The sequence below is a fragment of the Saccopteryx leptura genome, chromosome 2, assembly GCF_036850995.1.
Source record: "Saccopteryx leptura isolate mSacLep1 chromosome 2, mSacLep1_pri_phased_curated, whole genome shotgun sequence".
NCBI lineage: Eukaryota > Metazoa > Chordata > Mammalia > Chiroptera > Emballonuridae > Saccopteryx > Saccopteryx leptura.
Window position 1 is genome coordinate 185,199,846 of NC_089504.1, and position 252,471 is coordinate 185,452,316.

Genomic DNA, 252,471 nt, shown 5'->3' on the forward strand with positions numbered 1-252,471 from the left:
TTTATTCATTTTTAGAGAGGAGAGAGAGAGGGAGAGAGAGAAACGGAGAGAGAGAAGGGGGGAGGAGCAGGCGCATCAACTCCCATATGTGCCTTGACCAGGCAAGCCCAGGGTTTCGAACTGGCGACCTCAGCATTTCCAGGTCAATGCTTTATCCACTGCGCCACCACAGGTCAGGCCTACAATATTAAAATAAAGAACAAGTAAATTTAAATCAACAAACTGACCAGTATTTCAATGGGAACTATGCTCCTCTCACTGACCACCAATGAAAGAGGTGCCCCTTCCAGAAGTGTGGCGGGGGCCGGATAAATGGCCTCAGGGGGCTGCATGTGGCCTGCGTGCCGTAGTTTGGGGACCCTTGTTCTAGATATTAAGGATCCAGGAGAGAAGAGAGTAAAATAATAAAATCTGCCAAATACATAGTTTACTCATTTAAATCTCAACAGCAATGCTGAGGGTTGGTATTATCCTCTTTTTATAGGAAAGAAACACAAGTCTCTAATACGGTGTTTCCCAACATGGGGCCCACGCCCCACAGGGGGGCAATTCGATAGTTAAGGGGGGCAATTTGAAAATGGACTCGACACGACTTTAACTCTTTTGCCCCAGGCCATTTAAATGCAATGCTAGATATCGGTGCCAAATTTAACAAAAAATGCAATTCTTAAATAATTGTGGTAAATAATTATTAAGTATAATTTCATTTGACGAGACCAAAATATCAACTGAGTGATTGGCGTCGTCAAGTAAACTTTGTCCTGGGTTCACCGCGGAGCGTGCCATCTGCCACGGGGAACCCCGGACGTTTTAAAAACTCGCTAAACAACGCAGTTATTCTCACCTAATTGGCCCATCGCAACTTCTGTAGTGTTTCACATCATTCAGTTGGTGTTAATTTGAAATAAGTGTCAGTCAAAACTGTTGTAAAAGCTCGTTGATTTAATAAATATACATATATATATTGTATAGATATAATTGGTAAGTATTTGATTTTATTTTTATCAATATTAAACTCTTTATTAAGTACTTCTTGCATCGGGGCTAGAAAGCACTAATATTTTATAAATATTATTGGGGCTATAATAGTGCATGCATGATAATTTTAATTTTAGAAGCATAACTTTCCAGAAAATTTTGTCAAGTGGAAAAAATATAGATACCTTTTGATTTGCGGTGGTAGTGTAGTAAATATGTTATATACATTTAAATAAATATGAATTTTTAGTATACGTTTACTCTATGTCACATTGAATATATTTTAACACATATTTTAATATTAGTTTTTAATTGATCTTATTTTTATTTCTTATAGCCCATAGTAAAATGAGTGGTGCAAGCAAGAAAAAAACTCATCAATATTCGGAGGAATATTTAAAATTTGGGTTCATACCCGCTGTTCACGATGAGCGGATTCCTTTTTGTCTTTTATGCCAGCAATGCTTGACCAACGAATCAATGAAACGAGGTCATCTTGAGGCGCATTTGAAGGCGAAACATAGTGCTCATATTAATTCAGATTTGAGTTACTTTAAAACTTTAAATTTTGAAAAAAGAACAACATTAAAGTCTCAATTTACTCTCATACTTCAACTAATAATTGTGTTCTTGAGGCTAGTTATCAAATTTATTTATTCATCGCTAAAACTGGAGAAAATCACACCATAGGAGAGGATTTAATAAAACCGTCAATATCAGCATTTCTTAAAACGGTTCTTGAAAAAGATGACAAAGATGTAAAAGCTATGCCACTCAGTGACAATACTGTTAGCAGAAGAATAGATGAAATGAGTGAGGATATTGAAAAACAACTTATTGAAAAGCTGAAAACAAGAAAATTCTCCTTGCAAATGGATGAATCAACTTTGAGAGATAGTGAGGCAGTATTGATAACTTACGTAAGATATATTGATAAAGGACATTTTGCTGAAGAAATGTTGTTCTGTAAAAGATTAGAAAGCACCACTACCTCCAAAGATATATATAATAAGCTAAAAAACTACTTAGATGTCAATGATACACCAATGAAAGATATAACATCTTGTGCTGCAGATGGTGCTCCCAATATGATGGGCAAGAAAAATGGCTGCTGGCCTGACCTATGGTGGCGCAGTGGATAAAGTGTCGACCTGGAAATGCTGAGGTCGCCGGTTCAAAACCCTGGGCTTGCCTGGTCAAGGCACATATGGGAGTTGATGCTTCCTGCTCCTCCCCCCTTCTCTCTCTTTCTCTTCTTTCTAAAATGAATAAAAAATAAAAAAATAAAAAAAATAAACAAAAAAAGAAAAAAAGAAAAATGGCTGCTTAAAATTGTTGAAAGATGCGAATCCAAAAATGATTCTTGTGCATTGTGTTATTCATAGGGAAAACTTGGTAGCTAAAAACATCTCGCCTGTTCTGAATGAAGTATTACATACAGTAATAAAGTGTGTTAATGCTATTAAAGCTAGTGCCAAATGTGAGCGTCTTTTCAAGCTATTTTGTGAAGAACAAAATGAAGACCATGTGAGACTCTTACTTCATACTGAAGTCAGATGGCTATCTAAAGGAAACTGTTTGAAAAGATTTATGGAACTGTTTGATACTCTTAGTGATTTTTTAAGCGACAAACCTGAAATGAAGTATCTGTTAACAATAGATGGTAAAGCATTTGTGAGTTATTTAGCCCATATCTTTGAAAAACTAAATATATTAAATAAGCAACTTCAAGGAACAAATAAAACTCTTGTTGATGCAAAAGCGAAGATATTTGGTTTCATTACCAATATTGAGTTATGTCAGAAACATATTAACAACAAAAACTTTAAACAGTTTCATTGGCTCCAAAAATGTGAAGTAACTGATACCGCTTTACTTGTTATTGTCAATCATTTGAATATTCTATCGGCTGATTTAAAAGAAAGATTTTCTGATTTAAAACAAATTGATTTCCCAACATGGATGATGCAGCCAATGTTAGTGGATTTGTCTGATATATCAAATAGGCAGTATCAAGAAGAACTCGCAGAATTGCAAAATGATGAGTCAGTTAAAGCTTTATTTAATATCAAAGGAGCGATGGCATGGCTTTGTGAGGAAACAGAAATCAAATACCCAAATTCAACCAACTATTGCTACCGTTTCCATCTTCATTTTTAGCTGAATGTGGATTTAGTGCTGTAAATGATTTACTGGTAAAAAAAAGAAATCGGCTGGATATAACACAACGTGGAGACTTGAGACTAAAGCTAACCAAATTGGAACCTAATATAAAATCTCTGTGCAGCAAGCATCAAGCGCAAGGATCACACTAAATTAAAATAATAAATTAATATAGAAAAATCTGTATTAAAATTATTTGGAATTTAAATTTCTGTTTTTCATTATATGTTTTGAAATTTTACTTACTATGTTTTGTTAACAATTTCATAGTGATTTCTTCCTAGAACCTATCATTTATGTTTATTAAGTGAACAAATCAATTTTTTAATGTTAAAAATTATGTATGTTACATAGGGGAGGACATAAAAATTTTAGAAAGGTTAAGGTGAGGCGTGGCACAAAAAAGGTTGGGAAACACTGCTCTAATAGGTTGCTTTGGGTCACACAGCTGGAAGCAGCTGAGCTTCAGGTTCAAGCTATGATCTTTTCAGCCTCCCAAGAGTTTTCAAGGGCACCCAAACAAAACCCCCTAGAGCCAGGAGCTGTCACAGGGCACAAGTACAAGGAGTGCATGACTCTTCCCATAATGGCATCATGACCACCTCTCTGCCAGTTCCCACCCCATGGGCCAGGCTGACTCAGCTCTTTTTCCTTCTGAATTTGTCATCTCTCACTGGGGGGTGGGGTGGGGTGGATGGATGTGGGAATGTGTGTGAAAGGTTAGAACATGTGGTCTGCCTGCTCCAAAAAGAGAACTTGATTCTGAAAGAACTCCCGGGTTGTTTGGCTTGCTTGCTCCCTTCCTGCAATCTGGTTTCCCTCTCTGCTCACAGACTGTAGCAGAAGAATTTGTATAGAAATACTTTTCAGTATGTTCAACTGTCACAGGAGGGATTATGTTAGATTCTGAGAGTATTTTCTAAAGATCAGAGGCTAAGGGGCTGTGGATGGAGGGCAAAGGTTTATAGTGGTCTTTAAGTCCAAGAGAAGACAATCTTTAAACTACCACTCACCCCTCTACATCCTGGTATATAAAGGACAAGTCTGGGGCCTGAAACTGGAAACCGAAGGTGAGAAAAAGGTAAATTGTAACCAAGTTTTACATCCAACCCAGGCACTGCTCTTGATCTAAAGACACTGGTTTTCCCCTTGGAGTCCTACGGGAGACAGGATAAAGGGAACTTTCGCTGGCTGAACGGGATTAAGTTCTCTCCAAGCGTACTCTGGAAAACTCTGTTTTTAAGAAGAACCCTGCCGGCACACATGCACTCCTTTAATTACTCATGAGTTTCTAGAAACCGGATGGAAAGTTATGGCCAGTGTTGTGCACAGCTAGAACTGGTTAGTGTCCAGGGAAATGGGAGGAGTTTGGGGATGGTTCAGGGCCTGGGCCAGCACATTCAGTTCCCAGGATACCCCCAACTTCCTCAACCCCCATTAAGAACATTTCCTGGCATTCCCAATAACCCACCAGCCCTGGCCTAAATGAACTGGCTCACTTGAAAGGAATCAGACCCAAATCCTTAAATTCTTCAGTTCTTGTCAAAGTGTGAGGGGGACCAAGATCTGCTTCCCTTCTCTAATTCACAGAAAAAGGTGTTATCCCACGGGTCTCCCCTGGAGATTGCTGTAGGCTTTTGCTGGTGGTCCCATAATGCAGCAGAGTGCCAAAGCAATCTGTGAAGGGGTAAATTCTGGTCTCTGGAACAAGGAGGGGAAAAAGAAATAAGGAGTTTAAGACTGATCAGGTGATGACACAGTAGATTAAGCACTGACCTGGGACACTGAGGACTCAGGTTCAAAATCTCGAGATCACCAGTGTGAGTGCGGCTCATCCAGTTCAAGCACCAGGTCGCCAGCTTGAGTGTGGGATCATAGACATGACCCCATGGTCACTGGCTTGAATCCAAGGTTGCTCCTTTGAGCAAGGGGTCACTGGCTCAGCTGGAGGCCCCCCTCCCTCTTCAAAACACATATGAGAAAGCAATCAATGAACAACTAAAATGCCACAACTTCGAGTTGATGCTTCTCATCTATCTCCCGTCCTGTCTGTCTGTCTCCTTAAAAGGAAGAAAGGAAAGAAGGAAAGAAGAAAGGGAAGGAAGGAAGAAAAGAAGGAAGGAAAGAAGGAAGGAAGGAAGGAAGGAAGGAAGGAATGAAGGAAGGAAGGAAGGAAAGAAGGAAAGAAGGAAAGAAGGAAAGAAGGAAAGAAGGAAAGAAGGAAAGAAGGAAAGAAGGAAAGAAGGAAAGAAAGAAGGGGGGAAGAAGGGAGCTTAAGTGTTCTTTCAGCATCGGAGATGATTGGGAGATGGTGTAACAACAAATCTTTGCTCCTTCTGGGAATGATGGCATTTTTCTTAAAAACCAAACTGCCTGACCTGTGGTGGCGCAGTGGGATAAAGCGTCAACCTGGGACACTGAGGTCGCCGGTTCGAAACCCTGGGCTTGCCTGGTCAAGGCACATATGGGAGTTGATGCTTCCTGCTCCTCCCCCTTCTCTCTCTCTCTCTCTCTCTCTCCCCTCTCTCTAAAAAATCAATAAATAAAATATTTAAAAAACAAACAAACAAACAAACAAAAACCCGAACTAATCCTTATTGCTTTTGCCAAGTGAAATAGAATGTGGACAACCACTTTGGGCTCCTGTCCTCACTCTGTGACCCCAGGAAACAGATTTGTCCTAATATCTAAGGACTATCATGGGTCTGGAAAGTCCATCTTTGGCTCCTTTTTGTTGACAAAAGGATTTGAAGGAGGAGGTTGGCAAGAGAAGGAATTCAGCACTGACTTCCCCTTTTGAAGAGGGTAGTAACTAGATAGAAGAGGGAGACCTGGAAAAGACCCAATTCTGTTTCTGCCAGGCCAGCAATGCAGAGAAGGCTGTTGGGGTGAGAAGACTTCCCTTGATGGGGGAGCAATGTAGGGAAAGGGTTTACCTCTGTATTTCTTGTTTTGCCCCTAACTTACTTAAGAAGGATAGTGGGTATTCACGTGTGTGTGTGTGTGTGTGTGTGTGTGTGTGTGTGTGTGTGTGTGTGTTTAGTGACTTCATTAATTTGACAGTGGGGGAAGGGTTGACATTATGAACAAGTATACTCTTACAGAGTGAGGAAGAAAGAGCTAAAAGATTTGTAAAGTGCCGGAGGAGCACAATTCCGATTTGAGTTTGAGCTGCATGCAGATTGGGCATAATGAACACTGCCTCTTTGCTAGGAAACAAGTTTTGAATTGGAAATAGGAAAAGATAGCTAAAGAGGAAGACCATTGATCCTAAGATTATATTTTCAGATTTTTTTATCCAAAAGCTACTCCTAAGGATGTGTGTGTTTTCCCCCTGCTCGTCTTTGTAGGACCCCTATACCGTGTGTGTGTGTGTGTGTGTGTGTGTGTGTGTGTGTGCGCGAGCGCGCGCGCATGTGCTTTATTACAGGACTGATGCTTCTGTGTTGTAAAAAAATGAGACGATATATAACTGTCTTACTGCTTTCAAAAAGGAAGCCAGATATTGATGGGATAAGAGCACACTGCAGGAAAGATTTGAGATATCTTTGAAAACTAAGAGCTGGAACAGATTTAAAAATATCCAGTTAATCACTGGCTACAAAGCAAGGCTGACCACTGACCAGAATAGCCAAGTGGTCCATAATATCAGAAAGAACTGATCAGCAAGGGTGTGAACCCTCTGCTATGAGGCCAGTGGTGGTACCAGTGACAAAAAGAGAATAAAAAAGAAGTAAGAAAGACAATCAGGTCAGGGAGATGAAGGCGCACGAGAAACCAAACCCAGCTTGGATTTAAGGTCGCGTGTTGAAGGCAAATGGAAAGATTTTTTGACAAGCAGACAAAGTGTACCCTTGCAAACATAAGGCAAGAATACTGGCAAAAGCTGTCTTCATCCACCTTTCATTGCTTCACTCATTGAATCTACCAGTGCTTCTTAAACTTTTCAGACAAAATTCCCCAAGTACATTGTGAAAAATATGCTCACGATGATTCCCCTTCTTTGTCCCCCTTCTACAAGGTTTATGCTGTGTAAAACTAAATGTACAATTCCAGGTTGATAGTTCTTTTCTCCTCTGAGTACTTTAAACTGTCTTTTGGTTTCCACAGTTTCTGGTTAGAGGCCCATGGTATTAAAATTATTGTTCCCCTGTATGTAATGTGTCATTTTTTTTTTACTGTTTTCAAGACTGGTTCTAATTTTTGGTTTTCAACAGTTTGTGATGTGCTTAGGTGTGGTTTGCTGAGCTTCTTTTATCTGAAAATGTATGTCTTTCACCAGATGTGGGAAGTTTTTTCCATCATTATTTCTTCAAAGACATTTCTGCCCCATTCTGTTTTCTTCTGTGACTCTAATTACATAATGTATATTAGATTTCTGCTGTTGTCCTTCAGGTTTCTGAAGTTCTGTTCATATTTTTTTTGACAGAGACAGAGAGATAGAGTCAGAGAGAGGGACAGATAGGGACAGACAGACAGGAAGGGAGAGAGATGAGAAGCATCAATTCTTCATTGCAGCTCCTCAGTTGTTCATCAGTTGCGTTCTAATATGTGCCTTGACCAGGGGCTACAGCAGAGTGAGTGACCCCTTGATCAAGCCAGTGACCTTGGGCTTCAAGTCAGCAACCTTTGGGTTCAAGCCAGCAACCATGGGGCCATGTCTATGATCCCACGCTCAAGCCAGTGACCCCATGCTCAAGCTGGTGAGCCCACACTCAAGCTGGAGACCTTGGGGTTCCAAACCTGGCTCCTCTGTGTGCCAGGCCAATGCTCTATCCACTGTGCCACTGCCTGGTCAAGCCTGTTCATATTTTTCAATCTTTTTTTAAATATATATATTCTTCAGATCAGATAAATTCTATAGATCTTCAAATTCACTGTTTCCTAAGGTGTCTCCAATCTGCTATTAAGTCTATTCAACGATTTTTATCATTTCAAATACTATATTTTTTAGTTATAACATTTTTATTTGGTTCTTTTTTATAGTTTCAGTTCTTCTGTTGCTATATTCTTTTTTTTTCTTTTTCATTTATTACAAGCATGTTTTCCTTTACTTTATCTGATATTATTATAATAGCTGCTTTAGAGTCCTTGTCTGATAGTTCCAACATGTAGGTCATTATATAAGTCTGGGTTCAATCAGGAAATAGAAATCACACAGTAATTTAAACAAGAAAAGTTTAATATCCTGAATGGCAGACCAGAAACTGTGGTACCATGCCCACAGGACTTGCTGGAAGTCTGACCTCTAGAGTGTCAGGAAAAGCTATTTGTAGAAAGATGTCTCACCTTTGCATACAGAACTTCCTGAGGTGGAGGGAGGGGGTTCTGAAGGCTGCTGGCTACCATCCACTGGAGAAGCCATGCATAATGACAGAGCCAGCTAAGTTGAGAACATTAGAATCAGGAAGAAAAAGGCTTTTCTCCTGTAATGCCTCTTTAGTATCTTCTACTGAGAAAACTCCAGTGCTCACTGCCAAAGGAAAAAATATTCAGAGGATCTCATCCATTTTTATAGAGAAAACAAAAAGGGTGAATTTGGAGCAGAGAGTCAATAAATTAATAATCAGTAAGGTCATCTTGGGGTTGATTTCTGTTTATTATCTTTTCCCTTGCAAATTAGTAACATTTTCCTCTGTGTGTGTGTGTGTGTGTGTGTGTGTGTGTGTGTGTATTGAAGACTCTTAGATTGTATCCTAGACATTATGAATGTTATGTTGTGAAAATTAATTTACGTTCTATTCCTGTGAAGCATATAATTGTTTCTGAGTAGAGGATTAACTAGGTTAGAATCAAACTGCAAATTCTACACCTGTGATGGGTGGTAACTCAGATCTCAATTAAATTATTTCAGCTTTGACTGCAAGCTGCTTTGAGTCTGCCACAAGCAGAGATTGTCCAGAGACTTGGACAGTGTTTATAAACAAATGTAGGGATGCGTTATCTGAATTTTTTATTTCATGGCTGTAAGTGCACTGATAACTGGACTCTGGTTCCTCGCCAGATACGTGGTGGGTTTTCAAACTTTTAGTTGTTGCATGCCGAACTGTGGCTACGGTTTGCTCTCAGGCTAACATTGCAAAAATGGGGAACTCACTCTTAACCAGTTTCTTCTTTCAACTTTTGACTCTCTTCTAAAGTATACCTCCTCTAAAGTATACCACCTCTAAAGTGGGTCCTGACCAGTTAGCTCAGTTGGTTGAATGTGTCATCCCAAAACAACAAGGTTGTGGGTTCAGTCACCAGTCAGGGCACACTGGGAAGCAACTAATAAATGTACCAGTGAGTGGAACAACAATGAATGCTTCCCTTACTACTTCCCTTGTTCTTCCTTTCCCCTCCCCTTTCTCTCTCCTCTTCTGTCTCTTAAAAAAAAAAGAATTAAGCCCTAGCCAGATAGCTTGGTTGGTTGGAGCGTTGTCCCTGAGCATGGAGGTTGCCTCTCTCAAACAGAAAAAATATATATGCTTTGATTCACTGTTCCTAGTTTTCAGATAGTTATTCTTTATATTGTCTCCTGGGTTTATACTTGTTATCTGCAGAAATACAGGACTCTTACAACTTTACTTCACTATTCTGGAAAAGGAAACCCCTTAACCCATGTTATATTTTATTTTTATTTTCTTTTTGTATTTTTCTGAAGTGAGAAGTGGGTAGGCAGAGAGACAGACTCCCACATGCGCCCGACAGAGATCCACCACCATGCCCACTAGGAGGCGATGCTCTGCCCATCTGGGGCGTTGCTCCCTTGCAACTGGAGCCATTCTAGCACCTGAGGTGGAAGCCATGGAGCCATCCTCAGTGCCTGGGCCAACTTTGCTCCCGTGGAGCCTTGGCTGTGGGAAGGGAAGAGAGAGATGGAGAGAAAGGAGAGGGGGAAGGGTGGAGGAGCAGATGGGCACTTCTCCTGTGTTCCCTGACCGGGAATCGAACCCGGGACTTTCACACACTGGGCTGACGCTCTACTGCTGAGCCAACTGGCTAGGGCCTCTCTCTTTCTCTCTTTTCTTTCTCTCTCTCTCTCTTCCCCTCCTGCATCCATGGCTCAAATGGTTCAAGCAGATTGGCCCCAGGAGCTCCATGACCTCACTTTGGGCATGGTGGAGCTGTGGCCCCAGATAGGTGGAGCATCGCCCTGTAGGGGGCTGGTGGGGGTGGATCCTAGTCAGGGTGCTTGTGGGAGCGTGTCTGTCTGCCTCCCCACCTCTCACTCAATAAAAAAGAAAGAAAGAAAAAAGAAAGAAAGAAAATATATCTATCTACCTTCTAACTCCTGGAACCTAAAAATATTACTTTATATGAAAAAAAAAGTGTATGGGGCCCTGGCCGGTTGGCTCAGTGGTAGAGCATCGGCCTGGCGTGCAGGAGTCCTGGGTTCGATTCCTGACCAGGGCACACAGGAGAAGTGCCCATCTGCTTCTCCACCCCTCCCCCTCTCCTTTCTCTTTGTCTCTCTCTTCCCCTCCTGCAGCCAAGGCTCCATTGGAGCAAAGTTTGCCCAGGCATTGAGGATGGCTCCATGGCCTCTGCCTCAGGTGCTAGAATGGCTCTGGTTGCAACAGGGACGCTCCAGATGGGCAGAGCATTGCCCCCTGGTGGGCATGCCGGGTGGATCCCGGTCAGGCGCATGCGGGAGTCTGTCTGACTGCCTCCCTGTTTCCAACTTCAGAAAAATTAAAAATTAAAAAAAAAAAAGGTGTATTGGGGTGAGAGATCTTTCTAGCTGTGATTAAGTTAAGGATTTTGAGATGAGAAGTATATTTTGAATTATCTGGGTGGGCCCTAAATGCAATCACATGGCTCTGGCCCAGTTGCTCAGTTGTTTGGAGCATCATCCTCCCAGCACACCAAGGTTGCAGGTTCTTCCAGGTCAGGCTCATACAGGAGTCAACCAATGAATGTATAAGCAAGTAGAACAACAAATCAGTGTTTCTCTCTTTCTTCCTTTCTCTCTCTCTAAAATTAGTAGATAAAAAAAATTTTCTAAGCTAAATAAAATAAATGCAATCACATGTATCTTTCTAAAGTAGGAGAGTGAGATTTCACACACACACAGAAAAAACAGTGTGAAGATGGAGGCAGAGATTGGAGTGATTCTGTCACAAGCCAAGGGATTCTGGCAACGACCAAAAGCTGGAAAAGGCCAGGAACAGATTTACCCTTATAGCCTCTGAGGAGAGTACATCTTTCTTTTTTTTTAATTTTTTAATTTTTTTGTATTTTTCTGAAGCTGGAAACGGGGAGAGACAGTCAGACAGACTCCCGCATGCGCCCGACCAGGATCCACCCGGCACGCCTACCAGGGGCGACGCTCTGCCCACCAGGGGGCGATGCTCTGCCCCTCCGCAGCTTTGCTCTGCTGCAACCAGAGCCACTCTAGCACCTGGGGCAGAGGCCAAGGAGTCATCCCCAGCGCCCGGGCCATCTTTGCTCCAATGGAGCCTTGGCTGCGGGAGGGGAAGAGAGAGACAGAGAGGAAGGAGGGGGGGTGGAGAAGCAAATGGGCGCTTCTCCTATGTGCCCTGGCCGGGAATCGAACCCGGGTCCCCCGCACGCCAGGCCGATGCTCTACCGCTGAGCCAACCGGCCAGGGCCGAGAGTACATCTTTCTGACACCTTGATTTTGAGCAAGTAGTACTAATTTTGGAATTCTGGCTGTTGGGCAGATAAAATGTATTATGCTCACTTTGTTAAAGAGGCCGTTGCCCAGGTGATATTAATGTGTGTTGAGAATTGTTGTAGCCTGAGGCTTGGTTTTGGGATTAAGCCTGTCCCACCCTTTTTGGTGTGAGGTGGTACAATCCTATCATGCCTCAGAGAAGTGACTTTGTATTAGAGACTTCCCTATTATGTATATTGGATTAAGGGTTTGGATTTCTACACTATAAAAGGGAGGCAGAACGGGACTTGGCCCTTGGTTCCTGAGGTTAGCCTGAGAGAGCAGAGAGAGTAGAGCCAGCAGCAGAAGGAGGCCACGTGGAGGAGGCCAGGAAAAGCAGCCAAGATGGCGGAGAGCTGAGTGAGATGCCAGTTTGTGTAGAGTTTGTATTTGGGATAAGGACGGAGATGGGGAACTGAGGAAATAAGGCTGGTGAGCTAGAAACCTTTGATTCGAGGAAACTCGGATAAATCAGTAGCTTTGTGAGCACTGAATGTGACTGGGTTTTGGAGCCCAGTGTGTATTTTTACTTGCCCGCCGGGTGCAAGGTAGGATTAAAGGCTATGGCCCATCAGTTTTTGGCTCCGCTGTTTCTTTACCGACTGTCCGAATCCAATGGGAACCTGCATGTGAATGGCCACGATGGCGGCTCCTGGCCTTACAACTGGCGTAGTTTCCAGCAGGATTCAGAGATTGGTATGGAACCACCACCCTTGATGGGTGGGATAGAGTACTGGTTGCTGCTCTGGCTCCCCATGGCTGTCCTTTTAGGGGCCATGGGCTACATGTTTTTTACTCAAGAGGAAACTGCCCGAGGTCAAAAGCTTCAGTATGAATTGAAAATAGAAAAGCAGAAAACCAGCTCTTCCCATGAAGGGCAAGGGATCAGGGAAGCCCCTGCAATTGTGATAGCAGGAACTGTGTGTCCAAGCTCTTGGTCTGTCCCACTTTATAGTGTAGAAAACCAAAATCCCTTAATCCAATATACAAACAAGGAAGTCTCCGATACAAAGTCACCCATCCAAGGCATAATTGGATTCCTCATGAGACTGCACCACCCAGATAATACAATCATTCAAGGGTGTGGGGAAAAGCTTAGTCCCAAAACCAAACCCCAGGCTACAACGACCTGACCTGCTTATAGCCTGTCCCCACACCCAATATAAGTCACAAGCGAGCAAACATATATATCACATTTACAAACTTATTTGACCAACATTCCACCCCTTTTGCTCGCTTTACAATCTAAACCACAGGCATCTTCCATGATGGTCACTGTGCAAGGAGTAGGATACATTGCATAAACAGAAATAGTACCAACTACAGCAATAGGATTAACAGATCAAAAACTATGGGCGAAATGAGAGAGCTGTCAGTGGCACCAAGAGAGGCAAATCTTTTCCCTCTGGCAGAATACAGGCCAGAGTTTTGTCTGCAGACAGCACCGTAGCTGGCACCAGAGGCCGCCCTGAGCGGGCATACCAAACCTTATTGGCCAATACACCAGCATCTGCTGGTTCTATGTGTAGTAAAATAGGGGAACTCATTATTGGCCATAAAGAAATTACAAAGGTGCCCTTCAAAATGCACGGAGACACTGGCTAGCATATGGCATCATAGACATGATCCCCTGGTTGCTGACTTGAGCCTAAAGGTCTCTGGCTTGAAGCCCAAGGTCGCTGGCTTGATCCCAAGGTTGCTAGCTTGAGCAAGGGGTCACTCACTCTGCTGAGGCCCCCCTGGTCAAACCACATATGAGAAAACAATCGATGAACAACTAAAAAGCCTGTTGGGCAGATAAAATATATTATGCTCACTTTGTTAAAGATGGCACTGCCCACGTGGAAGCCCATCACCCAGGTGAGAATATTAATTGCCCTTCTTGCTTGGGATGGGCATGATTATGTTAATATGTGTTGGGGGAGGGTTTTCACGCCAAAAGGTTTTAAAAGGAGAGATCACGTTGTTCCAGGGAAGAGTGATTACGTTCTAGGAGGAGCCCATGCTGGAGGAGAGCAGAGAAAGGCCACATGGAGGAGAGGAGGAGCAGCCATGATGGCAGCGTGCTGAGGGAGAAGACAGTTTGTGCAGAGTTTGTGCAGAGAGAAGGAGATGGGGAGCAGAGGTGAATAAGGCTAGTGAGCTAGAAACCTTTGATTCTAGGAAACTTGGATAAGTCAGTAGATTTGTGAGCACTGAATAAGTGGGTTTTGGAGCCCAGTGTGTGTTTTTACTTGCCCGCCAGGTACAAGCTAGGATTAAAGATGATGGCCCACCAGTTCTTGGCTCCGTTGTTTCTTTACTGACTGTGAATCTAATGAGAACCTGCATGGGCCAGGGGGCTGTGATGGTGGCTGCGGCTACTGGCTTTACAGAGCCATAATGAAGAATTGATGCTTCTCTTCTCTCTCCCTTCTTGTCTGTCTGTCCCAATCTGTCCCTCTCTCTGACTCTCTCTCTTTCTCTGTAAAAATAAAACACACACACACAAAAAACTCTTTATTATTAAAACTTTAGCATAGTACTTACAGCTTACAAAGTAACTTCATATTCAATATCTCATTTAGGTATCTCTCTTAACAATGTTGCAGATTAGGTTTTAACATCATTTATCTTCATTATTTTTATAATTGAAGAAGGTAACATTCAGAGAATTAGGAGTCTTGTGCACAAGTGAAACTGAAATTTGAATCCAGGTCTTCTGACTGTGAACCCTGCGAACCTGGGAACCCTGTGAACAATCTATATTGTGTTTCTTTTTTTCTTTTTAAGACTTTATTTATTCATTTTAGAGAGAGAAGAGAGAAGGAGAGAGAGAGAGAAGGGGGGAGGAGCAGGAAGCATCAACTCCCATATGTGCCTTGACCAGGCAAGCCCAGGGTTTTGAACCAGCGACCTCAGCATTCCAGGTCAACGCTCTATCCATGTGCCACCACAGGTCAGGCTCTATTGTGTTTCATTATGTACTAGGTCCTAAGAACCAGGGATTCAGATATGATTAAGACCAATTTCTACTGCCATGAGGAGCTCCCAACCTAGCAGGGAAAACTACATACAAAGTACAAAAATGTTTGAACCAAGTGCAGAAAGAAGTAGAGCAGAAACTATTGAAACTACCACTGTACATTAAGAAATATAATTCAGCCTGGTCAGTTGGCTCAGTGGTAGAGCATCAACCCGTAGTGTGGATGTCTTGGGTTCAATTCCTGGTCAGGGCACACAGGAGAGGTGACCATCTGCTTTCTCCCCCACCCCCCCTTTTCTCTCTCTCTCTCTCTCTCTCTCTCTCTCTCTCTTTCTCTCTCTCTTCCCTTCTCAAGGCCATGGCTTGATTGGTTCAAGCACACTGGCTTGGGCACTGAAGATGGCTCTGTGGAGCCTCTGCCTCAGGTACTAAAAATAGTTCGGTTACAAGCATGGCTTCAGATGGGCAGAGCATCGGCTCCAGATGAGAGTGGCCAGGTGGATCCCGGATGGGTGCATATGGGAATCTTTCTGTGTATCTCCCCTACTCTCACTTAAAAAAAGAAAAAAAGAAATATAATTCAGGATGTGAGGGCTATCTGGCTCAATATCTGTTACCTCATTGATCACCAGTATTGATTCAGCTGATCTGGCTGGCTAGGCGGGTATCATTTTCCTTCCTCACTACTTCCTGTGCATCCCTCTGGAGATGCTCAAAGAGAATGACCTTCCCAGATAGAGGAGAGGACTGTTCTTTGGTCAAGGGTATACAAGTAGCTGCGCTCTCCTACTAGAGCCTCCAAATTAGCTCTCAAGAAATAGAATTCGGCCCTGGCTGGTTTGCTCAGTGGATAGAGTTTAGGCCCAGTGTGTGGCCATCCCAGGTTCAATACCTGGTCAAGGCACATATAAGAAGCAATTGTCTGTTTCTCTCCCCCTCCTTCTCCCCTTTTTTCTCTCTTCTCCTATATCAGCAAGTGGCTCAATTGGTTTGAAAGTTGCCCAGGCGCTGAGGATAGCTCGGTTGATTCAGCATCAGCCCCAGATTGGGGTTGCTGGATTGATCCCCATAGGGACACATGTGGGAGTCTGTCTCACTATCTTCCCTCCTCTCACTAGAAAAAAAAAAAAAAAAAAAAAAAAAATATATATATATATATATATATATATATATATATATATATATATATATATAATTCACTGATTTTGCATTTGTATTAAGTAGTTGGAGGAATGTTATAGCCTGAGACATTATTGCTAGATATGATACTGGGGTTTTTTTGTGTGTTTTTTTTACAGAGTCAGAGAGAGAGAGAGAGAGTCAGAGAGAGGGATAGATAGGGACAGACAGGAACAGAGAGAGATGAGAAACATCAATTATCAGTTTTTCGTTGTGACACCTTAGTTGTTCATTGATTGCTTTCTCATGTGTGCCTTGACCATGGGCCTTCAGCAGACCGAGTAACCCCTTGCTCAAGCCAGCGATCTTGGGTCCAAGCTGGTGAGCTTTGCTCAAGCCAGATGAGCCTGCACTCATGCTGGTGACCTCGGGGTCTCGAACCTAGGTCCTCCACATCCCAGTCCGACGCTCTATCCACTGCACCACCGTCAGGCTATGAAACTGACCGTCAGACGGTCAGGCTATGATACTGGTTTTTATGACCCAGTTAAAACCAGCTTGCACCTCAAGAGAGGAATTCCAGGTAGAAGAATTTGCATTAAACAAAACCACACTTATAATTAATGATATGTGTGTCTATGTTGTTTGATGAATATATAAGTTGTTTACACAGTGTTGTTCTTCCCAATAATTCCCTTCGTTTCTAAACCCTGCATTATATATATAATTAAGTCACATATCATCAACCCTAGAAATAACTATACTCAGGAAGACCCAGCCCTTCTTCTTCTTCTTTTCTTACTTTTTGTGACAGAGACAGAGAGAGACAGACAGGGACAGAAAGACAGGCAGTGAGAGAGATGAGAAGCATCAATTCTTCGGGTGGCACCTTAGTTGTTCATTGATTGCTTTCTCATATGTGCTTTGACCTGGGGGCTACAGCAGACCGAGTGACCCCTTGCTCAAGCCAACGACCTTGCTCAAACCAGATGAGCCTGCATTCAAGCTGGCGACCTTGGGGTTTTGAACCTGGGTCCTCTGCATCCCAGTCTGACACTCTATCTACTATGCCACCGCCTGGTTAGGCCCAATCCCTCTTTTTGATCAGGTTTGGTGTGCCTAGGTCAGACTAGACCTTGTCTGAATGTGTCAACGTGAGTGATACAGATTGTTAATGAAGTGGTGCTAAATAGGCAATATTACCAATTTAGCGAGTGCTCAGCAGGAGAGGTAAGCCAGGTTCACGAATAACTTGGATACACAGGGCCGATGTGATAAGTATGATGAAGAGATATATGAGGGACTATAGAGTATGGAGAAGGACAGAACCATTTTCAGTTGGAAGATTCTGAGAACAGTTCACAGGTGAAGGAACTTTTCAGCTGAGCCCTGAAGGAAGACTAAAAAAAATTTTTTTTTTTTCATTTTTCTGAAGCTGGAAACGGGGAGGCAGTCAGACAGACTCCCGCATGCGCCCGACCGGATCCACCCGGCATGCCCACCAGGGAGCGATGTTCGGCCCCTTTGAGGTGTCGCTCTGTTGCATCCAGAGCCATTCTAGCGCCTGAGGCAGAGGCCACAGAGCCATCCCCAGCACCCGGGCCATCTTTGCTCCAGTGGAGCCTTGGCTGCAGGAGGGGAAGAAAGAGACAGAGAGGAAGGAGAGGGGGAGGGGTGGAGAAGCAGATGGGCGCTTCTCCTGTGTGCCCTGGCCGGGAATTGAACCCAGGACTCCTGCATGCCAGGCTGACGCTCTACCGCCGAGCCAACCGGCCAGGGCCTAAAATATATTTTTTTAAACCTTTATTACCTGACCTGTGGCGGCACAGTGGATAAAGCGTCGACATGGAAATGCTGATGTCACCAGTTCGAAACCCTGGGCTTGCCTGGTCAAGGCACATATGGGAGTTGATGCTTTCTGCTCCTCCCCCCTCCTCTCTCTCTCTCTCTCTCTCTCTCTCTCTCTCTCACTCTTCTTTCTAAAATGAATACATACAGCCTGACCAGGGGGTGGCGCAGTGGATAGAGCATTGGACTGGGATGTGGAGGAACCAGGTTCAAGACCCTGAGGTTGCTCAGCTTGAGCGCGGGCTCATCTGGTTTGAGCAAGGCTCACCAGCTTGAGCCCAAGGTCACTGGCTTGAGCAAGGGGTCACTCGGTCTGCTGTAGCCCCCCCCAGTCAAGGCACGTATGAGAAATCAATCAATGAACAACTAAGGAGCTGCAACGAAGAATTGATGTTTCTCATCTCACTCCCTTCCTATCTGTCTGTCCCTCTCTCTGACTCTCTCTGTCTCTGCCAAAAAAAACAAACAAACACCTTTATTGTGCTTTTTTGGTTTATTAAAAAATAATGCCTATTTATTATAATAAATTTAGAACGTAAAAATTACATAAAAGGCCTGACCAGGTGGTGGCGCAGTGGATAAAGCATCGGACTGGGATGCGGAAGGACCCAGGTTCGAGACCCCGAGGTCGCCAGCTTGAGCGCGGGCTCATCTGGCTTGAGCAAAGAGCTCACCAGCTTAGACCCAAGGTCGCTGGCTCCAGCAGGGGGTCACTCGGTCTGCTGAAGGCCCGCGGTCAAGGCACATGTGAGAAAGCAATCAATGAACAACTAAGAAGTTGCAACGCGCAACGAGAAACTGATGATTGATGCTTCTCATCTCTCTCCGTTTCTGTCTGTCTGTCCCTGTCTATCTCTGCCTCTGTTAAAAAAAAAAAAATTACATAAAAGAAGAGAAAAACTATCTATAGTCTTATTACTAAAATATAAACACCGCTAACATTTTGGAGCATTTCTTTTTAGTCTTTCCATTTAATTATTCTTCTATAACACAGTTCTTTTTTGTTTGTTTTTTGAAAGGAAGGGTGAGAGACAGAGAGAGAAATATCAATTGTTTTTCTACTTATTTATGCATACATTGGTTGACTCTTATAGGTGCCATGAGTGGGGATTGAACCTTGGCTTATGAGGACAATGCTCTAACCAACTGAGTAACTCAACCCAAAAAGACATAGTTCTTTTTTAAATTTCTATCTGGTAGTTTTTATGTACATCATAGTATATTTCATCAATGGTTCATTGGAACATCAAAATTATATTTGTTGTTTCTCCTCATATTGTTTTTGTAAACTTACTCATAACAAAACATTCTGTGACTAAATCTTGTGACTAAACTACTCTCCTTGTTTTTTCCTCAGGAAAATTTCTTACAAGTATAATTGCTTTGTCAAAAAATGCCTCTTTTTAGGCATTTCATCAAATTAAAAAAAAGTTTTATTAAGTGAGAGGCAGGGAGGCAGAGAGACAAGCTCCCACATGAGGCCCAACCATGATCCACTCTGCAAGCCTCCTACTGGGCTACTGGGCAAAGGCTCTGCCCATCTGGAGCTGCGGCTCCATTGTTTGGCAACCGAGCTATCCTAGCACCTGAGACGTGAACATGGAGCGATCCTCAGTGCCCGGGTCCAACTTGCTTGAACCATTCAAGCCATGGCTACAAGAAGGAAAGAGAGAGAGAGAGAGAGAAAGGGGAGAGGTGGAGAAGCAGATGCTCACTTCTCCTGTGTGCCTTGACTGGAAATCGAACCCAGGACTTCAACTCTCTACTGATGAGCTAACTGGCCAGGGCTAAAATTTTTTAAATTGTGACAAAATATACATAGCATGAAATCTATCATTTTGACCATTTTTAGGTATAAAATGAAGTGGTATTAGGTACATTTACATATTGTGTAACTATTACCACTATGTATTTCCAGAATTTTTTTTATCATCTTAAACAAAAACTTTGTACCCATAAAGCATTAACTCCTCGTTACACATCTTCAGCCCCTATTAATTTCTTTTTTTACAGCATTTATTTTGTTTTTGTTTTTTTAGTTTTCCACTGATTTGAGAGAAAGGAAAAGAAGAGAGACACACAGAGAAAGAGAAGCATCAACTCATAATTCCACATAGTTGTGCACTCATTGGTTGCTTTGTATATGTGCCCTGACCGGGGATCTAACCCATGACTTCAGTGTGCTGTGATGATGCTCTATCCACTGAACAACCTGGCCAGGGCCCAGAGGTGGATTAAGGTCGGTTGAGGCCCCGGGCACAGAAGAAAATATTGCGTCCCTTAAAAAAGAGAGAGAGGCCCTGGCCAGTTGACTCAGTGGTAGAGCATTGGCCTGGCGTGTGGGAGTCCCAGGTTCGATTCCCAGCCAGGGCACACAGGAGAAGCGCCCATCTGCTTCTCCACCCCTCCCCCTCTTCTTCCTCTCTGTCTCTCTCTTTCCCTCCCACAACCAAGGCTCCATTGGAGCAAAGTTGGCCCGGGCACTGAGGATGGCTCCATGGCCTCTGCCTCCGGCGCTAGAATGGCTTTGGTTGCAACAGAGCAATGCCCCAGATGGGCGGAGCATTGCCCCCTGGTGGGCATGTCAGGTGGATTCCGGTCAGGCGCATGCGGGAGTCTGTCTGCCTCCCCCTTTCCAACTTCAGAAAAATACAAAAAAAAAAAAAAGAGAGAGAGAGAGACAGGGAAAATAAATACATGTTAACCATATTTTTAAATAAATAAAAATATTATGTACTATTAATGTTAAAATTGCACATACAGCCTGACCTGTGGTGGCACAGTGGATAAAGCGTCAACCTGGAAACGCTGAGGTTGCCAGTTCAAAACTCTGGGCTTACCTGGTCAAGGCACATATGGGAGTTGATGCTTCCTGCTCCTCCCTCCCCTTCTCTCTCTCTCTCTCTCTCTCTCTCTCCTCTCTATAATGAATAAATAAAATCTTTAAAAAAAATTGCACATATGAAACCAAACTTGGTGTCATTAGAAAAAAGTGTAAAGTTGGGATTTTGTGGGGCCCTTCAGAAATTGGGGCCCAGGGCGCACGCCTGGTGCACCCACAGTTCAATCTGCTTCTGGCAGGGCCCTGTCCCTACTAATTTCTATTCTATGTACTATCTTTATGAATTTGCTTATCCTAGGTATCTCATTTAAGTGGATTATACAATATTTGTCCTTTGATGTCTTCTTTCAAGGTTTATCCATGTTGTAGTTTGTATCAGAATTTCACTCCGTTTATGGCTGAATAATATTCCATTATAAGTGTATACCACATTTCCTTTATTCATTCATCTGCCAATGGAAATTTAGGAGTTTTCCCCTTTTTAGCTATAGGTCTTTAATATTTTTAACAAATTGACCCTACAAGAAGACTTTGATAATTTGTTTTTATTTTATTTATTTATTTATTTATTTTATTTATTTTTTACAGAGACAGAGAGAGAGTCAGAGAGAGGGATAGATAGGGACAGACAGACAGGAACGGAGAGAGATGAGAAGCATCAATTATTAGTTTTTCGTTGCGACATCTTAGTTGTTCATTGATTGCTTTCTCATATGTGCCTTGACCGTGGGCCTTCAGCAGACCGAGTAACCCCTTGCTTGAGCCAGCGACCTTGGGTCCAAGCTGGTGAGCTTTGCTCAAACCAGATGAGCCAGTGCTCAAGTTGGCGACCTCGGGGTCTCAAACCTGGGTCCTCCGCATCTCAGTCCAATGCTCTATTCACTGCACCACCACCTGGTCAGGCAAGACTTTGACAATTTGCACTACAAGAATGTATGTGCTCATTTCTCTGATACTTACCAACACTGAGCTCCTTTTTAAATAACATAACAGTAAACTTTTATTGCCTGGCCAGCGGTGGCATAGTGGATAGGATGCTGAGGTCCCAGCTTTGAACCCCAAAGTCACCATCTTGAGCGTGGGCTCATCTGGCTTGAGGGCAGTCTCGCTAGCTTGAGTATGGGGTTGCCGGCTGGAGCATGGGATCATAGACATAACCCCATTGTCACTGGTTTGAGCCCAAAGTCCCTGGCTTGAGCAAGGGGTCATTGGCTAAGCTGGATCCCCCTCCATTGCCACCACCACTGGTCAAGACACATATGAGAAAGCAATCGATGAACAACTAAGATGCCGCAACTACAAGTTGATGATTCTCATCTCTCTCCCTTCATGTCTGTCTGTCTCTTTCTCTCTCTCACTTAAGAAAAAATTGTTTTTAATTAAGTTAAAAAAGAAAAAAACCCACACACAAAAATTTTTTTAAAGCCACTGGATTCATTTACTTCTAAATCATTGCTGAGCTAGAAAAATAAAGCTTGTTCTACCAGGAATCTCAAGTTAGAATTTTCTCTAAAGTGGAAATTTTGGAGCCAGTGCCATTTCAGGAACAGACTACTCAGCTCTCAGCCCAAAATTCGTAACTGCCTTTCCAAACAGATAAATCAGGTCAAGTAGTTCAACAGAGTAAGGCCTCAATATATGAGGTCATTATGTTCTCCTAAGATGTTAATAAACCAAAACAGGAAATACTGAAATCAAAACAAAATATATTAGTACTTGAGGCTAATTATCATACAGATTGTTAGTGCCTTGTTGTATCCCCCTTTCTATAATGTTAATACAGAGAATATTTTTACTAAAAAAATTTTATTTTATATATCACTAGTCATGAATTTTTGTCTATTACTGAAATACTGCCTATTGCCATTATCCAAGTGGCATGACAATTTATGTCCATAATTTAAATCTTTCTTTACAGAATTGTCATAATTTACATAGGTACATCTATCAGTGAAGGTTTGATATTAAGATACAGTCCAGCATCTGATGTTTTGCAGATAGCAATATACAAGAGATATTTTTAAATCACCTTTTCATTTGAATCACCTTATGTAATAAAAGTTTAAAATGTAAACGTGCCTGACCTGTGGTAGCACAGTGGCACAGTGGATGAAGCGTTGACCTGGGACGCTGAGGTCACTGGTTCAAAACCCTGGCTTGCCTCATCAAGGCACATATGGGAGTTGATGCTTCTTGCTCTTCCTCCTTTCTCTCTCTCTCTCTCTCTCACTCTCTTTCCTCTCTAAAATGAATAAATAAATAAAAATTTATAAAAAAAATAAAATAAAAAAAAATAAATAAAATGTAAACGTTCTAAGTCTCTAAAGGAGATTTTCCAATGTGCTCATAGAAATAATTACAAACAGTAAGATTTCCAGAAACAATTTTTGTGTTTACCTGTTGTAATTTATGTACCATTTTGTTTTCCAGCTGCTTTCCTTTACATGCAAAACAAGTCCATGGCCCTGGCCGGTTGGCTCAGTGGTAGAGCGTTGGCCTGGCGTGCGGGGGACCCGGGTTCGATTCCCGGCCAGGGCACATAGGAGAAGCGCCCATTTGCTTCTCCACCCCCCCTCCTTCCTCTCTGTCTCTCTCTTCCCCTCCCGCAGCCAAGGCTCCATTGGAGCAAAGATGGCCCGGGCGCTGGGGATGGCTCCTTGGCCTCTGCCCCAGGCGCTAGAGTGGCTCTGGTCGCAACAGAGCGACGCCCCGGAGGGGCAGAGCATCTCCCCCTGGTGGGCAGAGCGTCGCCCCCTGGTAGGCGTGCCGGGTGGATCCTGGTCGGGCGCATGCGGGAGTCTGTCTGACTGTCTCTCCCCATTTCCAGCTTCAGAAAAATACAAAAACAAACAAACAAACAAACAAAAAAAACAAGTCCAGATGAAATAAATGTTTTGCTTTACTCTTTGATATACTGAACTTTCTGTGGTTCTTCGATTTTCTTCAACCTGCTCACTATCAATTTTGCTTGGCATTTCTTTTTAAACTCTTTGACTCTTCATTGCATCAGTTGTTTTATTCCACAGCTCTTGCTCATATTTGATAGGTTCACTTCTATGTTTTTCAAATTCAAATGAATTATCCACTGTAAGCTCTTTACCAGCTGCTTTATGGAACCTTTTAGTCCACCTGACCTTGCCAGGATTGTGCTTCTTCTTTTTTTTCTTCTTTTTTTAGCGAGAGAGAGACAGAGAGAGGGACAGACAGACAGGAAGGGAGAAAGATAAGAAGCATTAACTTGCCCTGGCCAGATAGCTTGTTAGAACATGGTCCTGAAGCACGGAGGTTGCTGGTACCATACCTGGTCAGGGCACATACAGGAACAGATTGGTGTTCCTCTCTCTCTCTCTCCCCCCCCCCCTCTCTCTTGCTCTCCCTTTCTCTCTCACTAAAGTGTTATATTGGAACAGCGAGAAACAGACATTTGCCACACAATTAAGTAGTCAAATTAAGGAATCTTTATTACAAAAAGCCGGTGACCAATGAGGGAACTAGCGTTCCAAAAACTCACGGCCCCAAATACACTCAGGAACAAGCTTTTAAAGACAAAATTACATTCTGGCCAGGATATGGGGAGGAGGGGAAACCTAGCAGTAAAACAAAGCAGTGAAACAAACTCATTTACAATTAATTCAGGGAGAAACATTCTGGGTACATCTGCAACCTTGCAAAACTAGCCCAAGGACACAGCCTGCAAAACTAGCCCCAAGGCCAGGGGTAGAGACTCTTTTAAAGAAAGCAAGTTCTGCTAAAAAGTCTCTTACAGGCCCTGGCCGGTTGGCTCAGTGGTAGAGCGTCGGCCTGGCGTGCGGGGTACCCGGGTTAGATTCCTGGCCAGGGCACATAGGAGAAGTGCCCATTTGCTTCTCCACCCCTCCCCCTCCTTCCTCTCTGTCTCTCTCTTCCCCTCCCGCAGCCAAGGCTCCATTGGAGCAAAGATGGCCTGGGCGCTGGGGATGGTTCCTTGGCCTCTGCCCCAGGCGCTAGAGTGGCTCTGGTCGCGGCAGAGCGACGCCCCGGAGGGGCAGAGCATTGCCCCCTGGTGGGCAGAGCGTCGCCCCTGGTGGGCGTGCTGGGTGGATCCCGGTCGGGTGCATGCGGGAGTCTGTCTGACTGTCTCTCCCCGTTTCCAGCTTCAGAAAAATACAAACAAACAAACAAAAAAGTCTCTTATGCTAAGAGCCTTCCTTTTCTACATTTCATTCCCTACTGTTTTTTATGTACATAGATAGAGTCTAATCATTGATTCTTCTAGATCTGGGTTTAGATCCTGAGTAGCTAGTGGGTTATACTGTCTTCTGAGAATTATAACTTTTTATTCTACTGGAGTCTCACCTTCTTTTTGTGTAACTCCTGGAAGATTTCCTGATAGTTTAAAACTATTCTTATTAAAGTTTAAACCTACTAAAAGTTGAAAACTATTCCCCTAAAAGGCTATTGGGGTCCTATTCATGCTAAGCTTGCACGGGCGCATGTGCTAGTCTTGTCATTTTTTTTTTTTTGACAAAGTCTTTAATACCTGGCCTCAGTCATCTATTTGCAGGCAATAATTGGTGAGATTGAATTTCTTACATATTTCTCCTTCTGCTGTTATTAGATAGTCTAGTGTCAACCTGTTTTGGTAGATGGCATTTCTCTTCTGAGTCTATGGATATGCAAGGAGGGTTAGGGCTCTCCCAGTCTCATTGGTAATGATTTCTAATACACCTGCAGTCGGATAATCTGGGTTAACCTATAAATGGGGGTACAGTATCCCCAAGAGCCATTCACTGCCCAGATGACAGGTCCATAGTATTGGATTATCCTTTCTGGGGGCTAATCATTATCTTTCTAGTCTCCTATTTGGAGTTCTTTTTTTAGCTAATTTTTTACCCTTTATACAAACCTCTTACAACCTGCACAAACCTTCTGCAACTTACACAAACCCTCTTCACAATTCAGAAATAACCAGCTTTTATAACAACTTGCTTTTTCCTTTACCTTTTAAAAGTACTTCTATATCTTATATCTTTTTATCATTAAAACTATATAATTCCTTTCTAGTTAATTAGAATTCTTAATTTCTAAAAACGTTAACCTTTAGTGAAAACTAACTTAGTAACAAGGAATTCTCTTTTAAAATATACTTCTTATTGGAGGTGTCCTTTTTTCCAAGTAGCCTGTTGGACACATGACCAATATTCACAGGTTATTTTACAGGGGTATCTATGAGTACATATATACTTTTCATTTACCTTGTAACTTCTCTTCCAGCCAAGGGACCTACACCCCCTTTTTGTATGACTCATAGTGGTACATGCATCAAACCTTAAGATGATTTGTTCTGGCTTTTCTTTGACCCTAGTTTCCCTCCCTTCCCAAAGTTCAGTTATAAGGAGCCCCACGACGAGGTTCCTCAGGTTTCAGTCATACGTAGATCAGCCAGTTTCCTGTTTGTGGCTGGAGCAGGGCATGTTGTAAAAGCATTGTGGATTTCAGCCAGAAACTTGTCATGGAGCTTAGAGAGAAGGGGTGTTGCCTTGCTGAATACAATTGCACATGGAGTGAATCCTTCCCAGTAGGGGGTGCATCTAGCTTTCAGCAGAGCCAGGGGAAGTAGGTTGGCCCAGTTTTCACCAGTTTCTAGAAATAATTTAGTTTAAAATTTTTTTTAATCCGATTCATTCTTTCTACCTGTCCTGAGCTTTGAGGCCTATATGCACAATGTAATTTCTAGTTGATATTTAAAATTTTTTCCTATTAATTGTGAAATCTTAGAAATAAAAGTGGGTCCATTATCAGAACCTATGGTTAAAGGCAACTCAAACTGGGTATAATTTCATGTAAGAGCTTGTTAACAACTTTGATTACAGTCTCTTTTCTAATAGGAAAGGCCTCTACCCAGCCAGAGAAGGTGTCTACAAAAACTACGATATAATGGTGCTCTGCTGCTGGGGGCTTAACCTCAGTGAAATCTACTTCCTAGTGCTCTCCTGGTGTTGCTACTCCAGCTCTTAACTTTTAGGAGGTCTTTTTCCTTGTCTAGCATTTACCTGAGCACAAGTTAGACATTTAGATACTATGCTGTTTACTTTGGGCAAACAGTAATTTTTCCTTAATAGTTCAGCTAACTTAGCGTACACAAGGTGTGCGTGGCCTGGTGGAGTTGATCCCCTATTATTCTTCCAAGGGCCTCAGGTAAGAATGGTCTACCATCTGAAAGGATTAGCCACCCTTCAGAGTTTAAATGTGCTCCCTTTTCTGCTGCAAGGGCTCAGTCCTCCTTGGTGTAGTAGGAAGCTGGGGGTCTAGAACAGTCAATAGAATGTCAAGAGGCCCTGTTGGTTTTAGGGCTAAGTTTTTTGCAACAGCAGCTGCTCGGTTTCCTTGGGCTCCTAGGGAGTTCCGCCTTGGTGCCCTGCACAGTGAATGAAGGCCACTATTTCAGGTGAGCAGGCCCCTGCATTTTGGGGGTGAGGGTTTGAGCCTCAACTCTGTTGGTTCTTAAGTTTTCTCCTGATGGCCCCTCTTTGTGCATGTCTTAACCTGTTCCTGCCTTTGGGAATCTTACCTGTCTTTGGCTAACCAGTCATCTTAGGGGCAAAACAGGGTGATGTGAGTGAGGAAGGGGCAATGTATGTCCCCTCTAAGGCATTTAGCTTTATCTTCTTAGCAGCTGAAGCTTTTGTGGCTTTTTTTTTTTTTTTTAACAGAGACAGAGAGAGAGAGTCAGAGAGAGGGATAGACAGACAGGAAGGGAGAGAGATGAGAAGTATCAATCATTAGATTTTCATTGCGACACCTTAGTTATTCATTGATTGCTTTCGCATATGTGCCTTGACCATGGGCCTTCAGCAGACTGAGTAACCCCTTGCTCAAGCCAGCGACCTTGGGTCCAAGCTGGTGAGCTTTGCTCAAGCCAGATGAGCCCGTGCTCAAGCTGGCGAGCTTGTGATCTTGAACCTGGGTCCTCCGCATCTCAGTCCGATGCTCTATCCACTGCACCACCGCCTGGTCAGGCGCTTTGGTGGCTTTCTACCTTCTTAAAGGTTTATTTTGGGAAAGCCTTCTAATTTTTGTAGTCTCTCTAAGTAGGCTGTGGGTGACTCCTGTGGTCCCCGTATTGTCTCTGAGAACTTAGATAAATTCATTGTCTTCTTTGCTGCCTCTCTTATGCCTGCTAGCAGAAAATGGTGAAAAGTCTCCAAGGAGGGAACCTGGCCGGTTGGCTCAGCGGTAGAGCGTCGGCCTGGCGGGCGGGGGACCCGGGTTCGATTCCCGGCCAGGGCACATAGGAGAAGCGCCCATTTGCTTCTCCACCCCCACTCCCTCCTTCCTCTCTGTTTCTCTCTTCCCCTCCCGCAGCCAAGGCTCCATTGGAGCAAAGATGGCCCGGGCGCTGGGGATGGCTCCTTGGCCTCTGCCCCAGGCGCTAGAGTGGCTCTGGTCGCGGCAGAGCGACGCCCCGGAGGGGCAGAGCATAGCCCCCTGGTGGACAGAGCGTCGCCCCTGGTGGGCCTGCCGGGTGGATCCCGGTCTGGTGCATGCGGGAGTCTGTCTGACTGTCTCTCCCCGTTTCCAGCTTCAGAAAAATACAAAAAAAAAAAAAGTGTCCAAGGAGGCTTTTTCTCTGGCTGTATTTGGATCCTGTCGGGGTCTAGTGGAAGGAAAAACTTCTTTCCTCTAATGAGCCCCTCCTGTTCCAACTACTGCTTTTCTTGCCTCAGTCCTAATTTTTTCTCTTTTTTTCTGAGGTAAACAAGGTACTAGGAGTTGCTGATAATTATCCCAAGAGGGACGATGAGTATGGAAAACAGACTCTAGGAGCCAAATCAGGACTTGCGGCTTCTCAGAAAATAGGGGATTTGGAGGTTTTTAATTATACAAATCACTTGTAAAAAAAGGGACATAAACTAGGAATGGGCTGCTTCCTCCCGAGGGGCCTCTCTGAGAGGCAGACGGGGACAGGAGGGGCTGGTGCCACCTCTGAGTCTTCCCTCTGAGTTTGACTGTGAATGTGAGGAGGGGGAAAAGGAGGCTCAGAAGGTGTCCGCGGGGCTGGGGCCGGAGAGGGATATGGGGAAGCAATTCAGAATCCTCAGAAGTTGCCTGGTACACAGGCAGCTGCTTTGAGATGCCTCTGGCAGCCTGGGCTAACAAAACCTTTTGCCCCATGCCTATAGCCAAGATGGTAGGTTTTCTACTAAAGCTCTTCATTGGTTAATGTAAGGCAATTGGTGGCGGTGCCCAGGATCCCCAGTTACAATATTCCAGACTGCCCACACTTTCCCTGGGTCTAGAGATCCCTGACTGGGCCAACCTACTCTAAAAGTTGGTCACTTTAATTCACAGAGAGTTTTCAATGTACCTTTAGACAATTTTACACTACTATTATCATCAGAAAATCCCAACTTAAAATTGAGAATGCACTGAAGGGGTGTCTGTGGGGTACTGGAACCTCCACCCATTGTAAAACAGAGTGTCACAATAGCTATGGATAGAAGGAGGAGTGGGATCAAAATTCGCAGTGACGTCCAGTGATTAGTGAAGAAGAAGCCCCTCACTGGACTCTGTCCCATGAGGGAAAACATAGTAAGGACGAACAAGGGTTGGGCACCTCTTAGAAAGGGACCACACAGATGTCCGCCTGGCCACAACCCTTGTGGGAATTTAGGCACCTCTTAGCATTGGCAGGCCGGTATAAAACCCTGACTCAGATTAGACTCTGCCTAATACTGCCCTAAGCCAAATGAGGTCACCACGGAGCCACAGGTTAGGGCCCACTTGGACTCCATGGCTAGGGCTGTGTAGCCACAAACTGGAAACTCAGGCACAGGCACCTGAGCTCTTCATTCACACAACATTCACTCAGGGGTTTTCGGTGTAGAGACAGAATTACAAAGCAAAAGCAAAGAATGAGATCTCGGCAGAAGCAAAGTCAGAGACAGACCCTTGAAAATAAAGGTCCTCTATCCAGTGAAGAATATAGAAAGGAGATCCCAAAGAGGGACCAAACCAGGAAATGTCCTCTAGGATAGTTTGTAAAAATAAACGAAAGCGACAAAGCAACCAGAGGGCCTGACCAGGCTATGACATAGTGGATAGAGCGTCGGGCTGGGATGCAGAGGACCCAGGTTCGAGACCCCGAGGTGGCCAGCTTGAGCGTGGGCTCATCTGGTTTGAGCAAAGCTCACCAGCTTGGATCCAAGGTCACTGGTTTGAGCAAGGGGTCACTCGGTCTGCTGAAGGCCCGCGGTCAAGGCACATGTGAGAAAGCAATCAATGAACAAAGGTGTCACAATGAAAAACTGATGATTGATGCTTCTCATCTCTCTCTGTTCCTGCCTGTCTGTCCCTATCTATCTCTATCTCTGTGTCTGTGAGGGGGAAAAAAAACAAACAAACAAAAAAACAAGCAGAGGGTAAACATATGAGAGAGCAAATTCAAATGAGTCCTGGGAAGCCTGAGGTAGAACTTAAATTCAGCTCCTGCAAATGTCTTCCCAAGAGCACGCAAACTCCTTGCTAATGTCTTAGCCTTGAGGAGCCTATTGGGCGGGTCTGATGGGGTCCGATCCCCAGCCACAATACTTTCAAATTGACTAGTCACAAACAAGTTGCTCTACGTACCTCCGGAGGGTCTCTCATTGACTCCAAATGGGTGGATAGGCATGCCGATTGTCCACGCCTGACTGTCGGCCAGACAGAAAAGACCAGCGGGGCCCTGGAACATCTTAGGTGGAGCCTCCCCTGCTGAGTTTCCGTTCCAGGCCAAGGAGACTGGCTGCCCGTGTGGCAAAACCAAATATGTTCAGAGGACCCAATCTCGCTGGGGCCTCCCAATGTTATATTGGAACAGCAAGAAACAGACATTTGCACACAATTAAGTAATCAAATTAAGGAGTCTTTTTTGGGGGTATTTTTCTGGAGTAGAAACAGAGACGCAGACAGACTCCCACATGCTCCCGACTGAGATCCACCTGGCATGCCCACTAGGGGGTGATGCTCAGCCCCTCTGGGGCATTGCTTCCCTGCAATCTGAGCCATTCTAGCATCTGAGGCAGAGGCCATGGAGCCATCCTCAGTGCCTGGGCCAACTTTGCTCCAATGGAGCCTTGGCTGCAGGAGGGGAAAAGAGAGATAGAGAGAAAAGAGAGAAGGAAGGGTGAAGAAGCAGATGGGTGCTTCTCCTGTGTGCCCTGGCCAGGAATTAAATCCTGGACTTCCACATGTTGGGCTGATGCTCTACCAAAGAGCCAACTGGCCAGGGCCTTAAGGAGTCTTTATTACAAAAAGCCAGCGACCAACAAGGAAACTAGCATTCCAAAAACTCACGGCCCCAAATACACTCAGGAGCAAGCTTTTAAAGACAAAATTACATTCTGGCCAGGATATGGGGAAGAGGGGAAGCCTAGCAGTAAAACAAGGCAGTGAAACAAACTCATTTACAATGTTTATCTATAGGATTAACTCAGGGAGAAACATTCTGGGTACATCTGCAACCTTGCAAAACTAGCCCAAGGACACAGCCTGCAAAACTAGCCCCAAGGCCAGGGGTAGGGAGTCTTTTAGAAAAAGTAAGTTCTGCTAAAAGTCTCTTATGCTAAGAACCTTTCTTTTCTACATTGCAAAAGTCAATAAATAGATACCAAAAAAAAAAAGAAGTACAGGTATCAACTTGTAGTTGCAGCACTTCAGTCGTTCATTGATTGCTTCTCATATGTGCTTTGACCGGCAGTAGAGATGGGGGGGCGGGGGCTTTAGCTGAGCCAGTGACCCCTTGCTCAAGCCAGCAACCTTGGATTTCAAGCTAATGACCTTTGGCCTCAAGCCAGCGACCATGGGGTCATGTCTATGACCCCACACTCAAGCCAGCAACCTTGTGCTCAAGCTGATGAGCCTGCACTCAAGCTGGATGAGCCTGTGCTCAAGCCAGTGACCTCAGTGTTTTGAACCTGGGTCCTCTGCATAGGAGCCTGACCAGGCAGTGGCACAGTGGCTAGTGGCTAGAGCATTGAACTGGGACATGGAGGACCCAGGTTCGAAACCCTGAGGTCTCCAGCTTGAGCAGCTTGAGTGCAGGGTCACTGGTTTGAACGTGGGATCAGACATGACCCCATGGTCGCTGGCTTGAGCCCAAGGTCACACACTCTGCTATAGCCCCCCAGTCAAGGCATATATGAGAAAGCAATCACTGCCTGACCTGTGGTGGCGCAGTGGATAAAGCGTCGACCTGGAAATGCTGAGGTCGCCAGTTCGAAACCCTGGGCTTGCCTGGTCAAGGCACATATGGGAGTTGATGCTTCCAGCTCCTCCCCCCCTTCTCTCTCTCTCTGTCTCTCCTCTCTCTCTCTCTCTCTCTGTCTGTCTCTGTCTCTCCCTCTCCTCTCTAAAATGAATAAATAAAAAAAATTTAAAAAAAAAAAAAGAGAAAGCAATCACTGAACAACTAAGGAGCTGCAACAAAGAATTGATGCTTCTCATTTCTCTTCTTTTCTGTATGTCTGTCTCTATCTGTCCCTCTCTCTGACTTTCTCTGTCTCTGTCAAAAACAAACAAACAAATAGGAGATATTGGATGGGCAGGTTTTAGAGATGACTGAGCTAGAGAAAGATTGATAATTAGCACAGAGGTAATTATTGAAATCACAGAAGTAAATGAAGTCAGCAGAGGAGATGAGTACAACAGAACCAGTGGTGGGATTCAGCCAGTTTGCACCAGTTTGGCAGAACCGATACCTAATATTTTGTTGAGTTTGGTGAACTGGTTGTTAAAATAGCACTTGTGATCAGGGTTCTTTCTAAGGTGATGCCTAGGCAGCTGTCCAATGTGGAAATCACAAATTTACATTCCTTACTCTTTTTTAAAGTTTATCTGCGCAACAGTGTATTCAAAGTGCCTGTAGTAATGTTCATTCCATTCATAGATGAAAAAAAGTTTAAGTGAGGACACAAATCAAGAAGCAATATGGTCTGACCTGTGGAGACGCAGTGGATAAAGAGTCAACCTGGAACACTGGGGTTGCTGGTTTGAAGCCCTGGGCTTGCCTGGTCAAGGCACATATGGGAGTTGATGCTCCCTGCTCCTCACTCCCTTTCTCTCTGTCTCCTCTCTAAAATGAATAAGTAAAGTCTTTAAAACAAACAAAAAAAAGACCAAAGAAAAACATACAAACAAAAGAAGCAATATGAAAATATCTTAAATAAGTTTTATTGTTTTTTTAAGTATTTTTCAATATTTTTTCATTAATATTTTAAAACTCTTACAATCTAGTTTTGTGTACCTCTTTTATTGTTCTTATTTGAGTATTAAATGCATGAAATAATAAACTACCTTTCAGTATATCTTTTTTTATACTCAAAACAGCCATTAGGGCCTGACCTGTGGTGGCGCAGTGGATAAAGCGACGACCTGGAAACGCTGAGTTTGCCGGCTCAAAACCCTGGGCTTGCCTGATCAAGGCACATATGGGAATTGATGCTTCTTGCTCCTCTCTCTCTCCCCTCTCTATAATGAATAAATAAAATCTTTAAAAAAAACAACAACCAGCCATTAGGGTAGAGATCCGGTTGTTAAATTATTTGACTCTCCCCACTGAGCAGAACCTTGTAGCTCTCTAGGATGTTGGAGTGTTCCTAGTCATCTTTCCAGGCTGAGCCTCAGCCTCAGCCTAGGAGTCACCTCTTCTAGAAAGCCTTTCCTGATCACCATCCCAACCCCTCAGCTGACTTTGGGATCCCTTCTCTGCTTCCATAGCAGCCTGTGTTATGGCTGAGTGTTTACCTCTTTCTTTTTCTGGACTTTCTAGAAAGGAGGTACCAAAATTTGTTCAACTTTGTATTCTCTTGTCCTATGGGAGCTTCTTGAAAAATGTTTGCTGAACTTAATAAAATTCTATGACCTGCTGCTTTCCCAAAGAAGAGACCCTTTAATATCTCATCTCTCTCCTCTCAGCCAATTCTATTACCCCCACTCAGTCAGTTATTCATTTTGGAGTATAACTTTCATCACTTCCACTGCAGTTAAACATCGTCTTTGATCTCTAAGTGAGAAAGAAAAGCATTCCTGATTTCTTTTGAGAGATGGCAATACTGACCAAAAAGTGTACCCTCTGAATCCCAGGTTTTCTATCCTTCTCAATTTGCAGGACTATAATAGTTGGGGAGGGGAGGGAGATCTAGGTACCCTCTCCTGGAATTCCCGGGAGCCTGAAAAAATTTTCTAGTTGATAAATCTATCTGCTAATCTCAAAACAAACTGGAGTTGAGGGTAATTTGCAAATATTGGTCCCTCACAGTACTATCTAGTGGACAATAAGAAACGAACACGCAGGCTATGAGCCCATGAGGGTAAACGGCTCATCGTAAAAATAACTCACTTCTAGACCGGTAGAATCTTTGCTATTTATACATTAGAAGGGAATCATCTACAAGGAAGAATAGTTTCAGGAGTAAAAAAAAACAGCCAGGGGCTAATTTACTTTGCCATGAGCTACAAGAATCTATTGGGGAAGTAATTAAACTAATATCCTTCCGCCCTAACTATCCCAAACATAGAGACCAGAAGGAAAGTGTGTGATGCTTCAGCCCCTCAGTATTGATTTTATTAGTGGCGTTCAACTTTATTTTCCTGAAAACCAAGGTAAGAAATATTTCTTACATTCTAGCTTTTGTTTATATATAGTTTTATTTGTTTCAGATATATAAATCATTATTTATAAAGATTTTTTAATTATATCATTTAATTATTTATATATATCTAAAACAAAATTATTATGAGACATATTTACCCTTATTAAGCAACAGTCTCCACTATTATCTTTTTTTTTTTTTTTAAGCGAGAGACAGGAAGAGAGATGAGAAGCACCCACTCATACTGTGTCACTTTAGTTGTTTATTAATTGCCTCTATTACCTGCCTTGACCGGGAAGGGGGCGGGGGCTTAAGAAAAGCCAGTAACCCCTTGCTCAAGCCAGCAGCCTTTGGGTTCAAGCCAGCCACCATGGGATCATTTCAGTGATCCCATTCTCAAGCTGGCAACCTCAGGGTTTTGAACCTGACACCTCAGCATCCCAGACAGAAGCTTTATCCACTGCACCACCACTGGTCAGACTCCACCATTATCTTTTTTAAAATCACTTTTTATTTTATTTTTTTACAGTTGACAAACAATATTATATTAGTCTCAAGTGTACAACCCAGTGATTCGACATTATATAACTTACTAAGTAATCACCCCAATAAATTTATAACTTATTGTCATACCCATCTGACAATATACATAGTTATTAAAAATTATGCCTATATTACCTATGCTGTAATTTACATCCCCATGACTATTCTGTGACAACAAATTTATAATTCTTAATCCCTTCACATTATTCACCCCCCACCAAACCCTCTTCCATTTGGCAACTGTCAAAATATTCTCTGAGGCCCTGGCTGGTTAGCTCAGTAAGTTAATAGCATTGTCCTGAAACGACAAGGTTGCAGGTTTGACCCCCGGTCAGGGCACACACGGAAGCAACCAAGGAAGGCACTACTGAGTGGAACAACATATGAATGCTTCCCTCCCCAAGCCTTTTCCTTTCCTCTTTGTCTTTCTAAAAAATCAATAAAAAGTAAGCTTTGGCTGGATAGTTCAGTTGGTTGGAGCATCTTCCAGTAGCGCAGGTTGTTGGTTCAATTCCCTGGTCAGGGCACATGCAGGAGCAACTTGATGCTCCTGTTTCTCTCTCTCTCACAGCCTCTCAAAAAAAAATGTTATCTGTATCTATGAGTCTGTTTCTGTTCTGCTTGTTTATTTTGTTTTTTGGATCCAATTGTTGGTAGGTATGTATTTATTGTCATTTTATTGTTAAGTTTTTCTCTTTTTCTTTTTATTCTTAAAGAATACCCTTTAACATTTCAGGTAATACTGGTTTGGTGGTGATGAACTTTTTTAGCTTTTTCTTGTTCAGGAACCTCTCTAAGTGTCCTTTGCTGTGTAGAATTATCTTGGTTGTTGGTCCTTGCTTTTCATCACTTTGAATATTTCTCATCAGCCTTTCTGGTCAGTGTTAGATTCAGGGAGTACTGATATTCTGGGGCTGCCAAGAGTGTAACTATTGAAGGAACAGGGAGTGCTGATATGGCCCTGTGAGGCTGAGAACAAAGAAGGTCAGAGACCCTTATCAGAAGTTTATGTTTGAAATTCGCCACTAAGCTAAAACCGGCCCCTGTTGCTAACCGGCCCCTGTTGCTATGCTGCGTGCCACCTCCCTAGCCAATAGCTAAACGCCACATCTGCTTCTGTCTTATGCTTGCTCACTTAGGATATATAAGGACCTGGCTGTAAGCGCCAGGCACGGCTTCCGTTTGCAGCTCCTCATGAGCACGGTGTCTCCGGACATCTTGGGAGTTCGCTCCTGTGCAAGTTAAACAGGCCAATAAAGTAACATCTAAATGTTACATCCTAGGAGACAGGCTACAGCAGACACAAAGTGAATTTTATAAGTTTTATTGCAGACCTGCACAGGGACTGCAGGCAACGCATGCAAGGGAGCACTGCAGCCCCCCAAACCTGCACAGGGATGCAGGTAACCCACACAGGGGAACACTGCAGCCCCCCAAACCTGCACAGGGACTGCAGGCAACCCACGCCTCCGAAGAGACTGGAGCACTGCAGCCAACCAAACCTGCACAGGGACTGCAGGCAACCCACACCTCCAAAGAGACTGGAGCACTGCAGCCAACCAAACCTGCGCAGCCAACAAACTGCGCAGGGACTGCAGCCCCCCAAACCTGCACAGGGACTGCAGCCCCCCAAACCTGCGCAGGGACTGCAGCCCCCCAAACCTGCACAGGGACTGCAGCCAACCAAACCTGCGCAGCCAACAAACTGCGCAGGGACTGCAGCCCCCCAAACCTGCACAGGGACTGCAGCCCCCCAAACCTGCGCAGGGACTGCAGCCCCCCAAACCTGCACAGGGACTGCAGCCAACCAAACCTGCGCAGCCAACAAACTGCGCAGGGACTGCAGCCCCCCCAAACCTGCATAGGGACTGCAGCCCCGAGCTTCTAAAATGGCTCCTTTTTATAGGGTGGCTGTCTAGGATGAGCAAGCATTATACAGAAGCTGATGTGGCTGTTAGTCATTGGCTAGGGAGGTCGTGCGCAGTTACGGGGGGGGGGGGGTATTGCTCAGTGGAGAATTTCAAACATAAACTTCTGATAAGGGTCTCTGACTCAATGCAGGATGTTGCTGAACTCTTTGTTTTCAGCGTCACAGGGACCTTGTACACTCTTGGCAGCCCCAGCATGTCAGTACTCCCTGAATCTAACATTCCCCCATCTCTTTTGGGCATAAATCAAATCCTTGATTCTTTATCAGTGGGGAGAATGGTATAAGGCTGGGGCTTATGAGAATTTTCTACTTTAGCTGTAGCTATAAGCTAATTAGGTCAGGGGTCCTCCCTAGTATGTGCTGGCACGCTGATAGTGTGCCCTTAGTACTACAAGCTTTACGGACTAATTTCTTTCTGCCTTGCATTTTTCTTCTCTGTACTAACTTCTTACAACTTGCACAAACCTTCTGCAACTTACACAAACCTTCTGCAACTTACACAAACCTTCTGCAACTTACATAAACCTTCAACTTTTATGCACTTTCTTATCCAGGAATAACTGGCCTTCATAACAACTTGCTTTTCCTTTTTTTTTTAAAAGTACCTCTACACCTTATACCTTCTATTATCAAAACCATACAATTCCTTTCTAATTCATCAGAAGTCTTAATTCCCAAAAACCTTAACCTTCAGCAAAGACTAAGTTAGTACTAAGTAATTCTCTTTTAAAGATTGCTTTTTGGAGGTGTCCTTTTCATAAGTAGCTTATTGGACACATGACCAATATTCACAGATTATTCTATAGTGGTAGCTATGAGCACATATATAATTTTCATTTACCTTATAGCTTCTCTCTCAGCCAAGGGACTTACACCCCCTTTCTGTATGACTCATAGCAGTGCATGCATCAAACCTTAAGATGACTTACTTAGCTTTCCTTTACCTTAGATTCCCTCCCTCCCCAAAGTCTCCATGCGTGGACCAGTTAACTTCTGGTTTGTGGCTGAAGCAGGGCATGCTGTCCTTCTCAGGGTCAGCTTACAAGGGTTGGCAGGGTCAGTCTTCGCTGTCCACAAAGGTGTCTCTGCTGGGACTGCAAGCTTCAGCTGGCTGCGGTGGACCCAGGCGGGTATGCTCATGGTGTCTGGACCCGTCTATGTGGGAGTCAGTCCTTGGGTGGTGTACTGCTAGAAGTGCCTCTTGGACAGTCTTTGAACAGTTTGCTTCTCATGTCCCTCTTTCCACAGCACAGACGTGTCCCTTGATGGGGCCAGGAAGCCTGGCAGGCTTCAGTTCAATGACCTTTCTTTCCACTCTGGAGCAGGGCCTTGATGACATGCTATGAAGCGCCTTAGGGCGCTGGAGCCAAAAGTTGGTATTTCCTGACTTCTTTTGGGCCTTATTTGCCTTTTCTGTTATTTCCTTGGTCATTATAGACCTTAAAAGCCATGCTCAGAAGATCTCACTGAGGGGCTTGACTAAGAGAGTAAAACTGGGTATCCTGTATTTAAAGCAGCCTAAAGCAGTGGGTTTAGAAGGGTTTGTAATTCCCTAAATCTTCTCCTCGGGTCTGGCTCCAGATAGGAGGTGGGGATTCCCCGGAGCCAAAGCAGAGGAGGGCAGAGGGCTGTAGCAAGGTGATGATAACCTCTAGCTTACTGCACTGTTATCTTTTGCCTGACTAAGCAGTGGCTCAGCCCTTGAGCTGGTGCCCAAGGGGGAGGGGCAAGTGCCTGAAACTGTGAGGGGAGCCTGCCGCTTCTTCTGCAGCCAGCTGCAGCCTGGCTGCCTTTTCTTTCTCTACCTCTGCTGCTATACTGGGCTGCATACTGACTGTGCCACCTGCCTGCAGGTGGGTGCTGGTGATAGTATGCTAGACTCTCTATGTTTTCTATGGGTAGCAATCCTTGGTTTGGCCAGTTTGCTCTTAAGTTGGTCATTCTAGTTGCAGAAAAACAAACCAAATATGCACACAAAACAAATAAAACTTCTAAACCAAAACTAAAGGGAGAAGGCAGCGTCCTGCGTTCCCCGACTGACCAGGTGGGGAGAAATCAGGTGGCGTCCCGCCTGCTCCACTACACCCTTTTCTAACCAGAGCTCTGTTCTAAAATATTCAAAGAGGAAGCTTATTTACCAAAAGCTTCCTTACCAAACAGTCTCAAGACTCCAAATGTTTCGAATCAGCCAAATTCAGTTTCCAAACGGCAACTGCCAGAGGCTGGCCAGCTACCAATGTCTGCTGCAGCCCACTCCATGAGGAGGGGTCTTACACGGCTAATCTCGCTGGGGGCCTCCATCTGTTACATCCCAGCGAGAGAGGCCACAGCAGATGCAAAGTGAATTTTATAAGTTTTATTGCAGACCTGCACAGGGACTGCAGGCAACCCATGCAAGGGAGCACTGCAGCCCCCCAAACCTGCACAGGGATGCAGGTAACCCACACAGGGGAACACTGCAGCCCCCCAAACCTGCGCAGGGACTGCAGGCAACCCACGCCTCCGAAGAGACTGGAGCACTGCAGCCCCCCAAACCTGCACAGGGACTGCAGGCAACCCACGCCTCCGAAGAGACTGGAGCACTGCAGCCCCCCAAACCTGCGCAGGGACTGCAGGCAACCCACGCCTCCAAAGAGACTGGAGCACTGCAGCCAACCAAACCTGCGCAGCCAACAAACTGCGCAGGGACTGCAGCCCCCCAAACCTGCACAGGGACTGCAGCCCCCCAAACCTGCACAGGGACTGCAGCCAACCAAACCTGCGCAGCCAACAAACTGCGCAGGGACTGCAGCCCCCCACACCTGCATAGGGACTGCAGCCTCGAGCTTCTAAAATGGCTCCTTTTTATAGGGTGGCTGTCTAGGATGAGCAAGCATTATACAGAAGCTGATGTGGCTGTTAGTCATTGGCTAGGGAGGTCGTGCGCAGTTACGGGGGGGGGTATTGCTCAGTGGAGAATTTCAAACATAAACTTCTGATAAGGGTCTCTGACTCAATGCAGGATGTTGCTGAACTCTTTGTTCTCAGCGTCACGGGGACCTTGTACACTCTTGGCAGCCCCAGCATGTCAGTACTCCCTGAATCTAACACTAAACTCCTGAAAGTCTCCGATGTTTGTTCTCGTACCCAGTGGATGCAACAGTCAGCAAAGTTTTTGTTGACAGTCCTGACCTGTGATGGCTCAGTGGATGAAGCATTGACCTGGAATGCTAAGGTTGCTGGTTCAAAACCCTGGGCTTGCCTGGTCAGGGCACATACAGAAAGCAAGTATTATGAGTTGATGCTTCCTGCTTCTCCCCCCTCTTTCTCCATCTCCCTCTCTTTCTGTCTTCTCTCTAAAAATCAATAAATAAATTTTAAAGAAAATTTCTGTTGACAATTCAACTGACAGTCTTATAAATAACTAACTGCTTTTCTCTTGCTGCTTTTAAGATTCTCTCTTTGTTTTTAACCTTTAACATTTTAATTATGATGCGTCTTGGTGTGGGCTCTTTGGGTTCATTTTGTTTGGGACTTACTATGCTTCTTGGACTTGTATGTCTATTTCATTCACCAGGTTAGGGAAGTTTTTCATCATTATCTTTTCAAATAGGTTGCCAATTCCTTGCTGTCTCTCTTCTCCTCCTGGCATCCCCATGATGCGAATGTTGGTACACTGAAGTTGTCCCAAAGTCTCCATACACTGTCCTCATTTTTTTGTATTCTTTTTTCTTTTTGCTGTTTTGCTATGGTGTTCTTTCCTTCCTTATATTCTAAATTGCTAATTTGATTCTCAGCTTCATCTACTCTGTTTATTCCATGTAAGTTACTCTTCATTTTAGTTGGTATATCCTTCCATTCTGACTAGTTCATTACTATAGTTTCCATATCTCCTTTTTTTCTTTTTCAGAGACAGAGAGAAACAGAAACAGACAGGGACAGAGATGAGAAGCATCAACTCATAGTTGTGGCACTTCAATTGTTAATTGATTGCTTTTTCATATGTGCCTTGGGGGGGGGGACTCTAGCTGAGCCGGTAACCCCTTGCTCAATCCAGCAACAATGGGTTCATGTCTATGATCCCACACTCAAGCTGGTGAGCCCTTGCTCAAGCCAGGTGAGCCCATATTCAAGCCAGAACCTCAAGGTTTTGAACCTGGGTCCTCAGGGTCCCAGGTCGATGCTCTATCCACTGCACCACTGCCTGGTCAGGTGGTTTCCACATTTTTAAATGCTGTTGAAGTTCTCACTGAGTTCATTGAGCATCCTTACAACCAGTTTTGAACTCTGCATCTAGTAGATGGCTTGTCTCCATTTTGTTTAGTTCTTTTCCTGGAGTTTTGTTCTGTCCTTGCAGTTAGGATATGTTTCGTTGTTTCCTAATTTCAACAGCCTCCCTGTGTTTGTTTCTATGTAGAGATGCTACATCTCCTGGCTTTGGTAGAATGGCCTTATGTAGTAGGTGTTCTGTAGGGTCCAGTGGCACAGCCTCTCTGTTCACCAGAGCTGGGCACTCAAAATGCACCTTCTTACCCTTGTGGGCTGTGTACACCCTCCTGTTGTAGTTGAACATTGATTGCTGTTGGCATATCAATGGGAGAGCTTTATCCCCAGGCCCACTGGCTGCAAAGGTGGCTGTGACCACTGTGAAGGATCAGCTGTGCAGTGTGCCCATCCTACAGAGCAGAATTTACTTCAACATGCTCTAGTACCTGCTGAGTTTACCCCTTGAGTGTGTTGCTTGTGGAGATGGTTGGGTGGTGCTTCGATGTGGTCTGAAGCTGCCCACTGGGTGTGTGCACTGGCTGTGGGTCCTCCTGGGAGGTGCCGGCCAAGGTCAGCCACCACCTGTGTTCTGCTTGGGACTACTTGGCACAAGCTACAAAGCAACCTGCAAATGGCTGCTACTTGTGCCATTTGCTACTGGGCTTGGAGGCACCCAGGAGAGGCCAAGCTTAAACGAAGGCCAGTTGCCACTAGTGCCAGGACGGACTGGAGCCACAAAGTGAGAGGTACAGGGCATGTTGAGTCCAGATGCTGGTTGTTTGAGAGATTTTAGGGAAATCTGAACCATGAACCAAGAGAGGCTATTTGTATTAAAAAGCCACTGGAAACAGTTTCAGTGGATCCACAAGTTAGGTGGGGCAGGGTCTCAGGCAATCACCAGGGCAGGGTCAATAGCAAGAGCCAGGTTGATGGAGATTCAGATATTGTGCCCACCTGCCAGCTGTGTGTATATTGGAGGATAGGGGTTTCAGAAAAGGAACAGTGGCTTCTGTCAGCACTTCCATCTAGGAGAAAGCTGCCCCTTCAGCTCTCGTCTGATACCAGACAATTCAGTTCCTCACCATATGTCCCTTGTGCCTTTCAAGCTGTTGCCTTAATGCTGGAGCTCAGAGGGAGTAAGTCCATGTAAGTTTGTGTGCTTGGGACTCCACCAGCCTCCATCTCACTCAGCCACAATCCCTGCTGGTTTTTACAGACAGAAGTTATGAGGACTTCACTTTCAGGCATTGGAACTCTGTGGGGCCTGGTTTGGGGCTGGGAACCCTGGCTCCTCAGGGGGGCTTCCGCAGCCAAGATCTCCCTCCCCATTTTTATGTGCCACATGTAGTTGTGGGACCAGCCTACTCCACTTCTTTGGCCCTCCTACCTCTCCCAATGTGGCTTCTTTATATCCTTATTTGTAGGACTTCCATTCAGCTAGATTTCAGGTGGTTCTGAATAATGACTATTCTGTAGTTTAGTTGTAATTTTTATGGAGTTGTCAAAGGATGTGTGCACCACATTTACTTATACCACCATCTTACTGGAAGCTAGGAACTCAGTTTTCCAGTATTTTCTTAGAAGTAGAATTTCTATTTTTAAGTATGATGAATTCTCAGGACCACCAGGAAGTGGGATCCTCCCAGTCTTCTGCTATTCTATAAGGGTCACTGTAAGGTATTTTTCCCCGCTGAGAAGGAAGGAAGGGGCTGGAGCCATGAAGTGTGGAATAGTAAAAGGTTTTGTTGAGTACAGAGCATGCATCCCACCCAGCGAGGTTCCCTGGCCCCGAGGAAAGATGGAGGCCAGGGAACTCGCAAGTGGTGATCCGTGTGGGAGATATTTAAAGGGTCCCTAGGGTGGTGGAGTTAATATGACGTGGTGAAATCTCACTGGCCGGCAGACGGTCGCTGTTTTCCAAAGGGTTCCTGGGAAGTTTCTTTTGGGGCGCTTGGTTGTGGGCGGTTCTAGCCAAAGTTCCCGGGCCTGACCTTTCCCCATTATCCACCGACCTTACATTCTGACCTTTTGTGTTAAATAGAAAAGGGGCACCGTTTATTTGTCTGGCTACTTCCTGCTGATTAGGGGTGTCGTGGGGAGGGGGAGATCGGACGGTGGTGGCTTTGAGGGGTGTCAGGAGGAACATCTGTGTGGCCATGAGTTGAGAAACTTCGCAGATGTGGTCTTGTAAGGATTAAATAAAAGAGTAATAGGGGGATTTGTAGGGTCCAGCCTTTTGGTGAGATGGAGATGATGGAGTCCAGTGGTTCCGACTGCCAGTGGTCCTGTAAAGAGGCAAGCTTGAGGCAAAACTGCATGTCAGGAGTGGTGTAAAAAGGGAAAAGGAAGGGGTCCCATCCATTCCCATAGCCGAGACCCGTGAGGGAACTAGAGGTCCAGAGTGTGATGGCAAAACAGAGAAGGTAGCCCCCATGTCCACAAGAAATGAGATGGACTTACCCACTCGTTGCAGCATACCTGGGTTCTCTGAGTCCAGGCCGTGTCCTAGGAGTTTGAGCGATGTGCCCACCTGGCTGGATTGGCCTCCCATTCGGGTGGCTTGTCCTCCACGTAGAGGCGCTGAGGAAAAACCTGTTGCCCAAAGGGGCAATCGCTCCACCAGTGACTGGGCTGTTTGCAGTCAGGGCAGTGCTCAGTGGGCAGCTGCGGGCAGAGGCCCTGCCGGGACCAATGGTCCTGCTTGCCACACTTAAAGCAAGCTGCTGGTGGGGTTTCTCTTCATGGCTTGGATTTGGATCGGGCACTTCCTGTGTCTTGCCTCTGTTGTTCTACTGGCCTCAGGGCTGCCACAAGAGCCTGGGTTTGGAGCGTTACCTTCTGCTGCATGCGGGCCTGGTGAACAGCCTTGGCCTGTTTCTACTAGTTGGGACCGTTAAAAACTAAATGCCATGTTCACAGGTTCCGGATAGGGGTTTGGGGGGGTTGAGAATAAGAGGAGGAGGGCTCGTGCGGAGCCCAGCACCCAGATCCGGCAGGAAACACTGGAGCCAAAGGCAGGACAGGGCCAGAACTTCCTGCAAGAAAATTGGGGTTGGACATCCTAAAAACTAGTGTAAGAGCCAATGCCAAGCTGAGAATGGCCTGATGGAGGAGGGGCTTAAGAACACAGTGGAGAAGGGAAGGGCTCCTGACCAGCAGGGGAGGAGAAAGAGTGATGGTAGTGGTGAATAAGAAACAGGATTTTGCGAAGGGAGGGGAGGGGGTTCTCAGAGGGAAGAGACCCAAGTACAAAAGAGGTCCACAGAGGGACCAGAGAAAAATCCCGAGAGAGGGGCGCCTGTGGGGGTCAGACAGGAGGGAAAGAGAGTTGGGAGTCCATGGAGAAGGAAAGATCAGGAGTGGAGGTTTTAGGTGAGGTTTCTCTGGCCAGAAAAAGGCCTGCGCAGTGGAACAGGTGGCACAGAGATTAAGGATAGGTGCATGAATAATTAGAAGCTGTGTATGTAAGGGATCTCCAATCAGTTCCCAGCTTTATTGGCGATAGTTAAATTGGTGAGGGTGTTAAAACCGAAAGTCCCTTCAGGAGGCTAATTCAGTGGGTTCTGTGGCCTGGCCACAGCGGAGAAGAACGGTTTCTTCTGCCTTAGGGAGGGAGATTCCTGTGCCCCCACAGCCACCCTCAGTCTTCAGAGTGGTCAGATTTGAGTATCAGTGTCCTAAAACTCAAGGTCTGGCCACAGACGGAAAAGGTAAAGTGGATGTGCTTGGGACATCTCCACAAACACACGCACTCGGAACGGAAAAGACTTCCCTGACGTAGCTACAGTTTCGGACAGGGAGTCTCAGCAGAAAGAACTGAGGGGAAGGCTGGAGGCAGGGGACTTACCACACCATGCGCCGAAGTGGGTGGAAGGTTGGAGATCCTGGTTCTTTCTCAGAAGGGAAGAGGAGCGGTCCTTGCGGACTTCAAACTCCTCCTGAGTTTTCGGCACCAAAATGTAAGGTAATTTTCCCTGCCGAGAAGGAAGGAAGGGGCCAGAGCCACAAAGTGTGGAATAGTAAAAGGCTTTATTGAGTACAGAGCACGCATCCTGCCCAGCGAGGTTCCTTGACCCCGAGGAAAGATGGAGGCCAGGGAAGTCGCAAGTAATGACCTGCATGGGAGATATTTAAAGGGTCCCTAGGGTGGTCGAGCTAATATGACGTGGTGAAATCTCACTGGATGGCAGATGGTCGCTGTTTCCCAAAAGATTCCTGGGAAGTTTCTTTTGGTGCGCTTGGTTGTGGGCGGTCCTAGCCAAAGTTCCCGGGCCTGACCTTTCCCCAGTATCCACCAACCTTATATTCACAACTTTCTAAATTCACTTTATTACCCAAATTTAGAAAAACACTAGCATATGTGCAAATTTTCATTTTATATTAGGTGATTAACATTGATTATATATAAGGAAACATGGTCCTGAAAAATTGAAAGCAAATTCACATATACCTTTCATGCTGCCAAGCTTTCCCCTCCCTACCTTTCTTGAGATGCAAGTCATAGTCTTCTTCAAAGCCAACTTCACCATTAAGTCTCTCCATCCCCCAAATCAAAATAGTTTCTTTCTTAGCTCTCCCTCAACACATTGCAGATACCTCTACCATAGAACTTTACTTAAATCTGTCTAGCACTTAATTTGTGATTTGCATGACTTTATAACTTCTTTTCTTTTTTAGTGAGAGGAGGGGAGGCAGAGAGATAGATTCCCATATGTGCCCACCCAGCAAGCCCACTATGGGGCAATGCTCTGCCCATCTGGGGTGTTGCTCCATTGCTCAGCAACCAAGCTTTTCTTAGCACCTGAGGTAGAGGCTATGGAGCCATCCTCAGCTCTTGGGGCCAACTCGTTCTAATCAAGCCAAGGCTGCAGGAAGAGGAGAGAGAGAGAGAGAAACAAGAGGGGGAGGGGTGGATCAGATGGTTGCTTCTCCTGTGTGCCCTGACCAGGAATCAAACCCAGGACATCCACACATCGGGCTGATGCTCTACCACTGAGCCAACTGGCCAGACCCTCATAGCTTTCTTAAATGAAGATTCTACAATGTATTCATAATTGCATCCCTTCCAACTAGCACAATGACTGACAGAGCCTAACAAATATTAAAATAAACTATAATCAAACCACTAAAGACCCATGAAATTTAAAGATTTACTGAAGTAAATCCTTTGGCAAAGCAAATGTCTTCTTAATTATGGTTTTTAAAGAATAGATCCTCTAAAACATCTCAATTTACAAAGCATCAAACACCTACATATAAGTCAATTAAATCTTATTTATAAAATCCTTATTATTGTGTAGAGATCCTATACAAGGGAGCTCAGGCTTTCGGTCTCACACTGAGGTCCCCAGTCAAGTCCTCATTAACTTCTCATTGTGCGAGGCACAGATTATCCCTTCTCTTGTTTCTCCATGTGACTTAAGGCTTCATCATTTAGTCAAATATTTGAGAACTTACTATGTTAGGCACTGGGATGCAATGATGGTAAACACAGTCCCAGTGCTTCAACCATGCATGATTTCATTGGCTGAATAGCTCGGTTGGTTAGAGCATCGTCCTGGTACACAAAGTTTACCAGTTAGATTCCTGGTCAGGGCACATACAGAAGCAGATGAATCTATGTCTCTCCCCCTTCCTTTCTAAAATTAATAAATAAAATTTTTAAAAAATTAATGAGGAAGAGGGCTAACAACATAATGTAATATACACTACAAGATAAGTGCAGAGTGATAAGAAAGCAAGTTAAGAGAGGCACCTAGCCTGACCAGGTGGTGGCTCAGTGATAGAGCATCAGACTGGGACGTAGAGGACCCAGGTTCAAAACCTCGAGGTTGCCGGCATGAGTGCAGGCTCATCCGGCTTGAGCACGGGGTCACTGGCTTGAGCCCAAAGGTTGCTAGCTTGAAGCCCAAGGTCGCTGGCTTGAGCAAGGGGTCACTCGCTCTGCTGCAGGCCCCCAGATCAAGGCACATATGAGAAAGCAATCAATGAACAACTAAGGTGCTGCTATGAAGAATTGATGCTTCTCATCTCTCTCCCTTGTCTTTCTGAACCTATTTGTCCCTCTCTCTGTCTCTCTGTCACAAAGAAAAAAGTGAGAGGCACCTAAATTAGTATTTGAAGGTAATCGAAGTCTTCCCAGAGAGGGTAACATTAAAGCTGAAATCCAAAGGACAAGAGTTGAGTAGAGAGAAGGGGTCAGGAAGAGAACCTAGGCAAAGGAAGCAGAGCAAGGGCAAATGACTGTGGCTCAGAGAGAATACAGCTCATTTGATGAAGTGAAAATACAGTGTGTCCATAAAGTCATGGTGCACTTTTGACCGGACACAGGAAAGCAACAAAAGATGATAGAAATGTGAAATCTGCATCAACTAAAAGGAAAACTCTCCCAGTTTCATACCTATTCAGTGCAGTTTGATATGGGCTCACACACAGATTTTTTAGGGCTCCTTAGGTAGCTATCCCATAGAGCCTCTACAGACTCGTCACTAACTGATGACCTACCAGAATGGGGTTTCTCCACCAAACTGCCAGTTTCCTTCAACTGCTTATCCCACCGAGTAATGTTATTCCTAAGTGGTGGCACTTCGTTATAAACGCGCCGATATTCAGGTTGCACTTTGGTCACGGATTCGAATTTAGTGAGCCACAAAACACATTGAACTTTCCTCTGTACCATCCACATCTCGACTGGCATGGCCGTGAGCTGCTCCGCTGTATACACGGTGTTACATCATCATCTGCACATGTGCACATGCTGCCACATCATCCTACAGAAACTGGGAGGGTTTTCCTTTTATTTGGTGCAGATTTCACATTTCTATCGTCTTTTGTTGCTTTCCTGTGACCAGTCAAAAGTGCACCATGACTTTATGGACACACTGTAGTTCAGTAAATTTGGAGCAGTTTGACCAGAGTTGAGGAATGGCAAGAAATGAAGCCACATTATGTGGGACCTTTTGAGTTACACTGAGAACTATGAACTCCTGGGATAGGTCATTACAACTCACATCTCCCTCTGCTGGTTTCTATACTAGCAACTGACTAGAAAGAAAAATTGTGATAGGTGAAGGTATAGATATCAGAGGATATGCAAAAGTTAAGTGATAGTTCTTTTTTGGGTGTAAACTCCTCTGTGTCATTAGTTTGCCTCACAATGCTATCTTGGGGTGGCATCTGATAAGTTAAAATTTCAGATGAGCTGCCCCCTTGAAGCTGTGAAGTAGGTTATCTTAGAAACAGTACGAGTATTCCAAAGGCCCCATCACTATGCAGCACAGTGATAACACATGCAAATTAACATGTCAAATAAAATTTATTCCAAATTTCATTTTATTGTAACACTAATTTCTATTTACTTAAATCTGAGCAAACATACAGAAATCAGTGTTGTTAACTTGGTCATACATTTATAACTGTTAGAAATTAAAAGGAATTATTACTCCCCAAACTAGTCTTCCTATGATAAAACACCTACTGGAATGAAAAGAAAGAGTCAAAGCTAGACAATTTGTCTACTTGTTTATTCTGTTCTTAAAAAAAAAAAGAAAGAAAGAAGGGGTCAGGGATGGAAGGGGAAAGAATCCATGAATACTGTGAACAGGAACCAAGACTCCAGGACCTGGGCATACTCCCCTACCCTCAACCTCAGTTCTCTGAGATTCCCACCCACCCAATTTTCTTTTGAACAAGACACCCAAATTGAACCTGGGGTAATGATTGAGATTTTTTAACATTGGGAGTGGGAAGGGGAAAAGTCCAAAAAGGAGTTTGGAAGAAAAGGGAAGGAATAAGGGAGAGGCTAGGCTCTGGAGGATGGAGTCGGGCCATGAGAGATGAACGTGAGCCAGTATGGGGGGTTCCCCTCCTGACTGCTTCTGCCCACGTTCCCCAGGACCCCAGAGAGCCCCATGGTTTGTTCTGCAGTCCATTCCCTATTCCCCAAAGGCCTCACAGGCCGAGCTCCAAGTCCTCTAGCTCCTCCTCCAGCACCCTCCTCCTTGCTAGTTTCTCCAGCTGCTCTTTGCTGGGCTGGCTGATTTCCCCAGCCTGGATCCGTTGCTGCAACTCTTCCACCTGCCGAAGCTTCTTCTTTAGGTTCTTTATCTTTTTGGCCTTCTCAGAGGTGGCAGCTGAGTCAGGATGGTCAGAGGCAGCTGGAGGGGCTGCCCGGGAGCCCTGCGGAGCGCTGGGGAGTTGAGCTGTGTCTCCCAGGGACACATTATCCAGAGTCTGGCTCAGGGCCTCTGCCTCCCCTTTCTCTTGCTGCTGCCGCCTCTTCTCCTTGCGCTTCAGGTTGCGTTTGGCTGTCTTGGAGAGGCCTGGCTCACCACCTTCGGGCTTTGACGTGAGGACAGGAGCAGTGGCCTCAGGACTCAGGCCTGGGGGCAGTTCTGGTTTACTCTTGAAAAACTTCACATACTTGTTCTCATAGCTGCAGGGAACAGATGTCAACAGTTAAGAGAATCATTGAAAAAAAAAGTATCATTGACTTCTGAGCCCTTTTCTTAACCTTCCAAATCACTTTGCCCTTTTCATCTCTCTGCTTCCTTCCTCTCCATTGCTTCCTCCCCAGCTTTCCTCTGCTTTGCATGTTGTATAAGGGTCCCTAGGTCTCAAAGCTCTGGATCTCTGAATGCAATTTGGAGGTTTGAATGAACAGAGGCCATAGGAACAGGGCTAGTCACTTGTAACCCTCACTCATCCCTGTATCCCAACCTCCTCCTCTCCTTTCTCAGACAGTTATTCCCTCCTTCCATTCCTGGGATTTGGGCATCAGGAGATAGTTCCCTGAACTCAGGCATACATGTTCTCTCTTTCTATAGGAATCCTATTAAATAACCCCTCCTCAGGCCTAACCACGCACACTGGGACCTCCTCCTGGGGCACATAGCCTTCTTTCACCCTCCGCTGCTTGCGCCAGGTCCCGTCCGGTCGCTGTGTTGAGGCAATGTACTTGCCTGAAATGAGAGAATTAAGTTGGAGAGTTACTCTAATTTTCAAATAGTTCCCAAGATGAAATAATGCGTGAATGCACACAGCTTCCCTCAGCACCCATCTGGCCACTAAGTGGAACTATGAAGGTATCCTTTTTTCATATCAACCCTCAATCCTGCTCTGGTCATTATTTACTGAGTGCCTGTAAAGCTGGTGGCCGTGGCCATGCAAGTTTGCATTGGATTTGGGCAGACAGTAAAGGAATTGTAGAGTCGGAAGATGATGGGCCATTCTGTTTATTAAAGTCTCGCAACTACGGACAAACAAGCAGGGAGGGAAAACAGCTTCTCTCTCTATCTGGGCTGACTAGCAAACAGGCCAGAAGAGAAAACTCCTTCTCCGGCAAACAATAGCAATAAATGGTTCCTCCCAATAGTCACAGGGAGGCAATCCACAATCTACAATCTGCTGCCCTGAAGGCAAGCACCTGCAGCTTTACATGGACTATACACACATGGTGCTGCCCATGCTCATGCACCAATCAGGCAAAGTACAAGTGAGCAAGCCTAATATACTTGTTTGCCCAACAGTGCCTATATACTGTATTAACATATGTCCCTGTCCTCAGGGGTTTCTATTTTTATAACCTAGTTGGCAAGACAAGGCAAGCACAGAGAAGTTTTTTTTAAAAAAACAAGACAAGCCCTGGTGAGGTAGCTCCGTTGGTTAGAGCATCATCCCAATACATCAAGGTTGCTGGTTCAATATCTGGTTAGGGCACATACAAGAATCAACCAAAAATGCATTAATAAATGGAACAACAAACTGAAGTTTCTCTCTAGAGCACACACTCTCTCTATATATCTCCCTTCCTCTTTAAGTCAATAAATAAAAAATTTAAAAATAAAAGTCTAATTTAAAATAAATAAAACAACAGGACATCAAAAGACAGTAAATCATTAAGAGGATAAAAAGAGGCAAAAACAAGGAGAAATGACCAGAGAAGTTGTTGTTCAGAAGGGAAAGTTTTATTATGAAAGATTGTAGCCTGACCAGGCAGTGGCGCAGTGGATAGAGTGTTGGACTGGGATGCGGAGGACCCAGGTTTGAGACCCCGAGGTCGCCAGTTTGAGTGCGGGCTCATCTGCTTCAAGCAAAGCTCACCAGCTTGGACCCAAGGTCGCTGGCTCGAGCAAGGGGTTACTCGGTCTGAAGGCCCATGGTAATCAATGAGAAAACAATCAATGAACAACTAAAGTGTTGCTACGAAAAATTGATGATTGATGCTTCTCATCTCTCTTCATTCTCTGTCTGTCCCTATCTATCCCTTTCTCTGACTCTCTCTGTCTCTGTAAAAAAAAAGATTGTAAAAAAACAGGTCTACGTTTAGGAATCCATACTACAGCTGTAAAAGCATCAATGCATAAGGATTTATGTAAAGATATTTGCTTTGGCATTATTTAACAAAAAGATGAAATCAACTTGAATGACCATCAATAAATGGATGATTGACTAGATATGAATCATCCACATGATGGAACACTATGCTGTTATGGTAAAGAATTGTATATATAAATACACTGAGCTTAAATGTTGTTCACGTACACTAAGTTAAAAAGCAAGTTGCAGGAAAATGGGTAGTGATTCTCAAACATTTTTAATTTCAGGATTCCCTCTTACACTCTTATTTTATATTATGCACTTAACTATGTAATATAAGAAAACATATTTGGTCCTGGCTGGGTAGCTCAGTTAGTTAGACTCCCATCGTCCTGATATACCAAGGTGTGGGTTTGATCCCTGGTCAGGGCACATACAGAAATCAAACAATGACTGCATAGATGTGTGAAACAACAAATTGATGTTTCTCTCTTCCTCTCTCTCTCTCTCTAAAGATCAATAAATAAAAAGAAATTTTAAATATTTTTTAATATCACCAGAAAAGCCTTTATTGGGAAGCTATCAAGCTCAGTGGCAGATAACAAGTTTTCCAAAACTCTAATGTTCATATGAAGGCTTGAATCTTACATTGGCAACAGTCAGTTGTTCTTGAAATGACAGGCTCATTTCCTTCATTTTCAGGGAAATGCCTATCAGATACCCAGGTCTGAATTACCAGTCTGTCAGTGGTTCTTTCAAGTAAGAATGGTGTTCTATGAAAAGGAAGCTTATTTAGCTTGTAACTGTTATAAGATTCCAGGGATCTAAGGTGTAGCATGGTGACTACAGTTAATAATATTATATTGTATACCTGAAATTTGCTATGAGAGTAGAGCTTTGATGTTCTCACCATAACAACAAAATGGTAATCCTGTGAGGTGAAGGATATGTTAACTAACATTATTGTGGTTGGTAAACATTTCACAATATATACAAATACCAAATCATCGCATTGTATCCCCTAAACTTACATGCTATAAATCAATTATATCTCAATAAAACTACAGAGGCCCTGGCCGGTTGGCTCCGTGGTAGAGCATCGGCCTGGCGTGCAGAAGTCCCGGGTTCGATTCCCGGCCAGGGCACACAGGAGAAGCGCCCATCTGCTTCTCCACCCCTCCCCCTCTTCTTCCTCTCTGTCTCTCTCTTCCCCTCCCACAGCCGAGGCTCCATTGGAACAAAGATGGCCCGGGTGCTGGGGCTGGCTCCTTGGCCTCTGCCCCAGGCGCTAGAGTGGCTCTGGTCGCAACAGAGCGACGCCCCGGAGAGGCAGAGCATCGCCCCTGGTGGGCGAGCAGGGTGGATCCTGGTTGGGCACATGCGGGAGTCTGTCTGACTGTCTCTCCCCGTTTCCAGCTTCAGGAAAAAAAAAAAAATCAATAAAACTAAAGGCCTGGCCAGGTGCTCAATGAATAGTGTCATCCCAGTGCACTGAGGTTGTGGGTTTGATTCCCAATCAGGGCACATATAAGGCAACTGATGAGTGCACAACTAAATGGAACAACTGGGTGGAGCAGCAAATTGATGGTTCTTTATCTCTCTCTCTCTCTCTCCAATCAATGGGAAGAAAAAAACTAAAAAAAATTTTAAAAACCCAAAAATGTGTATGCATCCCTGGCCAGTTGGCTAAGTGGTCGAGCATCGGCCTGGCATGTGGATGTACCACTGTTCGATTCTGGTCATGGCACACAGAAGTGACCATCTGCTTCTCCACCCCTCTCCCTCCCCCTTCTCTCTTTCTCTTCCCCTCCTGCAGCCAAGGCTTGATTGGTTAGAGCACACTGACCCCAGGCACTGAGGATGGCTCCATGACACCTCCACCTCAGGTGCTAAAAATAAGTCCGTTGTGAGTATGGCACTAGAAGAGCAAAGCATTGGCCCCAGATAGGGGTCACTGTGTGGATCCCGGTTGGGGTGCATGCAGGAGTCTGTCTCCCCTCCTCTCACTTGGAAAAGAAAATGTGTATGCAAGGGCCAGAGTTTAATTAAATTAATAATTTTTATTGGATCATCAAGGATATTAAGTGAAAAACTGGCTTATTTACTGCAAGCATGTGGCAGAGAAAAAAACAATGACTAGCACAGTTGGTGCCACAACCCTGATCAGTGCTAAGGGGCCAGCAGATTCATGCACCTCTGCTTTTGCATATCGTGCAAATGTCAACCCAGCAAATAGGCAAAGAACATCTTAGTATGTTATGGAAATAGTTATGCTTGCAGGACCTCCTGAAAGGATCTTAGGGAACCCCCAAGTGTCCTGGACATTTTGAGAACGCTGGTGTGGAGTATGCTCCCATTCTTGCTGGGTCAAGGAACAGCATTTAAAAGTCCAGAGTCTGTTAGAGGCAAAAAGAAGGACATTTACCAAGATACCAAACCTTTACTACTAGTTACCTTAAGAGAGATAACCTGGAAGAGGTGGTAGAAACCATTAACAATATATGTATATGTATATGTATATGTATATGTACACACACACACACACACACATACAGGGTGTGGCAAAAGCAGGTTTACAGAGTACTTGTAATAATCATAACCTGCATGCCTTTTTCCATGCAAACCTACTTTTGCCCACCCATATATATATATATCTTGTAATCCTTTTATTTTTTTGACACAGACAGACAGAGAGAGGGATAGACAGACAGGAAGGGAGAGAGATGAGAAGCATCAATTGTTTGTTGCAGCATCTTGGTTGTTCATTGATTGCTTTCTCCTATATGCCTTGACCAGGGGGCTACAGCAGAGTGAGTGACCCCTTGCTTAAGCCAGCGACTTTGGGCTCAAGCCAGTGACCATGGGGTCATGTCTATGATCCCACACTCAAGCCAGCGACCTCTTGCTCAAGCTTGTGAGCCCTCACTCAAGCCAGCGACCTCGGAGTTTTGAACCTGGGTCCTCTGCTTCCCAGTCTGATGCCCTATCCACTGTGCTACCACCTGGTCAGGCTTGTTTGTATTCCATTTCTTTATTCATGGCCCTCCCACATGGATTATATATTGTTACGTGAATTGTTTTCCCTGTTGTTCAAAGTTCAATCATTAATATGTTAAAACTAAAAAACGTGTTAAAGGCAATGGTTAAGAGTTGATAGCTAGAGGAGATGGGGGAAAGGATAAACATGAACAGATAGGCATGGATGTGGGAATGGGCATGGAGTAGTTAAAGAACAGAAAGTAGAAAACTCCAGGGGAATCAGACAGTTCATGTTAGGGAATAATAGAAAGCCAGGTTGGAAATAAAAAGTGGGGACAGCCTGACCTGTGGTGGTGCAGTGGATAGAGAATTGACCCGGAATGCTGAGGTTGCTGGTTTGAAACCCTAGGCTTGCTCAGTCAAGGCACATATGAGAACAACTACTACAAGTTGATGCTTCCTGCTAATAAACCCCACTCTTTCTCTCTTCTAAAATAAATAAATAAAATCTTTAAAAATAGAAAAGAATGAAGATGTTTGCTTAGCTGCAGTTTAGAGACAAGAGTAAAAACTGAGGAATGAAAAAATTGACAGGCATCAGGGAAGGAGGGCTAAAACTAGAATGAGACTTTTGAAGAAAGAATCAAAAATTGGAAAAAAGAAAAGCATAATGAATTCTAAATAGTTCATTCTAAAACAAAATTTTAGACATGGGAATGAAGATGCCATGTTCAGAAGATGGTGAATAGACCAATCTAGTTGGGTCAGAGGGCTGGTACAAAGTAAATGAGGGGAGGATGTTCATATCTGGAAATGCCAGTTAAGGGATTTAATATCTGGCACATAGTACGCATTCAATAAATATCTATCAAATGAGTGAATCTTTTTTCCAAAGCATTCCTTTAGGGCAATAAATATGGCATGATGAGAAGGAAGAGTGGAAAGGAAAACCACTGGAGACTAGAGAAATCAGTTCGAAAATAAAGATTGCAATAATCCTGGTATGAGGGACAAAATTGGCTGAAACAGAATGGAAAGGAAGAGACTGATGTCAGTTACATTATCAAAGAATCAACAACACAGTAATTCACTGATTGGGGGATGGGTACAAGGGGATTAAAGTCAAAGATAATGCAAAACACCTTGTTTATTTATTCCAATCTTGAGAATTTAGCATAAGAAAATAGTTCCAACAGAAAAAAAAATAAGAAAAAAAAATAAGGTAGAGAATCATCTAAAAATGGCATTATCTATAAATGATTAAAAATTAAAACAAATTTCATATCCAGTTATACAGGAATGATTTATAATAAGTCCATTAAAATGATATAAAAATGTCTGTGTAATGTGATATAAAAACTAATTCATTTTTCATTAATTTTTAAACAGGCATGAATTTTCTATTCCACTTATTTATGCATTTATTATATATTATAATTATGTTATGCACATTTGTAAGTTTATTATAGCAAGAGGCATATTTGTAAGTTTAGAAAAAATAGGCAGCCTGCCCAGGCGGTGGCATAGTGGATGGAGCATTGACCTGGGGTGCTGGGAACCCAGGTTTGAGACCCTGAGGTTGTTGGCTTGAGCACGGGTTATTCAGCTTGAGCGCAGGGTCACCGGCTTGAGCATGTATCATAGACATGACCCGATGGTCACTAGCTTGAGCAAGAGGTCACTGGCATAACTGGAACCACCCCCTTCCATCAAGGCACGTATGAGAAGGCAATCATGAACCAAAGTGCCAACTACAGGTTGAGGCTTCTCATCTCTCTTCCTTTCTTTCTAATCCCACCTCAAAAATAAATGTGCAACATGAAAGTTTATACTGGCTGAGTAGTCTATAAACACCTTTTCTTTTAAAAACTCCCATTATTGTTGTTATATTGTGGGTTTTAAAAGTATCTTGTTTTAGGTTTCAAACCTAAATGGCTTGGAGAATGGGTACAGAAAGGAGAATGGTATTACTTTGACCGAGTGAGTTGTAAGGATTTTAAGGACATAGCATCTGTTGTGATCTTTGGAAGATGAGGCTTCATTTATTTGTTTATTTTAGATTTTATTTATTGATTTTTGGAGGAGAGGAGAGAGAAAAATAAGGGGGGGGGGGGAGCAGGAAGTATCTACTCATAGTAGTTGCTTCCTGTATGTGCCTTAAGTGGGCAAGCCCAGAGATTTGAACCGGCAACCTCGGCGTTCCAGGTTGATGATTTATCCACTGCGCGATCACAGGTCAGGCTGGATGAGGATTTAGACAGGTGAAGGCATGGGGCATGACTATGAGGAAAGGAAAAAGGGAAGTATTTCAGGCATATGTACAACATAAACAAAGGGACAAATTGGACTAGTCACGCGCCTACTTAGAATTCTTCCTGGATTCCTTTGTCCTCAGGAATGGAAAATGGAACCACACACAAAAAATCTTGACCCACTCTCCAGCCTGTTAGCACCCAGTTACTCATACTTTCTGCTCCTGCCTCTGAAATATTCACAAATATCACTCAAAGGTGATATCATATCACCCAAAGGTGAAAGCATATCACCCTATGCTTTCTCTGTCTCTGCCTTTTTGCTTTGCCACCTTTGGCCCAGAACAGACATGCCTTGAATATGTTAATTCCTATTGGTCTTTAAAGGTCAAATTCAAGTATAAACTACTCAGGGAAGTCTTCCCTGATGTACCCACCCCAAGCCGGTTAGAAGTTTCCCTTTGTGTACCTACAGCACCTGTTTTGACCTTTAATTTTTTTGTAATATTTAAATTTTTATTCCAGTGAGAAGAGGGGAGGCAGAGATAGATTCCTGAATGTGCCCCGACAGGGATCCTCCTGCCTGGCAAGCCCACTAGGGGATGATGCTCTGTCCATCTGGGGCATTGCTCTGTTCCTCAGCAACTGAGCCCTTCTTAACCTGAGGCAGAGGTCATGGAGCCATCCCCAGCTTGGGGCCAACTCACTCCAATGGAGCCATGGCTGCAGGAAGGAAAGAGAGAGAAAGTGAGAGGGGGAGGGTTGGAGAAGCAGACAGGTGCTTCTCCTGTGTGCCCTGACCAAGAATCAAACCTGGGACATCCACATGCTGGGCTGATGCTCTATCACTGAGACAACCAGCTAGGGCCACTTTATTGATTTTTAGAGAGAGAGGAAGGGAGAGAGAGAGAGATAGGAACACTGATTTGTTCTTGTATATGCCCTGAATGGGGATTGAACTGGCAACCTCTGTACTTTACGACGATGCTCTAACCATCAGGCAAGAGCTGTTTTGGCCTTTATCATGCTCTAATGTTTAACAAAATTGTTTGCTTGAGAGAAGAAATTTCGTCTTTGATCTTTGAAGCAAAGGGTTTGGCCCCCAGAAAACTATAATTAATTCAAATTAATAAATTTATGTATCAGATTAGGGAATAGCAAGATTCCAGTATATTTTGGGCAAAAACATATGTATTGGGAAAAGAGAACAAAGGTCAAAAGATGAAAAGTATCCAATCTCCTCTTGACTTTGGACATGAGCTTCAAATTGTGCAAGAACATTGAAGGAGGGAGTACAGATGATCGTCTCATGTCAATGCTGCAAGATTAACCTGAAAATATGTAACATAAACTAAAGGTAGAAAAAATGAAAGTAATAGCTGCAATGTGAGAATACTTGATTTAGATGTTCTGAATGGGTACTGAAAGACAAAATTTGTCATGAAGAATATGTCAACAGGATCTGAAGACTGCCAAGATTTGAAATAGAGTAAATAACTGAAACAGTGCTACAGCAGATTTAATCTGGTGATTTTCACATGTACTTATTTTTCATAGCATACTTGTGGGTAGATAGGGCATCTGGTAATAACGTTTATTCACGCATGGATTTTAAATGTTTATTGAGCACTTTACACTGTAACAGGACCTAGGAATACAACAATGAATAAAGCAGGCAAGGGTCTAGCTTCCTTGTAGCATTCATTCTGGTAAAGAAGATAGTTAATAACATAAATAAACTAATTACAATATCACTTTTGAATGTGGAAAATTTGAAGGAGAATAAAAGCCACTGATACAAAGAAAATCCTAAGGAAAAGAAAACCTTGTGAAAATAACTGATTAAATTCTAGACAGGCAGTGTTTACATGGAATTAGGGAAAAAGGGACGATAGAAAACATATATTTAAGTAAATTGCCCAGATATTATAGTTGAAGCCTTAGGACTAGTAAAGATTGAATATGAGAAAAGATAGGGCCTAACCAGGCAGTGGCACAGTGGATAGAGCATCAGACTGGGACACAGAGGACCCAGGTTCAAAACCCGAGGTCACTGCCTTGAGCGCGAGCTCATCCGGCTTGAGCATGGGATCATAGACATGATCCCACAGTCGCTGGCTTGAGCCCAAGGTCGTTGGCTTGAGCAAGGGGTCACTCGATCTGCTGTAGTCCCCCTGTCCCCATCAAGGCACATATGAGAAAGCAATCAATGAACTAAGGTGCTGCAACGAAGACACGATGCTTCTCATCGCTCTCCCTTCCTGTCTGTCCCTCTCTCTGTCAAAAAAAGAAAGAAAAGATAGGGTTTGAATGGTTGCCTAACAAAAATCTTCAGAGATAGAAATAACCTATTGTCACAAAGGAGCACTTATTTTATGTTACCTTGGTTCTATTCTCTGGCCTTGATAGTATCCAAAGGTAAAATCTAAAAGAAGAGACCCTAGCCAGGTAGCTCAGTTGGTTGGAGCATCATCCCAATAAACCAAGGTCGCAGATTCCATCTCCAGTCAGGGCACATACACACATATAAGAAGCAACCAATGGTCCTGTCTGGATGGCTCAGTTGGTTAGAGCATTGTCCGGAAGCACAGAGGTTGCCAGTTCAATTCCCAGTCAGGGCACATACAGAAACAGATCAATGTTCCTGTCTCTCTCTCTCTCCCTTCCTCTCTCACTAAAATAAATAAATAAAACATTGTTAAAAAAAGCAACCAATGAATGCATAAATTAGTGGAACAGCAAATCAATGTTTCTTACTCTCTCTCCCTCTTCCTCTCTCTAAAAGCATTTTTTATTTATTTTTATTTTTTATTTATTTTATTTTTTGTATTTTTCTGAAGTTGGAAACTGGGAGGCACTCAGACAGACTCCCGCATGCACCTGACCAGGATCCACCCGGCATGCCCACCAGGGGGTGATGCTCTGCCCATCTGGGCCGTTGCTCTGCAGCAACCAGGGCCATTCTAGTGCCTGAGGCAGAGGCCATGGAGCCATCCTCAGTGCCCGGGCCAACTTTGCTTCAATGGAGCCTTGGCTGCGGGAGGGGAAGAGAGAGACAGAGAGGAAGGAGAGGGAGAAGGGTGGAGAAGCAGATGGGTGCTTCTCCTGTGTGCCTTGGCCGGGAATCAAACCTGGGACACCTGCACGCCAGGCCAACGCTCTACCACTGAGCCAACCGGCCAGGACCTAAAAGCATTTTTTTTTTTAATTCTTTTAGCCTGACCAGGCGGTGGCGCAGTGGATAGAGCGTCGGACTGGGATGTGGAGGACTCAGGTTCGAGACCCCGAGGTCGCCAGTTTGAGCACGGGCTCATTTGGCTTGAGCAAAGCTCACCAGCTTGGACCAAAGGTCGCTGGCTCGAGCAAGGGGTTATTCGGTCTGCTGTAGCCCCACGGTCAAGGCACATATGAGAACGCAATCAATGAACAACTGAGGTGTTGCAACGAAAAACTAGTAATTGATGCTTCTCATCTCCGTTTCTGTCTGTCTGTTTCTATCTATACCTCTCTCTGACTCTCTCTGTCTCTGTAAAAACAAACAAACAAAAACAAACAAAAAAAAACCCAAAATATTCTTTTAATAAGGAAGAGGTTTGGTGAATCTTACCCCTAGAAATAAAAACCAAGGGCAGGTTATCAGGATTTTACACAAATTACAGATTAGAGACTGCATTAGAACAATTTTGTAAATTTTGTTATTTCCCCACACCTGCTGTTTTGTAATCTGCGATCTGTTTCCTTAAAGTGAAAGGGCTCTCTGTTTTCAAGCATGGCAGGAAGACAGTGAGGGGACAACATAGCAAAGCTTGGGAGAGCTCCAAGGGGTTGGGCGAAAGTGACTTAAAGGTGTATTGAATCCCTGGAAACTGCTTTAAGTAAGAAAGATCTGGGTCACAGATTTGAGGTTGAGGATGGTCTCAGGGCCAACAATTATAAGATCCAAATGTGGTTTCTAACATAGAGAAAATATAAAAAGATCCAATTTGGCCTGACCTGTGGTAGCACAGTGGATAAAGCGTCGACCTGGAACGCTGAGGTCACCTGTTTGAAACCCTGCACTTGTCTGGTCAAGGCACATATGGGAGTTGATGCTTCCTGCTCCTCCCTTCTTTCTCTCTCTCACTATCTCTCCTCTCTAAAATGAATGAATAAATAAAAATCTTAAAAAAAAAAAAAGATCCAATTTGGAGAAATGGCCTGGAAAATATGGTCATGATCATTCTACTCAAGGAAGAAAAGGTATCAGCAACAACAGAAAATGATTCTAGGAAAGAAGAACCAGGACAGTGCAATGCCACAGAGACCAAAAGCGTTTTAAGTAAGGGCAGGTGATTAACAGTATCAACTACTGCCAAGAGATTAAGGAAAAAAAGAGTTTGGCAATTTGGAAGTCTCTAGTTATTTGCAAGTATACTGTCTCAGAAACAAAGAGTGGTCAGAAGTCAGACTACATATTATTTAGATGCAATAAATTACTGAAAGCATCCTAGGAGAAAAGCACTATACACAATGCTACAGGGATTAAGTAAAATGGTCCCACTTTCCAGAATTGACAGTCTAGGCCAGGGGTCAGGAACCTATGGCTCGTGAGCCAGATGTGCCTCTTTTGATTGCTGCATCTGGCTCACAGACCAATCTTTAATTAAAAAAATAATAACATTAAAAATATAAAACATTCTGCCCTGGCCGGTTAGCTCAGTGGTAGAGCGTCGGCCTGGCGTGCAGGAGTCCCAGGTTCGATTCCCGGCCAGGGCACACAGGAGAAGTGCCCATCTGCTTCTCCACCCCTCCCCCTCTCCTTCCTCTCTGTCTCTCTCTTCCCCTCCCGCAACCAAGGCTCCATTGGAGCAAAGTTTGCCCGGGCGCTGAGGATGGCTCTGTGGCCTCTGCCTCAGGCGCTAGAATGGCTCTGATTGTGGCAGAGCAACGCCCCAGATGGGCAGAGCATCGCCCCCTGGTGGGCGTGCCGGGTGGATCCCGGTCGGGCGCATGCAGGAGTCTGTCTGACTGCCTCCCCGTTTCCAACTTCAGGGGGAAAAAAAAAAAAAAAAAATATATATATATATATATATATATATATATATATATATATATATATAAACATTCTCATGTATTACAATCCATTCATTTCCAACCGCTCATGTTCATGGTTGCGGGTGGCTGGAGCCAATCACAGCTGTCCTCTGGGACAACACCACATTTTTATTGGATAATGCGTAAGGTACACGGGTCGTTGTATGGCTCTCACGGAATTACATTTTAAAATATGTGGTGTTCATGGCTCTCTCAGCCAAAAAGATTCTCGACCCCTGGTCTAGGCCTTGTGTGGGTGGGTTGGTGGATAAAGTGTTGTCCAGGTGCTCTGATATCACAGGTTAGATCTCAGTCAAGGTAAATATGAGAAGTGACCAATGAATCCACCACTAAATGGAACTAGTCAATGCTTTTCTCTCTCTCTCTCCCTCTCTCTTTCTTTCTCTCCTCCCCTCTCTCTGCCCTACTCCTCTCTCAAATCAATGGAAAAAAAAGAAATTTACACTCTAAGTTAGGAGGGTGGGCAAGTTAGGCAAATAAATAATAAGACAAAAATATAAAAGTCTTACGCATCCTAAAAGACACTGAGACATACTGATAAGAGATTCCAAGAGAATAAATAAATGATCATACCCTGTTTAATGGGGAAAGGTGACACAAACTCATGAAAATCTTGACCCTAAAAACTAGATAGCTGGGGGGGGGGGGTGGAGGGAAAAAAAAAAGACTAGATAGTTGTAGTAATAACAACAAATCAGTGGCTCATTATTTCTGCAGGCAGCGAAAAGGGCAAGGGCATTCCAACAGGAATAAAAACAAGCAAAATCACAGCAATGGAAAACTCACAGTATGTTAAGAACAATTAGGAAAGAGCATTAATAGGTATCTACTTTATAATTAGCTACAAGAACTTTACATTACCTTACTGAATCTAGACAATGGGTAGATATTATCACTAGAGCTGAGGAAACAGTCTTCAAGAGGTTAATGGTATGTCCCAGATCACAAAGGCAACTGCCCACGTCTCTCTCTCTCTCTCTAAAAGAAATAAATCTTTAAAAAAAGAAAAGAATAAAAAATGCCTGACCTATGGTGGCACACAGGATAAAGCGTCAACCTGGAACGCTGAGGTTGCTGGTTCAAAACCCTGGGCCTACCTGGTCAGGGCACATATGAGAAGCAACTACTACAAGTTGATGCTTCCTGCTCCCCACCACCTTCTCTCTCTCTCTCACCTTTCTCTAAAATCAATAAATAAAATCAACCCTGGCCGGTTGTTTAGTGGATAGAGCATCGGCCTGGCATGCAGACTTCCCAGGTCTGATCCCCGGTCAGGGCTCACATGAGAAGCAACTATCCTCTTCCCCCTCTCCTCCTTTCCCACTTCGCCGCTCGCAGCCAGTGGCTCAACTGGTCCGAGCATCGGCCCGACAGGGGCTGCTGGGTGGATACCAGTCAGGGTGCATATGAGAGTTTGTCTATCTCCCATCCACTCATTTAAAAAAAAAAATCTTGAAAACAAAACAAAACAAACAATAAAAAACAAAAGCAGTGTGTACCTATAATCTGAACCAAGTTCTGATGCCGAAGTTTACACATCAGCACACTACTGAGGGTATAGGCAGAAACATAGTTACATGATGATACCATATTGAAAAGTACTTTGTGCTCATAGTAAATAGTATCTTGAACAATCCATATGAAAATTTTATAGTCAATTCTCAAAAGATAATAGCAACTACCCTTTACTGAGTGCTTGCTTCATACCAGGAACAGTACTCATATACGTTATTTCACTTTCACAACTCCAAGAAGGTTTATTCGTTTCACAGACAATGAGAAATTTAATAACTTGCCCAAAGTTACAGTCAGTAAACTGCAGAATTCAGAGGCTGTGGGTTCCAAAGTACTTTTTTATATCACTATTGTGTATTATGTTATAAGTGAAAAAAAAGGAGGAAAGTTCAACATCACTAATAATCAAAGAAAATATAATTTAAAACAAAATATATTCATCTATCAAAGAATTTTTAAAGATGAAACCAATCAATACAAAGTAGTGAAACCAGCATATTCATATATTGTCAGTGGTAAGAAACCTTTAGAAAGCAATTTGGCTAACACAGCAAGGGAATATAAGGTAGTCCTATCATTGCTCAGCATTTCCCAAAGCTTTTGTTATATAAAATACTACTTCCATAAGACATTAACAAGGGTTACCTTAAAAAATTGTTAAATAAATTTGGGAAATTCTGGGTTAAACACAGAAAAAAGATTTTGTTTTTATTGGCAAGGCTTAAGTGAGTTAATATGCTCTTTTTTTTTTTAGATACAAGAGAAAGTTTATTTAGAAAGTCACAGAGATAAAGGGAGCTGTGAAAGAAGTGAGAAACTGGACCCTGGCGGGCTGGTTCAGTGGTACAGCATCAGCTCGGCGTGTGGAAGTCCCGGGTTTGATTCCTGGCCAGGGCACACAGGAGAAGCACCCATCTTCTTCTCCACCCTTCCCCCTCTCCATTGCAGCAAAGTTGGCCTGGGTGCTGAGGATGGCTCCATGGCCTCTGCCTCAGGCACTAGGAGGGCTCAGGACAAAACAGAGCAATGCCCCAGATGGGCAGAGCATCGCCCCCTGGAGGGCATGACAGATGGGTCTGGTCAGGCGCATGCAGGGATCTAACTGCCTCCCTGTTTCTAACTTTGGAAAAATACAAAAAAAAAGAAGTAAGAAACAAGTTACAGAGGCAAAAGGGCCTCTGGCATGCTACAGAAAGAGACAGGGACAGAGGAGAGGAAGAGAGCGAGAGAGAGAGGGAGAGAGACATGGCACTTGAGTTAATATATTCTTATTCATGTGACTACCCAAGACGGAAATATGGTTTTAAGTCTGAACAATCTTTTATTTTTAAAAAATGACCAGATTCCCTCTGTTACATCCGTCTAAGACTCCCTCTTCACGCTTGTCTTGGTCACGTGATACATTTATCCATCCCACCCTAAAGGCTGGTCTGTGAAAATATTTCCTGACATTAAACTGGTCCATGGCCCAAAAAAGGTTGGGGACCACTGGTTTACAGTGTTTCCCAAATGTATTTGACCACAGGAATCTTATTTTTATTTATTAATTTTGTAGCACATCTCATAGGACTTGAAAGTGATCCCAATTTTGTTAAATATAGATAAGCTATATGTGTGCATAGAAAAAAGATCTGCTTCTTCACCACCCCTCCCCTTCTCTCTCTCTCTCTCCTCTTACTCTCTTTCTCCCCCTCTCACAGCCATGGCTCAAACAGTTTGAGCAAGTTGGCCCCGGGTACTGAGGATGGCTCAGTGTCCTTGCCTCAGGCACTAAATTAGCTCAGTTGCCAAGCAACAGAGCAGCAGCCAAGATGGGCAGAGCATCCCCTGGTAGGGGGCTTGCTGGTGGATCTCAGTCAGGGCACATGCCAGAGTCTGTCTCTCTGCCTCCCCTCCTCTTATTGAATTAAAAAAGAAAAAAAAAGGATTACTACTTATGAGGTCACAGCCACATTTGCAGGATAAAGGAAACTAGAATTTTATCAGATATCAGAGGCCTGGCTTGTAGTGGTGCAGTGGATAAACCATCGACCTGGAATGCTGAGATCACCAGTTCTAATCCCAGGGCTTGCCCTGTCAAAGCACATACAGGAAGCAACTACTATGAGCATCTACTCATAGTAGTTGCTTCCTGCTTCTCCCCTCTTCCCACTCTCCCTCTCTTTCTCTCTCTCCCCCTCACTAAAAATCAATAATAATTAAAAAATGACTAAATAGGCCCTAGCTGGTTGGCTGAGTGGTGGAGCGTCGGCCTGGCGTGCGGAGGTCCCGGGTTCAATTCCCGGCCAGGGCGCACAGGAGAGGCGCCCATCTGCTTCTCCACCCCCTTCCCCTCTCCTTCCTCTCTGTCTCTCTCTTCCCCTCCTGCAGCCGAGGCTCCATTGGAGCGAGGATGGCCCGGGTGCTGGGGATGGCTCCTTGGCCTCTGCCCCAGGCGCTGGAGTGGCTCTGGTCGCCGCAGAGCGACGCCCCAGAGGGGCAGAGCATGGCCCCCTGGTGGGCAGAGCGTCCCCCCCCTGGTGGGCGTGCGGGGTGGATCCTGGTCCGGCGCATGCGGGAGTCTGTCTGGCTGTCTCTCCCTGTTTCCAGCTTCAGAGAGAAGAAGAAAAAAAAAAAGACTAAATAATGCAAAACAATAGCCCAGTAAAGGCAAAAACTCCCAGTGCTCTTGCTCTGGTTTTGATTTCCTGTATCATTCCCCAATGAAAGGAATAAGGGCTCCTTAGAGAAATGGCTGATTCTAATATTGGAGTAGAAATATACAAGATGATCCTGGAGCATCTTATAGTGCCAGAAAGTAAGATAGAGCCAATAAAACAAAAACACAAACCTACACTGATGGGATATGACAAAGGGACAAAGGGCCAACCAAAGAGTTCCCAATGTCCAAAGCACAGACAATAAAAGAGTATTGTATTATGACCCAAATTCCATACTGAAATAAATAAGTGATTGAATAAATACATGGGCAAGAAGAGACAAGTTTCCTGTGCAAAAGAATTCCAAATAATGTATGTAAATAATCAGTCCTTAAGAAAGGGAGCATAACTCTCCATTCTTCAAGTGTAAGCACTGATCTCACACAAGAAAAAGCTGAAAGAGTTCATCACCACCAAACCAGTATTACAAGAAATATTAGAAGGGCAAGAAGAAGAAGAAAGAAGAAGGAATAGGAAGCCCTGGCCAGTTAGCTTAATTGGTTAGACCATTAGAGCATTGTCCCAATACAACAAGATTGTGGGTTCAATCTCCAGTCAAGGCATGTATGACCAATGAATGCATAAATAAGGGAAACAACAAATTGATGTTTCTCTCTCCCTCTCTTTCTCCCCCTTCTTCCTTTTCTAAAATCAATTTTAAAAATAAATTAGTTAAAAGAGATTTGGGATGAAGGAGAATAAGAGAAAATATGTGAAGAAGAAAAATCTAAAGAAAAAAAATTCTCACTGACAAAGACAAACACAATAAAAACAGTTGACCAATTAACACTAAAACTAGTACAAAGGTTAAAAGGCAAAAATAATAAAGATCATGTGTATCTTGACCTGTGGTGGTGCAGTGGATAAAGCATGCTGGAATGCTGAGGTTGCCAGATTGAAACCCTGGCTTGGCACATATGGAAGTTGATGCTTCCTGCTCCTCCCCCTTCTCTCTCTCTCTCTCTTCCTCTCTCTCTCTCTAGCATGTACTATCTCTCTCTCTCTCCTCCCTAAAATGAATAAAGTCTTAAAAAAATTTTTTTTTAATAAAAAGATCATGTGTAATAACAGTAAGTTAAGGAATATACACACGGCCTGATCTGTGGTGGTGCAGTGGATAAAGCATTGACCTGGAATGCTGAGGTCGCTGGTTTGAAACCCCAGGCTTGGCTGGCCAAGGCATACATGGAAGTTGATGCTTCCCGCTCCTCCTCCCCTTCTCTCTCTCTCAAACTGTATAAGTAAAATCTAAAAAAAAAAAAAAAGGAACATACAGACACACAAAAGAAGTGAAAAATATAAACACTGAGGGAATGAGTAAAAATGGTAGTGATTTCAGAATGTGTTCGACCTTAAGCAGCCAACTAAAACAGAGTGCTATAAACATAGTTTAGTACATATGAAGCACATAGTAACCACAAACCAAAAATCCACAAGAGATATACTAGCAAGAAAGAGAAAGGAATTCAAACACAGCACACAGAAAGTCATCAATATACAAGAGAAAAAGAGAAGACAAGAATAAAGAACTATAAAAACAATCAGAAAATAATTAATAAAATGGTAATAAATACATATCAAAAAGTACTTTAAATGTAAATGGATTAAATACTCCAATAAAAAGAGAAATGAATAAAATTGTGGTACATGTATACAATGGAATTTTTCTCATCCATAAAACAGAATAAAATTTTACCATTTGTGACAACACAAATGGACCTAGAGGTTATTATTCTAAGTGAAATAAGCCAGACAAAAAAGACAAATACTACATTATCTCACTTACATGAGGAATCTAAAAAACAAAACAAACAAACAAAATAGAGGCAAATTCATAGATATAAAGAACAAACAGTGTCCAGATGGGAGGAAGGTTGGGGAAGCTGGGTGGAAAAGGCAAAGGGATTAAAAAATACAAATTGGCTTGACCAGGTAGTGGCCCAGTGGATAGTGTGTCAGCCTGGGACACTGAGGACCCAGGTTTGAAACTCTGAGGTCACAGGCTTCAGCACAGGCTCAACAACTTTGAACGTGGGGTCACAGTCACTGGCTTGAGCCCAAGGTTGCTGACTTGAGCAAGGGGTCACTGGCTCAGCTGAAGTCCCCCGGTCAAGGCATACATGAGAAAGCAATCAGTGAACAACTAAGATGTGCAACAATGAGCTGACACTTCTCAGCTCTCTCCCTTCTTGTCTGTCTGTCCCTGTCCCTCTGTCTCTCGCTAAAAAATAATAATAATAAATCACTGTGATACTATTTACCCTTGACATGAGACATATGATGAAAATGTCACATTACCTCAATAGTTGATTCCCTAAAAACACATAACCCCAGACTAATCATAGAAAAAACATCAGACGAATTCTAACAAAGGGTCATCCTACAAAATACCTGACCAGTACTCCTCAAAACTGTCAAGGTCATCAAAAACAAGGATAGTCTGAGAAACTGTCACAGCCAATAGGAGCTTAAGGAGACATGAGAACTAAATGTAATGTGGTGTCCTGGATGGGATCCTGGAACAGAAAAGAAAATACGGAAATTGGAATAATATATAGACTTTAGTTAATAATAATCTATCAATATTGGTTCAACAATTGCAATTACCATTCCATATTAAAGTAATATGCACACTAGGGAAAACTGAGTGTAAGGCATATGAGAATTGTCTGTATCATCTTCTCAAATTTTCTAAAAATCTAAAAATGTTCTAAAAAATAGTCTACTTAAAATTTTAAGAAGAGAGAAAAAGAAAGAGGGAGAGAAATAACACAAAAAGAGTTGATCTTGGATTGGGTTGAACAATGGTGGCTTTACCAGAAATAAGGGGGAAAAACTGATACTGACTTTGATCACACTGTATTTGAGGTGTGACAGTATATCCACTGATGAAAGCTATTTACCAAACAATAAAAAAAGGGAATTGGAAACTTAGGAGAAAGGCTGATACTAGAAAGAAAAATTGTAATAAAGAGTTAAGAAACAGCCTGACCTGTGGTGGCACAGTGGATAAAGCGTCGACCTGGAAATGCTGAGGTTGCCGGTTCAAAACCCTGGGCTTGCCTGGTCAAGGCACATATGGAAGTTGATGCTTCCAGCTCCTCCCCCCCTTCTCTCTCTGTCTTTCCTCTCTCTCTCTGTCTCTCCCTCTCCTCTCTAAAATGAATAAATAAATAAATAAAATTAAAAAAAAAAAACCTTTTGGCGTGAAAGCCCTCCCAACACACACACACACACACACACACACACACACACACACAAAAGAGTTAAGAAACAAATAAGCATGGCCCTGGCCGGTTGGGTCAGTGGTAGAGCGTCAGCCTGGCATGCAGGAGTCCAGGGTTCGATTCCCGGCCAGGGCACATAGGAGAAGCACCCATCTGCTTCTCCACCCCTCCCCCTCTCCTTCCTCTCTGTGCTCTCTTCCCCTCCTGCAGCCAAGGCTCCATTGGAGCAAAAGTTTGCCCAGGCGCAGAGGATGGCTCTGTGGCCTCTGCCTCAGGCGCTAGAATGGCTCTTATTGCGGCAGAGCATCGCCCCCTGGTGGGCATGCTGGGTAGACCCGGGTTGGGCGCATGCGGGAGTGTCTGACTGCCTCCCCGTTTCCAACTTCAGAAAAATATCAAAAAAAAAAAAAAAAGAAAAGAAACAAATAAGCAGTGAGAAAATGGAAACAGTATGCACAGACCTGATAGTCAAGAAATCAAACTATCTACAGGAAAGATACAGAAAAGATGGGCCTTGATTTTTTCTTTTTCTTTTTTTTCTCCTTTTCCAAGTGAGAAGAGGGGAGCTAGAGACATAGATTCCCGCATGTGCCCGACCAGGATCCACCCAGCAAATCCCACCCCATCCCCACACCACACCCTCGTCTAAGGCTGATGTTCTGCTCATCTGGGTCCTAGGCTCACAACCCAGCTGTTTTTAGCACCGGAGGCATAGGCTCCACTGAGCTATCCTTAGCGCCCAGACCCATGTGCTCAAAACAATTGAGCCATGTCTGTGGGAGGGGGAGAGAGAGAAGGGAGAGGGGAAGATGTTGTGGAAAAGGAGATAGTCGCTTTTTTCTGTGTGCCCTGACCAGGAATTGAACCCAGGATATCCACACACCCACCTGATGCTCTACCACTGAGCCAACCAGCCAGGGCCTTGATTTTTTAATGAAATAGAAAGTAAGGTCATCTGCCACAAGAAGGAGAATTAAAAGGGAGAGTTACAGAAGGCTAGAAAACGTTGGGGAAATAGCCATGATAAAATGTATTAACCAGGAAAAAAAGAGTTGAAGAGAAGCTATGATGTTGGCTGAAGTTAATATTAAGTTATATTATACTGAATCTGCTAGCTTCTGTGCTTTTTCTCTAGCCATATGCTGTGTCCTAGAAGCACAAACCAAGAAAACAATTGATGGGTATGACTCAAGAAAACATAAATGCTTGCGAAGTATAGGAGATCAAAACAAATGAAGAAAGCAATGAGCATAGTACCAAAGTGGCTAGTCATAGAAGTCCAACAAGGCAGCAGCAACAAAAGTAGCCATGAAGGTAACCACAGACTCAATGAAATGGGAAAGGTCAAGAACCAGAGCACCTAAAGAGGCAAAAATCTGATTCTGTGGATGTGAGGTGGTGAAAAAAGTGACTGTTAAGGAGGCTAAAATAAGTGATGGGGAGCACATGAAGGGGAAGAAGTACCACAGGTAAGGTCCAAGTTAAGGGACTCTGGTGTGTAGCTGGTTTGAAAACAGAAGGCAAGTCAATGGTCTCATGCTGAGAAACTATAATATCAGAGTATCCCAAATGTTCTGGAGAAACTGAGAATGAGAGCAAGCTAGAGAACAGAGAGAAAAACGACGATGGCCGAGGTTTTAGAGAAAATGCTATAACTGCATGGCAATACCTTCCATGAGAATTAGTGTGATAGTGGTAGATCAATGATCTGAAATTAGTAAGAAAAAGCAAAAAAGCAATGTGATTCCTTGACATGACAGAGTACAGAAAATACCTCTTGGTGGGAGGGTAGGGTGAGATGTGATATCTGGATTTTCACTAAATCAGTTTAAGAAAACAGTTAAGAATAAAGAGAAGTGTAATGGAGATTAAGTAATATTTTCAAAGCACACATTAAAAGAAGCTAGTTCACCTGACCTGTGGAGCAGTGGGATAAAGCGTCGACCTGGAACACTGAGGTTGCCGGTTTGAAACCCTGGGCTTGCCTGGTCAAGGCACATATGGGAGTTGATGCTTCCTGCTCCTCCCCCTTCTCTCTCTCTCTCTCTCTCCCCTCTCTCTAAAAATCAATAAATAAAATTTAAATTTAGGCCCTGGCCGGTTGGCTCAGTGGTGGAGCGTCAGCCTGGCGTGCCGGAGTCCCGGGTTCGATTCCTGGCCGGGGCACACAGGAGAGGCGCCCATCTGCTTCTCCACCCCTCCCCCTCTCCTTCCTCTCTGTCTCTCTCTTCCCCTCCCGCAGCCAGGGCTCCATTGGAGCAGCGTTTGCCCGGGCGCTGGGGATGGCTCTGTGGCCTCTGCCTCGGGCGCTAGAGTGGCTCTGATTGTGGCAGAGCATCGCCCCCTGGTGGGCGTGCCGGGTGGATCCCGGTCGGGCACATGCGGGAGTCTGTCTGACTGCCTCCCTGTTTCCAACTTCGGAGAAATACAAAAAAAAAAAAAAAAAAAAGAAGCTAGTTGAAGAAGCATCTGCTGAACAAAGAGCAGGAGGATGCACCACTTTGCAATGTGAGGTTGGGGAGAGGTAGCAGAGACCTGGGTTGTCATTAGACACCATAGCAAAGGGGGGCTGGATGTAAAGAACATGAAAAGCAGCAAAGCAAGAAGCACAAATGGCACATTTTAAAACAGACAATATGTACCACAGCACAAGCACAGTATCATTTCTAAGGAAGACTACACATACACACACAATGAAGGCTACAAAAAAAATTAAAAAGTAACATCTTGCCATGCATAGAATGTTTTTTTCTTCTTTTTCCAAGTGAGAGGAGGGGAGATAGAGACAAAGACTACGGCAAGCGCCCCCACTAGGATCCACAGGGCAATCGGTCTGGAGCCAGTGCTCTGCCCATCTAGGGCCATGCTCACAACCCAGCTATCTTAGCACCTGAGGCGAGGCCATGGAGCCATCCTCAGCACCCTGCTGTTACTTGAACCAATTGAGCCATGGCTGCGGGAGGGGAAAATAAAGAGTGAGAGAGACAGAGAGAAGGGGAGAGAGAGGGGTGAAGAAGTAGATGGTCACTTCTCCTGTGTGCCCTGACCAGAAATCAAACCTGGGACATCCACAGGCCCAGCGATGCTCTACCACTGAGCAAACTGGCCAGGGCAAGAATGTTTTGTTTGTGAGAAACAGAGAGACAGAGGGATACGGATAAACAGGGACAGACAGACAGGAAGGGAAAGAGATGAGAATCATCAACTTATATGCGGCACCATAGTTATTCATTGATTGCTTTCTTGTATGTGCGACCTTGAGCTTCAAGCCAGGGACCTTTGGTCTCAAGTCAGTGACCATGAGGTCAAGCTGGATGAGCCCATGCTCAAGCTGGTGACCTCCGTGTTTAGGGTTTAGAACCTGGGTCTTCAGCATCCCAGGTGGAACCTCTATCCACTGCACCACCTCCTGGTCAGGCTTTTTTTCTTAAAGATTTTATTCATTTTAGGGGGGGGGGGGGAGAAAGAGAAAGGGGGAGGAGCAGGAAGCATCAATCCCATTTGTGTCTCGACCAGGCAAGCCCAAGCCCAAGGTTTGGAACTGACAACCTCAGCGTTCCAGGTTCACACTCTTTCCATTGCACCACCACAAGTCAGGCCAAGAATGTTACAAATTGCTTTCACATATACTATTGTCACACATTGTCAATGACTAGACACATATTGATACATAGTATCAATGCCATGATATTACTATGTGCATTCTTCTAATGATGAGGAAATTTGGATGGGTCAAAGCCACAAAGAACATCTTTATTTTCAGTTTCCAATACATAAAGCTCACAGATACAGCAAGACACTTCAACATCTCAATCAGCAAGACTGGAAAATCTTCACTAGCCAGAAGGAAGAGTGTGTTCTACAAACTTGTTGGAGGGCTTGAGAGGCCTCAACACGTTTCCCTTTTGCCTTCTTCCACCTTACATCCCTCAACTCCTATCACTATCAACAAAGAAGGCAGGAAACTGTTGGGGCCATCGAGGAGAAAACTCAAACTGAAAGTTACATTAAGTTCCTCGACCCTTCACACCCCTGGACTTCAGCGACTCAACAATGAAGATGAGGGAAAGAGTGGAAAAAGCACTATGTAGCAATGAGGAAATCTACAGATATAGCTTCCAGAAAAAGAACTAAGACGTGGCTGGGGTAGGGCAGAAAGCAGGTATAGCTAAAAGTGGGGGAGGGGAATAGGGGTGGGCAGAAATTGGAGGTAACTAAAGAATGTAAGAATCCCCAAGGCTGAAGAACCCAAAAGAGCTACTGGAGTTTCAAATGCTAGAGAAAACCTAAAGGCCGTGAGGGTCCTGAAAAAGGAAACAGCACTGAAGTACCCCAGGGTTTGGGTGACCGGAAGCAGAGACCCCTTCAAGTCGAGACCAGAAGGGGGCGCAGGTGACACCCCGTAAGAATGAATGGGAAGGCGGTCCAGAGGGCGGGGCAAAGGAGGGGCCCCGGGATGGGCGGGCACAGACCCCTTTCCAAGTCCGAACCCCTGCCCCGAGAGCCCGGGGAGAAGCGGCTACGCGCCTCCCGCACTCACCGCCGGTCTCGTCAGTTACATAGGGAGTCGCCATCTTGAAAACGCAAGCCACTTCCGGCGTGAGCGGGCTGGGGTCCCGCCCCCTCCCCACCGGAAGTGGAGTCCCGATCGTAGCCAGCCACCATTTTAGTCTTAAAGGGAGAGTACACAATTTCATGAACGAAGGTGAAAGAGGGAGGGAGTAGAAGCTAAAGACCTTAGTAAAATAAAAGCAAGTGGGCTCTTTTACTGCTACTGATGTCATTATGGACTTCCTGCTGACTGTAAAGCAGTCTTCTGGGTACCGAGAGAATTCGAAGGCCCAGCTTTCTCCTTAGACACTCTTCGTCCGTGCAGGACCTGAAAGAGGGGGCCAGGCCCACCTGCACCTGGAAAAGGGGGCCTGATAAACGAGGGGCGTAAGTCCCCGTACATGGAGCCGGTCAGGCGAACTCCAGGAGAGCGCTGGGGCGCACTAGTGTTGCTGGGCGCATGGAAGGTCCCTAATCCCCATTTAGAGGGTGAGCAAGCGAAATAGCGTGCCGATTGCCTTAGGTCGCCGGACTGAGACCCGCGAGAGAAGGTGGAGGGCGCTCCCGCTCGGTCACCTGTCCCGGCGGCCTCAGGGTTGCAGATCGCTTCCCTAGCCGAGGCGGCGGCGGCTGGCGGAGTGGGGCGGGCAGCCTTGGCCGAGCCCTGCCCCGGGGGCGGCTCCGGAGATCCAGGTGGCCAAGTTTGCTCTGGCCTTCGACCCCGGGAGCCTCCTCGGGCTGGGTGCCCGGGTCAGAGGACAGGCTTCGGGGCGGGTCCAGTTAAGAGTATATAATTTAACCTCTTCCAAGTTTGTGGGCGATGGGGATTGAAAGCGCGGCAACTTGCCAGCAAGCTGGGCCCGAATGCTCACACCTATTGCCATCCTGCCTACCCCGTATCTTCCTATTCTTTGTGGGAACACAAACATCCTCTCCCCCCGCCCCCCCCCCCCCCCCCCCCCCGTCCTTTTCAGCAGCTCTTGTTCCTTCAGGGCTAAATCCTGCTAAACTCGTTTTCCCTGCAGCCTGGGAGAGGCTGGCTGCAGGTTCTTCTCCTCAGGTGTCACTTCTGCCCTCGCACAACCACATGTTGCTTTTTCCTGATCAGCCCTTTTTTTTTCTTACCTTCCTCCAAACACTCTACATTGGCCTTCTGTTAATTTCTAACATAGCGCTAGATCCAGGGAGGAGGGAGAAGGTGAATATTAGAGACCACCTCAAACACTACCAGGTTGCTTGCCCCACTTAAAAAATAAAACCAACGGACCTGACCTGTGGTGGCACAGTGGATAAAGCGTGGACCTGGAAATGCTGAGGTCGCCGGTTCAAAACCCTGGGCTTGCCTGTTCAAGGCACATATGGGAGTTGATGCTTCCTGCTCCTCCCCCCTTCTCTCTCTGTCTCTCTCTCCCTCTCTCCTCTCTAAAAATGAATAAATAAATAAATAATTAAAATACTTAAAAAAAAAAAAAAAGATGGCATCATTGCCTCCATTTTTAAAAAATAAAATAAAACCAATGTAATAGCTGAGAACATCCAAAGGCTTCGAAAGGAAGCTTCAGAAGTTCTCTAGGGCAGTGGTCCCCAAACTTTTTTGGGCCACGGACCAGTTTAATGTCAGAAAATATTTTCAGCCCTGGCCGGTTGGCTCAGCGGTAGAGCGTCGGCCTAGCGTGCGGAGGACCCGGGTTCGATTCCCGGCCAGGGCACACAGGAGAAGCGCCCATTTGCTTCTCCATCCCTCCGCTGCGCTCTCCTCTCTGTCTCTCTCTTCCCCTCTGGCAGCCAAGGCTCCATTGGAGCAAAGATGGCCCAGGCGCTGGGGATGGCTCTGTGGCCTCTGCCTCAGGCGCTAGATTGGCTCTGGTCGCAACATGGCGACGCCCAGGATGGGCAGAGCATCGCCCCATGGTCCGGGTGGATCCCGGTCGGGCGCATGCGGGAGTCTGTCTGACTGTCTCTCCCTGTTTCCAGCTTCAGAAAAATGAAAAAAAAAAAAAAGAAAATATTTTCACAGACCGGCCTTTAGGGTGGGACGGATAACTGTATCACGTGACTGAGACAAGCGTCAAGAGTGAGTCTTAGACGGATGTAATAGAGGAAATCTGGTCATTTTTAAAAAATAAAACATCGTTCAGACTTAAATATAAATAAAACGGAAATAATGTAAGTTATTTATTCTTTCTCTGGGGACCGGTACCAAATGGCCCACAGACCGCTACTGGTCCATGGCCCGGGGGTTGGGGACCATTGTTCTAGGTTAACAGCTCGCCTTCCTGTGCTCCACCTGCCTGACTTTCAGCAGAGGCCCAACTCAGACGGGGTCAAAAAAAGACAATAATAACTTAGTTGCGTTCAATACACAGTTATTGCAAGTATTGTAGCGCTGCCATTTTTAACCCCTGCTCTTTCACCAGTTGTGCTTAATCCCTGCCTGGTCTAGCAACCTTGTCCTTAACCTTGTTACTAATGATTAGAGGGGCGAGTGTGGGAGGAAGCCCCTAAAAACTAGAAGTATGCCTTGGTCTTGACTGTATTACCTGAAAACGTGTACTAGCACTAGCGGGTTGCTCTGTGGACCTTTCTGCAAGAGAGAATCCTAAAATGGCCCTTGTTTTGACCCAATCCTAGGCCCCCAACTAGGCCCTCAGACATCCTGCCTCAGCTCTAGGGTTGACAGGAAGTGAAACTCAGTTGTCTGCCTAGTAGACCTGCCTGGGACCCAGCCCTGGGTCCCGGATGTGGCCCCCACCCTGAGGAGGAAGAGGGGAAAGGAAAGGCAGAGAAGAACAAGACTATTGTTTTTTCCTTTCCCTTTGTTCATTGCGGTTTCTTTTTTTCTGATTTTTATGATGTGGTTGAGTATAGAGATGAACACCTGGAACTATAGTCATTAGATGCCTCCTCCTTAGATGTTACTTGGCCTTTCTTCTCCACACCCCCACCAATAACTGACTGGGGGTATGATGGAGCACAGATCCTAAAGAAGACACAAAGAAGCCTAGTGTATGACGAATTCCATCCTATTCCTTATTAGAGAGATTGCATCATACCTCACCTTGAAGTCTCAAATAATGTCTTAAAAGGGGACTCTTTAACTTCAGGTTGCAATATATCTCAGGAGGATGGAGTGAGTAAATACACAATTGTATTACTACAAGTGTTATTTGCAAGGAAAGCTGAGTGCTTTTAGGACTAGTATCATCCCAGTATTTCAAGCTGAGAGGTCCATGGGCTAGGGGACTTGTTCTTAATTTGTATTGTATGTTTGTTTAGGATGTTTTAGAGTGGGAAGACACTTTACATATACATACCAAGCCAAGCCACTCTTTGGTATAGCCCCTAAGCTATGCTATGTCTTTGGCTGTCTTGCAGAGCTAAGTATAGGACCTGGTGCAAAGTAGGCCTTCAAAAGTACCTACGATTCCTATGTCTAAGGAGGTCATATAGGAAGGGGAGATGAAAGATAAGTGGCAGGGCCCATGTCTTTTTTAAGGTTGGAGGGGACACAGGATTAGAGAGACAGACCGTCTCCAACCCCTACTTCTTATCTCCAGTTCAGATGCAACAATAATACTCCCAAACCTTATTACTCAGCCGCTGTTTTTCTGATAAAAACAAAGGAGTCTCTTCCAACAAGCCAGTCTTAAAACAATTTAGAAACACTTAGACCCCTCTGTTTCCACTAGAGGTCCTCGTATATTCATTCCTCCTCTTCAACCCCCACCAAACTATGTATATATTATATGTGTGTGTGTGTATTTATATGTGTACACACACACAGTATACACAGAACATACACATACACCCAGTCAGAGCTCTCCCCTCCCCCTTTCTAACACAACCAGGTGTAAGAGGGAAGATTCCAGAAACTCAAGCCTTTGTTACTGTGCCCTACTTCAATGAAGGGTAGGAGGGGGTGGGAAAGGGCTGGGAGGAGGGGCAGGGAGCAGGATGCCAAGTTCCCCAGTTCCTGCCAGTAAGTCCCTAGGCCTCTGTCTCTCTCCCTTGCTTTACCAGCTTTGCTACCCTGTTGCCCCCAGAGTCTTAACAACTCCAGAACAAATTCCAGAAAGGAGAAGCTGAAAGGATTTCTTTTCACCTTTACTTTTGGCAAAGGCCTTCTATACCACCTGCCAAGGCCAGCAGGTAAAGTGGGAGGGTTAGGGCATAAAAAAAGGGTGGACACAGACCAGAGTGCTCTTTGCTCCTAAACCTCCACCCCATAATCAAGAGAAGAATCTGAGTGTTGAGAGAAGGAGGTATCCTTAGACTTGAGATATCTGGGGTCTGGGTTTTACCAAGGTGAGAACCTGGAGGCAAGGAGGGCAAATTCTCTGAAGTAGTGTCAGCAGTGTGGAGCCCACGGTGGTGGTGGTGGTGGTGGTAGAGGTGTTTGGGTCTCAGAATGTGGAGTCTGGAGCTCTGTCTGACCACCTGCTGTGGGATCTCCGAAGTATGAATTGAGTTAATGGTAGATGGAAAGGAGTTGAAAAGGGAAGTTCCCTGGTAGCAGCAATTAGGAGAGGGTGAGAGTTGGCTGGGTGGGCAGCAGCCAAGCTGTGCCATCAGCGACCCCGCCCCCTATCTTGGTCTCTCAGGGTTGGAATGAAGGGAAAATAGAAACAGCTGGCCAGGCGGGGAAGAAGATGAGAAGCACAGGATGTGGAGAAAGAGGCACAGGCCACTGTCTTGGAGATACTCGGGAGAGAGGGAAATGAGGTTTGGTGAACGGGAAACACGGGCCTCTTCAGACTGGCATTCTGAAGTTGGGGGCGCCAGGAGCAGACGCAGGGAGGCCCGGGGTGGGGGCGGGCAGCTGTGTCGTCAGGAGAGGGGCGGCCCCGAGGCGGCGGTGTCTGCCTGGCCCGTCCCCTCCATCCCCGCTCGAGCTCCGGCTCCGGCTCCGGCTCTGCGCTTCAGCTCCAACCGCGCGCCCTCAGCAGGCAAGGTAGAGACCCCGCGAGCCCCCCGCCCCCAGCTGCAGCCACTGCTGCCGCCCTATCCAGCCGAGCAGGAGGGGCAGGGGCCACGGGTGGGGATGCCCCGCAGGCTAGGGTAGGGCTGCTGGGCGGAGAATGAGGAAGCGTGACAGTTGGAGCCGTAGCTGGCAGGGTTAGCGCCAGGTCGCGGGGGTAGCGGGATGACTGGGCCAGCATCTGGGAGGCAGCGTTTCCCCCAAACTTCCTCTCCCTCCCTCTCGCTTTCTCGGAGAGAGAGTGATGCTTGGCTCCCAGGGACCCGAGTCAGAGGAAAGTCCGTTTTGGCACCTCCACAGCGTTGCATGGGTGGGGAGAAGGGTTCTTGTTTGGTCTCCTGGTCCCCCAATTCCCACCCCTATATTTTGCACTCCTGTCACCGGAAGTTTCTGAAACTACCTGGATCTGAATCCCGTTTTCCACCTTTAAATGGAGGAAATGAGCTTTACTGAGGAAGAAATGCAAATATTATTGGGCATCTCCTCACCCTCAGAACGAATGAGCCCAGGCCTATGCCAGCATCAGAACTTCCTCCTGTACTGCACAGTGACGCCCCCACCTCCCCACACACAAGCACTATCCCCTTCTTCAAGCAACACTGCCATCTGTGAGGTTTGTGGAGGCTTAACGAATTTTGAGTCTTCAAGCCAACAAGCCAAACGTTTCCCTCTCAGGGGCCACTAACTAGTGGGCAGGGAAGAGGGGACCCTCTCTCAGTCCTGGGAAGAAGAGAATGGTAGGCCCTGATATGGTTAAGGGATTCAGAAGTCCAGGTGACCAGTCCTGGGCCCTCAAGGAGGAGTGCCTGCCCCTTGGGGTTCCTTGTGGGTTCAGCCTGAATGTTCTGGGGGCATAGCTGATTCTTGACTGATGGTAAATTTATGGGATTTGAAATGTGAGCAATGAGTGTTGAAGTGAAAAAGGAAACTTTAAATGTTAGCATTGGCTTTGGAAATCATATTTATCTTTTGGTTACCAGCAATTTTAGTACTGAATGTTTAAATAAGATCTAGAAAACCAGAGGCACTAAGATTTAGTGGAATGGACTAAGGACAGGGGGTGTAGAGTCTGGGTGTAACCCTGAGAGGGTTGTTCTCTCTCTGGGCCTCAGTTTCCTCCCAGCTCTGAGGATATCATAAGAGTCTCAGCCTCCAAGTCAACTTCTTACTTTCTCACCCTAAGTTAGAAGAGACGGGCAGGGAAACCAGAGGAGGGAAGGGAAGGGTGAGTCACAAGTAGCTGGCGGCAGGCAGCAGACCCCACCCTCCCAGCCCTGGCAGTCGCCTGGACTAGCCCAGGTTATAGACTCTGGGTTGGGATGGAGCAGGAGGGCAAAACTAGACTTGTTACAGGTCTTTAAGGTCCCAGGATCTTGCTGTTTGCTGCCTTTCGGCAACAGGGACAGCTGCATTTTCAGGGGGAAAAGACAAAAGGATATCTGAAAAGATTCTAGGAGCCCTTATATCCAAGGCCCCAGCCCAGGGGTATCCTTGGACCCTGACAGTCTAGTTTCTAGCCACCTCCTTACCCTCCCACAGGCAAAATGCAAGATTCTGACACTACATGCCTGTGCTTGACACAGGAGGAAGATATACAACTGGGCTTCTCTGCTGTTGGTGGTCCCTAGAATTTATTCCTTCCTGGGTCAAAGATGTCATTTTTCCTAATCTCCAGATGTGTCTTTCCCTAGGTACCACCTTTGTTTTATAATAAAATAATAATAGTTAATATTTATAGAGTTCTTTTTCTGTCATGCAGTTTGATAAGAATGTTGCATGTAGTATCCTATTTAATCCCGACATTGTGACTGATTTCTCTAGGTATCCATTTTACTGATGAGGAAACAGTTATTTCATCAAGGAGATGAAATAACTCACCCAAGAGCTAGTATGCTAATCCTTGCTATCCAATTCAAAAGTTCATTCTCTTAACCTCTACTATGTAGTACATTTAAGACCTGGGTGGGGGTGGGGGTGGGGGTGGGGACTAGGAAAGGTTATTTTGAAAAGATAGACAAGAGAGAAGTATTGCCTGACCAGGCAGTGGCGCAGTGGATATAGCGTCGGACTGGGGGGTGGAGGTCCCAGGTTCGAGACCCGGAGGTCACCGGCTTGAGCACAGGCTCATCTGATTTGAGCAAAAGCTCACCAGCTTGAGCCTAAGGTTGCTGGCTTGAGCAAGGGGTTACTCAGTCTGCTGAAGGCGCAAAGTCAAGGCACATATGAGAAAGCAATCAATGAACAACTAAGGTGTCGCAATGCTCAACAAAAAACTAATGATGGATGCATCTCATCTCTCTGTCCCTGTCTGTCTGTCCCTGTCTATCCCTCTCTCTGACTCTCTCTCTCTCTGTAAACAAAAAAAAGAGAGAGAGAAGTATCATGTCCTATTATTGTTCCTTGTTTGCTCTCTCCCTGTCACTTTCTCTCTCAGATTCTATTTCCAAAACCCTGGAGCCATCTAAGAATCCCCAGGGGTAATCAGAGCAGCTAATTAAGCCATGTAGGCCCCATTAATCATAAGACTGCTATGTATTTATTAGATCTGTTGGCAGTAAAGGTTGGATTATAGTAATTGAAAAGGACCAGATGGGTGGAGTCCTTTCTTCAGAATATGAGTGTCCCAGAACCCCTTTCAAAGTGATTGAATCACTATAAGTGATTCAAAGTGTTCCCAGAGAGCCCTCAGAAGAGGAATAGTATTACTACACAGAGCTGGGCAGCAAAGATGTCCTAAAGGCAGAGGCTACAGAGTAGATTCTTGTACCATCAGAAAGAAAATTCTTGTAGGTCCTAACTGTCTCCTTAAGCATGACCCAAAAGCCCTAAATAAGTGGCCAGAGAGGAGGCAGAAGGTTCCAAGTCTTGGATGGAGTATAATAATAATAATAAATAGCATAACTTATTCATTTAACTAATATTTATTTAGCACCTACTATAAGTGATCCAAATTGTCTCTTGGTGTCCCCTGTCAGAAAGGATTCTATGGTATCCATTTAACCATATTTGGGTTAACTGTCTTGAAATATGACTCCCTAACTTTACACAACTATTTGTACGACCAATATGGAGCACCTGCAATATGCTGGGCACTGTTTTAGGTATTGGGGATACAGTGGTGAATAAGACTGACAAGTTTCTTCCCTTATGGAACTTACATTTTGGTACGAGAAGACAAACAGTAAACAAAGAAGACAATAGATGTGTATGAGACATCAGGATGATTACTTAGTAAGTTATATAATGTCTAAACACTGGGTGTACACCTGAAACTAATATAATATTGTATGTCAACTGTAATTGAAAAATTAAAAATGATTTAAAGAAGAAAATAAATTAGCGAGTTAATTTCCAGTTGTGTGTTTCTTTCTATGAAAGAAACAAAAGAAGGTGCTGTGCAAAGAAGAGGGCTACCACAGAATGGAGTGATCAGGGAAGGTTTCTTGGAGGACCTGACATTTCAGCTTAGGCAAGAATCAGCTCTGCCAAGAGTGTGGAAAGGTGTTCAGGCAGACAGAACAGTAAATCAGTCTCATGGCTCTGAGCAGGGAAGAACCTGCTTGCAGAACAGAAAGGAGGGCAGTGAGACTAACAGGCAGCGTGTGAAGGGAAGAGTGGAACAAGAAGACAAAAGACAAACAGTACCCTCCCCCCCCATGCAGTTCTTGGGTTGAAGCTTTGGTTCCTCCACTTACCACCTGCCTTGGGAAGTCCCAACCTCTTAGAGCTCTAGTTTCTTCATCTGTACAAGGGCTACACTAATAATTTTTTTATCTTGTAGAATTTGATTTTTTTAATTAATTTATTTTTTTAATTAATTTTAATGGGGTGACATTGATAAATCAGGGTACATATGTTCAGATAAAACATCTCTAGGTTATTTTGACATTTGATTATGCTGCATTCCCATCACCCAAAGTCCAATTGTCTTCCGTCACCTTCTAACTGGTTTTCTTTGTGCCCCTCCCCTCCCCCAACCCCCTTCCTAGAATTTGATTTTAATTGTTAATACAGTAATAACTACCATTTATTGTAGGCCTTCCATATGCCAGGCATTGTAGTAGGTACTTCTTATACATTATTTGACAATCGTCACAACTGTGAAAGACAAGTGTCATTCTCCTCATTTTACAGATGTAATTTGCCCAAGTCACACAGTAATATCAGAGCTAAGAATGGAATTTTGACATGACTAACCTTAATTCTGTTTGATTCCAAAACGGTGCTGCACTATGCTGTGCTATACTATTGTGAGATATTATTGTTATTGCTGTTTTGAATACTCAAGACAAATTGCCCTCTGCTACTTGGCCCCTGGGCCAGTGGTCAGCATGATCCACATGATGGTTTCTCTTGAGTCTCTGGGTCCCATAGCTAAAAGCTGGGGCTTCCTAAATACTGCTAGTTAATCTAGCAGGGTAGAAAGAAGACCTCATAATAATCTTAGACTCCTGCATGCAGCTCAACCCTCCTGGAACTGGGAAGCCAGGCAGATAGATGCTCAGTCTTCTTCCCCTGCCTCCCCTCAATCTTGCACCCAACTGGGTCCCAGCTCCCCCACCCAGCTCCGCGGGATGCAGGCGAAGCGAGGTGGGGGGTTGGGGGGTTGGGGACTCCGCTGGCGCGCTGGTTCTGTGTCAGCGCTGGTTCTGTGTCATGCGTCAGAAGCATTAGAGGTTGTTGTGGGGGCGTGGGTGGCTCGGAGAGTGGGTGGCGGAGCAGGGCTGGGGACTGAGGCTGATGGCGGAACAAAATGGGGTCTGGCCAGGGAGGCTTGCCAGCAACGCTATGAGAACCACCAGGAGGGATGGGACTGTGGGATCCGTGGTGAGTGAGTGCAGGCCCAGGATTGGGGGTAGCGGAGAAAAGGTAGTTGTAGGTGGAAGACCTACGAAGACATTATATACTGGGAAAACGGGGGTGGGGGCAGGAAGGTGAGGGTGGTCAGAGATGAATTAAGACAGATTGGGGGTGTGGGGGAATCAGAGGACTAGAGGAGGACCCAGAAACTGAAAGAAGTGAGTCAGAGACAGAGGACAAACTGGCAGGGAGAGATAGAGACATATCAGGAGCACAAGGAAAAGAAGAGATTTAGGGAGAGACTCTGAGAAAAGAACAGAACAGAAACAATAGTAGGAGTGGAGAATTAACTGTATAGAACCAAGGAGACACCCACCCCTGCTGGCTCTTTCAGCCACATGCTCTGTCATCTTCCAGACCTACCTTTGGAAGTGGAGGCACAGGCACTACTCTCAAGCTACCTTTCTGGCCGTTCTTAAGGAGAGAAGAAAGATGGCCAAGGAGAGGGGCCTAATAAGCCCCGATGATTTTGCCCAGCTGCAAAAATACATGGAATGTGAGTCTTCCTCTCAGTCCTTTAGTTCTGGAGAGCTTACCCCAGGGAACCCCTCCTCTTCCTTCTCATTTCCTCCACACACACACACCCAGTTTACCTATTTGCTTTGAACAAATCAGCTCCTAAGAAATGGGGAGCAGATCAGCTCCTGGGAAAGGGAGGAGAGGGAGATGGGGAGATAACCTGGGGTCTCAGTTCTCCATCCACCTTCTTGAACCTTGACTGCCTATTCACGTCTCAATGAAAGTAAAAAGGAGTACCACTTGGGGGGATCTGAAATGTTTTTTTTTGTTGTTGTTGTTTTTGGGTTGTTTTGTATTTTTCTGAAGCTGGAAATGGGGAGAGACAGTCAGACAGACACCCGCATGCACCCGACCGGGATCCACCCGGCCGGGATCCACCCGGCACGCCCACCAGGGGCTACGCTCTGCCCACCAGGGGGCGATGCTCTGCCCCTCCGGGCATCGCTCTGCCATGACCAGAGCCACTCTAGCGCCTGGGGCAGAGGCCAAGGAGCCATCCCCAGCGCCTGGGCCATCTTTGCTCCAATGGAGCCTCGGCTGCCGGAGGGGAAGAGAGAGACAGAGAGAAAGGAGGTGGGGGGGTGGAGAAGCAAATGGGCGCTTCTCCTATGTGCCCTGGCCGGGAATCAAACCCGGGTCCCCCGCACGCCAGGCCGACGCTCTACCGCTGAGCCATCCGGCCAGGGCCTGAAATGTTTTTCTCTTCTGTATTTCCTTGTCTTTTAGAATTTCTTCTTTCATCATCTCACTTGAATCTCTTTTCCTATTGGGTGTCTGGGTGGGACACTGGCAGAGGGCAGGGAGAGCCAAACCAGACTAATGCTCTTCTTTCACTCTCTTCACACTTTAGACTCTACCAAGAAGGTCAGTGATGTCCTAAAGCTCTTTGAGGATGGTGAAATGGCTGCATATCTCCAAGAAGATGTGGGTGGCAGCTGGGAAATCTTTTCCTGGACCATGTTCTCCCATCTTTGTTTTTGCTACTCCATTGGGATCCCCAACTTCCAGGGATTATTCTGGGCCTACCCCTTGCTCTCCTTCCTCGAGATACCCCAACATCCATTGTTACTGCAACTATTGCTTTAGGTCAAAGCAAGAGATTCTGTTAATTCAGGACTCAACCTAAGTAATCACACTCCTGCTTTGAGTGCTTCTCAGCTCTGCACTTAACTGTCTCTGTCCCCACCACTCCCAGTTCTTCAACCCCTACCTCCCATCCTGCAGACTGCTCAGGGTAATGATTGCTGTTTCCATAGGCCATTGGGTATGAAGGATTCCAACAATTCCTGAAAATCTATCTGGAGGTGGATGATGTTCCCAGTCACTTAAGCAGGGCACTGTTTCAATCCTTCCAGACTAGTTACTCCTTAGAAGAGACTGTGAGAAAAGGTATAGTCACATGGGTGGGAATGAGTTGGACCTCCTAAAGAAAAGTCAAATTAGTGTGGGTTTTTGGGTGAGAGTTGAGTCACATGTTGGGGAGATAGGCTGGGGCAAGAAGTAGAGGTTGGCCCAGCTGGTCTGGGAGCTGGACGTAGGACAGAGGAAAAGAGAAGAGCCAGAGTGGAGGGAGGCCCAACCTCATATCTGCTGTATTTTTTGTAACCAGACATGGTATGTCTCAGTGATGTCTCCTGCTACTTTTCTCTTCTGGAAGGTGGCCGACCAGAAGACAAGCTAGAATGTAAGTTGCCATTCTAGACTGGGAAAGGGGAGGAAAGGTGAAGAGAGAGAGGGTATTTCCTAGCCTTTCTTCCCTCATTTTTTCAGGATTCCTAAACACTGACAGGGCCAAACAAAGGTGGGGCCAGAGAATGGGCTCATTTCCTCTGTTCCCCAGATTCCTTATACCTAATGCTGTTCACCGTAGTCACTGTAGTTGCTATGCCTTGTACATTTTCATGTGAATGGCCTGGGATGTTTTGGGGATGTGGAAGATGTGTACTATCTCCCCTATCCAGGCCTGTTTCCCCTCCCTTTTTGTCTCCTTTTTCAGTCTTAGCCCCAAGCTCTGGGACCTTCATCCAAAATATTTCTATCTTTTTGTTTCCGATGTATTCTGTTACGAATTCTTTGGATATCCCTCACAAACTGACCTTGGTCCCCCTTAAACATCCCACAGTCACCTTCAAGCTGTACGACACGGACAGAAATGGGATCCTGGACAGCTCAGTGAGTTGGGGAACCTGTATGCTGGGCAAGGGAGTATGTGTCCATTTGTCTGTGCCCTCCTATCTCAACTCTTCCAGGATCTTAAGAAGTACAGGAAGTTAGAGGGAGAAGTTGAGTCCTCTAGGACTAAATTTGGGAGTAGTTTTCAAGCTCTTGACCTCTAAAAGAGGAAGGTGGAGATGTGGATTGGGGGCTGCCTTACAAACAAATGAACACACATAGACACTCATTTATCTGGCATAGGCACCTGAGAATGAGAGATAGGTCTGGGGGTAGAACTCTGATTTCTAGAGAATGGTTTGAATGGTGGTAGTGAGGTAGGATATGGCTGTGGCTTTTACTCTCTTGGCCCCCAGGAAGTGGACAGAATCATCATACAGATGATGCGAGTGGCTGAATATCTGGATTGGGATGTGTCTGAGCTGAGGCCGGTAAGGCAGCTCTTCCTTCATATCCCTTTTTGTATTTTCTCCCTGGTGAGTCTTGCATCTACTTTACCTCATCTCTGATAGGCAGCTTGATTCCCCTGGCTAGGATGGCTCGGCTGGGTGTCCTAGAGGCCGTGGAGAGGTATCAGACCAGAGAGGCCACTCTCACCAAAAGTCCCCCCTCAATTCTCTGCTCAGATTCTTCAAGAAATGATGAAAGAGATGGACTATGATGTCAGTGGCTCTGTCTCCTTAGCTGAGTGGCTCCGGGCTGGGTCCACTACTGTGCCACTGCTGGTGCTGCTGGGTCTGGAGATGGTAAGTAGGAGAGACTTATGAGGATGGTTAAGACAACTGCCTTGGATTGTGCTTACTAAAGGTTGGTTATCTAAGGTTTTAGACACTCCCTAGCATCTGCTCTGCCCTCCTAGACCCTGAAGGACAATGGGCAGCACATGTGGAGACCCAAGAGGTTCCCCCGACCAGTCTACTGCAACCTGTGCGAGTCAAGCATTGGCCTTGGCAAACAGGGCCTGTGTTGTAATCGTGAGTGACGGGGCCTGGGCGTGGGGGAACTGAGGGGCAACCCAGCTAAGTGTGGGAGCATGGCACTCTGAACTTAGTGGACCTGGGTTTGAACCCTGAGCTCTGCCACTGACTAGTTATGTGACCAAGTCAAGCCTTAGCTTCTTCAACTGAAAATGAGCATTAAATAAAATGATGCAAGAAAAGTGCTTCAGGCCCTGGCCTATTGGCTCAGTAGTAGAGCGTCAGCCTGGTGTGTGGATGTCCCAGGTTCAATTCCCGGTCAGGGCAGACAGGAGAAGCAACCATCTGCTTCTCCATCCCTCTCCCTGCTCCTCTTCTCTCTCTTTCTCCCTTTCCCTCTCTCTCTCTCTCTCTCTTTCTACCACAGCCATGGCTCAGTTCCAGTGAGTTGGCCCTAGTTGGCCCTGGGTGCTGAGGTCAGCTCCATGGAGCTTCCAGCCTCAGGCGCTAAAAATAGCTCAGTGCAACTGGCCCTAGATGGGCAGAGCATTGTTAGTAGGGGGCTTGCCAGGTGGATCCTGGTTGGGGTGCATGCAGGAGACTATCTCTTGTCTGCCCTTCCTTCACTTAAAAAAAAAGAAAAAGAAAGAAAAAAGAAAAGTGCTTCACCCAGTGCATGTACCTACTATTAAGTCTGCAATGAAAATTAGCTCTTTTTATTGGTGTTGTTATATCTAGGCTTCTTTTGCATCATTCATCATGGTTATTGGCACATAGATGGAGAAGTGGTAGACATGCAGTAACAACTGCTCTTTTAGGGGGAAGAGTAAGCAAAAGGCATAGGTCTTGGAGGTGAGCCTCCACCCCAAACTTTAATTCTCTATCATAACCTCACAGGAAAGGGTTATATATCCTTTTTTTAAAATTCATTTTAGAGAGGAGAGAGAGAGTGTGTGTGTGAGAGAGAGAAAGGGGGGAGGAGCAGGAAGCTTCAACTCCCATATCTGCCTTAGACCAGACAAGTGCAGGGTTTTGAACTGGCAACCTCAGCATTCCAGGTCTGTGCTTTATCCACTGCACCACCACAGGCCAGGCAAGGGGTTATAATATATCTTGTTTCCGTGAGTGATTCCCACCTCATCCCCAGGGAAGGAGGAAGTAGAGGGCGGGGCTGCAGCTAAGGCTCTGACCTTCTTCCCCTTCACCCAGTCTGTAAGTACACCGTTCATGACCAGTGCGCCATGAAGGCCTTGCCTTGTGAAGTCAGCACCTATGCCAAGTCTCGGAAGGACATTGGTGTGAGTGACCCCATGCCCACCCCACCACCACTTACAGCCTGGCCCTATCTCTTAGCCCACTGCTGCCCTCAGCCCTTCCCCAGTCCTTGCTCACACCCTCTCAGATAAGGATTGCCTTTCTCCCGAAGGTCCAATCACATGTGTGGGTGCGAGGAGGCTGTGTGTCCGGGAGATGTGACCGCTGTCAGAAAAAAATCCGAATCTATCAAGGTCTAGTTGGACTGCATTGTGTGTGGTGCCACCTAGAGGTCAGTTTGAGAGCTATCTCTACAGGCTGTGCCTTGGGGCCCTTGCTTAAACGGCCCTCTCTCCTCCGCCAGTTTTCTCTAGTCTTCTGGACTCCTGGACAGCATGTCCTTTACAGTCACAAATGCTCCTGCTCTCAAGGGCTCTCTTTCCAGTACCAGACCCCCAAGTTGAGAGGTAACAGGGTTTTTTCCATGATCTCTTCATATCCACCTTGTCTTTCAGATCCATGATGACTGCCTGCAAGCCATGGGCCATGAGTGTGACTGTGGGCTGCTCCGGGATCACATTCTGCCCCCCTCTTCCATCTATCCCAGTGTCCTGGTGAGACCTGTGGGCAGCAGCTGGGCGGGGACAAGAGCACTTCCCAAATTTAAAAATATACATACACACAATGCCTTTTAGAGCAAACAGCCTATACTTTTAGGGTTCAAGTCAGACCTTCATCTGTTTAGGGATTCATACACAATCCAGTTATCCTTCTCTCTCCTTCCCTTCCTAGGCCTCTGGACCAGAGCATAAAAGTAGCAAAACAAGCCTGAAGACTATGGATGATTTAAATTTGAGCACATTTGAGGCTCTGCGGGTACAAAGCTGAGAGTCTTGGGGTTCATGGTGGGGGCCAGTGCCCCTTCACTGGAGCCATCTGGGGGGAATGAAGTGGAAAACCTGGGTAATTGTGCCTGCTCTCCAGAAACTCCACCCTGGTAGAGGAGGGAAAAGGGTGCTGGGGGAATGACAATCATCTGCCCATCTCCAGGGTCCATCTGAACTCTAACAAAACTCTGTATTCCTTATCCTTGTTTTTTGCCTCCATGCAGATCGATCCTGTTGCTAATACTCACCCACTTCTGGTCTTTGTCAACCCTAAGAGTGGCGGGAAGCAAGGAGAGAGGTGAGAAGACATAATACTGGGTCTTCTAAGATCAAGAGAGAAGACCATCAGAGATGGGGAATCTGTGTGTACAGAGGGGACATACCTTGGGGAGGATTTCAAGAGGGTGGCATACCGAAACGCTATCTCCTGCCATGAGCTTTCCTTTTTCCCTCACACAGAGTGCTTTGGAAATTCCAGTATCTATTAAACCCTCGACAGGTGTTCAACCTTTCAAAGGATGGTCCTGAACCAGGGTGAGTATAGGTTGGGATCTGTATTACAGAGTTTGTATGTGTCTGCCTATCTGTGTATGTTGAGAAAAAGCAGAAAAGAATGAATGCATGTACAGCCTGACCAGGCAGTGGCACAATGGATAGAGCATCAAACTGAGACACAGAGGACCCAGGTTCAAAACCCTAATGTGCTGGCTTGAGTGTGGCTCATCCAGCTTGAGCACGAACTCACCAGCTTGAGTGTGGGATCACTGGCTTGAGTCCAAGGTCACTGACTTGAGCAAGGGGTCACTTGCTGTGCTGTAGCCCCCCCCCCCAAGGTCAAGGCACATATGAGAAAGCAATCAATGAACAACTAAGGAGCTGCAACCAGGAATTATGCTTCTCATCTCTTTTACTTCCTGTCTGTCCCTCTCTGTCTTTCTCCTTGTCTCTATCGCACACACACATGCATACACAGAATGCATGTTGAGAGGGGAGGGACAGGAGACCTCAAGAAACCAGAATTCAGAATGCTGGTTTTACTAGGTTTACTGAATATTCCTACCTCTGAGTGCTCTGACTCATCATTGTTCTGCTCTTAAAAGATGGAAATACTAATTTCTCCCTAACCACTGAAGAGTAGCTATAACTTTTCCTCTTGTACTTTTTCTCTGCCCTTAATAGAAATAAGGAAAGCTCAGGAAAAAACAAATCTGCCTGTTCAGGAGTTGGGTAGCCTTACCCTAACCCTAACCCTAACTCTAACCCTAACCCTAACCCTGGGTCATTATTCCTGTTATCCATCCTCATCTTCTCTCACCTTTTGTCTCAGGCTTAGATTCTTCAGAGAAGTTCCTGCTTGCCGGATTTTGGTGTGTGGTGGAGATGGCACCGTAGGCTGGATCCTAGAGACCATTGGTCAGTAGGGAGAGCTCCAGGCAGGACACTCAGGCAGTGTCCTTCTAGAGCTGACTCCCTCCATCCATCTCCTCACCTGTCTCCCCAGACAAAGCCAACTTGCCGGTTGTGCCTCCTGTTGCCGTGTTGCCCCTGGGCACTGGAAATGATCTAGCTCGTTGTCTGAGATGGGGAGGAGGTAAATGATTAGGAATAGTTTTCCTAGAGGAGGGGTGGAGTTGGTATGGAAGGGAAAAGCACACCTAGAAAGCATCTAGGCATCTGGTATACAAGAAGGTTGGGGGAAGAAGAGGCACAGATGGGTGAGTACTGAAGTGGGTTGTCCCAAAAGAAAAGAGCTTTAGAAGAAACAAGGCCACAGACTGAGGTGATGGTTCTCTTCCCTAGAAACCTAAAAACATGCTTCTCTTTCTCCCAACCAACTCTTAGGGCTCAGAGCATCCGGGAATTGGGGGTGGAGGGAGGACAATGTGGGAATAAGAAAGATTGTATGAGAGCTAAGCTAGATGCTGAGTAATGGAACTAGCAGAGAGCTTGGCCATGATTCACTAATTCACTCAAACAATTAATTAGGTCATTTATTCATTCATCTTAATTTTTTCCCAAGTTTATTCAACAGTTTCCTAACTGCACTCCCATTTCTAGTCTCTTGCTCCTTTCAAAGAGAAAAAGTTCAAAGAAAGATATTGGTAGTTAAAGAGCTCAGTAGGAGGTAGGTTGAGTTTGAGGTGTCTTGAAGTTGAGGTTGTTGGACTCAGTATGCAACTCTGAGATGTCACAGATTATAGAATAAGGGTCTGTTAGGAAAAGTAAAAAGCATTTTAGGTGAAAGAAATTGTGTAAGTTGTGTAAAGCCATTGGAGCCACCAAACAACGTAGTGGTGCGTTAGAGAAAGTGTCAGTTTAGGCCCTGGCCGGTTGGCTCAGCGGTAGAGCGTCGGCCTAGCGTGCGGAGGACCCGGGTTCGATTCCCGGCCAGGGCACACAGGAGAAGCGCCCATTTGCTTCTCCACCCCTCCGCCGCGCTTTCCTCTCTGTCTCTCTCTTCCCCTCCCGCAGCCAAGGCTCCACTGGAGCAAAGATGGCACGGGCGCTGGGGATGGCTCTGTGGCCACTACCTCAGGCGCTAGAGTGGCTCTGGTCGCAACATGGCGACGCCCAGGATGGGCAGAGCATCGCCCCCTGGTGGGCAGAGCGTCGCCCCATGGTGGGCGTGCCGGGTGGATCCCGGTCGGGCACATGCGGGAGTCTGTCTGACTGTCTCTCCCTGTTTCCAGCTTCAGGAAAAAAAAAAAAAAAAAAGAGAAAGTGTCAGTTTCCATTGTGACTGAGACATAAGATGGGGAATGGGAATGGGGAGAGGAAGGGCTGAGTTGAGTAGAGTTCAGACTATGGAAAGTCATGAATGCTGTGCTGAGGGGTTTTTAACTTTATACTGCTAGAGATTGAAAGCTACGCCCACAGAAATGATTTGTACTCTTACCCTTGCAGTGTTTTAATGTTTTTTACTTCAGTTTTTTTAGCTTTATTTTTTAATAGGTTTTTAGAAAGAGAAAGGGAGAGAGAGGGGGAGAGAAAGAGAAAGGGGAGGAATCATCAATTTGTTGTTTCACTTATTTATGCATTCATCAGTCAATTCTTGTAAGTGCCCTGACTGGGAATTGAACCCGCAACCTTGGTGTATTGGGACAATGTTCTAACCAACTGAGCTATCTAGCCAGGGCTCTGACTTTGATTATTTCTGAGAAGTGGGATATGTATCTTTAATTCATCACCATTCCCTGGGCTCCCTGCTATTCATTCATTCACTTTACTGTTCTAACAACTGAGACTTTTTTTTTTAGAGATAGAGACAGACAGGAAGCAGGAGAGATGAGAAGCATCAACTCGTAATTGCATCACTATAGTTGTTCATTAATTGCTTTTCGTATGTGCTTTAACTGGGGGGTTCAAGATGAGCCAGGACCCCTTGCTCAAGCCAGCGACCATGGGATAATGTTGCACCACCACTGGTCAGGCTAACACCTGAGACATTTGAATGTGCAATCTCTGAACTTCGGGGAACTCTTTTTCTTTCTTTCTTTCTTTCTTTCTTTCTTTCTTTCTTTCTTTCTTTCTTCTTTATTTCTTTCTTTCTTTCTTTCTTTCTTTCTTTTTTAGAGAGAGACAGACAGACAGGGACAGACAAACAGGAAAGAAAAGAGAGATGAGAAGCATCAACTCATAGTTGTGGCACCTTAGTTGTTCATTGATTGCTTTCTCATATGTGCCTGATATTTTGAATCTTTCCTACTTAAACTGGTCCTCCTCCTGCATCCCATATCTTTATAAATGACATCCCATTTGCTCAGTCCACAAATCTAGGAAATGTCTTAGACTTATCTTTAACTCCACCTCCACACCCCACTAATATTCTTTCTGACCGGGGGACTCCAGCTGAGCCAGTACCTGCTTGCTCAAGCTATTGCCCTGGGCCGTCAAGCCAGCAACTTTTGGGCTCAAGCCAGAGACCATGGAGTCATGTCTGTGATCCCATGCTCAAGCCAGCAACCCCACACACAAGCTGGTGAGCCCACGCTCAAGCTGAATGAGCCTGCTCTCAGGCTGGTGACCTTAGGGTTTCGAACCTGGGTACTCTGCACCTCAGGCTGATGCTCTATCCCAGGGGTCCCCAAACTTTTTACACAGGGGGCCAGTTCACTGTCCCTCAAGACTGTTGGAGGGCCAGACTATAAAAAAAAAACTATGAACAAATCCCTATGCACACTGCATATATCTTATTTTAAAGTAAAAAAACAAAACGGGACAAATACAATATTTAAAATAAAGAACAAGTAAATTTAAATCAACAAACTGACCAGTATTTCAGTGGAAACTATGGGCCTGCTTTTGGCTAATGAGATGGCCAATGTCTGGTTCCATATTTGTCACTGCTAGCCGTAACAAGTGATATGACGTGCTTCTGGAGCCGGGAGGCGTGCATCCCACGTCACCGGAAGTAGTACTGTACGTGAGAGACACTGCTACATACAGTAAGTACTCCAGGAGCACAAGATATGGATGCTGACCACCAATGAAAGAGGTGCCCCTTCCAGAAGTGTAGCGGGGGCCGGATAAATTACCTCGGGGCCGCATGTGGCCCGCGGGCCGTAGTTTGGGGACCCCTGCTCTATCCACTGCACCACCGCCTGGTCAGGCATGGAATTCTTGAACTCATGAAAGATATATATAAAATATTATACTCTCTCTATATAATAAAGTTATTCTCTATGTAAAATATTCCAGAAAGTAAAATATCTCAGTACACATTATAATTTAAATCGTGTGTAAACATATGACCAATTTTTTTTAGCCAGTTTTTTTTTGGTTTTTTGTTTTATTTTGCTTTTATTCATTTTTTTTTAGAGAGGAAAGAGAGAGGGAGAGAGAGAGAGAGACAGAGAGGGAGAAGGGGGGAGGAGCTGGAAGCATCAACTCCCATATGTGCCTTGACCAGGCAAGCCCAGGGTTTTGAACCAGCGACCTCAGCATTTCCAGGTCGACGCTTTATCCACTGCGCCACTACAGGTCAGCTTTTTGGCCAGTTTTTAAATCCTCAACATCTGACAGTATTAGACACTGGAATCATGTATTTTGAGTGTGTGTTCTGCATATAAGATTCTCATAGCAGTTTCTGCTTATGCAATCTGAATCATGAAAATAATGATATCAATATAGCACTAATAAAAATTTGTGTTGATATTGAAAAAACATAAGATGTGAAGAGGGGGAGATGGAAGGGAATATGAGAGCTCTGGAGGATTGATTAGAGGAAGGAAGTGAGATAGGACATTACCTGTACTGCAGTTAGATGATGAACACAGAAACAAAGGCTGCTGCCATGGTGGTCATGAAGTAGAAGCCACAATATTTGGTAACTAGTGGGGTGTGGAGGTGGAGGTAAAGATAAGTCTAAGACATTTCCTAGATTTGTGGACTAAGCAAATGGGATATCATTTATACAGATATGGGATGCAGGAGGAGGACCAGTTTAAGCAGGAAAGATTAATTTTTAGACATACAGGGTTGAGGTGTCAGTGAAGCACCCAGATGGAGGTTTGCGTTGGGTATTTAAAAATCTATGTTAAGAATTTAGGAAAGCCTGACCAGTAGTGGCACAGTAGATTGAGCATCAGCCTGGGATGCTAAAGGCCCTGCTTCATAACCCCAAGGTAGCCAGCTAGAGCACAGGCTCACCAGCTTGAGTGTGGGGTTGCCAGCTTGAGTGCGGGATCATTAACATGATCACAAGGTAGCTGGCTTGAGCCCAAAGGCCACTAGTATGAAGCCTAACGTCTCTGGTTTGAGCAAAGGGTCACTGGCTCAGCTTGAGCCCCCTTGTCAAGACACATATGAGAAGCAATCAATAAAAAACAACTAAAGTGGCCCTGGCCAGTTGGCTCAGTGGTAGAGAGTCGGCCTGGCGTGCAGGAGTCCCGGGTTCAATTCCTGGCCAGGGCACATCTGCTTCTCCACCCCTCCACCTCTCCTTCCTCTCTGTCTCTCTCTTCCCCTCCCACAGCCGAGGCTCCACTGGAGCAAAGTTGGCCCGGGCGCTGGGGACGGCTCCATGGCCTCTGCCTTAGGCGCTAGAATGGCTCTGGTCGCAGTGGAGCAACACCCCGGATGGGCAAAGCATTGCCCCCTGGTGGGCATGCCGGGTGGATCCCGGTTGGGCGCATGCGGGATCTGTCTGGGTGCCTCCCCGTTTCCAACTTCAGAAAAATACAAAAAAACAAAACAAAACAAAAAAAACAACTAAAGTGAAGCAACTACAACTTGATGCTTCTCATCTCTCTTCCCCCACCTTACTGTCTCTTTCTTTAAAAAAATAATAATAAGAGAAAAGTCAGAGCTGAAGATACATATTCTAGAGTTATCTGCTCCTGGGAGGTAATTGACATCCTAAGAATAGGTGAGTTACCAGGGAAAGAGTTAAGTAGAGGTGGACAAGGACAGAAAGTTCCTGGTAAACACCCCATTTAAGGGTTGAGCAGAGGAAGATGAATTATTAATGGGGTCTGTAATAGTGTCTTATTTCTGCTATAACAAATCACCACAAACAGTAGCTTAAACAACATAAATTTATCATCTTAAAGTTCTAAGGATCAGAAGTCCAAAATAGGTCCTATTGCACTAAAGTCAAGGTGTTGGCATGGCTGTGTTTTTTCTAGAGGCTCTAGGGGAGAATCCCTTGCCTTGACTTTTCCAGTTTCTAGAGGCTTCCTTCATTTCTTTGCTTATAGCCTCCCTTCCAATCAGCAATGTTATCACTCCAACCTCTCTACTTCTGTTTTCACATCTTCCATGACTCCTCTCTGACCCTTCCTCTTTCACTCATAAGGACCCCCCTATGATTACATTGGGCCTACCCAGATAATCCAGGATAATCTCCCCATTTTAAAATCCTTAATTTAACAACCTCTGCAAAGTCCTTTTTGCCATGTAAAGCAACATATTCACAAATTCTGGAAATTAGGATGTGCACATCTTTGAGGGGCCACTATTCTGCCTACCATAGAGACTAAGAAGGAGCAAGCAGTCAGAGAGGATCCAACTTAGAGAGTGTTTTGGGTTTTTTTTAATGAGAGGAGGGGAGATAATAAGACAGACTCTCACATGTGCCCTGACTGGGATCCACCCAGCAACACCTGTCTGGGACCGATGCTTGGATCAGTCAAGATATCCTCAGTGCCCGGGTCTGATGCTGGAACCAATCGAGCCACTGGTTGCAGAAAGGGGAAGAGGGAGAGAAGGCGGAGAGGGACAGGGAGAGAAGCAGATGCTTGCTTATCTTGTGTGCCTTTACTGGAATAGAACCTGGGACGTCCATATGCCAGACTGATGCTCTATCCACTGAACCAACTAGCCGGGGCCAAGAGTGCTATTTTAGAAACCAAGTAAGCAGTTCCATGAGTTAAAATGAGACTAAAGATATACTATTGGTTTTGGCAGGAATCATTGGCAATCTTTGCCAAAAGAGTTTTAGCAGGGTGGTACAGTGAAAGGCAAATCACAGTGGGTTGAACCATCAATGGAATGTGAGGAAGTGAAAACCCATTTTCATCATCTTATTCTTCCTGATTACAAAAATAATACATGCTTGTGGTAAAAAATGATTCAAACATTTTAGATACACATGCCAAGAAAGTGAAAGTTCCCTATAATCTGCTTCCTAAAGTTTTGGAGTCTGTTTCTCCATGGTTTTCATTTTAGAAACATACTAATCTGTATTTAAACATCAAGGTCCTTTTACAGATATTTTTCTTCTTCATTTTTTAAAAACTAAACAGTTCATCTTGGTTATCATATTTCAATACATTCAAGTTTGCCTCACTATTTTTATTTTATTACCTAATAACATTGCATTGTGTGGATATGCTATAATTTATTTAACCAGGCCGCCGGTTCGAAACCCTGGGCTTGCCTGGTCAAGGCACATATGGGAGTTGGTGCTTCCAGCTCCTCCCCCCCTTCTCTCTCTGTCTGTCTGTCTGTCTGTCTCTCTCTCTCTCTCTCTCTCTCTGTCTCTCCCTCTCCTCTCTAAAATGAATAAATAAAACAACACAACAACAAAAATTTATTTAACCAGTCCCCTATTGCTAGACATTGGGTTATATTCATTTTTTTATTACAAACTATGTTGCAGTGAACAAACCTTGCATGTCTATCTCTGCATACAGATGTGAGAATTTCTCTCTGAGAGATTTCAAGGAGTGGAATTGCTGGCTTAAAGAGTTGGAAAGTTTTACTTTGATTAGTAATTTTCTTTTTAAAAAGACACAAATAGCCTGACCAGGCAGTGGCGCAGTGAATAGAACATCGGCTTGGGATGCTGAGGACCCAAGTCTGAGACCCCGAGGTCGCTGGCTTGAGCATGGGATCATAGACATGACGCCAGTGGTTGCTGGCTTGAGCCCAAGGTCACTGATGTGAGCAAAAGGTCACTGGCTTTGGAGACCCCTAATTTAGGCACATATGAGAAGCAATCAATGAACAACTAAGGTGCCGCAACTATGAGTTGATGCTTCTCATCTCTCTCTCTTCCTGTCTGTCTCTCTTGAAAAAAAATAAATAAAAAAAGACACAAATAATACATCAGTACATTTGCACTGTAAAAATTTTTCCACTTACCTCCCAGAAATAACTGTTGTTTCCTATTTGCACTCATTTTTGTGCCTTTACATGCACACATGATTTGTAATGTTTAAATTGATGTTAAGAGAGAGAGGAATAGGGTAGAGAGAAAGAAACATCGATTTGTTGTTCCACTTATTTATGCATTCATTGGTTGATTCTTGTGTTTGCCCTTACAAGGGGTTGAACTTGCAACCGTGGCATATGGGGACAACACTCTAACCAACTGAGCTACTAGGCCAGAGTTTACACACACAAATTTTAAACAAACATAAATGGAATTATACTACCTAAATTTTGGGGTTTTTTTCCCAACTCGTAATTGCATTACTTTAGCTGTTCATTGCTTGCTTCTTATATGTGCCTTGAGTGGGGGGGGGTCAAGTTGAGCAAGTGACCCCTTGCTAAAGCCAGAGACCTTGGTCTCAAGCCAGTGACCTTGGGTTTCAAGCTAACAACCATGGGGTCATGTCTATGATCCCACCCTCAAGCCAGTGACCCCGCATTCAAGCTGGTGACCCCATACTCAAGTCAGATGAGCCTGTGCTTAAGCTGGTGAACTTGGGGGTTTGAACCTGGGATCTCAGCATCTCAGGTCAACGCTCTATCCACTTTGCCGCCACCTGTCAGGCTCTAGGGTTCTTTTCTACTGCATGGTATATCTTGGAGCTCTTTCCCTATTAGTACATATAGATTTCATTCTGCATTCAATAGCTTTACATTATTTCATGGCGTGGATTTGCCATCCTTTATATAACCTCCCCCTACTTATGTGCGTTTAGGTTGTTTCCAAATTTTGGTGTTTTGAAAGCACCTCAGCAAACTTCCTTGTACATCCAGCTCTGTGCATGTGTGCTAGTTTCTGTAAGTGAAAGTCCTAAAAATAGAATTGCTGCATCAAAGCATGTGATTTGATAAATTTTTGTGTGTGTATATTTTTCTTAAGTGAGAAGCAGGGAGGCAGAGAGAGACAGACTCTCCAGCATGAGCCTGACCGGGATCCACCTGGCAAGCCCACTAGGGAGTGATGCTCTGCCCATCTGGGGCATTGCTCCACTGCAACTACAGCCATTCTAGCACCTGAGGCAGAGGCCATAGAGCCATCCTCAGCGCCTGGGCCAACTTTGCTCCAATGGAGCCTCAGTTGTAGGAGGGGAAGAGAGAGACAGAGAGGAAGGAGAGGGGGAAGGGTGGAGAAGCAGATGGGCGCTTCTCCTGTGTGCCCTGACCGGGAATCCAACCAGGGACAGCCACAGGCCAGTCTGACACTCTACCTCTGAGCCAGCTGGCCAGGGCCTGATAACATTTTGATAAAAATTGCCAAATTGGCCTGACCAGGCGGTGGTGCAGTGGATAGAGCGTCGGACTGGGATGCAGAAGACCCAGGTTTGAGACCCCGAGGTTGCCAGCTTGAGTGCAGGCTCATCTGGTTTGAGCAAAAGCTCACCAGCTTGGACCCAAGGTCGCTGGCTCCAGCAAGGGGTTACTCGGTCTGCTTAAGGCCTGTGGTCAAGGCACATGAGAAAGCAATCAATGAACAACTAAGGTGTCGCAATGCGCAATGAAAAATTAATGATTGATGCTTCTCATCTCTCTCCGTTCCTGTCTGTCTGTCCCTGTCTATCTCTCTCTCTGACTCACTCTCTGTCTCAGAAAAAAAAAAAAGCCAAATTGCCTTCCAAAAATGAAATACCAATATGTGCGCTAATTAACAATAAATGAGAGTGCCAGTTTATTTATAATCTCTTTAACATTTTGTTTTCTCAATCTCTTTATACTTTGTCAATCTGATAGGCAACAAAAAAGTTAGTTTTAATTTACAATTCTTTTAATTAATAATATTGAGGATATTGGCCATTTTTATTTCTTTGGTGATTGGTTTATTTCTCCATTTTTCTGTTGACTTTAGAGATATAGTAGTTTTTAAACTTTTTTTGATGTTGGGGGAAGTTCATCTCTTATATGTGCTGCAGAAATTTTTTCCCAGTTTATATTTTGTCTTTTTTTGAGAGAAGCAACAATTTGTTGTTCCACTTACTTGTTCCACTTAGTTCTGCATTCATTGGTTGCTTCTTGTATGTTCCCTGACCGGAGATAGAACCCTTGACCTTGGTGTGTCAGGACAATGCTCTACCCACTTCGCCAACCAGCCAGGACATATTTTGTCTTTTCCTTTAATTTTTATTTGTTGATTTTTGAGAGAGAGAAAGAAAGGAGTGAAAGCATCAAGTCATAGTTGCTTCACTTTAGTTGTTCATTGATTGCTTCTCATACATGCTTTGAGCCAGCAAGCTTGGGGTTTCAAACTGGCAACCTCAGCATTCTTGGTCAATTTTCTAGGGCATTGTCTTTTTATTTTATTTTATTTTATTTTATTTTATTTTATTTTATTTTTATTAGGCCCTGGCTGGTTGGCTCATTGGTAGAGCACTAGCCTGGCGTGTGGATGTCCCAGGTTTGATTCCCGGTCACAGGAGAAGCTCCCATCTGCTTCTCTACCCTTCCCCCTCTCCTTTCTCTCTACCTGTCCCTTCCCCTCCTGCAGCCAAAGCTATTGGAGCAAAGTTGGCCTGGGCACTGAGAATGGCTCCATGGCCTCCGCCTCAGGCACTAGAATGGCTCCAGTTGCAATGGAGCAATGCCCCAGATGGGCAGAGCATTGCGCCCTAGTGGGCTCGCCAGGTGGATCCTGGTCAGGCACATGCGGGAGTCTGTCTGCCTCCCTGCTTCTCACTTAAGAAAAATACAAAAAAAATAAAAGATTTTATTTATTGATTTTAGATTTTATTTATTTATTTTTAGAGAGAAGAGGGGGAGGAGCAGGAAGCATCAACTCCCATATGTGCCTTGACCAGGCAAGCCTGGGGTTTCGAACTGGTGACCTCAGCGTTCCAGGTCAACGCTTTATCAGGTCAACTGTGCCACCACAGATCAGGATAGAGAGGAAAGATAGAGAGAGAAAGGTGGTGAGGTGGGGTGGAGGTGTGGAAGAATGGGAAGCATCAACTCATAGTTGCTTCTCACATGTGCTTTGATTGGGCAAGCCCAAGGTCTCGAACTGGCAACCTCAGCATTCCAGGTTGATGCTCCATCCACTGCGCCACCACAGTCCAGGTGCATTGTCTTTTTTTTAAGTGTGTTATTTATTTGACCATACAGAAGCCTTAATTTTAATATAATTGTGTTCATCAGTCTTTCCTTTTTTTGGTTTCTAGCTTTGTATTATACTTTAGAAAGAACTTTTCCATTCAGAGATTGTTAAACATTCACTTGTGTTTTCTTTTCTTTTTTAGAAAATTTATTTTAGAGAGAGAGGAAAGGAGATTGTTTAATTTGTTCCATTTATACATTTATTGATTTAAAATTTTTTAAATTATTTTTTTAAACAAGAGAGACAGACAGGGAGAGAGATAAGATGCATCAACTGGTAGTTGTAGCACTTTAGTTGTTCATCTATTGCTTCTCATATGTGCCTTGACCAAGGGGAGGGGGACAGTGTTTCAGCTAAGCCAGTGACCCCCTTGCTCAAGTCAGTGACCTTGGGCTCAAGCCAGCAACCATGGGGTCATGCCTATGATCCCATGCTCAAGCCAGCAACCCTGCGCTCAAAGTTGGTGAGCCCTCACTCAAGCCAGATGAGCCCACACTCAAGCCAGCAACCTTGAGATTTCGAACTTGGGTCCTCAGTGTCCCTGATCAATACTCTATCCACTGCACCTGGTCAGGCACATTGGTTGATTTTTTAAAATTATACTGCAATATATTTTATTTTTTTAATTTATTGATTTCTGAAAAAGGATAAGAGAGGGGCAGACACACAGAAACATCATTCTATTTCTGTATGTGCCCTGACTGAGGATCGAACCTGCAACCTCTATGTATTGCGACAATGCTCTAATCAACCAAGCTATCCAGCCAGGACCATTGGTTGATTCTTGTATATGCCCTGACCAGGGATCAGCCCTCAACCTTGGCATGTAGGGACAATGTTCTAACCAACTGAGCTACCCAGCAAGGGCTCACTTGTGTTTCCTTCTAGTATAAATTCTGCTTTCTTTTTCTTTTTTTTTTTTAAGTGTGAGGAGGGGAGACAGAGAGACAGACTCCCGCTCAGGTCGTGACCAGGATCGACCTGGCAGTCCCCATCTGGGGCTGATGCTCGAATCAACCAAGCTATCCTCAGTGCCTGGGGCCAATACTCAAACCAATCAAGCCAATGGCTGCGGGAGGAGAAGATAGAGAGGGAAGAGAAGCAGATGGTCACTTCATATTTGTTCCCTGACCAGGGATCGAATCCAGGACATCTGCATACTGGCTGACACTATTCACTGAGCCAACAGGCCAGTACCCTGCTTTATTGATTGATTGATTGATTGATTGATTGTCTTTTTCTGAAGTTAGAAACAGGGAGGCAGTCAGACAGACTCCCGTGTGCACCCGACCTGGATCCACCCGGCATGCCCACCAGAGGGCGATGCTCTGCCCATCTGGGGCATTGCTCTGTTGCAACCAGAGCCATTCTAGCGCCTGAGGTAGAGGCCACAGAGCCATCCTCAGCACCTGAGCCAACTTTGCTCCAATGGAGCCTTGACTGTGGGAGAAGAGAGAGACAGAGAGGAAGGAGAGGGGGAAGGGTGGAGAAGCAGATGAACGCTTCTCCTGTGTGCCCTAGCCTTTGAAGTGGGGACTTCCACATGCTGGGCTGATGTTCTACTGCTGAGCCAACTGGCCAGAGCCCCTGCTTTCGTTTTTTACATGTAAATTTTTCTATTCATCTTAAATTAATTTTGGTATAAGTAGTAAGTTTTACACCCAGCACATTTATTGAATAATCTGTCATATCCCTACTTATTTGAAATGTCATCTATACTAAATTCTCATACTTAAGTCTATTTCTGGGCACTCTGTTCTTTACTTTTTTTCTATTCACTATGCCAGTATCACACTGTTTAGACACTATTGCTTTATACTGCGTTTGATCTTGTAGAATGAGGAGATAAAGTGTCAGGAAGAAATAGAGGGAGAGAGGGAGAAAGAAAGAGAGAGAGAAATTATCCTTGTCACTCATTTTTTAATTTTTCTGGCTATTTTCTCTAATTTTCTCAATGACCTTTGGCATTATTGTTAGATAAGAGGAGGTTCTTCTGGGACCTGGGCTCAGTGCTAACCTGTTTTCTCCCCCATCCCTAGGGTATGAAGGACAGAATTTGGGGAAGATCCTCAAGGATTTAGAGATGAGTAAGGTGGTACATATGGATCGATGGTCTGTGGAGGTGATACCGCAACAAACTGAAGAAAAGAGTGACCCGGTCCCTTTTCAGATCATCAATAACTACTTCTCCATTGGTGTGGTCAGTGGAGTGGGTCATGGGAAAAGGGAGGAAGTGGGGGTTAAGCAAGCACAGGCTGGAGAAGGGCAGACTGGGAAGGTAGAAGTTAATGGAGTTGTGATATAGGAAAATTTGGAATGGGGTCCAGTGATGTGAGTTGCAAGAAAAGAACATGAGACATGCTGCTTCCAAATGGGGGAGTTAAAGAAAGCCCTGGCCGGTAGCTTAGTGGATGGAGCATTGGCCTAGCATATGGATGTCCCAAGTTCGATTCCTAGTCAGGGCACACAGGAGAAGCAACCATCTGCTTCTCCCTCCCTTCCTCTCCCACTTCTCTCCCTTTTCCCCTCCCACAGCCAGTGGCTCAGTTGGTTCAGGCGTGGCCCTGGGCACTGTGGATAATTTGGTCTGAGTGTGTCGGCCTCAGGCACTAAAAATAGCTCGGTACTCGAGCATTGGCCCAAGATGGGGTTGCTGGGTGGGTCCCAGTTGAGGCACATGTTGGAAGTCTGCCTCACTATCTCCCCTCCTCTCTCTCTCTCTCTCTCTCTCTCTCTCACACACACACACACACACACACACACACACACACACACACACACACACACAGAAAGTTCTGTGCTGAGAGGAGGCAGCAGGCCTCTGATCGTACATGCCCTGAACTCCCCAGGACGCCTCTATTGCTTACCAATTCCACATCATGCGAGAGAAATATCCTGAGAAGTTCAACAGCAGGTGAGGAAAAGTGGGGATGTGGGTGGGTATACATAGTGGCAGGGACCAGGTGTGGCCAGGTGTGACCAGAACACTAAGATGTGCAATGACACCTCTAGGAAACCCGCCAACCCAAAAGTACCTTGTTTAGCGTGGGACTGGAGTCAGGAGGTTGATGCCCTTCCCTGTCACTTAGCCTGCCCCTGACAACTATGTAATTTGTCGTCTCCCCCTTACTGGGCCTTGTGTTGGGGCTGATACAGAATGAAGAACAAGCTATGGTATTTCGAATTTGCCACATCTGAATCCATTTTCTCAACATGCAAAAATTTGGAGGCATCTTTGACAGTTGAGGTAGGTATGACGAGACCTCACCCTATATCCTTCTCAGTTTTTATATCTTAGTTTTTCCCTCCACAGGTGCCCTCACAAACTTCCCATATTCTTGAGCCTCTACTTTGACCTCCCAGCTCTCCAATTTTGAGTTCCTAATTTCTCACAATATACTAGTCCTTATTTCTCCCCTCCAATCCCTTGCAAAACTCAACATTCTGGCCTTCCCAATTTGTCATTTGGTGGAAGAAGAGGTCACATCCTTAATTATGTAATGAGATAAGGATCTGTTTTCTCCTACCATCAGATCTGTGGGAAACCGCTGGATTTGAGCACCCTCTCTCTAGAAGGCATTGCAGTGCTGAACATTCCTAGCACGCATGGTGGCTCCAACCTCTGGGGTGATACCAAGAGACCCCATGGGGACATCCATGGGATCAACCAGGCCTTAGGCTCTGCAGCTAAAGTCATTACCGACCCTGACATCCTGAAAACCAGTGTACCAGGTGAGAGAAGCAGCTTTGGAAGCTGAGTGAGCAGGACTAAAGGGAAGGTAACTCTCTTTGGGGACACCCTGCTTCTACAAAACTCATCTCACTACTTTCTACCCCCAGACCTAAGCGATAAGCGGCTGGAAGTAGTAGGGCTGGAGGGTGCAATTGAGATGGGCCAGATCTATACCAAGCTCAAGAATGCTGGACATCGGCTGGCCAAGTGCTCTGAGATCACATTTCAGTAAGGAAAACTTGGCCAGGGGCTCTGAGGGAAGGAGCGGGGCCAGGAGCACTGGGGGGGGGGGGGGGGGAATATCAGACCTTCCTCAGTTCTAAAGGGTCTGAAAGCCAACCTAAGAAACAGTGTTGGTATTTGATTGGTAAAGAAATCTCCACTAATCTGCCTTGGCTTCCCACAGCACCACAAAAACCCTTCCCATGCAAATTGATGGAGAGCCCTGGATGCAGACGCCCTGTACAGTAAGTATGGCCTGTGCTGCCACAAACTGAACCCTTGGGCTCCACGGATCCTAAATCTCCTTTCCATAGCATCTTTTCTTCCGCCGGATACCTGAAGTACACCGGCGCACCATTCCTCTCCCACCCTGATTTCTTAGCCCCTGGCCGTCCTACCGCAGCTTCTTTAGGACCCCAGCAGCCACCTGAACCCGAAAGGTCTTCCCCCAAATCTCTGCTGCTCCAGCCCCAACGCACCCGGCTCTGAATCTGAATGTGCTCCCTTCCCTTCCAGATCAAGATTACCCACAGGAACCAGATGCCCATGCTCATGGGCCCACCCCCCCGCTCCTCCAATTTCTTTGGCTTCTTGTGTTGAGGAGGGTACCTCAGCCTCCAAGACAGGCTTGAACCCCCGACCCTGGACTCCACTGCATAGGCTCTGTCTACTGCTGCCTCACCCTCCTGCCATTTCCAGGGGGTGTTCCTTTACCCACACAGTATTTATTACCTGGCACCACCTCCACTATTCCCCGTGCATATGTGCGCGCGCACGCGCACGCACACACACACACACACACACACACCACAAACACACACAATGAAAGTGCCTTATCTAAATAAAATGACTTTTTCCTCCACTGGAATATATGTGCAGTAAGTGATATACCTCCTTCCCTTATACCATCACTTTATAAATGACAGAGATTCTCCCGAGAAGCAAGAAAACAACAGCATCAGGTTCTGAGTATTTATTTCAGGCAATGGTATTCTCCAAGTGAATCCTGGAGAAAAGATAGGCCTTGCTGTCCACCCTGGGTAAATCTTGGCATCACAGGAGAGGACTCAGACCTTCTGCCTGCTGAGAAGGGGGCTGCTCTCACCAGTGGAGCAAGAGTGGAAGACCCGGGGCAAACGCATCCAATGGCTGCTACTGTGTGGCAGCTGGGGAAGGGAGACACAAGAGCCCTGCTTCATAAATCTGCGCCTAGTATTGGGAGAAGGGGGAAACCAGTTAGCAATGGACAAGGGCAACCTGTCTGTGCTTCTCCAGAGGACACCCACATTCCAGGTGTACCTGGCCTTGACCCTAGTTCCCTCCCCTCTTCTCCCCAACAGGGTTCATACTTTTGTTTTTACGGTAACCTCTGTCCATTCCTCTCTTCCTACCAACTTCCCTGTTTTGAGGATTCCAGACCTGGGAATCTGCCCTTTTATTTTTGTTTTCTTTCCTTCTTTCTTTCTTTTTTTTTTTTAAAGAGAGAAAGAGACAGACAGAGAGAGAGACACAGAGAGGGACAGATAGGGACAGGCAGGCAGGAAGGGAGAGAGATGAAAAGCATCAGTTCTTCATTGTGGCATCTTAGTGTTCACTGAGTGCTTTCTCACCTGTGCCTTGACTGTGGGGCTACAGCAGAGTGAGTGACCCCTTGCTCAAGTCAGTGACCTTGGGCTCAAGCCAGCAACCTTGGGCTTCAAGCCAGCGACCTTTGGGCTCAAGCCAGGCCTGGCCATCTGCCCTTTTCATAGATGGAGAACTCAGTTCACCCAACGTCCTTCACTCTTGATATTGCCAGTAGCAACAGTCATCAATATCATGAATTGCATTCTTGCTTCAGAACCAGGTGCTTTATCCACACTGTCTCTAATCCTGCAGCAGCCCCTCAGGACAGGTATTAGTTTGCCTACTTTTCAGAGACTCACAAAGGTTAAGCTACTTCCTCAAGACCCCACCAGCAAGACAGCATGCAACTCACACTTGTTCAACATCCAAGTCTGGGCTCTTTCCTGGACACCATACTTCCTCAAAGGGAGTATAGTGACTCCTTCTCCCTTTGAGGAATTGTAAATAGGTAATAAGGGGTGTGAGCTGAACGATGAAGTCCTCACCTATATATCAGAGATGCAAGTACCACAGCCACCAACACCAGCAAGATGCCCACGAACAAGGGAGCCTGCCCAAGGCCTGCTTCTTGACCTGTGAGTAGAATCCCAGGCCCTAATTTAGTGTCTTCTCCCTGCTGGATAGCCTCTGCCCACTCCCCTTCTTCATCCCTGCTCTTGTCCATGTACTTACCAGGCATGACAAGCTGGGTGCTGACCATTGCCAGGCTGTTGGCATCAGCCAAAGACACATTGAGGCAGTAGGTTCCTGAGCCACCCTTCAGCACCTGGTACAGAACCAGCTGGCAGTCTGGGCTGGGTAGCACAGGCTGACACAGCCGCTGGGCAGGGGGCTGGCACCCTGGTGATGAGATGTCCATACAGGCTTCTTTGGGCAGCCTAGGAGAGAAGTCATCTGATGTCAGGGGGTCTGGGAAGGAACACTAGACACCAGAGAGCAGTTTAACAGTCAACCCAGGAATTCTTAGGGCCACCAGTGGGACACTCACCCGCCTTGACAGGACACAATCAGCTCAAATGCATCCCCTTCACTGGATGGCACAGCCTGCAGGATCTCAGCACTTTCAATACCCTCTGTAAAGTTGCAAGATTTTAAGTCTGGGATTCCTCTACCAGGGCTCCCAAAAGCCATAGACAGGAAATCCCTAGGCTGCTTCCCCAATTCCATCCCTGTGTCTTCAAATAAAAACCCTGGATTTGGGTATCCTTGCCCAGGTAACTCCTTCCATAGTATGCTTCCACCAGAAGCCTGAGGCAGCACATGCCTCCCTCCACCAGTTCCCACAATAAGCAAGACTCACGGACAATGTCCAGGGTGAGGGAAAAGGAGCCATATCGATACAGAACACAATCCAAAGGGAGTTGTCTCTTCACCAGAATTAATGTGGCTGTACCATTCCGCAGAGGGTTCTGGGAGCCTGGCAGGAGAGAATTGAAGAGGCAAAGTCAACAGAAAAAAGACTCACTTGGAAACAGGCCAATCAGGCATGTTCCTAGGTAGACCCAGAACTACTGGATCCAGGTTTGAAATCAGACAAGACCTAGGAAATCATATACGTAAGGAAATTGAGGCCCTGAAGGAGAAATGACTGCCTGAGTTACACAGATAGTTGTGGAGTTTGAGTTTTAAAATATCACAGATGTTTATCACACCCCACACTGTGCCAAGGTCCTGGACTCATCTAAGTGTCACTATCTTGCCTGACCGGTGCTGGCGCAGTGCATAGAGCATCGACCTGGGATGCTGAGGTCCCAGGTTCCAAACCCCCAGGTCGCCAGCTTAAGTGTGGGGTCACCAGCTTGAGTGTGAGATCATTGATATGATCCCATGGTCGCTGGCTTGAGCCCAAGGTCACTGGCTTGAGCAAGGGGTCACTGGCTCGGCTGGAGCCCCCACCCCCAGTCAAGGCATATGAGAGAAGCAATTAATGAACAAACAAAGTGCCACAAGAACAAGTTGATTCTTCTCATCTTTCTCCCTTCCTGTCTGTCTGTCTGTCTCTCTCTCATCAAAAAGACAAAAAACCTTTAAGTGTCACTATCTCATTCTTCCTTTTTCAGTGTTCCTACCATAATTCCAGGCTGATCTGCTTTGGGAAAAAAGAGGAGTGGGAAATGGTGTCAGTCTGAAAAAGAGTTTTATGCATTTATGCTTGAAAAGAAAATGAGATAAATATTATGCAAAAGATCACAGTCTGTTCCCTGGCCTGCCCTTCAGGGAACAGCTCTCCTCAGGGATAGAGAAGCAACAGCTCTCTCCCTCGGTTCTAAGGAAAGACCCTGACTTCCTGCCACATCTATTCCATATCATTAAGAGGTACTTGAGGGTCCTGGCTAGGTAGCTCAGTTGGTTAGAGCATTGTCCTGATATGCCAAGGTTGCAGGTTCAATCCCGGGCCAGGGCACATACAAGAATCAACCAATGAATGCAGAAATAAGTGGAACAACAAATGAATGATTCTCTTTCTCCCTTCTGTCTCTCCCTCTAAAAAATCAATAAACCTGACCAGACAGTGGCGCAGTGAATAGAGTTGACCTGGGACGGTGAGGTCCCAGGTTCAAAATCCTGAGGTCACCAGCTTGAGTGTGGGATCATAGATGTGACCCCATGGTTGCTGGCTTGAGACCAAATGTAGCTGGCTTGAAGCCCAAAGTCACTGGCTTGAGCAAGGGCTCACTGGCTCTGCTGGATCCCCCCTGGTCAAGGCATATATGAGAAAGGAACCAATGAACAACTAAGGAGTCACAACTATGAGTTGATGCTTCTCATCTCTCTCCCTCTCTGTTTCTCTCTCACTAAAAAAAATTTAAAAAAATAAAATAAGTAAGTAAGTAAATAAATAACTAAAATAGCACTGGCTGGATGGTTGGTTAGAGCATCATCCTGATATGCAAAAGTTGTGGATTTGATCCCTGGTCAGAGAACATATAGGAACAGATTGAAATTTGTCTGTTTCTCTTTAAAATAAATAAATATTTTTTTAAAAAAGATAAGAAAGAAAATATTAAAGGGGGTAAGGAGAAGTTAGAAAAGGGTAAAGGGGGGATAAATGGTGATGGAAGGAGACTTGTCTTGGGGTGGTGAACACACAATACAATACACAGATGAAGTTATAGGAGTTGATGCTTCCTGCTCCTCCCCTCCCCCCTTCTATCTCTTCTCTAAAATGAATAAAAAAACAAAATAATATACAGATGATGTATTATAGAATTGTACATCTGAAACCTATATGATTTTATTTTTAAAATTTGTATTTATTGATTCTAGAGAGAAGAGAGAAACATCAATTTGTTGTTCCACTTATTTATGCACCCATTGCTTGATTTCACTGGTTGATTCTTATATGTACCCTGGCTGGGGATTGAACCTGCAAGCGTGGCATATTGGGACGATGCTCTAAACTATATAATTTTATTAATTAATGTCACCCCATTAAATTCAATTAAAAATTTTAACAGTAATAAAATAAAATGAAAGAGTGACCTAAGGGCTTTAAAACCAGTGAGGGCTCTGAGGGGACTTCATTGCTAAGCAAAGGTCTGGCTAACATCTGGGTCCTAGGTCTTTCAGCTCTTTAGTAATAAATGCCCCACCTCAATAAACCTCATTCACACTGGTCCTCTCACCTGTAATACCTTCTGTAGGCATGAATGGACTGGCATCTGGACCCTCAGGCTCAGGTGTGGGTACCTTTCCTGCTGTGGTCTCCACCAACTCTGTAGTTGTCATCTCGACCACTATGGTTTCAGAGGGCTCTGCAGTTGACACTTCAGGAGTCATTCCTATAGCCCCTGCAGTTGGAATCTCTGCAAGTGTGGTACCTATGCCCTCTGCGGTTGACACCTGCACAGGTGTGGTACCTATGCCCTCTGCGGTTGACACCTGCACAGGTGTGGTACCTATGCCCTCTGTGGTTGACAGCTGCACAGCTGTGGTTCCAGAGGGCTGTGCAGTTTGCACCTGATCAGGTGTAGTACCTACAACTTCAGCTGTAGGCAGTAGCCCAGCTGTGGTGCCTGGAACTGTGGAGGCGCCACAGGTGAGAGGAATGGCAGCCTGAAGCACCACCCGGGCAGTGACTGGGCCAGATTCTAGGTAAGTGTGAGTGACCTCAAGTGCCCGAGAGATCAAGGTCCCAGTACTGTCTCCAAAGTCCCAGGTATAAGAGAGGTCAGCCCCAGACAAATAGCCACTGGGGTCATGGAGCTGGAGTGCAAAGATCAGAGGTTGATTTCTCAGGAAGTGCTTGTTCCCTCCATCCAAGGCCTGCAGCTGGGACACACTCACGGAGAAGGGCACCTGGTCTGGGGTTGGACACAGAAAAGGTGAGAACCACACCTGGGCCACAACTTCTTTCATAGCCACACCCTGCAACCCAAGCTGACTGACTATCCCTTCATGTCTCCAAGTCCCATATTCTTCTGCCCAGGTTTTCCTGGTTCTGCCCCTTTAAGGTTACATTTCCCCTTCCAGTCCAGCCAAGCCTCTCCACCTTCGTCCCTTGCCCTAGCATTGGCCTTGCCCTGTCTGAAATCCTTACCAGTAATGGTGAAGGCTGAGCGAGAGTGAGCGAGGGGCATGTAGCTCTCGGACCCCCGGCGGTGGTAGATAGTTACTTCCATGGTGTGTGTGCCCAGCACTGCTGTGCCTGTCTCAATGCTCAACCCAGACACTGGGCCCCCTAGAACTTGCCAGTATTGGTCTGAGGTTTTTGGAAAGAAAAGCAGGGAGGGTTGGGGTTTACTGGCTGAAGAAGATTGATTAGATAGCACCAGAGAAGGAAGGTCAGTGGATGTATTTAGGATGGTAACTTTAGATGGTATTTGGAAGATTGTGATATGGGGGCCAGGAAAGGAGTCCTAATGAGTGGTAATATGGAATAGGACTATAACTGGGGAAGGGCTCACAGAAAGAACTATAATAGAGTTAGAGGGGGTTAAGTGCTTTGGAAGAGGAAGGAGCCAAAGGGAAAATGATTAAGGAAACTCACAGGGCTTGAAGGGTGGGACCAAAAGGAAAGAGGATCAGGTAAGAAAAGGTGAATAATCCAAGTATAAATGACAGGCTAGAGCAAGAAGTCCCTCACCCCAGGTCTTCCAGACATAAACAAATCTTCTCTTCTGAGACCAAGGGCCAGATGGGCAGTCTCCACCATCAGGGAAGATGCAGGCATCATCAGGTTCCTGGGGATACACTGGCTGTCCTCCCCACACCTGGCTCCCTGAAAGGTAGATATTGTCACCTTCAAACCCTGACATTCCCGCACACCAGAACCCCTAACATGGCTCTCAGAGAGGGGCTCTGGCAGTACTCCCTAGCTGCAAAGTATATTCCCATTGGTATAATCCATTTGGAGGGGTTGCGGGAAGAATGGAAATCACAGTGAAAGATTCCTATGGATCTAATTACATAGGAAAGAGATTGGAAGGCCATATACCAAATGTGTTTAGAGATTTTTTTTCTAGCTAGTGGGATAAAAGTAAATATAACAGCACCAGCTACCATTTCTTAAGCCTTTACTATAGACTAGGACAGGCCTGATGCTAAATTCTTTATATATTACTACATTTTAGTCCGTATTAACAACCTCTCATGGTGGGTATCACCATTCTGTGGATAAGTAAATGAAAGCACAAAACAAGTAATTTGTTTGCAGTCACAGGTAACAAGTTTAAATCAATAAGTCCATTCAACTTCTAGGTCCACTGGGTCTTCTGTCCCTCATTTGGGGGACTATAATTTTTTTCCTTTTTTTATTTGTGTTTTCTAATTTTTCTGAAATGAATATGCATTACAATATAATTTGGTTTTTAATTATTTTTCATTTTTTAATGAGAGGAGGGGAGGCAGAGACTGACTCCCACATGCACCCCAACCAGGATCCACCTGGCAAACCCAGGGGGCAATGCTCTGCCCACCTGGGGCTGTTACTCCATTGAAACTGGAGCCATTTTTTAGCACCTGGGGCTGAAGCCATGGAGTCATCCTCAGCGCCTGGGGCCAACTCACTCCAATTGAGCCATGCTACAGGAGGGGAGGAAGAGAGAGAGAGAGAAGCGAGAGGAGAAGGGGTGGAGAAGCAGATGGGTGCTTCTCCTGTGTGCCCTCACCGGTGATCGAACTCAGGACATCTACACAGCAGGCCGATACTCTACCACTGAGCCAACTGGCTAGGGCTTATAATTTGTTTTTTTGTTTGTTTGGGGGTTTTTTTGTATTTTTCTGAAGCTGGAAACAGGAAGGCACTCAGACTCCCGCATGCGCCCGACCGGGATCCACCCCACACGCCCACCAGGAGGCGATGCTCTGCCCATCCGGGGCGTCGCTCTGTTGAGACCAGAGCTACTCTAGCGCCTGAGGCACAGGCCACAGAGCCATCCCCAGCGCCCAGGCCATCTTTGTTTCAACGGAGCCTTGGCTGCGGGAGGGGAAGAGAGAGACAGAGAGGAAGAAGAGGGGGAGGGGTGGAGAAGCAGATGGGCGCTTCTCCTGTGTGCCCTGGCCGGGAATCGAACCCGGACTTCCACACGCCAGGCCGACGCTCTACCACTGAGCCAACTGGCCAAGGCCTATAATTTGTTTTTTAAACAGTAAAGGGCACCCTTGCCTGACCAGGTGGTGGCACAGTGGATAGAGTGTCGACCTGGAACGCTGAGGATCCAGGTTCAAAACCTGAGGGCACCAGCTTGAGCACAGGGTTGCCAGCTGGAGCATGGGATCATAGACATGACCCCAAGGTCACTGGCTTGAGCAAGAGGTCACTGGCTCAGCTGGAGCCCCACAGGGTCAGGCACGTATGAGAAGCAATCAATGAACAACTATAAGTGCCACAACTACAAGTTGGTACTTCTCATCTTTCTCCTTTCCAGTCTGTCTGTTTCTGTGTCTCCCTCTGTCGTTCTCTCACTAAAAAAATAAAGTTTGACCTGTGGTGGCGCAGTGCATAAAACAAAGGTCCCCAAACTACGGCCCGTGGGCCGCATGCAGCCCCCCTGAGGCCATTTATCCGGCCCCCACCGCACTTCCGAAAGGGGCACCTCTTTCATTGGTGGTCAGTGAGAGGAGCACAGGTTGCGGATGCATCCTGTGATGGTCCGCATCCTGTGCTCCTGGAAGTACTGTATGTAGCGGCGCCACAAAGCACAGCATTGCTCACGTAGAGTACTACTTCCGGTGACGCGGGATGCACGTGTCACAGCTCTGGAAGCACGTCATATCACTTATTACAGCTAACAGTGACAAATATGGAACTGGACATTGACCATCTCATTAGCCAAAAGCAGGCCCATAGTTCCCATTGAAATACTGGTCAGTTTGTTGATTTAAATTTACTTGTTCTTTATTTTAAATATTGTATTTGTTCCCGTTTTGTTTTTTTACTTTAAAATAAGATATGTGCAGTGTGCATAGGGATTTGTTCATAGTTCTTTTTATAGTCTGGTCCTCCAACGGTCTGAGGGACAGTAAACTGGCCCCCTGTGTAAAAAGTTTGGGGACCCCTAGGTTAAAGCATCGACCTGGAACACTGAGGTCACTGGTTTGAAACCCTGGGCTGCCTGGTCAAAGCCCATATGGGAATTGATGCTTCCTGCTCCTCCCCACTTCTCTCTCTCTCCTATCTCTCTAAAAATGAATAAATAAAACCTAAAAATAATAATAATAAAAATAAAAGTAAGAGGGGACCCTGGCTGGATAGTTTGGTTGGTTACAGCATCATCCTGAAGCACAAAGGTTGCTGGTTTGATCCCCAGTCAGGGCACATATAGGAACAGATTGATATTCTTGTCTCTCTTTCTTTCCCCCTTCCTCTCTCTAAAATTAATAAAATAAACATTTATAAATAAGTAAATCAGTAGAGGGAGAAGGGTGCATTCCCTGAGCTCACTGGGGATACCCAGGAATGTCAGCCCTAGAATCAGGGCCTGGCGTCGGTAGGTACTCACCATTGATGATGGTGTCATTGGCCCAGATGACCTGTCCATCCGGCAGCACCTTTTGGCTTTCAGGGAAGTGCAGGGAAATAGAGAATGAGGCATTTGCCCCAATCAGTGTAGGCCCATCATTCCTGACCTTCACAGATACCTGGCCACCTGGAAAGGGCAGTTGCATTAGCTGGGACTCCTTGACTTCCCCTCCACATATGCACTTCCCCCTCTTCTCTTCCGAACTATATGTAACCCAGTTCTTGCTCCTCTCCCACCCCATTCCCAGCATGCCCTCCCTGGAATCTGCCCAGTACCCACCTCTCCAGCAGTCAGGCCTGTGGATCTCTGTCCATTCTGGATACAGCTGCCTGTTCCAGGCTTTATTGCTGAGCATCCTCGAGGCACCAAGCCAGTCCTGATCTCGGGATTCTAAAAGTAAGGTAACATGAGGGTCCTAGGATCCTCACTCAGTCCCTTCTCAGGGGATACTACTATACCCACGTTGGCCCACTCATTCTCACATCCAAAGTCCATTTTAATTTACTGAATATTCACCACATACTAGGCACTATGCTAGGTACAAAGGACTTAAGAAATGAGTAAGAAAGACATGGCCGCAAAGGGATTCATGGTAAAGTATAGGAAATAGACATATATATAAATTACTGTAATTTTTTTTTTTTTTTTGTATTTTTCTGAAGCTGGAAACGGGGAGAGATAGTCAGACAGACTCCCGCATGCGCCCGACCGGGATCCACCCGGCACGCCCACCAGGGGCGACGCTCTGTCCACTAGGGGGCGATGCTCTGCCCCTCTGGGGCGTGGCTCTGCCGTGACCAGAGCCACTCTAGCGCCTGGGGCAGAGGCCAAGGAGCCATCCCCAGCGCCCGGGCCATCTTTGCTCCAATGGAGCCTTGGCTGTGGGAGGGGAAGAGAGAGACAGAGAGGAAGGAGGGGGTGGGGGTGGAGAAGCAAATGGGTGCTTCTCCTATGTGCCTTGGCCGGGAATCGAACCCGGGTCCCCCGTGTGCCAGGCCGACGCTCTACCGCTGACCTAACCGGCCAGGGCCTTTTTTGGATTTTTTTGAAGTTGGAAACGGGGAGGCAGACAGACTCCCGCATGCGCCCAACCGGGATCCACCCGGCATGCCCACCAGGGGGCGATGCTCTGCCCATCTGGGGCATTGCTCTGCTGCAACCAGAGCCATTCTAGCACCTGAGGCAGAGGCCATAGAGCCATCTCAGCGCCTGGGCCAACTTTGCTCCAATGGAGCCTTGGCTGCCGGAGGGGAAGAGAGAGACAGAGAGGAAGGAGAGGGGGAGGGGTGGAGAAGCAGATGGGCGCTTCTCCTGTGTGCCCTGGTCGGGAATCGAACCCGGGACTCCTGCACGCCAGGCCGACGCTCTACCACTGAGCCAACCAGCCAGGGCCTAAATTACTGTAATTTAAGGCACTGTTTAATATGAGCAATAGCAGACATGCATGAAATGCAACAAAATGACAGACTAAACAGATTAGCTCCACTCTGGCAGATTAGGAAAGATTTTCCTGAGGAATTGTCTGGTGGGATAAAGTACTCCAGGCAGCAGGCTCAGCACAAGCAGATGCATGCACGGAAGCATGGAAGCACGTGGCATGATAGGACCTACTAGCAATGTGGTTGATGAAAGAAGAGGCCAAAAAGACGATGTGGGGGCTTTGAATGCCAGGAGAAGGAGTTTGGTCTTTACCCTTTGACAAAGCCACCTCAGAAAATTTTGTTTTATTGCACTGTGTAATTCACATACATAAAATTCACCCTTCAGATTCTTTCCTTTCCTTTCCTTTCTCTCTCTCTCTTTCTCTTTATTTTTCTTTCTCTCTTTATTGAGAGAGGCAAGGAGGGAGAGACAGGAACATCGAGCTGCTCCCGTATGTGCCCTGACTGGGGAATCGAACCAGCAACCTCAGTGCTCTGGGACGACACTCCAACCGAGCTATCCGGCAAGGGCTTAATTTTTTTAATTTGTTGATTGAGTTTTTTAAAGAATAGAGAGAGGAAGGGAGAGAGATGGGAAGGGGAAGGAAAGCATTCATTTGTTGTTCCACTCAGTTGTGCATTCTCTGGTTGCTTCCCATGTGTGCCCATACCGGAGATCGAACCTGCAACCTTGTTGTTTCAGGACAGTGTTCTTAACTGACTGAGCTAAACAGCCAGGGCAGATTATTTTTTAATATGATCAGATTTTTGTTTTAGAAGGATCACTATGGCAAGCAGTGAGAAAGATGAGTCAAAGGTAGGCAGATCCTGACCAGGCGGTGGCGCAGTTGATAGAGTGTGGGACTGGGATGCGGAGGACCCAGGTTCAAAACCCCGAGGTCACCGGCTTGAGCACGGGCTCATCCACTTGGAGCACGGGCTCACCAGCTTGAGCGCAGGGTTGCTGGCTTGAGTATGCAATCATAGACATGACCCCAAGGTCACTGCCTTGAGCAAGGGGTCACTCGCTTTGCTGTAACTCCCCCCACCCCCATCAAGGCACATATGAGAAAGCAATCAATGAACAACTAAGGAGCTGCAATGAAGAATTGATGCTTCTCATCTCTCTCCCTTCCTGTCTGTCCTTATCTGTCCCTCTCTCTGACTCTATTTCTGTAAAAAATAAAAAAGGTAGGCAGAGGTTGAGGTTGGAGACAGAGCAGACAAAATTAATGCAACTGACTGAGAGTGGTCTGAGAAAAAGGGATATGATGATGGATCATATGCCTCTATATGCCTCATCCTGATCCAACAACTATCAGCATTTGCCACCTTTGCTTTTTCTATACTTTGATATTATTGTTTGCTTATTTTTGTTGTTGTTGTTGAATTTTTTATTTTTATTGAATTTATTGGGGTGACATTGGTTAATAAAATTATATAGGTTTCAGGTGTACAATTCTATAATACATTATCTCTACACTGTATTGTCTGTCACCACCCCACATCAAGTATCCTGTTTGTTTGTTTTTAGTTAAAGTCTTTAAAAGCTGCCTGACCTGTGGTGCGCAGTGGATAGAGTGTCGACCTGGAGTGCTAAGGTTGCTTCTTAGAAGCCCAAGGTTTGCCTGGCCAAGGCACACATGAGAAGCACCTACAAATTGATGTTTCTGCTCCTCATCCTCTTTCTCTCTCTGTGTGTATGTTTTTCTGTCTCTCTTCTCTCTAAAAATCAATAAAATCCTTTTTAAAAGTCTTTAAAAGCTAATCCCAGACATCTTATTATTTTTAAGAAATTTCTTGTGTTGCCTGACTAGGCGGTGGCGCAGTGGATAGAGCGTCGGACTGGGATGCCGAGGACCCAGGTTTGAGACCCTGAGGTTGCCAGCTTGAGCTTGGGTTCATCTGGTTTGAGCAAAAGCTCACCAGCTTGGACCCAAGGTCACTGTCTCAAGCAAGGGGTTACTCGGTCTGCTGAAGGCCCACGGTCAAGGCACATATGAGAAAGCAATCAATGAACAACTAAGGTGTCGCAACAAAAAACTGATGATTGATGCTTCTCATCTCTGCGTTCCTGTCTGTCTATCCCTCTCTCTGACTCTCTCTCTGTCTCTGTAAAAAAAAAAAAAAATGTTTATAAAAAAAAAAGAAATTTCTTATGTTGACATGGTTCAAGTGTCCCACTCAATATAACACCCTCCACACACTGCACTGTGCCCCTCATGCCCCATGCAGTCCCTTTCCATTCCCATTTCCCCTACCTTCCTCCCGCCTCTCCTTCTGATTTTTGCTACCCTGTTGTGTGTACATATGTGTTATGTATATATGATTTTGTTTAATCCCTTCACCTTCTTTGATCTCATCCCCTCTTCCCCCTGCCCTCTGACAGCTGTCCATCTGTTCCCTGTGACCCTGCCTCGGTTTCTATTTTGTTCCTCAGTTTATTGTGTTCTTTAGATTCCACATATAAGTGAGATCATATGGGATTTGTCTTTCTCCAGACATCTTGTTTTTTTAACTATATAAATTCAGCATATATCTGTTTTTTAAAAAAATGAGTATTTTGTTGAGTATGCATTATTTCACACTAGACAAAATCATCAAACCCAGTCCATATAAAATTTCTTGAATATCTAAAAATGGCTTCTTAGATGTAAAAAAGCCAGAATCTAAAAAGTAAGCATAGTCTTTTCATTTATTGGTTTTTCTTTTTTAAGTGAGAGGAGGGAAGACAGACAAACTCCCACATGTGCCCCAACCAGGATCCACCTGGCAACCCCTGTCAACTCCTGTCTGGGGCCGATGCTCTACCCATCTGAGGCCAATGCTCATAACCAAGTTATTTTTAGCACCTGAAGTGGAGCCTCCACAGAGCCATCCTCAGTACCCTGGCCATCTTGGTGCTCAAACCAGTCTAGCCATGGGGAGGAGAAGAAAGAGAGAGAGAAGGGGATCTCCTGTGTGCACTGACTGGGAATCGAACCCAGGACATCCACATACCAGGTCGACACTCTACCTCTGAGCCAACTGGCCAGGGACAAAAATTTTTTTTAATTTTTTTATTTATTATTATTATTATTTTTTTTTTACAGAGACAGAGAGGGAGTCAGAGTGAGGGATAGACAGAGACAGACAGACAGGAACAGAGAGATGAGAAGCATCAATCATTAGTTTTTCATTGCGCATTGCGACACCTTAGTTGTTCATTGATTGCTTTCTCATATGTGCCTTGACCGCGGGCCTTCAGCAGACTGAGTAACCCCTTGCTTGAGCCAGCGACCTTGGGTCCAAGCTGGTGAGCTTTGCTCAAACCAGATGAGCTCATGCTCAAGCTGGCGACCTCAGGGTCTAGAACCTGGGTCTTCCGCATCCCAGTCCAACACTCTATCCACTGTGCCACTGCCTGGTCAGGCCGAAAATTTTTTTTTAAGAGAGAGGAGAGAGAGAGACAGAAAGGGGGAAGGGGGGAGTGGGAAGCATGAATTTGTAGTTGCTTCTCGAATGTGCCTTGACGAGGCAAGCCCAGGGATTCAAAATGGTGACCTCAGCATTCCAGGTTGACGCTTTATCCACTGAGCCAGCAAAGGTCAGGCTGAGCATTGTCTTTTAAGAGACCCAGGTAGACAAATATGAACAAAATGTTTCCAGAACACATTAAGGAACACAGTAAAGAAAAAGACTTAAAACAGCAGCATTAATGAAGAAAGTCAGATCAAGAAGAATTTTTTTTAAATCTGTGAGACTAGGGATCTAGAGCAAGAAAGAAAACTTGGCCCTGGCCGGAACCTTGGATGGTTAGAGCATCATCGTCCTGAAGTACAGAGGTTGCTGTTTCGATCCCCAGTCAGGGCACATACAGGAACGAATGTTCCTGTCTCTCTCCTGTACTCTCCCATTCTCTCTCAAAAATCAATAAAACAAATATGGTTGTTTTTTTTAATTTTTTTTTTACTTTTATTAATTTTTAGAGAAGAGAGAGAATGAGAGAGAGAGAGAGAAGGGGGAGGGAGGAGCAGGAAGCATCAACTCCCATATGTGCCTTGACCAGGCAAGCCCAGGGCTTTGAACCGGCGACTTCAGCATTTCAGGTTGATGCTCCATCCACTGCGCCACCACAGGTCAGGCTCAAATATGTTTTTAAAATGCCCAATCTGGCCCTGGCCGGTTGGCTCAGTGGTAGAGCATCGGCCTGGCGTGAGGAAGTCCTGGGTTCAATTCCCGGCCAGGGCACACAGGAGAGGCGCCCATCTGCTTCTCCACCCCTCCCCCTCTCCTTCCTCTCTGTCTCTCTCTTCCCCTCTAGCAGCTGAGGCTCCGTTGGAGCAAAGGATGGCCCGCGCGCTGGGGATGGCTCCCTGGCCTCTGCCCGAGGTGCTAGAGTGGCTCTAGTTGTGACGGAGCGATGCCCTGGATGGGCAGAGCATTGCCCCCTGGTGGGCGTACCGGGTGGATCCCAGTTGGGCGCATGCGGGAGTCTGTCTGACTGCCTACCCATTTCCAGCTTCAGAAAAAAAATAATAAAAAATAAATAAATAAAATGCGTAATCTGTGGTGGCGCAGTGGATAAGGTGTTGACCTGTCGCCAGTTCAAAACTCTGGGCTTGCCTGGTCAAGGCACATATGGGAGTTGATGCTTCCTGCTCCTCCCCCTCTTCTCTCTCTCTCCTCTTTAAAGAATAAAGTCTTTTAAAATCTTTTTTTTTTTAAAGAGGAAACTTGGATATGATATCTGCATTTCAACACAGCAGAAACTATCCTCATTCCATCTCTAATTTGTATGGAAACCTAGTTGATTATGCTGAGGGGGGAGGGGGATCTGGGATCATTTCATTGCACATCCCACCAAGACAGCAAGAGAATCATAAGATGCTCCATTCTTTCTCCACTCCCAACTCTCCCTCTTAAGATCAGCACGGGACATTCCAGACCCTCTCACCACCCCTCACCCCCACCCCTTGCTCCTGTCACGAGGTCCCAATCCCCCAGAGCTCTTTCATGTGATGTTCAGCTGAGACTCCCTCTGTCTGTCTCTTCCAGCCCCAGGACAAAAGCCTGGGCTGTGTTCGCCCAGCCCCACCCTAAAGAGGGGAGGTGGTGCCTCCTTACCCTTTTTATCCAATACCACATTCTCTTACTCTTCATTTTAAATACTCTCCCAAGTGCCTGAGACATCCCCTAAAAGTGCCTCCCACTCATTTCACCCCCTAGGAACCCTTGCTCCAGCTCACTTGGTCCAGGGGGCCTCAGAATTATGTCCAGGAAGACCCACTATTCTCACGCCCTTCCAAGCAGATGGGATTATTTTCAGGTTTAGTCCCAAATCTCCATGCGGGGAGGGAGTTTAAGTGCCCATGTCCTCAGTAAATCAAATGGGTAGGAGAAACCTGAACTGTTGCTTCTTTCTCCCATCAGGCGAGGAAAAGCCAGAGCAGGTGTGTAACTCCAAATGCACACGTATTCATATCCACACGCCCCACACTCACCTTTTATGGCCCCCACAGCCAGAAGAGCACCCATCATAGCCACATGGAGAAAGCATTTTCTCGGCAACAGATCCATCCTGTTCGTCTCTGCCAGCAACCAAACAAAGCCACTGGGGGGCCTGGGACAAGCCCCTATATAAGAAAGGGGTGCTTATTTGCATAGTCCTTCCTCCTCTCCCTTCAGGGGAGGTCTGGGAGGAGCAAGAGGACCCAAAAAAGGCAGAACCGACACGGCATCCTGACCCCTGAACACTGGGTCATTCTCATGTGACTGAGAATGAATTGACTGAAGGGGCAGCTACCTAACACGTACCCGACACACACAACTAACTCATCATGGGAGAGTAAATTAATCCGTTGTTTGAGTGAAACCAAGAACTTCTCAAAAAAGACAGAAACAAAGACCTTGCATCCAAAAACAGAGAGACAAGATCAGGGCAGCGATTCCTCCAAGGCCCAGGAAACCCTTACAAAGAGATTCCCAACTTCCTGCTTTTCAGAGGAGGAATTTAATCTTAGATTAATACACATTTTCCCTAAGGGTTTTAAAAACGGCGAGATTGGGAAATTCCTAAAACTGACAGCACCGGTAGGAAATTCAAGACCAAATCCGGTACTTGGAAAGAGGTGTTCCGTCTCCCAACCGAGGTAAAAACTTATCTTAACTCCTTGCATAATCAAACGCGCAGGGAGGAGCCATTTGCCGCGAAAGGCGGTAGGTTCGCTCCTCCTGCTCTGACGTTGACCAATAGATAGGGCGGGGGGCGGGGTCAGGGAAACGCGGGAAGGAGAGGCGGGGCATCTGGTGGTGGTAGGAAACGGGGGGGGGGGGGGAGTCGGCAACATTGTTTCAAGTTGGACAAATTGACAAGAGCGTGAGATAACACTGCGTTCCTTCCGGACCTGGGGCCGCCGTGCTGGGCCTTGTTTCCTCCTCTTCCGCCCCGAGAACCGGGGTCGTTTTTGCAGGGTTCCCAGGCCCCCGCTCCAGGGCCAGGCTGACCCGACTCGCTAGCGCTTCATGGAGAACTTCCAGAAAGTGGAAAAGATCGGAGAGGGCACGTACGGAGTTGTGTACAAAGCCAAAAACAAGCTGACCGGAGAAGTGGTGGCGCTTAAAAAAATCCGCCTGGACACGTGAGTGGCCTCTCTATCGGGACTCCTAACTCGGGAGCTCCTTGAGTGCCCCCCCACCCCCCACCCTCACCCTCACCCTCACCCTCACCCTCACCCTCACCCAGCGGGCGGGTAGCCGTCCAGGGACCGGAAGGCAGCTGGGAGGGACTTCTTTTGAAGTGGAGAAGTGAGCTGTGGGACTGTAGAGGATTTCCCTCTCGAGATTATAGGGTAGTGTCGAATCCGTGGGAAACTTGCTCCCCAGAGCCTGGTGATACCCCCAAATGTGCAGTCAGAAAGACATAGGGAGAGGAAGGAGGCCTTTAAGATGGGGTTCAGGACTTCCGTGGAGTTGGGTTTTGTGAGAATCAATGAAGAGCACCTTTCTGAATAAAAAGCCCTCCTCACTGTCCCAGCCCCACCCTCATCTTAAAATTCTCTCCCTTTCAAAAGAATGACAGTTGAACCTCACTCGGGCCCCTCCATTGAGGCTGGGTGTTGCTACTCTCTCTTATTTTTCCCCTCTGTGACTTTCTCCCCCACTTCACCAGAAGGCTTTACTTACCTACCTTTGGTAAGAAAAGAAATAATGACCTTAATATGTCCAAAAGCCACTCTCTGACCACCCATGAATGAACTCCTACAGCACCTTTTCTCTCTCACTTTCCTAGGGAATGCTGGGGTGATGTCTCAGGGAGGAAAGAATGACTGGGCTGGGGGAAAAGGAATATTTGTAACCACATTCCCATCTCTGTTTTCCCAATCTCTCCAAGTGAGACAGAGGGTGTACCCAGTACTGCCATTCGAGAGATCTCTCTGCTTAAAGAGCTTAACCACCCAAATATTGTCAAGTAAGTATGCATCTGGGAAGTGCTTGACAATAAAGGATGATGCCTTCTTTCTGTGTGGTCTGGCCATTTCTCTCCCTCACTGCCATTCCTGGACTTTCCTTCCCTAGGCTGCTAGATGTCATCCACACAGAAAACAAACTCTACCTGGTTTTTGAGTTTCTGCACCAAGATCTCAAGAAATTCATGGATGCCTCTGCTCTTACTGGCATTCCTCTTCCCCTCATCAAGGTAAGCCTTCTCATCAACTCTTCCCCAACACGATCATGTCTTTGGGTGATGGAAGGCATGGCAGGCAAATACAAAACATTTGTGATCTTAGTTTCCTTCCCAGCCCTCATCCCCCTGTCTACACATACACACAGCTTTCTTTTGTGGCTCTTTCACTGCTCATTATGCCTGTTAACCCTAGGGCTGGGCAGGAGAATCAAAGAAGTTGAAACTCTAGTGAGTCAACATAACAACTCAGGTAGAAGGTCAGATGAAACTCAGATAAATGGGACTTGAGGGCACTTGGTAAATTCTTCAAAAAAAGCCCTTTTACCAGTTTGGGGGAAGAAATAGCTAGTGAGTCTCTGTTGTCTCTTTTAGGGCTGGGTTGTTTACTCCTCAAGCTACTTTCAATTTATAAACAAATGTTTATTGAACACACTTGACTGAACACCTTCAGTGTGCTAGGCACAGGATATGGAAAAGAGATGCAAAACTGAGTAAGACCTTGACCCTATCCTCATTAGGCTGATAGTCCAATGGCATAAATAGCTTATAAACATGTAATTAAAATCTAACATAGTAGCCCTGGCTGGTTGGCTCAGTGGTAGAGCGTCGGCCTGGTGTGCAGGAGTCCCGGGTTCGATTCCCGGCCAGGGCACACAGGAGAAGCGCCCATCTGCTTCTCCACCCCTCCCCCTCTTCTTCCTCTCTGTCTCTTTCTTCCCCTCCCCCAACCAAGGCTCCATTGGAGCAAAGTTGGCCCCGGTGCTAAGAATGGTTTTGTGGCCTCTGCCTCAGGCACTAGAATGGCTCTGGTTGCAACAGAACAACGCCCCAGATGGGCAGAGCATCGCCCCCTGGTGGGCGTGCCGGGTGAATCCCGGTTGGGCGCATGTAGGAGTTGGACTGCCTCTCCGTTTCCAACTTCAGAAAAATACATAAAGTAAAAAATAAAAAAAAATCTAACATAGTAAAGGCATTAGTAGAGCTTTGGAGGTAATAAGCACAGTCCTGTCTCTCTCCGTTGTCAGAGCTATCTGTTCCAGCTGCTCCAGGGCCTAGCTTTCTGCCATTCTCATCGGGTCCTGCACCGAGACCTCAAACCTCAGAATCTGCTTATCAACGCAGAGGGGGCCATCAAGCTAGCAGACTTTGGACTAGCTAGAGCCTTTGGAGTCCCTGTTCGTACTTACACCCATGAGGTCAGTCACCCTCTGCATTTCATCTCTGAACTTCCTGGGAGGTGTTAACAAGGACATTCACAAAGTTACTAGATGGAGAGTATTTTTGACATTTCAAGAGGTCTTAGAATATGCACGGAGTTCATACTGTGGGTTAACTGAGCTTTGATAGATACCAAACCAGGAGAGCTAGATGGCACACCATTAAAATTAAGACCACTTGTCTCAAGTTTTCCATGAAGATCACAGCTTAGGAGTTCAGAAAATATGGTACCCAACTCATGGGCTAGACTCATTCTGGGCTAAGAAGTTGTATATAGTCATTTTACTTAGGGGAAATCAGAGTGAAGGTAAGGATGGAGAGAAAGAGGCTGATTGTTAAGAGGTAGAGAGATCCTGGCTGGCTGGCTCAGTGAATAGAGCATCGGCCTGGCATGCAGATATCCTGGGTTTGATCCCTGGTCAGGGCTCACATGAGAAGCGACCATCTGCTTCCACCCCCTTCCCTCTCCCCCTTCTGTCTCTCTTCCCCTCCCGCAACCAGTGGCTTGGTTGGTCCAAGTGTCGGCCTCAGGTGCTGAGGATAGCTTGGTTGACTGGAGCACTGGCCCCAGATGGGGCTTGCTGGGTAGATCCTGATTGGGGGGCATGCAGAAATCTGTCTATCTCCCTTCCTCTCAATAAAATAAATAAATAAATAAAAAAGGCAGAGTGTTAGCAAGTAGTTTTGGGGAGCTGAGATGTGGGAATCTCCATACACCATTCCTTCCCTTCCTGCTTTTGTCCCCAGGTGGTGACCCTGTGGTACCGAGCACCTGAAATTCTTCTGGGCTGCAAATACTACTCCACAGCTGTGGACATTTGGAGCCTGGGCTGCATCTTTGCTGAGATGGTATGGAGACATGCCTGAGTTCCACCCAGCCCATACCACCCCACATTCAAGAACAACAGAACTGTTTCTTGGCTCAGATCCATGGCCCTTCTATTATCACAACATTCTTTCTCTAGATTAGCACCTACAGGGGTGGTGGGAAAAGACTGTTGTTCCTAATGTCAACCACAATATTAGAATATCCTCAAACAGCCTTAGCATTCTTGTACGTCTCTTATCCCCAAATAAGCTAAATTATTTCTGCAGCTGCTTTAGCTTTAGTGTGCACAGATTTGGCAGAATGAGTCTCATTTAGTGCTTCCTTCATTTGGCCTGGAGACCTTATTGTAGGGTGTGGGGTGTGAGGAATGCAGTGAAACTACCTGTGTTCACCTTATCCACATCTCTTATTGAAACTGCAGACTTAGATCATGTTTCTCCCCAACGTCTGGCTTTTCAGACTGAAGGATCCCTGAAGCCCAGCTCATATGTGAACTCTCATCTCCTTTAATACAACTATAGAGTGGGCTGAGTTTTTAAATCAAATCGGCAATATGTTTTATGGTCCTTTTCTGGGTTGTAACCGGGGACTTGGAGACCATTAGCCTGTATATATAATGTGCATTTATCCCCCAGTGCATTACCTTACAATTGCCCCTATTCCTCTCTCAATTCATCAAAAAATATTTGTTAAGCACCGAGTGTGTACCCAGCACCATGCTATGTGCTGTGGGGAACACAGAAGAAATGGAAGACACAGTCTCTGCCCGCTGTGCTCCTATCTAGAAGTGGCTGCATCACAAGGAGAGGGGATGACCGCAGTGTCTACCCCATACCCCGTGAGTGGCTTGGGATCCCTTGGCTACATGTGTGCGGCACCCCAGACATTCACCCCCTCCCAGCCCCACCCAGCCTTGGGGATCTGCAAATCCATGGTTGGGGGAAGGAATGAGGGGAAGAGACAGATGAAGGGACTTCATTGTCTCAGGCTCTGTGTGACTGACTCCATGAAAGGCCCTGGTGAGGGAGTCATGGGGCCCTACTGACCTTCCACCGCCTGTGGGAACTTCCATTGTACGGGGGCAGTTTTGACTGACGTCAGTGTGGGCCTTGTTGGCTTTTCCTCTTTCCCCATTTCCAGGTGACTCGTCGGGCCTTATTCCCTGGAGATTCTGAAATTGACCAACTCTTTCGGATCTTTCGGACTCTGGGGACCCCAGATGAGGTGGTTTGGCCAGGAGTTACTTCTATGCCTGATTATAAGCCAAGTTTCCCCAAGTGGGCCCGGCAAGATTTTAGCAAAGTTGTGCCTCCTCTGGATGAAGATGGACGGAGCTTGTTATCGGTGAGAGTGGGAGGTGGCCTCCCCTTTCCTCTGATTGACTACTCTAGGGCAGAGGGTTTCTTGGATGAAGGGAGGATGAGACCCTGGACTCTGGGTCTCACTGTTTCCCTAGCTCCTGCTTCTGTGTCCCTGTTGTCATACCAACTGAATGGACAAAGGAGGGAAGTAGCAACTCTGCCTTGGGTATAATGAATTCTGGTTTCCTGATTCTTGGAATATTTGCTGCCCGTTTAGTCCACTATCACATCACTGAAATCAGTATACATCTCTCCCTCCAGCAAATGCTACACTACGACCCCAACAAGAGGATTTCAGCAAAGGCAGCTCTGACTCACCCTTTCTTCCAGGATGTGACCAAGCCAGTACCCCACCTTCGGCTCTGAAGTCCTTCCCAATCTCACCCTCTCCTCCAGTGGGGGCCTGGTCTGGCTTGGCCCTGGCCTATTGGTGCCCTCTGTCTTGTCTGCTGCCTTAACACTCACTCACTTTCTCCTCTTAGCCAGCCAACTCTGGTGTACAGGGAGGTGGAGGGAAAAAAAGGGTAGAAATGAAAGGAAGTTCATATTCATCCACTTAAGTCAGCTTCTACCACCCCTCCTCTTAGTCATTGCTGAGGAGGGCTGATATTTAAAAAAAAGAAAACCTGACTCTTTTCCCTCTCCCCATATAGGATTTGCCATTCTAATCTCTGAAGGTCCTACAATTATTTCCTATGTTTGGGATGACAGGCCTCAAGCCTGCCGCCACTGTTTGTTAGTCCAACTGATGGCAGGGAGTAGACTGGAATTTTGAAAACCAAGTAAAACAAAAACATAGAGAGGGGCCTATTTTAAAGTATTAGGTTAAAAATAGATCCAACCAGCTTATACCCAAGTTTTAGTGTTTGATCTCACCTAACAATCTAGGGGTCTCAAGACTTCCAGCTTCTGCAATCCTGTTGGGGCTGCAGTGTCCCTCCTATAGGCAAGGGGTATCAGGGAGGCTCTGGGACAGGGATTGTGCTTCACCACAGTCTTAAATGAGACAAGTAAAAGATGTTTGTATTTTCCTCTTTTAAGAGCCTTAGTCCAGCCTGACCAGGCAGTGGCACAGTGGATAGAGTGTTGGACTGGGATGCAGAGGACCCAGGTTCGAGACCCCGAGGTCGCCAGCTTAAGCGCGGGCTTATCTGGTTTGAGCAAAAGCTTACTAGCTTGGACCCAAGCTCACTGGCTCGAGCAAGGGGTTATTCGGTCGACTGAAGGCCCGCGGTCAAGGCATATATGAGAAAGCAATCAGTGAATAACTAAGGTCTCGCAACAAAAAACTGATGATTGATGCTTCTCATCTCTCTCCGCTCTTGTCTGTCCCTGTCTATCCCTCTCTCTGACTCTCTCTCTCTGTCCCTGAAAAATAAATAAATAAAAATAAAAAAAAGAGCCTTAGTCCAGCCCTGGCTGGTTGGCTCAGCTGTAGAGCATCGATCCAGTGTATGGAAGTCACGGGTTCAATTCCCAGTCAGGGCACGCAGGAGAAGCAACCTTTTGCTTCTCCACCCCTTCTCTCTCTCTCTCTCTCTCTCTCTCTCTATCTCTCTTCCTTTCTCACAGCCATGGCTCAAATGGTTCAAGGAAGTTGGCCTGGGACACTGAGGATGGCTCCATGGCCTTACCTCAGGTGCTAAAATAGCTCGGTTGCCGAGCAATGGAGCATGGGTCCCAGATTGGCAGAGCATCACCTGGTAGACACTTGCCGGGTGAATCCTGGTCAGGGCACATGTAGGAGGCTGTCTGTCTGGCTTCCACGCCTCTCACTTAGAAAAAAAAAAGCCTTAGCTCTTCAGGTGCCAGGGTACATCTTCCTTTGAAGGCCACCCCCATAGGAATGGAGTTTAGACATTATTTTAAGAATGCTGCCTGACCAGGCGGTGGCGCAGTGGATAGAGCATCGGACTGGGATGCTGACGACCCAGGTCGCGAGCTTGAACACGGGCTCATCTGGTTTGAGCAAAAATTCACCAGCTTGGACCCAAGGTCGCTGGCTCGAGCAAGGGGTTACTCGGTCTGCTGAAGGCCCACAGTCAAGGCACATATGAGAAAGCAGTCGATGAACAACTAAGGTGTCGCAACGAAAAACTGATGATTGATGCTTCTCATCTCTCTGTTCCTGTCTGTCTGTCCCTGTCTATCCCTCTAGAGCTCTGACTTTCTGTCTCTGTAAAAAAAAAAAAAAAAAAAAGAATGCTGGTACTTTTTTAGGGCTGTGACTGAATGAGAGCATGGGGGGGGGGGCAATATTTCTTTAAAAGAAAGATGAACAATTATATTTATATTTCAGGTTATAGTAGTTTTTTAGTGGGAGTGGGTGGATTTGTTGCCAGGCCCACTTTGGGGTTTTGTAATGCAAATGTTTAAAAGAAGTTTTGTTTTTCTTTTTATGATTGTCTCTCTTCTCCCACCTCTTGTTCTTGTGTGTTCTTGATATTAACGTTATTTGTAATTTAGTTTGTAATTCATTAAAAGAAAAGTACCTAGTTTTATAGTTTATCTTTCCTTCTTTTGTGTACTTGTTTACTGTAAAAATGGTGTGAGAGAATATGAATGTGTATATATAGTATGATAACTGGTTTCAGACTCCCATTTTTCCTAATCTCTGTGCAGGGCGACCCACCCACCCCATTTTGACTTCTATATGAAACTGGGATTGTGCCAGCGTGGGCAAAGTGGGAATTATTGCCCTACTTTACAGGTGGAGAAACTGAACATTTGTAGTTACTTCTTTTTGCACAAACCTCTATCTCCCCTCATCACCCCAAAACACACACATATACCATATACACATACACTCCAAGCGGCAGTTCGGAATTTTAGTGTTAAGAAGGGCTTGGGGGCAGCAACATGGTTGGAAGTGGGCTCCATGCAAATTGCCTCAGCACTATTTTCCCATTAAGATCTCATTTTTCTTTTTTGTTGCATATCACCATCGTGTTTTTTATTTTTTATTTATTGATTTCAGAGAGAGAAACAGCCATTCCACTTTCTATGTATGCAGTCATTGGCTGCCTCTCCTCTGTACCGCGACAGGATGGAACCCACAACCTTTGCCTATCAGGACGAAGCTCTAACCAACTAAGCTACCCAACTAGGGCACAAACAGCAAAGTTTTCCAAAGATACTTTATTCACTTTTATAATACAATTTACAATGTTGTCGATTGTTTGTACAGAAAAAAATTACCAGTTCTAGGAGTTGCCATTGTCTCACCCCACCAAAAAACATCTCAAACCGCCCGCGGGCCACTCCAAAATCTCCTGTACTCTGTGGCCCACTAAAAGGAGGAAGCACCGATGTGAGGGCTACTGCAATTCCCAAGCTCCAGGTCCCTAAAAAGAGTTATTTCCCTTTATGCCCACGAATCGGGCGCTAGAGGAAGAGAGGCCCACGAATAGGTCATTAGAGAGAGGGGAGCTAGAGTCAGCCCCTGTCAAGTCCGGTGGGCGGGGCAAGGGTCAGTAGCGGCCTTCCTAAAGCTTCCTTCAACCCCGCCTTGCCCGCCTGCCATTCAAGTCCTGAGTTTTTGCAGTACTGGTTAAAGTTTCACTTTGACCCTCCTCCGTCACTCACCTGATTAGATGTTTATGAGTCAAAAGGCGGGGTTACTAGGGTGTCGAGAGTTTATTGGTTGGTGTGTATGCCTGTCTACAGTGCCGCCCCCCCCCCCCGTTTTGGGGCGGGCTCCCTCGTCCATTTTCAAGGTTTCCTTCTTCATACAGGCCTGGGGACCCGCCTGTCCGGTCCCTGGCTCGTTCTCATTGGTGTTAGTGCCGAAAAAGGCCCGCCTTTCTCCAGGGGATTGGCGGAGCAGGGCACACAAGAGCCCACCCTTGATGGTAGTCGTAATCGTTCTATTGGCCTGGGCCTCGGGCGAGAAGGAGGAGGAGGAGGAGGAGGAGGAGGAGGGGGGGGGGGGGGGGATGGTGTCAGGAGGGTTTGGCTGAGCTGCAGCCGTTTGTTCGACACAGGCTTGGGCCCGACGGGGGAGACGGAACCCCAGGTACCGGGCTGGTGGGTCCCAGAGGAGCTTGGGAGAGGAGAGCAACCTGGCCTGAGAGCAGAGACGGGTCTGGGCTTCAGCGATGGGGTTCGAGTGCAGAGCACTGGAGAGCAGAGAAGGGGGCCGGGCCCCGGCAGGCCTAATGGGAGCGCTGACGAGGGGGCCAGGCGGGCCGGGAACCCGAAGTTGGTGAGGCCGGGCCGGGGGCTGGCGCGCAAGGCCCGAGTTTTCGGTGAGGGCAGGGGCAGGCCTCATTGAGCAGCTCTGAGAGGGAGGAGCTGGGGGACAGGGCCGGGGCAGCGGGTGAGGTAAGCCCATCTGCCGGGAGCTGAGGAGGGGTCAGCCCCGGCGCCTGGCCCCCGACGAGAACCGGGGTTGGCGCTCTCACGATGTCTAAATTGCAAGGGCCGGAGAAGGGTTCTTCGTTGGGTAAGGCATTCTTTTTCAGGAACAGTGACTATTATAAAAATAACTAGGGCGCTCCAGAGTTGAGCCGAGAGAATGATTTGAGTTCAATGATGAAACGAAGAAAGCTTTCTGAATGCAGAAGGCTACGGTAGTTTGAGAAATGGAAGCGGGGCCTGGTATCAACAGTGCTTTGGGGAATGCTCAAGGGTGGGCTGAAGGCTCTGGGGCTTGGCAGGACCCACGCTTTTGTTCCCATTAAGTGTTGAAATGTGGTAACTTGAAGTTTTTGTTACTTTCAGGGTAGCCAGTGAAGACAAACGTAATTTGTTCTTCCGTCACTGTTGGCCGTTCCATACTCAGCTCCTACACTTTCCCTGGGCTTTTGCTGGACGGGTGCCATCTCTGTGTTGCTTACCAGACTCTGCTGGTTTAGGGTGCAGTTCTGTGCAAGAACTAAGAAGTTGCATTGGGGGGGTGTTTGTTTGTTTTCCCACTTAATAATGTGGTTTGTAGTGGATATTGTATCTCTAACCTAGAAGTGGGGAATCAGCAATCTCATCTGCCCTGGAAAGGGGCTTAGGAACTCCCCAGCCATCAAAAGATCTTCCAGACATAGTTGGTGAAACTTTGTAGAACTTAAGACTTGGGTATTTCCCAGGCAGGTAATGACTAGGTGGAACCAGACCTGGAAATATGAAGTGATATCACTGGGGAAGGGATTTGAGGAAGAGAAATTTCATTCCATAAGGTTGGCATCACCCCTGTTCTTTGTTTACTTCTTCAAGAGCCCAGGTCTGTGCTATTAAAATAGCAAACAGTCTAGCTCAGCGGTAGTGTGTCGGCCCGGTGTGTGGAAGTCCCCGGTTCTATTCCTGGCCAGGGCACACAGGAGAAGCGCCCATCTGCTTCTCCACCCCTCCCCCTCTCCTTCCTCTCTGTCTCTCTCTTCCCCTCCTGCATCCGAGGCTCCATGGAGCAGAGTTGGCCCAGGCGCTAAGGATGGCTCTATGGCCTCCACCTCAGGCACTAAAATGGCTCTGGTTGCAACGGAGCAATGCCCCAGATGGGCAGAGCATCTCCCCCTGGTGGGCATGCCTGGTGGACCCAGTCAGGTGCATGTGGGAGTCTGTCTCTCTGCCTCCCTGCTTCTCACTTCAGAAAAAAAAAAATTTACAACAAATAAAATAGCAAACAGTAAGGCACTTGGGAAAAAGGGGTGAGTGAGTAGAGAAGAGGAAGATGGATTACTACTGAGACACAGGAGTCCCCTCCTCCCATTTGTTTTTGTTTTTGTTTTTATTGATTTTTTTTTTTTTTTAGAGAGAGGGGAAAGAGAGAGAGAGAGAGAAAGGGGAGGAGCAGGAAGCATCAACTCCCATATGTGCCTTGACCAGGCAAGCCCAGGGTTTCGAACTGGCAACCCCAGTGTTCCAGGTTGACGCTTTATCCCACTGCACCACCACAGGTCAGGCCCTCCCATTTGTTTTTAATTGTCTCTGATCTCCTTGGTCTCCCATAGGTTGGAGCTTATTGGATTTTCCCTTATTATATTTCCTCCTTTTTCCCTTTTATACCAATGTATTTTATAACTACATTTCTTCTTAATGTCAAAAGTAGTAGGTGCATATTTTTAAATATTCAACTTGTACAGAAGTGTACAAAGTGTACACAGAGCTCACTCATTATATTTCATCCAGAAAGGTCAGAGATAAGAGACAGCAGATCAGACTACTTTTGCTTTGGTTTGGAGGATTTGCCACCAAAGTCAATTCTGTTTCTATGTTCCCACCAAACATAGAAAATGAATGGTCTCTCATTTATTTTAGTTTTCCCTTCTGGGATGATACTCTGTTACCTGTTGCGCTCCTTTCACAGTTAATTTTGTCTTTCTTTTATCCAGTTCAGACAAGCAAAGAGCTGTACTCTAGGTTATTCCTCTTCTTAACACACCTCAGCTGTGCACTGGTTATCCTAGAAAATACACAAATAAATCACCAAAACTTTTTTCTTTTATTAACAGGAAGAAACATTAAGGTGAATCATTTTGTTTAGGGAAACTATTGGTATTCTGCTAATGTGAGAAATCTGAGACCTCTGGCTTGTGGTGCGTGGTCTCTGAATGTTTAGATTATATGACTGTCCCTTCATTATCTGAAACAAAGATAATGGTTCTCCTGAGGGCCCTTGTATCTTTCTTTCTATGAGAAGTTCACAAGTTTCTCTGGATATGAAATTGGTTGTCCTTTAAACTTCGGTACAGTATTTCATACTACCTCCTTATTGAATTTGTCCTTACTGGCTTTAGAGGCCCTCTAATATGCCCAGCCTTTTTACAGAAATATTGACCCGAGACTAGAGTCACATCCTGACATCTCTTGTCCTGGTGTGCTATAGTTCTTGAAGAGAATCTGCTGGTCTAGATTCGCTGGTATAGGGAGTCAGTGCCCCCAGTAGTGCCCAGATCAGAAACATATCCTCCCAATTCCTAGATGGAGTAGATTGTCCAGCATCTTTCCTCATATCCTTTAGGGAGTTGGTACCTGCCATGGTGTGTTATAACCCTTTTCTCTACTCTTCTAGAAAATTTCAAAAAAAAAGAAGGAATCTTGCCTGATCAGGCAGTGGCGCAGTAGATGGAGCATCGGACTGGGATGCAGAGGACCCAGGTTCGAGACCCCATGGTTACCAGCTAGAGCACGGGCTCATCTGGTTTGAGCAAAACTCACCAGCTTGGACCCAAGGTCACTGGCTTGAGCAAGGGATTACTCGGTCTGCTGAAGGCCCATGGTCAAAGCACATATGAGAAAGCAATCAATGAACAACTAAGGTGTCGCAACAAAAAACTGATGATTGATGCTTCTCATCTCACTCCGTTCCTGTCTGTCTGTCCCTCTCTCTGACCCTTTCTGTCTCTGTAAAAAAAAACAAAAAAAAACAAAAACAAACAAACAAACAAAAAAAAACAAAAAAAGAAGGAATCTTGATTGTTGTCCGTTCAGGAGCTTTTATTTTCTCTCCTGCAAAGCCAGTCCAGAAGAAAATTGTAGGAGAGTGTGTGTTTTAATCCTGTAGACTTTGCCATTTTCTACATCCCAGTGATATCCTTTCTTCACCTTTTTTTTTTTTTTTTGTCTTTTCTACTTTCCCCTTAAAGCCTACCTTTAAGAAATGATCTGGAATTGCTTCATATTAAGGTATAAATAGCCTGACCAGGTGGTGGCGCAGTGGATAGAGCGTCGGACTGGGATGCGGAAGACCCAGGTTCGAGACCCCGAGGTCGCCAGCTTGAGCACGGGCTCATCTGGTTTGAGCAAAAAGCCCACCAGCTTGAACCCAAGGTCACTGGCTCCAGCAAGGGGTTACTCGGTCAGCCGAAGGCCCGTGGTCAAGGCACATGTGAGAAAGCAATCAATGAACAACTAAGGTGTTGCAGCGCGCAATGAAAAACTAATGATTGATGCTTCTCATCTCTCTCCATTCCTGTCTGTCTGTCCCTGTCTATCCCTCTCTCTTACTCACTCTCTGTCTCTGTTAAAAAAAAAAAAAAAAAGTATAAATAACAAACAGTCACATACAATAATTCTTCCAAGGATTTTTGTTCACTAACAAGGAGCTAAGGAGTGAAATTATCAGTATAGAATTTCAAGTATAAACCTTGAGTTAGAAAAAGTCACTTGGAGAAGAGGGCTTTTTCATCACCCTTGAAGTCATACCTTTGTATCGTCTAACTCTTACTTTGCCCAGAAGTAAGGAGTGCTCTTCTGTAGTTTGTGTGCATAGATTAGAATTTGACTTCTGAGGAGTCAGTGGGGAGGATAAGCAAGTGTATAGCTCCTATTCCTAAGGCATTTCAGATTGGAAAGTAACCAAAGTGTAAGACAATGAACTGAAAATAAGGAAATGCAACAGCCCGGTAGAAGGAAGGATAACTTAAAACCCTACACAATGCTCTCCCATTTCCCAAGAATGTTTTAGGAAAGATTTAGTCATTGACTGAACAGTAACTAAACTGAGTAAAGGAGCCACCCAGGTGAGCAAAGTCTATGTGTATTTCTGAGCCAGGTTGTAGCTTCTGTTTAGAGACTGTGGGTACTTTTTCAGAGTGTGTGTGGTGGTATAATTATTTTTTTTAAATTTGTGTTTCTCAAGTTCAAGAATTAATAAAAGTAATGGCCCAAAGTTTTTTTTAACATTAACATCAACTGAAACTTCAGGAAACTTTGTATTTAGCCACAGTTGCTTCAGTGTTAGGGTGGGAGGGCCACTTATTAGGGGTGATTAGGCCATGTGAGGCGTAGTAACTGGTGACAGGAAAAGCAATTAGCTCATATTAGTTTCATCAGTACCTTGTGGGCTGGGTCCCAAGGGGGCCCTCCATCCAAAGGAGATCACAGAGACCAGGCAGAGAATTAGTTCTTTGAGGCTGCTTAAAAACATTCCCAAATGGAACTGAGTAAGAAGCTATCCAGATGGCACAGAAGGGGAGGAGTAGATGGAAGAGGGAAGCAAGATTGCTTTGGCCTTAATTAATTTAGAGAGCATTTAATGAACCACCTACAAAGGATCAGGCATTGTGCTCCGCTCTGGAAATTCAAGATGACATAAAAAATAGTCACATGTTTTGAGAAGTTTATAGTTTAAACTCATACGATGTAGTAAATGCTGTGACAGTAATATAGTCTTAATACTATGGAATGCCAAAGGAAGCAATGATGAATACTGCTGAGGTGAGAAGGTAAAAATTATGCAGTTTCATAGAAAAAGTGACATTTGAACTTGGCCTTGGCCTTGGCCTCAAAAGATATGTTAGGAGTTTGCTTAGCATACAAGGTGTGGAAGGGCATCCCAGTCTTTCCTAGGTGAGTAGTAGGGAGTTTGTACTACCATGCTGGTAAAAGATAAGTATACTTTTTACCTCTTAAGGAAATAAGAGAGAGAGTGAAGGAAGTGGAATAACTCATTTAAGCCGGTGACTCATTGGTTATCACTGGATCAGCACAATGAAAGAGCTGAGCCAAATAGTGGTGCTCCTCAGTTCAAGATTTTGGTAATTTGGGATCTAAACAAAGTTTGGGAGTTAAAGGTTTCTACTGGCTGCTGCTCTATCTTCCCTATTCAGTAAATCTCTCCCATTAATCCCAAGGCTCATCGAATTCTGCAAAAGTTACCACTTCTTTCCCTGTCGCCTTGCATTAAATTGCTTCTTTCAACTATCCTGGCAGGGGTTGGTCAGGACCCAAAAAGGCATAATAATGAGTGAGTCCTTTTGTCAGAAGGATGTGGGACTAGATCCCAGTTCCCAGGGAGGGTCTAGTTCTTCCTAACTTTTTAGTCCCAAAGTAAGTACTTATCCAAACTGAATAGAGGCAGAAACTATCCAATCTAAGCTCTTGTTCCTGTCCCCATGGTCATTCCAGAGTTCAGTATGTATTGCTTCCTTAAGAAGTATAATGGTGCCTGACCAGGCGGTGGGGCAGTGGCTAGAGCGTCGGACTGGGATGCAGAAGGACCCAGGTTCGAGACCCCGGGGTCGCCGGCTTGAGCACAGGCTCATCTGGCTTGAACAAAAAGCTCACCAGCTTGGACCCAAGGTCACTGGCTTGAGCAAGGGGTTGCTCAGTCTGCTGAAGGCCCGTGGTCAAAGCACATATGAGAAAGCAATCAATGAACAACTAAGGTGTCACAATGCGCAACGAAAAACTGATGATTGATGCTTCTCATCTCTCTTCGTTCCTGTCTGTCCCTCTCTCTGACTTTCTCTCCCTGTAAAAATAATAAATTTAAAAAAAAGAGTGGTTATTTCTTTAAAAAAAAAGAAGTATGGTGGTATAACATACTGCTCACAAAAATTAGGGGATATTTTCTTGTGTTTGAGTCAGAGAGGGACAGATAGGGACAGACAGATAGGAAGGGAGAGAGATGAGAAGCATCAACTCTTTGTTGCAGCACCTTAGTTGTTCACCAATTGCTTTCTCATATGTGCCTTGGGGGGGGGGAGCTACAGCAGACCAAGTGACCCCTTGCTCAATAATGCGACCTTGGGCTCAAGCTGGTGGGCCTTGCTCTAAACAGCTGAGCCCGCGCTCAAGCTTTTGACCTCAAGGTTTCGAACCTGGATCCTCCACGTCCCAGTCTGATGCTCTATCCACTGCACCACCGCCTGGTAAGGCAGGGGGATATTTTCAAAAGTGAATATGAAGCGATAAAATATCCCCTAATTTTTTTGAGCAGTACAGTAGCAAGCATACCTGACCTAGGAGTACTTGTTAGAAGCAGAGTCTCTACTAAGCAGCTATGTAACAGCAGATAGCTGTCTGTATGGTAACACCAGGCAAGGTGATTGGTTTTACGTGCTTTGGTTTCCTCACCTATAAAATACAGAGACTGGTCTAGATGACTTCTAGATTGCCTCTTATCTGGCAAACTGACCTTATAGGACTGACACTTAGGAGTGGGCTAGACTCCAGTGGCTGTATACTTGGAATTCAGTCTCTCTATTGATAGGTGACAGACTTCTGGAGGCTTCATAGGTTGTAGGCATAGGGACTCAAAGCTATTAAGTGGAAGGGGCCAAAGGAACAGAGTCATGATCTAGCTGGGATCAGCAGGCTGAGAAAATCTTTCTATTCATACTTTCCTATGCTACTGGGAGAGCTGCCCACCTAAAGAACTTAACACTTTCATCCTTTTCCTCTCCCCTCCCCAATGGGCTCATGCCATGAGCAAGCCTCAATCCTCCATGATTAATGGTCATTTGATAAACCATTTTTATAGAACTGCACTTCTAAGAGACGTTAAATCTGGTTTCGTTTCTTCTGAACTAAAAGAGTTGAAAGAGCCTGACCTGTGGTGGTGCAGTGGATAAAGCATCAACCTGGAAACACCGAGGTTGCCGGTTCAAAACCCTGGGCTTGCCTGGTCAAGGCACATACGGGAGTTGATGCTTCCTCCTCCTCCCCCCTTCTCTCTCTCTCTCCCTCTCTCTCTCTCTCTCCCCCCCCTCTCTATAATGAATAAATAAAATCTTTTTTTTTTTTTTTTTTGTATTTTTCTGAAGCCGGAAACGGGGAGGCAGTCAGACAGACTCCCGCATGTGCTCGACCGGGATCCACCCGGCACGCCCACCAGGGGGCGATGCTCTGCTCATCCGGGGCGTCGCTCTGTCGCGACCAGAGCCACTCTAGCGCCTGGGGCAGAGGCCAAGGAGCCATCCCCAGCGCCCGGGCCATCTTTTGCTCCAATGGAGCCTCGGCTGCGGGAGGGGAAGAGCGAGACAGAGAGGAAGGAGAGGGGGAGGGGTGGAGAAGCAGATGGGCGCCTCTCCTGTGTGCCCTGGCTGGGAATCGAACCCGGGACTTCCGCACACCAGGCTGATGTTCTACCACTGAGCCAGCCGGCCAGGGCCATAAATAAAATCTTTAAAAAAATAAAATAAAATAAAAGAGTTGAAAGAAAAAACCCTTCCCCCCTTTTTTTTTGTCTCAGGTTTGGAGGTAATAATCATCACACTACTTGATTGGCTGTGGTCTATTCTTTAGCTTTGAATGGACCATTTGCTCACTATCAACTCTTAGCAAAGAATCAACACCAGAATAGTGGAGAAGTCAGTTGAATCTTACACGTATTATTTCATTTCTGTAACACTGATTTTTTTTAAGAGTCTAGCTATTGTATAAAAAACATAATACCCTTGGTCCTGGCTGGTTAGCTCAGTCATAGCATTGTCCCAAAACACCAAAATTATAGGTTCAGTCCCCAGTCAGGGCACATACAGGAGGTAACTAATAAATGCACAATTCACTAAGTGGAACAACAAATGAATGCTTCTCTCTCTGTCTCTTTCTCTCTCTCTGCTCCCCTCTTATCCCACCTCCTCTCTTTGTCTCTCTAAAATCAATCAATAAAATATTTTTAAATTATATTCTTATAAATATGTTGGTATTAAATATCAAGGCACAGCAATGGGCAGCCCATCAATTACTGTGAACAGGGAAGGTAGGACATATTGAGAGTGAAATTTTGGGGTGGTGGTAGAAGGTAGTCTTTTTTTTTTTTTTTTTTTGGTATTTTTCTGAAGCTGGAAACGGGGAGAGACAGTCAGACAGACTCCCGCATGCGCCCGACCGGAATCCACCCGGCACGCCCACCAGGGGGCAATGCTGCCCCTCCGGGGGGTCGCTCTATTGAGACCAGAGCCAGTCTAACGCCTGAGGCAGAGGCCATGGAGCCATCCCCAGTGCCCGGGCCATCTTTGCTCCAATGGAGCCTTGGCTGCGGGAGGGGAAGAGAGAGACAGAGAGGAAGGAGAGGGGGAGGGGTGGAGAAGCAGATGGGCGCTTCTCCTGTGTGCCCTGGCCGGGAATCGAACCTGGGACTCCCGCATGCCAGGCCGACGCTCTGCCACTGAGCTACCGGCCAGGGCCTATAATAGAGTTTTTTGATGGCCTACCCTCTTTTCCTATGAAACAATGTATAGGGGGTCCTTGGGTTACAACACAGTTCCATTCCTATGACTGTGTGTAACCTGAATTTTGGTATAAGTTGAAACACACCTAGCCTAAGTCACTTACCTACCCTAACACAGTTGTAAAATCATAATCTAAAACAAAAACATAAGTAAGCTACAGAAAAAGGAAAAGGACATAAATATACTGTACTGCACCTTGTTCTGCATATTCTTCCGCCACGCACAACCAAACTAGTTTGCCCACATAGTCGTAAGTACAACGCTAATGACAATTATGGCATAAGCCGAATCGTCTCAATTTTTTAAAGTTTTTATGGGAGTGAGCGTTGTAAACCCAAAACGTTGTGTCAAGACTGTAGTAACCTGAGAACCCCATGTATATGGACCATGTAAATATATTTTAAAAAATAATTTATCCTCGCCTGACCAGGCAGTGGCACAGTGGATAAAACATTGGAGTGGGACACGGAGGACCCAGGTTCAAAACCCCAAGGTTGCCATCTTGAGTGCAGGCTCATCTGATTTGAGCAAGGCTCACCAGCCTGAGCCCAAGGTCTCTGGCTTGAGCAAGGGGTCAGTCTGCTGTTACACCCCCACTCCCACCCTTGTCAAAGCACATAAGAGAAAGCAATCCATGAACAACTACAGGGCCGCAGTGAAGAATTGATGCCTCTCTTCTCTCTCCCTTCCTGTCTACCTGTTCCTATCTGTCCCTCTCTCTGTCTCTGTCACACACACACACATACACAAAAAATAATTTATCCTCATAGATGCTAAAAAACCCTAAGAGAAATAAATTTCTTAAATATACCCAGAACTTTTTTTTTTTAATCTTTTATTTTTATTGAATCCAGAGAGAGGAAGGGGGGTAAGGGGGAGACAGAAGCATCAATCTGTTTCTGTATGTGCCCCGGCCAAGGACCAAACCAGCCACCTGTGCATTGCAGGACAATGCTCCAGCCAAGCGAGCCATCCAGCCAGGGCTATACCCAGAACTACTTTTTTTTTTTTTAATTTTTTTTTTTTTTTTGTATTCATTATAGAGAGGGGAGGGGGGGGGGAGGAGCAGGAAGCATCAACTCCCATATGTGCCTTGACCAGGCAAGCCCAGGGTTTTGAACCGGCAACCTCAGCATTTCCAGGTTGACGCTTTATCCACTGCGCCACCACAGGTCAGGCTATACCCAGAACTTTTTTTTTTTTTTTTTTTTTACAGAGACAGAGAGTGAGTCAGAGAGAGGGATAGACAGGGATAGACAGACAGGAACGGAGAGAGATGAGAAGCATCAATCATTAGTTTTTCATTGCGCGTTGCAACACCTTAGTTGTTCATTGATTGCTTTCTCATACGTGCCTTGACCACGGGCCTTCAGCCAGACCGAGTAACCCCTTGCTGGAGCCAGCGACCCTGGGTCCAAGCTGGTGAGCTTTTATTTTTTTAATTATTTTTATCTATTTATTCATTTTAGAGGAGAGAGAGAGAGATTGAAAGAGAGAGAGGAAGAGAGAGACAGAAGGGAGGGAGTAGCAGGAAGCTTCAACTCCCATATGTGCCTTGACCGTGCAAGCCCAGGGTTTTGAACTGGCAACCTCAGCATTCCAGGTCAACGCTTTATCCACTGCGCCACCACAGGTCAGGCCTGGTGAACTTTTTGCTCAAGCCAGATGAGCCCGCGCTCAAGCTGGCAACCTCGGGGTCTCGAACCTGGGTCCTTCCACATCCCAGTCCAACGTTCTATCCACTGTGCCACCACCTGGTCAGGCTATACCCAGAACTTTTGAATTGAATTCAAACTCTGCTCTTTGTTACTCTCTCCTCTTTTCCCCGTTAATCCTTATAGATAAGGAAGCTGAGGCTCAGAAAGGCAAAAAGGAGTGAGTAGCCTAAAATCACAGTGGGTTAACTGGAAAAACGGAATAAAAATCAGATTTGCTCAATAACAAAGCCCTTACCACTACACAGGACTCCTTTGTCTAATTTGGATTCCTGTTTTCTTTCTCTTTTCTTCTTTCCTTCCTTCCTTTTTAAATTGATTTTTAGAGAGAGAGGGAGACAAGAACATCAAGCTTTTCCTGCATGTGCCCTGACCTGACTGAGATTGAACCAGTAACCTCTGCGCTTCAAAACAGTACTCAGACCAGCTGAGCTATCTGGCCAGGGCACATCCTGTTTTCATAATTACTCCATAACTTTAGTAGAGTTGAAGAATCCTCTGATCTCTGGAAAGCTGTACTCAGCTCTCATCTCAATTTTTTCTGGTTTTTTTATTTTTTATTTTTTTTATTTATTGATTTTACAGAAAAAGGGGGCAGGGGAGCAAGAAGTAGTTGCTTCACTTTAGTTGTTCATTGAATGCTTGTTGTGTGTGCCTTGATCCAACAAGCCCAGAATTTCAAACTGGTGACCTCAATGTTCCAGATCAACGCTCCATCCACTGTGTCACCATAAGCCAAGCAGTTCTTGTCTTAATTTCATCTAGGAGTGAAATTCACTATGGCCTATAGGCTAGCCAGAGACTAGATAGACTTCCTCCCATCCCTTACTAACCTATCTTTCAGTGTCAGACCTCTCTAAAACAGTGTTTTTAAAACATTTTTGATCATGACTCACATTTAAAAACACATTATATGGCCTGACCTGTGGTGGCGCAGTGGCTAAAGTGATGACCTGGAATGCTGAGCTCGGCAGTTCAAAACCCTGGGCTTACCTGGTCAAAGCACATACGGGAGTTGATGCTTCCTGCTCCTCCCTCTTCTCTCTCTGTCTGTCTCTCTATTGCTCACTCCCCTTTGCCTCTCTAAAAAAACCGAATAAAAATAAATAAATAAAAAATAAAAACACATTATAGGCCCTGGCAAGTGGCTTAGTGGATAGAGCATCAGCGCAGTGTGTAGAAGTCCTGGATTCAGTTCCCAGTCAGGGCACAGGAGAAGCGGTCATCTGCTTCTCTTCCTCTTCCTCTCCTGCAGCCAGTGGCTTGATTGGTCAGAGCAGTGGTCCCAACCGTTTTTGGGCCACAGACTGGTTTAATGTCAGAAAATATTTTCACGGACCGGCCTTTACGGTGGGACGGATAAATGCACAAAATAAAATTAAGCGACTGGTGTAAAAACTGGTATTTTTATTTTTTTAATTTTTTTAAATTTATTCATCTTACAGAGGAGAGGGAGAAACAGAGAGAGAGAGAAGAGACAGAGAGAGAGAAGGGGGGAGGAGCTGGAAGCATCAACTCCCATATGTGCCTTGACCAGGCAAGCCCAGGGTTTTGAACCGAGGACCTCAGCATTCCAGGTTGACGCTTTATCCACTGCGCCACCACAGGTCAGGCAACTGTGGTATTTTTAAATATAATTGTCAAACTTACAAGACAAGCGTCAAGAGTGAGTCTTAGATGGATGTAACAGAGGGAATCTGGTCATTTTTTAAAAATAAAACATCGTTCAGACTTAAATATAAATAAAACGGAAATAATGTAAGTTATTTATTCTTTCTCTGCAGACCAGTACCAAATGGGCCACAGACCGGTATGTCCGCAGCCCGGGGGTTGGGGAACACTAGGTTAAGCAAAGCCTCAAGTGCTGAGGATGGTTCAGTGGGTCCTAGTTTAGGCCTCAGGTGCTAAAATAGCTTGGTGCTGGAGAATCAGCCCCAGATGGGGTTGTGGGGTGGATCCTGGTCGGGACGCATGTGAGAATCCCTCTCTCTATGCCCTCCTCTCAAAAAAATAATCTGAATTCTTCAAATACCACTTTCCTTAATCCCACTCTCCTCAGAGGTAACCACTGGTAAATAGATGGGTGTGTGTCTTTCCACACTTTTTTTTTTTTTTAATTTTTTTTTTTTTCCCCTGAAGCTAGAAACGGGGAGAGACAGTCAGACAGACTCCCGCATGCGCCCGACCGGGATCCACCCGGCACACCCACCAGGGGGCGACGCTCTGCCCACCAGGGGGCGATGCTCTGCCCCTCCGGGGCATCCCTCTGCCCTGACCAGAGCCACTCTAGCGCCTGGGGCAGAGGCCAAGGAGCCATCCCCAGCACCCGGGCCATCTTTGCTCCAATGGAGCCTTGTCTGTGGGAGGGGAAGAGAGAGAGAGGAAGGAGAAGGGGAGGGGTGGAGAAGCAGATGGGCGCTTCTCCTGTGTGCCCTGGCTGGGAATCGAACCTGGGACTTCTGCACGCCAGGCCAACACTCCACCACTGAGCCAACCGGCCAGGGCCTTTTTTTCTTTTTTTTATAAGTAAGTGAAGGGCAGATAGACCCCTGCATTTTCCCTAACCAGGATCCACCTGAAAACCCCCATCTAGGGCTGAGGCTCAAATCAAGCAAGCTATCCTCAGCACGTGAGGCTGACACTTGGCCCTTCTGAGCTATCCTCAGCACCCAGGGCGGGGGCTCAAACCAGTTGAGTCACTGGCTGCAAGAGGGAAAGAGAGAGAGAAGGGGGCAGAGGGTGAAGAGAAGCAGATGGTTGCTTCTCACATGTGTCCTGATAGGGGATCCAACCCAGGAAGTCCACATGCTGGGCCAACTGGCCAGGCCTTCACGCCTTTTTCTGTGTAGAATTTTCTTTTTTTCAGAACTGGAATCCAACCATGTGTTTTTGTACAGCGTTTTCTTCTGATCCATAGTCAGACGTGTTATACATTGTGCCACTGGCCCACACGTCAACGTTTTCTTTTTACTTCACAATAGATTTTAGAGAGTTTTTCATCCAATAGATATATGAGAGAAAATTAATTCTAAAAAATTAGAAATCTTGTCATAAAGAATATTCTTTTAAGTTGAATAAATTAGCTTTATGAGAAACTTGCTATAATGTCTTTATTTTTATCATTTCATCATAGACCAGTGAAAATATCATCACAAAATGGCTTGTGGATCTGGATTCTTAGTACTTGGTGGCCCAGGGGACTGTAGACTACCCAGTAGGATCACAGTAATTTGTTCCATTCCTCTGACTCTAGTATGCTTTGGGACTTTTCTGAGTTCTCATATCTTATTCCTCTGCCACCTTTCTCTTTACACTTTTGTTTCTTTCTCTACCTCTTTTGTATCATGGCTGCTTTTTAGGAATATGTTGATAACTAATACTGAATTATACTTTAGTATGCTAAATTGATCTTTTCTGTGAATTATGGCCATTCAGTAGCTGTACCTGTCTTATTAGCACTGCTAAATAAATCTTTTACTTTTTCACATAATTCTCATAGCCATGAGATAGATCTTTTTTCTGTTTTATAAAAGTGGAAGGTAAAGCTTGGGCAGAAATTTTTTTTGTCATATTAATAGTGATTATTAGTAGCTTATTTTACCGTATTTTTCACTCCATAAGACACATGGGCATTTTCCCCTCCACTTTTGGAGGGAAAAAAGTGCATCTTATGGAGCAAAAAATACGGCATTTTTTAAAAAATTTATTCATTTTAGAGAGGAGAGGGAGAGACAGAGAGAGAGAGAAGGGGGGGAGGAGCTGGAAGCATTAACTCCCATATGTGCCTTGACCAGGCAAGCCCAGGGTTTTGAGCCAGCGACCTCAGCATTTCCAGGTTGATGCTTTATCCACTGCACCACCACAGGTCAGGCTACGGCATTTTATTAAATATTTTAACACACCATTTGGTTCAGAATATTTTTTTTCTTGTCCTCCTTAAAACCTTAGGTGTGTCATATGGTCAGGTGCGTCTTATGGAGCGAAAAATACGGTATTTATTTATTTTTTAATTCATTGAGAAGAGGGGAGGCAGAGAGACAGACTCCCACATGCACCCCGACCAGGATCCAACAGGCAAGCCCACTAGGGGTTGATGCTCTGCCCATCTCAGGCTGCTGCTCCATTGCAACTAGAGCCATTTTTTAGCGCCTGAGGTGGAGGCCATGGAGCCATCCTCAGCGCCTGGGGTCAACTTGTTCCAGTTGAGCCATGGCTGCATGAGGGGAAGAGAGAGAGAAGTGAGAGGAGATGGGGTGAAGAAGCAGAGGGCACTTCTCCTGTGTGCCCTGACCAGGAATCAAACCTAGAACTTCCATATGCCAGGCCAGTGCTCTACTACTGAGCCAACCAACCAGGGCCTTGATTATTACTAGCTGAATAGTCATTTGAGCACTTTGGGTCAAACATTACCGTATCCCCCCATGTATAAGACACTTTTTTTGGAAAAATTTGGGGTCTAAAAACTGGGTGTGTCTTATACAGTGGTTGTGGCATTTCAAATGCCATAGATGAATTTAGGACGAGGCAATATATGAATACAGTGATTCGTCATCAGACACATGAGGACAAACTAATGGATGGGAGTTTTGACAGTAATGAGGAGTTATATGAACTTTATCATGAATAAAATGAGTTCAGTAACTTGATGTAATACATTTTTTTCCCCACATTTTGTCCCCCAAAATTAAGGTGCGTCTTATACATGAGAGCTTCTTACAACTGGGGAAATACAGTATTTAGTATGTTTATATGTATTATCTCATTTAATTCTTTTGGATTTATTTTTTTTTTAACAGACAGAGAGAGAGTGAGAGAGAGGGATAGACAGGGACAGACAGACAGGAATGGAGAGATGAGAAGCATCAATCATTAGTTTTTCGTTGTGCATTGCGACACATAGTTGTTCATTGATTGCTTTCTCATATGTGCCTTGACCGTGGGCCTTCAGCAGACTGAGTAACCCCTTGCTTGAGCCAGCAACCTTGGGTCCAAGTTGGTGAGCTTTTGCTCAAACCAGATGAGCCCATGATGAGCTGGCACCTCGGGGTCTCGAACCTGGGTCCTCGGCATCCCAGTTCGACGCTCTATCCACTGCGCCACCTCCTGGTCAGGCTCTTTTGGATTTTTTTAGTGAAAGGAGGGGATATAGACTCCCACATGTGCCCCAACTGGGATCCATTTGGCAACCCCTGTCTGAGGCTGTTCTGACCAGTGAACTATCTTCAGCCACCGGGGTCCACACTCAAACCAGTCAAGTCACTGGCTATGAGAGGAGAAGAGAGAGAAAAGGGGAGAGAGAGGGAAAGAGAAGCAGATGGTTGCTTCTCATGTGTGCCCTGACTAGGGATCATACCTAGGACGTCCGCACACTGTAGTGACACTCTATCCACTGAGCCAACCGTCCAGGGCTCATTTAATTTTTACAGCACCCTTATGAAGTAGGTCCTCATAAGGCTATTATCCATTTTACAGATGAGAAAAGGAGTATATTGTATAGATAAGATTTAGTAGCCTGACCTGTGGTGGTGCAGTGGATAAAAGCGTCAACCTGGAATACTGAGGTCGCCAGTTCAAAACCCTGGGCTTGCCTGACCTGTGGTGGCGCAGTGGATAAAGCGTCAACCTGGAAATGCTGAGGTTGCCGGTTCAAAACCCTGGGCTTGCCTGGTCAAGGCACATATGGGAGTTGATGCTTCCAGCTCCTCCCCCTTCTTTCTCTCTGTCTCTCTCTCCTCTCTCTCTCTCCTCTCTAAAAAATAAATAAATAAATAAATAAATAATTTTTAAAAACCCAAAAAAACCCTGGGCTTGCCCGGTCAAGGCACATATGGGAGTTGAAGCTTCCTGCTCCTCCCCCCTTCTCTCTCTCTCTCTCTCTCCCCCCCTCTAAAATGAATAAATAATAAATAAAAATAATTTTAAAAAAAGATTTAGTAATTGGTCCAAAGTTTCACAGTTAGAAAGCACAACTGTAAAATAATCACAGTGAATTGAACTCTGCAGTCTTTGTTCCTCTGCACTGCCTCCTGTATGATCTTTATTTTTAGTTACTTTTATTTATTTATTAATTTTAGAGAAAAGAGAGAGAGAGAAGGGGGAGGAGGAGAAGGAAGCATCAACTCCAATATGTTCCTTGACAGGGCAAGCCCAGGGTTTTGAACCGGTGACCTCAGCATTCCAGGTCGACGCTTGATCCACTGTGCCACCACAGGTCAGGCCTGTATGATCTTTCCTTACTATTTTTTTTTTTTAAGAGACAGAGAGTCAGAGAGAGGGATAGACAGGGACAGACAGACAGGAAGGAGTGATGAGAAGCATCAATCATTAGTTTTTCTTTGCGCGTTGCAACACCTTAATTGTTCATTGATTGCTTTCTCATACGTGCCTTGACCATGGGCCTTCAGCAGACTGAGTAACCTCTTGCTGGAGCCAGCGACCTTGGGCTCAAGTTGGTGAGCTTGGTGAGCTTTTGCTCAAACCAGATGAGCGACCTCCGGGTCTCAAACCTGGGTCTTTTGCATCCCAGTCCGATGCTTTATCCACTGCGCCACCACCCAGTCAGGCCCTTACTATCTTTACTGACTCTTCTCTCTTTACTAGGATTGCAGAAATTTTGAACCCTGATATGACTCCAAAGCAGCTTGTTATAGTGACAAAGTAATGTTTTCCCACATATGCCATAGAGTATGATTTGTGGAGTCACTAGAATCAACCTTGGAGAAGGGAAAGATTAATTTGAACAAGCAAAGTACAACCCAAGCAGTGCTTAGGTTTTAGAGAGAGATTTTGCATGCTCTGATGAACTCTTCTTTGAATGTCATAGTTCCTTTCCCCTCAGAGTCAGGATGATGAAATACTCAGGTTTGGATGGTTAGGCCACCAAAATCCCAGCTACTCTATGTTTCCACCAGCACCGACTTTCCTAGCCTCTTGGAAGATAGAGAAGATGGTTCAGTTTATTCTTTCATCAAATATTTATTGCTTGGATAGAACATCAACCTGGAGTGCTGAGATCACCAGTTCAAGACCCTGGGCTGGCCCAATCAAAGCACATGTGAGAAGCAATCAATGAAAAACTAAAATGCAATTGTGATCTCTCTTCCTCTCTCCTTCTCTCCTTCTCTCCCTCTCTCCCTCTCTCTCTCCCCCTTTTCTCCCTCTCTTTTTCTCTCCCTCTCTGTCTCTCTTCCTCTCTCTCTAAAATTCAATAAATAAAAAATCTTTTAGAAAAAGAAAAAATTTTTTCTTGAAGACTTACTCTTACACCGTCCCTTGGAATTTTCTGCATGTGATTAGAAGATACACCTTCTTTCTCTGCCTCTAATTTGTAGCGCTACAGCTGTTAGGCCAGTTGAGTATGGAGGGTAATCTAATCCGTAAACACCAGCAAGACAGCTGCAAGTTGAGAGCATGTCAAGCCTATGACTCTTAGACTTGAGCCTGGCAGAAGCAAAATGAGTTGATACCAAATGTGGTCTGTTGATTGTGTTTCTGTACTCATCTTTGACCCCAGAAGTGAGAAAGGATAGATTTTTCTGTCCATTGAACCTTGGTTAGATTTTCAGAAATGTCAAGAGGACTGGTCCTATATGAAGTATATAGAACCAGAAGATACCCCACCACTATTAGGAGAAGTGACATCCACACCCCTAGAATGAATCACTTATTTTGAAAGCTAGACAGAAGTGGAGCGGGAGGAAGAAAAAGGACAGCACCAGGAAATCAAGGAGATAGGAGGATCTAGGGTGCTTGGGAGTGGATCTATGCATTCATTAAGCCAACTAAAAGTTGATCAACTTGCTAGTCTTTGAAGATGTGGTGAGAAACTAATGGAAGGAGTAAATACTCTTCACACAGTTTTCAGTCTCTGTTTCAGCTTCCTTGGTAGTTGGGAATTATGTGGTAGGGCAAACTATTTCAGATGCAGGTCTTCCTTTATTGTTCCCCACACTTAACACTGAATGTGAGCTGCCTTGTTACACTTAGTAGTGTATAACCTTTAAATGGTGGATGATTATACGATCACAGGAGCAAAGATATGAAGAGAGTCTATTCCTTTGTCTAAAAAGTGATTGTAGCTGCAATGGCCCTGTGTTTAATTTTACCCACTGTTTTTCTTGCAGGATTGTTGAAGCTTGGAAGTTCCCTCCCCTCCCCTTCCCCCCTTTGCTGCTTTGTGGCATCCCCCTCCCTCCACCCCTTCCCACTCTGAAAATCTAGCCATGACTAGCAGAAGCACAGCCAGGCCCAACGGGCAGCCCCAGGCCAGCAAAATATGCCAGTTCAAATTGGTCCTGCTAGGTGAATCTGCAGTGGGGAAGTCTAGCCTGGTATTACGTTTTGTCAAAGGGCAGTTCCATGAGTACCAGGAGAGCACCATTGGAGGTGAGTACCTCAGGGAAAGAAGAGGTTCAATGCTTAGTAAGTTATTTTTTTCTTCTTTTAATTGATTTTAGAGAGACCAAAAAAGAGAAGCATTCATTTGTTGTTTCACTTAATTGTGCATTCATTGGTTGCTTCCCGTATGTGCCTTGACCAGAAATCAAACCTTTAACCTTGGTGTTTTAGGAGGACACTCTTAACCAAATGAGGTAATTGGTCAGGGCCATTAGTAAAGTTTTTGAAGGGAGACCTAGGGACCTGACTGTGAAGCTGGCCGTCTTAGCTCCTTGGAATGGACATCCTTTGTAAAACAAAAAAATTGCCATAATACCAAAAAGCGGGAATATATATTCATCCTCTTGCTTCCTAGAAGAAAGTAAGAATTGTTGACTTTTGTGCACCAATAAAATCAATGAAAAAAAAAATTAATGATTTTTTTTATCTGTCTCCCTCCTACTCTCATCTTAATCCCAGTGAAGTTCAGTTGAGTGTCATCTTGAGCAGGGTTGGAGCAGTGATTCATAAAAATGCATGTCAGAATCACCTGGGGAGCATCTTCATCCTATGCATACTTGAACCACACCCTAGACCTACTCATTAGTATTGGAGGTATAGGCATGTGTGTATGTGCATTCTGATGTACATATCTGGCAAAATAGAAGCTGGAACTAAATACAAAAGATTCAACAGTCATTTGCCTCTCCCACCTTTGCTACCTTCTTCCTGCTACTACCCCCAAAATAGAGTGCTAATTCAGTAAAGGATCTTTTATGAAAACTTCCATATTACTACTTCCCTGCTTGTACTAGTCACCTTGGAAATATGGTGTTCTTTAGCCAGCAGAGTATAATGTGAAAAAGTCACAGCCAGATAACACTGCTAATGATGGTACTTCCCATCAGTCTTTAAAATCTAATCAGCTCCCATTGTGAGTTTAATCTGAAGCTTATTATCTTTGTCATTATCTCTATTTTGGTTAAAAGATGAATGATTCTGGTATAAGTGCCAGTTCTTTTTGTCCCTCATAGATTTTTATTTACTTTTTAAATATTTTCTTTATTGATTTGAGAAAGAGAGAAGGGGGCGAGGAGCAGGAAGCTTCAACTCCCATATGTGCCTTGACCAGGTAGGCCCGGGGTTTCGAACCAGCAACCTCATGTTCCAGGTTGATGCTTTATTCACTGTGCCACCACAGGTCAGGCCATAGATTTTTATGATGTGCACTCATTCCTTAGCTAGAAAAACTTCTGGCAGGAAGGACTTAGCCAAGAGCAGTCTTAATCCCGCTTCCAGGAACTATATATAAAGAGAACGCTAGCCTGACCAGGCGGTGGTGCAGTGGATAGCACGTCAGACTGGGACACAGAAGACCCAGGTTCAAAATCCTGAGGTCACTGGCTTGAGTGTGGGCTCACCGGCTTGAGCTCAGGGTTGCTGGCTTGAGCATGGGATCATAGACATGACCCCATGGTCACTGGCTAGAGCCGAATTGTCACTGGCTTGAAGCCTAAGGTCGTTGGCTTGAGCAAGGAGTCAGTCACTCAGTCTGCTGTAGCCCCCCAGTCAAGGCACATATGAGAAAGCATTCAATGAACAATTAGGGAGCTGCAATGAAGAATTGATGCTGCCCTGGCCGGTTGGCTCAGCGGTAGAGCGTCAGCCTAGTGTGCGGAGGACCCGGGTTCGATTCCCGGCCAGGGCACACAGGAGAAGCGCCCATTTGCTTCTCCACCCCTCCGCCGCGCCTTCCTCTCTGTCTCTCTCTTCCCCTCCCGCAGCCAAGGCTCCATTGGAGCAAAGATGGCCCGGGCGCTGGGGATGGCTCTGTGGCCTCTGCCTCAGGCGCTAGATTGGCTCTGGTAACAACATGGCGACGCCCAGGATGGGCAGAGCATCGCCCCCTGGTGGGTAGAGCATCACCCCATGGTGGGCGTGCCGGGTGGATCCCGGTCGGGCGCATGCGGGAGTCTGTCTGACTGTCTCTCCCTGTTTCCAGCTTCAGAAAAATGCAAAAAAAAAAAAAAAAAAAAAGAATTGATGCTTCTCATCTCTCTCCCTTCCTGCCTGTCTGTCCCTATCTGTCCCTCTCTCTGTCACACACACACACACAAAAAGAGAGAGAGAGAGAATACTAAAACTTTTCCTGTGGCTAAATGGCCCAGGTTGTGACTGGTCTTAGACTGAGAGGAGATATTTTGAAGAGGGTAGAATGTCTTCATTCATCCTCTCACAACTGTTTTTCCATTCTCTCATCCATAGCGGCCTTCCTCACCCAGTCTGTTTGCCTAGATGACACAACAGTCAAGTTTGAGATCTGGGACACAGCAGGGCAGGAGCGATACCACAGCTTGGCTCCCATGTACTACAGAGGTGCCCAAGCTGCAATCGTTGTTTATGACATTACTAATCAGGTAAGTGGGCTGAGAAGATTATCCTTGCTTTTATTTATAGGAATTAAATTAGGTGAGGGAAGAAAACAGGTCCTCAAAATAGCAAAATTATGCTTCCAAGTACTGAGAAGACAGGTAATAAATTATCAAAGATGAGTGGTTTCAGTGAGGGAAGGCCGCCTAGAAGAGGTGAGTTTTGAGACTGGGTTTTAAAGGTAATAGGCCTGGATTGGCAGTCAGTCCAGCCTACCCATTTTCTTCCTTGTGTTTTCCTAGGAAACCTTTGCCCGAGCGAAGACATGGGTAAAGGAACTACAGCGACAGGCCAGCCCTAGCATTGTTATTGCCCTGGCAGGGAACAAAGCTGACCTGGCCAACAAGCGCATGGTGGAGTATGAAGTAAGATGGCCCATAGAGTCCCCTTCTAATACACTTCCTCTGTGCTTGGGACCTCTTCTGTCCAATCTGCCCTCTCTGGAAACATTATCTGAGAACATTTATCATGTCATTCCCCAGTTTTGCACCATGTTAAAAACAGCAACATTGTAACCCTAATGACAACCAGGATATTTAAAGGAGTCAGAAGAAAGTACCAGAGCAGAGGGGTGGGTAGAGAGTACCAGGTGTGGGAATACCAGCTGTGGGGGTACTAGTGTGAAAACAGGAAGGAGGGAGAAATTGAATTTGAGGTAAGGGACTATTCAAGGGTCAGAACCTGAAAACCCCCAACAAACTTGCCTTTTCTCCCATAATTATTAACATTCCTGATACCTGTTTATCTCATAAAATGGTTTAGACCAATGGTGGGCAAACTGTGGCTCCTGATCCACATGTGGCTCTTTGGTCCCTTGAGTGTGGCTCTTCCACAAAATACCACGTGCGGGCGCTACCTCGATAAGGAATGTACCTACCTATATAGTTTAAGTTTAAAAAATTTGGCTCTCGCCTGACCAGGCGGTGGCGCAGTGGATAGAGCGTCGGACTGGGATGCAGAGGACCCGGGTTTGAGACCCCGAGGTTCCCAGCTTGAGTGCAGGCTCATCTGGTTTGAGGAAAAGCCCACCAGCTTGAACCCAAGGTCGCTGGCTCCAGCAAGGGGTTACTTGGTCTGCTGAAGGCCGGCGATCAAGGCACATATGAGAAAGCAATCAATGAACAACTAAGGTGTTGCAATGCGCAATGAAAAACTAATGATTGATGCTTCTCATCTCTCTCCGTCCCTGTCTATCCCTCTCTCTGACTCACTCTCTGTCTCTGTAAAAAATATATAAATAAATAAAAATTAAAAAGAAATTGACTCAAAAGAAATTTCAATCGTTGTACTGTTGATATCTGGCTCTGCTGACTAATGAGTTTGCCGACCACTGGTCTAGACCACTTTATCCTTGAGGTAGTTGTCACCAAAATATGGGTCCAGAGCCAGCTGGCTCAGAGGGACAATTAAGGTAAGGGAACCTAGGTCTGGGGCTACATGGGAGTGGAAAGGCCATTCCTGTTCCTAACCTACATTCTTAGCATCACTATATCCCCACCCCTTGCAGGAGGCCCAGGTGTATGCAGATGATAACAGCTTATTGTTTATGGAAACTTCAGCCAAGACAGCTATGAACGTGAACGATCTCTTCCTGGCAATAGGTAAGGTCAGAGCAGCCTGAAGTCTTCCTGTCTTTTTTCCTTACCTCGAGGCAAGATCACTAACCTAAGTCCTAAGGATAAATGGGAGTGTCTATCCTCTTGTGAAAACTTTGGATATGGAAATACCTTAACTTCCATTGTGACCTCCGTCCATTAGCTGCAGCTTGAGCACTTCATCTTTCATATTTACATACAAATAGTGAACCCTGCCTTCTTCAGAACATTCTTTTTATGTCTCACATTTCCCCTTAACCCTTACTTCTCCCCACCCAGTAGTCTTTTAGGGGGGGGAGATGAGTTAAAACCTACCATACTTTGTTCCCTTCTCTTTTTTGCCTCTAGCTAAGAAGTTGCCAAAGAGTGAACCCCAGAATCTGGGGGGTGCAGCTGGCCGAAACCGAGGTGTGGATCTCCATGAGCAGTCCCTGCAGAACAAGAGCCAGTGTTGTAGCAACTGAGGGGCTAGCTAGCAGCAAACAAGTATGGAGCTAGCACGAGAGCTAAGAAGTAACTTCCATTCCCACCCTCAGCACACAGCCCCTACGGTAACAGCACACTGAGCCCTGGCTTCCAAGGGCAGCCTCCTGACAGCTCTGTCATGGCACTTTTTAACGCTTCAGCAACCAACACCAGGCAGCTGTTGCCACTGACCTCCTACCCCTACTCTGGGGTCGGGGGTCTGATCCCCAGGACTTACCTTCCAAAAAAACTTCCTTCACTTTGTATTATAGGTGCAAGACAGTGACCTACTTATCTTACCTCCTCCCATGTTTTCAAAAAACATTTTTTGTCTCCTGCCCCTTCTGCTATTGGTCAATCCCTGTTCTTTTTTTTTTTTTTTTTTTTTACAGAGACAATGAGTCAGAGAGAGGGATAGACAGGGACAGACAGACAGGAATGGAGAGAGATGAGAAGCATCAATCATTAGTTTTTCATTGCGCGTTGCAACACCTTAGTTGTTCATTGATTGCTTTCTCATATGTGCCTTGACCGCGGGCCTTCAGCAGACGGAGCAACCCCTTGCTGGAGCCAGTAACCTTGGGTTCAAGCTGGTGGGCTTTTGCTCAAACCATATGAGCTGCGCTCAAGCTGGAGATCTCGGTTTCAAACCTGGGTCCTCTGCATCCCAGTCCGAGGCTCTATCCACTGCGCCACCGCCTGGTCAGGCTCAATCCCTGTTCTTGATCCCCTTTTCCTCCTCTCCCCAGGATGGAGAAGGTGGTGAACCGAGAAACTGAGGAAGGAGGTTTCCTGTCCAGAGAGCCCTAGGGAAGAATAAGGCTCAGAGCAGGAGAGACTAAGGAAATTTCCTTTTTGGTTTTATTTGGTTGGAGTTTCTCATATTTGAAAACACTGCAGTATCCATGAGTTGGCCTTGTGGAAGGTGTTTCTAAGTTGAGTGAGAATGGGAAGGCAAGCTTTCGGGCACTAGGTAGGAGTTGTGTTGTTAGCTAACTGGGCAGAGGTGGAGGAATAGGTGGATGCAGTGTCATCTATGGCTCTGGAATTCTTTCCAGGCCTAGTTGCCCTCACTCAGTCTCTTAGGTAGCTTCTCCCCCACAGTGGGGGAGACACTGGATCCCAGAGTCCTCCAAAGAATCTTCACTGGTTGCCTGCATCTTTGGCTCTGCTGTGATCTTATTAGCGGAAGGGCCCGTTTCTGATACCCGTCCTCCGAGTTATACATATGCATTTTTTTCTCTGGCCTTTTAGATGGCCTCAGCCCAAGCCACTATATCCCCTTGCAGTTTGCACTTTAATTGATGGTGTTGGGATACTTATTTTATGGGGGGTTTGATTGATTTACCTGCCCTCTCACCTTTTTAATTAAATGGAACCTAAGCTGTATATGATGTTTTGGGAGGAACTATAGAGAACAATACCAGTGGCAGCTACTCAAGCCCAATCTCCACTGCTAGCTTCCTCCAGCTGTGATTCTTAACCTATATTCTTGCCAGCCTAGCTCTTGTGTATAGGTTTGCCTTTCCTGGGGAATTAACTAAAGCAACTGGAGAGTGGTCTCAGGATAGCATTAGCCATGGTAGGGGATGAAGAGGAGTTAAGCAAGAAGGAGGAGTTTTCTCTCCTTTCCCAGGGTTCATGGTCAATTTGATCCACCCATTAATTACCATGTCTTTTCTACTACCCTGTAAATAGGTATGATCTTTATTTCCAGAGTACAGTCTGTTCTGTCCACCCTCCCATCAGGTTCTTTTTCTCCTTTGCTAGGATCTTTAGTTTAGTCCAGGGGTCGGGAACCTATGGCTCGCAAGCCAGATGTGGCTCTTTTGATGGCTGCACCTGGCTCGCAGACAAATCTTTAATAAAAAAAAAAACGTTAAAAATATAAAACATTTTCATGTATTACAATCCGTTCATTTCCTACCGCTCATGTTCATGGTTGCGAGTGCCTGGAGCCAATCACAGCTGTCCTCTGGGACAACACCACATTTTTATTGGATAATGCGTAAGGTACACGGGTCGTCGTATGGCTCTCATGGAATTACATTTTAAAATATGTGGTATTCATGGCTCTCTCAGCAAAAAAGGTTCCCGACCCCTGGTTTAGCCCCTCTGTGCTTATCCCCACATTCATCACCCATACAACTGGTGGTTTAATCCATATACCACTAGGGGCTGGCACCACAGAGGCTTACTTGCAGCCCCTTATAATATAATACCGGCTCCTGTGGACAGAGAACGACTGGTACTGAAGGTCCCTCACAACAGTCTCACATCACCAGAGGATGTTGGTCCTTTCTAAATATCTAGCCTGTCTTCATATCCCTCATCAGGTATTTTAGGATGTCTTTGGGAAGCCATCAAGGCAGGAGTAAATTCTAAACCCCTTCTTATTCCAACCTGGAGTTTTGGGAAAATTGGGGGAAGCAAAATAGGAAGAGCCTCAGTGAAGGCCTTGGTGACCTAGGATTGGAACCATTCTGCCCTTTTGGCTTGCAGACTTCCTTCTGTCCCAGAGCAGCTGAGAAATCCATGAGGCTGAGATTCTGAAGGACCCAGCTTAAGTTCTTCCACTTAGGCCTCATTTACTTTCCTTTCCAGGGGCAGCCTTAGTTCCCGAGGCCCTGAAACACACAGTTTTGCCTTCCTTTCCCAGCACCCTCACTAGCCCCCAAAAGCACCCAGTGTGCTTGTAAGTGGAAGAACTAGGATGGCTCTTAAGTCTCTTAGAAATGAAGGTCTTTGTGCAGCTGGCCCATGGGGCAGGAGTAAGGATGTCTCATTGCCTTGGGGCTGGGAAACCATTTCTCCAGGCTACTTCTCCCCTCTCCCACCCCCTTTAGCGACAGGTTTGGCCTCTGTTCCAGGGCCTACCTGTTGTCCTCCTTCTACTTCCTGTCAGCTGTTTCCTTTGAGCTCGGCTGGGCTTCAGGAATCTTAGTTTTTATTTCCCAGCTCGTTTTTCATTCTGACCATTTTTGGGAGGATCTTTTTTTTCTTCTAAGAAAGCATTTGCCTTTTTACTCCCTTTCTTCCTCTTCCATTCGTGGTAACAGAATACAACTGCTGATTTATCAATGTATTTAATGTAAGTAAAAAAGGAAAAAAAAGAAAAGTGTATTGGAGTGTTGTTTTTTTAACTTTGTCTGACTGGTACTAGAAATTTGGAAGAAAGGTACCCTATTAATGTTTTACTGAATAAGAAACACATCCTCCCCTGCATCTTTGTGCCTCCTTATTCCCTCTAATCTTTTCTTGAATCGTGAGATAACCCAATTTTTGAAAAGAGCCTCTATTGCTATTGAATCATTTCTATTCCCAGGCCACTAGAGAGCTCATCAAATCTGACCATAGCTTCATTTTTAGGTCCTTTTAACAGAATGTGTTTGTGGGGGGAGGAGTGTCTATGGACCTTTAGAAAGACAATGAATGAGATTGGAGGAGGTGGGATTTGACTCCTTTCAAGTATTATGCAAAAATTTATGTGTATTTCTATAGGGAGAGGGTCCTTTGCCTTATTAGTATCTTAATGGGGCCCATTACATAAAGAAGGTTTTAAAAAAAACCAACCAAACTAGCATTTTGATTAATCATGTGGCTTTCCCCCAACAGGAAAATTTCTCCTGGATCCGCTCTTGTTTCCCAATGTATGTAAAGCCTTTTAGTCTATCACAGTCTAAGTGGAGGTGGGTGGGCTTGAATGATACAGAGAAAAGATTAGGTATGGTTGCAGAAGGAGTTTTAAATTCAAAGAATCTGAAAGAGAGGAAAGAGGACTGGTGCCAAACAGACCTGGTATTGTCCATTCCTGTCTCTGCCAACTTACCAGCTGTGGCCTTGATCAGTTCCTTAGCTGCTCACTGTCTTAATTTCTTTAAAATAAATAAAAGTTAAGGTTTAAAGGTTATGTTCAGCATATGTGTGGCACACAAGGAGGTGATTCTGTTATTAGGAAGAAGTCTTGCCCTAGCTGTTAGGCTCAGTGATAGAGTATTGGTCCAGTGTGTGGATATCCTGAGTTCGATTCCTGGTCAGGGCACATAGGGGAGGCGACCATCTGCTTCTCCGCCCCTCTCTCTCTCTCTCTTCTCCCACAGCCATGACTCAATTGGTTCAAGCAAGTTGGCCCTGGTTGCTTAAGGTGGCTCCTGGCCTCTGCCTCAGGTGCCAAGAAAATGGCTTGGTTGCTGAGCAACAGAGTAACTGCTGGATGAGCAGAGCATCATCCCCTGGCGAGTTTGCCTGGTAGATCCCGGTCAGGTGCGGGAATCTGTCTGCCTTACCTCCTTTCACTAAATAAGTAAAGTACCGGTAGGTGGTCTTACCTATCCCAGTAGCTTTAGATAATTCCTAAATTCTCTGTATCTTTGTGTGGATCCTATTTTTTTTGTTGTTCTATTTTGTTTGTTTTTTTAAGTAGATCAGAAACATCAGTCCTCAGTTGTGGAATTTCAGTTGTTCATTGATTGCTTCTCATGTGCCTTGACCTGGGGGCTCCAGCTGAGCCAGTGACCTTGGGCTTCAAGCCAGCAACCATGGGATTGTGTCTATAATTTAGTGCTCATGCCCACAACCCTGTACTCAAGCTGGATGAGCCCATGCTCAAGTTGGCGACGTTGGGGTTTTGAACCTGGGACCTCAGTATCCCAGGTCAACGTTATCCACTGGGCCACCACTAATCAGGTTGGATTCTGTTCTGTTTTGTTTTTTCTTCTTTTCTATGTGAGAGCAGGAAAGATAGACAGAATCCCACATGCGCCCAGACCCGGGATCCACCAGGCACCCCCATCTGAAGCTGATGCTCTAACCATCTTGGGCCATGCTTGCAACTGAAGTATTTTTAGCACCTGAGGCCAAGGCTCCTTGGAGCCATCCTCAGCACTCAAACCAATCGAGCCATGGCTGCAGGCAGGGAAGAGAGAGAGGAGGGGTGAGGGAAGGGGTGGAGAAGCAGGTGGTCACTTTTCCTGTGTGCCCTTACCAGGAATCGAACCTGTGACATCCACACACCATGCCAAAGCTGTACTACTTAGCCAATCCGCCACCACTGAGCCAACCCGCCAGGCCCTCGGATCCTGTTGTTTTATTTTATTTTATTTTTTTACAACAGGATAGATCTTACACCAGGCCTCTCTGATGATATCATTGTACACTGTTGAGTCGAAAATCTATTTTGCAAAACTTTAGAACCAAAATCACCTATTCAGTGTCTTTTCTCATTTCTGTATATTTCTTAGTACTCCCCCATGACTCCTTGATTCCTGGTAAAATCTCTAGTTAATTTTAGGAGAGCAGAAAGGGAGGGGAAATGATATTCCAGAATTAAAGATGACCTTAACTTAGTAAGGTTGTAGTGTAGCCTTCTGTTCCCTAGAGGGCAGTGTAGATGCGTTTGCACCGGTTTCAGAGCTGGCCAATGACAAAAACAAGTTTTTCGTCCTGCACCGAATGATAAAAAAGGGTAATAGCAAGTGATTTCTATTAGTGTCCTTTGCTCAGAGGTTATGAACGATTATAGTCATCCTAATTTGGGGCGTTATATGTTGTTGCTCTTGTTAAACGACGATTTTTTAAAATTAACAACCAAAATTAAAAAGATGGCTATTCAGTGTTGTTGGTTCCATAATTTGGGAAGAAATTCGAGGAGTCCAAGGAATCTCTGTCTTTGAACCACTATTTAGGCATCGTTTCTGCTCTCATTCTTGTATATAACAGAATTGATTGCTTGATCTTGTTTTCCCTAAAACAGTGGTCCCCAACCCTTGGGCCGCGGACCGGTACCGGTCCGCAGAGAAAGAATAACTTACATTATTTCCGTTTTATTTATATTTAAGTCTGAACAATCTTTTATTTTTAAAAAATGACCAGATTCCCTCTGTTACATCGGTCTAAGACTCACTCTTGACGCTTGCCTCGGTCATGTGATACATTTATCTGTCCCACCTTAAAGGCCAGTCCGTGAAAATATTTTCTGACATTAAACCGGTCCGTGGCCCAAAAAAGGTTGGGGACCACTGCCCTAAAAGACAAACAGAGCTGTTGTAGCTACAGCATAGATGTTTGTCAAAAACAGTAGAAGCGAGCCTCACTGCCTGGAGAATGCTGTCTGGATCCTGAGGCCTCCTCCAGTGAACGCACCCTGAGTCTCATTTGTAGGGACAGGGTAGGGTCATCTCAAAGTCTCCCACCTTTCAGCCCAACCTTTGGAGTCCTCACCTTCCGCTGCCCAGGTTCCTCACATTAGTGAGGGCCCCATTCCTTGTCGGCTGGGGGTGGAAAAAAAAGTAACCTCGCGTAGCTTCAAGCCCGGGAGGCAGCCCGCCTGCTTTGGCCTTCAAGGGGCGGGCACAGCAGCAAGGAGGCAGTCCACGGCTAGCCAATGGCTAGAGGACGAGCCGAGGAACGCGAATAATCTTTTAATCCCTACCTAACGTCACAGCTCTGGCCCCGCCCCCTTGCCAGCAGTCTCCGGGCGCCGGACGCCGGACGGTTTCATCGCGCGGACATCAAAAAGGGTAAGGGGGTTGGGGCTGGGGTAGGCGGAGTGGGAAGGGTTGGTGATTTGGCTGCCTCGAACCCTCAAGGACAACAAAACTGCCGGTACCCACTACCACTCCCGCTGCCCGGGTACTCCCGGGGCACAGGGTGTTGCTACAAAACACTGTGCCAACTGCTGGGTAGTGGCATGGGACCAGGTGTTTGTGCCCCGGTACTGGACATATCCTCTTATCTAAAGTACCTCTGAGCAATGAGGGACCACCACTGGCACAAGGGGGTGGCATATGTTATGCGGCAGAAGGCTTCCCCTCCCCAAACCTGGGATATTGAACTCATGCCTGAGTTCACCTGCAGGTCAGCCCTGCATGTGTCGCTCCAGTCTGGTTCAAGTGGGAATTCTGCTGGGATTGAGGGCAGGTGGGAGGGAGAGAACCATAGGCCAGGAGTAAAATGCATAATCTCCTACTCCTTTCTCTCAGTTTCTCTGCCTGCGCCCCTCTTTAGCGTCTCATCAGCAGTTGGGACTCCTCACCCCGTCTCAATTGGACCTTCTGGGGTCAGTGATCTGCTCAGTGCTGTGAGAGTTAAGAAAGTGCTGCTGGGCAGAGAGCAGAAAAATTAAATTGGTGGTGGTGGTTCTCTCGCCTATCCCCTGACACCCTGGCCATTAACTCCTCAATTTGCTGAGCTCACTGAAGTGACATAGACAATGTAGAGAAATGGTACCTGTGATTGGGGTCCAGTTCCCATTTGGGTTCAAATTTTTTTTTAGGGTGGGTGGAGAGGGAGGAGGTGACTGAAAGGCCTTTCAAAGGTATGTTATTACTTGTTTTCTGGTCACAGCAACTGTGTTAGGTAGATCTCATTTCATAGATGAGGAAGCTCCCTTTTGTTGCCCAGGGAACAGGACTGGTTAATAATGGCAGAGCGGGTTTCACAAACCCAAAGCTGTTTGACTCCAGAATCTGAGTCCCTTCACCCCATTAGGCGACCACTACATTTTTCACCTCTGTCCTTATTTTAGTCTGCTCTTCAGTTGTCTACTCCTGACTTCACAAATAAAACTTGCCTTTTTAGGCCTAAAAGTGGAATGGAGGATGGGAGATGGGTGATTCTAGAAGATTCTTATTCCACCACCAACACCACCACCACCACCAATTTAATTCTGTCAGTATAGTTGGTCTCCACGTTTTCTTTAAGGGCCCGTTTGGACCCCTTCTCCTACCCTTTGGCCTTATTGCCACAGAGAAAGTCTCTCCATTTGACCACCTCTGTGTTTTCCACCCACCTATTCCCTCAAGCAGCCCTTATGTCATCCCCTCCCAGGAATTCCTATCTTGATCCCAGAATCTTCCTCCTACAGGTCTACCACAATGCTGCTGCTGCGCAAAGCTGTGGTCCTGGGGCTCAGAGAGGCTTGCAGGTAGGCCATCCCTACTATCTTTCTCTCCGAGTATCTGCCACTCCCAGTATCTTTTTTTTTTTTTTTTTTTTTTTTTTTTTTGCTTTATTCATTATAGAGAGGAGAGAGAGAGAGAGAGAAGGGGGAGGAGCAAGAAGCATCAACTCCCATATGTGCCTTGACCCAGCAAGCCCAGGGTTTTGAACCGGCAACCTCAGCGTTTCCAGGTTGATGCTTTATCCACTGTGCCACCACAGGTCAGCCAGTATCTTTCTGATGTCTTCTCTACCACATAAGATAGTTGAGATGATGGCCTAAAAGGAAGTGGTGGTAAGCCAGATTCCACTTGTCCCACCTGTTCCTGAAGAAACTAAGTCAGGGGCCTGACCTGTGGTGGCACAGTGGATAAAGCATCGACCTGGAAATGCTGAGGTTGCTGGTTCGAAGCCCTAGGCTTCCCTGGTCAAGGCACATGTAGGAGTTGACGCTTCCTGCTCCTCCCCCCCTTCTCTCTCTCCTCTCTAAAATGAATAAATAAAATCTTAAAAGAAAAAAAAGAAGAAGAAAAAAAGAAACTAGTCAGGGGTCAGGAACCTTTTTGGCTGAGAGATCCATGAACACCACATATTTTAAAATGTAATTCCGTGAGAGCCATACAACGACCCGTGTACCTTACGCATTATCCAATAAAAATTTGGTGGTGTCTGGCCCTGGCCGGTTGGCTCAGTGGTAGAGCGTCGGCCTGGCATGCATAAGTCCAGGGTTCGATTCCCGGCCAGGGCACACAGGAGAAGCGCTTATCTACTTCTCCACCCCTCCCCCTCTCCTTCCTCTCTGTCTCTCTCTTCCCCTCCGGCAGCCGAGGCTCCACTGGAGCAAAGATGGCCCAGGCGCTGGGGATGGCTCCTTGGCCTCTGCCCCAGGCGCTAGAGTGGCTCTGGTTGCAACAGAGCATGGCCCCCTGGTGGGCAGAGCGTCGCCCCCTGGTGGGCATGCCGGATGGATCCCGGTTGGGCGCATGCGGGAGTCTGTCTGACTGTCTCTCCCCGTTTCCAGCTTCAGAAAAATACAAAAAAAAAAACACAACATTTGGTGTTGTCCCAGAGGACAGCTGTGATTGGCTCCAGGCACTCGCAACCATGAACATGAGCGGTAGGAAATGAATGGATTGTAATATATGAGAATGTTTTATATTTTTAACGTTATTATTTATTTATTTATTTTTACAGAGACACAGAGAGAGAGTCAGAGAGAGGGATAGATAGGGACAGACAGACAGGAACGGAGAGATGAGAAACATCAATCATTAGTTTTTCGTTGCACGTTGTGACACCTTAGTTGTTCATTGATTGCTTTCTCATATGTGCCTTGACCGTGGGCCTTCAGCAGACCCAGTAACCCCTTGCTTGACCTTGGGCTCAAGCTGGTGAGCCTTGCTCAAACCAGATGAGCCTGCGCTTAAGCTGGCAACCTTGGGGTTTTGAACCTGGGTCCTTCCACATCCCAGTCCAACGCTCTATCCACTGCACCACCACCTGGTCAGGTAACATTATTTTTTTTATTAAAGAGTTGTCTGCGAGCCAGCTGCAGCCATCAAAAGAGCCACGTCTGGCTCACGAGCCATAGGTTCCCGATTCCTGAACTAAGTTCTAGCTGAAGGAACTGTTAGAGGGAGAGCAAAGAGACCTCAATTCTTAATTATCTTCTTTTTTTTTTAAAGAGATAGACAGAAAGGGAGAGAGATGAGAAGCATTAACTCATAGTTGTGGTACTTAGTTGTTTATTGATTGCTTTCTCATATGTGCCTTTACCAGGGAGCTTCAGCTGAGCCAGTGACCCCCCCCTTTTTTTTTCCTCTTAGAGTCAGAGAGAGGGATAGACAGCAACAGACAGACAGGAACGGAGAGATGAGAAGCATCAATCATTAGTTTTTTGTTGCGCATTATGACACCTTAGCTGTTCATTGATTGCTTTCTCATGTGTGCCTTGACCATGGGCCTTCAGCAGACCGAGTAACCCCTTGCTCAAGCCAGCGACCTTGGGCTTAAGCTGGTGAGCTTTGCTCAAACCAGATGAGCCGGCGCTCAAGCTGGCGACCTCGGGGTCTCGAACCTGGGTCCTCTGCATCCCAGTCTGACGCTCCATCCACTGTGCCACTGCCTGGTCAGGTGAGCCAGTTACCCCTTGCTCAAGCCAGTGACCTTGGGATTTTAAACCTGGGTCCTCAGCATCCCAGGCCGACACTCTATCCAATGAGCCACCACCTGGTCAGGCAGTTCTTATCTTCATGAGAGAAAGAATTCAATCAAGAGACATAATCCAGCAAGGAAGAATTTATTGACCATACAGGAAGATAGAGTAAAGGGAACCTTGGAGACAGGTTCAGGGGGTTAGGCCAGGACAAGCTGCTGCTGCTCACTGCTCCCCTGTTGCAAGTCTCATGGATCCCTTAGAACTTAGGAGAGAGAGAGGAGCAAGGAATATGTGCCAGGGCAGGGGCGGGAGGAGGAGAACAAGGAAAGGGAAGGGGAAGGTGTAGGCCTGCTTTCAGAAGGGAGAGGACCCTGGCACCTCTATCCTAAGGGATTTAATGGTGGGTCTTTTAGGGGAAGTCCCAAGGTAGGATCTTAATAGATATTCATTAGTTTTCCAGGTGTGTTCTTTCAGGGTTGTGTTTTCCACTAATCAGTCAGTGCCAGGGCAGGGGGCCATTAGTCAATGCAGCTGGTCCTGAGGTCAGCTGTAGCTTTCATTTGTCTGGTTTTGCTGATTTTCTGGATCTTGAGCTGAAACGTAACTGAGGTCTGGATGTTATCTGTGAGGGTTAATGCTTATGCCCTATTTTCTGGCTTTCTCGTTTGTTCCTCCTCTAAGAGGGTCTAAAACCATATGATTTGTGATATGCCAGGGGTGGAAAGTTCCAGAGGAGGCTCTGAATTCCATGACCAGTGATATGAAATCAGGGGTCTAAACCACATGGCCAGCTAAGGGAGGAAAGGTCACCCTGGAGGTTGAGATCCTTGTTTTCCCAGTTTTGCCCATTGCTAGGCACTCAGGGGTTTCTGCTCTGGTGGCCTTCTGTGCCTGGCCTATAGTTCTTGCTCTGCTCATCTGTACAACCAGGGAGAGGTAAACCCCATGCCTCACTGATCAGAAGTATGCTACTAAGAAGACCTTTCTCTTCCAGACTCAAGTCTACCCACTTAAGGCTCTGCAGTCAGTCCTGCTCTACAAATGATTCATTTCAGCCCCAGTGCCCCAGCCTTGCCTTCTCTGGAAATAACTCCAGCACCAGGAGATGGAGAGTCATGGGGACTCTGCTAGGCCTCGGTGCAGTGTTGGCCTATCATGACCACCGTTGCAGGGTAAGTGGGAAAGGAAGAAACTTCTCTGTCAGAACAAAGGGACCCTAGTGAGCTCCCCAGGCAAGCTAGGCTGTTACCACAGAGCCCACAGTGACACTGTCTTCATGCACAGTCAAGGTGAAATCTACTACCTCCACTTCCTACTGGCCATGACTATGTGGATTGTCTCAGGGTGAACTATAGTGATTCTTTCTTTTTTTTTTTTTTTTTAAGATCTTATTTATTGACTTCAGAGAGAGAGAGAGAAGGGGGAGGGTAGTAGGAGGCATCAACTTATAGTAGTTGCTTCTCATATGTGCCTGGACCCGGCAAGCCTGGGGTTTCGAAGCGGTGTCTTCAGCATTCCAGGTCAGTGCTGTGATTCCTTCTTAGTATTCTATTCTCTTTTGCCTCACCCCTGCCCTGCCTGCAGGCTGCTCAGAAGTCACCACGCATATACACAAGGGAGGAAGTAAAATCCCACAGCAGCCCTGAGACTAGGATCTGGGTGACTCTGGGTTCTGAGGTCTTTGATGTTACAGAATTTGTGGACCTACACCCAGGAGGGCCAGCAAAGCTGATGCTAGCAGCTGGGGGTCCTCTAGAACCCTTCTGGGACCTCTATGCCATTCACAACCAGCCCCACATACATGAGATACTGGCTCAGTACAAGATCGGGGACCTGAGGCCTGAAGACAAGACGCCCTCCACCTTGAAGACCTCTGATCCTTATGCTGATGATCCTAGACGTCACCCAGCTCTGAAGATCAACAGCCAGCGCCCCTTTAATGCAGAACCTCCCTCTGAGTTGCTGACTGAAAACTACATCACACCAAATCCTATTTTCTTCACTCGAAACCATCTGCCTGTACCTAAACTGGACCCAGACACCTATCGCCTGCATATAGTAGGACCACCTGGGCATCAGTCACTGTCTCTATCCCTGGATGACTTGTACCAGTTCCCCAAGTATGAGGTTACGGTCACTCTACAGTGTGCTGGCAACCGACGCTCTGAGATGAATCAGTTAAAAGAAGTAAGAGGTCTGGAGTGGACTACTGGGGCCATTAGCACTGCACGCTGGGGTGGGGCACGACTCTGTGATGTGTTAGCCAAGGCTGGTCACCAGCTTTGTGAAACTGAGGCCCATGTCTGCTTTGAGGGACTGGACTCAGACCCCACAGGGGCTGCCTATGGAGCATCAATCCCTCTGGTTCGGGCCATGGACCCTGAAGCTGAGGTCCTGCTGGCATATGAGATGAATGGGCAGCCTTTGCCTCGTGACCATGGCTTTCCTGTGCGGGTGGTGGTTCCTGGTGTGGTGGGTGCCCGCCATGTCAAATGGCTGGGCAAAGTGAGTGTGGAACCAGAGGAAAGTTACAGCCACTGGCAGAGGCGAGATTACAAAGGCTTCTCTCCATCTGTGGACTGGGACTCTGTAGATTTTGACTCGGCTCCCTCTATTCAGGAACTTCCTGTCCAGTCAGCCATCACAGAGCCCAAGGATGGGGAGATTGTAGAGTCAGGGGAAGTGACTGTCAAGGGCTATGCATGGAGTGGTGGTGGAAGGGCTGTAATCAGGGTGGATGTGTCTCTGGATGGGGGCTTAACCTGGCAGGTGGCTGAGCTGGATGGAGAGGAACAGCGTCCCCGAAAGGCCTGGGCCTGGCGGCTATGGCAGCTGCAAGCACCTGTGCCACCTGGGAAAAAGGAACTGAACATTGTTTGTAAGGCTGTAGATGACAGCTACAATGTGCAGCCAGACACTGTGGCCCCAATCTGGAACCTGCGAGGTGTACTCAGCAATGCCTGGCACCGTGTCCATGTCCATGTTGCCCCATGAGAAGGTGAAATGAAACTATCTACTCCTCAGAACCGCTTTCTCAACCCCTTTCTACATCCATCCTTTAGCTTCATTTCAACAGAAAAACCTTTCCCTCCATCTCTCCCCTTTTTGGATCAGAAACTTGTACTGTGCCTTTCTAAGCACACATAGGCACACACATTGCACATTTCCACCCAGTCACCACCCTTCTTTGACACTGTTACATATTTCTAGCCACTGACCCTATGCTAGGAGGTGAGAGCTGTTGGAGCAACGGGCTACCAGTGGGAAACAAGCACTGTTTTCTTTTCCTGACCCACTTCTAATGCCTGTTATCACTGAGGCACTATTTTGGTTTTCTTGCATTCTTCAGAGAATGTGGACAGTGTAAGAAAAAGTGTTAATGTGCCTGACCAGTGGTGGTGCAATGGAGAGATCATTGACCTGGGACAGCCCAGGGTCGCTGGCTTGAGCCCAAGGTCACTGGCTTGAGCAGTGGGTCCCTGGCTCAGTTGGGAGCCCCTGGTCAAAGCACGAGTGAGAAACAATTAATGAACAACTAAAGTGACGCAACTTAGAACTGATGATTCTTATTTCTCTGTCTCTCGCTATAAAAAAAAAATGGGTATGTGACTTTCTATTGCCTCTTTGGGTTGCCAAGGGTTGTTTAGCAGTGCAACCTTATCCCTTTAGAGTTACACTTTTTCTAAATATATCAATAAAGTATCTGTTTAAGATTACACAGTTAAAAATAAGGAAATAACATGACTTTTGGGACCTCTTGAATTTGGGGAGCAAGCATGTTCCAGGAGGGAGGTGCACTGGTACTGGTACGTGTAGTGAGATAATCCAAAGCAATAGCTGGAGGAAGGGCAGGACGGAAACAGGTGCAGGGAAGACAAGAAATGGGGCTTCTGTGAGGTCTGTCAGCATCTGCGGCCCGACTTAGGTGACTGACCTCAAGATACCCCCAAGAGTAAAAATTATTTGCCACACTTAAGCCCCTCCCCCTGACAATTCCTACGCACTTCGCTGAAAAGGTAAAGAATGCTAAGAGGTTAAAATTAATACTGTCTTAAGAGATTCAGGAGCAATACTTGGCCTTAGGGGCAGAAGTGGTAGGACGCTTGAGGTGTCCCGTGTGCGCCAAGTTTGCAAATTAGTTGCAGATGAAGGGGCAGTCATTGAGTTACCCTCTGCACTAGACCGCGCCTTTTGGACTTGAATCTTTCGGCGCTCAGCTACTCTCCCCTAGCTCTTCTCCTTTCCCCAGCAGTTCCCCTGGCTTGGGGGCGCTCGGTGTTCGTCCATGCCGCCTGTCGCAGGGTAGTGGGACCGGAAGCTGTACGCGGGAGGGGAGACGGCTGTGATGGGGGATGGTTATGGGGGGGCGTTCCTCCTCAGGTGAAGCCGCTGATGGAGATGGAGCCGCCGCCGCTGCACAGCGCCCGGGTTCCGGCTCCGACCCGGTTGCCACCGCCTCAGTGACCCCCACACACACCCCGCACAGGGCCCCTCTGGCAAGAGTGGGGGACCCCCACTGTCCCGCCCCCTTCTCCCCCAATACTGTCCCCTCTCTAACCCCCCCCGCCCACGACTGCGCGCACGCGGAGCTGCCTCAGGTGAGTGAGGGGCGGGGCTTTGGGCGAAATGCGGGGGCGGGCCCTGAGTTGGCGGGGGCGGGGCCTGAGGGGCTTGGGCTTGAAGTGAGGGGAGGTTTGGACGCCTGGCCGGCGGTTAGAGGGTGGTCTGCAGCACGCGGGAGGGGGCTGACCATGGGGAGTTCGGCGCGAGGCGCCGGGACTGAGAGGAGCAGAACAAGAACATAGGGGTCCTAAAAAAGCGGGAAATGGGTCAAGGCAGAGGACCGAGGACATGTAGAGACTGGCGTGTGCAAGTTTCTTCAGTAGAGTAAGGCTGGGGTAGGACAGAGGAACACCGCGGAGAAAGGAGGAGCAGAGAGAGGGTACCTACCGGGAAAAAGTCAGGGACCGTAGGGTTTGGTCGAGAAGGTTGGAGGGGGAGACAGGCCTAGGTGGGAAAGATCTTGAAGACAAGGAGCAAAGCGGAAGAAACTTAAGTTAGAGAAGAAACTGAAGATAGAGTGAAAAGTGCGATCTGCGATACTGTGTAGGGTGAGAACTTTAGGGAACCTGAGAAGCATAGCTGAGAAGGAAGAGACTCACTGTATGTGAGCCCTAAAAAAGAAATGTAACAGGAAGCCCTGGGGCAGAACTAGGGGGAGGAGAGGGGGAGTCACAGAATTTGGAAGCAGGTCTAAACTAAAACAGCCCTCCCAGTACCTCCTCATACAGCCCCATCCCAGGTATTTTCTTCCTCCTTGTTTGCTAGAGTTGTGAACTCTCACTTTTTCCATTTGTGTGTGTGTGTTTAATCCTGACTAGTCCTGTCTGGAGACAATGAAATATGTAATGGAACATAGACCTCTAGATATGAGGTCTTTAGGAAATAAGGTACACTTTTTCCCCCTTCAAAATCAAGAATTTACTAACTCTGCTTCCAGAAGACTTTGCTTTATTACCAACCACATGTCAAGCTTTGCATACCTTCTTTTGCCTCAGTCCCTTCTTTCATAAGCAAAACTCTACTGTTGTGTCTCTTATTGACTCCCACTTACATGTTTAATAGCTCTAGCTGTGCCCTATCCTCCCCAGCCTGAGCCCTCAAAGCATCAACAGGTAAACTTGATGTTCCTGACTCACTCACCTGTCAACTCCAAGTCTTCATCACAGCCAAGCTGAAGACTGTTGAGGCCTGGCTATCTTCCCCTACTGCCATCTGTTCACTTAGCCTGGATGAAGTTCACATGTTCATATCCTTAGGAAGCATTAAAAGCAGGTGCCTGACTACCTAGAATATTTCCACTTAATATAATTCACATTTTGAGGACAAGACCAGATAAAAGACCAAATCAGACCATCTTGAAGTGTATCACCTTGTTTGGTAGGTAAGGGTATGTTAAATCCCTAGCCAGGAATCCCTTATCCCCTCATGGGCCTACTAGTAGGTCAGTGAACCTTGCTTTGTGGTATGTGGGGAAGTTCAGCCTTCCCCACTAACAGCCTAAAACCAGAGAATCCTGACAGTTCCCGGGGTCATGAGAACAGTCAGAAGAGTGGGTCCTGAGATAAAAATCAAGTCTTAAAAGAAGCAAGTAGCCTTAGCATTGGAAAGCAGGAAAGGTTTCACTGGAGCTTCTGGGGTGGGCCCCAGGGTGTTGGGAGCTGCCTTCACTTTGGCAGTTTCAGAATTATATCTTATCCTAGTCAATAGATGATGTCTCAAGCAAAACAATGTCTGTTGCCCACTGAGTGCAGTTAATTCAATTGTGGCTTCTGGGTAATCCCCTCCCAGTAGGTTAAGGGTAGAGCATGTTTCATGTCTTGGGTTAGAAATAAGTCCTGAATTTTTTCCAGTGAAATTGCAACTGAAAGTTTCTTTTTATTTCCTCTTAAATCTACAGCCCATACTTCCCAACATGGGAGGAACATCCCACCTTTTACTATCCTCCAACTTCCACAAAGGAATTTTTTTCTCTTAAACTAGCCATATCTTCTTCCCTCAGCACACACACAAAACAGCCAAAAAAAAAATAAATAAAAAAATAAATGATTGTTGGGCAGCTATTTCTAGCCTCATTTTACTTTGTGGGAACAAGTAAGAGTGTGGGACCCTGTGGGTACAGACAATGCCACAGGCAGAGGGACTCCCTTTCTTTATTGTCTCTTGACCCTGCTGGAGAAGGCTCTGAATTCCAGGCTATTTCACTTGCATTCCCCTCTCAGAAGAGTTGTGGACTCTATCAGAAACAGAGAGGGAGAAGTTCAAGGTTTATCAGAAGAATGAATGGGAATGAATTGCCTGGTCCCTCACCTTCCCTGTCCCCCATCCCAGGGGATAGTATCAACCTTGTAAACTCTGCTGAGATACATATGCTCACATGATCTTTGAGCCAAGAACCCCTGTTTCTACCTTAAAGATATTTAGTGAGTATCTAGGTTGGCTTTTTCCTCAGGCCTATAATCTCTGAAAAGAAACATGGGAGGGAGAGGATTATTTATTTTCTGAGCCATAAACCTGTATTTCTAATTCAAGGATTTCAGTCACTAAGGTGTAGACCCAAAAACTACATACTTATTTTATCACCCAAGAAATTGACCGAGTAGTGTGTCCCCAAACCTTCCAGCTATGGCAAGATTTAACTTTGTGCCAGAGTGGAAAGACACCCATACTGGTAATATGGGTTCTAATTGTCTTACTTCTATAGTTAGCCATAAGGGTGACTCTGGGCTTAGTTTCTTCTTCAGTTTAAAAAAACAAGAAATTAGAGATATCTCTCAATTCCATTCTAGCTCTAAGATTCCCCAGGTCCTAGAGTAACCCGGCTTCAAGACCCTCCACATGAAGAGAGGCTTTCTAAATTGCATTGTCAGAGCAAGGTTTTTTGTTAGCAGAGGAGCCTAAAAGTATCTCTCTGGCCCAAACAACAGTAAGCTCTTCTGATCAGCATGAATTAGGGACTTTTGTCCAAGACTGCCACCAAGGCAATAGTTGCTATCCCTTCCACCTTTTTGCCACCCTACCCCACCCCAGACAGAATACTTAATTGAGACTTGTATGTAATTTCAAGCTTCACTTGATGGAGCTTACCCTATTTTTGACATCTTTGGCTTCAAAACTGATCGTTATAAAACTCAAAGTGAACTCCCTGCTCTACTTTCCCTAACCCTGCCCAAACATACAGCTGAACAGCAGTGATTTTGTGGGGCCTTTTAAAAAAAATTGTTCATTTTAGAAGAGATAGAAAGTGAGAGAGAGAGAGAGAGAAGGGGGCGAGGAGCAGGAAGCATCAACTTCCATATGTGCCTTGACCAGGCAAGCCCAGGGTTTCAAACCTGAGACCTCAGCATTCCAGGTCAACACTTTATCCATGCGCCACCACAGGTCAGGCCTATGGAGGTATTTCTATACACAAAAGGATTATATACTCAAGTATACTACAGATTGCCTGACCAGGCAGAGGCGCAGTGGATAAGGCCTTGGCTTGGGACGCTGAGGACCTGCATTCGAAATCACGAGGTCACCAGCCTGAGCATGAGCTCATCCAGCTTGAGCTTGGGGTCATGGGCTCTGGCTCAGCAGGAGCCCCCCAGTCAAGGCACATAAGAGAAAGCAGTCAATGAACAACTAAGGAGATGCAACTACAAGTTGATGCTTCTCATCTCTCTCCCTTCCTATCTCTCTATCTCTCTTGCGCACACACTAAAAATAATTATTTTAAAATAAAAAGAGTGTGCCACAGCCTGACCTGTGGTGGCGCAGTGGATAAAGCGTCAACCTGGAAACACTGAGGTTGCCGGTTCAAAACCCTGGCTTGCCTGGTCAAGGCACATATGGGAGTTGATGCTTCCTGCTCCTCCCCTTTCTCTCTCTCTCTCTCTCTCTCTATCTCCCCCCATCCTCTCTAAAATGAATAAATAAATAAAATTAAAAAAAAAAAAGTGTGCCACAAAAAACCTAGAGGTATCATCTCATGTGCATTATACCTAGTGATTTAAATTGTTCAGTTTGGCCCTTAGTTGCTTAAGTTCTGAAATGAGACATGGGAGGGGTAGGATTGTTTCTCCTCCCACCCATAAACCTTAGCTTTCTCTCTTTTCCACAGTCTACATGGGGAGGACAGGGAAGTGCAAAGAACAAGAGAAAGATGCATTCATCAGAGCTCTAACAGGAGACAATGAGGTGATATTCTCCCACTGCCCAGGTGTTGTGTTTCCAGCTCTTACCCTTCTTATTTTAGAGTCTGACCATTCCTAGGATGACCTGGGAATTCATCCCATCTGCACTGCTCCCCAAGCACTTGGATAATGAAGCTGAGCTTTCTTCATCTGTGTTATATGTAGACAGGAGGTCACCATCTACAGCCTGATGAGAAAATGAGGCTGTAAAGACACACATGAGCTGAGAAAAGGTTGGTGGGTTTCTTTCAGAGGGGACTAAGTTGTCCCTAAAGATCATTTCAGAGCTGCAGATTGCTCGATGTCCCTGTCTGTTTCCCAGCAAGGGGTGTGCAGTCAGGTTGCAGACAATGCCTAATTCCACCGCTACCCTCCACCTCTTCCCCTCCCCATTTATGCAAAGCCCTGGTAGAAAGCAGAGCCAGCAATGTGCTTTCAACATGTTTTTGCTCAGTTTAATCAATTGAGGAAGGCACAGGCAGCAGAGGGTGGTGTGGGTTTGGTCTACTTGCAGTACCTGAACTACTTGCTCCCAGACACGTAGGAAGTTCTGTCGTAATAATCACTGGGCCTGGCCTGTGGTGGGCAGTGGGTAAAGCATTGACCTGGAACTCTGAGGTCACCGGTTTGAAACCCCAGGCTTGCCTGGTCAAGGCATATATGGGAGTTGGTGCTTCCTGCTCCTCCCCCCTCTCTCTCTCCTCTCTAAAATTAATAAATAAAATATTTAAATAATAATAATAATAATAATCCCTGGGATCCACCTCAGGTGTCAGGTACTTAAGGAAATCAGAGAAACAATTCCACTTCCCTCTACTGTGCTTCAGGAATAATAATCAAACAATGGCCTGGATTCTTGTCACCCACCACCCCTAATCTCTTTACCAACGATATCCTCCTCACCACCTTTCTACCCGCTGCTAGGCCAAATGGAGTGTACTGTATTTAGTTTTAAATTTTGATTTTAGAGTGTCACTGGGTCAAACAAGATTCCTTGGAGGATTTGAAGAGCTTTAATTCCTTGTTATGTCCATCTTATTTCAGGCATCCAGAGCCACTATGTAGAGAAAACTTGACTTTCTGACATTTTTGTCACCAATAAAACTGTAGGAATGTTTTTGTGGAGATGGGGAGATGGGGGTGGTAGCTGATGCCTGACCTGATCTTGGAAGCCAGACTTTGGATTAGTCCTCAGCTGCTGCTTGTGAGGAAGTGTGATGGGAAATCTGTCTGGAAGAGATGCCCATTTCTGTTCATATGTGGCATCGTGTTGATGGAAGAAAGCCAGGGCCATGAAGGACTCTTATTATGGCACCAAATGGATTCAGAAGAACAGGGAAGAAAATCTTTGTCTCCAGAGTTACAGTGACCAACCTATTCTCTCTCTTCACAGAGATACTTCCTTTTAAATTGGGGTACTAGTTGTTTCTAGTTGTTTTGTATTCATTCAGCTTGTTAAACTGGATTTATAGCACACAGTGTGCCTACCTCTATCACTGAATAATGTCTGTATTGCTATAAAGCCAGTTTCCTTCTAAGACCTTTGAGCCAAACCTGTCTTGTAACTATCTTTTCTCTCCTTGTAGCTCCTCCCCCTGTGGTATGTCTCTAAATGGCACTGCTTAATTTGACCCAGTTCCTCTCTAAGGAGACACAAGATCTGCCTGCCTGGCCAGGCAGGAGAGGAGGTGCTTTGAGGGACTGGGAGCAGGAAGGTTGGAAGGATGTGTCACCAGGGGAATTGAACAAATAGTGAAGTTCATCTATTGATTTGCTCCTGGATCTCAGAATACCAAGACTGAGAACAGCAGAATCTGAATCCCCTCTGACTTCCAGCATTACCAACTTGGCATTTAGACCAGTTGGAGGCAGCTAAAGACTTATTTTGCCCAAGATGTGTCATAGAGCACCTTTTAAGAGTAATTAAAAAGCAGAAGAGCTCAGTTTACTACTAGGAACAAAGTCCAACTCAGAAAACTCCTTCAGACCCTTCTGGAAATTGTTTTGGGGCCATGTGAGTAGGTGTCCAAGAATGAGATGCATTTCCTGAGCCAGTACAGCTGAATGCTATGCTTCAACTGCTCTGCCCACCTAGTGCTTGTCTGGCCTCTGGCGCGCGCGCGCGCGCGCACACACACACACACACACACACACACACGCACACAATTGCATTAGCATATTTCTCTTGGTAGAGCCTGTTCAACTTGTTCTTCCTTTTTAAGTAACAGGTCCCATTTCTACAGGGATTAAACCAAAGGAAAAGTTGCCTTGATTTATGTTAGAACCAGAGAAAAGCAAAAGATCCATGAAGGCCTTGAGTACCCTGGCTTTCGAAAGGAAGCAAGATGGTTTAGTGAAAACAGCACATCTCAGAAAGGCAGGAAACTTGTGTTTTTTTCTTGTTCTAGTCTCACCATGAGCCCTGAGACAAGTCACTTAACGGCACTAAACCTCAGTTTCTCCAAGCAGAAAACTGGGGAAATCCTGCTTATCCTGCTTCTCTTGCATGTGGAGGTTGGGGAGTGGGGGTGTGGGGAAGTCACCTGCATCATCTTGAGCTTTGCAGTAGTTTTAGACAATCCCAAAGGACTACTAACTATGGAGCTAATGATTCAGAAGTGAAAGGGGCCCCAGGAGTACCAGACTGCCTCCCTCATCTTTGGATCTCTGACTACTGCAAGTTCTCTGGCTAATTCCAGAGGGTTCACTAACCCCTGTGGACTTGGGCTCTTTTAATCATTACCCCCAAGGGAACCTTCAAGAAACTACTTTTTATTGTGGATTGGTCTAGCAGTCTGGTTCCGAAGCTCAGTCCTTCTCAGGGAAGATGTCAAGAAAAGAGAAGTTGAGCCTGACCAGGCGGTGGTGCAGTGGATAGAGCGTCAGACTGTTATGCGGAGGACCCAGGTTCGAGACCCGGAGGTTGCCGGCTTGAGCATGGGCTCATCTGGTTTGAGCAAAGTTCACTACCTTGAACCCAAGGTCACTGGCTTGAGCAAGGGGTCACTCGGTCTACTGTAGCCCCCTGGTCAAGGCACATATGAGAAAGCAGTCAATGAACAACTAAGGTGCTGCAACCAAGAATTGATGCTTCTCATCTCTGTCCCTTCCTGTCTGTCTGTCCCTCTCTCTGTCACAAAAAAGAAAAAGAAAAAAAAGAGGAGTTGAAAATACACCTAGAGAGATTTTTCTTCCATACCCAGTCTTCCTGGTGAGACTAGCAATCTCTCTGATGACATCTAAAGGATTTGCTTTGCAAATATTTCAGGCTTTTTCTTTTTTCTTAGAGAGAGAGAGGAAGGGAGAGAGAGGTGAAAAGCATCAACTTGTAGTTGTATCACTTTAGTTGTTTATTGATTGCTTTCTCATATGTGCCTTGACTGGGGACTCTGTGCCAGTGACCCCTTGTTCATGCCAACGACCTTCTGCTCAAGCTAGTGACCTCAGGGTTTTGAACCTGGGACCTCAGTGTCCCAGGTCAATACTGTATCCAGTGTGCTACCACGGGTCAGGCGTAATGTTTCAGGGTTTTTTGTGAGACATTTTAGAGACATGTGATGCCTCTCAGAACTAGACAGAAATGACCCAGGTGGGGAAAGAGACGGGAACAGACTTTACCCCTGTGTTCCCTCCAGGACCCCTCACCCCTGGCTCTATCAATATAATATTACAAGCAAACCAAATTTTTTATTTTTTATTTTTTTTATTTTTAGAGGGGAGAGAGAGAGGGAGAGAGAGAGAGAGACCGAGAGAGAGAAGGGAGGAGGAGCTGGAAGCATCAACTCCCATATGTGCCTTGACCAGGCAAGCCCAGGGTTTCGAACCGGTGACCTCAGCATTTCCAGGTCGACGCTTTATCCACTGCGCCACCACAGGTCAGGCAGCAAACCAAATTTTTATCCTTCTGCTTCAGTGGGATTCAAAAGACCAAGAATCCCAGTGGCAACTCATACTATTCCTTTGCCCCACTCTTGCTCCCCAAAATCTGTCCCTAGGGTATTTCTTTTTTCATCAGATGAATAGTGAAAGCAATTTTGGATGTATGTATGTTTTCATCAAATAGATTTTTTTTCCTCCCACAGGAGGAAATTCATTGCAACAAATGAACACTTTCAATTGTTCTTAGTTCTTCATTGTTTAATACTTTGCTGCCAATTACTGCCTGTCTTGACTAACCTGTATTTTAAATTCAGGTACCCCTCCCTTAAAAACAAACACAGCAAGGTAATTGAAGAAAAGTTGGGGAAAGCCATTTAAAGGTTTCATTTGTTTATTATACCTTCAGTAGAGGCTCTCCTCACTGAGCCTGAGGCGGGCTGCTTTCCTCCCTCTTCTACTCCAGTCCCCTCCCCCCAGCCACACACTCAGAACAGAACCCCTGGAATGACTGAATCCTGCTTCTTCCCTTTATTACTGCCCCATCCTTAACAAGGTATTGAGCCTCTATGTGACTTTTTTTTTTCCTCCCAAGGGCTGAGCTGAGCTGTAACCTGCCTCTTTTCCTACAGCATCAGCTCCACCCACAAGGAAAGGATCTCCGCTCAGAAAAACAGAAATTGTCAGTTGGAGGAGACCCTGGGGTTTGTAAGTCAGGGTACATTGTCTTCCTCACCAGGACAAGGTGTGAGCTTTTTCTTCTATAGGATAGATGAGAGCACACTTAAGTGATCCTTTAGGTTTCTTGCTAACTCCAGAATGTTAGCAAGAAACCTCCTCCCTTCCCAGATGGGCTTCTAATAGCAGTTATTTTCTCTTTCAGCAGAAACTAAGATGGACATAGAAGACTGCAATGGCCTCTCCTATGTGTCTGGTATGCCCTCTTGTGCATTCAGTCTGTCAGGGGCTGGGAGCAGACACTCTCCCCTGGGACAGAGCCTTCAGCCTATCTAGCACAGGGACCTCCGAGGGCCCTAGTCAGAGAGCTGACATTTACACTGATAGCACTGGATAGTCTTCATTTATTTTGGTCATTTCACATTCCCTAGTGGTTCTCTTCCTAGACTTCTTCAGTGATAGAAGAGGAATATGAGTAGAGACTATTTGAGAGGAATGATTTGAAGCAAAGAGATCAAATGAAGATGTAGTTCTTTCTGTTCTCTGAAGTCACCAGCCAAACATGATACTCTGTTCCAGCCAGGTGGAGAGTGGAGCAGAGTTTCAAACCTCAAAGGCCAGGTGGGTATGTAAATAAATGACCTAGGGTAGGATACTGAGCAGAAGACAATGGTGGAGACTGTCATGAACTGGAGAACACATGTCCTACCTCAAAGATGAGCAGCTCTTCAGTGTTCATGTGGTAATGTAAATCCAGTGTGGCTAAAACTTCCAACTTTTTAAAAGAAATTAGAAATCCAGATTTTTAATTTTTTTTTTAATTTTATTTTTTTTACAGAGACAGAGAGTGAGTCAGAGAGAGGGATAGATAGGGACAGACAGACAGGAACAGAGAGAGATGAGAAGCATCAATCATTAGTTTTTCATTACACGTTGCAACACCTTAATTGTTCATTGATTGCTTTCTCATATGTGCCTTGACCGTGGGCCTTCAGCAGACCGAGTAACCCCTTGCTGGAGCCATCGACCTTGGGTTCAAGCTGGTGGGCTTTTGCTCAAACCAGATGAGCCCGCGCTCAAGCTGGCGACCTCGGGGTCTCGAACCTGCCCAGTCTGACGCTCTATCCACTGCGCCACCACCTGGTCAGGCAAAATTTTTAAATTTTTTATTTATTGGTTGATTTTTAGAGAGAGAGAGAGAAATATCAATTTGTTGTTCCACTTATTTATGCATTCATTAGCTCATTCTTTTTTTCCCCTCCATTGGCTCATTCCCATATGTGCCCTGACCAGGGATCGAACCTGCAGCCCTGGCATATCAGTACAATGCTCTAACTGAGCTATCCAGCCAGGGCCACAAATCCAGGGGTTTTTTTTTGTTTTGTTTTGTTTTGTTTTTTTGTATTTTTCTGAAGCTGGAAACGGGGAGAGACAATCAGACAGACTCCCGCATGCGCCCAACCAGGATCCACCCAGCACGCCCACCAGGGGCGATGCTCTGCCCCTCCGGGCATCGCTCTGCCATGACCAGAGCCACTCTAGCGCCTGGGGCAGAGGCCAAGGAGCCATCCCCAGCGACGGGGCCATCTTTGCTCCAATGGAGCCTTGGCTGCAGGAGGGGAAGAGGGAGACAGAGAGGAAGGAGGGGGGGGTGGAGAAGCAAATGGGCGCTTCTCCTATGTGCCCTGGCCGGGAATCAAACCCGGGTCCCCCGCACGCCAGGCCGACGCTCTACCGCTGAGCCAACCGGCCAGGGCCCAGACTTTTTTTTTAAAGCGACAGAGACAGAGGGATAGATAAGGACAGACAGGCAGGCAGGGAGAGAGATGAGAAACATCAACTCGTAGTTATGCCACTTTAGTTGTTCATCGATTGCTTTCTCATATGTGCCTTGACTGGGGGACTCCAGCAGAGCGAGTGAGCAACCTTGGGCTTCAAGCCAGTTACCATGGGGTCATGTCTATGATCCCACGCTCAAACCAGTGACCTCGCACTCAAGCTGGTAAGCCCATGCTCAAGCCGGATGAGCCCACACTCAAGCCGGTGACCTTGGGTTTTGAACCTGGGTTCTCTGTGTCCCAGTCCAATGCTAATCTACTGTGCCACCGCCTGGTCAGGCACAAATCCAGATTTTTTATTTAGTTTATTATTATTATTATTATTTTAAGATTTTATTCATTTGAGGGAGGAGAGAGAGAGAGAGAGAGAAGGGAGACACAAGGGGGGAGGAGCAGGAAGCATCAACTCCCAACTCCCATATGTGCCTTGACTGGGCAAGCCCAGGGTTCCGAACCGGCGACCTCAGTGTTCCAAGTCGAGGCTTTATCCATTGCGCCACCACAGGTCAGGAACCAGATTTTATATTAAATGTCTCCATTGAAAAATAATGACTTGGCCCTGGCTGGTTGGCTCAGCAGTAGAGCATCAACTTTGCGTGTGGAAGTCCCAGGTTTGCTTCCCAATCAGAGCACACAGGAGAAGCAACCATCTGCTTCTCCACCACTCCCTTTCCTCCTCCTTCTCTCTCTCTCTCCCTTTCCGTCTCCCTCTCCCTTTCATAGCCATGGCTCATTCGAACAAGTTGGTCCTGGGCACTGAGGATGGCACTATGGCCTCTCCTCAGGCACTAAAATAGTTTGTTGCCAAGCAATGGAGCAATGGCCCCAGATGGGCAGAGCATCGCCCTATAGGGGGCTGGCTGGGTGGATCCTAGTCGAGGCGCATATGGGTGTCTGTCTCTCTGTCTCCTCGCCTCTCAATAATAATAATAATAATAATAATAATAATAAAAGAAAAATAATGACTCAATTTTTTTTCGTAGCAAGAGAGAGACTAACAAACAGGCAGGAAGGGAGAGAGATGAAAAGCATCAACTCACAGTTGCGGCACCTTAGTTGTTCATTGATTGCTTTCTCATATGTGCCTTGACCTGGGGGCTCCAGCTGAGCCAGTGACCCCTTGCTCAAGCCAGCGACCTGGGGTCTCTAACCTGGTCCTCAGTGTCCCAAACCAATGCTTTATCCACTGTGCCACTGCCTGGTCAGGCTGACTCAGTATTTTTTTTAAATGTTCCATGGGGCAAGCCAAACTTATCTATGGGCTGAACTCAGCTAATAAACCAACAACTTACAGCCTTTGAAGCTTTTGGAGATAGAGCCTAATTCTCAATTCCCCCAATCCTTTTCCACAATCATAACATACAGCTTTTTTTTCTTTTTTTTTAATTTTTAAAAATTCATTTTAGAGAGGTGGGGGGGAAGAAAGAAAGAGAGAGAGAAAGAAGGGGGGGAGGAGTAAGAAGCATCAACTCCCGTATGTACCTTGATCAGGCAAGCCCAGGGTTTCAAACTGGCGACCTCAGCATTCCAGGTCAATGCTTTATCCACTGTGCCACCACAGGTCAGGCACATATAGCTTTTCATACCTGCCAAATACTGTCATTGAGTTGGAAAAGATCATTGATTATAATATGACTGGCTTTTAGAGATATGCAAGTAATCGGGATCCTCTCAGAGTTTAACAAGGTGAAAATAAATAAGGAACTTTGTCTCCCTCTTTAAAGGTATAGGAAAGGGCCTAAGACAGAGTATATTTAAGATGGAAGGAGTAATTTCTGCACCATTAGAATGTCAGGGCAGGATATTATTATAGAGATATGGAAAGCCAGAATTGGGTTTTGACATAATGAGTATCCCCATTAGAAATCCAAGTACTGGCTCTGGCTGGCTAGCTCAGTGGTAGAGCATCAGCCTGGCGTGTAGAAGTCCCGGGTTTGATTCCCGGCCAGGGCACACAGGAGAAGCACCCATTTGCTTCTCCATCCTTCCCCCTCTACTTTCTTTCTGTCTCTCTTCCCCTCCAGCAGCCAAGGCTCCACTGGAGCAAAATCGGCCCGGGAGCTGAGGATGGCTCCATGGCCTCTGCCTCAGGCACTAGAATGGCTCCGTTCCAAGGGAGCAACGGCCCAGATGGGCAGAGCATCACCCCCTGGTGGGCATGCCGGGTGGATCCCGGTCGGGCATATGCAGGAGTCTGTCTCTGCCTTCCCAACTTCTCACTTCAGAAAAATACAAAAAAAAAAAAAAAGAAGAAGAAAGAAAGAAGTCCAAGTACCATTGTAGAAATGACCTCTAGCTCCCCCTCCCTTTTTTCTTACCTTAAAGTGGGACCTATGGAGGAATTATGGGCATGCACTAAGGAAGATAGTGGGATAGATCAGGCTCATATTTAAGAGTCATTGACAACTGTAGCTAATTTAAGAGAAGACACCTCTGACCCCTTTTCACGTAAGGAGGGAAGGAGTTGGAATGTGTAAAAATATTCAGTACCTGCTGCATGCTGGACAGTGTGACAGGGATCCAGTAGACTGACTTAATTGAAAGAGACTTTATTGGTATGAAAGTCATAGAGGAACCTTCTGAGGAACCAGCCAACCCTCCTGCTCAGCTAACCCTATTCAGAAAACCATTACAGAACAACAGCCACACTCAGGACCCTGCTTTATTGTTGGGGACCACTCAGATGGATAAAAACCAGCCCCTGCTCTATGGCGGACAAATGAGAAACCAGGAAGGTGGCCAAGCAAATAGCCCACAGAGCTCATTTCAGTTTTATCCATGGAGAATATTGGATATTATTTTTATTTTATTTTTTATTTTAGTCTGATAAGGGGAGGCGGAGAGACAGACTCCCACATGTGCCCTGACTAGGATCCACCTGGCAAGCACACTAGGGAGCGATGCTCTGCCCATCCGGGGCCCTTGCTCCTTGCAACCAGAGCCATTTTTTAAGTGACTGAGGTGGAAGCCATGGAGCCAGCCTCAGAGCCTGAAGCCAACTGGCTTGAGCCAGTCGTCAATTGAGCCAATCCAGCCGTGGCTGTGGGGGTGGGGGTGGGGTGGAGGGGAAGCAGATGGGCGCTTCTCCTATGTGCCAGAATCGAACCTGGGGCTTCCACACACAGAGTGATGCTCTACCACTGCACCAATCAGCCAGGGTGAGAATATTGGATGTTACAGGGAAATTTCTGAGGGTGTTTGCTTTACTGGGCTATGAAAACAAACTTTCCCTGCTTTTAGCAGGTTGGCATTTCTGATATAAGAGAAGGCCTCTGCATAGGATGGCTTTTGGATAAAAGTAGAGGCCAGAAAACCATCTCTGTTTTGAGAATTCTAGGTGTCAACAGCTACCTTAGAAGGAGAAAAGGGAAAATTAAGATAGGGCCAACATTAGCCTTGAAAAGTAGCCTCTGCAGGACTGAGCATGGCTGAGACAGTCCACTTGAGAGGCATCTGAGAGCCTGTTACTGACCCATCTCCTGGACTGATATGGAAGCAATGGGAAAGGCTCATGCAATGTGCACACCTAATGCACACCAGTGGCTCCTGCAAGGCCATCACAGCTCTTCTACCTCCACACCAGGTGAATTTCTCTCACCCACCACTTGATGAAGGGGATTATCTCTCTCCTGTTCTTCAAAGAGATTTTCCCACCTCACAGAAACTGATACAGAAGGTCCATCTTTTCTAAGGGTGCACAGATCACTTTCTCCTGGGGGAGAAAGGGAAGAGCAGGGGAGTCCATTAATTTACCATACAGACTCTCTCCCCTCCTCCATTCCCTATCTTTCAAGGGAAACAGTTGCTCCAATCGGCTCATGCAATTATTTCAGCAGTGCTTGTCCCAAGTTTTCTGGGACTGTTAAATATTTAAGGGAACCTTAGTAGAAAGGGACCCAGAGGTAGGCAGTGCAAAGTTTCCAGCCCCTCCCACCCCCAAATTCTTGGAATCAGAAAATCTAGTCTCTAAAGTAGGTCAGCTCCTCTGCAAGGCAAGGGAGCAGAGGCCTTGTCTTGATAGAGGGCGAATTCATCCAGGGATGTCTGCTGCCTGCTGGGCCCCAGGGGCCCAGGAGGGGAGAAGAGGTGCCTGGGGATCTGAAATGACTCAAGGCCACAGCAGTCTGAGACTACAGATCACGATGAGCCCTCTCCTGGCAAAGGAGGAGGAGGCTGTCAGTCCCCAGATCTGCACAACGACCTCCCTCCTGGAGGAGGAGGGAATAAAAGTGCCTAAGTTTCGTAGGGAAGGGGCTTTCTGCCCCAAGTCCTGGGCCCCATGACCTCTGGGACCTCGGCTTCCCCAGCTCCTGGAGGATTAAGCCTTCCCTGGGGACCCCCTTTCTCCCTCCCACCTGAGGGCCCATCCATCTCTCTTTCTTACACACAGTCTTGGTACTCTCAGGCATTTGTTATGCAGTTCCTCTTTGTCTGCTGGGCACGAGGGCAACGGCATCTGCCTCCCTCTCCGTGTGCAACCCCCCCCCCCCCCCCCCGCCCCTTCACAGGCTTGGGAAAGACATGCTGTAGCCTAGCATTCTCCACACACACCAGACACACGTATACATTCTCTGCAGCCCCCTCCTCAAGCATATCCAAGCGTGCATTTGCTTACGCGCGCTCTCTCTCTCACACAGACACACACACTCACATACATACACCCTAGGCTGAGCTCTTCTTGCTGGCTGCAGCCGTGGGCCCCTGCTCACCGTGCCGCTGCCGCTGCCTGCGAAATGACGGCGGTTCCCCTCACTTCCAGGAATCCACGCTTCCTGGAAGGTGAGTGGCTGGGTTCACCCCTGCCTGCCACCGAGACGCAGACATGCACACACCACCCGCACTCCCTCGCCGTTTCCAAGGCGGCGGCCGCGTACGCACCCCAGGGTCTCACCGGCAAGGGAAGGATAATGTAAGTTCAGCCAGAAGGTAGTTAGTGGAGGGGATTGGGGGGTTCTGGGGGTAGGGAGTCAATTCAGTAACAACTCCCGAGACTGAGGAGAGGGAAAGAGGATGGGGGCTGTGTGTGTAGCGGGGGAGGGGGCGTTCCTCCTTACACTTGCGGAGGATGGGAAAGGGTGTTTGGTGTTGCTAAGCAAAGACTGCGACTTGGACGGTGGGAGCTTGTGGTGACATCTTGATTAGGCCTTGGGGACAGATGTAGAGCTGCCCAGGTGAAATGCTGAGACAGGCCAGGGTGGGAATAGATAATAGAATCTAGGTAAAGAGGAACCTTGGTAGCAGATGCCTCAACCTGGAACAGAGATCTGAGGGGGCCTCAGCCTCCTCCCCACAATAGAGCTGGGGACGGGCATCTTTCTTTGCTCCTGCACCTACTATTCCCTGCTAGCAGGCTGTCATCCTGGTCCCCTGGAGCTCCTGGTCAAGAAAGGGAAAGCAGTTAGTTAGGTTGAGGTCCTTTGCAGAGAAGTGTGGAGGTTCTCCAACCTCACAGCTATTCACTAGAGGTAGCCACTCTTGGAGGAATGGAGGAAGGGCAGCAGAAGCAGGAGAGCTAGTCTCCTTCAGCATATGAAACACATTTGCTTGTGGGATGTTACCCCGGCTCCTGTCTCCCTCTTGCTTTTCTGCCCAGTACTCACCTAGTTCCTCTGATGTAAACCTCATAATTTAACTTTGCCCTGTTCAGGTAATTTGTGATGACTCTGACCAAGAAAATTTCTCTGAGATCTGAGAGCAGCCTTCTTGGCTTTGACAATCTGGGATTTCTTGGGCATCCCAGACATTTGAAATTCCCTCACTGGGGTTTCTAAGGCTGAGAGAGGAACTGCTGAACTTCCTAAATCTGACTCTAGTCCCCTTGTCCTGTTAGCTGGAAAACACAATCCCTGGGGCCCCATCAAGATTTTCTGACTCCTGAAATGATTCATTTTTATGTATTAGCTCACAAAAGTAGACTTGAGCCTGTTTTCCCTCTTACCTTTATCCTAGGGAGGTCAGCAACATCAAAGCGCTTCCTGAACCACTGGCGGGACTCTGAAGTCACCTGCTCTTCCTCCTGTTCCCAGGCCTTAATGGGAAAAGCAACAAAGCATGTTTTCCCCTTAATGTCTCTAAATATTCCTTTAAGGATATTTCCCCCCGTATTCAAGCTGCTGGACCCACGAGGCAGCCTCAGCCTAGTAGGCTGGGACCAGCAATGAATTTCCAGCAAGCTCCTCATCCTTTTAGGGTCAGGGACTCAGTGACAGGGCCCGAAGCCCTGTCCTTCCCCCATTACAGACATGAAGTGATTTAGGGCAAGTCAGCTCTAATGATTGAAAAGTAATGATAAGATACCTTAGTAAACACCACACATAGTTGAGAGGACATATTTTAAAACTGGGTCTGGGTCTACATGTCTCAGCTCACAACTCTGAAATGCTTACTTCATGATATGTGTGTGGTTCTGATTTGGGGCAACTTTTGTAGATAACCATGCTTATCTAAAGAGTCCCAGCTGGGAAAACTCAGTTTTAAGCCATAGGCTTTTTCTATAGATAGTAAACAAATTTCCTCAGTTTTTGATGGGCTAGACTAGTGTGGGAAATGGGACTTTTAGGAAGGATATGAATGAGAAATGGTCCCAAAGTCCTGAGTGGTTGTTTTCTTCCCACTGACCAAAGCTGGAGAGGGATCCCTCAGGAGGGTGTGTTCCGGATTTCTTGCCTCAGGCCCAAGACTCCAACCATTTTATAATGGAATCTTTATTTTGTGAAAGTAAGTATGTGCATAGCTGGGATATTGGGTAAAGTACTAATAGGTGGACTTCAGGGATGAATTTTAGGGTTTCTCTCTCTCTCTCTCTCTCTCTTCCATATTTAGGCCTGTCTGCACACATCCATGCATGTTCATGTTAGCAGATAATGTAGAGGCTCTGGGTATGTTTACCCCAGTAGGTATGTTCTCTTTATGCGTATCTACATATGTGATCGGTGTCTGTGTCTGTTTGTCTACATATGTTTTATTTCACCTATGTAGAAGACTGTGGGGAGGAGGAATTTTAAAAAAAAAAAGACATTTATATCTTCAGGTATGTCTTCTGATTTTTTTAAAACATATTAAATTCTCAACCTATTTACAAAGCAATTTGTCAACTAGTTAAAATAAATATATTGAAAATAAACTGGTTATTTTACAGCAAGGGAATACCAGGTAGTAAATATCTGATTGGAATCATATCAGATAGGATGCTTTCTGGAATAAATTCTCGCTAATTTTAGAAAGTCTAATGGGCTTAATTCCCCTACTGAAACAGTGAGTCCCAGTTGGCTTTGCAGATGGTGGTTCAGGGCACGGGCACTTACTTTTTGTGATCAGATCCTGGTTCCACCACTACTGGCTTGTGACCTTGGACAAGTAACCTAGTCTCTTTTGTGCCTCAGTTTCCTTATCTGCAAAATTAAGATAATATTGGCACCTACTTTATAGGGTTGTTGTAAAGATAAATGAAATAAAAGAAAGATTAAATGAAATAATTCATTGAAGGTGCATTGAACAATTCCTAGCACACAGTAAGCAGTCAATTAATGTTAGCTGCCATCATTATGATTGCTATTATCATCATTAGATTCAGGGACAATTTCAGCTGCCTTCCCTGCAGATCCCATATCTGGTGTTGGGGGCTCCGGAGAGGAGATAGGGAAGAACATCTATCCTGAGCTGCCTCCCTGCTGAGGCCCCCATTTTCCTCTCTACCCTGGTCCGCCCAGCCCCAGCCCTGCTTCCTGTGGATGTCAGGCAGTGATGCTCTTCCCCTCAGGCCTAGAAAAAGGTAGGGTGGGCAAGCCCCAGCCACTGAACTCGCAAAAGTCAGCACCAGGCACCCAGGTTGGTGAGGGCACAGGGTATATTGCCCAGCATACACAACACTGCCTTGTACATGGCTATAAGATTAATGTCACTGAATTTTGAAAAGATTAGGCAATTTAATAATGTCTACAGCTACAGCTTCACCTGCCCTCTCACTCTCTCCTCCAAGGTAGCGGGGACTCATCTCTGGAGAAGGAGTTCCTTGGGGCCCCAGTGGGGCCCTCATTGAGCACCCCCAACAGCCAGCACTCTTCTCCCAGCCGCTCACTCAGTGGTAAGTGCGCCCTCCTGCCCTCACCTGGCACTAGGCACCCCTGTTTGTGTTTGGCCCTTGATTCATCTTCCACTGGCAGCCATTTCTCCATCGCTGCCTCACTCTAGTTTCCTGCTCTGAGTCTCTAAAAGCAGTAAGGAGCTCAGTGTCTAGGATTTTCCTGACTTCTGAAAGGAGAATGAGTGGGCACTGCCAGACTAGGGTGAAATTAAAAGCAGCATGAGTGGGATTAAGGTAAAGGCCCCAAAGAGAAAGTCTGGAGTTAGAGTAGCAGATAGATAGAAATAACCATGAGCTGGAGTTAGACAGGAAATAGAGATGAGAAGGATCTCCTCATCACCCCCTTCCAATTCTCCTACCCAGACAGGGTCCCCAAGACTGCCTCTCAGCTGGCCTTAGATCTGTGACATTCTCTAAATGGTTGGAATAGCCAGGAATGTAGGTCAGAGCTAGAGCCAAAGCTTTCTCCTCAATGGCTCCTCCCTCCTCCATCCCCCTCTCCAGATTTCAGTGGAGGGGAGTAGAGGGGCTCAGTCTTCCCTGGTGGGAGGGTAACATCAGCCACGGCTGTCTTCCAGTTTTGCTCTCTCTTTAGCCCTGTCTCTTTAGTCCTCCTAGGACTGTTTTCCCGCCACTGTGACTTGCTGGCTTCCTGCCCAGGGCCAGTCAGACATCTTTCTTAATGACAAGAGAGTGGAGAAATAGGCCCCCTTAGCTTTATCCTCTCCACAGTGACAGAAGACATCCAATGTACCCCAACTTTTTTCTCTTGATGCCTATTTGCTTGATCAGGGCATAGGAAGAAAATGTTGTTTCAGGTCCCAACAGGATACCTAGAGTATTGGTCTCTTTTGAAGCTTGAGTGTCTCAGGGCTTAGAACTCCTTTTGGACTTCAGGAGTGCCATTCTGGCCTGGGGGCAGGCTCTCCACTTTGCCTGTCTCTATCCTAAATACCATTCCACCCTCCAGCCAACTCCATCAAGGTGGAGATGTACAGCGATGAGGAGTCGAGCAGACTGCTGGGGCCAGATGAGCGGCTCCTGGAAAAGGATGATAGTGTGATTGTGGAAGACTCATTGTCAGAGCCCCTGGGCTACTGTGATGGAAGTGGGCCAGAGCCTCATTCCCCTGGTGGCATCCGGCTGCCCAATGGCAAGCTCAAATGTGATGTCTGTGGCATGGTCTGCATTGGACCCAACGTGCTCATGGTGCACAAGCGCAGTCACACAGGTGAGTAAGCCAGGGGACCAGGGAGGAACTCCTGGGTGGGCTGGAGAGGCAGAGGTGGTATTAGGAGGCCATGCTGGAGTGGGTGAGCTCAGAAAGGGAAAGGTCTCTCCTGGCACATTCCTCGCTGAGGAAAGGGGGGAGTTGGAATGTAGAGTCCCTGAATACCTGAACTTTCCTCAGCTGTTATTATAAAGCTGACGTTTTTCTCAAATAGTAAGGGAAGGGAAGGTGTTACAGCCTCAAAAAAGATCCTATACCCAATGCGGGTAGGACTCATAGGTATTATTTGAGCCCTCCTATCTCATGAATAAAAATAGAAGAAAAAGCATGGACTACACAAGCCTCTCTCAGCTTCCTTGGGCTTCGGGCTCCTGGATCAGATAGAGGCCGGTCAGCTTGGTTTTTGACAATGATCTGTGTTCTTAGCTGCACCCTTCTCCCTGTCACACACCCCCTAATCCACACCTTTCCTAGATAAGACTTTTCCCAGGGGCTCTGTATTAAGAAGGATTTGTATGCGTAACACAGCCTGCCCTTCCAAAATGTGTCCTGAGCAGCCTCCCTGAGGCAGTATGGGGCTTTGGGTGGGGGGCTAGCTCAGCCCTCAGAGTTCCTCACACCCAGTCCTCTGGGATCTGTTCTTTGTCTTGCAGGTGAACGGCCCTTCCATTGCAACCAGTGTGGTGCCTCTTTCACTCAGAAGGGGAATCTGCTGCGTCACATCAAGCTGCACTCTGGGGAGAAGCCCTTCAAATGTCCCTTCTGCAACTATGCCTGCCGCCGGCGTGATGCACTCACTGGCCACCTCCGAACACACTCAGGTCAGTGATCTTTCCAGTAGGGAGCTGAGGAAGTGGGATCCCAGTATGCCCAACAAATAGAGCTCAGAGACTTCTCTTGTATCTGGAGAGTTATAGTGTCTGTCACTGAGAAGGGCAGAGCACTCCCAGAATGGATAGGGCCCTGCCTCTCTAACCTCTCCTCTGGCCCTGCCAGTAGCTCAGTTGGTTAGAGCATCATCCTGATATGCCAAGGTTGTGAGTTCTATTCCTGGTCAGTGCACATACAAGATCAACCAATGAATGCATAAATAGGTGGAACAATAAATCAGTGTTTCTCTCTCTCTTCCTACCCCCTTCTTCTCTCTCTAAAATCAATCAATAAAATTTAACCCCTCACCTGACCTGCGGTGGCGCAAAGGATAAAGTGTCGACCTGGAATGCTGAGGTTGCCGGTTCAAAACCCCAGGCTTGCCTGACCAGGCAGTGGTGCAGTGGATAGAGCATCAGCCTGGGATGCTGAGAACCCAGGTTTGAAATCAAGGTTGCTGTCTTGAGCATGGTCTCATGCAGCTTGAGTGTGGGATCTCATGCGTGGGATCATAGACATGACCCCAAGGTCGCTGGCTTGAGCAAGGGGTCACACTCAGCTGGAGCCCCCCAGTCCAGGCACATATGAGAAAGCAATCAATGAACACCTAAGGTGCTACAGTGAATAATTAATGCTTCTCATCTCTTTCCCTTCCTGTCTGTCTGTCCCTGTCTGTCTGTCTGTCTGACTCTCTAAAATAATAATAATTTTTAAAAAACAACCCAGGTCAAGGCACATACAAGAAGCAATTCACTCTTCCTCCCCTTTCTCTCTCTATCTCTAAAAAAATCAATAAATAACATCTTAAGAAAAATTAAAACCCCCCTCTGGGCAGCAGGTCTCATGGAAAATTTGGGGGACTCTGATGAGGTATTTTACATGTGCCACACTCTACCAGGGACTAAAGGAGTGCAGGCAGGTTCTTGGCTCATGACAGTCACCATACCCTCCCTGACTGGTTTTAAAGTTCACGCTGATGGCAGAACCACCTACTCTTCTTTTTCACAAAACTTTTTAATTTTTTAGAGAAAGAGACATTAATTTGTTGTTCCCCTTACTTATACATTCACTGGTTGATTTCTTATATGTGCCCTGACCAAGGATCAAGTCCACGACCTTGGCGTATTGGTACGACACTCTGAGCTACCCTGTCAGGGCCCATCGCCCCCACTTCTGAGGCGAAAAGGTAACCCCTTTTTCCACTTGCATCTGCCCCAAGCCCCACACCTGTCACTATCTTCATTACCTTTCCCCCAGGCAACAATAGAGTTCTGTACATTTCTTTTCTTCCTCCTGGTTCCTGAAAAGATCCAGAGGCCTCCCAAGCTGGAAGAAAGGAAGCCTAGGAAAAAATAATCCCATTTCCGTTCCCCATTTCAAGGGGTTTCTGAGCAGGAGCAAGTGCCTGGAGCTCAGTATCTGGAACAGTGCCAGGGAACTTGACTAACTTGATTTTCCAGCCCAGCCAAGACCAAATCAACATCTACCTGAATCAGCTGAACAGATAGCACTTTTGAAGGATTTTACTAAATTTTTTTTTAAAACTTATTTATTGATCTTAGAAGGGAGACAGAAACATCGATCTTTTCCTGTATGTGCCCTGAGGGGGGAATTGAACCCACAACCTCTGCATATCATAACAATGTTCTTAACCAATTAAGCTATTCAGCTAGGGCACTTTTTACTAGGTTTTAAGCTTTTGGCTTGGACTTGGGGAAAGGCCAGGAGCTGAGCTGGCAGGAAAAAGGGAGCTTAAGATTGGGAAAAGGAGGAAGGAGGGCAAAGGGGAAAGAAATATCAGGGTTGGTCCCTGGAAACTTACTTTGCTATTTCTCTCTTTTCCTAAACTCTCATGGGCCAGAATTTAAAGGGATACAGCAATCACCTCACCATCCTCCACTTTTTTCAGCCACATACCTTGCTTTAGGTTCTCTCACCTTGGAGCTAGGACCTCTTCATCTCTAAGTATGTGGAGAAACAACAGGGAGAAAGATCATCATTGATTCATGCTTTATAATCTGCAGAGCATTTCATTGTGTCTCCTCATGCGATCCTCATATCAATTCCAAGGTAGATGTTGCTATCACCATGTTGCTGACAAGGAAACTGAAGCTCTAGAAAAAGGAAAACTGACTTGCCAGTCATAGAGCTGTTCTTTTTACAGCCTCACTGGAACCCCATCAAGGCCCAGTACAAGAGAGATTCATGCTCCCTTTCCTGGGAAAACAGGCATCTCCCCTGCTGGTTTGGAACAATGATGGCTGGGCCCCTAGAATTCTAACGGACAACTAATCCTTACCATGGCAGGGGTGGGTGTGGATTTTGGATGTTCTATAAGAGAGTTTTAAAGCCAGAAGAAGACACCTTTGTATTGTTGTGCCCCACCTTTGTGAAATGCTTTCTATTACAACCCACACTATAAGAAAAATGGGGTTCCTTTCGGTTGTTAAACCATTTCTCTGAGTCTTGAGTGGATGGGGACCATGGCTTTAATTTCATCCCCCAAATACTGAGCAAGAGCAAGATAGCAGTAGACTGAATCAAGGTCCAGTTTAGGCATGGGATAGGAGGCGGGTTCCTGGAGACACCTTCTCCTTTCTCCCTGTTAAGTAGGAGCAAGATACATAAATTAAAATATAAGATACCTTGTTTCTCTCACTTTTTTCTCTGCTTTCACAAATATCATTTCTCAAAAGTTGTCTTTAAAGGAAGTATTGATCGGTTTCCAAACCTTTTCTCTTCACTAGAAACAAAATCTTTGTAACTTGTTCTTAGAGGAAAAAAAAAAACCTCCAAAGTTGTTCTGTTCTTTTTATACTCTATTGTTTTCCTCTCTGTTCTTTTATTCTTTTTTTCTTCTGAGAATTTCTCTATCACTTGATGTTTTTTTTCTGGAGATTGCTTTGTATCTCAGTGTAGAAAGACAGAAAGAATAATAAGCAGTAAAACTGGGCTAAGAGTGGAGGTAAAAAAAAGTACAAAGTCTGGCCCTGGCCGGTTGGCTCAGTGGTAGAGCGTCGGCCTGGCGTGCAGAGGTCCCGGGTTCGATTCCCGGCCAGGGCACACAGGGGAAGCGCCCATCTGCTTCTCCACCCCTCCCCCTCTCCTTCCTCTCTGTCTCTCTCTTCCCCTCCCGCAGCCGAGGCTCCACTGGAGCAAAGATGGCCTGAGCGCTGGGGATGGCTACTTGGCCTCTGCCCCAGGTGCTAGAGTGGGCTCTGGTCACGACAGAGCGACGCCCCGAGGGGCAGAGCATCGCCCCCTGGTGGGCGTGCCAGGTGGATCCCGGTTGGGCACATGCGGGAGTCTGTCTGACTGTCTCTCCCCGTTTCTAGCTTCGGAAAAATTAAAAAAAGTACAAGGTCAGTGAAAACTGCCCTCCCCACCTCAGCAGATCTAAGGGCTGTCATTTCTGTCACCCAGCCCACCAGTTTCCCCCAAACCAAAGCAGATAGTTCATAAGCAAAAAATCCCCTTGTCTGATAACACTGACACCCGCCTGCCACGTGGAAAGGTTAAACCGCAGTGTGGGCCTCAGACTCTGAGATCCTGGGGTGGGGCCAATCTGCCTGCCAGGGATGATCCTCCACCAAGTCCCTGGGTCCTTCTTTCCTTTGAGCTGCAGTTTGGCCATCTTGAGTTTCACCAGCAGTCCAACACCATATGCTCTGAATCCCCTTTCTCCTCCCATAGATGCCCATTGTGCCTCTCCTCCAAGATTTGGTCATCTATCTGTCCATCCTCACAGCTGAAGTTGGGGAGAGGAAAACAAGCAGAAGAATTCAACTGAGCCACATCCCTTCCTCCTCAAGCCAGGGAACTTTGCTCCTGGATGATTTTGTAAAGCCAGGACATGGATAAATAACTTTGAGGCTATTTCTTTTCTTTTTTTTTTTTTTTTTTTTTTTTTTTTTTTTTTTTTTTTTTTTTTGAGAGGAGAGACAATAGAGAGACAGACTCCAACCAGGATCCACCTGGCAACCCCTGTCTGGGGCTGATGCTTGAATCAACCAAGCTATCCTCAGTGCCTGAGACTAATGCTCAGACCAGTTAAGCTATCCTCAGCTCTCGGGGCAAGCTGGAACCAATTCAACCACTGGCTGTGGGAGGAGAAGAGAGAAAGAAGGGAGAGACAGAGGAGAAGAGAAGTAGATGGTTGCTTCTCTTGTATGCCCTGACCGGGGATTGAACCTGGAATGTCTGCACGCTATGCCAACGCTCTCTCTATCCACTAACTGGCCAGAGCTAACTGGCCAGAGCTTTGATGTTATTTCTTTTTTTTTCTTTTTTTTAATTTGTTCATTTTAGAGAAGAGAGGGAGAGACAGAGAAAGAGGAGAGAGAGAGAGAGAGAAGGGGGGAGGAGCTGGAAGCATCAACTCCCATATGTGCCTTGACCAGGCAAGCCCAGGGTTTCGAACCGGTAACCTCAGCATTTCCAGGTCGACGCTTTATCCACTGCGCCACCACAGGTCAGGCTGATGTTATTTCTTAACTTTCTCCTCCAGTCTCCTCTCCCACGGTGGGCAAGCCCTACAAGTGTAACTACTGCGGCCGGAGCTACAAACAGCAGAGTACCCTGGAGGAGCACAAGGAGCGGTGCCACAACTACCTGCAGAGTCTCAGCACTGAAGCCCAAGCTCTGGCTGGCCAACCAGGTGGGCTGTAGGCAGGGCTGTGCTAGGGGAAGATTTTTTTTTTTAGATTTTTTTTTTTCTGTATTTTTCTGAAGCCGGAAACCTGGAGAGACAGTCAGACAGACTCCGGGATCCACCCAGCACGCCCACCAGGGGCGACGCTCTGCCCACCAGGGGGCGATGCTCTGCCCCTCCGGGATGTCGCTCTGTTGCGACCAGAGCCACTCTAGCGCCTGAGGCAGAGGCCAAGGAGCCATCCCCAGCGCCCGAGCCATCCCCAGCGCCCGGGCCATCTTTGCTTCAATGGAGCCTCAGCTGCAGGAGGGGAAGAGACAGACAGAGAGGAAGGAGAGGGGGAGGGGTGGAGAAGCAGATGGGCACTTCTCCTGTGTGCCCTGGCCGGGAATCGAACCCGGGACTTTTGCACGCCAGCCTGACGCTCTACCACTGAGCCAACCGGCCAGGGCCGAGTTTTCTTTTCTTTTCTTTTTTTTTAAACTTTAAATGTTTTATTCTTTAAATTTTATTTAGAAAATTAACTTTAACAGGGTGACATTGATCAATAAGAGTACATAGGTTTCAAGTGAACATTTCTATAGCATATGAACTGTTGCTTATGTTGTATTCCCATCACCCAAAGTCAAATCATTTTCCGTCACCATACATTTGTCTCTCTTTATACCCTTCCCCCCACCTCCGCCCGCCTCCCCATTCACTTAAGTCCTCTACTCCCTTCCCCTTGGTAACCACTTCACTTTTGTCTATGTCCATAAGTCTCAGTTTTATATCCCAACTATGTGTGAAATCATACAGTTCTTACCTTTTTCTGATTTACTTATTTCACTCAGTAGAATGTTCTCAAGGTCCATCCATGTTGTCATAAATGACCCTATGTCATCATTTCTTATGGCTGAGTAGTATTCCATTGTATATATGCACCACATCTACTTTATCCAATCCTCTATTGAGGGACACTATGGTTGTTTCTATGTCTTGGCCACTGTGAATAATGCTGCGATGAACATGGGGGTGCATGTGTCTTTACGTACCAATGTTTTCGATAGATTCCCAGTAGAAGGATTGCTGGGTCATAAGGTAGTTCTATGCTTAATTTTTTGAAGAACTGCCATACTTTCTTCCATAGTGGTTGTACTCATTTACATTCCCACCAACAGTGAATGAGGGTTCCTTTTTCTCCACAGCCTCTCCAACACTTGTTATTACCTGTCTTGTTGATAACAGCCAATCTAACAGGTGTGAGGTGGTATCTCATTGTAGTTTTGATTTGCATTTCTCTAATAGCTAGTGAAGATGAGCATCTTTTCATGTATCTGTTGGCCATTTGTAAATCCTCTTGGGAGAAGTATCTGTTCAGGTCCTCTCCCCATTTTTTAATTGGACTGTTTGCTTGTTTGTTGCTGAGCTTTGTGAGTTCTTTATATATTTTAGATGTTAACCCCTTATCAGAGCTGTTGTTTGCAAATATCATCTTCCATTTAGTTGGCTGCCTATTTGTTTGTTTCTTTTGCTATGCAGAAGTTTTTTAGTTTGATAGAGTCCCATTCATTCATTTTTGCCTTTACTTCCCTTGTCTATGGGGTCAAATTCATAAATTGTTCTCTAAAGCCAAGGTCCATGAGCTTATTACTGTACCTATGTTTTCTTCTACATAATTTATAGTTTCAGGTCTTATATTTAGGTCTTTGATCCATTTTGAATTAATTTTTGTGCAGGGGGACAAACTATTGTCAAGTTTCATTCTTTTGCATGTGGTTTTCCAATTTTCCCAGTGCCACTTATTGAAGAGGCTTTCTTTTCTCTATTGTGTGTTTTGGCTCCTTGGTTGAAGATGATTTGTCCATATATATGTGGTTTTATTTCTGGGCTCTCAATCCTGTTCCATTGGTCTGTATGTCTGTTTTTCTGCCAATACATGCTGTTTAGATTATCGTGGCTCTGTAGTATAATTTGAAGTCAGGTAGTGTGATACCTTTGGCTTCATTCTTTCTCCTCAGGATTGCTTTAGCTATTTGGGTTTTTTTAATGGTTCCATACAAACCTGGTAAATTTTTGTTCTATTTCTTTAAAGAATGACATTGGAATTTTGATGGGGATTGCATTAAATTTGTATATTGCTTTTGGTAATATTGCTATTTTCACAATATTGATTCTTCCAATTCATAAACATGGAATATTTTTCCATTTTATTGTCTTTTTCAATTTCTTTTAATAATGTTTTATAGTTTTCAGTATATAGGTCCTTCACATCCTTTGTTGACTTTATTGCTAGGTAATTTACTCTTTTTTTTTTGTTGCAATTGTAAAAGGAATTGGGTTTTTTTTTTAGCTCATTTTGCAAAGTTTCATTGTTGGCATATAGAAAAGCAGTAGATTTGTGCATATTGATTTTGTATCCTGCAACTTTACTGTATTGGTTTATTGTTTCTAATAGTTTTGGTGGAGTCTTTGGGGTTTTCTATATACAGGACCATGTCATCTGTTAAAAGTGATACCTTTACTTATTCTTTCCCAATATGGATGCCTTTTATTTCTTTCTCTTGCCTGATTGCTCTGGCTAAAACTTCCAGAACTATGTTAAATAAGAGTGGAGAGAGTGGGCAGGTTTGTCTCATTCCTGATTTTAGAGGTAAAAAGTCTTCATTTTTTCGTCATTTAGTATATTAGCTGATGGCTTTATTATGTTGAGGTACTTTCCTTCTATTCTGATTTTATTGAGTGTTTTAAACATAAAGAGATGATGAATCTTATTGAATGCCTTTCCTGCATCTATTGATAGGATCATACAATTTTTGTTCTCTATTTTGTTGATGTGGTGCATCACATTGATCAACTTCTGTATGTTGAACCATCCTTGTGCTCCTGGAATGAATCCCTCTTGATTGTGATTTATTATTTTTTTAATGTGTTGTTTTATTTGATTTGCTAGTATTTTATATTGGATTTTTGCATCTGTATTCATAAGAGATATTGGTCTGTAGTTTTCTTTTTTTGTGTTGTCCTTGCCAGGTTTTGGTATCAAGGTTATGTTGGCCTCATAAAATGTGTTGGGGAGTATTGCTTCTTCCTCTATTTTTTGGAAGACTTTGAAAAGAATAGGTACCAAATCTTTGAATATTTACAAATTTAAAATTCACTAATGTAACCATCTGGTCCTGGACTTTTGTTTTCGGGGAGGTTTTTTGGGGGGTTTTTTTTGGTATTTTTCCGAAGCTGGAAACAGGAAGGCAGTCAGACAGACACCCGCATGCGCCCTACCGGGATCCACCCGGCGCGGCCACCAGGGGGCGTTGCTCTGTTGCAACCAGAGCTATTCTAGCACCTGAGGCAGAGGCCATAGAGCCATCCTCAGCGCCCGGGCCAACTTTGCTCCAATGAAGCCTTGGCTGCAGGAGGGAAAGAGAGAGACAGAGAAGAAGGAGAGGGAGAGGGGTAGAGAAGCAGATGGACACTTCTCCTGTGTGCCCTGGCCGGGAATCAAACCCGGGACTCCTGCACGCCAGGCTGACGCTCTACCACTGAGCCAACCGGCCAGGGCCTGGGGGAGGTTTTTGATAGTTGTTTCTATTTCCTCCCTGCTTATAGGTCTACTTAGGGTTCCCACTTCTTCGTGGCTCAGTCTAGGAAGATTGTATAGTTCTAGGAATTTATCCATTTCCTCTAGGTTGTTGAATTTGGTGGCATACAATATTTCATAATATTCTACTCTGATCTTTTGTATATCTATGATATCTGTGGAAATTTCTCCTCTTTCATTTTGGATTTTGTTTATATAAGTCCTTCCTCTTTTTTCCAAAAAAAAAAAAAATTACCTAGGAATAAAGTTAACAAAGGAGTTTAGTTTAGTGGTTTGTTGATTTTATTGATTTTTTCAAAGAACCAGCTCTTTCTTATATTAATTTTTTTTTTTTTTTTTTTTTTTTTTTTATACAGAGGCAGAGATAGACAGGGACAGGCAGACAGGAACGGAGAGAGATGAGAAGCATCGATCATCAGTTTCTCGTTGCGTGTTGCGACTTCTTAGTTGTTCATTGATTGCTTTCTCACATGTGCCTTGACCGTGGACCTTCAGCAGACCGAGTAACCCCCTGCTGGAGCCAGCGACCTTGGGTCCAAGCTGGTGAGCTCTTTGCTCAAGCCAGATGAGTCCGCGCTCAAGCTGGCGACCTCGGGGTCTCGAACCTGGGTCCTTCCGCATCCCAGTCCGACGCTCTATCCACTGCGCCACCACCTGGTCAGGCTATATTAATTTTTATATAGTTTTTTTGTTCTCTATTTCATTTAGTTCTGCTCTAATTTTTACTATTTCCTTTCCACTGCTGACTTTCCGTTGCCTTTGTTCTTCTTTTTCTATTTCAATAAGGTGTGATGTTAGGTTGTTCACTTGGGATCTCTCTTGTTTCTTGATATAAGCCTGTAATGATATAAACTTCCCTCTTATTACTGCTTTTACTGCATCCCAGAAATTTTGATATGTCATGTTGTCTTTTCAATTGTCTGTATATCTTCTGATCTCTGCTTTTATTTCTTCTTTGACCCAGTCATTTTTTAGAAGAATGTTGTCTAATTTTCACATTTTTATGGGTTTCTTTACTTCCTTTTTACAGTTGAATTCTAATTTCAAAGCCTTATGATCAGAAAATATGCTTGGTATAATTTCAATCTTCCCAAATTTGTTGATGTTAGTTTTGTGGCCCAACATATCAACATGTCTATCCTTGAGAGTGTTCCATGCACACTAGAGAAGAATGTATAATCTTTTATTTTGGGATTAAATGTCCTATAAATATCTATTATGTCCATTTGGTCCAAAGTGTTGTTTAAGGCTGATATTTCTTTTCTTTCTTTCTTTTTTTTTTTTTTTGTGTGTGTATGTGTGTGACAGAAACAAAGAGAGGAATGGATAGGGACAGACAGAAAGGGAGAGAGATGAGAAGCATCAATTCTTCATTGCAGCACCTTAGTTGTTCACTGATTGCTTTCTCATATGTGCCTTAACTAGGAGGCTACAGCAGACTGAGTGATTCCTTGCTCAAGCCAGCAACCTTGGTTTCAAGCTGGTGAGCTAAGCTCAAACCAGCGACCTCAGGGTTTTGAACCTGGGTCCTCTGCGTCCCACTCCGACGCTCTATTCACCGCGCCACCATGTGGTCAGGCTAGGCTGCTATCTCTTCATTGATTTTCTATTTGGATGATCTATCTAAAACTGTCGGTGTGTTGAAATCTCCAAGTATGATTGTGTTTTTTGTCTGCTTCTATTTTTAGATCAGTTAGTAGATGTCTTATATATTGTGGTGCTCCCTGGTTGGGTGCATATATATTAAGAAGTATTATGTCTTTTTGATACAATGTCCCCTTTATTATTATGAAGTGTCCATCTTTGTCTCTGGTTACCTTTGTTGTCTTGAAGTCAGCATTGTCAGATACGAGTATGGCTACACCTGTTTTTGTTTGTATATTATTTGCTTGGGGAATCGTTTTTACATCCTTTCACTTTGAATCTACTTTTGTCCCTGCAACTTACATGTGTCTTTTGAGGGCAGCATATAGTTGGGTTTTGCTTTTTGATCCAATCTGCTACTCTGCTCTTTATTGGTGAATTCAGTCCATTTACATTTAGGGTAACTATTGATACTTGAGTATTTCTTATAGCCACTTTATATTTTGTTTTCTGGTAGCTCTGTCTTGTTTCATTCTTCTCTCTTTTGTGTCAGTTGTTTTTGTTTGGTGGTATTCCATACTTTCTCCCTCTTTCTTCTTTTTCTAATCTGTGTGTTTCAGTAGTGGCTTTTTTGTGGGTGGTTACCATTAGGTTAAGAAAAAAGTGTTCATATGTGCAAGAATCCTTTGTCATATGAGTGCTTTTGCACTCCATCCTCCTTTGCTACTGCAGATCTTTATCCTCTCCCCTTTTATGTTATTTTTGTTGAGATTATCCTTGTTTTTATTGTGACCTTGTTGGAGCTTTTACTTATAATTTTGGTTTTTTTCTTTGTGTGTGGTCAAATAACCCCCTTGAGTATTTCCTGCAGTGGGGGTTTTCTGGTGATAAATTCCTTTTGATACATATGTCTGGAAATGTTTTTTATTTCTCCTTCATATTTGAAGGATAACTTTAATGAATATAGTATTCTTGGCTGGTAATTCCTCTTTTAGTACTTTGAATATTTGGGTCCACTCTCTTCTGGCTTGTAGAGTTTCTGCTGATAACCTAATGGGCTTTCTTTTATATGTTATGGTCTTCTTTTCCCCAGCTGCCTTGAATATTTTTTTGTCATTGATTTTTGACAATTTTATTACAATGTACCTTGGAATAGGTCTGTTAGGGTTGCAGTAACTCAGTGTTCTATTTCCTTTTTGAATTTGAGGCTCTAACTCTTTCCATAGGTTTGGGAAATTCTCATCAGTTATTTGTTTGGATAGGCTCTCCATTACCTTCTTCCTCTCTTCTTATTCTGATATACCCATTATTCTTATATTGCTCTTTCTGTTGAAGTCATTGGTAAGGTATTCATTTTGTTTATTAATTTGTTTTCTGAGCTCATTAAGTTGCTTTTTAGTGTCTTCTCGCATCTCGCTGAGTATTTTCAGAACTTCAATTTTGAATTCTCTATCATTTAATTCCAAGGCTTCCATGTGACTGAGATTTTTATTCTGGAGATTTTTCATTTTCTTTCTGAAATATGTCTCTGTCTTGTGTAACAATGCTATTCTATTTCTTCTTCCTTGATGGCATCTGAGAGTGGTATTGTTAAGAATCCTAACAAGGCCCTGGCCAGTTGGCTCAGTGGTAGAGCGTCGGCCTGGCGTGCAGAAGTCCCGGGTTCGATTCCCGGCCAGAACACACAGGAGAAGCGGCCATCTGCTTCTCCACCCCTCCCCCTCTCCTTCCTCTCTGTCTCTCTCCCTTCCCGCAGCGAGGCTCCATTGGAGCAAAGATGGCCCGGGCGCTGGGGATGGCTCCTTGGCTTCTGCCCCAGGCGCTAGAGTGGCTCTGGTCGCAACAGAGCGACACTCTGGAGGGGCAGAGCATCGCCCCCTGGTGGGCGTGCTGGGTGGATCCCGGTCGGGCGCATGCGGGAGTCTGTCTAACTGTCTCTCCCCGTTTCTAGCTTCAGAAAAGTACAAAAAAAAAAAAGAATCCTAAAAAAAACCACTAAATTTTTTTTTTAAATACAATAAAAAATATTTAAAAATTTAAAATTATGCCAAATAAAGAAGAAAACCCACAGGAAAAAAGATCAAAAGCAAATTAAAAAATAAAAACCAAGAGGCCCTGGCCGGTTGACTCAGTGGTAAGAGCATCGGCCTGGCGTGTAGAAGTCCCGGGTTCGATTCCCGGCCAGGGCACACAGGAGAAGCGCCCATCTGCTTCTCCACCCCTCCCCCTCTCCTTCCTCTCTCTCTCTCTCTTCCCCTCCAGCAGCCGAGGCTCCATTGGAGCAAAGATGGCCCGGACGCTGGGGATGGCTCCTTGGCCTCTGCCCCAGGTGCTAGAGTGGCTCTGGTCGTAGCAGAGCAACGCCCCGGAGGGGCAGAGCATCGCCCCCTGGTGGGCAGAGCGTCGCCCCCTGGTGGGTGTGCTGGGTGGATCCCGGTCAGGCGCATGCGGGAGTCTGTCTGACTGTCTCTCCCCGTTTCTAGCTTTGAAAAAATACAAAAAAATAAAAAATAAATAAAAAATAAAAAACAAGATACCCACAAAAAAATAAAAACTAAAAAAATAAAATGAAAAAATGAAAAAAAGAGAATAAAAAGGAAAAAGGGGGGGTAAATTTCAGTTTTGAGAGGTTTCTTCCAGTAGGTGTTGCTGTATTACAGCTTTTAGCTCTGAAGTTCCTGGGCTTTCAGCTGAGATGTTGTTGTTGCTATGATGTAGGTGGGGCCATAGTCACATTGGCAGATGGGGCATGTTGTGAGGGCTTTACAGCTCTAGCAATGGCAATCTCAGGCTTCCAGGAACTCCTTCCCACATCTCAACAGACCTGGGGACTGGACATGGAGCACCTCTGTTCTTCAGGGGAGAGAGTGGCTCTGGAGAGCTAGCTGTGGGATTTGTCTCTGTCACTCTCCTTACCCACGAGGTGAGGGAGGTGGGATCTAGGAGGCTGGGGGCCGCACTATAGCTTTCTCTGTTTCTGCTGAATGCGGGCTGCAGGCAAACCTTGGGAACTCTGGCCATGAGCCCCCGCTCTTTCTGGCCACTTTGGTTTATCTCTCCCTCTGCCCTCCTGTCTCACAACGCCTCCCAGCAGAAGGAGACCCAGTCACTCCGAGTTCCCCTCTCCATACCCCTCAGACAAAGTCCAGAGAGCCTGAGCTTCCCTCCTCCCCATAGTCCCACAGAGAAAAAAAAATGCAGTCACTCCAGGTTTGTCTCCTCTCCAAAGCCCATCACGAATGTGTTTTATCTTCCAGCCCCCTTTCCACTCCGTCTAACCTTTAGTCCATTTGGTGCGCAGATCTTTCAGGCATGCCTGTAAGCCCAGCTGGGGTTCCTTTACTGCATTATAACTGTTTAATTTGTTGAAATTTCAAGGGGAGAAAGCAGGAGTATCTCTTATGCTGCCATTATTCAGACATCATCTGCAAAACCTAATTTCCCAAGCATCAAGTATGACCTTCCTTGGTTGCTGACTTGCTGGTTTTCTCCAAGTGAAGGCTGCTAGGCCAGTGCCACCCCTCTTCAGCTGCTACTACCCTCTTGCCTCCCATTAGGTGATGAGATACGTGACCTGGAGATGGTGCCAGACTCTATGCTGCACTCATCCGCTGAAAGGCCAACTTTCATTGATCGTCTGGCCAACAGCCTCACCAAACGCAAGCGTTCCACCCCCCAGAAGTTTGTAGGTAAGAGTCCAGTTGTAGAGGAGACATCAGCTTTAAGCTACAGCTCAGCTCATCTATACGTGAACTCTAGTAGTCATTAGTTGGGTCTGGAGATTTGACTAAAGGAAAGAAAGTTGTCTGGTTCTCAGACTAGCCCCAGAACAGGAACAGAGTGAAGAGGGAGAAAGCACCTCGAGAGGGTGGAGAGGGGTCAGTGTTGAGGGCTCATGTGGTAGGTCTAAGAAGAGGGTGTCAGGGGGCTCCCCAGTTTTTGAGAATAGCAAGGAATTTAGTCTTTGGGGATGAGATAAGGGCCCTTAGTCAGAGGGAGGAGGCAAGTATGTGGACCCCACCTAGTCCTGATCATTAGCTCCCAAAGGACCGGGAGCTTTGTAGAGAGTAATGAAAGAGTAATAAGGACTGAGTCCTCCAAGATTATAACCTAGAGTTGGGGAGTAGCCCCACAAGGGACCTAACTTCAAGGAAACTAAATGGAGAATGGTAAATAACATTATAAGCATCCTCATGGGTAAGAAAAAAAGAAATAAACCCAGGGGACTTAGGAATTCTCCAAAGCCAGCTCTGCTGAGAGCCTCTTCTCCACAGGCGAGAAGCAGATGCACTTCAGCCTCTCGGACCTCCCCTATGATGTGAATTCAGGTGGCTATGAGAAGGATGTGGAGTTGGTGGCACACCATGGCCTAGAGCCTAGCTTTGGAGGTTCCCTGGCCTTTGTGGGGACAGAGCATCTGCGTCCCCTCCGCCTTCCACCTACAAATTGCATCTCAGAACTCACGCCCGTCATCAGCTCTGTCTATACCCAGATGCAGCCCCTCCCTGGTCGACTAGAGCTTCCAGGATCCCGAGAAGCAGGTGAGGGACCTGAGGACCTGGCTGATGGAGGTCCCCTCCTCTACCGGGCCCGCGGCCCCCTTACTGACCCTGGGGCATCCCCCAGCAATGGCTGCCAAGACTCCACAGATACAGAGAGCAACCACGAAGATCGGGTTGGGGGGGTGGTATCCCTCCCTCAGGGTCCCCCACCCCAGCCACCTCCCACCATTGTGGTAGGCCGGCCCAGTCCTGCCTACGCCAAAGAGGACCCCAAGCCACAGGAGGGCTTACTACGGGGCACCCCAGGCCCCTCCAAGGAAGTGCTTAGGGTGGTGGGTGAGAGCGGTGAGCCCGTGAAGGCCTTCAAGTGCGAGCACTGTCGTATCCTCTTCTTGGACCATGTCATGTTCACTATCCACATGGGCTGCCATGGCTTCAGAGACCCTTTTGAGTGCAACATCTGTGGTTACCACAGCCAGGATCGGTATGAGTTCTCTTCCCACATTGTCCGGGGGGAGCACAAGGTGGGCTAGTGACCCACTGCCCTCCCCTCAGTCTGCCACTCTACTGCCCCACATACAGGAGTCTAGCTAGCCCTGTCCCCACCACATCCCAAGTTTTGGTGTGTAGCCCCATCACTGGCTACCTAACTTCACACTTGACCCTGAATCCTTCTCACCTCTTCTCCTCCACCCTGACCAATTTAAGCATTGTGATGAAACAGGTCATTGTGTTTATGCTTCTCCTTTTTCTCTTAACCTTTCATCCCAGTGTACTCACTGAGTTATTTATTAATAGAATTAGTTGATTTTTCTTTTGCAGTTTTTTTAAACTTATATCATTCACTTGGCACTCCCCCCACCCTCCTGCCCACAGTCCCTTAACTACTTTAGGCCTAATTTTTCTCTCTTTGTTCTGTCTTTCTCCAACAGCCCTGGGGGTAGGAAGCTCCTCTTAGTACTAAGAGACCTTGGACTTCTTGTTTTAAGTCCTCATCTTTTGCATTATGTGATTCTTCAGTTTTGATTCCAGTAGTTCCCTCTGGCCCTACCTTAGCTCTGTAGCATTATACCTCCTCTGGGACCCTTCAAACTGGTACTCCATACCTCTTGTGCCCTTTCACATTAGGCAATTTGCACTTTTTTTGAACAAATGAATAATTCCCTTGTTTGGAAGTAAAAGGGGCTAAAGAAGTTCTCCCCAGTCTAATTGTGGTACTGAGGGTCCTCTTAATGCCCCCCCTAGTAACATGAGTTCCCCAAAGCTCACATTCAAGATCTCCCTCTAGGATGTGATAATATATCTCTCCCCTTCTTGAACAACCCCCAATACTGCCAGTCTCCTCAGTGGCAGCTTTTCTCTCTTTGCAGTGCCCCGATTTTATATTCTCAGGGGCCAAGGCCAGGTCAGCAGTCCTCTGTCTCTGACACACTGGGAGCCACAGGTGCCTAATTGGGAACCAGGGCGTGGGTGGGGGTGGGTCAAAATTCTCCTTGTCCTCTTTTACCTGTCAAACTTCTTCAATCTAGTGACCTTCCTAGGCTCTCAGGGACTCCTGCAGACCCTGTCCTATGAGGAACTAGTGGGTTGCTGCCTGATGACAAGGGGTTATCTCAACCCCTGTCATGCTGCCTTCTCCCCCTTAGCAGGATTCATCTTCTTAGGGAGAAAAGGATATAACCAAAAATTATCCCAGGATGAGCAAGGGCATACACCCCTCATCCCGTTCCACTCTTATCCCAGTAAGAATGGGATGGGCACAACTGAAAGGGGGGACACCCATTACTGCCCCCTTCTACACTCAGCTCCCAGATGTAGGGCAGGAGGGCACTGTCCTCCCAGCTGCTGCAAAGAGCCGGCTCTATGGGCAACCTAGTTATAAGAAGGGGCAGGAGGAGATATAGCTCCACTGCAAGTGGAGGTCTCTTTCTATAAGAATTCCCTGCCCAAGGTCACAGCCATCCCATCCTTTGCTACCTTGAGATTCAAACCAAAGGCTGTTTTTCTATATTTAAAGAAAAAAGTAAAAACCAAACACAACACCTCACAAGTTGTAACACTTGGTCCTTCTCTCCCTCTCCTTTTCGCTTCCATCTTTCCACATGTCCTTATAGGCTCTTTGCCTCCTACTTTTGTCACTCCCTATCAGGGATAATTTAAGGGGATGGTAAAGGGTTGGCTAAGGAACTGACCCTGGGATTGGGGCTCTCAAGGGCTCTAAGAAGAGTCTACCTTACCCTGTTATGGTTAAGGAGACCCTAAAAAACTCCTCTTCCCCCTTTTTCTACCCCATTACGTGATCTGAAGAGAACCAGATTGTCAGGGAGGGGCATTGTGGATTGATTTTTCCTTCTTGACAATGTAGCAATAAACAGATGCTGCCAAGGACAGAGGGTGGGGAGTTAGCTGGGAGGACAGTGGTGTCTAGAGGAGACTTTTCTCAACAGCAACCAGGGCAACTAGCTCCTAGTTTCAGAACGGCAGCAAAGCTGAGATGACCTGGGGTTCTCCTCAACTGTTCTGATTACTGAACTTTTTCCTGTTAGACTTACCCCTACCACCTCTTCAGCATCTGCTATGTATCTGATGACACCTCATAAGGACTAGTCCCTTCTGGGGTATCAGAGCCTTAGGGTGCCACCACCCCTTCCCCCAGCCAGCTTTGGCACCTGTAACCTTCTGAAACATGAAAGACTATGCTCTGAGCCCATGAGAGCAGAGACTGGAAGGCAAGACCAGGTGCTAAGGAGGGGAGAGAAGGGCACTCTGTCTCTCTCCAGACCATCACTGCACTTTAACCAGGGTCTTAGGTACAAAATCCTACTTTCTAGAGCCTTTCAGCTCTGAAACCTCAAACACCATCATGCTCTCTCTCCCAACTTGTTTTGCATAAAAAAAGAAAAATATATATTGAAACCCACATAGAGAAAAGAGGTGTTTTCCTTTTATATTGATATTCAAACATCAACACCATGCACACAAAAGTTCTAAATAGACAGTTTTCCAGACTTTTGTTTTCTTCATGTCAGTGTCCAAGCTGCAGGTGGGATTTTATAATACTTCTGGCATCTTCTGTCCTTGTATAAATAATATATATATAATATATATTTTTAATCATAAGTTATGAAGAACAACAGCAACAACAACAAAAAACACACAGAAGCAAGTGCAATACCACCTCTCTTCTCTCTCTCCCAGGGTTTCATTTGTAGCCTATGCTTGGTGTCTCCTTGGACCTTATCCCTTCACCTCCTCCTCTTCCTCTGAGGCCCCCTTCATCCCCCCCTTTTTAAGAGTTTTTCCCCTTTCTCAAGGGAGTTAAACACGCTTTTGAGACTTATTGCAAAGCATTTTGTATATGTAATATATTGTAAGTAAATATTTGTGTAACGGAGATTACTACTGTAAGTTTTGTACTGTACTGGCTGAAAGTCTGTTACAAATAAACATAAGTAATTTAACACCCCTGGTTGTTTTTGCAGATCTCCTTTGCCTTGCTTTTTCTACTGGGAGGGCGGGGACCTCCTAGCAGCATGTTGTACTAACTACTAAACATTTTGAAGGTAAACAAGTCTAATATTGAGAGGAAACCAAACAAGAATATTCAAGTTACTGCTACAGAGAAATTTTCAACCTCGAATGAGAAGTGGAAGAGATTTTCCTACCAGGAGTGCCCACAGAATAGGGGAGAAAACCCAGCATACCTATCCATCCAAAGCAGAAATTTATCAAACATTTGTTGTTCTGTACCTACTACGTGCAAAACATATTATACATCCAGGGAGACACAAGTTACAGTAAAATGAATGATGATAATGACAGGGGTGGGTTACCACTTCCTGAGCACTCATAAATGCCAAGCACTGTGCCAAATATTCATTTAATTTTAGAAACAACCTCCAAAGAAATGGTCGCCATTTCTTTTTTTTTTTTTTCTGAAGCTGGAAACGGGGAGAGACAGACAGACTCCCGCATGCGCCCGACCGGGATCCACCCGGCACGCCCACCAGGGGGCGATGCTCTGCCCCTCCGGGGTGTCGCTCTGCCGCGACAAGAGCCACTCTAGCGCCTGGGGCAGAGGCCAAGGAGCCATCCCCAGTGCCCGGGCCATCTTTGCTCCAATGGAGCCTCGGCTGCGGGAGGGGAAGAGAGAGACAGAGAGGAAGGAGGGGGGGGGGGGGAGGTGGAGAAGCAAATGGGCGCTTCTCCTATGTGCCCTGGCTGGGAATCGAACCCGGGACTTCTGCACGCCAGGCCGACACTCTACGGCTGAGCCAACCGGCCAGGGCGATTCACCATTTCTTGTGAAGAAATAAAAGCCCCCATGAGAATAAATAACTTGTTCAAGATTCATTAGCCAATAAGTAACAGAACCTGGATTTGAACCCAGGAGTGTGACACCAAGGTTTGTGCCCATCTCTTTATGCCAGGGAATGCAAGCAGTAAAACCCCAAGGCTATAAAAATCCCAAGAAAAGCCAAGATAGGCACATTAACTTGATTTTGTCTTAAATACTTATTCTGTCCCCAATCACTCTGAACCTTTTTTGTTCTCCTACCTACCTCACTGCCATTCCGTATGGTAATGCTTGCCTTTCTGTTTCCATGAGACTGTATGGCAGTGAAAATTGGAGCATTTTGGCCCTGGCCGTTTGGCTCAGCGGTAGAGTGTCGGCCTGGCGTGCGGGGACCCAGGTTCGATTCCCAGCCAGGGCACATAGGAGAAGTGCTAATTTGCTTCTCCACACCCCCCTCCTTCCTTCTTCTCTGTCTCTCTCTTCCCCTCCCGCAGCCAAGGCTCCATTGGAGCAAAGATGGCCCGGGCGCTGGGGATGGCTCCTTGGCCTCTGCCCCAGGCGCTAGAGTGGCTCTGGTCGCTCGCGGCAGAGCATCGCCCTCTGGTGGGCAGAGCGTCGCCCCCTGGTGGGCAGAGCGTCGCCCCCTGGTGGGCATGCCGGGTGGATCCTGGTCGGGCGCATGCGGGAGTCTGTCTGACTGTCTCTCCCCGTTTCCAGCTTCAGAAAATAGAAAAAAAAAAAAAAAAATTGGAGCATTTCATATAGAGTCTATCTTTTGCCATTTCCCATTGATGTTAAATTCAAAACCAAAAGAGACTGTGTTGAAGCCAAATCAAAATTCGAAAAATAAAATTTAACCCCAAAAAAGCGGGTTAGAGGTTAGGAAACACCATGATGGGTTGTTGCAGGGAAAATGAATCTGGTGAATTCAGACTCCAGAAGGATTCAAGAATGAAAAAAGAGTTGGTCTCCAATCTACACCATCTTGGGTCTGAATGCTCGGAGGTCCCCTTGACAACCTAGTTTCTTCAATTTTGGAGACCTCTGGGTGGTTGGCTGCACATGGATAGCCACTCCTATTCAAGGCTAAAAAACGATTTTCTGAAAGCTCTTCAGAGGTAAATGGAGATGTACATAAGAAACAGTGTTTCAGTCAGTGGCCAGATTCACAACTGAGTGGTGAAATCATTTTAGTGGAGCTTGATCAGCATATATTTATTGCTCACAAAAATTAGGGATATGACAAAATGAATATAAAGCAATAAAAAAGCATTTGATTTTTTTTATTAAACAAGAACATCAGAAAAACAAATGACAAGTCAAAGAAAGTTATTTGATTATGCAAATGAGATGCAAAAACAACTTATTTCATTGGTGAAAAGGCACTGTACAAAAGGCTGAAAGTACTAGAGCATTGCTTCATGTTCATTTTGAAATAAATATCCCCTAGTTTTTGTGAGCAGTATATACATATTTCTATTATGAATCTGAGTCTAAATTATTTAAGTCACTGATTCAGGCTATTCCACCCATTTGGGGGGGTGGGGGGTGAGAAGCAGCATAGTTTTGTGGAGCCAGAACAATTCTTACTAGCTTGGGGACTTTGGGCAAACTCAGTTTTCTGTTTTGTTTTGTTGTCTGTTTTAGGTGGGGAGATCGTGCTGCAGACTCCCGTATGCTGGGGACCGGGATCCACCTGGCAAACCCCTCTAGGGCTAACTGATGCTCAAGTACCCATCTACTTTTAGCACGTGAGGCTGATGCCCTCCGACTGAGCTCTCCTCAGCGCGCCCTGGGCCACGCTCCATCTAGCCACTGGCTACAGGATGTGAAAAAAGAGAAGAGGGAGGAGGAGGAGAAGCAGATGGTCCCTTCTCCTGTGTGCCCTGAGGAGAAATCGAACCCAGGAAGTCCAGACCGGCATTCCATCCACTTAGCCACCGGCCAGGGCCGTGGGCAACTTCAGTTTTAACCTCCCTACAGTTATTCCTGTTTTTCGATCTGTAAAGTGAGGATAATAATGGTAGTACCTACCTTACAGACTTGTTGAGAGTTAAATGAGTTCATATTCAGAAAACACAACAGTGCCAGGCCCTGTGCAAATAGGGTCCAGGGATAAAAGGGCAAATGAGAAACAGACCCCGCATCGATGCACTTGTCCTTGGTCCTTCGTTGTTGTTGTTTTTTGTTTGTTTGTTTTGTTTTTCTTCTTTTTCCTCATATTGGAAGGAGCAGTTAACAAAATGTTGTTTCCCCCAGGTCCTCCGTTTCTCACTCCTACACCGAGCAGGACTGTCAGAGAAGTGAGCCGAGAGCGTCTCCCAGTGGCAGAGCGCGGTTCCGGCCTAATTGCTTAGAGCCAAGGCTTGGCGAGCTTCGCCCTACAACTCCCACCATGCACATCTTCTCCTCCGGCCTCCAACCGGGAGCGCGATTGGTGGTCTCGCGCGGGACCACTTCCGCACCCAGCGTCGCAAAACCTGAATAAGTATGTCGCCCAGAATTACATCCGGGGTAAGGCGTCGCGGTGCTTGCTGGGGCGGACGTATAACTCTAATTTTCTTCTGCCAATAGGAAAATAGTCCCATGGTCCGCTTGTGCCGTCGATAAGTAAACTTGGGAAGTGCCTTCCCGCTAGATTTTAGCGAAAACACTGAATAATAAAGAAAACTTAAGTAGAATGGGATTGCCATTCTTGGCGTTCGTCAAATGAGGTTTCTTCGGTGTGAGCGTAGGGATCTCGCGCTATATAAGAGAGCCGCATGGGGCGCCGGGTCTTCTTTCGTGTCCTCGCTTCCGAAATGGTGCGTCCCGGTGCCTTCCTCGGGGGTGGGTCGAGAGCCGCAGATTCGGGCTGAGGGGGGGACTTGAGAGTTCAGTCCGTGGTGTAGGAGTGGACGGAGTGTGTCTGTTCTGGACTTGGAGACATGAGCGGCGGGGCCGGAGAGGTCACTGGCCCCTTTCTGGGGGCTGCGGGTGCGGAAAGGAGCCGGGAGGGGCCGGGGCTGGCTCAGTGGTGCTTCCTTCCTGGACATGGTCTTTATTCTCACGCAGACCAAGAAAAGAAGGAACAACGGTCGTGCTAAAAAAGGCCGCGGCCATGTGCAGCCTATTCGCTGCACCAACTGTGCCCGGTGCGTACCCAAGGATAAGGCCATTAAGAAGTTCGTCATTCGAAACATAGTAGAAGCCGCAGCCGTTCGGGACATTTCCGAAGCGAGCGTCTTCGACGGTGAGCAGACTTCCTGCTTGACCTGCGAGGGTTGTAGCACCTGTCCTCCCAGCCCAGCTCTCGCGGGCAGGCCGTGTAGTCACGGCCCGTGTTGGGAAAAAACGTTGTCTTGGTTGTGTTTGCCGTATTTGAGCTTTGTCTGGTTGGAGACGTTTTTTTCTTTTTTTGTGTGTGTGGTAGTGCACAGTCTTTGCTATGGTTTGTGATTTTTTTCTGGGTCGGGAGAGAGGCTATCCCAAAAGCACTTATAGCACTTACTCTGCAGCCCTATTTGCGGAACAATAACTAAACGTAGTGTATGTGACTATGCTTTCTTTTTTTTTTTTTTTTTTGTGACCATGCTTTTGATTTGATGAATATTTGAGTCCTTGTGGAAGTGTCTGGAAGAATGTTTCAAGTAGGAGGCTGTCTGGTTTGGTCTACAAAGTGTTTCTGGAGCAATATGATGTGTTTTGGCCATTTCTTTTTCTTAAAAAAATTGGCTGCTGAAAGAACTGGACGTTTGGTTTATGGATTTGGTCCTTTTGGTGACAGAATGAATCAGTATTGCATATGTGTTTAAGCATCAGGAACTGAACATTTGCTTTGGGAGTGATGTTTTGTAGGTATGCCTGGCAAGACATTTATGTACATTTTGATATATTTGTTTTCCACTTTAGCCTACGTGCTTCCCAAGCTATATGTGAAACTACATTACTGTGTGAGTTGTGCCATTCACAGTAAGGTAGTCAGGAATCGTTCTCGTGAAGCCCGGAAGGACCGAACACCCCCACCCCGGTTTAGACCTGCGGTAAGTATCTTTAAAAAATGTGGAAGCCAGAGGGGTGATGTTCAAAAGATACGTGAGGACCCAAGTGTTATCAAATTAAAATTACTAACTATGATGAACAACTAAGTCTGGCAAGGTAGGTGGGGCCCACACCTAAAACATTTGCTTAGAGTCACTTATAAATAAGAGAGTTGTTAAGAGTTTGTTTTGGATTAAGTAGTGTGGTCTCCTTTCACATCAGCCCGTTTTCTCTGTGTTTATGGCCCAAATACACTGTTAATGATGGGAAGGTAGTGGTCAGGTTCTTTGAGGGGGAAGTCTTTAGTTTGTCGTTTTTAACTTTTTCATTCTAATATCTTTCAGGGTGCTGCCCCACGCCCTCCACCAAAGCCCATGTAAAGAGTTAAGTCCTTAACGACTGAAGAAAAGTTCTCTGGAAAATAATAAAATGGAAATTTGACTTTATAAACCATGTTGAGTGTATTTGTTGCCAGATAGAGTGGGGGTTGTGTATGTCATGGAATATAATGGCTTTAGGAAGCATTCAGGTGTGGAGTGCCACATAGTCTTTAATGGAGGGGAGTTTATCCCTGTATCTTAAGTTTCTTTTTTTTGTATTTTTCTGAAGTTGGAAACTGGGAGGCAGACAGACTCCCACATGCGCCCGATCGGGATCCACCCGGCATGCCCACCAGGGGGCGATGTTCTGTTGCAACCAGAGCCATTCTAGCACCTGAGGCAGAGGCCACAGAGCCATCCTCAGCGCCCAGGCCAACTTTGCTCCAATGGAGCCTTGGCTGCGGGAGGGGAAGAGAGAGACAGAGAGGAAGGAGAGGGGGAGGGGTGGAGAAGCAGATGGGCGCTTCTGTGTGCCCTGGCTGGGAATCGAACCCTGGACTCCTGCACGCCAGGCTGACGCTCTACCACAGAGCCAACCGGCCAGGCCCAACTTGGAGCTTTTAAGGGGATTCTTCATAAAATTATTTCATCAGTGTAACAATGCCACATTGTCTTAGAATTTGAAAATTAGGAAGTTACTGATTGGAAGTATATATAAGAATGATAGCAAGGAAGGGGTGGGGTATTTCAGAGTATCGGAGAAGCTTTTAACTAAAAATCCAGATGGCAATTGTTGACCACAATTTACTCATGGTCAACATACCAATGCATGTGCTAGAACAGCTGTGGCAAATTCTGAATTTGTCAGAACACTTAAGTGTAGGCAAGAGTGTCTACCTTTGAGGAGGCTCATAAATGTCACCTGAAATTTGGAGATGTGTGATTTTGTGTAGGTTACCTAACCTCAGATGGTTAGAGCATTGTCCCAATACGCCAAGGTTATGGGTTGATCCCCAGTCGGCATGTAACAATCAACCAATGGATGCGTAAATATGTGGAACAACAGATCAATGTTTCTCAAATCAATGGGAAAAATAAGTGGAACAACAAATCTTCAAATCAGGAAATCTTTTTTAAATTAAAAATTAGAATGGGGCAGAAGTCTTTAACCTATGTTATTAAACATACTAATTGTAAAAAAGAATGAAAACATTGGGAACATCTTTTTTAAGGAGTTTAACAGAAGAAGGAGGGAAATAGGGTAGTGGCTGAAGGAAGCAGTGGGGTAAAGGGATTTTATAAAATGGTAGGAATATCGACATTTTCTCAATGATGGGGAAATTGAGAGAAATACAGGAGACAGCATGTATGTCCTTGAACAAACAAGGGATAAAGTCCAGGGCATAATTGGAGAGGTTGGCCTTGGATAGGGGCACAGTTTATCAGTAATAACGAGAGAAAATGGAATATATAGTCCAAAAGCATATAGATTGTTTGTACTTCTATTTCTCAGAGAAGTAGGAGGCAAGATCATCAGCTTAGAATAAAGATATAGGGAGAAGGAGTTGGAGGTGTTTGAAGAGAAAAATGAATGTAGCAGATGTCTGGGAGGAGAAAAGGCATGTGATCTGGTGTAGTGTGATTGCCTATCAGCCCTGGAAGTTAGAAGGAATTTAAAGTGAGACCAAGTGAGATGAAGTACTATTTTTTTTTTTTTTTTTGTATTTTTCTGAAGCTGGAAACGGGGAGAGACAGACACACTCCCGCATGCGCCCGACCGGGATCCACCCGGCACGCCCACGGGGGGGGGGGGCGCTCTGCCCACCAGGGGGTGATGCTCTGCCCCTCGGGGGCGTCACTCTGTTGCGACCAGAGCCACTCTAGTGCCTGGGGCAAAGGCCAAGGAGCCATCCCAGCGCCCGGGCCATCTTTGCTCCAATGGAGCCTCGCTGCAGGAGGGGAAGAGAGAGACAGAGAGGAAGGAGAGGGGGTGGAGAAGCAGATGGGCGCTTCTGTGTGCCCTGGCCGGGAATCGAACCCGGGACTTCTGCACGCCAGGCCGACGCTCTACCACTGAGCCAACCGGCCAGGGCCATGAAGTACTATTTAATTGTGTAGGTACAGACCCAAAGTGGATAGAGAATTGGACTTAAACCAGAGCTGTGGCTTCACCAAATGAGTACATTGAAGTGAGAGGGGACAAAAGAATTGAGAGTATACTCAAAGGAGTGATTATAATGACTGACCATAGACTTAAGGATAAGGAGTAGAGATAGGACATGGGAGGGTAATTAGGTCCAATGGTAAAGGGTACGATCAGTAAATTCAAGCTCTGGTTGGGGTTAGGCAGTAGAGCTGGTGAAAAATAAAGGAGGCCTGAGAGTGGGATTATACATCCAGCAAATGGATTAAAATGCTTAAGAAAAATAGAAATTAAGAGATCTGGTATCAATATTTAAAAAGGCAACTGCTTGCCCAACCAGGCAGTGGCATAGTGGATGGAGCATTGGACTAGGAGGAGGAAGACCCAGGTTTGAGACCCTGAGGTCGCTGGCTTGAATGAGGGCTCATCTGGTTTGAGCAAGCCTCACCAGCTTGAGTCCAAGGTTTCTGGCTCAAGCAAGAGGTCACTCAGTCTGCTGTACCCCCCCCCCCCCCATCAAGGCACATGTGAGAAAGCAATCAATGAACAACTAAGGTGTCACAACAGAGTTAATGCTCTTCATCTCTCTGCCTGTCTGTCCCTATCTGTCCTTCTCTTTGTCTCTCTGTCTCTGTCACACAAAATAAGTAAAGTCTTACACATATTGCCTAACCAGGAGGTGGCGCAGTGGATAGAGCATCGGACTGGGATGCGGAGGACCCAGTTTCGAGACTGAGGTCGCCAGCTTGAGCACGGGCTCATCTGGTATGAGCAAAGCTCACCAGCTTGGACCCAAGGCCGCTGGCTCGAGCAAGGGGTTACTCGGTCTGCTGCAGCCCCATGGTCAAGGCACATATGAGAAAGCAATCAATGAACAACTAAAGTGTCGCAACGAAAAACTGATGATTGATGCTTATTTCTCCGTTCCTGTCTGTCCCTGTCTATCCCTCTCTCTGACCTTCTCTCTGTCTCTGAAAAAAAAGTCTTACACAAATTAAAATTAAAAAAAATAAGGCAACTGCTTAAGCATTTTTATCTAATCAAACGTCAATCTCGGTCACTCAGCTTCATCCCGTTCATGATCTGGCAAGCTTCTCAGCCATCTTGGGTGGCTCAAACCTAACCACAGCACACGCCTTAAACTTTCCATTCTCCATCTTTTTTTTTTAAGAGAGGAGGGGAGATACAGAGACTGACACATGTGCCCTGACAAGTGCACCCACCGATTCTCTGCCCATCTGGGGCTGCTCACAGTTGAGCTACCATCTGCTTCTCCCCCCCTCTTCTCTCTCTTCCCTTCTGCAGTCATGGCTCTATTGATTTGAGTGCTTTGGCCCCAGGCTCTGAGGATGGCTCTGGGAAGCCTCTACTTCAGGACCTAAAAATAGCTTCATTTTGAGCATCTGCTCCAGATGGACAGAGCAGCAGTCCCAGACAGGGGTCACTGGGTGGATCCTGGTCGGGTGCATTCAGGACTGTCTATCTACCCCCTCTCACTTAAAATAATAAAAGGCCTACCCTAGTCGGAGCGCTCCCTTGGTTGGAGCATTGTTTCAAAGCACAGAGGTTGCTGGTTCAATCACCATCAGGGCATATACAGGAACAGATCAATGTTCCTGTCTCTTTCTCTTCCTCTCTCTCTCTCTCTCAAATCAATACAATAAACACTAAAATTTTTTTCTTAAAATAAAATGAAAGGCCTGACTAGGCGATGGCACAGTGGATAGAGCGTAGGACTGGGACGCAGAGGACCCAGGTTCAAAACCCTGAGGTTGCCAGCTTGAGCACAGGCTCACCAACTTGAGCACAGGGTTGATGGTTTGAACATGGATAGATGTGACCTCATGGTTGCTGGCTTGAGCCAAAGGCCGCTGGCATGAGCAAGGGGTCACTCACTCCACTGTAGCCCACCCTCCTGCCCCCAGTCAAGGCACATATGAGAAAGCAATCAAGGAACAACTAATGTGCCACAAGGAAGAATTGATGCTTCTCATCTCTTTCTCTTCCTGTCTGTCTGTTCCTGTCTGTCCCTCTCTCTGTCTCAGTCACAAAAATTAATTAGTTAATTAATTAAAATAAATGAAAAAGATAATGTCACGGGCAGGAAGTCAGACCTCATCAATTTTATTACCCAGTGATTACCATAAGGGGCAGTATAATGCAGCAATTAGCTCAGCTTTGGAGTTAAACTTGAGTTTGAACCCTTTTTTTTTCTTTTCTGACTCCCTCTACCCTGCAGTAAGTAGACTTGTGACTTTTGATAAGTTACTATTTCTGAGCTTCCATAATTTAATTTTAAAATGTTAAAATAGCCTTGGCCAGATGCCTCTGTTGGTTAGAGTATCTTCCCAATGCATAGACTTTGCCGGTTCCATTCCTGGTCCAGGCACATACGGGAACAGATCACGTTTCTCCTCTCTCTCCCATTCTCTCTCTCTCTTTCAAATCAATCAGTAAAATTTTTTAATTTTTATTTTATTTGTTTATTTTCTATTTTTAGTGAGAGAGACAGAGAGGGACAGACAGACAGAAAGGAAGAGAGATGAGAAGCAACAATTCTTCATAGCAGCGCCTTTAGTTGTTTATTGATTGCTTTCTCATACGTGCTTTGACCAGGGGGCTACAGTTGAGCCAGTGGCACCTTGCTCAAGCCAGCGACCTTGGGCTTCAAGCTAGCAACCCCACACTCAAGCTGGTGAGCCTGCGCTCAAACAGGTAACTTCAGGGTTTCAAACTTGGGTCCTCTGAATCCCAGGCTGATACTCTATCCACTGTGCCACCGCCCCACGCTAGTTAATTTATTTTTTTGAGAAAGGCAGGCAGAGAGACAGCAACATCAAGCTGCTCCTGTATGTGTCCTGACCAGGGAATCAAACTGGCAACTGTGCTCCAAAAGGATGCTCCAGCTGACCCAGCTATCCAGCTAGGGCTAAATTTTATTTATTTTTTATTTTTATTTTTTAGAGAGATGGAGAGGGGAAGAGGGAAGGGAAGCATTCATCTGTGGTTCCACTCAGTCATGCACTTGTTGGTTGTTTCCCATGTGTGCCCTGACCAGGGATTGAACTCACAACCTTATTGTTTCTGGATGATGTTCTTAACCGACTGAGCTAACCAGCCAGAGCTCTGCCATTCCTTTCATATTACACTCCCTCTTGGAGAGGAGGCCTTTACAGGTAGTAGGAACAGGATAACTGGCTCCAGTACCTAATAAAAAAAATCAGCTTTCTCAACTTCTGTATTCAGAGTAACCTGGGGCTCCTCATGGAAGATCAAAACATTACCTTTTGGAGCCAGAAGAGGAGGCCCCCAGACCGCATAGATCGTCATTTTCTATCTGGGATAATTGCAAAAAATTAGAAGCTTCCCTTTCCTTCCCTCCCTGAAGATGGTGGGGGCACTCTCTCTTTCATTGTCTTTCTTGTTTGCAGTATGCATAGTGGTTAGGCTCCTGCTCTACCAGACACCTTTTGTTGTTATCACAGTAGGGGCTGAGGTTACTCACCCAAATCGGTCTTCCTCCTGTCATCCCCAAATTATCTGAAGTCTGGAGGGCGACAATCAGAAAAAGTTTACTTTTTCACGTTTCCTTCATCCTCTTTTTCTGCCACATCTCTGTTGTTAAAGACTCTGAAGGCACCTCTACCAGTTGGGAGGTGGGGGTGGTAGGTCCCACCACTATTGTTTTGAACACAGTGGGATAGAAAGTATGTACCCAGGGTAGTCTCCCTCTCTGCGTCCTCAGAGTCTATAGTGGTGTATAGCAGTGGTCTCTAACCTTTTTTGGGCCAGGGACCAGTTTAATGTGAGAAAATATTTTCACAGACCAGCCTTTAGGGTGGGACGGATAAATGTATCACATGACCGGGACAAGCGTCAAGTCAAGAGTGAGTCTTAGACCAGGGGTCCCCAAACTTTTTACACAGGGGGCCAGTTCACTGTCTCTCAGACCGTTGGAGGACCGGATTATAAAAAAAAACTATGAACAAATTCCTATGCACACTGCACATATCTTATTTTAAAGTAAAAAAACAAAACGGGAACAAATACAATATTTAAAATAAAGAACAAGTAAATTTAAATCAACAAACTGACCAATATTTCAATGGGAACTATGCTCCTCTCACTGACCACCAATGAAAGAAGTAACCTTCCAGAAGTGCCGCGGGGCTGGATAAATGGCCTCAGGGGGCCGCATGTGGCCCGCGGGCCGTAGTTTGGGGACCCCTGTCTTAGACGGATGGAACAGAGGGAATCTGGTCTTTTTTTTTTTTTTTGTATTTTTCTGAAGCTGGAAACAGGGAGAGACAGTCAGACAGACTTCCCGCATGCGCCCGACCGGGATCCACCCGGCATGCCCACCAGGGGGTGATGCTCTGCCCCTCCGAGGGGGCAGCGACCAGAGCCACTCTAGCGCCTGGGGCAGAGGCCAAGGAGCCATCCCCAGCGCCCGGGCCATCTTTGCTCCAATGGAGCCTCGCTGCGGGAAGGGAGAGAGAGACAGAGAGGAAGGAGAGGGGGAGGGGTGGAGAAGCAGATGGGCGCTTCTCCTGTGTGCCCTGGCCGGGAATCGAACCCGGGACTTCTGCACGCCAGGCCGACGCTCTACCACTGAGCCAAACGGCCAGGGCCCGAATCTGGTCATTTTTAAAAAATAAAACATCGTTCAGACTTAAATATAAATAAAACGGAAATAATGTAAGTTATTTATTCTTTCTCTGCGGATCAGTACCAAATGGCCCACGGACCGGTACTGGTCTGCAGCCCGGGGGTTGGGGACCACTGGTGTATAGTCTTAAGCATTCTTTCAGTCTTTCTGAACATGTATAAATGCTCCACTGCAGCTTGATCACCTGGGTTTGCCTTTTTTTTCTTTTTTTTTTTTAAGAGAGAGAGAGAAAGAATGTAACAGGAGAGAGAGAGGGACAGATAGGTACAGACTGACAGGAAGGGAGAGATGAGAAACATCAACTCATAGTTGTGGCACCTTAGTTGTTCCTTGATTGCTTTCTCATATATGCCTTGACCAGGGGGATCCAGATGAGCCAGTGACCCCTTGCTCAAGGCAGCGACCTTGGGCTTCAAGCCAGTGACCTTGGGTTTTAAGCCAGTGACCTTTGGGTTCAAGCCAATGACCTTGGGAATTTCAGCCTGGGACCTCAGCATCCCAAGTCAACTCTATCCACTGCACGACCACCAGTCAGGCATATCTGTTAGAAATTGTAATTTTTTAAAAAAATTTTCTGAAGTGAGAAGCAGGAAGGCAGAGAGACAGACTCCGGCGTGTGCCTGACCAGGATCCACCCACATGCCCACCAGGAGGCGATGCTCTGCCTATCTGGGCCGTTGCTCCGTTGCAACTGGAGCCATTCTAGTGCCTGAGGTGGAGGCCATGGAGCCATCCTCAGCGCCCGGGCCAACTTTGCTCCAATGGAGCCTCGGCTGTGGGAGGGGAAGAGCGAGATAGAGAGAAAGTAGAGGGGGAAGGGTAGAGAAGCAGATGGTCGCTTCTCCTGTGTGCCCTGACCAGAAATTGAACCTGGGACTTCCACATGCCAGGCCGACGCTCTACCACTGAGCCAACTGGCCAGGGCCAGAAATTGTAATTTTTTACCCTTATCCCTCAGAAGGAAAGCAGTGGGAGTCTGCTATATGATTCTATTTTTCTAAGAACTGTTTCGTGAAGGTCATGTATTCAAACATCCTACAAAATGTGCTTCATTTTTGGCTCATAGATAAATCTGGAAATTCTTCCAATGTACCCCCAAGCAGATGTCTTTAAGCCATTAGCCACAGATTGACCCTTGAGACCCATAGCCAAACCTTTCCTGCTCAGTCTTTCTTGTCTTCTAGGTAAGAGATTCTCTCCCATCCCAGATCATTGTCACTGGAAACCATGAGCCCACCTGCTTGTCCCCAGTGAAGGTGGTACAGGCTGTCTGTTGGGAACCTTGTCTAGGGAACAAGCAAGGCATGGCCATTATTCCCATTTCCCATCAAGTTCCACCCTAGCTGTAGGTGCCCCAGAAAGTGCCCCCTTTAGATGGAAGCAGGATTAGGGTTGCAGGGAAGAAGCTTATGTGTGTAAAGTAACAAACATAATTTTAAATGAGCTCATGGGTAGAAAATGCTGAAACTTGAGGAAGCAAAGAAGCTACACTTTGAAAACAATGCCTCTCAAATCCACAGTGGACTCCCACCATAGAGCAGACTGCCTTGGACAAGACAGGCCATTTCCTACCACTGACACATTTGTTATATTTCTTTTTTAAGTGAGAGAACGGGAGATAGTGAGACAGACTCCCACATGCACCCAGATCGGGATCCACCAGCAAACCCTGTCTGGGGCTGATACTTGCAACTGAGCCATTTTTAGCACCTGAGGCAGAGGCTCCACAGAGCCATCCTCAGTGCCCAGGGCCAATGTGCTCGAACCAATCAAGCCATGGCTGCAGGAGAGGAAGAAAGAGAGAGAGAGAGAAGGGGAAGGAGAGGGGTGGAGAAGCAGATGGTCACCTCTCCTGTGTGCCCTGACTGGGAATTGAACCTGGAACTTCCACATGCTGGGCTGTTGTGCTGTCACTCTACCACTAAGCCAACCAACCAGGGCCTTTTTTTTTTTTAATTTAAGATTTTAGCCCTGGCCGGTTGGCTCAGCGGTAGAGCATCGGCCTAGCGTGCGGAGGACCCGGGTTCGATTCCCGGCCAGGGCACACAGGAGAAACGCCCATTTGCTTCTCCACCCCTCCGCCGCGCTTTCCTCTCTGTCTCTCTCGTCCCCTCCCGCAGCCAAGGCTCCATTGGAGCAAAGATGGCCCAGGCGCTGGGGATGGCTCTGTGGCCTCTGCCCCAGGCGCTAGAGTGGCTCTGGTCGCAACATGGCGACGCCCAGGATGGGCAGAGCATCGCCCCCTGGTGGGCAGAGCGTCGCCCCTGGTGGGCGTGCCGGGTGGATCCCGGTCGGGCGCATGCGGGAGTCTGTCTGACTGTCTCTCCCTGTTTCCAGCTTCAGAAAAATGGGAAAAAAAAAAAAAAAAAAGATTTTATTGATTGATTTTGGAGAGAGGAAGGCAGGGATGGGGGTTGGGGGAGGAGCAGGAAGCATCAATTCATAGTTGTTTTGCATATGTGCCTTGACCAGGCACATATTTCAAACTGGCCCAGGTTTGAAACTGGCAACCTCAGCATTCCAGGAGGATGCTCTATCCACTGCACCACCACAGGTCAGGCCTCATGCTCCATCTTGATGTCAGCATACAGCACATGGCCACTTTCATTGAATTTGTCCCTTAGTTGTCTTCCATGTAATATCAAATGGAATATTTCTCACAAATATCTGGTGGATCATCCTGGCCACTCTGAGGAACACGGATTCTAGCTCCACCAAAGGAACCTGTGAAGTTTCCTTCAAAGTTGCCATGTTCCATCTCGATGGCACAGTTAAGGCTGGCACTGCCACCACCACCCATGGACAGACCTATGCACTCAATGCCAGCACCCAAGACAGGGCTCATGGCGGGACCCACGCACTCTCCAGGCCCATGCACTAGAAACTGCTAGCAGGCCACTGGACATGCCTGCTGGCACTATGTGCTCCATGCTCAAGCCCATAAGCACAATGGCAGGACCCATATACATGTCACACCAGAGCGCATGTGCTCGCTAGTCTGGCCCACAGAGTGGATAGGTGCGGCCACAAGTTTGAGGTCCAGTGGGCCTATGTGCTTGTTGCCAGAGGCCAATGACCAGGCTTGTGCTTCAGTCTCAGAGCCTTCATGATCCATGCCATGCCCAGGCCTATACCTGTGTACTCCATGTCAGCACCACCAGTGCAGTCAATGCTGGGGTCCATCTTCTCAATCCCGGGGACACTGCCTTCACCTGCACCATTTATCCTGCCCATGTTCATCCCAGATCCAAGTCAACTCATGTTTTTTTTTGTTTTTTTATTTTTATGAAGCTGGAAACGGGGAGAGACAGTCAGACAGACTCCCGCATGCGCCCGACAGGGATCCACCCGGCACGCCCACCAGGGGCGACGCTCTGCCCACCAGGGGGCGATGCTCTGCCCCTCCGGGGCATCGCTCTGTCCCGACCAGAGCCACTCTAGCGCCTGGGGCAGAGGCCAAGGAGCCATCCCCAGCGCCCGGGCCATCTTTGCTCCAATGGAGCCTTGGCTGCGGGAGGGGATGAGAGAGACAGAGAGGAAGGGGGGGTGGAGAAGCAAATGGGCGCTTCTCCTATGTGCCCTGGCCAGGAATCGAACCCGGGACTTCTGCACGCCAGGCCGACGCTCTACCGCTGAGCCAACCGGCCAGGGCCCTTTTTTTTTTTTTTTTTTTTTTTTTAAATTTTATTTATTCATTATAGAGAGGGGAGAGAGAGAGAGAGAGAAGGGGGGAGGAGCAGAAAGCATCAACTCCCATATGTGCCTTGACCAGGCAAGCCCAGGGTTTTGAACCGGCAATCTCAGCGTTTCCAGGTTGACACTTTATCCACTGCGTCAACACAGGTCAGGCAACTCATGTTTTCTATACCACCAGCAAAGGGTCCTTCCATGCCTCCCATTTTATTTATTCCAAATCCTAAGCCTTCAATTCCCATTCCTGTGGGTCCTATGTTCCCCAGGCTAGTGTCTTTATTGAGATGATTGGCATTGATAAACTATGTCCTAACCCCATGCCAATACCACCATGTCCTTGGGGAAATTATTGTGGACACTCAGAAGGGAAACCAATCTCCCTTTGGTAAAGGCCTCTCATTCATTATTGGTCTATCAAATAGTATATAGTTGGCCATTAAACATAGATATAGCTTGGACAGTTTCAAACAACTGTTCAGAATTAACCAGGCCTATTCCATGTCTTTTCCATCTTTATCCTCAAGAATGTCTGTCCAGACCACCACACCAGCCATATTAACAATTTCCTTCAGTTTCTTCCAGTCAACTTTATAATCCAAATTTGCTACCAATACTGTGTTTGCAAGTCTTCCAGCCTGTAATGCATGGATAATCTCATTTGGGATGTTAGGATTATTTAGGATACTGGCTAGGATATTAATCATTCCTGGGCCAGCTAGTCCCATACCATCCCACCAGTCGTAGCCATCACCTTTGGCATTGCTCTCCTGGCATCTTCAACATAAGGATCTTCTTTGATTTTCAGTGGTCTTCCACTCAGACTATACTTGTTTAGAACTTCGTCAGCTTTTTTCACGCTCTCTTCCATCTTAAATTCAACAAGGGCACCTCCCCTTGACTTTCCTTCAGCATCCATTAAGAGCTTCACATGTTTTCTTTTTTTTTTTAATATTTATTTATTCATTTTGAGAGAGAGAGAGAGAGAGAGAGAGAGAGAGAGAGAGGAGGGAGGAGCAGGAAGCATCAACTCCCATATGTGCCTTGACCAGACAAGCCCAGGAATTCGAACTGGTGACCCCAGCATTCCAGGTCAACACTTTATCCATTGTGCCACCACAGGTCATGATTTCTTTTTCTTTTTTTAAATTTTATTTATTGATTTTTAGAGAGGAGAAAGAGAGAGAGAGAGAGAGAGAGAGAGAGGAGAAGTAGAAAGCATCAACTCATAATAGTTGCTTCCTGTATGTGCCCTGACCAGGTAAGCCCTGGGTTTCAAACTGGTGATCTCAGCATTCCAGGTCGACGTTTTATCCACTCGGCCACCACAGGTCAGGCACCAATTTTTTCTTTAACCAGCTCTTTGAGTGACTGCCATCTCACATCAAAAGGTAGGTTTGTAATGAAGGCTCTGAATCTTTTGGTTGGATTGGTATATGGCTCAAAGCAATTGCCTCCTCTTTTTATGTTTTTCTCCTTCCTCTTCTCGTTCTGAGTAGGTTGTTCTCCATCTTTAGGCTGGGAGCCCTGTTACCATTCTTACCTCCATTTTGGCCTCTGTCTCCCCCATCTCTGCAGCCACTTTGACCCCTGCAACCATTTGCTCCCATCTGGACTTTGGGTGCACTCATCATTTCTAAAATATGGTGCTATCTGGGAAGGCAGTAAGGAGAGAGAAGTTCAGAAGCACTGGAATGGAGGTGAAGAACACCAGGAGAGGAGTGAAATTGGTGTGGGGATTAGGAATACAGAATCCCAGACTGGCCTTTGGAGGTGCAATGGATAAAGCGTCGACCTGGAATGCTGAGGTCGCCGGTTCAAAACCCTGTACTTGTCTGGTCAAGGCACATATGGGAGTTAATGCTTCCTGCTCCTCCTCTCTCTCTTACTCTCTCTCCTCTCTAAAATAAATAAATTTTAAAAAAGTACTAAAAGGAATACAGAGTCCCCTTCCCATTTCCCTTGGGAAAACAAATCTTTTTCTCCAGTATAAAGCACTAACTACCGTCTACCCTGATAGGTTAAAGATGATTTCATGAGCCTGACCAGGCAGTGGCGCAGTGGATAGAGCATCAGACTGGGATGCGGAGGACCCAGGTTTGAGACCTTGAGGTCATCAGCTTGAGTGCGGGCTCATCTGGTTTGAGCAAAAGCTCACCAGCTTGGACACAAGGTCGCTGGCTCGAGCAAGGGGTCACTCGATCTGCTGAAGGCCCGCATTCAAGGCACATATGAGAAAGCAATCAATGAACAACTAAGGTGTTGCAACGAAAAACTGATGATTGATGCTTCTCATCTCTCTCTGTTCCTGTCTGTCTGTCTGTCCCTATCTATACCTCTCTCTGACTCTCTCTGTCTCTGTAAAAAAAAAAAAAAAAAAAAAAAGATATATGCACCCCCTCAGTTCATTGCAGGATTATTTACAGTAGCCAAGACATGGATGGATAAAGAAGAGGTGATACATAGGCCCTGGCTGGTGGCTCAGTGGATAGAGCATCAGCCTGGTGTATGGACGTCCTGGGTTTGATTCCCAGTCAAGGCACACAGGAGAAGCAGCCATCTGCTTCTCTTCCCTTTCCTTTCCCCCTTCTTCCCCTCTTCCCTACCCATAGCCAGTGACTTGATTGGTTCAAGCATGGCCCCAGGCACTGACAACAGCTCCTTTGGAGCGTGTGGACCTCAGGCACTGAAAATAGCTTGGTACTTGAGCATTGGCCCCAGATGGGGTTCCCAGGTAGATCCTAGTCGAGGTGCATGTAGAAGTCTGCCTCACTATCTTCCCTCCTCTCACTTAAAGAAAACAACAAACAGTGGTACATATATACAATGCAATATTACTCAGACATAAAAACATCTGAAACCTTACCATTTACAACAACATAGATGGACCTAGGTCCTAGAGGATATTATGCTAAGTGAAATAATTAGACAGGGGAAAAATATATCATTATTTTACATATATGTGAAATCTAAAAAATAAAATAAATAAACAAACAAAACAAACTCATAGATACAGAGAACAAATTGATGGTTGCCAGATGGGAGGAGGGGTGAGGAAATGAGTAAAAAAGGTGACAAGGAGCCCTGGCCTGTTGGCTCAATGCATAGAGCATCGGCCTGGCACACAGATGTTTGATCCCCGTCAGAACGCACATGAGAAGGGACCATGCTTGCTTCTCTCCCCTTCCTGTAGCCAGTGGCTCAACTGGTTTTAGTGTGGGCCTGGGGCACCGTGGATAACTTGGTTGATTTGAACATCAGCCCCTGATGGGGGTTGCTGGGTGGATCCTGGTTCTGGGAATATGCGGAAGTCTATCTCCCCTGCTCTCACTTAAAAAAAAAAAAAAAAGGTGAAAAGAATTAATTAGCATAAATTGCCAGTTATAAAAACAGTCATGGGAAGAAGACTTGACTTGGGGTGGTGACCACAGATACAGTGTAGAGATGATCTATTATAGAATGATGCACCTGAAATGTGTATAGTTTTGTTAACCAGTGTTACCCCAATAAATTCAATAAAATAAATAAAAATAAAAATAAAAATAGTGCCTGACCAGGCGGTGGCAGTGTATAAAAGCATTAGACTGGGATGCAGAGGACCCATGTTCAAAATTCCAAGGTCACCGGCTTGAGAATGGGCTCACCAGCTTGAGCGTGGGGTCGCTGGCTTGAGTGTGGGATCATAGACATGACCCCATGGTCACTGGCTTGAGCCCAATGTCGTTGGCTTGAGCAAGGGGTCACTTACTCCGCTGTAGCCCCCCAGTCAAGGCACATATGAGAACGCTATCACTGAATAAACTAAGGTTCTACAATGAAGAATTGATGCTTCTCATCTCTCTCCCTTCCTGTCTGTCTGTCCTTCTCTGTCCCCCTCTCTGTCTCTCTCTCTGTCTCTGTCACAAAAAATAAAAAATAAAATAAAAAAAATAGTCATGGGGGGAATTTACAGTACCATGTGAAAAAAATAGTCAATAATGTTGTAAAACTATGACCTGACCTGTGGTGGCGCAGTGGGTGAAGCGTCAACCTGGAATGCTGAGGTCACCAGTTCAAAACCCCAGGCTTGCCTGGTCAGGGCACATATGGGAGTTGATGCTTTCTGCTCCTCTCCCTTTCTCTCTGTCTCTGTCTCTCTCTCTCTGTCTCCTCTCTCTAAAATGAATAAATAAAATCTATAAAAAAAAAAGTTGAAAAAAAATATTGTAAAACTATGTATGGTGTTAGATGGGTACTAGATTTAATGGGTGATCACTTTATAAAGTATATACCATATTTCCCCATGTATAAGAAGCACCCTTTTCCAAAAAATTTGGGATCTAAAAACTGGGTGCGGCCCTGGCCGGTTGGCTCAGCGGTAGAGCGTTGGCCTGGCATGTGGGGGACCCGGTTCGATTCCCGGCAGGGGCACATAGGAGAAGCGCCCATTTGCTTCCCCACCCCCCGCCTCCTTCCTCTCTGTCTCTCTCTCTTCCCCTCCTGCAGCCAAGGCTCCATTGGAGCGGGGATGGCCCGGGCGCTGGGGATGGCTCCTTGGCCTCTGCCCCAGGCGCTAGAGTGGCTCTGGTCGCGGTAGAGCGACGCCCCGGAGGGGCAGAGCATCGCCCCCTGGTGGGCGTGCCAGGTGGATCCCGGTCGGACGCATGCGGGAGTCTGTCTGACTGTCTCTCCCCGTTTCCAGCTTCAGAAAAATACAAAAAAATAAAAAATAAAAAATAAATAACAATAAAAACTGGGTGCGTCTTATACAGTGGTTGTAAATTTTTCTTTACTTGCATTTCCCACTTTTTCATGCAGAAGAGTTGTATGAGTTTGATGATGAATAAAACTTGAGTTCAATAACTTTATGTAAATACATTTTTTTCAAATTTTGGGCCCCAAAATTAAGGTGCATCTTTTACATGGGAGCGTCTTATGCATAGGGAAATACAGTAAATGTCTAATTGTTGTACACCTGAAACTAATATAATATTGTATGTCAACTGTAACTGAAAAATAAATTTATGGCCTTGTCCAGCTGGCTCAGTGGTAGAGCATTAACCAGGTATGTGAAAGTCTCAGGTTCAATTCTTAATTTACATTTTCTTATAGTCAGTAAATTTATATACAGGGGTGGGCAAAAGTAGGTTTACAAATGTGAGCATACAAAAGTTTATTCTTTTTAAAAAAATTTTATTTTTTATTTTTTGCTTTTAGAGAGAGAGAGGAAGAGAGAGAAGAAGAAAAGGGGGTGGGGGGGAGAGAGATAGAAGCATTAATATGCTGTCTTATTTAGGTGTGCATTCATCAGTCACGGGGATCAAACCTGCAACCTCAGTGCAGGACTAAGCTAACTGGCCAGGGCCAACACAGTTTATTTTTGTATTACTATTCATTAATTATTGTACTGTAACTGTAAACCTACTTTTCCCCATCTCTATATAAGACAAACAAATCAAAAGCAAATGTAAACAACAAAAAACAAAATCCAACTTCTGCAGTACAGAAACTAAAAAGTAGTGAACACAATGATTGCATAACTTCTAGCCCACCAAAAACACTACGAATGAGCCATTCCCTGTCAACTAGACAAGACCAGAGGTCATCACTGGAGGATGTCTTGATTGTTTCTCAGCCTCTTGGCTAAGATCAAATGGAAAATGTCTATGCCTGACCTGTGGTGGGCAGTGGATAAAATGTTGACCTGGAATGCTGAGGTCACCAGTTCAAACCCTGGGCTTGTCTGGTCAAGACACATATGGGAGTTGATGCTTCCTGCTCATCCCCCCTCCTCTCTCTCTCTCCTCCTCTCCTCTCTCTCTAAAAATGAATAAATAAAATCTTAAAAAAAAAAAGAAAGAAAGAAAGAAAATGTCTTGGATTACTCCACAGGCATTCATTCTTCAACCTTCCAGAGTTAGATCTAGATAAGGAATCCCGTTCCTGTCCAACAAACCTGAAACCAAGCACACACTAGAAATGAAACTGTTCTTCTGACAACCTTACATCTAAAACAGGAATAGAAACTCTAATTAAAGCGACCACAGCCTGACCTGTGGTGGCGCAGTTTGAAACCCCAGGCTTGCCTGGTCAAGGCACATATGGGAGTTGATGCTTCCTGCTCCTCTCCCTCTTTCTCTCTCTCTCTCTCTCTCTCTCTCTCTCTTTCTGTCTCCTCTCTCTAAAATGAATAAACCATAAATAAATAAATAAATAAATAAATAAATAAATAAATAAATAAATAAAGCTACCACAGAGGCAAACCCAGCACCTCCCTTCCCAAGCACTAAACAAAACAGATTCAGGTCTCCAGGCAGGCTAGGCAGGCCAGGCAGCCACTCAAATGGCCATCACCAAGCGGGGGTCTCCCACAGAACAGACCCTTGAGGAAAAACTCTGGTGTTACATTAGACATGGTTGTCCATTAGATAGCTTTATTTACTTAAAGCTCTGTCTCCCCCAAAGGGAGGCTTAGCCATTGCATATATGTATACACTATTTTGTTAACTACATGTTGATTTCTTTTTTAAAAAATTTTTATTACATGTTGATTTCTTCTTTGCAATTGACTACACTTATCAGATTAGGTTCCTGTCAAGTTCATCCTGTGAACAGCTACATGCTGTGCTACAGTTTAACATTTAGCAAGAATAGCTTCTAGTAAGAACTACCCAGATCTTGAGAACCTTGTCCTACCTAACAATATGTACAAGGCACTTAGTATAGCAGCCGGCACACAGTAAATGCACAAGTTACCAATCTGCTAGTCATGTAGAATCATTATCTCATTTCCTCATACCTCAGTTCCTCTTGCAGCTCTTTTTTTTTTTTTTCCTGTATTTTTCTGAAGCTGGAAACGGGGAGAGACAGTCAGACAGACTCTCGCATGCGCCCCACCGGGATCCACCCGGCACGCCCACCAGGGGCGATGCTCTGCCCACCAGGGGGCGATGCTCTGCCCCTCCGAGGGGTCGCTCTGCAGCGACCAGAGCCACTCTAGCGCCTGGGGCAGAGGCCAAGGAGCCATCCCCAGCGCCCGGGCCATCTTTGCTCCAATGGAGCCTTGGCTGCTGGAGGGGAAGAGAGAGACAGAGAGGAAGGGGGGGTGGAGAAGCAAATGGGCGCTTCTCCTATGTGCCCTGGCCGGAAATCGAACCCGGGTCCCCCGCTGAGCCAACCGGCCAGGGCCTGCAGCTCTTTCTTAGTCTTTCTTTGATTCTTAGCATTTCAAACATTCCCTTTCATGTTGAGCCTACCCTTTACACTAAAAACAGTTGACTGGCCTAATTTCCACTGAAGCTGACAGACAAGTCACTGCTCTTTCACTATACCTGTTTATTCTCCATTCCTAGATCAGAGATTTTATTTTTCTGCTTTCCACTAATTCATATAAGATCTTATAAAATTCCCAAATACAATGAAAACTATGGCTCTCTTTTTTTATTTCTATTTTATTATTATTTTTTTTTAGGTGAGCAAAGGGAAGATAATGAGGCAGGTTCCCACATGCTCCCGACCAGGATTCACCTGGCAACCTCATCTAGAACCAATGCTCAAGTACAGAACTATCTTTAACACCTGAGGCTAATGTGTTTCAACTGAGCTATCCTCAGTGCCTGAGGTTACGCTTGAACCAATTGAGCCAGTGGCTGCCGGAGAGGAAGAGGGAGAGAAGAGGGAAAGGGAGGGGGGAGAAGCAGTTGGTTGCATCTCCTGTGTGCCCTGACTGGGAATCAAACCCAAGAAGTCCATACGCTGTGCAGACCTGAGCCACTGGCCAGGGCCATTTCTTTTTTCTTTTTCTTTTTTTAATTATTAACTGAGAGGCAGGAGACAGAGAGACAGACTCCTGCATGCACCCCAACCACGATCCCCCCCTCCCCAGCAAGCTCACTAGGGGGCAATGCCTTGCCCATCTGGGTCCACTGACTCTTTGCTCGGCAACCAGGCCATTCCAGCACCTGAGGCAAGGCCATGGTGCCATCCTCAGCGCCCAGGGCCAACTTGCTCCAATCGAGCCATAGCTGCAGGAGAGGAAGAGAGAGAGAGAGAAAGTTAAGGGGGAGGGGTGGAGAAGCAGATGGTTGCTTCTCCTGTGTGCCCTGACCGGGAATCAAACCTGGGACATCCATACACCGGGCCCATGCTCTACCACTGAATCAGTCAGCCAGGGCCATGGTTTTCTATTTCTTATGTGGCAGAATCCTTTGCTCAAGTGGGCATCTCTCTAAAGCTCAGTATGGTTAAAATTCTGCTTTTCCTGAAGCAGTCTGTATATGTATTTGTGAGATGCTCACACCTCCCCTTATCCTTTCCTATCCTCTGAAAGACCCTGAAACATTTACAGTGTTCCCTGGATCACAGTTTGAAACATACTGGAAAAAAATTAAATTGGGCCCTGAATGGTTGACTCAGTGGTAGAGCATCGGCTTAGTATGTGAAAGTCTTGGATACGATTCCTGGTCAGAGCACACAGGAAAAGCGCCCATCTGCTTCTCCACCCCTCCCCCTCTCCTTCCTCTCTGTCTCGCTCTTCCCCTCCCGCAGCCGAGGCTCCATTGGAGCAAAGATGGCCCAGGCGCTGGGGATGGCTCCTTGGCCTCTGCCCCAGGCGCTAGAGTGGCTCTGGTCGCAACAGAGCGACGCCCCGGAGGGGCAGAGCGTCGCCCCCTGGTGGGCATGCCGGGTGGATCCCAGTTGGGTGCATGCTTGGGTGCATGCGGGAGTCTGTCTGACTGCCCCCCCATTTCCAACTTCAGAAAAATACTAAATAAATAAATAAATAAATAAATAAATAAAATGTATTGATTGATTTAGAGAGAGGGAGAGAGAGAGAGAAACACCAACTTGCTGATCTACCCATCCATGCATTCATTGGTTGATTCTATGTGCATGCCTTAACAGGACTGAACCACAGCCCAGTGTATGGGGGCGATGTTCCAGCCACCTGAGCGCCTGGCCAGGGTGGATCCAATGTTTCTTCATCTTTGGTAGCTTCAACACTTAAAATGCTGATTGATTGAATTGAATCATTCATTCATTCAAAAAATATTAATTGACCTTGGTCGGTGGCTCAGGGAGGGGATAGAGCATTGGCCAGGCATATGGATGGCCCAGGTTTGATTCCCGATCAGGACATGTATGAGAAGTGACCATCTGCTTCTCCTCCCCTCCCTCTCCCACTTCTCTCCCTCTTCCCCTCCCTCCACCAGTAGCTCAATTGTTTGTTTGTTTTTTATTAAATTTTTTTATTTATTCATTTTAGAAAGGAGAGAGAGAGAGAGAAGGGGGAAGGAGCAGGAAGCATCAACTCCCACATGTGCCTTGACCAGGCAAGCCCAGGGTTTCGAACCAGCGACCTCAGCATTTCCAGGTTGACGCTTTATCCACTGCGCCACCACAGGTCAGGCTCAATTGGTTTTAACGTGGGCTCAGGGGTGCTGAGGATGGCTCTGAACCGTCAGCCTCAAGAGCTAAAAATAGTTCGGTTGATTCAGCATCTGTCCCAGACAGGGTTGCTGGGTGGATCCCTGTAGGAGCGCATGCAGGAGTTTGTTTCACTGTTTCCCCTTTTCTTACACACACACACACACACAAAAAGTCTGAATATACACAAAAATCACATTTCTATGTACTATCAATGAATATGTAGAAACTAAAATTATGAATGAATTGTTTAAAAAATTTATTATTGATTTTATTTTATTTATTTATTTTTTAATTTTAATTTCTATTTATTCATTTTATTTATTTATTATTATTATTTTTTTTTGTATTTTTCTGAAGCTGGAAACGGGGAGAGACAGTCAGACAGACTCCCGCATGCGCCCGACCGGGATCCACCCGGCACGCCCACCAGGGGCGTCGCTCTGCCGCGACCAGAGCCACTCTAGCACCTGGGGCAGAGGCCAAGGAGCCATCCCCAGCGCCCGGGCCATCTTTGCTCCAGTGGAGCCTTGGCTGCGGGAGGGGAAGAGAGAGACAGAGAGAAAGGAGGGGGGGGTGGAGAAGCAAATGGGCGCTTCTCCAATGTGCCCTGGCTGGGAATCGAACCCGGGTCCCCCGCACTCCAGGCCGACGCTCTACCGCTGAGCCAACCGGCCAGGGCATATTTATTCATTTTAGAGAGTAGAGGAGAGACAGAAGGGGGGGAGGAGCTGAAAGCTTCAACTCCCATATGTGCCTTGACCAGGCAAGCCCAGGGTTTCGAACCGGTGACCTCAGCATTTCCAGGTCAACACTTTATCCACTGCGCCACCACAGGTCAGGCCATTATTGATTTTAAAGACAGAGGAAGGTAGAGAACAAGTGAGAGAAAGAAACACTGATTCGTTCCTATATGTGCTCTGACCAGGAATGGAACTGGCAACCTCTGTGCTTTGGGACAATGTGCTAACCAACTGAGCTATCTGACCAGGGCATGAATGAATTCTAAATTCTAAATTTTTTTGCAATTGCTCTTTTCATTCTCCTCCCATTTTTTTTTAATTTTTATTTTATTTTATTCATTTTTAGAGAGGAGAGAGAGAGAGAGAGGGAGAGAGAGAAAGACAGAGAAAGAGAAGGGGGGAGGAGCTGGAAGCATCAACTCCCATATGTGCCTTGACCAGGCAAGCCCAGGGTTTCGAACAGGCGACCTCAGCATTTCCAGGTTGACGCTTTATCCACTGCACCACCACAGGTCAGGCACTCCTCCCATTTTTATGACTATAATATATCTACATTGTCAGATCATATGTCCATTACATAGTATATTCTTTCGTGTAACTTTCATTTCATCTCAGTTCTCAGGTAACTCATCAATAATGCTCACTTGCCGCTCCTAAGTTGATGTCTGTCTAGGCTGTCTGGTTGTCTGAAATGCATTTCTTGGAAGGACTGATGGGAACAATATTCCTTGAATTCCTGCTTTTCATAACAATTTGTGTCCATTATATACTGCTCACAAAAATTAGGGGATATTTTATCACTTCATATATTGAATTATCCCCTAATTTTTGTGAGCAGTATAGTTGAATGTTGGCTTGCTTTGGCTCATATGTTCTTTTCTTAATCATTTTAAATATGTCAATTTCATTTAATTCTTGCATAAAACATTGTAGTCAAGTCTTGGAGTTATCTAATTTGTCCTGTGTGAGTCACATTTTTTTTTTTTTTTTTTTTGTTTCATTAAAGGATTTTTTTTTTTTTTTTTTTTTTTTTCTGAAGTTGGAAACTGGGAGGCAGTCAGACAGACTCCTGCATGTGCCCAACCGGGACCCACCCGGCACGCCCACCAGGGGGCGATGCTCTGCCCATCTGGGGCGCTGCTCTGTTGCATCCCGAGCCATTCTAGCACCTGAGGCAGAGGCCATGGAGCCATCCTCAGCACCTGGGCCACCTTTGCTCCAATGAAGCCTTGGCTGCGGGAGGGGAAGAGAGACAGAGAGGAAGGAGAGGGGGAGGGGTGGAGAAGCAGATGGGTGCTTCTCCTGTGTGCCCTGGCCGGGAATCGAACCCGGGACTCTTGCATGCCAGGCTGACGCTCTACCACTGACCCAACCAGCCAGAGCCAAAGGATTTTTTTAAGTCTAATAATTTAGAGCAGAGTAGCCACCAGAGATACCTGATGTTGTGGTCTGAGGGAAGAGTGGCCAGCCATGCGATGGAGTGGGTTAGGGAACACTTACACTTGAGGCGCACTACAGAACAGCATGTACCACAGGTGGAAGTACAGGTCAAATGTAGGAGGACAGCCTTGCTAAGCAACCAAGAGTGTCAGCTGTACCCGAGGGATCTCAGCAGCAGCAAGTATCTGTGGTGGACATCCAGGTAGAAACTGAGGCAGGCTTTCTTAGCTGAGACACCAAAAGGTGGTTAAAGCAGTCTTGGGACATTCCAGGTAGCTGATTTCAAGAGAAAAACCAGCTGACAATGTAATAAAGACATTATCTATAATTTTTTAAAAGGTGTCTAGTAATTTGATTAGAATATGCCATGGTGTTAACCATTATAGGTCAATATTCTTTTTTTGTTTTGTTTTGTTTTTTAAAATATTTATTTATTTATTTATTTTAGAGATGAGAGAGACAGACAGACAGAAAGGAGGAGCAGGAAGCATCAACTCTCATATGTGCCCTGACAAGGCAAGCCCAGGGTTTTGAACCGGTGACCTCAGTGTTTCCAGGTCAACACTTTATCCACTGCGCCACCACAGGTCAGGCCTTTTTTTGTTTTTAAGCAACAGAGAGAGAGAGAGAGACAGACAGACAGACAGGAAGGGAAAAAGATGAGAATCATCAACTCATAGTTGTGGCACCTTAGTTGTTCATTGATTGCTTTCTCATCTGTGCCTTGACGGGGTAGGGGGTCACTAGAGCCCAGCCAGTGATTGCTTGCTCAAGCTGGCAACCCTGCGCTCAAGTTGGTGAGCCTGCACTCAAGCCGGTGACCTCAGGGTTTCAAACCTTAGTCCTCAGCATCCCAGGTCGACAATCTATTCATCAGGTCAGACTGTTGTTCTACTTATTTATGCATTCATTGCTTGTTTCTTGTATGTGCCCTGACCAGGGATGGAACCTGAAACCTTGGTGTATTAGGCAGATGCTCTAACCAACTGAGTTACCCAGCCAGGGCTTATTCTCTGATAGTAACTTTGTACAGAATTTAATTTCATACTTTCTGTTGCTCATTTTTACCTGAATTTCATTTTTCTGAAGAATTTTTTCAGAAAGCTTTCCTATCTTGACAGAGCTCTCTGTTTTGTCACTTTTTGGGTAGTGTTCAAAATATGGTGGCTTGCTCTCTGAAATTTCCTGGCTCTGTATCCCTACCCCACTTTTATCTGGACTTCCTCTTCCTTTGTCTCTATTGTCCTTGTCCTGCTCAATTTGATTCCTCTCTCAGCAATTTTTCTTCAGTATGGAGCCTGTCCTGAAAGGGAGCCCTGGGTGGTCAGTTTGGAGAGTTCAAAGGGGAGAGGTTGCTCCAATCTCTTTGGGCCTTAACTGGCATATACGGGCCCTTGCCTTCACCTACTACTGGGAGGGCAAAACCTCTCTTAGTCTCAGCTACCGTTGTCAGACTGGCCTCCGTGCCTTTTATTGGTTATTTAAAGCTTCCTTTGTCTTCATAACTCTCTGACACCTTGGTTGCTTCTCCTGCTCTCTCCCACGTAGATGCCCATAACAGACAGGTCCTCTGGCTTTTGGTGGTTTGTTCTCACTTCTCGTATTTTGGGGTTTGTGGTGATACCTGGTCACCTAGTTTTGTTGTAAATGTTGCCCATGAAGCTTTGGTTTTGCCAACTTGTTGCTTTGTTTTGTTCTGGACACTACTTGTGCTTTATTTCTTTTTCATGTTGTAACGATATATGTATTTGTCCATTATCCTTTTCTCCCTAGACTATAAGTATGATGAAAGCTCAGGAATAGTACCTTGCAATATAGCAGAGGTTCAACAAATATTTGTTGAAGGAGCCCTGGCTAGTGGCTTGTGGATAAAGCATCATCTAGAGCAGTGGTCCCCAACCCCCAAATGGTCTGTGGGTCATTTGGTACTGGTACGCAGAGAATAACTTACATTATTTCCGTTTTATTTATATTTAAGTCTGAATGATGTTTTATTTTTTTAAAATGACCAGATTCCCTCTGTTACATTCGTCTAAGACTCACTCTTGACACTTGTCTTGGTCACGTGATACATTTATCCGTCCCACCCTAAAGGCCAGTCCATGAAAATATTTACTGACGTTAAACCAGTCTGTGGCCCAAAAAGGTTTGGGGACCACTGTTCTAGAGCACCAGAGTCACCTGCTTTATCTTGTGGGCACCAGCTTGATCCCGAGGGCCCCAGCTGGACCCCAAGGGTGCTGGGCAGGCTCCAGTCAAGGCAAATGTGAGAAGCAATCAATGGGTGCACAACTAAGTGGAACAATGGGTTGATGCTTCTCTTTCTCGCTCTCTCCTTTCCTCTCTTTCTTTCACCTTCTTCCTCTCTCTCAAAAATCAATGGGAGCCTGACCTGTGGTGGCGCAGTGGGATAAAGCGTCGACCTGGAACACTGAGGTCGCCGGTTCGAAACCTTGGGCTTGCCTGGTCAAGGCACATATGGGAGTTGATCCTTCCTGCTCCTCCCCCTTCTCTCTCTCTCTCTGTCTCTCTCTCACTCCTCTCTCTCTAAAAAATCAATAAATAAAATATTTTAAAAAAATCAATGGGAAAAAATTGTTGAAGTAAAAGTGTTCATGAAAATCAGCATATTTGGAGGCTGAGAGAAAAAATATCCCTTTGTAGCAGATATATAACGTGAGATAAAGAAGTGGTAAGAGACAAAGCTGGAGGATTGGGCAAGGTCAGTGTAGAGATTTGTAAACCAGTTAAAGAATTTGAACTTTATCTTGAGAACAATAAAAACCTTTTGAAATATTTTTTGGTGTGTTCTGATTTATTTTTTTTTCCTTTAAAACATTTTAAGCAAGGGAATGCTCTGATGAGATTTGTTTTTGTTTTTTAACTTTTCCATTTATTTGAGAGAGAGAATGAAAAAGGAAGAGAGAGGGAGGGAGAGAGAGAAGCATTGACTTGTTGTTCCATTTAGTTGTGCACTTACTGGTTGGTTCTTGTACGAGGCCTGACCTAACGTGGGGGGATGATGCTTATCCATTGAGCCACCAGGCCAGGGCCTGAGATTTCTTTTAAAAACAAGATGAAAAAAATTACTACAAACTACAGTATAGATAATGAATTGTGGATGGCAAATTATAGACAAGATTAGAATCCATGGAAATAATCCAACATTGAGAATAAATGATGACCTGACCAGGTGGTGGTGCAGTGGATGGAGCATCGGACTGGGATGCAGAGGACCCAGGTTCGAGACCCAGAGGTCGCCAGCTTGAGCGCGGGCTCATCTGGTTTGAGCAAGGCTCACCAGCTTGAGCCCCAAGGTCACTGGATTGAGCAAGGGGTCACTCAGTCTGCTGTAGCCCCCGGGTCAAGGCACATATGAGAGAGCAATCAGGGAACAGCTAAGGTGCCACAACAAAGAATTGATGCTTCTCATCTCTCTTCCTTTCTGTCTGTCTGTCCCTATCTGTCCCTCTCTCTTACTCTCTCTGTCTCTGTCACACACACACACACACACACACACACACACACACACAAGCAAAGAAATATAATTTATAAATTATATAATTAATCTACTTAAAGTGTATAGTTTAATGTTTTTTAGTAAATTTGAAGATATGTGCAGTCATCACCACAGTCAATTTTAGAACATTTTCATCACCTCAAAAAGAATTCCTGGGCCTGACCTGTGGTGGTGCAGTGGATAAAACATCAACCTGATACAAATTGATGCTTCCAACTTCTCCCCCACTACTCATCTTCTCTCTGCAAAAAAATCAAGAAATAAAATCTAAAAAAAAAAAATTCATACCACGGCCCTGGCTGGATAGTTCAGTTGGTTAGAGCACCTCCTCATATGCCAAGGCTGCAGGTTTGATTCCTAGTCAGGACACAAAGAAGAATCAATCAATGAATGTATCGATAAGTAGAACACCAAATCAATGTTTTTCTTCGTCAACAACAACAAAAATAATTTTAAAAAATCCCATACCCATTAGCTATCACCCTCTTGTCCTCCCACCAGTTCTCTCCCTCACCCCTAAGCAACAATCACTCCTTTTTTTTTCTTTTTTCTTTTGTCTAGGAAAGCACACAATTTAATTGGAAAGCCCAAAAATATACATGAAAAAAAATACTGATAAATAATCAATATATAATTGAAAAGTGTTACATTTACCATTTCTCCAATTACTTTTTCCCTGTTTTTATTTAGAAATTAAATTTAATGGAGTGACATTGGTCAATAAGAGTACATAAGTTTCAGCCTGACCAGGCAGTGGTGCAATGGATAGAGAGTCGGACTGGGATGCAGAGGACCCAGGTTTGAGACCCTGAGGTCGCCAGCTTGAGCACGGGCTCATCTGGTTTGAGTAAAGCTCACCAGATTGGACCCAAAGTCGCAGGCTCGAGCAAAGGGTTACTCCATCTGCTGGAGGCCCGCGGTCAAGGCACATATGAGAAAGCAATAGATGAACAACTGAGGTGTTGCAGCAAAGGACTGATGATTGATACTTCTCATCTCTCTCTGTTCCTGTCTGTCTGTCCCTATCTATTCCTCTTTCTCTGTCTCTGTAAAAAAAAAAAAAAAAAAAAAGAGTACATAGGTTTCAGGTGAACATCTCTATAGCACTTGAACTGTTGATTGCATTGTGTGCCCATCACCCAAAGTCAAATCATTTTTGTCACTTTGTATTTGTCCCTCTTTACTTCCCTCCCCCACCAATCTACTTTCTATCTCTATAGATCAGGGGTCCCCAAACTACGGCCCGCGGGCTGCATGCGGCCCCCTGAGGCCATTTATCCAGCCCCCACCGCACTTCTAGAAGGGGCACCTCTTTCATTGGTGGTCAGTGAGAGGAGCACAGGATGCATCTGCATCCTGTGATGATCTGCATCCTGTGCTCCTGGAGTACTGTACGTGAGCGGCGCCGCAAAGCGCGGCATCACCCATGTACAGTACTACTTCCGGTGATGCGGGATGCATGCATCACGGCTCTGGAAGCACGTCGTATCACTTGTTAGGGCTAGCAGTGACAAATATGGAACTGGACATTGACCATCTCATTAGCCAAAAGCAGGCCCATAGTTCCCATTGAAATATTGGTCAGTTTGTTGATTTAAATTTACTTGTTCTTTATTTTAAATATTGTATTTGTTCCTTTTTTTTGGTTTTTTTTTTACTTTAAAATAAGATATGTGCAGTGTGCATAGGGATTTGTTCATAGTTTTTTTTATAGTCTGCCCCTCCAATGGTCTAAGGGACAGTGAACTGGCCCTCTGTGTAAAAAGTTTGGGAACCCCTGCTATAGATTACCCTTTTCTGAACTTTCATAATAATGGAACCACATAATATACAGACTTTTCTGACGAGCTTCTTTCATTTAACATAATGTTTTCAAGGTTCATCTAAGTTGTTGCATTTATCAATACTCCATTATTTTTATGGGTATATAATATTTAATTATATGAATATACCACATTTTGTTTATCTATACTGCTCACAAAAATTAGAGAATATTTCTAAATTAATATGAAGCGTTAAAAAAAGAAGCATTTGATTTTTTATTAAACAAGAACATCAGAAAAGCAAATGGCAAGTCAAAGAAAGTTGTTCAACTATGTAAATGAGATGCAAAACCAACTTTTATTTCATTGGTGAAAATGTATTACTGTATGCAAAAGGCTGAAAGTACTGGAATATCTGCAAGTTCTCTGATACCTTAATTTTTGTGAGCAATATTTTTTTGTTGATAGACATCTGGGTTGTTTCCAATATAAGGGAAGCAAAACTTTACTTCTACCCATCTTAGGATCTCAGCTGGGGCTCTTTTTTTCTCTCTCTCTCTCTTTTTGTGTGTGTTTTTATTCTTAGCTAGGCTCTTTAACAAAAAACAAACAAACAATAACAACAACAAAAACTCAGGCCTGGCTTGCAGTGACACAGGGGATAAAGTGTTGACCTGGAATGTTGAAGTTGTCAGTTTGAAACCCTGGGCTTCCCTGGTCAAGGCACATATGAAGTTGATGCTTCCTGCTCCCTCCCCCTCTTTTTCTCTCCCTTCTCTTTCTCACTCTCTTTCTTCTCTTTCTCTTTCTTCTCTAAAATGAATAAATAAAATCTTTTTTAAAATTTATTTGTTAATTTTTAGAGAGGAGAGAGAGTGAGAGAGAGAGAGAGAGAGAGAGAGAGAGAGAAGGGGGGAGGAGCAGGAAGCATCAACTCCCATATGTGCCTTGACCAGGCAAGCCCAGGGTTTTGAACCGGTGACCTCAGCGTTCCAGGTCGACGCTTTACCCACTGTGCCACCACAGGTCAGGCAAAATCTTTTTAAAAAAAGTTTATTTTTATTTATTTTTATTTTTTTTTAAATATTTTATTTATTGATTTTTAGAGAGGGGGGGGAGAGAGAGAGAGAGAGAGAGAGAGAGAGAGGGAGAGAGAGAAAGGGGAGGAGCAGGAAGCATCAACTCCCATATGTGCCTTGACCAGGCAAGCCCAGGGTTTTGAACCGGTGACCTCAGCGTTCCAGGTCGACGCTTTACCAACTGCGCCACCACAGGTCAGGCTAAAAAAGTTTATTTTTTAAAAAAAACCAAACAAGTTTATTAACACGTTATGCACATCACATGGGAGAATGTGTTTATTTTGTTTTGTTTTGTTTTTTGTTTTTTTGTAACAGAGACAGAGAGAGGGACAGATAGAAACAGACAGACAGGAAGAGAGAGAGATGAGAAGCATCAATTCTTCTTTGGGGCTTCTTAGTTGTTCATTGATTGCTTTCTCATGTGTGCCTTGATCAGGGGGCTACAGCAGACCAAGTGACCCCTTGCTTAAGCCAGCAACCTTGGGCTCAAGCCTTGCTCAAACCAGATGAGCCCACGCTCAAGCTGGTGACCTCAAGGTTTCAAACCTGGGCCCTCCACGTCCCAGTCGAATGCTCTATCCACTGCGCCATTGCCTGGTCAGGCTGTTTTTTGTTTTTGCTTATTTATTTTAATGATTTTATTTATTTTTATTTATTCATTTTAGAGAAAAGAGACAGAGAGAGAGAGAAGGGGGGAGGAGCAGGAAGCATCAACTCCCATATGTGCCTTGACCGGGCAAGCCCAGGGTTTTGAACCAGCAACCTCAGCATTCCAGGTTGATGCTTGATCCACTGCGGCACCACAGGTCAGGCCTATTTTAATGATTTTAGAGAGAGGAAAGGAGAGAGCGAGAGAGAGAGAGACAGGAACATCTATCTGTTCCTGTATGTACCCTGACTGGAGATCAAACTGGCAACCTCAGTGCTTCTGAACAATGCTTTAACCAACCGAGCTATCTGGCCAGGCCAAAAGAAAATGTTTTTTTATTTTACTATTATTATTTTTTTTATTCATTTTTTTAGAGAGGAGAGGGAGAGACAGAGAGAGAGAGAGAGAGAGAGAGAGGAGAGACAGAGAGAGAGAAGGGGGGGAGGAGCTGGAAGCATCAACTCCCATATGTGCCTTGACCAGACAAGCCCATGGTTTCGAACCAGCGACCTCAGCATTTCCAGGTCGACGCTTAATCCACTGCACCACCACAGGTCAGGCCTGTTTTTTTATTTTAAAAAGTTATTTTAAAGATATTGACTTAATAGAGGAGAGAAAGATCAATTTGTTGTTCTACTTTATTTATGCATTCATTGGTTGACTCTTGTATGTGTACTGACCAGGGGTTGAACCTGCAACCTTGGTGTATCAGGATGATGCTCCAGCCAACTGAGGAACCCAGCCAGGGCACATGGGAGAATGTTGAGGTACTCAACAAAGAATATCTCAAAGTGGTTGCTTAGAACTCTGGCTAATATAGCATCTTCAACAAAGAACAATAAATTTGAGGAGAAATGACAGGACAAAAGAAGAATTTTAGGTTTCTAAGGGTGGCAAACTGTGGGAAGGTAAATACATAAGAAGAAATAAAGTAATGCTGTTTGCAGATTTCTCTGGTTCTATCTCTGGACTGATAAGAGTCCAAAGTGTCTCCAGTAAAGAAGAATTTATATCTGGCCTTTAGGCAAAAAAAAAAAAGGAGGTAGGTAGAAAGTGCTTTCTATCAGCTGAAATCTCCATTTTTCAGTAATTTGACAAAATGACCAACACAAAGAGAAAGACAGAGGCACCTGCTATCTCTTCTCCAGGCCTTTTAGAAAACCTGGAGCTGTTTTTTGGCCACAGACATGTGAAAATACAAGAAATGTGATATTGGAGACATCAAGGGAATGAGCCCTATTCAAAAAGAAATGCCCCACAATTGTTACCACGGTAAAACTGGAAGAGTCTACAATGTTACTCAGCATGCTATTGTCATTATTGTAATAAACAAGTTAAGGGCAGTATTCCTGTCAAAAGAATCAAGGTAGGTATTAAGCATATTAAGCACTCTAAGAGCTGGAATAGGTTCCTGAAACATGTGAAGGAAAATGATCAGTAAAAGAAGGAGGCCAAAGGGAAAGGTACTTAGGTTCAACTGAAGTGACTTAGGTTCAACTGAAGCTCACTTTGTAAGAACCAGTGGAAAGGAGCCTGAGTGCTGGAACCCACTCCCTACGAGATCGTGGCATGATAGGTATAAAAAATAATTAGAAGATCTCTGGACTGTAAAAAATTAAGAATAAAAAACCCAATACTTTTATTTATTTTTTATTTTTTTGAAATAAAAAATATTTTATTTGTTGGAAGCCAAAATGTAAGTTATTCTTTTTTCTTTTCTTTTTTTTGTGACAGCAACAAAGAGAGAGACAGAGAGAGGGACAGATAGGGACAGACAGGAAGGGAGAGAGATGAGAAACATTAATTCTTTGTTGTGGCACCTTAGTTATTCAATGATTGCTTTCTCATATGCGCCTTGTAAAAACCCAATATTTTTAAAGTGTGCAAAGGTACTAGTCCCCATGATATACTTATTTACTTCACCAGTCTGGTTCCTGTAAAACCCAAGAGATCCTGGAGGATGACAATAAACTACTGCAAACTCAACAAAGTGCCCCTAATTGAGGCTGCTTTGCCATGTGTGCTATCATCAGCAGATTAGCAGATATACGACATGCAGTCTTTGATTTGGCAAATGCATTCTTTTCCACCCTTATCTGAAAGGAGCACAGAAACAGTTCACATTCACTTGGGAAAGACAGCAACATACATGTATAGCCTTGTCCCGGGGGTTTGTTAACTCTCCAGACCTCTGTCATAAAGTAATTTGGAGATACCTGAGCAGCTGGACATCTCTCAAATCACCACTCTATAATGACCTGCTATATTGATAACATTATGCAGACTGGACAGGTTGAGCAGGAAATGGCAAGTAGGTCAGATGCCTTGGTGAAACTCGCTCTCCAGAGAGTGGGATATTAAAAAACTTTCCTGAGTTCCCTTCAGAATTACCTGAAGCATTGTGACTGCTCAACAGTGCAACTTCTCCTTCTGTCCAATCCTGCTCCCTCCATTCCCACAAGTGTTGCTCCCAAAAGTTCTCACTAATAAACTGCCTGCACTCTAATCTCCACTTTAAAATTGGCTTCCCTGGAAACTCAGTCTGTGATCAAAGGGAAAGCTTTACCAGGCAAAAAAAATAGAGCAAAAGTAAATTGAGATTTTAATATGTGATAAAATTCAAGGCATGGGCCCTGGCTGGTTAGGTCAGTGGTAGAGTGTTCTCCCAGCGTGTGGATGTCCTGGTTTGATTCCCAGTCAGAGCACACAGGAGAAGCGCCTATCTGCTTCTCCACCTTTCCCCCTCTCCTTTCTCTCTCTTCCCCTACCACAGCCGAGGCTCCAATGGAGCAAAGTTGGCCCAGGCACTGAGAATGGCTCCATTGACCTCCGCCTCAGGTGCTAGGAATGGCTCCAGTTTCAACAGAGCATCACTCCCTAGTGGTAATGCCGGGTGGATCCCAGTCGGACACATGCGTGAGTCTGTCTCTCTGCCTACCTGCTTCTCACTTCAGAAAAATAAAAAAAAAATTTTTTTTCAAGGCAAAAAAGTATGGGTCAAAGGAGAGAGTGTTACGTAATAATAAAATAGACAAGAGAGCAAGAAAATATAACTATCATAAATGTGCTTGGCAATATAGGCTCAAAATATATATATAAATAGTAATAGTTAACTTTACTGAGTACCTTCTATGTGCCAGGCATACTCTGTATGTTTTACATGTATTAATTCATACTCTTCATTACATTCTTATGAGAAAGTGTAATTATTCTCCCCATTTTACAGTTATAAAACAATAATCAACAAATTTAGAAAAGAAAAGTATCAACTTGGAACTAGAAATATTTACATTGCTCTCTTAGAAAGAAATGAATCAAGCATTCAAATAATGATATAGAAGATCTGAATAATATAATTAATAAGCTTAATATATTCTATATGGAGAATTCTCCATCTAACAAACATAATATACTTTTTCTAGTACATGTGAAACATTTACAAAAAAATGACTACTGTTACAAAGGAAATCTAATACTACATTTTAAAAATTAATATTACAGCCTATGTTCTGCCTATAATGCAATAACATGAGAAATTACTAATTAAAAAATAGCTTCTGGCCCTGGCTGGTTACTCAGTCAGTTAGAGCTTTGTTTGGAAATGCCAAGGTTGTAGGTTTGAAGGTTTGATCCCTTCTCTCTCTCTCTCTCTCCCTATAAGAACATGGCCATCTGAAAGCCAAGAAAAGAGCCTCATCAGAACCCAATTATGCCAGCACCCTGGTCTTGGATTCCCCTCCAGAACTGACAGAAATAAAAGCCTGCTGTTTAAGCCTCCCCCCACCAAAAAAAAAGTTAGCTTCTTAAATACCCAAATGTCAGGAAACGAAAAACATACTATTAGTAAAACTCGGGTTAAAAAAGTAAGGGAAATTATGAAATTCTTTAAACTAAATAAAAGTTTATCAAATTTTCTAGGGTATAACTAAAGCTTTAATTAGAGATGTAGAATATGAAATACATTCAAAAGAAACAAAAAACGTTTGGGAACTAATGACCAAAGCATTCAACTCAAGAATGAATCAAAGCCTAACTGGTGGTTGTGACACAATGGCCTAGCACATTGAGGTCACAGATTAGAAACCCCAAGGTTGCCTGCTTGAGGACAGGGTCACTGGCTAGAGCTGAGGATCCCATGGTTGCTGGTTTGAGCCTAAGGTCACCGGCTTGAGCAAGAAGGGGTCACTTGGTCTGCTGTAGCCCCCCCCCCCCCCCCCCCCCCGTCAAGGCACATATGAGAAAGCAATCAATGAACAACTAAGGAGCTGCAATGAAGAATTGATGCTTCTCATTTCTCTCCCTTCCTGTCTGTGTGTCCCTGTCTGTCCCCTATCCCTCTCTCTGTCTGTTTCTGACTCTCTCTCTCTCACACACACTAAAAAGAAAGAAAGAAAGAAAGAAAGAAAGAAAGAAAGAAAGAAAGAAGAGAGAGAGAGAGAAAGAAAGAAAAAAGAAAAGAAAAATGGGGAAAAACCCACAGATAAAAAAATAAACACGCATGGAAGAAGGTGGTGGCTGCTTTTTAGATGTTGATACCGTGAACCATGCTTTCCATAATCATTTTGTAGTTGCAGAAAACCCTAGATGTAATACAGGGTAATCATTTTGAATTGTATGCATTATTATATTAAAGAGTGATATATCTTGCATGAATGCTCTCTTCTGTGTTTAGGTATTCTATGCCACTCTTGCTGTGAAACTGAATGCATGTAGAAAAAACACTTTACTGTATGAAACCTTACAACACTTGTGGCAACAGTTCAATTTGGTTTATGCACAGTGTAATATTTCTCCGGTATCATCCAAAATTCCCCACAGACAAGGTTTTTGTCCTCTTTATGTGTTGGCCTCAGCTTAACCATCGGGACTGTTCTATTAAATTGCTGCCAAGATACTCCATCGTTTCCTCTAACTTCTAGAAAAGATTCTCTACTAATGTTATTGAAACCAATTTCAACTTCATACAAAATTTTTTTGCAACAGCAATTATAGTTTTTCTTTCACCAGTCAAGTCCTCTTAATCCTGACCAGGTGTTGGCAGAGTGGACAAAGCATAGACCTGGGATACTGAGGACCCAGTTTTGAAACCTCAAGGTTGCTGGCTTGAAACCCAAAGTCACTGGCTTGAGCAAGGGATCACTGCCTTCTCTTGAGCCCCCTGGTCAAGGCAAATATGAGAAACAATCAATGAACAACTAAAATGAAGCAACAGGTCTGACCTGTGGTAGCGCAGTGAATGAAGCGTCGACCTGGAAATGCTGAGGTCGCCGGTTAGAAACCCTGGGCTTGCCTGGTCAAGGCACATATGGGAGTTGATGCTTCCAGCTCCTCCCCCCTTCTCTCTCTTGGTCTCTCTCTCCTCTCTGTCTCTCTCTCTCCCTCTCTCTCTCTCCTCTCTAAAAAATTAATAAATAAAAATAAAAGAAAAAGAAAAAAAATGAAGAACAACGAAGTGATGCTTCTCATCTCTCTTTCCCCCTTCTCTCTCCTTTCCTGTTTCTCTCTCTCAAAAAAAAAGTGTGCAGATAATTATTTTTTAATACAGTTTGATTAAATTAATGAGTATTTTACTTAGGATATTTGTAATGTATATAAGTGACATGGACCAATAACATTCATTCCATGCATTTTCATTATCTAGTTTTAAAATCAGTATAACTAGTATTGATTGGGTAATATTGTTGTTATACTTAGAAATATTTTATAATGTTCTTATTTGTTCTGATTGTGCATATGTGTGTTATTTTTTTTTTTTGCATTAACCATTCTTGCAGAGACTATATGTTATATGAAACTTATTTGGCATATAACTTTTATTTCATGTAAGTATTTGTCAAGGTCCAGTTAAAAGGATTCTGTATGTAAAATACCTCCCCTGAAAATTTCTCCCATAAAATAAACACAAATACACATTTTTACAATGTAGTACTAGTATTTTTTAAAGATCTATTTGATTGGTTTTTAGAGAGAAAAAGAAACATCAATTTGTTGTTTCATTTATTCATGCATTCATTGGTTGACATAAAAAAATTTTTTCAATCTCTTAAAAAATTATTTTTTGATTTTTTTTTTTAGAGAGAGAGAGGCAGAGGGAGAAAGAGACAGAAACATCAATCTGTTCCTATATGTACCCTGACTGGGGATCAAACCCAATGATAAGATTCAAATAATTTAACAACTGGTTCTCTGCCCTAATGACCATTTTAAGTATTAAAAGAAATGATAAAAAAAAAGATATACCAAAAGGTAGTTTATTATTTCATGCATTTAATACTTAAATAAGAACAATAAAAGAGGTACACAAGACTAGATTATAAGAGTTTTAAAATATTAATAATAAATAATATCTGACAAAAACCAATAAAACGATTAAAGATATTTCCATATTGCTTCTTTATTGGCGTTCTCACTTGCAATTTCCTTTGCTTTTATCTCAGCATCATTGGCCAGGTGATTTATCTTTAACCATCTCTTCACTGTAGGAGTAGGATCCCGTTCCTTTACTTATGGACGGAATAAACATTATTATACGGGCACTTAGAATAACTTAGAATACGCAGTTGAGCAGATGCACGTTAGAAAAGAGTAAGGAATGTAAATTTGTGATTTCTACATTGGGTGGTTCCCCAGGCCCACCTTAGAGAAAACCCTGATCACAAGTGCCATTTTAACAACTGAGTCACTGAATTCAACAAATAATTAGTTATTGGTTCTGCCAAACTGGTGTGAACCGACTGAATCCCACTACTGATAAAACCCACAGTGTTTTGTATCAGGATGATGCTCTAACCCAGGGGTAGTCAACCTTTTTTTACCTACTGCCCACTTTTGTATCTCTGCTAGTAGTAAAATTTTCTAACTGCCCACTGGTTCCACAGTAATGGTGATTTATAAAGTAGGCAAGTAACTTTACTTTATAAAATTTATAAAGCAGAGTTATAGCAAGTTAAAGCATATAATAATAATTACTTACCAAGTACTTTATGTCAGATTTTCGCTAAGTTTGGCAGAATAAATCTTTATAAAACAACTTACTATAGTTAAATCTATCTTTTTATTTATACTTTGGTTGCTCCGCTACCGCCCACCATGAAAGCTGGAGCGCCCACTAGTGGGCGGTAGGGACCAGGTTGACTACCACTGCTCTAGACAAAGGGATCAGGAGACTTTTGTGTGTGAACTTGTGTTCTGTAAAGGGTATATAAGATGTGAGAAATCTAATTTTGGGGAGCATGTGTCTTTGGAGCCACAAGCCCTGCGTGCTCTGCTGGCTTTTAATAAATTCTCTTTTCCTCTTATAAAGTTATGAGTGTCTGTCCTCCGTTGGGTTGCTTTCCTGCAACAACTTTAGGTCACTGAGTCTGTAAAGTCACCATGCAGGCTTTTCCTTAGCTTGTCCGGTCCAGTATGTGACCTTCTTTTCATTCACAGTCATAATTTAAGAGTAAGAAAGATAAAGGGGCCTGACCAGGTGGTGGCAGAGTGGATAGAGCGTCAGACGGGGATGCAGAAGACCCAGCTTGGAAATCCTGAGGTCACCGGCTTGAGTGTGGGCTAACTAGCTTGAGCTGGAGTCACTAGCTTGAGCATGAGATCATAAACATGACCCCATGGTCACTGGCTTGTGCCCAAAGGTTGCTAGCTTGAAGCCCAAGGTCGCTAGCTTGAGCAAGGGGTCATTGGCTCAGCTGGAGCCCACCAGTCAAGGCACATATGAGAAAGCAATCATGAACAACTGAGGTGCTGCAACGAAGAATTGATGCTTCTCATCTCTCTCCCTTCATGTCTGTCTATTCCTATCTGTCCCTCTCTGTCTCTGTCACAAAAATAAAAAAGAAAGAAAGATAAAGGGATACTGGTGTTGGGCAGATAAAATGTATTATGCTCACTTTGTTGAGGATGGCGGTGCCCACGTGAGGCCGTTGCCCAGGTGATATTAATGTGTGTTGAGAATCCTTGTAGCCTGGGGCTTTGTTTTGGGATTAAGCCTTTCCCACCCTTTTTGATGTGGGGTGGTACAATCCAATCGTGCCTCGGAGAAGTGATTTTGTATTGGAGACTTCCCTATTTTGTATATTGGATTAGAGGTTGTGAAGCTACAATATAAAATGGGGGCGGAACGAGAGTTTGCGCTCTTGGTTCCTGGGATGATTAGAGGAGAGAGCAGAGAAGAGAGCAGAAGGAGGCCACGTGGAGTAGGTCAGGAGAAGCAGCCAAGATGGCGGAGTACTGAGTGAGATGCCAGTTTGTGCAGTTTGATGCTGGAGAAGGAAGGAGATGGGGAACTGAGGAGAATAAGGCTGGTGAGCTAGAAACCTTTGATTCTAGAAAACTCGGATAAGTCAGTGGCTTTGTGGGCACTGAATGTGAGTGGGTTTTGGAGCCCAGTGTGTATTTTTACTTGCCCACCAGGTGCAAGCTAGAATTAAAGACTATGGCCCACCAGTTTGTGGCTCCGTTGTTTCTTTACCAACTGTCCGAATCCAATGCGAACCTGCATGGGCCAGGAGGCTGCTGTGATGGTGGCCCTGGCCCTGGCGGCTGGCTTTACAACTGGGTAACTACAGGGAGCTTTATTAAGTAAAACCTTCCTTCCTTTATTTTTTATTTTTTTATTTTTTTACAGAGACAGAGAGTGAGTCAGAGAGAGGGATAGACAGGGACAGACAGGATTGGAGAGAGATGTGAAGCATCAATCATTAGTTTTTCATTGCGCGTTGCAACACCTTAGTTGTTCATTGATTGCTTTCTTATATGTGCCTTGACCGCGGGCCTTCAGCAGACCGAGTAGCCCCTTGCTGGAGCCAGCAACCTTGGGTTCAAGCTGGTGGGCTTTTGCTCAAACCAGATGAGCCTGCGCTCAAGCTGGCAACCTCGGGGTCTCGAACCTGGGTCCTCTGCATCCCAGTCCGACACTCTATCCGCTGCGCCACTGCCTGGTCAGGCTCCTTCCTTTATTTATTCAGTCAGAGTAGCACCTACCAGAGATGGGCCCTTGTCAGTTTTATCCAGTATTTATATCCCTGATGGTCTTCACTCTGTTTCTCTATATATTGAACGGATTCCAGCAAACACACCTTGGGATCTAGCTGGGGAGAAGGTGGGGAAGCGTTGGTGACAGTAGGAATAACTACAGTTAGCATTAATTGAATACTTCTAAAGGTCCAGGACAACACAGTAATTAAGAGTTCTACCTGCTTTTCCTCATTAAACCTAAACAACCTTTATAAATAGATACAACTGTTTTACAAAAAAACCAAGATGGGTTTCTCAGAATAAGGGCCTTGAATACTAGGTTGAGGTGGGTGAGTAATAAAATGAAAGGCTTATTGACACTTGACATGGTATTAGTTCAGTTATCCGATGGGACTTTGATTTGAGCAGATGAAGCGCCAGTCTCAATGTGATGTAAGAAATAATAGGCAAAAACCTGAGCCCTCTCTTCCACTGTCACCAAATGGATGACTTTGGACAAGTCACACATTTCCAGTTCCATGAAATGTAGACTGATGTCTGCCTAGCACACATCATTTTTATGTTAAGTGCAACATTCTCTAAGAGTTGTAAGAAAGGTTTGCAAATGAAGTGGTTTATATATGCACATGTTAATGTTATTACCCCTCTACTAGGATTGTTATGCAAGTGATCAGGATAAGGCCAACGCTCTAGGACAAAGGTAAGCATACAGTAGAGAACAGGCCCGAACGGCCCTAGGGTGTATATCAATACGGAGTAAGTTCACCGAGTTTTACCAGCAACTGTAATTGAAAACTAAAAATGAAAAAAATCAGTCGGTAGTCTTGGCTCAGAGTGAGAAGCAAAATTTTTCTTCATTAAGATTCAACGGTTCTTGACGTCTTAAGACTTGAGACTCTGGAGAAAATAATTAGGTTCTGTGGGCGAGATCCCGAATGCCCATTGTAGGGCTTCACTGCCGCCGGCTGGGCACCAGGGGGCGCCCGGCGGATCCGTCCAGAGGCAGGCCGCGTTTCAGGCAACCACTCGCGGTGCACCGGGTCGCTTCTGGCCAGGATGCGGGAGCTGGTGCTGGAGATGCCAGGGATCCAGGCCAGCAGTGAAAGCAGTACCTAGTGCCCTCTCCACGTCCCCTTTCACCGCTCCCTCCTCCTCCTTTCCCGCGCCAACCTGAACTTGGAAGGCGCCTGGGAAAGTGTTGAGTGCCTGTAGTGGGGACAGTGTGCACAGCTAGGTCTCCAGAGGAGCAGCAGAACTCCAGCCACCCCGACGGCGCAGTCAGACTCGTGTGTAAGGGGAGGCAGCTGTTCTCCCAGGCGGCCGTGGGGGGCAGCAGAGGGGATGGCGACAGGTGCGGGAGCCCCTCCCGGGGTGAAAGTAGAAAGGCGGGTTTCGGGTCTGTTCCCAGGCTGGAAACCACCCCCGCCCCCCAACCAAATCCCCGGGAGAGGCCGGGCCGGCGCCGGGTCTGGAGGAGGAAACGGTAGGAGACAGTGCAATTTCACGCGGCCTTGGGGCTCGGGTTCCTCGGCAGGGTAGATGAGTTATGGGGTTCGGAGGGGTTTCCGGGGGAAATCGAGGTGACCTGAGCGTGAGAACTCCCTCCTCAAAAACAGAAGCATTCACATTCAGAGAGAAAAATCAATCCCCCAAGTGACC

The 252,471-nt window shown here is 45.6% G+C and overlaps 8 protein-coding genes, 3 long non-coding RNA genes, 1 other non-coding gene and 3 pseudogenes across 23 annotated transcripts; 9 read left to right on the plus strand and 6 right to left on the minus strand.

Annotated features, from left to right (window-relative positions):
- Positions 1-36,456: 36,456 nt before the first annotated feature.
- LOC136395271 (uncharacterized) lies at positions 36,457-37,422 on the minus strand. Its single transcript, XR_010749301.1, has 3 exons — positions 37,183-37,422; positions 36,585-37,142; positions 36,457-36,513 (listed from the first exon to the last, which is right to left on the minus strand). It is a non-coding gene; the product is annotated as an uncharacterized lncRNA (long non-coding RNA).
- A 10,793-nt stretch (positions 37,423-48,215) lies between these two features.
- PYM1 (PYM homolog 1, exon junction complex associated factor) lies at positions 48,216-74,230 on the minus strand. Of its 2 annotated transcripts, none has more exons than XM_066369733.1 (4): positions 74,113-74,230; positions 73,526-73,893; positions 49,769-49,862; positions 48,216-49,336 (listed from the first exon to the last, which is right to left on the minus strand). In XM_066369733.1, exons 2-4 carry the CDS (start codon positions 73,767-73,769, stop codon positions 48,853-48,855), a joined length of 822 nt encoding a protein of 273 aa, XP_066225830.1. In that variant the 5' UTR covers positions 73,770-73,893; positions 74,113-74,230; the 3' UTR covers positions 48,216-48,852. The 2 variants fall into 2 exon arrangements, with proteins under 2 accessions (XP_066225830.1, XP_066225831.1); XM_066369734.1 differs by lacking the exon at positions 74,113-74,230 and adding an exon at positions 68,155-68,274 and having other exon boundaries at positions 73,526-73,551.
- A 3,332-nt stretch (positions 74,231-77,562) lies between these two features.
- DGKA (diacylglycerol kinase alpha) lies at positions 77,563-105,686 on the plus strand. Of its 4 annotated transcripts, none has more exons than XM_066369725.1 (24): positions 77,563-77,685; positions 83,732-83,870; positions 84,744-84,817; positions 85,150-85,282; positions 85,503-85,577; positions 86,016-86,065; positions 86,422-86,496; positions 86,692-86,811; positions 86,925-87,039; positions 88,192-88,280; positions 88,409-88,528; positions 88,752-88,850; positions 89,029-89,112; positions 89,348-89,421; positions 89,583-89,657; positions 90,451-90,536; positions 90,625-90,714; positions 102,903-103,063; positions 103,713-103,777; positions 104,020-104,110; positions 104,397-104,595; positions 104,704-104,824; positions 105,003-105,063; positions 105,335-105,686. In XM_066369725.1, exons 2-24 carry the CDS (start codon positions 83,807-83,809, stop codon positions 105,416-105,418), a joined length of 2,205 nt encoding a protein of 734 aa, XP_066225822.1. In that variant the 5' UTR covers positions 77,563-77,685; positions 83,732-83,806; the 3' UTR covers positions 105,419-105,686. The 4 variants fall into 4 exon arrangements, with proteins under 4 accessions (XP_066225822.1, XP_066225820.1, XP_066225823.1 ...); XM_066369723.1 differs by lacking the exon at positions 77,563-77,685 and adding an exon at positions 77,765-77,841; XM_066369726.1 differs by lacking the exon at positions 77,563-77,685 and adding an exon at positions 78,354-78,487.
- Positions 105,687-105,776: 90 nt separating this feature from the next.
- PMEL (premelanosome protein) lies at positions 105,777-121,959 on the minus strand. The gene is made up of 11 exons (XM_066369714.1): positions 121,313-121,959; positions 114,688-114,798; positions 114,388-114,534; positions 111,531-111,665; positions 110,985-111,146; positions 110,071-110,748; positions 107,745-107,861; positions 107,433-107,517; positions 107,117-107,322; positions 106,930-107,017; positions 105,777-106,027 (listed from the first exon to the last, which is right to left on the minus strand). The coding sequence occupies exons 1-11, from the start codon at positions 121,386-121,388 to the stop codon at positions 105,886-105,888; spliced, it is 1,947 nt and encodes a 648-aa protein (XP_066225811.1). The 5' UTR covers positions 121,389-121,959; the 3' UTR covers positions 105,777-105,885.
- Positions 121,960-122,105: 146 nt separating this feature from the next.
- CDK2 (cyclin dependent kinase 2) lies at positions 122,106-129,399 on the plus strand. Of its 2 annotated transcripts, XM_066369715.1 has the most exons (8): positions 122,106-122,449; positions 123,202-123,279; positions 123,387-123,507; positions 124,521-124,691; positions 125,461-125,562; positions 126,237-126,380; positions 126,683-126,886; positions 127,165-129,399. In XM_066369715.1, exons 1-8 carry the CDS (start codon positions 122,334-122,336, stop codon positions 127,267-127,269), a joined length of 1,041 nt encoding a protein of 346 aa, XP_066225812.1. In that variant the 5' UTR covers positions 122,106-122,333; the 3' UTR covers positions 127,270-129,399. The 2 variants fall into 2 exon arrangements, with proteins under 2 accessions (XP_066225812.1, XP_066225813.1); XM_066369716.1 differs by lacking the exon at positions 126,237-126,380.
- Positions 129,400-130,791: 1,392 nt separating this feature from the next.
- Positions 130,792-156,447, plus strand: RAB5B (RAB5B, member RAS oncogene family). 3 transcript variants are annotated; one of them, XM_066369721.1, is made up of 7 exons: positions 130,793-130,918; positions 147,583-147,719; positions 149,632-149,893; positions 152,150-152,301; positions 152,557-152,679; positions 153,822-153,915; positions 154,258-156,447. In XM_066369721.1, exons 3-7 carry the CDS (start codon positions 149,731-149,733, stop codon positions 154,371-154,373), a joined length of 648 nt encoding a protein of 215 aa, XP_066225818.1. In that variant the 5' UTR covers positions 130,793-130,918; positions 147,583-147,719; positions 149,632-149,730; the 3' UTR covers positions 154,374-156,447. The 3 variants fall into 3 exon arrangements, with proteins under 3 accessions (XP_066225817.1, XP_066225818.1, XP_066225819.1); XM_066369720.1 differs by lacking the exon at positions 147,583-147,719 and having other exon boundaries at positions 130,792-130,918; XM_066369722.1 differs by lacking the exons at positions 130,793-130,918; positions 147,583-147,719 and adding an exon at positions 133,925-133,992.
- Positions 133,672-133,800, plus strand: LOC136396059 (small nucleolar RNA SNORA3/SNORA45 family). The gene has a single exon (XR_010749486.1). It is a non-coding gene; the product is annotated as a small nucleolar RNA SNORA3/SNORA45 family (small nucleolar RNA).
- Positions 156,448-160,790: 4,343 nt separating the features above from the next.
- SUOX (sulfite oxidase) lies at positions 160,791-168,209 on the plus strand. Of its 2 annotated transcripts, XM_066369718.1 has the most exons (5): positions 160,791-160,892; positions 161,355-161,586; positions 162,239-162,298; positions 165,465-165,642; positions 166,055-168,209. In XM_066369718.1, coding segments are annotated over exons 2-5 (1,650 nt in total). In that variant the 5' UTR covers positions 160,791-160,892; positions 161,355-161,584; the 3' UTR covers positions 167,465-168,209. The 2 variants fall into 2 exon arrangements, with proteins under 2 accessions (XP_066225815.1, XP_066225814.1); XM_066369717.1 differs by lacking the exon at positions 161,355-161,586 and having other exon boundaries at positions 160,817-160,892.
- Positions 168,210-168,569: 360 nt separating this feature from the next.
- IKZF4 (IKAROS family zinc finger 4) lies at positions 168,570-207,563 on the plus strand. Of its 4 annotated transcripts, XM_066369728.1 has the most exons (9): positions 168,570-169,068; positions 177,965-178,015; positions 178,339-178,380; positions 187,576-187,680; positions 188,651-188,911; positions 189,565-189,732; positions 194,289-194,438; positions 203,154-203,285; positions 203,871-207,563. In XM_066369728.1, the coding sequence occupies exons 2-9, from the start codon at positions 177,976-177,978 to the stop codon at positions 204,629-204,631; spliced, it is 1,659 nt and encodes a 552-aa protein (XP_066225825.1). In that variant the 5' UTR covers positions 168,570-169,068; positions 177,965-177,975; the 3' UTR covers positions 204,632-207,563. The 4 variants fall into 4 exon arrangements, with proteins under 4 accessions (XP_066225825.1, XP_066225826.1, XP_066225827.1 ...); XM_066369729.1 differs by lacking the exon at positions 178,339-178,380; XM_066369730.1 differs by lacking the exon at positions 178,339-178,380 and having other exon boundaries at positions 177,968-178,015.
- On the minus strand, positions 178,620-184,389 carry LOC136395273 (uncharacterized). The gene is made up of 3 exons (XR_010749303.1): positions 184,307-184,389; positions 181,080-181,193; positions 178,620-178,899 (listed from the first exon to the last, which is right to left on the minus strand). It is a non-coding gene; the product is annotated as an uncharacterized lncRNA (long non-coding RNA).
- Positions 205,254-210,914, minus strand: LOC136395274 (uncharacterized). Its single transcript, XR_010749304.1, has 2 exons — positions 210,430-210,914; positions 205,254-207,175 (listed from the first exon to the last, which is right to left on the minus strand). It is a non-coding gene; the product is annotated as an uncharacterized lncRNA (long non-coding RNA).
- Positions 210,915-211,017: 103 nt separating this feature from the next.
- On the plus strand, positions 211,018-212,865 carry RPS26 (ribosomal protein S26). Its single transcript, XM_066369735.1, has 4 exons — positions 211,018-211,199; positions 211,450-211,627; positions 212,287-212,417; positions 212,760-212,865. The coding sequence occupies exons 1-4, from the start codon at positions 211,158-211,160 to the stop codon at positions 212,793-212,795; spliced, it is 387 nt and encodes a 128-aa protein (XP_066225832.1). The 5' UTR covers positions 211,018-211,157; the 3' UTR covers positions 212,796-212,865.
- A 3,035-nt stretch (positions 212,866-215,900) lies between these two features.
- On the minus strand, positions 215,901-224,837 carry LOC136393255 (heterogeneous nuclear ribonucleoprotein M-like; annotated as a pseudogene).
- Positions 224,838-234,860: 10,023 nt separating this feature from the next.
- Positions 234,861-235,076, plus strand: LOC136393256 (SNRPN upstream reading frame protein-like; annotated as a pseudogene).
- A 7,850-nt stretch (positions 235,077-242,926) lies between these two features.
- Positions 242,927-243,409, plus strand: LOC136391735 (large ribosomal subunit protein eL21-like; annotated as a pseudogene).
- Positions 243,410-252,471: the final 9,062 nt, after the last annotated feature.

What these genes read in the sequence shown, in the direction of transcription:
- RPS26 (XM_066369735.1), top strand. Translation starts at nt 211,158, where the DNA reads ATGGGGCGCCGGGTCTTCTTTCGTGTCCTCGCTTCCGAAATG. An exon ending in GTGTCCTCGCTTCCGAAATG is followed by an intron (nt 211,200 to 211,449) that starts GTGCGTCCCGGT and finishes ATTCTCACGCAG; the next exon opens with ACCAAGAAAAGAAGGAACAA. An exon ending in CACCCCGGTTTAGACCTGCG is followed by an intron (nt 212,418 to 212,759) that starts GTAAGTATCTTT and finishes AATATCTTTCAG; the next exon opens with GGTGCTGCCCCACGCCCTCC.
- PYM1 (XM_066369733.1), bottom strand. Translation starts at nt 73,769, where the DNA reads ATGACATCAGTAGCAGTAAAAGAGCCCACTTGCTTTTATTTTACTAAG. An exon ending in TGTAACTGACGAGACCGGCG is followed by an intron (nt 49,863 to 73,525) that starts GTGAGTGCGGGA and finishes CTCTCATTTCAG; the next exon opens with GCAAGTACATTGCCTCAACA. An exon ending in CCCCAGGAGGAGGTCCCAGT is followed by an intron (nt 49,337 to 49,768) that starts GTGCGTGGTTAG and finishes TGTTCCCTGCAG; the next exon opens with CTATGAGAACAAGTATGTGA.
- PMEL (XM_066369714.1), bottom strand. Translation starts at nt 121,388, where the DNA reads ATGGATCTGTTGCCGAGAAAATGCTTTCTCCATGTGGCTATGATGGGT. An exon ending in CAATGACACCATCATCAATG is followed by an intron (nt 111,666 to 114,387) that starts GTGAGTACCTAC and finishes TCTACCTTTCAG; the next exon opens with GGAGCCAGGTGTGGGGAGGA. An exon ending in CACCCAGCTTGTCATGCCTG is followed by an intron (nt 107,018 to 107,116) that starts GTAAGTACATGG and finishes TTCTACTCACAG; the next exon opens with GTCAAGAAGCAGGCCTTGGG.
- CDK2 (XM_066369715.1), top strand. Translation starts at nt 122,334, where the DNA reads ATGGAGAACTTCCAGAAAGTGGAAAAGATCGGAGAGGGCACGTACGGA. An exon ending in AACCACCCAAATATTGTCAA is followed by an intron (nt 123,280 to 123,386) that starts GTAAGTATGCAT and finishes TTCCTTCCCTAG; the next exon opens with GCTGCTAGATGTCATCCACA. An exon ending in ATGGACGGAGCTTGTTATCG is followed by an intron (nt 126,887 to 127,164) that starts GTGAGAGTGGGA and finishes CTCTCCCTCCAG; the next exon opens with CAAATGCTACACTACGACCC.
- IKZF4 (XM_066369727.1), top strand. Translation starts at nt 184,420, where the DNA reads ATGCACACACCACCCGCACTCCCTCGCCGTTTCCAAGGCGGCGGCCGC. An exon ending in CCACCTCCGAACACACTCAG is followed by an intron (nt 189,733 to 194,288) that starts GTCAGTGATCTT and finishes TTTCTCCTCCAG; the next exon opens with TCTCCTCTCCCACGGTGGGC. An exon ending in AGCTCTGGCTGGCCAACCAG is followed by an intron (nt 194,439 to 203,153) that starts GTGGGCTGTAGG and finishes GCCTCCCATTAG; the next exon opens with GTGATGAGATACGTGACCTG.
- DGKA (XM_066369725.1), top strand. Translation starts at nt 83,807, where the DNA reads ATGGCCAAGGAGAGGGGCCTAATAAGCCCCGATGATTTTGCCCAGCTG. An exon ending in ACTACTTCTCCATTGGTGTG is followed by an intron (nt 103,064 to 103,712) that starts GTCAGTGGAGTG and finishes TGAACTCCCCAG; the next exon opens with GACGCCTCTATTGCTTACCA. An exon ending in CCTGAAAACCAGTGTACCAG is followed by an intron (nt 104,596 to 104,703) that starts GTGAGAGAAGCA and finishes TTCTACCCCCAG; the next exon opens with ACCTAAGCGATAAGCGGCTG.
- SUOX (XM_066369718.1), top strand. An exon ending in GGGCTCAGAGAGGCTTGCAG is followed by an intron (nt 162,299 to 165,464) that starts GTAGGCCATCCC and finishes TTTCTCTTCCAG; the next exon opens with ACTCAAGTCTACCCACTTAA. An exon ending in ATCATGACCACCGTTGCAGG is followed by an intron (nt 165,643 to 166,054) that starts GTAAGTGGGAAA and finishes CCCTGCCTGCAG; the next exon opens with GCTGCTCAGAAGTCACCACG.
- RAB5B (XM_066369720.1), top strand. Translation starts at nt 149,731, where the DNA reads ATGACTAGCAGAAGCACAGCCAGGCCCAACGGGCAGCCCCAGGCCAGC. An exon ending in CCAGGAGAGCACCATTGGAG is followed by an intron (nt 149,894 to 152,149) that starts GTGAGTACCTCA and finishes TCTCATCCATAG; the next exon opens with CGGCCTTCCTCACCCAGTCT. An exon ending in TTTATGACATTACTAATCAG is followed by an intron (nt 152,302 to 152,556) that starts GTAAGTGGGCTG and finishes GTGTTTTCCTAG; the next exon opens with GAAACCTTTGCCCGAGCGAA.